Source organism: Myotis nattereri (assembly GCF_964212035.1).
Source record: "Myotis nattereri genome assembly, chromosome: 11".
NCBI lineage: Eukaryota > Metazoa > Chordata > Mammalia > Chiroptera > Vespertilionidae > Myotis > Myotis nattereri.
In genome coordinates this window covers 30,478,482-30,766,839 of record NC_138086.1, presented here as the reverse complement: position 1 = coordinate 30,766,839, position 288,358 = coordinate 30,478,482, and the positions used below count along the sequence as shown (strand labels likewise).

The following is a 288,358-nucleotide window of genomic DNA, read 5'->3' as shown; positions in this document are numbered from 1 at the left end:
GTTCTTCTTTCTCAGGATTGCTGCAGCTATTCGGGGTCTTTTTTTATTCCAGATGAATTTTTGGAGAGTTTGTTCTAGGTCTGTGAAATATTCCATTGGTATCTTAATGGGGATTACATTGAATCTGTAGATTGCTTTGGGTAGTATAAACATTTTAATGATGTTGATTTTACCAGTCCATGAACACAGTATATTCTTCCATTTGTTTATGTCTTCCTTATCTCTTTTTTCAACATCCTATAGTTTTCCAAGCACAGGTCTTTTACCTCCTTAGTTAAGTTTATTCCTAGATATCTTTTTTTTGTTGTTGTAATGGTAAATGGGATTGATTTTTTAAATTTCTCTTTCTGTGAGTTCACTATTGGTATATTAAAAAACCATAGATTTCTGGATGTTAATTTTATATCCTGCTATATTGCCAAATTCATTTGTTAAGTCTAGTAGTTTTTTGGTGGATTTGGGCTTTTCTATGTACAATATCATGTCATCTGTGAATAATGACAGTTTTACTTCTTTTCCAATTTTGATGCCTTTTATTTCTTCTTGTCTGATTGCTATAGCTAGCACTTCCAGTACTATGTCGAACAGGAGTGGTGAAAGTGGATATCTGTCTTGTTCCTGTTTTTAGGGGAAATGGTTTTAGTTTTTGCCCATTCAGTATGATGTTGGCTAATAACCTACCTCCCTCCTGCTTTCCAGCTCTATTTTTCTTTATAACTTTTTATCACCGTATGACATATTATGTACTGTTTTTAAAAAGTGGTTTTCTTTCCACAACTAGAATGTATGCTCCATGAGTTCAGGAACTGGTTTAATTGCACTATATCTTCATTGCCTAGAACCCTGGCACATAACGCCACTCATTAAATATTTGTTGACTGAAGGAATTTAATATACAGTGATCTACTTTTACTTAAGTTCTAACTACTGTCTCAACGTTCTCACCTGCCTTATGTTACAGAGTGTATAAAGCGTCTGGTTAGAATTCCTGATGATGAAATATTTCTTCCACTTCTCAGAGACACATAAACTATGCAGCATCTATGAGTAGTTCTACCACTTATTAGCTCTCTGACCTGGGCCAAGTTTGTTTTTTTGTTTAACTTCTGTTTCCTCATCTGTAAAATAAGGATAATAATAGTTCCCACCTCATTAGGTTGTTGGAAGGAGTTGAAAAAGTTTAATATATACAGTGTGTAAACAGTGCCTGGTATAAAATAAGCAGTATATATAAGATTGTTACAATAATTATGCTATAGTATCCCTATCACTTGTTATTAGAGTACCTGGGACAGGGAAAATAGAATTGGATGCCGGAGATATGTTATATTGATAGAGAAATTGGAAGACTTTGAAAATTGACAGTATGTTATTTTGGAAGGGAAAAATAAAGCAAATGAAATAGCCAGGTGATATGTGTATGGGTAACATTGTACTTTTAAAGCATTCATACACCATGAAATGCTTTTCATAAAATATTATTCGTTATTTCAGGGTTTATAAAAAAGAACCTAAAACTAGTGAACATACGGTTTAACTCTCTCTCTTGAGAGTCTTAGTAATATCATTCTAGGTACATTGGAGAGAAGGTAATTCATTACTTATACTGGATGCCTTAGAGCAGTGGTTCTCAACCTTCTAGCCCTTTAAATACAGTTCCTCATGTTGTGACCCAACCATAAAATTTTCGTTGCTACTTCATAACTGTAATGTTGCTACTGTTATGAATGGTAATGTAAATATCTGATAAGCAGGATGGTCTTAGGTGACCCCTGTGAAAGGGTCGTTTGACCCCCAAAGGGGTTGCAACCCAAAGGTTGAGAACCGCTGCCTTAGAGCAATTGGACTTCATTTTCTCATGGAACCCTAGTTGAGAAAGAATGAAAATATCTTGACTGAGGGTGGCTTCTGTTTCTCTGATCTCATCTGTACCCTGTTACTTCTCTAACCTCAGTTGTACTCTCTTGAATGTGATTCAATCATTCTGCTCTGAGCTTTCCCAAAATATAGAGTTTTTAATATGTTCACGCAGCCAGCACCCATAAACTACCTGATTTTAGTGTACCTAGGTGCTAGGAATAAAACTGTGATCAATGTGATCAACTTCAAGGAGCTTACAGTCCTAAGAGGCCATTATCCCCCAGTTAGTTACTTGTGAGAGTGTTTCTGCACAAATCTTTGATTTTAGTGTTGTGGGATGTGGTGCCCAGAGTTTTAGAAAACTGAGAATAACTTGGGATAGGAGTTTACAATGCAAGAAAATTCTAGGGGTTTTACCAAAAGTCAGGAAACATGATATATTGTTAAGACAAGTAAAGATATGTGCTATTGAAATCTGTAGGGCAAGCATGTCAAACTCAAAGGCTAACATGGGCAAAATAAACAAGGTTTAAGTTTATGTGGGCTGCAAAAAACAAAAGCTTCAATTTTCATAGAAATGTAGGTTTATTTCAATAAACACATACTGAATACAAAGGGCTGAAATAAATGAGTAGTCGTTAACATAAATTAATAGAACGTTTTAATAAAATTAATATTTTTTCTTAAACATTAATTTACCAGACATTGAATAACTGCACAAATTAATAAGTATAATGCAAATGAACCTATTTTTCTTGTTTTCCGAAAGCGAAATATTTCCTGTTGCACACACCAAACAAGTCAGTCCAAGACTAATGACATGGCAATCAGCTGCTAAAATATTCACTGCTAGTATTAGTGGAGAGAAATGGTGCACCTGCGCTTAAGGCACGTAAGGGAAATGAATGCAACACGATTATAGTAATCAGTCATTAGCGAACGTTGTAGTTCGTTATTAATAATCCTATCTAATAAAAGAGAAACATGGTAATTAGTGTACATCCGCTACCCTTCCCATTGGCTAATCAGGGCGATATGCAAATTAACTGCCAGCCAAGATGGCGGCCGGCAGCCAGGCACTTGAAACTAACATGAGGCTTGTTTGCTTCAGTGATGGAGGACTCCAACGTTCCCCGCCTGCCTTGCTGGCCTCTGAGCTTGCAGTTTGAAACATTGTAACAAATATAGAAGCTAAACAAAACCCCAGAAACCTGCTTTCAGCCCGCTGGGATCTCAGAGCTGGAGTAGATACAGTGTTTCGATTATAGAACCCAAACTAACCAGATACCTGCTTTCAGCAGCAGAGGCATCAGAGCTGGAGTCAGAGCTAAAGCTGGCCCAGAATAAAAAAAAAAAGAAAAAAAGGACAAGTTGGGAGCTTCAGTCACCCGCCAGCCTGAAAAGAGCCCTCAGCCCCTCACCCAGACTGGCCAGGCACCCCAGTGGGGACCCCCACCCTGAAGGGTGTGTGACGAGCTGCAAACAGCCATCATCCCCTCACCCAGGCTGGCCAGGGACCCCAGTGGGGACCCCGACCCTGATCCAGGACACCCTTCAGGGCAAACCATCCGGCCCCCACCCGTGCACCAGGCCTCTACCTATATAGTAAAAGGGTAATATGCCTCCCGGCACCGGGATCAGCGTGACAGGGGGCAGTGCCCAAACCCCCTGATCGCCCTGCGGCTCTGTGTGTGATGGTGTGGCGCCCCAACCCCCTGATCAGCCCTGCTCTGTGCCTGATAGGGGGGAGTTCCCCAACCCCCTGATCGGCCCTGCTCTGTGTGTGACAGGGTGCCGCGCCCCAACCTCCCCCCACACCGGCCCTGCTCTGTGTGTGACGGGGTAGAGCCATAACCTCCCCATCAGCCCTGCCCTGAGTGTGAGAGTGGCGGTGCCCCAACCCCCTGATCGGCCTTGCTCTGTGGGTGATAGAGGGCGGCGCCCCAACTCCTCCCCCCCACCCCCCACTGGCCCTGCTCTGTGTGTGATGGAGTAGAGCCATAACCTCCCCATCGGCCCTGCCCTGAGTGTGACAGTGGCGGTGCGCCAACTCCCTGATCGGCCCTGCTCTGTGGGTGATAGAGGGCGGCACTCCAACCCCCTGATCCACCATGCTCTGTGTTTGACAGGGGGCGGTGCCCCAACTCCCCTATCGGCCCTACTCTGTGAGTGACAGTGGGGAGCTCCTCAACCCCCTGATGGGCCCTGCTCTGTGCGTGACAGGGGGCAGCACCCCAACCCCCTGATCGGCCCTGCTCTGTGCATGACAGGGTACGGAGCCCCAACCCCCCTGATGGGCCCTGCTCTGTGCGTGACAGGGTATGGAGCCCCAACCCCCCTGATGGGCCCTGCTCTGTGCGTGACAGGGGGCAGCACCCCAACCCCCTGATCGTCCCTGCTCTGTGCGTGACAGGGTACGGAGCCCCAACCCCCCTGATGGGCCCTGCTCTGTGAGTGACAGGAGGCAGCGCTCCAACCCCCTGATCCACCATGCTCTGTGTTTGACAGGGGGCGGTGCCCCAACTCCCCTATCGGCCCTACTCTGTGAGTGACAGTGGGGAGCTCCTCAACCCCCTGATGGGCCCTGCTCTGTGTGTGACAGGGTATGGAGCCCCAACCCCCCTGATGGGCCCTGCTCTGTGCGTGACAGGGGGCAGCACCCCAACCCCCTGATCGTCCCTGCTCTGTGCGTGACAGGGTACGGAGCCCCAACCCCCCTGATGGGCCCTGCTCTGTGAGTGACAGGAGGCAGCGCCCCAACCCCCTGATTGGCCCTGCTCTGTGCGTGACAGGGGGTGGCACCGCAACCTCCCCATCGACCCTGCCTTGAGTGTAACGGGCGGTGCCCCAACCCCCCAATCGGCCCTACCCTGAGCGTGACTGAGGGTGGCATCACAACCTCCCGATCTCCCTGCTCTGTGCATGAAAGGTGGCGGTGCCCCAACTCCCCAATCGGCCCTGCTCTGAGCCCGACCATGGGTTGCACGTAGGGATTGGGCCTGCCCTCTGCCACCCGGGAGCAGGCCTAAGCCAGCAGGTCGTTATCTCCCGAGGGGTCCCAGACTGCGAGAGGGCACAGGTCGGGATGAGGGACACCCCCCCCCCCCTGTGCACAAATTTTTGTGCACCGGGCCTCTAGTTATATATAATAGGATATTGTAAAAATTAAGTTACGAAATTTTTATTAAAACGTTATATTGGCTGGGCTGCAAAAATATTTGTTGTGGGCCTCATGCAGCTCGCGGACCCACGAGTTTGATATGCTTGCTGTAGGGTTTCACATGATAGACATCTATATTTTAATTCAATTTTGTTCCAACTCCATAGACAGTCCTATTCCATTCAGTTATACGTATGTGACCAATATAGATCTGCTTAAAATTAAGTAAATGTAGTGGATGATTTTATGGACCATTTAAAATAGTTTATTTGTGGTGCTGGTTTTTGTTTGTTTATGGTTTTCTCCCCCATAATCCCAGTAACTTTAGGGTTTAATCTGCTCTTAATTAGCCAGAAAAAAAATCTTGGTCCTCTTATTCCATTTTAGATTAATTTCTAAGTTTAACTTGAAAGTCTGCTTATTGATTTCATTAATACCACTTTCCTGTTTGTTTTGTTGTTGTTAATCCTCACCCGAGAATATTTCTTTCCATTGATTTTTAGAGAGAAGAAGGGAGAAAGGGAGTAGGAAGAGAGAGAAACATCAATATGAAACACATCAATTTGCTTAGTGGTTAGAGCATAGGCCAGTGCACCAAAGGGTCATGGATTTGATTCTAAGTCAAGAGCATGTACCCCGGTTGCAGGTTCAATCCCTGGCCCCAGTCGGGGCACATGCAGGAGACAACAGATCAATGTTTGTCTCTCTCTCTCTCTCTTTCTCTCTCTCTCTCTCTCTCTCTCTCTCTCCCTCTCTTTCTCTCTCCCTCTCTCCCTCTCTCCCTCTCTCCCTCTCTCCCTCTCTCCCTCCCTCTTCCTCCCCCCCTCCCCCTCCCTTTCCCCCTCTCCCCCCCTTCACTGTCTCTAAAAATCAATAGTAAGCCCAATCGGCATGGCTCAGTGGTTGAGCATCGACCTCTGAACCAGGAGGTCACAGTTTGATTCCTGGTCAGGGCACATACCCAGGTTGTGGGCTCGATCCCCAATGTGGGGCATGCAGGAGGCAGCCGATCAGTGGTTATCTCTCATCATTGATGTTTCTACCTCTCTCTCCCTCTCCTTTTCTCTCTGATATCAATAAAAATATCTTAAAAAAACACTATAAACAATACTTACCTTTTTAGCAGGGGGCCAGGAATGTGGGAAAATTGAAAAGAGATTTTTGTTTATTCTTAATACTCACGTATTTGATTTTTTTATAGTTGAGAATATCTTGTACTAGTGACCTGGTGCATGAAATTCGTGCACATTAAAACGTGATTAATTAGAAGAAATATTTTAATATTGCTATTTGCCCTTTCTCTATGATAGAAGTGTCAGAGATGAAAGAAAATTAGTAAAATGTATATGAAAATCTTCCTCCTGTCAGAGTCTGGGGCGCACCATGGGACTCAGAGTCAAGTCCCCACCCACCCATGTGCGCCTCAAAGTCGTGCGAGACCCAGACCCGACCGCCCCCACCTCCCATTGGGCTAGATCCAAACCCGGCTGGTACCACCCTTGTCAAGCCCCGCCGGGCAGGGAGGCGCAGCCTCAGGTCCCCTGGCCCGGTGCCAGGGCGGGGGGTGTGGCCTGAGGTCCCCTAGCCCAGACCAGGGCGGGAGTGCACCTTGAGGTTCCCTGTCAAGCCCCATAGGGGCGGGGGCTTGGGGGCTGCAGCCTCAGGTCCCTGCTGATTGCTTGTTAAGGCTCGTGACGGGAACTTGGCCTCCGCTGTGGGCGCAGGCATCTTGTGTTACAGAAACCCCCGACTCTGCTGTGTGCGGCGCCATCTTTGTGGCGGAGTGATGGTCAATTTGCATATTCCCACTTTATTATATAGGATTACTAGTATAGAAAAAACTTGTCAAATCCTATATAATAAAACCCTAATATGCAAATCGACCAAACTGCAGAACAACCAGCGGAATGACCGGTCACTATGACGTGTACTGCCCCCCAAGAGGGAGGCAACCGGTGGTGGTGATCAGGGATGAGGCAGGCCAGCAGGTGGCGCCAGGCTGCCAGCCAAGGCAGGTGCCAGTGGGGGTCCCCCTGATTGCCCCGCATGCCGGTTGCCCCACAGAGAGAGGCAACTGGCGGTGGGGGGCGGTGCCAGGTCGCCAGCCAAGGTGGGTGTCAGAGGGGGCCCCCCAATCACCCTCCTCACCTGTCGCCCCACATATCGGCCTTGATCGCCAGCCAGGCCTAGGGATCCTACCCTATATATTGGGAACAGTCTCTTAGATTTAAAAATTAAAACCTGGCAAGGCTACTCTAACACTGAAAAAACAGGATGATGCAGCGATGACATGCATGGACTCTGGCTTGCACATTTTGTGGTCAGCCCTGATTCTGACACTTATAACTGTGTAACAAAGCGAATTACTTAACTTCTCTCTGCTTCAGTTTTTCCACTCATAAGATGAGGAAAATGGTACTACTGCCTCAGAAGCATCATGTTATATACTATTTTTTATAATCAGGGCAAAAACATGTAGCTACTCATACAACAGCAAGAAGCCTTTCACCTGTATGAAAAGTATAGTCACTGGTGTATGCAGCGTCCCAGACTGTAGGAGGGATGTCCCATCACTGCCAGTTTAGGCCCGATCCCCACAGCAATTGGACATCCCCTGAGGGTGCAGGTCAGGCTGAGGGACATCCCTCCACCCTCTGGTGCATGAATTTTGTGCACCAGGTCTCTAGTCTATATATATAAAAGCATAAGCAACTGTTACGACCAGAATGACCCATCAACCAGTTGCTATTACACACACTGTCCACCAGGGGGAAGATGATCAACTCAGGAGCTGCCTCCTGGTGGTCAGTGTGCTCCCACAGCCAACCTCCCCTGGTTCCTTCCCCTGGCCGGCAAACCTTCTGCGCTCCCTCTCCATTCTTCCCCACCCCCAATCTCTCCCCCAGGCCCCAGCCAGCAGCCAGCAGGCCCTGACTGGTCCGGCCCCAATTGGGACTGGGCGAGATAGCCCTGATAGGCTCTGATCGCCTGCCAGTCCTAGGGACCCCACTCGTGCACAAATGATGTGCACTGGGCCTCTAGTGTTTAATAAAAGGGAAAGACCACTATACTAAATAATCTTTAAGTTTTCTAAACTCTAAATTTCAAGGGTACAGGCAGTTACTGCAATATTTTGATAGAAATCTTGAAGTATTTCTAATTCCTTTCCTAAATTATTTTTATTTAAATTGTTTTAAAAATGTTTTATAGGTGTGGAATATCAAACAAATGATTAAGTTGACGCAGGAACATATAGAGGCGCTATTGGACAAATTTGGTGGGGAGCATAATCCACCATCAATATATCTGGAGGTAAGCTTTTGAGTATTATATTTGTAGTAATTTTGAAAAGAAAAATAGTGCATGTATAAAAAGCATTTGTACTGATAATATTGGTTATCTTAGGTGGTTGGATTAGAAATAATGGGAAAAGAGAATTAGTTTTGTCTTAGCTTCTTAATCTTGTTTCACTTGTTACAATAAATATGTAGTATTTTGTAATTTGGAGAATGTCAAAATTAATAAAAAGTTGTATATGAACTCCAAAATTTTATTCTGTTAAAAAAAAAAAGTTTAAAAAAAGAAAGAAGATGATTCTGGAGGTCAGCAAACTAGTTGCCATGTTTAAAAATGGGGAGAATTTTGTAAAATATCTTTTTTCCAGAACAGATCTCCCCCAAATTGGTTTTTGCTTTCTTATAGGTAAAATTTATAATGTTTAAATATTAAATAGCTCAAAATTACTTAGCTTTACTGTTTAATAGTGCCTTGAGGCTTTTGTATCAAGCCTTGAGTATCATTGTAAATTTATTGAGTTAGTCATTCTTCTTAATCCAGTGAGGTAGTAGTTACTATTCTAATCACAGATAAGCTTTCTTGGCATTAGTTTCCTTAGGTAAGTCACTCCGATTCCACAGCCAGCAAGCTGTTATGGAATCTAGGCAGTCAGGCTCCACAGCCTGTTCTGCTTACCACTACACTATTCTGCCTGTCCCTGTAAAAGCTGGCTCCACAGTAATTACTAGCCGTACAGGGATATAACCCTAAATGACAAATGATCAGGTTACCATTTGCCTGCAAGTGCCAGAGATTTTTAGGCATGGATCGACGGACTCCTAAACTAGATTTTTAATTTAGTAATCTAATCTAATTACTTTTTAAAGAGCAAGTTAAATCTCCAGTATTTAATGAGAAAGTTTGCATTTCTAAAATAAATTTGGGAGTTTGGAAATAACTGCTAATATACTGTTCTTTTCATATGTCTTATCCCAGAGCACACTGCCAGGTAATATTAGTGCTAGGAGTAGAATTCATACCTGTGAATGCTATCTCTTTTACTTGTATGTCTGAGGAGGACAAGAAAGGAGTCATAATAAGGCATATAGTCCTGGGGAAAATAGTAATTCATTGTTAATCAGAATTAGACAACTTTAACCAGCAGTTTTTTTCTGTCCACCCTTTCTCTGTCTTGGGAGACATACACAGTAGGTCCTTGGGTTACGTCGGAGATCCGTTCCTATGGGGCAACGTAACGTGATTTTTGCCATAAGTCGGAACCCACCTATATAAGCACCTACATCACTCACATGGAGCACATACACAGCAGTAATGAAGTGAAACAGTAAAAAAAAATTTAAGAGAAAGATAACAATTCCTGACCTTTACTTGTGGTAAATAAATAATAAAAAACATAAAGCACATATGTACATATGTCAAAATGATGGAACTTTTTTTTTTTATAAATACTGCAAATGGGAGATGGTGACATAACCACGAAACGACATACGTGTAACTCAATGACTGCTTGTATATATAAAAGGCTAATATGCTTAAATGTTCATCTAACCAGTAGCTATGACTTGCACTGCCCACCACGGGGCAGACGCTCAATGCAGGAGCTGCCAAGCTGCAGTGACTTGGCTGCGGTGGTTCTCGGGTGACACACCCCGAAACCAGAGAGGAGGGAGCCTGAGCCCTCGCGGGCCCATCCAATTCCACCTTTGGCTGTGGGTTATGTTATTTCTGGGGCACTGTCAACCCCAAATCTAGTTTACTGCACACTTGTGTTTGCATTCCAAACCCTGTACGACAGCAATTTTGCAGAGTGCCCTCTTACACTCCGGGACCCCTCGGAGGATGTCAGAGCTGGTTTCCGCCCGATCCCTGCAGGCCAGGCCAAGGGACCCCACCTGCCGGAGGGACCCTGCTCATTCCGCAGACACCCTTTGCGCCACGCACCACCCCATGTGCGTCCAGCCAGGGAGAGACCTTGGGAGGTTGGCTCCAGGGCGTGTCCAACCCATCTCACCCAGTCCCACCCCACCGGCCACCTTCTAATTAATTTCCTTTCCATGTGCATGAATCCGTGCACCGGGTCACTAGTAAACATATAAATTAGTTAAAACATTGAACTTACTACCATTTGATATATTATGAAGAGAGGAGCCTGGTTGGAGATGACAGTATTCTTCCAGAGGAAAATTGACTCAGGGAAAAGACCTATGGGTACTGATATTTGAAGGCCCTTTAGTGAAAAACCAGGTCTCCTGATTACCCACTGAGACCCACCATTATATCCTTTCTGTCTCTATGAATTTGACTACACTAGGAACCTCATATAAAGTGGAATTATAAAATATTTGTTCCTTTGTGACTAGCTTATGTCACTTACCATAATGTCTTCCAGGTTCATTCATGTTTATTATATGCAAAAAAAATTTTCTATTTAATATTGAATAATATTCTATTGTATGTATACAGGGTGAAGCTATATCTTGTGGTTTTGATTTGCATTTCCCTGATAACTAATGATGTTGAGCATCTCTTCCTGTGGTTATTGGCCATTTGTATTTTTTTCTGTGGAGAAACGACTATTCAAATCTTTGCGCATTTTTTTAATTGGGTTGTTTGTGTTGTTGAGTTGTAGGAGTTCTGTATATATTCTGAATATATGTCCTGAATATCAGTCCTAATCAGATAGATAATTTGCAAATATTTTATTCCATTCTGTGGGTTCCCACTTCACTCTGTTGATAGTGTCCTTTGATACTCAAAAGTTTTTTTGTTTTTGTTTTTAATGAATCTAACATCTGTTTTTCCTCTTGTTGCCTATGCCTTTGGTGTCATCCAAGAAAACATTTCCAAATTCAGTGTCATAAAGCTTTTCCCTATGTTTTCTTCTAGGAGTTTTATAGTTTTAGTTCTTATGTTTAGGTCTTTGATCCATTTTGAGTTAATTTGTATTTGTGATGTAAGGTAAGGTCCAGCTTTTGCATTTCGTATCCAGTTTTCCCAGTACCACTTGTTGAAAGTCCTTTCTCATTGAATGGAAATTTTGATAAATGTGCTTGTCAAGACATTTTACCATATATGTGAGAATTTATTTCTGGGCTCTCTACTCCATTGGTCTATATGTCTGACTTTATGCCAGTACCACACTGATTTGATTACTATAATAAAAGCTAAGTTTTGACATCAGGAAATATGAGACCTCTAACTTTGTTCTTTCTCAAGATTGTTTTGGCTGTTTGGGATCCCTTGAAATTCCATATGAATTTTAGGATGGATTTTCCTATTTCTGCAAACACACTGGGATTTTGATAGGGATTGCATGAATCTATAGATTGCTTTAGATAGTATTGACATCTTGAGTCTTTTTTTGTTTTAAGTATGTTTTTATTGATTTCAGAGAGAGGAAGGGAGATAGAAACATCGATGAGAGAGAAACATCGATCGGCTGCCTCCTGCACACTCCCCACCAGGGATTGAACCCACAACCTGAGCATGTGCCCTGACCAGGAATTGAACCAGCAACCCCTTGATTCATAGGTCAACACTCAACCACTGAGCAACACCGGCTGGCAAGAGTCTTTAACTCTTAAATATGAATGGATATCTAATAATAAACAGAAATGTGAAGAAAGCTTTTTAACAAATATAACAACAGAAATGGTGAAAATATGTGCAGACAGCAAAAGAAAATTATAATTAACATCAGAGATATGAGAAGACATACTAATCTGTTCTTGTTTCATGGCTGTACTAAAGAAGCAAAAGTAGCCCTGGCCAATGTGGCTTGGTTGGTTGGAGCACCATCCCATGCACCAAAAGTTCTCAGGTTTGATTGCCTGTCAGGGCATATAACCTAGGTTGCAGGTTCACTCCCAGGAACAGGGCACATACAATAGGCAACCGATATCTATCTACCTATCTCCCTCCCTCTCCCTCCCTCCCACTCCCTCCCTCCTTCCCTCCCTCCCTCCTTCCCTCCTTCCTTCCCTCCTTCCCCCTTTCCCTTCCTTCTCTCTAAAATAAAAATAGGAAAAAAAAACCACACACACACAAAAAAACATACCCTTGGGTAAGGATTTTTAAAAAGCAGCAAAAGTAATAGAAAATCAATTGACCATAAATGCAAGGCTTTATTTCTGGACTCTAATTCTGTTGTGTTGTTCTATATGTGTATCCTTACTCCAGTACTACGTTGGCGTTGATCTTCAGAGTAAATTTGAAGGTGTTGCTATTTTCTAAGTGAATTAAAAGTGGGGGGCAGGGATGAAGTTAGGAACCAGAGAAGCATGGGAAAGGTTGGAATAAGTATTGGGAAGAATTTAATAGGATGTTAAAAATAAGTAACATTTTTCAGGCAATAGTATGCAGGACTAAGTTCCGTGAATTGATAATGGAACTAATTGGCCTAGTTTCATTATTTTTTCAATCAATAAGTAGTAACCTGAGAGGAAGAATGGAATAATTGAGTGGTAGGATTTTCCCAAGATTAGTATTTAACAAGCAAGTTAGTAAAACAATGAGAATTAGCCATAGAATCTAAGATGTTACCAGTGGCATTGTTGGAATGAGTCACTATTACTTAAAAGAAGTAAGACAACAAACCAAATCTGAGAAACTTTAAGGGATTAATATTGACCATGAACACATTAATGTGGTAGTGAGAAGGAAGCTTAAAAAGGTGGGATAAGTGTGTGTGCATAGTGGTATGGGAGGTTATAAACAGATCTTGACATCATTTGGAACTCTTGTAAAGAACGATATAGTATAGTTCTGGATCTCGAAGGTAATGTGGAAATAAATGCCTTTACAGATTCAAGGTATAAAGAACTTTAAGGCAAGAGTATTAAAAGAGAACTAGGTGTACTGTGGTAAATAATGGCGGATTTTATAATCAAAGAAAACAAAATAATTTCAAGAGAAACATCAAAAGTGTTTTATTCAAAGTAATGTCCATCGCTAGCTACACATTTCACCCATCTTTCAGGTAATTTGTGGATATCGTCCCAATAGAACTTTTCTTGTTTTGAGGCAAACCATTCAGAAACCCAATTTTCCACTTCTTCGTATGTTTTGAAGTGCTCAGAAAGTGACTGTGTGCCATCGATCGGAACAGGTGGTAATCTGAAGGAGCAAGGTCTGGTGAATATAGCGGGTGGGTTAATACTTCCCAGGCAAGATCTTTTAACGTGTCTTTAACTGGTTTTGAATTGTGTGATGGTACGTCATCATGAAGCAAAATTACTTTGCCGTGTCTTCTGGCACATTCTGGTCATTTCACAATCAAAGCGTGGTTCAAATTGATTATTTGTTGTCGGTAGCAATCAGTATTAATGGTTTCACCTGGTTCTAGAAGCTCATAATACACCACAACTTCCTGATCCCACCAAATGCAGAGCATTGTCTTCTTTCCGAAGCGATTTGGCCTCGCAGTCGATGTTGATGGTTGACTTGGATCAACCCATTTGTGCATTTGGGATTCTCAAAATAAATCCACTTTTCATCACCAGTCACAATTCGATGCAAAAAAAGACTTTCTTTCGTGCTGTTGAAGCAACATTTTACTGATGACTTTTCGGTTTTCCATTTGTCTTTTGTTCAGTTGATGTGGCACCCATTTTCCTTCCTTTAAAATCTTTCCAATTGTTTGTAAATGATCATAAATTGTTTGTTGAACGTTTAGTCTTTCTGCAAGTTGTTTTTGAGTTTGACACGCATCTTTATCCAATAGTGCTTGTAATTGTTGGTCTTCAAACTTTTTCGTTTGACCTGGACGTTCTTTGTCTTTCACATAGAAATCATCACTTTTTTTAAAAATTAAATCTTTATTGTTCAGATTATTACATTTGTTCCTCTTTTTTCCCTCCATAACTCCCCTCCTCCCAGTTCCTGCCCACCCTCCGCCCTCACTCCCCACCCACTGTCCTCATCCATAGGTGCACGATTTTTGTCCAGTCTCTTCCCGCATATCCCACACCCCTGTCCCCCACAAGAATAGTCAGTCCATTCCCTTTCTATGTCCCTGATTCTATTATGATCACCAGATTATTTGTTCACTTGATTCTTCTTCCTCTTCTTAAAGGATACCTTTCAGCATTTCATATAATACTGGTTTGGTGGTGATGAACTCCTTTAGCTTTTCCTTATCTGTGAAGCTCTTTATCTGACCTTCACTTCGGAATGATAGCTTTGCTAGATAAAGTAATCTTGGTTGTAGGTTCTTGGTATTCATCCCTTTGAATATTTCTTGCCATTCCCTTCTGGCCTGTAAAGTTTCTGTTGAGAAATCAGCTGACAGTTGTATGGGTATTCCCTTGTAGGTAACTGAGTTTCTTTCTCTTGCTGCTTTTAAGATTTTCTCTTTGTCTTTTGCTCTTGGCATTTTAATGATGATGTGTCTTGGTGTGGTCCTCTTTGGATTCCTTTTGTTTGGGGTTGTCTGCGCTTCCTGGACCTGTAAGTCTATTTCTTTCACCAGGTGGGGGAAGTTTTCTGTCATTATTTCTTCAAATAGGTTTTCAATATCTTGGTCTCTCTCATCTTCTGGCACCCCTATAATTCTGATGTTGGTACGCTTGAAGCTGTCCCAGAGGCTTCTTACACTGTCTTCGTATTTTCGGATTCTTTTTTCATTTTGCTTTTCCAGTTGGGTGATTTTTGCTTCTTCGCATTTCGAATCTTTGACTTGATTCTTGTGCTCCTGTGGTCTGCTGTTGGGTGTCTGTACAATATTCTTTATTTCAGTCAGTGTATGCTTAATTTCTAGTTGGTTCTTTATCACAATATCGAGGGTCTCATTAGATTTCTTGAAGATCTCACTACATTTATCGGCAGTCTCACCAGTCTTTTCGAGGGCCTTACTAAGTTTATCGGCGGCTTCTAGACAGTTCTTGAGAGACCTTAAAAGTGTGGTTTTGAGCTCTATATCTTCCATTTCTGACATTTGCGTCCTGTTTCTTTGTCTCCGCATTTTTTATCTTTCTTGGTGCACCCCCTAGTGGTCTTTGTGCGCAGTCTTGTTGTAGTTAAGCCTTGATTGGGGGGTGATTTGACCTCCAGGCTAACTGGCTATGAGAGTCAGCTGTGTCTGCAGTGGGAGAGCTTCTGTGCTGGATCTCTAGGGCGGTGCTAATCTAGCCTTTGCCTGAGGCTATCCGGCAAATGACTCTGCGCAGGGCTTGGGCGGGGCAGGTCCCCAGGGATCTACAGGGCGGGCAGGAGCGAGCAGTTATGTCTGCTCTCAGTTCTGTCCCTAGGGGCTCTGCCTCACAGAGTCCCAGCAACCGCTGCAAATCTCGGAGAGAAAGCTGCCTTCGAGTTCCGACCGAAGCCAGACAGTCCCACTTCTCCCGTTTGAGTCTGGGTCCCTAGAGACTCGCCCGGATCTGGAGCTCAGAGTCTGAAACTCCCTCCCGATTGAAAACAACAACCGCGCCCTCCGCCGCCAGCCCGCTCCATGCGCACTCCGCACCTGAGTATTTCACTTCAGCACTGCGCCTCCTCTGAGTCTGGGTATGATATTCTCTTTCCTCCTAGTTGTAGAATTTCCACTCAGCCAGCCTTCCTGTGGTTCTGGATGATGTCCGTTCCATCTTTTAGGTGTACCCTTGAATTGGTTGTTCGAGGCAGCAATCTCCGGCGTTAACCTGGAGGTCAAATCACCCCCCAATCAAGGCTTAACTACAACAATGCCGCCATCTTGGTTTCCTCTGTCCTGATGTTTTCAGAAATCATCACTTTTAAAGCATTTAAACCAGTGTTCACAAGTGTCTTGAGATGGAGCATGTTCACCATAAGCTTCCCAAAGTATTCGATAACTTTTTCTTAAAAATAAAGTAATGAATTAAAACTTCCCGCAACTGCTCTTTTTTTGGCAAGAAATTTGACATTGTTAAGCGTAAAAATATCTATGATGTTAACACCTTCAGCACATTTGACATATGAAGTTTTAAAGCTTGTTGTCAATACAATAAAATAGCACACATATCAAATCACATATATCAACATATGTGTAACTCCATCTATTGAAAAAAATCCGCATTATTAACTGGTACACCTAGTAATCAATATCCACACTGAATGCAGCCAGGATAATAGGGTGAAATGAACCAAGCCAGGTACAAAACACGGTAGGCAAGTGCCGTGGTAGATTGCAGCTGTAACAATGGAGAGAGGTAGAATAAGTAAATGTTTTGTACTTAAGAAAAAGTGGAGGGCCTGACCGGTGTAGCTCAGTGGTTGAGTGTTGATTCTTGGTTAGGTCACATGCCTGGGTTGTGGGCTCGATCACCTGTGGAGGGGCAGGTGTGCAGGAGGCAGCTGATCAGTGGTTTTCTCTCATCATTGATGTTTCTGTCTCCCTCTCTCGTCCTCTCTCTGAAATCAATAAAAACAAAAGAAAGAAAGGAAGAGGTACTGATAAGTGCAGTGAAATAATAGTTTGTAATCCACAATTGAGGGAATAGTGTATTTTCAAAAATTAAGAAAAACATTTGATAAATAATATTTAGAAGTTTTATTGTTTACGTGTGTTTCTTTTCCTAAGGCTAACTTTGTGTAGTGAATGTGCTGCCCAATAAATAAGAATATTTGATCTATGCAAGGAGGAACTTTTGCCTCCCTGACTGCATGTTTACAATCTTCAAAGGTTAGGAAATGCATTGGTCTTTGTTTTTGTGATCTGAGCCCCAAACAGTGCCAAGCACATGTATGCTCAATATATATTTACTGAAGGCTCAATAAAGTGGAGCATATTGAAAGAGCTGCTCATAAATAATTAGCACTTGGAACTGAAATTTATATAGTACTACAGATAAGAAAATTTTTAATCAATTTGGTTCTTATGCCCTGGAATGCTATGAAATATTTCAAGGTCAGGGTAGGGCCCCTAGTAAGCTGTAATGAAGGCTATTTACCTCAGTAGATCATTTTAGTATTTTATTTTCTTTTTTCCCCAAAAAAATAGAAGGTAAGATCTAGCATACCAGCCGAAACCGGTTTGGCTCAGTGGATAGAGCGTCAGCCTGCGGACTGAAAGGTCCCAGGTTCGATTCCGGCCAAGGGCATGTACCTGGGTTGCGGGCACATCCCCAGTGGGAGATGTGCAGGAGGCAGCTGATCAATGTTTCTCTCTCATCGATGTTTCTAACTCTCTATCTCTCTCCCTTCCTCTCTGTAAAAAATCAATAAAATATATTTAAAAAAAAAAAAAGTTCTAGCATACCAGGTGCGGTGGCCTTTTCTGAAATGAAAATGTTGCTTCATTCTCTTGTAGCTTTGATAATTCTTCCTTCCTTGTAGAAGGAAGTTCAGGCTTCATAACATGGTATCTTCTATAATAATAAAAGCATAATATGCTAATTACACTGGACAGCCGAACAACCTTCCAGATGAAGCCTCAGCAGCGGGGGCCAAGGCAGAGGTGGTTAGGGGTGATCAGGCAGACAAGCAGTTAGGGGCAATCAGGCAGGTAGGCAGAGGGCTTAGGGGCAATCAGGCAGGCAGGTGAGTGGTTAAGGGGATAAAGCAGGCAGGCAGAGGTGATTGGGGGATAAGGCAGGCAGGCAGAGGCCGTTAGGGTCAATCAGGCAGGCAGGCAGAGTGGTAAGGGCAATTAAGCAGGCAGGCGAGCAGTTAGGGGCATCAGGCAAGCATGCAGAGTGGTTAGGGGTGATCAGGCAGGCAGAGGCGGTTAGGGGTGATCAGGCAGGCAGGAGAGGGGTTAGGGGCAATCAGGCAGGCTAGCGAGTAGTTAGGGGCGATCAGGCAGGCTAACGAGTAGTTAGGGGCGATCAGGCAGGCAGGCAAGTGGTTAGGGGTGATCAGGCAGGCAGGCAGAGGTGGTTAGGGGCGATCAGGCAGGCAGGCAGGCCAGCGGTTAGGAGCCAGCGGTCCCAGATTGCGAGAGGGATGTCCGACCCGTGCGGACCTAAACTGGCAGTTTAGTTTGGGCCTAAACTGGCAGTCAGACATCCCCTGAGGGGTCTCGGATTGCAAGAGGGTGCAGGCCGGACTGAGGGACACTCCCCTCCCCCACACAAATTTTGTGCACCAGGCCTCTAATATAATAAAAGGCCAATATGCAAATCGACTGAACGGCAGAACGACCAGTCGCTATGATGCGCACTGACCACGAGGGAGCAGACGCTCAACGCAGGAGCTGCCCCTGGTGGTCAGTGCATCACTCAGCCAGAAGCCAGGCTCACAGGTGGTGAGAGCAATGGCGGTGGCAGGAGCCTCTCCTGCTTCCACGGCAGCGCTAAGGATGTCCAACTGATGGCTTAGGCCCACTCCCCATGGGAAGCAGTCCTAAGCCATCAGTCAGACATCCCCGCAGGGCTCCCAGACTGTGAGAGGGCACAGGCCGGGCTGAGGGACACCTCCTCCCCCGAGTGCACGAATCTCGTGCACCAGGCCTCTAATACACACACACACACACACTCTCTCTCTCTCTAATCTGGTCCCTTACCCACATTTTCAGTCTTAAAGTTTGTTTTCCTAGTCTTCAGTTAAATGCCACAAATATATATTGATCCCTTACTGTGTCCCACCTATGACATTCAGCTATACTAGTTTATAGTTTTTTCTCTGTGTCTTAAAATTTTCTGCCTCCTTACTTTATTACACAATTTATCCTGTACTCAGTCCTCTCTTCTCCCCACTTACTTCATCCAAATAAATGCTAGCCTTTTAAGACCCCCCTCCTTCCTCATTCTTGTATCAAGAATGTTCTTTGTTTATTTCTCACATATAGTACTAATACAAATAAAAATGTATTCATCTGCTTCTCAGCAGCCCAATAATGAACTCCTTGAGAGCTGTGAATTGTCATTTCTAAACCTTTATTTTCCCTGTAGCCTTTGATAAATGGTTATAGTACTGCATCTTTAAGGGAGAAATGGTAAACCATAGTATGGGATGATTACAACTGCCTTAAAGAACTATGGACATGTATATGTCACAATTCATTCCATCTCTTTACTTTCAATATCATTCTGTTTTCAAGATTCTTCTTACTTTTAGAATATGATATATGTGGTAATTTGATCTGATAGCCTTAGTCAAAACAGACAGTGGTTCCAGAATTTCTTGACTGCAGTGTGTAAGCCACCTTTTCAAATAAAATTTTATTCTCTAAGCAGTATTTGATGAGGAAAGAGGTCATCAGAGATCCATAGTGAGAAGAATAAAGAATTTTAATTGGTAGCTATTTCAGAAGGAAGACAGCAGTTATACATCTTCTAAGATTTTGGTGGTAGTGGTGAGATCTGGCACTGTGTACCTGAGTCTTATTTTTTTGACAAATCTAATACCTCATCTCCTTTTCAGCTTGTTTGTCTGTTCTTAGAGCAGGGGGAGAGGAGTGTGAAACTTTGTGCCAACAGATTTTTTTTGAGGGGGGGGAAACAATTTTAATGAAGAGGTTACTTATCCTTGATGTACTATAGTATTTTATACTATCTTTTATTAATACTCATAGATATTATAGACATCTCTTTTATATGTGTTTGTCAGTTTCTCATTGTAATATAATGTAGTATTTTATAACAAAAGATATATCAATTTAAAGGTAAAAGTAGTCATTTACAGTACTTCCAGTGCTTATTTTGAAACTTATAACTTAAAACCCTGTAAGCTAAATTATAAAGAGATTATAATCGAGAACTTAAATTTTATGTTTTCTATTGTTACTGTCAGGAAGAGTTCCAGATTCACTATAAATCTACTTTATTTTATAGGCCTATGAAGAATACACCAGCAAGCTAGATGCCCTCCAACAAAGAGAACAACAGTTATTGGAATCCCTGGGGAATGGAACTGATTTTTCTGTTTCTAGCTCTGCATCAACGGACACCGTTACATCTTCTTCCTCTTCTAGCCTTTCAGTGCTACCTTCATCTCTTTCAGTTTTTCAAAATCCCACAGATGTGTCACGGAGCAACCCTAAGTCACCACAAAAACCTATTGTTAGAGTCTTCCTGCCCAACAAACAGAGGACAGTGGTGAGTCAACTTTTAATATCATCATTGCCTTTTCTTTGTATTTTTCAGAAAGACCACTTGTTGAAAAGGAAATATATCATCACTTTATACTCAGTGGTCTTACAAATTGAAGCATTTTAAACAAGGGAGGAAAAGACAATTATTTGGTGCCAAGTCTGTGTTCTTTAACTATAACAAATAGTATTGTTTTTAGTGTCAGATTTGACATTTAATCTTACCTCCCAAATTTGAACCATGCTCAAGTTTAAGTACTAGTTCAGAATCAATCAGAATTTTAAGACTAGTGCTTACTTGTTGTCTAACATCTATCAGGTAAGATTCATTCTTCACCCTTGAGAATTCTCTATTTGGATTTATTTTTCCTCTTGTTTATATAACTTTTGATTATTGATCATTGGTATCACCGTTAGAGTAGAGTACTCTGTAAGTAACATTTAGAACAGAGAAATCTGCAGAATTATTTTGGATGGTCTGTAATCCTCAAGTGCAACGAGTACTGTCAGTAGATTTAGTAAATAATGCACCCTTATACATCGTTACTTTTTATAATGCATATTGCTTTTTATATTAACAAAAACCATTTTCTTTCCAAAAACATCAAAGTAGTTTTTAATTATTTTTCTCAGGCAGCATCATTGGTAATGCTTATTCTTAATGGAAAAAGTTTGCTCACCTGTGCTATAGTGACCTCCAGTGGGGTCAGTTTTTCACCATGTCCAACAAAAGGATTTGAAGATTAATGTGTGGGAACATAAGACTAGGCCTTATGACACAGACATGGTTGGAATTTAGATCTTTACCTAAAGCTGAGCCTTGAAGAGCTTTACCTTCAACAAAAGGGTGAACTGGAAGGAAATTTATTCACCAGCATATATAAATAACAGTGAAACTTATCTGCCTTTGCCAGGGTTCCAGATAAGAGTACCCTGTATACTCTTAACTATAAACCTAGTCTCATCAAAGTGTGGATTTCCCTGCACCCAAGAAATTAATGTAACAACTGGTACTAGAGGGGTAATAGCATTCAGGGACAGGGCAAAAGTAAATGGAAACCCTCTCTGGCCCATTCAGGTCCCTGAATTCACAGAGAGAATGCCCTTGTGACAAGCTCAAAATCCTAATTTATAAAATATATAAGGAAACTGTCTACCGTTCATGAGTTAGAAGATTTAGAAACAGCTAAATTAGACTCCTAAGAAGGAACGAAACAGAACTTCCAGGTGGTCTTCAAATTTTAAAAAGAAGGAAATCCTACCTTTTACAACAGCATGGATGGACCTGGGGAATATTATGTTAAGAGAAATAATCCAGTCAGAGAAAGACAAATACCATGCGATTTCACTTATATGTGGAATCTAATGAATAAAATAAACTAACAAATAAAAAATAGAAACAGACCCATAAATACAGAGAACAGACTGACAGAGTTGGGGGGCTGGGTGAAAAAAAAATCCTCATAGACATAGACAGTACTATGGTGATTGCCAGAGAAGAAGGGGCGGGGGGGGGGCGGGGAGGGGTAGAAGAAGGTAAAGGGGGAATAAATTGGTGATAGAAGGAGATTTGACTTGGAGTGGTGAACACAGAATACAATATACAGATAATGTATTATAGAATTGTACACCTGAAACCTATATAATCTTATTAACCAACTAGAGGCCCAGTGCACGAATTTGTGCACCAGTTGGGTCCCTCAGCCTGGCCTGTGGGATCAGGCCAAAACCAGCTGACATCCCCTGAGGGGTCCCGGATTGCGAGAGGATGCAGGCCAAGCTGAGGGACCCCACTGGTGCATGATCGGGGCCTGGGAGGGATGTGGGAGGTTGGCCAGCTGGGGAGGACCCGCAGGAGGACTCCAGGGCATATCCAGCCTGTCTCGCTCAGTCCTGTTCAGCCGGATCCCAGCACCAAGCTAACCTACCCACCAACTGTTTGCCCCCTGGTTGTCAGTGCACATCATAGCAAGCATTTGAGCAGCCTTAGCATATCATTAGCATATTATGCTTTGATTGAACAGATGACCAGACAACCGGACACTTAGCATATTAGGCTTTTATTATATACGATATCAACCCAATAAACTCAACAAAGGAAGGAAGGAAGGAAGGAAGGAAGGAAGGAAGGAAGGAAGGAAGGAAGGAAAGTAGGTCAGTGGATGACAGTTATCATCTATGAAGTATTCTTGCTAAGAATGATTACAAGTTAAATGTCAAATTTCTGCACCTTCCATTTTACAAGAAACACGGAGATAAGCACCATGAGGAAACAAGAGAAATGTGGACATCCTCTAAGATAAACTGCCTCAATGTGTTGGAGATTAAAAGGTTGGGGATTTCCCTGGCTGCTGTGCCTCAGTTGTTGGGAGCATCGTCCCGTGCACCAGAAGGTTGCAGATTAGATTCCCTGTCATGCTGGGAGCCGGTCCATCCTTGCTGTTTCAAGGGACCTGGCATATATGGCATACTGTTCTTAATATGTTTGCTCACCTTCTTGGCATTATGTGTTTTAACCAAGGTCTCTGAGAAAGGTTGTTTCCCCAGGCAGGGATTTTCCCCTGAAGTTAGGGAGGGAATAAAACCTCTTAACTAAGTGCCAGGCGGGTAATTAGTCACTTTAACTACGAACAATCATGCTTAAGCTACATAATCTTTACTCCCTGGAATGGAGATAAGAAACGCCCTAACCTTTGTAATAGAGATTGATAGGATTAAATCAACTGGTATAAATACAGATGTAACAAGACAGAGAGAGACAGAAATTGGCACAGAACCTACACAGAACGTTCTCTAGAGACAGAAGAACTTCGCTGGAGAGAGCATGGCAAAAGATCCTGGACAGAAACTGGCCTCAGAACCTAGAGACAGAACCTAGCGAGAGAACATAGCAAAAGATCCTGGACTGAACCTGACTACAGAAATTGGCAAGAGCCGAAACCGGTTTGGCTCAGTGGATAGAGCGTCGGCCTGCGGACTGAAGGGTCCCAGGTTCGATTCCGGTCAAGGGCATGTACCTTGGTTGCAGGCACATCCCCAGTAGGGAGTGTGCAGGAGGCAGCTGATCGATGTTTCTCTCTCATCGATGTTTCTGACTATCTCTCTCCCTTCCTCTCTGTGAAAAATCAATAAAATATATTTAAAAAAAAAAAAAAAAGAAATTGGCAAGAGAACCGACTAGAACCTGGTGACTGAACCTGGCTGGAGAACCTGGACAGAACCTGGCTGGAGAACCTAGCCAGGGAACATGGCTACAGAACCTGGCTGGAGAACCTCGAGAACTTGGCTGGAGAACCTAGCAAGAGACCATGGACACAGAACCTGGCTGGAGATCCTAAGCAGAACCTCTCTGGAGATCGGGACCAGAACTTGGCTGGAGATCCTGGCTAGGCTGCTGATAACTGAACGTTGTCTCCGTGTCATTCCTTCTTCACCGACTCCATCTACGCCTTTGGGAACCCCAGGACCTGCTGGGGTTGGAGCCCAGCATCTGGCACCCGAACAGGGACCCCTACGTAAGCACCCCACACTCGGGACAGATAGGACTCCACCGTAGGAAGAGGGTGGATAGTCCTCGCCGACTCCGTCCACACCTTGGGGAACCCCTGGTACAGGATTCCCATAGGTAAGCCCCCCCCCCATTGAGAACCCCCACATTCAGGACGGATAGGACTCCACCAGGGTGCTGCAAACCCCCCTACAGAGGATAAGTAGGGTAAGAAGGTGGATAGTACAGAACTTAGATTGAGAAAATGTGCCATACTGAGTCCAAAGAAAGAAGACTCTGTATTGATCTTTACATTAAGAAGATGTGCCATACTGAGTCTAAAGAAAAAAGACTCCGTATTGATCTTTTAACACATATGCTTGCTAGCAGAGGAGTTAAGGTTACTCCCAGTCAGATGGAACATTTTTTTTTTTTAAATATATTTTATTGAGTTTTTACAGAGAGGAAAGGAGAGAGATAGAGAGTTAGAAACATCGATGAGAGAGAAACATCGACCAGCTGCCTCCTGCACATTCCCCACTGGGGATGTGCCCGCAACCCAGGTACATGCCCTTGACCGGAATCGAACCTGGGACCTTCCAGTCCGCAGGCCGACGCTCTATCCACTGAGCCAAACCGGTTTCGGCCAGATGGAACATTTTATACAAGAAATACATCCATGCTTTTCTGAGGAAGGAAAGGTTCCGGAAAGGTAAATGTAGAGGCATGGGAGAAGGTAGGCCCAAGGAGCCTTATCCTTAACCCCACTGCAGCCTTTCCACCCTGGGAAAGTGCAGGATTGGCAAGCTCTCCCTGGGGTGATAGATCAGGACTCAGGTAATAGCGGAAAGCGCCAATCCTACTCTTAAAATGGATAGAAGAGAGCATTTCGGGTTTTTCTTTTTAATGCCTGCTTTTAAAAAATAAAAAAGGGGGAATTTGCCGGGAGCCGGTCCATCCTTGCTGTTTCAAGGGACCTGGCATATATGGCATACTGTTCTTAATATGTTTGCTCACCTTCTTGGCACTATGTGTTTTAACCAAGGTCTCTGAGAAAGGTTGTTTCCCCAGGCAGGGATTTTCCCCTGAAGTTAGGGAGGGAATAAAACCTCTTAACTAAGTGCCAGGCGGGTAATTAGTCACTTTAACTACGAACAATCATGCTTAAGCTACATAATCTTTACTCCCTGGAATGGAGATAAGAAACGCCCTAACCTTTGTAATAGAGATTGATAGGATTAAATCAACTGGTATAAATACAGATGTAACAAGACAGAGAGAGACAGAAATTGGCACAGAACCTACACAGAACGTTCTCTAGAGACAGAAGAACTTCGCTGGAGAGAACATGGCAAAAGATCCTGGACAGAAACTGGCCTCAGAACCTAGAGACAGAACCTAGCGAGAGAACATAGCAAAAGATCCTGGACTGAACCTGACTACAGAAATTGGCAAAAGAACCTGACTAGAACCTGGTGACTGAACCTGGCTGGAGAACCTGGACAGAACCTGGCTGGAGAACCTAGCGAAGGAACATGGCTACAGAACCTGGCTGGAGAACCTAGCAGGAGACCATGGACACAGAACCTGGCTGGAGATCCTAAGCAGAACCTCTCTGGAGATCGGGACCAGAACTTGGCTGGAGATCCTGGCTAGGCTCCTGATCAACTGAACGCTGTCTCCGTGTCATTCCTTCTTTGCTGACTCCGTCTACGCCTTTGGTAACCCCTGGACCTGCTGGGGTTGGACCCCAGCACTGTCAGGGCACATACCTAGGTTGCTTGTTCAATCCCTAGTCAGGGCCATGTGTCGGAGGCAACTAATCAATGTATCTCTCACATAGATGTCTCTCTCTCTCCCTCTCCCTCTCCCTCTCCCTCCCTCCTTCTCTCCCACTCTCCCCTGTCTCCTCTCTTCTTCTCTCTCTCCACTCTCCTCTTCTCCTTCTCTCCACCTTCTTCCTTCTTTGGAATCAATAAAATAAAATAAAAAAGTTGTGGATTATTCTACATTAAAAAAGACTAAAGAGACATAACAACTAAATACAGTGTGTGATCCTAGTTATAGATTAGGATGGGGAGAGCTGTAAAAGACATTCTTGAGACATGGAAAGTTTTTAATGTTGACTGAACACTAGATGTTATAGAATTGCTAATTTTTTAAAAAATATATTTTATTGGTTTTTTACAGAGAGGAGGGGAGAGGGATAGAGAGTTAGAAACATTGATGAGAAAGATCCATCAGCTGCCTCCTGCACACCCCCCACTGGGGATGTGCCCGCAACCAAGGTACATGCCCTTGACCGGAATCGAACCTGGGAACCTTCAGTCCGCAGGCCAATGCTCTATCCCAGGGGTCCTCAAACTACGGCTCGCGGGCCACATGCAAATACAAATATTGTATTTGTTTCCGTTTTGTTTTTTTTACTTCAAAATAAGATATGTGCAGTATGCGTAGGAATTTGTTCATAGTTGTTTTTTTAAAACTATAGTCCAACCCTCCAACGGTCTGAGGGACAGTGAACTGGCCCCCTGTTTAAAAAGTTTGAGGACCCCTGCTCTATCCACTGAGCCAAACCAGTTCGGCTAGAATTATTAATTTTTAAAGTGTGATAATATACAGGAGAATGTTTTTATTCTTGAGAAATACATGTGTAAATATTTAAGGGTGCATTATAATCATGCCTACAACTTTCTCCCCCTCTTTTTTGAAATACAACTTAAGTGTAAAAATCTCAAGTGTGTACAATTCAATGACTTTCTACAAATGTAACTGCCATGCAAATTATGATATAGAACATGCCAGACCAGTGTAGCTCAGTGGTTGAGCATAGACCTATGAATGAGGAGGTCATGGTTCAATTCCCAATCTGGGAACATGCCCAGATTGCGGGCTCAATCCCCAATAGAGGATAGACAGGAGACCACTGATCAATGATTCGCTCTCATCATTGATGTTTCTATTTCTCCCTCTCCCTTCTTCTCTGAAATCAATAAAAATACCCTTTTTTTAAAAAGATACAGAACATTTCTAGTGTTTGAGAGTATTCTCCCGCCTCCTCCCTCCAACTTCAATTCAGGACCCACACTCAAGAGTAACCACTGTTCTGACTTCTCAATCAATTTGGAACTTATTGTCAAATGATATGATGGAAAACAAAATGTGGGGAGAGAGAGAAAAAAAATGAAAAAATTATTTTTAATCTAAGTAGAAGAATTTCTTCTAATAGAGTTAGAAGAATTCAAACAACATAGAATAAAGGAAAACTGGAAAGTTGAAAAGAAACAGTTGTCTTTAGGGAAAAAATACTATTGAATGTATTGATGCTGATTAGAGGAAATAGCAGTATAACATCTATATATATAAAAGGCTAAGTGACTGTCTGACCAGTAGCTATGACACACAATGACCACCAGAGGGGAAGACACTCTGACCGGTAGGTATGACGCACACTGACCACCAGGGGGCAGACACTCAATGCAGGAGCTGCCAAGCTGCGGTGACTTGGCAGCAGTGGTTCTTGGGTGATGCACCCGGATCCAGAGAGGAGGAAGCCTGATTCTGGGGTGCATCACCTGAGAACCGCCCTTTTACAATCCAGGACCCCTCAGGGGATGTTGGAGAGCCGGTTTTGGCTCGATCCCCACAGTCCAGGTCAAAGGACCCGACCTGCCGAGGGACTCCACTCACTCCACATACAACCTCCAAGCCGCAGCACCGCCCCAGGTGCGGCAGGCCAGAGAGGGACTGCTGGATGTTGGCTCCAGGGCATGTCCGGCCCGTCTCGCCCAATCCTACCCCGCAGGCCACCTTCTAATTAATTTTCTTTCAATGTGCACAAATCCATGCACTGGGGCACTAGTTTTAAATTAAATCTCAACATATTAAAAAAAGACAAATGGAATAAAAAACATCTCAACATGTCAAGATCATTACAGCTTACCACAGAGCTGTGTTAAAATGCTTTATGAAAATTATAATATTTATTTTCAAAATTTCAATGGATGAGGTAAAAAGTTGATAAAACCCAACTGAATGAAGGAAAATATAAAGAAAAGTTAAGTACATGAAGAAGGGAATGAACAATTTCATTATGTGTCTCAAAAAGAGTTTCAGAAAGTGAGAATAGAAATAAAGGATTAGAGCAAAATTTAAAGAAATGATGGCTAATATTTATGAAAGACATAGGTGTAAAGATTTTGGCAACATAAGCCCTAAGTTGGTAAGTAAATTTGAATCCATACTTATAAATGTAACAAAATGAAAGGATATTGCTTCCAGATCACTTGGGGGGAGGGGCGGAAATTACCTATAAAAAAATTTCAATTAGATTATTAAAACAGTTTCTTCATAGAAGCTGCAGAAAGCCAGAAAACAATAGAATAATATACACAAAGTGTGATAGATGCCTATAAGTCACTCAGGTAAACTATGAGTTTAGCTAGCTTGGTACACTGTGAGTGAGTGCACTATAATGACCTTTCCAGGTAAGGAGTTTACCTCTCCCAGGCTCTGCTTGAACACAGGAAGGAATGAAAAGTAAGAATTAAACCTAAAACTACAGAATTTGTAGAAGAAAACACAGGATAAAATCTTTGTGACTTGGAATTTGCAATAATTTTTTAAATATGCACAAAAAGCACAATCCATAATGAACATACAGTAGTCCCTCTTATCCAAGGGGGGTACATTCCAAGACTCCCAGTGGTTATTGATGAAGTTTAATTTATAAATTAGGCACAGTAAGTGATTAACAATTAATAAAATAGAGCAGTTTGTCTGGCCAGTGTTGCTCATTGACCCATGAACCAAGAGGTCCCCAGTTCGATTCCTGTTCAGAGCACATGCCTGGGTTGCAGTCTTGATCCCCCATAGAGGTGTGCAGGAGGCAGCTGATTGATGTTTCTCAATATATATCACTCTTCCTTTTTCTCTCTCCAGAATCAATAAAAACATTTAAAACAAATTTTTTTTAATAAAATGGTTTTTTTATATATATAAAAGCCAAGTGACCGGCACGACCAGCCTGATGGGGGTGGGGCCGCCTGCTGACCTCCCACGGCCCCTCCCACCGCCAGCTCATCACCTATTAGGCTCCCATGGGGGCGGGGCTGGCAGCCAACCTCCTGCAGTCCCTCCTCCTGACTAGCTGGCCCCAATCTGGGCAGGTCGGCCTATACCCCACCCATGCATGAATTCGTGCACCAGGCCTCTAGTATACTTTAAAAGTTATTTGAATGTGGTCTCTCTATTAACGTATCTTATTGTACTCTACTCACCCTTCTTGTGATGATGTGAAATTATACAGTGCCTGTATGAGGAGATCCTGTGAGCTGAACGATGGAGACATTGTGACATTATTAGGCTATGCACTGTAAGGGTTACTTGAACACATACTGGGACCGTACTAGAATACTATGACTGTCAATAATCTGATAACCAAGATGACTACCAAGGGCTAATAGGAAGGTAGTGTATATAGTGTGGTTACACTGGGCAGAGGGATGATGTATGCCCCAGTTCGATGGTGGGATGGGCTTGTACAAGATTTCATCATGCTACTCAGAACCACTATGCATTCAAATTTATGAATTTTTTATTTCTGGAATTTTCCATTTAATATCTTTGGACCACAGTTGACTGTGGGTATTTAAAACCTCAGAAAGTGAAACCAGGGAGAAGAGGGGACTACTATATTGATAAATTAGACTTCATCAAAACTAAAAACTTCTCTTCAAAAGACAGTATTAAGTGAATAAAAGATAAACCACAGAAAAACATGTATCTGATCAAGAACATGTATTCAGAATATATGAAGAGCTCTTAGAATTCAATAACAAGAAAATAACTCAAGCCCTTACTGGTTTGGCTCTGTGGATAGAGCATTGGCCTGCAGACTGAAGGGACCCAGGTTCGATTCCGGTCAAGGGCGTGTACCTTGGTTGCAGGCACATCTCCAGTGGGGGTTGTGCAGGAGGCAGCTGATTGATGTTTCTCACACTCTATCTTTCTCCCTTCCTCTCTGTAAAAAATTGATAAAATATATTTTTAAAAAGATAATTTAAAAATGGGCAAAAGATCAAGGATGGGGGGAAAAAAAGGAGACATGTAATACCCTTTGTAATACTTTAAGCAATAAAACTAAAAAAATAAAAATAAAAATGGGCAAAAGATTTGAACAGGTACTTCACCAAAGAAGATATATGGATGGTAAATAAACACATGAGAAGATGCTCAACATCATAAATCATTAGGGAAATGTAAAATAAAGGCACAAGATACCAGTACACATCTACTTCAATGGCTAAAATGGAAGAGTGGCCATACCAATTATTGGTGAGGATGTGGAATAACTGCTGTTGGGAATGTATAATGATATAACCATTTTGGGAAACAATTTGACAGTTTTAGTAATGCAGTTCCTTTCAAAATCTCAAAATAATCCTGAAATTCATGTGGAATTTCAAAGAATCCTGAATAGCCTAACATTCTTATAAAAGAACAAAGTTGGAGGTCTCACACTTCCTGACTTCAAACTTCTACAAAGATATAGTAATCATATCATTGTGATAGTGGCATAGACAGAGAGACATATAGCCAAATGAAATAGAATAGGGAGCCCTGATATAAATGATCACATATACGGTCAAAGGATCTTTTATGAGGGTACCAACACCACCTAGTGGGGAAAAGGACAGTCAGTTCCACAAATGGTGCTGGGAAAACTGGGTATACACATGCAAAAGAGTGAAGTTGGAACCTTAACTTATACAATATACAAAGCTATTTCAAATGGATCAAAAATGTAACAGCTAAAACTAGTACTTTTAAAAGAAAACATTGAGGGAAAAACATAATGACATTGAATTTGGCAGTTTCTTGATATGACAGCAAAGTCACAGACAACATAAAAATAGAGAAATTGGGCTACATCAAAATTTAAAACCTATGTCAATCAGAGAATACAGTCAACAGAATGAAAAGTCAATACAGAATAGGGGGAAATATCATATATCATATATCTTGACAAGAGGTTAATATTAAGAATATATTTTGAGAAACTCCTACAACTCAAAAACAAAAACAAAAACAAAAAACCCCAAACAACCCCATTTTAAAAATGGGCAAAGGACTTGAATAGACATTTTTTTTTCAAAAAGCTACACAAATAGCCAACAAACATGAAAATATGCTCAACATCACTAATCATTAGAAAATGCAAACCAAAGCCACAATGAGACACCACTTTATACTCATTAGAATTACTATCATCAAAAAATAAAAACGCGTGTTGGCAATAATGTAGAGAAATTGGAATCCTTGTGCATTGTTGATGGGAATGTAAAATGGTGACCACTATGAAAAACAGTATGGAGGTTCCTCAAAAAGCTAAAAATAGAATTACCATATGATCTAGCAATTCTATTTCTGGATATATACCCAAACAAATTCAGTTGTAGTTTCAAAGAGATTATTTGTACACCCATATTCACAGCAGCATTGTTCACAGTAACCAAAATGTGGAATCAATCCAATTGTCCATCAACAGATGAATGGATAAACAAAATGTGTATACATACAATGCAATATACTATTCAGCCTTAAAATGTATTAGGAAATTCTGATGTATTCTATAGCATTAATGAACTTTCAAGATAATATGCTAAGTAAAATGGACCAATCACAAAAAGACAAATACTATGTAATTCCACTTATATGAAGTACCTAGAGTAGTCAAATTCATAGAGACAGAAAATAGAATTATGGTTACCAGGGGCTGGGGAAAGGAGAGATGGGGAGTTGTTTAATGGGCATAGAATTTCAATTTTGCAGAATGAAGAGCATTCACGAGATTGGTTGCACAATAATGTGAATGTACTTAACACATCTAACTGTATGCTTAAATGCGGTTAAGATGGTTTTATGTTACATATATTTTTTCATAATTAAAAAAAACTGTTTTGCAATTTTGTAAAAAGTTAAACGTGCATGTAGCTTATGATCCAGCCATTTACTTCTATTTACCCAAGAGAAAAGAAAGCATATGCCAATACAAAGATTTGTACAAAAATGTCCTTAGTTGCTTTATTTGTAATAGTCTAAAATTGGGCATAATCCAAATGTCCATCAACAGTTGAATGGTGAAACAAATTGTGGTCTATTCATAGAAAGACATGCGCTACTGATACACACAACTATAGTTTACAAGTATAGTGGTGTACTATACTGTACCAAAAGTAGGTTTGCCTGGATCAAAGAGAGAAATTTACATTTGTAATTCTGAACTATACTTTCAAATTTTGCTTCATAGGTCTAGCTTAATTTTACACTGCTACCAGCAATGTATGAGATGCCTGTTTAAGATCACCTCATCAATGGAATATGTTATCGATCTTTTGGATTTTTACCAACATGATAAGTGAAAATTATCCTGACAAGTTTGAGTGCTTTTCTCAGTGAGGTTGAACACCATCTTTTCATATGTTTGAAGGCTGTTCATATTTCTGTTTCTATGAACTGTCTTTCATGTCCTTTGCCCATTTTTTTATTGGGTTGTTGGTCTTGATCTCAATTTTTCAGGAGCTCTCTCTATATACAACATATGCCTGTTACATGAGTTGCAGATATTTTTCCAAGACAAATCCAAATCTGATGAAAGACTCAGTTGCTCACTCTGACATAAAATTTCGGGGAGGAGGGTTCATGGAATCTGAAGCCCATGTATGGATTGCTGAGGAGCCACTTTTAAACATGCATGTAGCAGATGATTCAGCCATTCTACTCCTATTTACCCAAGAGAAAACATGCAAAACAGGGGTTTAATTGTGGAAAAACATACATAACATAAAGGCTCTTAGTTTTGTGTAGTTGAATTTACTATTTTTTCTAATATAGTTTTCAGGTTTTGCATCATAATTATAAAGGCCTTCGTCACTTGAGGTTGTAAAGGAGTTTGCTTTGCTTTCTTCCAGTTCTTTTATGATTGCCCCTTCCTGCTTTCGTCATTTAAATCTTTGTTCCATTTGTAGTTTACCCTAGTATACAGTATGAGGTATGGATGAACCTTTTTTTCCCCTAGATTCAATCCAGTTGTCCCAACATTAATTATTAAAAAGTTAATCTTTACCTTATTTCAGATGCTGCCTTTATTTTACTCTAATTTTTTTTATGTGTTGGAATCTGTTTTGGACTTTTCCACTGGTCTGTTGGTCTATTGAACAAGTGCTATCATGAAGGAGCAAGGAGTACAAAAAAATCAGCCTACAGAAATGGAATAAAGGAGTGATTGATAACTTTGTTTTGGTGGTAAAGTGGAAAACCAATTTTTTGCCTGCTGATGAAATATACATACACCTTGAAATCAACCTGTGCAAGAGAAACATAAGGGAGCATAACTGTATTTGAAAATGGCAATACAGAAGTGTATGAGGGAAATTACCAAAGGACCTGAGGGGTAGATAGTCCCAGTTCATTGAATGCTTTATATGCCGTACAGAATTTTAATTTTGATTTAAAAATAGTGGAACAATTGTCAGCAGACGAATGAAATGTAAGATTATATTTGGGGGCGGGGGGTGTCTAAATCTGAGTTCAGTGGGCTCCTCAGCAATCCCTACATGGGCTTCAGGTTCCATGAATCCCCCTCCCTGAAATTTTATGTCAGAGAGAGCATTGGAGTCTTTCCTCAGATTCTCAGAAGTCTGACACACACAAAAATTAAGAATACCTTCTTTTAAAACTAAATTAGGGTTGCCAATCAAGAAGTATTTGCATTAGAGTAGGCAGAATATGAGTAGTAGAGGGGAAAAGTGAGCTTTTCCCTTCAGTTCATTATTTCTAGAAGGTATGGCTAATTCACAATATTTATCTTCTGTAAAATTGCTGCAAGCACTGAATTAGTGAATACTGACCCATTTAGTCAGGGCAAATACAGGGTTGCTGTTACATAAATGAGGCAAAGATGGCCTCTGAATAGTGACCCTGAGGTGGTTTGTGGTTGTTTTTTCCCCCACAGTCTGCTGGCACCATTAGCATAAAAGCCCGCTGGCATAGGACACTTGTTTACGGTTTACTGTATGAGAGCTAGAACAAGAAGGCACAGTGTCACCTTTTCCAGTCTCAGCTGGGAAGGTACATGTTCAGCTCCCTGCTCTACACATGTTTGCAAAAGCATTACAAGTATTGATTTGGGGGTTACAAATTTTAGCAGGTAGACAAATCACAAGTGCAGAATGCATGAATAAAGAGGATCAACTGTACCAGTCCAATCTCATGCATACTTCCAGTGATGAGCCTACTCATTCATAAGAAACTATTCCCTTGCTGGGTAGTTTTAATGGTTATATTGTTCCAAATTTGGGATCCTACTTTTTTCTGATTGTAGGTCCTAATTTGGCTTTCTGGATTGTTCTCCCTTTGATATACTATTTAAATTCAGCTGCCTTATATCTACTCTTACTCCATTTTGCCCCTGTAGCATGAAGATTCTTTAGAAACTTTTGGTTTGCTGAGAATTACGTGATTTAAAAAAATGGAACCTTTAATTTTATTGTTATTAACTAACACATCCCCTGTACCTCCACTCTCCTCCACCTCACCACCCTCACCATTAAAACCGGAACTTCCACTGCACCACTGTAGTCCACATTGTGGTTGTCTGTTCTCTTTCAGTTGCAAATTATTCAGATTCACTGGGGAAGGGGGCTTGAAGAAGAAAAGCCAAAATAGGGATGACCTCAAGTATATAAACTCTTCTATCTCGTTCCAGGGGTCCCAGTGCCTTTTCTACTTCTCCCCAGGTTAGCTTCATTCTGTGTCCAGATTTCCTCAATGCAGTGGGAAAGATGGCCACTGGGGCTCCAGATTTCTATCTGCTTGGCACACTGTACCTATAGTAAAAAGAGGAACTTCTCTCAGCCAGTTCCATTTATCAGTTAGGGAGGAACTCTGATTGTATTGGGGTCATACATCTATTTTTGGATCAATTGCTATTTCCAGGGATACAGGACACTGATTAGCCAGCTATGTCATGTGTAGCTAGAAAAGTAGTGACCCTTGATTGAGAGCCTCTCCTGGAATTTTTAGGGAAGGGCAGGTTCCCTGGGGAAACAGGAGTGCTAGTCAACTAAACGACAAATATCAGTTATACACATAAGACAAGTATTTTTTTCTCTCCTGTGTTTAGGATCAGTAATATATCTCTTAAGGACCATCGGTGTGATGGAAGGATTGCAGTTTTTAGTTTTAAACAGTGTTGGATCAAAATTGATTTTGCTTTAAATGTTGACATTATAGTTACTCAGTAGTGGGTACACAGTGATCTGTTATATTTTCTATTCTCTCTTATATGTTTAAAATATTTTATAATTTTAATGAACTAAAATTTATTGTATGTTGGTGAATAATAATACATATCTGTCATAGTTTCCCTTTAATAGTAAGCTGTAGAAATTATGTTGTATCTGATATAGGTAAGTTATTTTTTTTTAAATGTGAAAAACAATTTATTTCCTTTACCTCATATCATGCAATTATGATACTGTAGGTACCTGCAAGGTGTGGAGTTACAGTCCGGGACAGTCTAAAGAAAGCATTGATGATGAGAGGTCTAATCCCAGAGTGCTGTGCTGTTTACAGAATTCAGGATGGGTATGGTTTGTATGTGATGTGAAATTTTGTTGTGATCTTTACCTAAACCAGGGGAATTGAAAATCAACTTTAGAAAACAATATTAATTTATTATTAAATTTAGCCTAAAGAAATCTTGTGGGCCTTTTGATGCATTAACATTAGATAATTTTGTGTGTGACAATAGTGTATTACTCTGATTAAATGGCTTTATTTGAAATATGTGATTCGTAAATTTTTTTAACCATTTAGAATGTGACTCATTTGAATAGTGGACTCGGCTCCACTCCCCTATTTTTAATACAAACTTGTAGTTTCACAAAAGGCTTATCAAATTAACATTTTATATTGAACTTTTTTTCAAAACATCTAAAGTTGTGACAAGATCCACACACCTTCCTAATTTTGAATCCTGTTTTTAAAATTATCCTTTTGGGGGCATGTTGTCCCTTAAGTACTCTTTTTCTTTGGATAGATATATCTATACCTGTGATTATTTTATTTTATTTTTTTAATGCCAGGAACAGTAATTTTCTGCTGTTGTGGAACTGACTTTAATAAAAGAGTACATCTCTTTACCTTGCTGTTTGTCCAAGAGTGATACATTTATTTGGTGTAAACTTAAAAATTAAATTTATTGCCATTTAAATTTCTAACAATAGAAGACCAGGGAGCCAAAACTCCCTCACCATTATTGGCCACTCACTAACCAATTTCTGTATCTTCAGCATGAGGTATATGAAGGTTTTTAGGTATGATTACCAAGGAAGGCTTGTGTCTACACTTTTCAGAGAGAAGAAACCAATTGGATGGGACACTGATATTTCCTGGCTTACTGGAGAGGAATTGCATGTCGAAGTATTGGAAAATGTTCCACTTACAACACACAACTTTGTATGTACCTTTACATTTTTTTTGAAATGTCAGAAATGTTTATGTTGCCCTAACTGGTTTGTCTCAGTGGATAGAGCGTTGGCCTGTGGACTGAAGGGTCCCAGGTTCGATTCAGGCCAAGGGCACATGCCCGTGTTGCGGGCTCAATCCCCAGTAGGGGACGTGCAGGAGGCAGCCAATCAGTGATTCTCTCTCATCATTGATGTTTCTACCTCTCCCTTCCTCTCTGAAATCAAATAAATATATATTTTAAAATGTTTATGTTCTGTGAATGAATTTTTATTTAGGAAATATGAAATATGAATGAATAATTTGGGGATTCATAGTTTACCTCAGTTAAAAATCAGTTCTTTAAAAAACTTGAATTTAAACTAAAGAGTTTTACTTGAGTCATTATACTTTCTTTTGAATTTAAAAACAATACATGCTCATTATGAAAAGAAAATTTAAAAGGCACAAAATGTATAGCAAGTAAAAAAGTGAAAATACCCGACTAGAGGTAAACTAGTATTAATCAACCTTTGTATAGTCTTCCAAATTCTTTCTACGTATATTTATAAACATATATGCTTATATCTATGACCCTATGGTTTTTCTTCTTTCATTTTCTCTTTTCCCCTCTTTTATCTTCATTATTTCCCATTTCTTTCCTTTTCTTAAACTAAAAATGGAGTCTTGTTCTTTGCTTCACAGACATCTTTTTATGTCAGTATACCTAGTTTTTTTTTAAGCAATCTTTTTTTTTTAATGTATTGATTTTTTACAGAGAGGAAGAGAGAGGGATAGAGAATTAGAAACATCGATCAGCTGCCTCCTGCACACCCTCTACTGGGGATGTGCCCGCAACCAAGGTACATGCCCTTGACTGGAATCGAACCTGGGACCTTTCAGTTCGCAAGCCGACGCTCTATCCACTGAGCCAAACCGGTTAGGGCAATATACCTAGTTTTATTTTTATAATGATTGCATAATCTGTAAGAATAGTATAAATTCTGTATAATTAGCCATCCCTCTAATAATAGACATTTAGATGTTGTTTTAAAAATCTATTATGTACAGGCCTAAACAGAATCTTTCTGCATACATCTTGACATACTTGCATAAAATTTTCTAAAGTATAAGTTAATGGAAGTGGCACAGCTCTCCTTGAGGACTGAAAGAAGACATTAAAACTCTCTTTGAAAAAAAAATGAAAGAATGAAACTCTCTTTGATGACTTCTCCCTTTGGTGTTTGCACTTGCTAGAACCTAGCCTAAGCTAAGTGTCACCAGCATAAAGCCTGAAAAGTGAAACCTCTCTACCTTATAGATGAGGACTCAGTTCCCAGAGCTTGAGAACCTGTCCTCTAAAAGGGTAGGCAAAAGCCAGGATTAGAGTGATCTGCAAGACAGGAGTAAATGTCTTATCTATATATCTGAAATTTTAACCATAGTTTATTTTTTTCTAGATGGATAGTTATTGCTACCATTTCGGCTTCAAGTGTTTTTCCATGTGCCTTGGTGATTAGTACAGCTGGGCTCTTAAAGCAGACAATTGATGAGATGATTTCCATGGGGGTTTGTGTATTCAGGGCTCTATTAGTGGTGAATAATGAAATCAAGTATTTCAATAATCAAGGCATCTTCTGAACAAGTGTAAAATACACTTAACATCAATCAGATTTACTATGCAAATAGTTTTATAATGATGAACTAGGAAGTTCATTACTATTGAATTTTAACTCAGTGTAGAATTTTGAGTGGTAAGATTTTAGGAATAAAAAAACAATTGAGCTTACATTTCATAGTGATTACTATTCTTTTTCTTAATTATTATGCTTAGCTAGGAATCAGATATGGGGAGATAAAAGAAGACCTAAGTTGCTAATCAGAAAATTGTACTAAAATAGTGCCTCAGGAAGGTCTTTGATATAGGAATGTAATGAAAGCAAACTGCAGGTTAGTTCCAGAGTATGGAAATCCTTTCAGCACTATTGGAGACCTTCCAGTAAATGTTTATTGAAAACCTCCCAGTTACCAACACTGTGTCTAATATGATAATATAACAATGAATAAGGAAAAAAGTATCCCGGCCTTTGAGTAGAGAGACAGTTGATTTAATAAGAAATTTTATAAACATTTGTAATAACTGTATGTGTAAAGTGCTATAGATATACAGAGTGGAGACTCCTAACCTGCCTTTGAGGGGTCAGAAGGTTTCCCAAATGAAGATTATCAAAACTAAGGTCTAATGGATGAGGGAATAGCAGAGAAGAGTGAAGGGAAAAGTAAGCAAGAAAACATGTTACCTTTTCAGTTTTAAAAAAATGTTTAGCCCTAACCAGTTTGACTCAGTGGCTAGAGCATTGGTCCATGGACTGAAGGCTCCAAGGTTCAATTCCAGTCAAGGACACATACCTTGGTTGCAGGCTCGATCCCCAGCCCTGGTCAGGGTGCATGCGGTAGGCAACCAATCCATGTGTCTCACTCACATCAATGTTTCTCTCTGTGTGTCTCTCCCTCTCCCTTCCATTTTCTCAAAAAATCAATGGAAAAATATCCTCAGGTGAGGATTAACAATAATAATAATAATAATAATAACAACAACAACAGCAATAATAATGTTCAGAATGGATGTTACAAAGTTAGAGGAGGGGGATGTTAAAAATAATAAGAGTTATGGCTAGAGTAAGCAGTCAAGTTCATGAGAGTCTTTGTAAGCCATGTTAAAGACTTGGACTTTTCTGTAAAGTAATTGGAAATTTAATGATTGTAAGCAGGGGAGAAATGTGACTAGATATGTGTTTTAGAATAATTAGATATGGGTTTTAGCAATTATTCTAAACTCATATATAATCATACTACTCCCCTGAGTGGAAGGGAAAGGGAGAGACACACAGAAACATTGATGTGAGAGAGACACATCGATTGGTTGCCTCCCGAGTTCCAAATAGAGGCAAAGTAAAAGCCTGTACTCTCTTTGCATCTCTGTTGGATTTTGCTGGCTATTCAAGGGATGCTGCTGCTGCCTTATGGTTTCATAGCGTCTTTTATAAAAGCAATTCCTTCAGTATTTGCCTATATCCCTAGAATCCTTAAGAACTGGTGGAGTGAAGGATGACAGGGAAAGTAGGGAAACAAGATTTGAAACAGATGTCATTTGTCTAGCCCTTCCCATTTTTCCTTCAGACAGCCCCACACCTTACAAATTAATGCATGCAGATTGCCTGGTCTATGCCTCCCATTAATTTACCATCCATGTTTTAATATGCTCAAATTCAGAATAAGCCTAAATTGTGACCCAAAAGAAAAGAAACACCTTTCTGTGTTCACCTTTATTGACAAACATATACTTAAAAATACAGGTACAGGGTGGGCAAAAGTAGGTTTATAATTTTTCATATGGAAAATAATACAACTTTTTGTGTACTCACAACTATAAGCCTACTTTTGCTCCATCCTGAATATATCACTTGCAATTTATACTAAAGTGCATACCCATGTTTTCTCCTCTCAGATATTTTTCTCTGCTCTCTGCTTCTCCCTTCTCCCCTCTTGTCTTTCTCTCTCTCTCTCTCTCTCTCTCTCTCTCTCTCTCTCTCTCTCTCTCTCTCTCTTCTCCTTTACATATACACACAACCAGTTACACATAATTTTCAAGTCAGTGATAGTAAGAAAGGTTACAATTGAGTAAATTAATGCAGGAAGAGAAATTAGGGTTTCATGATACAGATTATCAGGAGAGTGAAGGTCTGAATGGTTAGCAAAGAAGATGAGATGACTATAAAATGCTTATTCCTATGTGAAAGTTTTGTATTTTTCTGTGCTCTATCTCCTGAAATTATGCTAGCAGCATAAAAGATTCTCTTGACTTTGGCAAATAATGGTCACATAAATGTTAAAGATCTTCTAATTTCTTGTATATCCAGAAACAAATGGAAAAGGAACAAAGCTAAAAACAAGCAGTTGCCTTTTTAAATCCCCTAGAAAGTGATAATAGAAAAGAAGATGAAGAAAACAAAAGTCATTTATAAAACTACCTAAATGTTCTCACAAGCCAGAATGGATGATATGCCAAGATGCCTGCTATTGTTTGATGAAACATTTTAAAATAACTTTTAATTCTGTTAAATATGTTTATTGAGAAGAGTTTGGTAAACTGTGGGTATTATGTTCAATTTAATGATTTGTGGAAAGCATTTACATGTAATAGATTAGAAAATTCTAATGTATATGTATGTAGTTAGGGTAAGTATTGTTACATGAATACAGATGTGTCCTGGGTCATAGTGCAAAATATATTTTTTACTTTAGTTTTTGATTAAAACTGTCTGAAAAACTAAGATGAATTGAGAATATGCAGCAAAAAAAAAAAAACAGGACAAAATAGAAGTCACCCATGCTCTCACCACTTTGAAATAGACATTGTTAACATTTTGGTATTTGTTTCACCTTTTTATGTTTTCTGCTTATTATTTACACAAATTAATACTTTTCAAACAGTTTCTAGCTTTGGTAGTTATCAAGGTAGAGCATCCCTAAAACAACCAAAAAAGAGAGAGCCTCCCTAGCATAGTTCTGTTTATGTGACCCAGGTGTGGTAGATGATCTGTTTTCATTCAGAGGCGCCACAGGAGGTGTGCTGGTGTTGGTGTGCCACAAGAGGCACACCCGTGGGCTGCAAAAACTTTTGAAACATGCAATACCTGACTGTTTAGTCAGGCACTGACCTCTTTTCCCTTAGATTATCAAATAAAAAGAATGACAACAGCCAACACAGCAATAGCAATCCAGTATGAATTAATCAGAATTATACCCATTTTTTGTCAAAATGGCAAAAATGTGTATTTTGTGCCGCAAAATTTTCGTAATTAGTTTATGTGTGCCATGAGATGAAAAAGGTTGAAAATCGTTGTTGGAGAGCATTTGCCTCTGAGTGGAGTTTTTACATGTTGTCTTTTAAGTTTCACAGAGGAGTGTTCACAAATGCATTTAGGTGTTCTAATCCTCTAACAAAATGATGCTTGTTAAGTTGTTCTTACTGTCTTTTAGGTGATTTTCCTGTTTCTTAACCTAGTTAGTAAGTTTAGGCAGGGTTGTTTTGATTTTCATAAAATTACAGATAGCTTTGTCTTTTATAATTATAAATGTTTTTACATTTTCCCTCCTCCCATTGCGTTTTTTTTTTGGGGGGGGGGGGCGTTGTGGGTCCTCTGTTGGATACCTTTGTAAAGGTTTTAAATAGTAACACTGGTGAGCATCTTGTAACTTCTTTCTTTGTACAATTAAATTGTACCCTTACCTTTAAGTTCTATTCCCTCTTCTTATCTAATCTTTACTTTTATTTTTATGTAGTCAAGATTGAAATTAGTTTTGAATTTTTTATTCATTTCCCATCAAGACTTCTGATTTTTTTAAATTGGATATTGGGTGGGAGATAATACATATTAGTCTACTATGTTGAAGCCACTGGTTTTCATTTGAGTATATTAGTGTGTAAGGCAGTTCTCATACTATGAATATGTAAAAGGTTTACTATTTTAAACAAGAGAGTAAATAAGTTGATTGCTAAAAAGATTTTTGCAAGTTTTGAAATCCTCTATGATGTTTTACTTTGCAGGTACGGAAAACTTTTTTCACCTTAGCATTTTGTGACTTTTGTCGAAAGCTGCTTTTCCAGGGTTTCCGCTGTCAAACATGTGGTTATAAATTTCACCAGCGTTGTAGTACAGAGGTTCCACTGATGTGTGTTAATTATGACCAACTTGAGTAAGTAATCAAAAAAGATTCTATCTACCATATTGCATTTAACTTTTCTGAATGTGAAACTGGTATGTCTTAGAGTCTGTGGGAATTTTTTGTGCAGTAGAGTTGTTACAGGGAATTTTTTTTTAAGTGTATCTGGAGAGTAGTATGTAGTATAGCCTGTATTTTACTCCAAAATTGTATTTCTGGTTCAGCTACACATTTCATTTATGTTTTATATTCTCTTTCAATTAATAAAGATCCCTTACCCATAGAAATCACTTATAGGTAGTTTTGGGGAGGAGAGCAGTTGTTGTTTCAATTAAGCTAACTATTATATTTTTGGACCACAGATCAAAGAATCTGATTCTGTCAGCTATTTTGTAAATTCTGTTTCTCTCTCTCTCTCTTCCTATCTCTACATCTCTACCCCCTTTAACCCCACCTGCACCCCCAATTTATTTAAAAGTGAGATGTAAAATCTTTGTACCTAATGTATCTTTTTCTAAAATTTTTATTTGCTTTTTATGCTAGAGCTTCTCTAACAAATTAGACTAAGTCTCTTTTAAAAATCTTTTTGTGTGTTGTAGTTGCTGCTGCTGTTAAGGTATTACTACTTTTCATGATCACTTGAGCAAATAGAATTCAACTCTGTATTTTAAAGTATATTATAATGATGTAATCTGACTTTGCAATAGTTACATTTTCTTCTAATTCCTTAACATAAAGCATGATTTTTCCCTTCTGATATGTAGAAATTTGCCATATAGAACAATTAGTTTTAGATTCTGAGCTTGCCTTTGAAAATGCAATTTAATTTTTAAAAATAAGCCAAAAGCACAACTAATTTAATTTAACAACCATTTCTAAAAATGGAATTTGATCTCCGATATTTCTGTTAACTCTATAATGTATTCTGATGTATGAAGCTTCTGGGTTTTGCACAAGTTAGGTTTGTTTTGTTTTGTTTTTGTTTTTGCCTCACAGTTTGCTGTTTGTCTCCAAGTTTTTTGAACACCACCCAATACCACAGGAGGAGGCCTCCTTTGCAGAGACTACCCTTACATCTGGATCATCCCCTTCCACATACTCCTCCGATTCTTTTGGGTATGATTTGACTCCTGCTGTTCAGTGGCTTGCTATTTGAGCTGGTTTCTTTTGGATCTTTGGTTTACTATAAACTTTTTCAACATCTGGATTGTAATAAACTTATTTTATTACACCAGTTAGGTTTTTAATATGCATTTGGTATAGATACATGGGATTTAGAGTCCCTGCCTTGTGCTCATCACTTTATTGGGTAATATCAGATATAAAAGTACAAGACTTCCATTTAGAATCCTAGCATTAACATATGAGACAGTGGCAAACAATAAAAATAATATATAATTAAAATCTATAGTTTATGACACAGTATTTAAAACTATGTGATAAAGACAAATATTACCATGTTTACAGGAGAAAAGGATAGTGAGAGAGAGTAGTCAAGATAATTTAATGAAGAAAGTGGGATTTAAATTGGACCTTGAAGAATTCTAAAAGTCTGAATTAGCCTGGGGAATAAAAACCTGGTGATTGGGAGGCAGGAAGGGGGGAAGAGGGGAGGGGCAGTTAGAAATAGCATAAATAAAGGGAATAGCAATGGCATGTTTAGGAGATAGTGAAGAGAGCCTAATCTAAGTGGAGAAGAAGTATGTGTAAAACTAGATTAGAGAGTCTGGAATTTACACTACACATAAGAAGGAAAAAAAGAACTAAAGTGTTTTGAGCAGAGGACTAACCTGATGAAAATGGTTTTAAAGAAAGAATCACTTAACAGTGATATACAGATAGATTGATAGAGAGATGTCTGTTGTAAAGAAGGCCAACTAGGATGCTGGTTGTGAAAACAGTGAGAAGCAATGAAGACTTGAACTGAAGTAGTAGCAGCATACAGAAGGAATGGATATTCATAATATGTAAAAGAAAAAATTAATAGTATTAATTAGTTGTGGAGGATAAAGAGGTATACATAGTCATCCACATATTCAAGTTTCATACTAGGAAAAAAGATGATGATGAGTTTAGAAGATGCCGGTTTGCTTTGAAGCATTTCTTACACAGGTCTGTTTACTCTTTCCCTATGGGATTTGAGAAAGTATAAATTATACTATATCTGGAAGCATACAGTTAAAAATAAGTCTCCACACAGCATTCTGTTCTAGACTATTCTAGAGATAATTAATTAAGATCAGAAATATTTGTCAGTTTTAACCCTACTTCTTCTCATTTTTCACAATGTAATGCTATTCTACCCAGAGATATTTAAAAAATAATAATAAGTTGACAGTCAAAATAGGCCTATAATTTTTATGAAGCCAACCTTTCTGGAGATGTAATAGGCTAGAAATTTTAGCAAAAAAACTTGTATTAAGGAGTGGGTGTATTTACTTATTTTGGACAACATAGAAGATGCAACCACTATGTTCTTTTGACAGGTTGTAACAGTTACCCCCTTTGGTGGAGTCATCTTACACCTGCTGTTTTTATCATTTGTATGCAGCTGTATATTTTTAGGAGAGCAAATCAAAATATTATTGTTTTGATTTTTAATTAATCCCTTAACTGTGACATTTACTCCTGACAGATTCTATAGACTGTGATGCCTTTCTAATGTCAAGTCCCAGTTCTGTGAGCAGAGTTAGAGAATATCATAATGAAATTAGCATGGCCTCTCTGAAAGTTATTAATGGTAATGATGAGGACATTTGCTTACCAGTGATGGGAATGCTAGTTTTAAATTAAGAAACCATTTGCGCCCGGCCGGCGTGGCTCAGTGGATAGAGCGTAGGCCTGCAGACTGAAGGGTCCCAGGTTCGATTCCGGCCGGGGGCATGTACCTTGGTTGCAGGCACATCCCCAATAGGGGGTGTGCAGGAGGCAGCTGATCAATGTTTCTCTCTCATTGATGTTTCTAACTCTCTATCCCTCTCCCTTCCTCTCTGTAAAAAATCAATAAAATATATTAAAAAAAATAATAGTTTTGCGCCGAAACCGGTTTGGCTCAGTAGATGGAGCGTCGGCCTGCGGACTGAAGGGTCCTAGGTTCGATTCCGGTCAAGGGCATGAACCTGGGTTGCGGGCACATCCCCAGTAGGAGATGTGCAGGAGGCGGCTGATCGATGTTTCTCTCTCCTCGATGTTTCTAACTCTCTATCTCTCTCCCTTCCTCTCTGTAAAAAATCAATAAAATATATTTAAAAAAAAAAAAACCATTTGCCTATGCCATAGGTACTTCATTCATAGTAATCTGAAGTAGATTCTGGTCTTGAGAAAATTATGGGGAAGATGTTTAAACTTTTGTTTTCCTGATGCTTTTCTGTTACAAGTGTATAGGGATAGTCTGAAAAGGCAGATGCCAATTCTGTTCTATATCAGAATTTCTTTGCATTTTGTTAATAGTCTGGCAACAATCATGATGGTCGTGAAACACATACAAAAATAGATGTAACCAAGACATATTGGAGAAGTGATACATTGCCCAGTTTGGATAAGAAATTAGCGGCACCCACTTTTCTACTTTTAAAAAATTCTTTGGAATGTATACATTATTGAAAAGGCAGCATTTTAAAAGTTGCATATCGCTGAACAGAGGTAGTCACTTTGCCTCAGAATTTTTAATATTCAAGATTAAAAATGAGACCTAAACTAACTGATAATTTACTGAAGGGTGTTAAAGGTAAAAAAAAAAAAAAAAAAAAAAAAAAACTTATTTTTTATTTGGTACTACTTTAAAGAGGTTTGCAGCAAGATTAAGGTAGACATATCATGAGGTGAAAGCCAGTTTGCTGATTGCCAACATACTTTACATGGTATAAATTGCCTTGGTTTTAGTAAAGAATTGCTAGCATGGAAATTCAATTTTATCAATTCCCAGAAATGATGAGAGAGAGGGATATACTGGTTCACATTAACCAGAATCAGAAAACACTAATTTAGAATGCCAGGTAATTCATTTCAGCGAGAAATAGACCTGTTGTGTAGACCAAACTTCTTTTGTTGTATGGACCAACGCTCACCCTACTTTGAAAGATATTTATGTGAAACCAAATTATAATCAAAAGATTGTTTTTGTTAAGGTTGGAATTAGGACAAGGTTCAGATGTTCATGATATCAGGACATAATAACTTGAAGTGTTCTCCTAAATTATAATACACTTGCCTTCAAGGCTAGATAAATTGACTTTGTGGAACAGCGCATATCATTCCCTGGGTGGTGTTAGATACCAGCTGGAAAATTATATTCTTCCTGGCTTTATGTAATAAGTAGATATCCTTTTTGTCTAGTATATCCATTTTTTTCTTTAGATATCATAATAAAACTTACCAGATTAAATCCAGGGTTTGTTTTTCTTACTTCTGGACTAATATCCTTTGCATATATATTTCTAATTTGATATATGCTACATATTGCTGTTTTAATTCACTAAGTTTCAAGAATGAGTTGCTGTCACTTATGATGTCATCAAATCAGTTATATTAATTAGTCTATCTTGTAGTTAATTCGGACTTTTTCTGTCTTCAAGTCCTAACTTAATGTATGCTATTGCCTTGAGATTTCAAATCAGCCTATATATAATAGCTTTATAAAAATCTGCACTTTCCCAAACTTAAAAAAAAACCTAATATTGTCATTTTTACATTCTTTTACCTGCTCCCAAAATCTTTTAGCATAGGGTGTACATTTGGTTGCCTAAAGCAAAAGTAAAGACAGCTCTGTCACAAACGAAAAATTTCTTAACAGAATAAAGAGACCAGTGGAGCATGCTAATTTTCCTAAATGCCAATTTTATCAGTCTTTACCTATAATTTTCATTAGGCTAATACCAATATTTTTAAAGTACCTAGCATTTTATTATTACTTGGATTCGTTTAGTTAATATGAATAGACAAAGTGCATATTTCTTTCCCTATCCTTAATAGTGTGCTTCAGAGAAGTAAACTATAAACTGGGTTGATTTAGATTCTGTTAACATGCTCTGTCCTTAAGGTTTTTGTCACTGTTTGGCTTCTTTGCTTCTTCAAACCTTTATTTTTTTTCTACTGTATGTCTTTTCTTCCTGTTCTTCTTTAAACCCTCTCCCCTCACAAAATATCTTTTTTTAAAAAAATATATATATATTTTATTGATTTTTTACAGAGAGGAAGAGAGAGGGATAGAGAGTTAGAAACATCAATCAGCTGCCTCCCACACACTCCCTACTGGGGATGTGCCCGCAACCAAGGTACATGCCCTTGACCAGAATCGAACCTGGGACCCCTCAGTTCGCAGGCCGACGCTCTCTCCACTGAGCCAAACTGGTCATGGCACAAAATATCTTTTTATCTTCACAACATTGTCTTTCTGGCTATGTCTTAACCACTAAATAATACTGATTAATTAGAGTTTGCATAAGATGAGGTAGAATGATAACCAATCTGAAGAGAGGCTCTTAGCACTGAGTCATTCATTGGTCCTGATGGAGCTCATCTTATTTTTCAAGTGATTCTCACTTCCCAGCTCCCTTGGATATCTTTCTGAGGGGCATAGACTCCTCACAGCTATTTACAGTCTGTCAAATCTTTAGTGTGCTCTGTGATTTACTTTGGGGACAGTGATGAGAGAGACTTTTTTTATCTGCAGTAATAAAATATAGACCTCTCTGTAACCTATTTTCATGGCTTCATCAAAAAGCTATTTTTAAAAATACTTGCTTTAGTGCTTCATGTATATGATTCTTACATGTCTCTTGTGTCAGTTCTTGGGCATAGTACTAGTAAATATTCCAAAACATAGGAGACTGATACTATAAGGATCAGGATCAGCTTTTGAGTTTGGAAATGATCATTTACTGTTGTTCAGGATTTTAATTCACCTCTTGGATAGAGTAACAGGTATATCTTTCAGGTCCTGAAATACACATGCATATTCTCAAAATACTTATAATTGCCTAATACTTTCCTTAAAAATGTCATTTTAGTAACTTCAACTATCAAGGAATGGAAAAGGTAAAAAAAAAAAAAAAGGCAGGTTTTGTTCGCTCAGTCTCTACCTAGAGCAGGGGTGGGGAACCTTTTTTCTGCCAGGGGCCATTTGGATATTTATAACATCATTCCCGAGCCATACAAAATTATCAACTTAAAAATTAACCTGCTATATTTGGTCAAGCATTTAATTAACGTCTTGGCAGGGCCAGACCAAATAATTTTTTGTTCCTTATATGGCCCACCCCACGGGCCAGACGTTCCCCACCCCTGACCTAGAACATTCTTGTGTAACTTTAAAAGACAAGAGTTTCTTCAGCTGATTAACCATAGGCCATTTCTAGCCATTTGTAGGTTTCCCTGGAGTTTTCTGGCTAAGAATCAATGTTATCATTGATAGTCCCTGGAGGTTAATAGTTGAAGGCATATCAGTTTTTTAAACTAATACTTTTAAAACCCATTCCTGCTGGGTTATTAATGCTTTATTTTAACAATTTTATTTGAGAATATGAAAACAAGGAAATCTTTATATTATCCATTTTTTTAAATGTTATTATCTCTATAAAGTTGCTCTGAACCTTATCTTCAAATGACTTGATTTTTCCAGGCCCCAAATGCTCACCAGTCCATCTCCTTCAAAATCCATTCCAATTCCACAGCCTTTCCGACCAGCAGATGAAGATCATCGAAATCAGTTTGGACAACGAGATCGGTCCTCATCGGCTCCAAATGTGCATATAAACACAATAGAACCTGTCAATATTGACGTAAGTATCCAGCATTGTTAGAACTAAAAAATTCAAGTGTATTTACTTTTCTGCTACAGTTCTAATATAAATCAGAAATAAGTATCATCTTTCATTAATCACAGTAATAAGTGATAGACTTTTATGAAATACAGATCAGAAAAGCCTTGCCATCTTCTCTGATCGCATTAAATGCTTAACTGGTACCAAGTTACAGGCTTATTCTGATTTTTTCCCCCTTAAGACACCACCAGTCCTATTTTCATTTATTTAACAGATAATCCACTTGGCCATTTTATGATAAAGAAAAAATAAGAATACAGTTGTAGGTTTTTTCATTAAATCAATTTGAAATCTTAACCTAAATTTCTATAACTTTGTGTTAAATAACCCTAAGGACTAATCATTGCTTTATGTATTTTACATGTAAAACTACCTTATCTTTTTTACTTTATTGAGTATACCATTGTATTCTGTTTCTATACACATCTTGACTTGGGTATATTTTTTTAATGTAAAGTTTGTCATTAAGTTTTAATCATTCATTGTTTAAAATGCATCATCTCTGGTTTCATCATCATATATTGTAGCCTCACCTCTTCAGTTATTTTAACCACCTTCTGGCTGGTCACTCTTGACATTTTTACTTTCCTATATTATCTTGCACACTGTAATTTAATTATGTACATTAGTGTCAATTCTTCAATTAGACCTTAACTTCTGGACAGCAGAAACAATTCCTAATATAGCTCCTTTGGCACCTATCTTAGAACTAAATACATAATAAATCATCAAAAAATATTTGTTTCAGTAAAAGAATTAGAAAATAAGACAGAAAATTCCCTGTAATATAGATCAGGAGGTCAACAAACTTTTCCTTAAAGGGCCAGATAGTAAATATTTTAGGCTGTGGGCCATGTGATTTTTAATGACAGCTATTGAACTCTGCCATTGTAGTGTGAAAGCAGCCATAGACAATGCATTATAAACAAATGGATGTGGCTGTATTCCACTAAAATTTTATTTATAAGAATAGATGGCCAGTTCATTATATTTTGCCAGTCCCTGATACAGACAAAGAGAGGAAGAGAAGAGAAAAAAGATGAAGCACACAGGATCAATCCAACAGGACTGGTTCATTTAATTGGTCATCCCAATAACTGAGTTACACAGAAGAGGATAAAAGTGCCCTTGCCGTCTGAGCTGTGTTGGGCTGAGACCCTTGGAACAATCTTGGAATTAGATATTATGTTCTTCAGAACTTGTGCTTTAGAATAAAGAGGATAGATTATCCTTAATCTCTGTAATCAATAACGAAACAGAAAATCCACAAGGTGTTTTTGGGTTTTGTTTTGTTTTGTTTTTTTGCTTTGGAAAGTAATTATATATATTTAAAAAGGAAATTGAAACTGTGTAAGCAGGGTCTTGGAGTTAATGAGGTGGTTATATGTGTTAGAAGTCAGGTTGTTCTCATTATACAGGCATTCCTTATGTGAGTCCTCATAATTACAAGGTGGAATAGAGAAGCAAAAATTGTCTTAACAGGAAAACATACTAGTTTCCACTCAAGCATCCCTTGCCATTTAATATCAGCCTGCGTCCCAACCCCTTTACATTAATATCCAACATTTCAATGAAAACATAATGCAAACTTATTTCAAATCTGGCACACACACAAAAAAAGATTTTAAGGATTTTATGAACACTGTAAAAAGTGACTAGAGAACTACTCAAATCATATAAAGCCATTGACAAATACATAGAATTAAGTCAGTCTAGGTAATAAAAGAAAACACAAAATTCATAAGGATGACAATATAATGGGCTCTTTAAATGAAAATTATTTCAATATCAAAGGATTGCCCTATCTGGTTTGGCTCAGTGGCTAGAGCAGTGATGGCGAACCTATGACACGCGTGTCAGAGGTGACATGCGAACTCATTTTTTTGCTTGATTTTTCTTTGTTAAATGACATTTAAATATATAAAATAAATATCAAAAATACAAGTCTTTGGTTTACTATGGTTGCAAATATCAAAAAATTTCTATATGTGACACGGCACCAGAGTTAAAGTTAGGGTTTTTCAAAATGCTGACACGCCGAGCTCAAAAGGTTCGCCATCACTGGGCTAGAACGTCGGCCTGTGGATTTGAAGGGTTCCAGGTTCAATTCTAGTCAAGGGCACATGCCTGGGTTCAGGCTCAATCCCCAATAGGGGGCATGCTGGAGGCAGCTGATCAGTGATTCTCTCTCATCACTGATGTTTCTATCTTTCCCTCTTCTTTCTCTCTGAAGTCAATAAAAAATATACATATTAAATATCAAAGGATTGAAAGAGGCCCTTGTGGGGTGAGGGAATAGAAGATGATGGGAGGAGGGGGTAAAAGATCAACCAAAGGACTTGTATGCATGCATATGAGCATAACCAATGAACACAAGACAGTAGGGGGGTGAGGGCATGTGCTGGGGGCTGGTAGCAGCCTGGGAGAGGAAAAAGGAGACTTGTGTAATACTTCAAACAATAAAGAATTTAAATTTAAAAAAGAAAGAGGCCTTTGAAGGGTAGAGTCCCCTAAAATTATTTTTAAATATATTTTTATTGATTTCAGAGAGGAAAGGAGAGAGAGATAGAAACATCAGTGATGAAAGAATCATCTATGGGCTGCCTCCTGCACACCCCCTACTGGTGATTGAGGCCGAAATCCGGGCATGTTCCCTGATGGGGAATCTAACTGAGACCTCCTGGTTCATAGGTCAACACTCAACCACTGACCCACACTGACCAGGCTAAAAGTTTTATTAAAATGACTATTATTCTGGTGTAAAAGATGAACTTGAAATTAAGAATTTCAATTTGTGCTGTCATATAAGTTTGATATTATGACCAATAAAAACTTTATTCTTTCTGTATTTATTCTAAGAATTAGCATATTTTTGAAATTATAACTTAATGTAAAAGAAATAAACCTTATTATAAATTTTAATTTTATTTTTAAAGAAAAATTCCCAAATCAGACTTTCTTCTAACTTTTTACTGTGATTTTTTTTTCTGTATTTTTATTGGATTCATTTTAACTGACCTTTTCCTAATACTAATTTTCTCAGTAAGGTTTTCCTCAGCCTAGTTAGATTGGAATACAAAGGAAGAAAGATGTAGGAGAAGGGAATATGGGAATAAACAGATAATGAAATAAGAAAACAAATCTTATTTCTAGGTTATGTCTGTTCTCAGAAACTCAAAATTGTAACCTTCATCTTTACTTTCAAAACAAACATTCTTTAGACCAGCGATTTTCAATCTTTTCCACCTCATGACACTCATAAGCTAATTACTAAAAATCTATGGCACGCCAAAAAAATACATTTTTTTTGCTGATCTGACAAAAATGTAGGTACAATTTTGATTCATTCATACCAGATGGCTATTGTGCTGCTGTTGTCATTTTTTTCATTTGACAATCTAAGGCAATGGTTCTCAACCTGTGGGTCGCGACTCCTTTGGGGGTTGAACCACCCTTTGACAGGGGTCGCCTAAGACCATTGGAAAACACATATTATAATTACATATTGTTTTTGTGATTAATCACTATGCTTTAATTATATTCAATTTGTAACAATGAAAATACATCCTGCGGGGGGAGGGGGGAGAGGGTAACGTGGGGATAAGGACACATATGTAATATCTTAATCAAAAATATATTTAAAAAAAAACAAATACATCCTGCATATCAGATATTTACATTACGATTCATAACAGTAGCAAAATTACAGTTATGAAGTAGCAACGAAAATAATTTTATGGTTGGGAGTCACCACAACATGAGGAACTGTGTTAAAGGGTCACGGCATTAGGAAGGTTGAGAACCACTGATCTAAGGGTAAGAGGTCAGTATTTCTGATTACTCATTTGTAGTATGTTTTATTTTATTTATTTATTTTAATTGATTTGGGAGAGGGAGAGAGAGAGATAGAAACATCAATGATGAGAGAGAATCATTATTGGCTGCCTCCTGCATGCCCCCTACTGGGGATTGAACGCACAACCCAGGCATGTGCCCTTGATGAGAATCGAACACGAGACCCTTCAGTGCACAGGCTGATGCTCTATTCACTGAGCCAAAACCAGCTAGGGCAGGAATAGCATATTTTAAAAATTCTTGTGACACACTTGTTGAAAATCGCTGGTTTAGGCTATGTTGCTTTATCTCTTATTGTCACCACTATTCTGTTCTCTTAGGCTTGAGCATTTGGAGTGTCATCCTTATATCTTGCATTTTCATCCTCCCCTATAATTAGTCATAATCTATCACCTTTTCCTTTTGATATGCATCTAAGATTTGTTCTTATTGCCACCACCATTTGGACCCATATTTATATTTCATTTGAACCGCTTACTTTACTACATTACTCTCCTAAGTGGATTTCCTGCCATTGATTTCTCTCTCTCCATTCCATTCTTTATGCTACCACCATATTAATTTTTACACCTTTATCATTATCTCTTCCCTTGTTCCAAACTGTCATTGACTTCCCATTGATTGCAAGATGAAATGTAAACCCTTTAGCATTTTCGTTCAGCGTCAATCATTTCACTCAGTTTCAGTTGTTATTTACCATTTGTTTTTCCAGTAAACAAGACTTAATATTGACTCTGGGATAGACACTGTGTTAGAATTCGGAATTAAGGATGAATTAGCACACAATCTTTGCCCTCAACAAAGTCATAATCTAATGTATGAATCATGTAAAAATAAATAATCTAAAAAAATATATAATGATAGTTTATTGAAGAGGGTAATAAACTCTACCTGGTTGGATCTAGGAATATATGGCAGATATGAACAACATTTAAGCCAGGTTGTAAAAGATGAAAGGGTCGGAGTTCATTAAATATACGAGTTGGGGTTTTAGGAAGAAAGGGCATTTGTTAAGGAAATAGTATATGCAAAAGTATGAAAGTACCTTTACATAGAAAGTTAGTGAGACACACACACCCCCCCCCCAGGATTTTATATTTATTGGTAGCTACACAACACCGAGCACCTTGTTTGCAGATCTATGAGTATTTGTTGATAATTCTATAGAAAATGTTAAAGGCTTTATAGGATACATTGAACATGATAGAAATACTTTTGTAAAGAATTTACTCTTTGTTTTTGCCCATAAACAAAAAGCTGCCTGTTTGCAAAGAGCCTCTAAGCCTATTTAGAGACATTTAGGACCATTCAATTCCTCACGTTTAAGTTATATTGGGCAAACACATTAATCTAAGTTCTGCCTATTAATATCCAAATTGCATTGTGTTGGCAGAAGACTCTTCCCCTCACCCCCAACATTGTCTGTTGTAAAAAAGCTACATCTTAATGACAGATTTTAACAAAACTCTTGTTTGAGTCATTTTTGTTTTTGTCCGTCTAGTGTGTCTTTACACATCATATTTTTATTACTGTAATCAGGGTACATTTTTTATTCTGTTTTTTATTATATTGTAAACATTTCATGATTCAATCTTTATAATTATTTTAGTAGCATAATACTCATTAAATTTATACACCGTAATTTACTTAGCCAATATGTCAATAAGCCTAGAAGAGGGAAATAATTATTTCTGATTTTTTAGTATGGTGAATAATGCTGCACTAAACATCTTTGTGCATATCATTTTTTTCTTCTGAATTATTTCCTTAGGAAAAATTCCCAGAAGTGGAATTACAGGATCAAAGGGTATGAACATTTTATGGCTCTTAATATGTGCCAGTAGAATTTTTATAAGAATTGATGCAGCCATTGGTTTTGAATGGCCTGAAATGGATTTCAACATTTAATCAGGACTAATAATCCCTTCAGTATAGGATTAGGTTGCTTCAAATTTTGATTTTATCATTTTCACTAGCTAATTTCATATTTTTTCTGTTTTGTGAAGTAATTATCAGAGTTATTTTAAATTAACCTTTCTGTTTATGCTTAGTGGAAAATTCAGTGTTGTTATTACTTTCTTACCACATGCTTTGAATAAAATATACATTACTATTTATTTGTAGGACTTGATTAGAGACCAAGGGTTTCGTAGTGATGGAGGTAAGTGGTGATTTCAGTTTTTAAAAACTCAAGGAAAAATGCAACTGCTTTGCTGCTTGTCTCCTTTATATTTGCTTCTTTCATGAAACACAGACACAGAGAAAAATGTGTAGAGAAAACCCAAATTTTTTTTGTCTCTTTTAGTATTTATCATTTATCTCTATTAAAATTTTAACTAATTTATAACATGAATAGAGAAAAAGAAGACATTAAAAGGGTTCTTAAATGTACTACCTATGATTTTAAAAGGTTGTCAAGGAGAGATTCTTAGTTATTTTACCCACTTTATTGATTCCAAACCCTCTCCAAAGCTGGAGATGCAAAATTTCTTTTGGAAACCTCCACCAATATTTAAATATTAAGCTTAGAATCAATTAAAACTTGATTTTTTAAAATCATTCTTGGAGAATCCCTTGGATTGCCTGTTACAACTTCTCAATTTGATAGATATTGTCAACTCTTTCCCTCAGTCTTCTAAAAGGGTTTGAAATGTACATCTTACATAATGGATCCCTAATAAAGAAGCCCAGTTGCCCTTTTTTGTCCAGTAAATAAAATAAGCAAATAAGAAATTAAATTGAGATTTCTTATAGAATTTTTATCTGACTTTTCACTCTAGCACCCAGTAAAAATAGGGGGCATAAGAAAACATTGCATAAAAAAATTCTTAAAAATTGCATAATTTAAATAAGAATTTACCCCCACATAATGTTTTTCCAAGAGATGGTATTTGAAACTGTCTTAAAGTTTTCTTCTAGATGATTCTCCATATTTACTTTTTCAGCTGTCTTCTATCTAATAAGGAAGGACTGCAATACTACTTACCTTGGTTAGAGTTGGTCTCTTCACTGTGACCTCCTTTGTCTTCAAAATGTCTAAGCCCAGTTTCAAAGATATTTTATATTGAACATTGTATAAACCATCTTTTGTTGTGTTTCTGTGTACCTGTGAAGCTACCAAAGTAATAACTCTGCATTAAATACTCTAGACTTCATATTTACTATAGTATATAGTTATAAAAGTGTTTTTTCTGTTTGTTATTCCATGAACCCTCCAATTAATGTTGCTGCCAGTTTGACTTTCATATGTCTTAGTAGCTGTGGCTTTTGAAAATTTTGCCCAATACATCCAGCATTTAAATGTTGCCATCATTTTAGCATCACAAAGTTAACTTAGTTTTAAAAACTGCCTGCTTAGTATCTAAAATGAAGTGGCATCTCTTATCCTTTCTTCTGAGTCATTTTTTAAAAAATCATTGGGATTTTGAAAACAGTGTTTTAAACATCCAGAATTATTTTGTGAAGCAGGCTTCAACTCATCTTATTTATTCCCCATGACTTCTTTCATTTCTTCTGTGTGTCTGTCTTCCTGTGTCTGCCTGCCCCTCTCTTTCTCTTCTAACAGCCCCTTTGAACCAGCTGATGCGCTGTCTTCGGAAATACCAATCCCGGACTCCCAGTCCCCTCCTACATTCTGTCCCCAGTGAAATAGTGTTTGATTTTGAGCCTGGCCCAGTGTTCAGAGGTAGTTGGGCTCTTCTTTCTTGTTTTCACCCAAAGCAAACTAAATATAAACTACAGCTACTGTTTGTGCCTCACCTTCACAGCGTGTGTTTGTAAGTGTGAGAGTTTTCAGTACTAAATTTCTGCTTGGCCTGGCTGGAATGCTCTGAATGTGCTTGTCACACATACTCACTACCACAAGCTTTCTGTCATAAATTTTAAAAGCAAGAAAAGTCTTAGATTTCCATCATGTTTTTTGTTGCATTACTTTTTGGTCTTGGTAACTTCTTAAACTCAGTGGGTGGCAATAAATAACGTGGGAGGGGTGTCCTACTTGAATTCCTTTTATTTTAATCTATTTACGTGGTCACCTTGATGACTGTTAATACTTGTTATCAATTTTTTTGGTTTCTAAAAAAGTAAAAATGTAAATGGAAATCCCTATTATGAGATTTTACTAGACTTTTGCCTTTATTTTTTCTGTATTATCAGCAGTGTCCTTTTTTAAATGTAGGACATGTATATTTTATATTATATCAGAGGTAGGGAGCTTTGAAAATATTTTTAATGTATTTGGGATATTTTGGCATACTTCAGGAAATTTGAGGATTGATACTTTCAGTTATGCCTTAATCTGAGAAAAAAGCAGTATAATTTCAATCTCCCATTTTATTTTACCATAACTTTAATTAGTAGTTAAACTGATTTTTTAAAATAAAGTCAAAATTGAGGCAGGAGTTTGCTATAAATAGTTTTAAAGAATTTACTGGCTTTTGCTAGTGTCTGCCAGTTATTCTGAACATAGTGGTGGTGTTTCAGATTTTTGCTCTCAGTCCAGCTGTTTCTCAGAAAATCCATAGAATGGGCTGGAAGTCATACGGGACCAAGTGGTGTAATTTAATAATATCAGTACAGTACTAAGTAGATCAGGACTGGGAGGCCTGGGCTAACAGTTAAGACTTTATGATATTGAAAATTATTAATAGAAGGTAGAAAATGGATTGTGCTCTAGTTAATACACATTCCATTTTCTTTTAGAAATTTACAGATGAGATTATGGCAATTTCACATGGTAGGTAACCTATGATGTAATAATGATAAAATTTCTACACAGATTTAAATGTTGCCATTGGTATCCCTGTTTGAAAGATAGTGACTGCCCCTTTCCAAAGAATAGTAATATTTTTTTTTAAATTCTCTTGAAGTCTTTTTGTTCTGTATGTGCAAATATTTTTTGATATCTCAGTCCTACTTAACTGTACTCAGGCCCTACTAAAAGTCATTGTCCTGAACTACTCTGAACAAGGTACTGTACATGAACTTAGAATTATTGCCACTGAGCCAGCATTTGGAAAAGTACCCATCAGAAAGTGTGCAACCCTGCCAACTGAGTCCACTTTCAAAGAATACACCCCGTGGACTCAGTTGACTGATAGAATATTTCCATTTGTAGTAACTTGGCTGAGATGCCATATCACTTACTTTGCTCTCACTTATAAAGGCAGTCAGGGATTATTCAGAGAAGCTTGAGAAACCACTGGCTTTGTTGTATACAGGCAACAAATCATATTTGTTTCCTAGACTAAGCCTTCAGGAACTAATGAAACTGACCAGTGTCTCTCACTCTTAAGTAGTCTAGTATGTAGTGTAGGATTTTTTTTTTTTTCAATGTAGTGGCTAATATGAAGAAGCCAAATATTTTCAACATTGTGGCCATTAGAATATGTTTCCATTTGGGGATTTCCATCTTTTTTTATATTATATTTTTTATATTGATTTATATTTGTTTGCTGAAGCAACAAAATAAAGATTTTTTTATATAGGCTGTTAAATTGATTTTGATTTTTTGATTTTTTAAGTCAAAGAAAAAGAACCTTGGAAATATTGTTTAGTATTTATCTCTTATTTTAGAGAGATTCTTCTTAGAAAATGCACCAATAAGCAAAGTGTATATCAGTAATCAGATGTTTCAAGGGTCATTAAATTGGCCAGAAAACTAAAAGAAATTATAGTACTAATTACCAAATGAGGCCCCTTTTTGGCCTATCCTTTCTAAAAGTTCTGTACTTGAACATGCACTGTATTTTTTAAATAAGTCTAAATCTCCCCACACCCTCTGCCCCCAATAAATAAATTAACATGCTTGATCTTCCTTTAATGGATACATTTTTCCTTTCACTAACATAGGGTCAACTACAGGTTTATCTGCCACCCCCCCTGCCTCATTACCTGGCTCACTCACTAATGTGAAAGCATTACAGAAATCTCCAGGACCTCAGCGGGAAAGAAAATCATCTTCATCCTCAGAAGACAGGAATCGAATGGTAAAAGTATATGATATCTTTATTCTTCTGTGTTCTTTATAGAAGTCAGAGCCAAATCTAATGTCACGTTTAGATATAATGATATGTCCATATGTGACACAGAATTCCCATAATCAAATAAAATTAAGAGCTGATAATTGTTTGCTTAAAGCATATTTGCACAACACAGATTTATGCTCTCAACTCTAATGCAATTAAGTTAAAGGTAGTTTCAAAAGAGTAAGAATACAGTTGACCATTGAATAACAAGAATTTGAATTGCATGGATCTACTTACATGCTGGTGTGTGTTTTTTTCAGTAAATAGACAGTTGGCCCTCCATATTCCCAGGTTTTGCATCTGTGATTCACTGGACCAAGAATTGAAAGCAGTATTGGTCCTGGAACTAATCCCCAACAGATACCAAGAGACCATTATAGTGAAGTTTTGGGAGAAATCAAAAGTTATACACCAATTTTCTTTCTTTTTTTTTTTAATATGGAATGCTTCACGAATTTGCGTGTCATCCTTGTGCATCCTAATCTTCTCTGTATGGTTCCAATTTTTTAGTATATGTGCTGCCAAAGGGAGCACTATACACCAATTTTCCACTGCTCTGGGAGTCAGCACCCTTAAGCTTTCCATATTTGAGGGTCAACTGTAGTGTTCTCTTTTTAAAATAAGGAAAAAGGGGTAAGCCTAGTATTTTAGGAAGCATTATTAGGCATATATGTTCTAAAGCAGCAGTCGCCAACCTTTTGGACCTTATGGACCGCCAGTGGCAACTGCTGTTAAAGGGTATATCTGAAATTCAAATATTTACCAAATGATATTATTTCCTATTTGAAAAAATAACTTTCTGCTGCACAATAAATACATATTAAAAACTAACAATTTAATATTAGCATTAGTGTAGTAATAGTATATGTTGGATAGGTGGATTCTTTACCCTACCAAAGTGATTGTATATATTGACAGTTTTTTAAGAGACTGGATCAGATAAGATATCTGAGGAAATTTAGCACTGACTAGAAGAAAGTTAGGAGGTAAATTATGAACAGTAATCATAGTATGTTAATTTAAAATTTTGGCCTTTGGAGCCAAAACTAGTCACAGATACTTATATTGCCTGTTAGTAGCCTTGAAGAACTGACTTAGTTCTTCAATTTAAGTTCTGTATTATAAGAATTATGCTTCTATTATTCTTCCAGAGTATGTGTGTGTGTGTGTGTGTGTGTGTGTGTGTGTGTGTGTATGTTTAATGTCCCTTTCACACTCAGACACAGGGGAGGATGTAATTAGTGTGAAACAAGGTTTTCCCTTTTTTTTGTTTCCTTTGGATTGACTTTTGCACTATTTTTATCAAGAAAACACTTGGTAGACGGGATTCAAGTGACGATTGGGAGATTCCTGATGGGCAGATCACAGTAGGACAAAGAATTGGTTCCGGGTCATTTGGGACAGTCTACAAGGGGAAGTGGCATGGTATGTATATAGTATGGTGACCTTGTCACAAGTTATAATAATAGGAAATATCTAATAACTTTTATTTTTTAAAAATCAAAGGGAGTATTCGCTTTTTGTATCATTAAACTTTTTTTATCATATCCAAGAGTTATTAAAGATTTCTAACAAAAATTATGGAAAATAACAACTGGATTCATAGCCATCAGGTCTCCTATCATTATATTAGCTACAGTTTTTAAAATGTATTTTTATTGATTTCAGAGAAGGAAGGAAGAGGAAGAGAGAGAGAGAAACATCAATGATGAGAGAGAATCATGGATTAGCTGCCTCCTGCATGCCCCCCACCAGGAATCGAGCCCACAACCTGGGCATGTGCCCTGACCAGGAATCGAATCATGACCTCCTGAGCCATACCAGCTGGGCTTAGTTACAGTTTTTAAAGATGATGATTCTCACCTGGCTGGCATGGCTCAGTGGTTGAGGTCATGGTTTGATGCCCAGTCTGGGCCTATGCCCAGGTTGTGGGCTGGATCCCCAGTGTGGGGCATGCAGGAGACAGCTGATCCATGATTCACTCTCATTGATGTTTCTCTCCCTCTCCCTTCCTCAGTGAAATCAATAAAAATGTATTTAAAAAAAAAAAAAAAAGATGATTCTCCAGGGTAGCTAATCCCCAAGATGTTTTTTCTTTGATAATTTTTCTGCTTATACTTTTACTAGAGGCCCAGTGCACAAAAATTTGTGCACTCGTTGGGGGACAGGTACCTCAGCCTGTCAGCCTGGCCTGCGCCCATTTGCAGTCCAGGACCCCTTAGGGGATGTCCACCTGTCGACTTAGGCCCACTCCCCAGGGTATCAGGCCTAAGCTTGCAGTCAGACATCCTTCTGGCCGCCAGGGATCCCTCAGGGGATGTCCGACTAAAGGCTTAGGCCCCCAAGGGAGCTGTGATGAGGAAGCTGGGGTGACAGAGGAGCCACGCTGTCCCGCCCCACCGCCCTGGGTCGGGTCACACACGGGATGCCCGGGCAGGCCGGCGGATCTCTGTTGCCCCGCCAGGCTGCCCCGGGTCGGGTTGCACACGGGACGCCCGGGCAGGCCGGCCAATCGCTGCTGCCCTGCCAGGCCGCCCCAGGTCAGGTCACACACGGGATGCCCGAATGGCGGCCAGGCGGGCCGGCCGATCGCTGCTGCACCGCCCAGCCTCTCCGGGTCAGGTCGCACACGGGATGCCCGCCGCCCCGGGTCGCAGATAGCAGGCCTGGATGGCGGCAGGGCAGGCGGGATGGCGCTGGCCCGCCCTGCCTGCAGTATGCAAATTAGCTGCCATCTTTGTTGGTGGTTAATTTGCATGTCACGCTGATTAGCCCATGGGAGGCATAGCGAAGGTATGATCAATTACCATGTTAGATGGGATTTGTATTATAAACTACAAGTATATTAAAAGTATACTTACAAAAGGAAGAAATGGAGTGAAAACATAAAAAAAGTTCAGCCTCACTAGTTATCAGAATTGCAAAATCAGCCCTGGCGTGTTTGGCTCAATGGGTGGAGCATCGGCTTGCGGACTGAAGAGTCCCGGGTTTGTTTCCGGCCAAGGGCACATGCCTGGGTTGCGGGCTTGATCCCCAGTGGGGGGCGTGCAGGAGACAGCCAATCAGTGATTCTCTCTCATCATTGATGTTTCTATCTCTCTCTCCCTCTTCCTTCCTCTCTGAAATCAATAAAGAAATATATATATTTAAAAAAAAAAAAGAATTGCAAAATCAAAAAATAGGAATCATTATTTGCTTCTCAAGTGGACAAAGAATTTTTTTAAAATGGTCATAATTAGAGTTGTGATTATAATGCTGCTGGTGGAAAAAGAAATTGCTACAAATTTTCTGGAGAGAAATTTGGCAATATGTATATCAAGCCAATAATTCCATTTGTAGAACTTTATAATGAGGAAGTAATTGGACAGGAACAAACGTGTGTGCAAGTACATTAATTAGAGATTTAATATTAATGAAAAATGGAACTAAATGGAAGTGCCCATTAGTAGAGTATTATATAAATACATTGATAACCTCCATGTATGATTATATAGAAATTAAAATAGTATGGTAGATTTATATTTATGGCTATGGAAAGGTGTCTGTGTTATATTAAACTTTACAGAGCAGCATGTAAAATATCCCATATTATGGTGCTACATGGGATTATATATAACAATTTTTAAAATGATCATCAGTATTGAGTACATGTCTTTTTAGGTTATCTTTTCACATGAATTCATAAATATCTGTACTGATACATTTAAAAGCCTAGTAGGATATACATCAATACATTAATAGTGTTCATTTATGTGTGTGATATGATTATGGGAAATATTTTTACTTTATTTCTTCAAAATGTTTAATTTTTCTACTGTGAGCACTATATAACTTTGATAATCAGGAAAAATAAGTTAATTTAATTATACTGAAGTATAATATACATAAAAGTGCATGTAAGTGTTCAAGTAGCTAAAATATCACAAAGTAAACACATCTGTAGTCAGTAAACAGAACATTACCAGTATTGTAGAAATCCTCCTCATGTCCTCCTCCCCCAAGGGCAACCACTATCCTGGTTTTAGCAGAAATCTAACAGTATGTATTCTTTTGTGACTCACTCCTTTCACTCAACATTGTTTATAAGATTCATCTGCATTGTTGTGTGTAATTATAGATCATTCATGATCTATAAAACGATTCCTTTTTCTATCTACTATGTAATGAGAATTTTAATAGTTTCCAGTTTGGGCCTATTGCAAATGCTGCTGCTGTGAACATTTTTAGTTCAGTCATGTCAGTTGATGAGCATATTTGTCCATTTTTGCTGGCTATATATCTAGAAAAGAATTATGGGGCCACTGTATATGCATATATTCAGTTTTAGTAGATACTGCCAGCAGTGTTTCAAGTGGTTATACCAAGTTGCACACCCACTGGCAGTGTGTGTGAGTTCTACCTGTTTCACATAAAGTTTTTTTGTTTTTTGTTTTTTTTTAATATATTTTATTGATTTTTTTACAGGGAGGAAGGGAGAGAGATAGAGAGTTAGAAACATCGAAGAGAGAGAAACATCCATCAGCTGCCTCCTGCACACCCCCTACTGGGGATGTGCCCGCAACCAAGGTACATGCCCTTGACCGGAATCGAACCTGAGACCCTTCAGTCCACAGGCCGACGCTCTATCCACCAAGCCAAACTGGCTAGGGCAAAGTTTTTTTTAAAAATAACTTGCCTAAGCAAAGCAACAAGTGATCTGTAGATTTGAAAAAAATGTTAAGTACTTTAATAAAGAAGTTTTGTAGTTTTCTATTTCAGCCTAGCTCCATTTGACCTGTGATTTTTAGTTTAAACATTTAGTCAGTACACGTGTCTAATTTAATATTGTTAAGTAACCTGGAAAATACCATGGGTACTTAACTGGTTAAATTAAATTTCCAGATGAAAAACAAGGTTGGATATCTTTTTTGGATTGGTATTTTGAAATATCAGTATAAGAGTATTATTGTTGGTTTAGTGTTAGCCTTAGAAAATTAATGCAATTAAGGAAGGTATGATATAATTTATTTCATAAGTTACATCATAAAGCAGTTTAATAATGGTGTGGATTTAAGGCTGTGCTAATTCATGAAAATACACAAGAGTTTTTAATATTTTTAAATCTTAAAAAATAGAATGACATTTGGATTGACAATTACCTTATAGGTGATGTGGCAGTGAAAATGTTGAATGTGACAGCACCTACACCTCAGCAGTTACAGGCCTTCAAGAATGAAGTAGGAGTACTCAGGTGAGTTAGTATGAACTATTGTTTTCCAGAGACAGTATCTTCTTTCACTCCTATTTTCCAGTGGTTGCCACTGTTTGCTATACTTACTCAAAATGGATAAAAAGAGTTTGAGTAGATTTTAACTTTAACCATATTCTTTTAAGTGTTACGCAATATTATATTGTACAGCTGATCGGAGAATTAAGCTTAGAGTGGATTAATGTAGTATTCTGATTATGAGAAATAATACTTCCACTTATGTAAATAACACTCCCAAGATTCTAATCTTACCAGAACACATTTAGATATTACATCATGCCCTGGAACTTGAGGAACATTAACAAACTGCAGTATGTATAGGCAAGGACAACTAATTGGGGGCGATTCTAGAACTGCAGGGGGGGCCAGTAATCAACAGAACTGAGGATACTGGGTCCATAGAAAGCTCTTATGTTCCATAGAGTAAAGACTCTTAGTCCAGAGAGCAGAACAGGGAAGCCAGTGGGGAAGTCGTAGGAAAATGATTCTTTCTTAACCAAAAAATCTAAAACTAGAACCACTTAAAAAAAAGGGGGGGGGGTAGAAATAGTGATGAACTTTCCATAATTGAAGGTATTTAAGCAACGTCTAGTTGCCTGTTTAGTATATTTAAAAAGATATTTCTGAAAAGAGTAGAATGTTAAACTAGACAATTACTAAAGTCTCTTCTAAAATTTTCCTTCTTTTGCCTTTTTCAAATACCTTTTTCTGACAAAATCTTACTGATAAGTAGACTTCTTTGGCCTTTTTTAAAGATTTGCTGAAGTTTATCGACATTTAGTGTTTACTTTCACATTTCTTTTTATAGGAAAACTCGACATGTAAATATTCTACTCTTCATGGGCTATTCAACAAAGCCACAACTGGCTATTGTTACCCAGTGGTGTGAGGGCTCCAGCTTATATCACCATCTCCACATCATTGAGACCAAATTTGAGATGATCAAACTTATAGATATTGCACGGCAGACTGCACAGGGCATGGAGTAAGTTCCATTCTGTTAAATCTCTTGTAAATTACTTTTGAAGACCATTGAGGGTGTTTTAAAGATTTCAGCTGATAATCTTTTGGATTGTTTTTTAAATTACTGTCTAACAACATATAGACACTTTTAACTAATGGCTTGCAAAATGATACTAAGAAATAAAATAGTCTGTTTTACAGTCTTCAAAACATACAAAGTATTTAATAATAAATATGTGACTGCAAATTTATGTTCTGCATGCAGTGATTTAGCTAAGCAGTAATGGTTCAGAAAATAAAAAGGCGAGCAAAAGACCACTAAAAATCATTAGCAGTTACAGAAGAATATAAAATAATTCTTAGTTATTCTTTCAAATTATTTTCTCCAAGTTCCCATATTTTCATTTGCATACAATAAAGTAAAATGAAAATCTATATTCTGGTCCTTTGTGAGGATTTCAAGTTGAGTTGTTCATATCCAATGAATTATGCTCTGTAATTTAAAAGATAAAAGTAACTTTATAAAATTTACCATAGGCCAGAATTTGAATCTGTTCAAATCTGAAAGATTATATTAAAAATTTTTAAGAGTAAATCATAGCAAATATAGTGAACATTGTGAGAGAGACAAAGCTTACTCCCCATCCCCCACTTCCACCACCCTGCTCCAAGCACACGCCCTCCTCAGGGCCTTTGTACTTGTTATTTTCTCTTTGGTATACTCATGCCACAAATATCCATGGAGCTTTCTCTCCATGTCTCTCTTCAAATGTCGCCTTTTAATAAAAGCCTTCTCTGATCACCTTACATCAGCGATTTTCAACCAGTGAGCTGCAAGAGATTTAAAACATGCAATACCAAAACATGCACTGACCTCTTTTCCTTTAGATTGTCAAGTAAAAAAGTTCAGCCAACACAATAGCCATTCAGTGTGAATAAATCAAAGTTATACCTTTGTTTTTGTCAGATTGCAAAAAGTATATTTTTTGGTGTGCTGAAGAATTTTAGTAATTAGTTTATGTGTTCCATAAGATGAAAATGGTTGAAAATCACTGCCTTATATAACTAACTAATATTCCTACCCCACCCTGTCACTCTCTGTACCCCTATCTTTGTTTTTGTATTTTTAACTCCCAACTCCATATGACATATTTGTTTATTGTCTGACACTCCCACTAGAATAGAAGCTGTATGAGAGCAGGGGCTTTGTTTTGTTCATTGTTTTATCCCTAATGCCTAGAACAGGGCCTGGCCTATGATAGGTACTCAGTATATATCTGTGAAATAAAAAATTAAGAAGGATTAACTGAGTATTATTGTTAAGGTCACCTTTTAGAAAAAAGAACCGAAATCCTTCTCATGCCAAAATTGAGAAATGAAAAGAAAAATAGTCCACAAAGTAATAAAAGGATATCAGAGGGGAAAAGGCTTTTGCTATAAACAGAGGCAGCAAAGAATAGTTATGAAAATTATTTTTAGAAACAGTGATGGGGCAGTCAAATGCCAGTATTGATTAAGACAAGAAATGACAGTAGAGAAGAACACTATCAAATTGGAATAGTTCTGTAGTCTGGGGAATAGTCAGTGAATGGAGCAATATTTTTCCATTGCTTTCAGTTTGGGATCTGTAAGTGTAAACCCTTGAAGTCTATTTATCTACTCTGAAATACTTTGCTGGCATTTTAAGTAGCAATCAATATATAATGAGTATACCTGGCTATGAATGTAGAACATGGCTCTATGTGTGGCGTTTACCAGGGGGAATGGAGGTGGGAAGGAGGATGAGGACAGCAAAGGGGGTCAAATACAAGGTGATGGAAGGAGACTAGATATTGAATGGTGAGCACACAATAGAGTGTACAGATGTCATACTATAAAATCATACACCTGAAATTTATATAATGTGATTAGCCATTGTTACCTCAATAAATTTAATTTTTTAAAAATTAATTAATTAAAAAGAAAAAATCTCCATTTCCAGTGTATCCAAAAGAATAAAATACCTAGGAATAAGTTTTACCAAGGAGATAAAAGATTGTACTCTAAAAAAGTATAAAACATTGCTGAAAGAAATTAAACAGAAATGAAGGTTGGGATAATAAAAAATTTTTGCTAGATGGTGGTGGGTGCACAACATTGAGTGTACTTAATGTCACTGAATTGTACACATAAAAATTGTTAAAATGGGAAGTTTTATGACATATGTATAGATATATACACATATATCTATATCTAGGTATAGATATAGATATAGATATAGATATAGCATCCCCAAAAATGTATACACACACTTTGAATAATTATACAGGAGAGTTTATTAATACATATTTCATTTTCAAAATTGAGCTATGAGCAGTTAAAGTGTGTATACATTTGAGGGGGAGGTACCCGTAGTTTACCACAATGAAGTTAAAAACAGAATAAATAAAATAGCTATGTGGGTTTCATATAAGATGATAGATTTATGCTATCTTTTGAAACTCCACTGAAACTATAATAAAGGATTCTTTTTTAAGCATAAACATATAAGGTTGGAGATAACAGAAAAAGGAAATAATAGCAACAACATCTTATAAGCTAGAAAAAAATGGAGAAATAATCATGGACTTACTAAAAAAGCTACATCATTAGTTGGCCATGGAGAAATGAAAACTAACCTGATTTAACCACAGAATCCTCAAAAGTCTCAAGCATTGGCAGTGCCAGGTATTTCTAGAGGAGGGAGAGGACATAAATGAAAAGGCCTATCTGGAAAACTTCACAAAATCTCATCTGCTTTGTGCACTGGGTGATTGTCCCATCCCTACCTTGGCAGTAGACTGAAAGTTTATTCTCTAGAGAGAGAAAAACAATTATCTCTGGACTGGGGATATGGAATGGGCACTTTATTAGAAATAGGACTAACTCCTTACTGAACAATGAATGGGGAGTTCCTCAGCACTCTCTTTTCATTTGGTTCCCAGAATGCTAGCAGCTAAACTCTCCCCTTCACACAAAACATTGGAAGAGTTTTCTGTGAAGAATCTTACCAACTGAAAGGAAAGACCCAAAGGTGGTGACTTCAGGAAGTCCACCTAGATCCGTGGTCGGCGAACTGCGTCTCGCGAGCCACATGCGACTCTTTGGCCCCTTGAGTGTGGCTCTTCCTAAGCCTTAGGAGTACCCTAATTAAGTTAATAACAATGTACCTACCTATATAGTTTAAGTTTAAAAAATTTGGATCTCAAAAGAAATTTCAGTCGTCGTACTGTGATTTTTGGCTCTGTTGACTAATGAGTTTGCTGACCACTGACCTAGATCACTGTACAGGGAAGTTCAAAAACAGCCCAACTATATGCTAAAGCTTTCAGACAGCTTTTTAGCCCTTCACTCAGTCTGAAATCATCTCTGGCTCACCACAGACATCAGAGGGAAAGTCTCTGATGCCCATGACAAAGACCAAACCAATGGGGGGAAGGGGGAAGGCAACTAGGAATAAACAAACAATGCAAGGAAAGAAATACCCCTCCCCCAAAAAACTGTCAGTTTTCTCAGCTATAAAAGGAGGTTTTTCTATCCATGAAACAAGAACAGATGCTTTAAAAGAAACTTTTGATAACAAAAAAAATGTTTAAATGTTGATATTTATAATTATTTATTGTATGTCCCCTTTCAAAACATATTTTATATTGGATTTTTAAAGTCATACAATCATTTATATGTAAACTAGAGGCCCGGTGCACAAAAATTTGTGCACTCGGGGGGGAGGGGGGTCCCTCAGCCCGGCCTGTGCCCTCTCGCATTCTGGGACCCCTCGGGAGATAATGACCTGCTGGCTTAGGCCTGCTCCCGGGTGGCAGAGGGCAGGCCCAATCCCTAGGTGCAGCCCCTGGTCGGGCTCAGAGCAGGGCTGATTGGGGAGTTGGGGCGCCGCCCCCTGTCATACACAGAGCAGGGCCCATCAGGGGGTTGGGGCACCGCCCTCTATCACCCACAGAGTAGGGCCAATCAGGGGGTTGGGGCGCCGCCACTCACATTCAGGGCAGGGCCGATGGGGAGGTTATGGCTCTACCTCTTCACACACAGAGCAGGGCCCATGGGGGGGGAGGGTGGTTTGGGGTGCCGCACCCTGTCACACACAGAGCAGGGCCAATCAGGGGGTTGGGGCACCGCCCTCTATCACCCACAGAGCAGGGCCGATCAGGGGGTTGGGGCGCCGCACCCTGTCACACACAGAGCAGGGCTGATCAGGGGGTTGGGGCGCCTTCCCCTGTCACGAACAGAGCAGGGCGGATAGGGAGGTTGTGGCCCTGCCCCCTGTCACACACAGAGCCACAGGGCGATCAGGGGGTTTGGGCGCTGCCCCCTGTCACGCTGATCCTGGTGCCGGGAGGCCTCACAGCTCCACTGATCCCGGTGCTGGGAGGCATATTACCCTTTTACTATATAGAGTAGAGGCCTGGTGCATGGGTGGGTGCCAGCTGGTTTGCCCTGAAGGGTGTCCTGGATCAGGGTGGGGGTCCCCACTGGGGTGCCTGGCCAGCCTGGGTGAGGGGATGATGGCTGTTTGCAGTTGGTCACACATCCTTCAGGGTGGGACTCCCCACTGGGGTGCCTGGCCAGCCTGGGTTAGGGGATGATGGCTGTTTGCAGCTGGTCACACCCCCTTCAGGGTGGGACTCGCCACTGGGGTGCCTGGCCAGTCTGGGTGAGGGGCTGAGGGCTGTTTTCAGGCTGGGGGTGACTGAAGCTCCCAACCGCTCCTTTTTTTCTTGTTTTCTTTTTTATTCTGGGCCAGCTTTAGCTTTGATGCTTGGCTCCAGCTCTTAGGCCTCCGCTGCTGAAAGCAGGTTTCTGGCCTTTGTTGACCTTCTGTATTTGAAACAATGTTGCGATCCTGCTGGCTGAAGCCCGGCGACTAAAGCAGGTTTCTGGAGTTTTGTTTAGCTTCTGTATTTGTAACATACTTGCTTAGAGTTGCAGCTCAGAGGCCGGCAGCGGCAGGCGGGGAACGTTGGAGTCCTCCGTCACTGAAGCAAGCAAGCCTCATGTTCGCTTTAAGCTGCCTGGCTGCCGGCCGCCATCTTGGCTGGCAGTTAGTTTGCATATTGCCCTGATTAGCCAATGGGAAGGGTAGCGGTCGTACGCTAATTACCATGTTTCTCTTTTATTAGATAGGAAGTTTTTTTAAGTAAGGATTAGAAGGCACACACCAAGCTCAATAGTGGTTGTCTCCAGGAATGGCACAAGGGGTTAAGTTGGAGGCAGCTGTCAAGCAGAAGTGTTTTAGCTTTACCTGTAACATTATGATTGTCTTTTAATAAAAATGATTCTACAGTTATGTTTTACTTTCATAACCTTTTTACAAGTATAAACTTAAAAAAAAACAGGAGGCAAATGTGTAAAGAAATTAACAGGATTGATTATGGTGAGACTGAGTGAACTCTACATTGTTTTTTGTTGCAGTTTTTCTTAATTTCAAAATAAAAGTTATTTTGAAAATGTGAACATAAGTAACCACCAGTAATCTACCATCAAGAGAGACTTACCATTAATATTTTTTGTGTATTATTTCACAATTCATTATTTTAATATTAAACACAATGGTTTCTTGTTGTTGTTGTTTTTAAATATGGAATCTACTTGTGTTGCCCTTTTTCACTAACTCTTATTTTTAACATCTTTACTGGTCAATAAATACATGCTCTGACTCCAGCTCTACTACATACTGATAACTCTCTCCCTCTTTTTTAAATACCAACTATGTTCTATGGTTTTTTATATATATTGTAATGTATTTAGTGATTATAGTACTTACTACATGCCAGACATTGCTCTGTGTACTTTATATATACAACCTCTTTTAAACCTCAGCAACCCTGTGAAATAGATCCTATTATTAGCCTCATTTTACTGATGAAGAAACTAGGGTATGGAAAGGTCAAGTAACTTGCCCCAGGCACTTATGTGTCAGAGTGCATTCCCTTAACTTTTACGCCATGCTGTTTCTCCAATTTAGTCAGTCCTTTCAACAACCTTAAGTGGGCCCTTAATGTCTTACAGTGGAAAGTCATACTTTCCGTTCTATAGCTTCTTGTCTCCTAGACACTATCACTTCCTCTGACCTCCAACCTCTAACACCTGTTATCCAAGAACAGTCAGCTTGCCATTTCACTATGAGAATTAGAAGCATCCACCACAACATTAATCTACCTACTACCTACATTCAAGCTCAGTTTTCTGTCTTATCACTAAGAGTAAAAGCCAGTCCTTCCAGTTTGTGTACTAGATCCCATCCCTTTTTCCTACTCACTGAGGTCTTTTTAGCAGATCTTCCCTGTTCACCATCAGGTTTGCCTTTTCTACTGGATTTTCTTCCATTTTAAAACATTTTTCTTATAATACATATTTGGGAGAATATTGACAATTGTTGAATCTAGGTGGAAGGCATCTGGTTGCTTATTGTACCATTCTTTCAGCTTTTCTCTGTGCTTAAAAATTTCATAATACAAAAGTTGTGGAGGTCCCTCCCTTATTCCCACTTTCCTCTCAAGCTATCACCTCATTCCTCTTCTTTTCTTTACAGTAAAACTTTTCAAAAGAGTTGTTGCTACTCAGTCTCTTGATTTATCTTCACTTTTATCTTAGACCCCACTCCAATCAGTTTTAACCCGACCCTACAATAAAATATCTCCTAATAAGGTAGTTACCATGTGGCTACATCCATTGTTCAATTCTCAGTTCTCAATCTGTTTGATCTATCAAAAACATGAAGTTGATCTCATCCTTCTTCATGAAACACGTTCTTATTCATTGATGAGAGAGAGTGATTTGTTGTTTCACTTATTTATGCATTCAGTGGTTGATTCTTTGTATGTGCTCTGACCAGGGATCAAACCCACACCCTTGGTGTATCGGGATGATGCTCGAACCAACTGAGCTACCTGTCCAGGGCTATGAAACACATTCTTTTCTTTTTTTTTTAATCCTCATGCAAGGATATGTTTGCTTGTGTCTTCTTTTGAGAGAGAGAGAGAGAGAGAGAGAGAGAGAGAGAGAGAGAGAGAGAGGGAGGAGGGGGAGGAGGAGGACTGCTTTAAAATTTATTCTTCTGATTTTTTTTTCTTCTTAATATCTGTTCTTTCTCATCTGGTTCTTCTTCAATCTGTAACCTCTCTAAATGTTGGAATACTCCAGGGATCTCCTTTCCCTGGATTCCATCCACCTTCATGGCTTGACACACCATTTAATTACCATTGCTGTGCCAGTCTCCTGCCAGTTCATTTCCTCTGATTTCCAGATGTCATATCCAACTGCTCAACATTCCCACTCATCTCATGAGCATCTCAAATTTTATGTGTCTAAAACCGAGGTCCTGATCTTTTTTTCTCAAGCCTGGTCTTCGTACATTCTTTTCATCTCAATAGTAGGCAGCTCTATTCTTTCCGTCACTTAAGTCTAACATTTTGTAATTATCTTTGACTCCTCTCTTTCTCACATTACATAATCAATCTCTTATCAACTCCTGTTGGTTCTAGCTCTAAATATATCTAGAATCTTACAACTTCTCATCACTTATTTTTCTATCACTCTGATTCAAGCCACCATTAGCTCTTGTCTGGATAGTGCCTGCTTTCACCCTTACCCACCTTCATTTTATTCTCAACACAGCAGCCAGAGTGATTCTTTTAAGACTTAGGTCAGCCCAGCCAGCGTGGCTTAGTGGTTGAGCATTGACCTATGAACCAGGAGGTCACAGTTCGATTCCCACTCAGGGCACATGCCTGGGGTGCAGGCTTGATCCCATGTGGGGCGTGCAAGAGGCAGCTGGTCAATGATTCTCTCTAATCATTGATGTTTCTCTCTCCCTTCCTCTCTAAAATAAATAAAAGTATTTTTTAATAAAAAGACTTAGGTCATGTTGTGGTGGTGAACACACAATACAGTGTACAGATGGTGTGCGTGGAATTGTGTACCTGAAACCTGTATAATTTTATTAACCAGTGTCACCCCAATAAATTCAATAAGAATTAAAAAAGAAAAAAAAAACTACTTAGGTCAGATTATGTTGCTCCTCTGCTGCAGTGTCTCCACATTTCACTCTGAAAGGAAACCAAAGTCCTTACAATGGGCCTTTCTCAGTGTGACCACCACCACCATCCTTCCTCTTCCACTGCCTTTTCTGTTACTTCTCATCTCGTTTCTTGTCCCTCATATTCCATCTCTTCCAAACCACAGTTTGCCTTCTTATCATCCTTAGAACATGGTAAGCACATGCCTGTTGGGCTTTGCCTTGCTAGTCCCTCTGCCTGCTGTGTTTCTTATCCCACATCTGCATGACTCTCCTAAATCTTTACTCAAAATGTTATTTGAAAAGAGGCCCTTCCTGGCCTAAAATTACAATCACTTGCAACTTAGCATTTCCTGTTCTTCACCTATAGAATACTTTCATGTTCTACTGGTATATATTTTATTTTCTGTCTTTCATACTAAAATGTAAGCCCCTCGAGGGTAGAGATTTCTGCTTTGTCTTCAAAACTTACACCACTTGTGGCTCACTGGTGAGTGGCCTTTTAGTAAACATGTTAAAAGAAAGAAAGGACCCACAGAGGTAAACAATATTATCTCCATTTTACAGGTTAGAAATCCAGAGCTTAGTGAAATTGTGTGATGTATCCATAGTCATTTGGCTAGTAAGTGACATAGCTAGAATTCAAACCCAGATCTGTGTGCTCAGAATCCATGCCCTTTTCACTATGCCTCTGTGGCCAAGACACTTAAGTCCTTGGGCCCTGGTTTTCCCATCAGCATAAGTGGAATTGTTATCATTTTGCTTGCTTCACAAAGAATCATGATGGTTATGAAACCAAATGATATAAAAATATTCTGAAGACTTTAAAATGCCTTAGCCAGTTTGGCTCAGTGGATAGAGCGTTGGCCTACAGACTGAAGGGTCCCAGGTTTGATTCTGGTCAAGGGCACATACCTGGGTTGGGGGCTCGATCACCAGTCGGGGGTGTACAGGAGGCAGCCGCTCAATGATTCTCTCCCATCATTGATGTTTCTGTCTCTCTCTCTCTCTTTTCCTCTCTGAAATCAATAAAAATCTATTTTAAAATAAATAAAATGTTGTACATGTACAAGAGCTGGTTGTAATTCTGTTTTCTTATAAAAGTTTTATAGTGTTTGCTTTTAGTTTTTTTTCTAAGAGTTTTATGGTTTCAAGTCTTACATTCAAGTGGAAGATGAAGATGAGAATTTCACTCTAGTGTGTGTTGTTGATCAGATCAAATCTAGAGTATTGTATTTACTTTGGGGGTATTATATTATGCCCTAAAATGAATGTTGAAAGGCTGAATCTTAGATAAGAGTTTGAAAAAAGCAGCATAGAGAACAAATTTTCCTAGGTGATTTCCAAGCCTTAAGATTAAATGATTCTGTAGGTAGACATTATATTTCTTCAAGGAAGATGACTCCTAAGAGAAACATATCATGCCCTAACGGGTTTGGCTCAGTAGATAGAGCGTCGGCCTGCGGACTGAAAGGTCCCAGGTTCAATTCCGGTCAAGGGCATGTACCTTGGTTGCGGGCACATCCCCAGTAGGGAGTGTGCAGGAGGCATCTGATCAATGTTTCTCTCTCATCGATGTTTCTAACTCTCTATCCCTCTCCCTTCCTCTCTGTAAAAAATCAATAAAATATTTTTTTTTTAAAAAAGAGAAACCTATCAAGATTATGATACTCATATAATTTGTAGCATGTTTTTTTATTTCCTACTACTTTTGTAAAGCTGTAAGTTTCTCATTAACATCTTAGAAAGGTAAGAAGGAGGTAATTTAATTGTCCTAAATAACAGACTTGTGTATCAGCTGCAGCAAGTAAAGTTCATTTATTCTTGTTTCCCTTTCTACCCTCAACCAGTTATGTGTTATCTTTTTTATGACTGGTAGGTGCTTAGGAAGTTGTGTTCTAGTGTCAGTCTATGTAGCAATTACTCTGGAACATTATATTATGTGGGAATTGGGATATGCTATTCATCCCATTTTTTTGGCTGGGAAATTTGAGTCCCTTTCCAATCTTCCATTATTATATAGACCTGGATTTCTGTTCTTTTGCTGCTTTTGTTATAGAGATGTTACAGAAAGAGATTTATATATATAAATTTTTATATATATATATATATATATATATATATATTTCTTTATTGATTTCAGAGAGAAAGGGAGAAGGAGAGAGAGATAGAAACATCAATGATGAGAGAGAATCATTGATCGGCTGCCTCCTGCACACCCCCCCACTGGGGATCGAGCCTGCAACCCAGGCATGTGCCCTTGGCCAGAATCGAACCTGGGACCCTTCAGTCCACAGGCTGACGCTCTATCCACTGAGCCAAGCCGGCCAGGGCTACAGAAAGAGATTTATTAAATGAGATAAAAGTTACAAAAGCATATTTTAAACAATAAAAGAATACACATTATATTTCTTCAAGGAAGGTGACTCCTAAGAGAAACCTATCATGCTCTAACTGGTTTGGCTCAGTGGATAGAGTGTCGGCCTGCAGACTGAAAGGTCCCGGGTTCAATGAGGTAATGTTATTTCAAGTTGCAGCTATATGCAACTTTGACCTATAATAGGTTTATGCTAAACAATTTCTACTAGGCTAGCTCAGCAATCATATTTATATCTTAATTATCAAGTATTTTCTTGATCAGAAATTTTCTCTCAGCTCTCTAGTTATATTTCTATCTACTGTATTCTCACTATATTTCTTTGTATCAGATCTGTTGAAAAGATTGACACCATCCATGAAGAACACCTTTATCTTCCCTTGTACCTTCATCATGCCACCATGTTTTCCACCCATGAACCACACATTTTTTTGTTTGTTTGTTTTTAAATCTTTATTGTTCAGATTATTACAATTGTTCCTCTTTTTTCTCCCCATAGTTCCCCTCCACCCGGTTCCCACTCCACTCTCCGCCCTTACCCACCCCCCACTGTCCTCATCCATAGGTGTACGATTTTTGTCCAGTCTCTTCCCACACCCCCCACACCCCTTTCCCCCCGAGAATTGTCTGTCCACTCCCTTTCTATGCCCCTGATTCTATTATATTCACCAGTTTATTCTGTTCATCAGATTTTTTATTCACTTGATTTTTAGATTCACTTGTTGATAGATATGTATTTGTTGTTTATAATTTTTATCTTTACCTTTTTCTTCTTCCTCTTCTTAAAGAATACCTTTCAGCATTTCATATAATACTGGTTTGGTGGTGATGAACTCTTTTAGCTTGTTCTTATCTGTGAAGCTCTTTATCTGACCTTCAATTCTGAATGATAGCTTTGCTGGGTAAAGTAATCTTGGTTGTAGGTTCTTGCTATTCTATTCATCACTTCCAATATTTCTTACCACTCCCTCTGGCCTGCATAGTTTCTGTTGAGAAATCAGCTGACAGTCGTATGGGTACTCCCTTGTAGGTAACTAATTGTTTTTCTCTTGCTGCTTTTAAGATTCTCTCTTTGTCTTTTGCCCTTGGCATTTTAATTACGATGTGTCTTGGTGTGGTCCTCTTTGGATTCCTTTTGTTTGGGGTTCTCTGCGCTTCCTGGACTTGTAAGTCTATTTCTTTCACCAGGTAGGGGAAGTTTTCTGTCATTATTTCTTCAAATAGGTTTTCAATATCTTGCTCTCTCTCTTCTTCTGGCACCCCCATAATTCAGATGTTGGTACGCCTGAAGTTGTCCCAGAGGCTTCTTATACTATCTTCATATTTTTGGATTCTTTTTTCTGTTTGCTTTTCCGGTTGGGTGTTTTTTGCTTCCTCGCATTTCAAATCTTTGACTTGATTCTTGTGATCCTCTAGTCTGCTGTTGGATCTCTGTATAATATTCTTTATTTCAGTCAATGTATGCTTAATTTCTAGTTGGTCCTTTTTCATTTCCTTGAGGGTCTTACTAGACGTATTGAGGGTCTTACTAAATTTATTGGCGGTTTCTAGAAAATTCTTGAAAAACCTTATAAGCGTGGTTTTGAACTCTATATCCAGTAGTTTGCTTTCCTCCATTTCTGTCATTTGTGACCTGTTTCTTTGTCTCCGCATTTTGGCTGCTTTCCTGTGTTGATAGAGTGGCTTTGTGTGCTAGGTGTCCTATGGGGCCCAGTGGCTTAGCCTCCCCAATTTCCTGAAGTGGACAGTCTCGGTGCAACCCTTTGTGGGCTTTGTGCACAGTCTTGTTGTAGTTGAGCCTTGATTGTAGTTGGTATCACTGGGAGGAATTGACCTCCAGGCCAATTGGCTGTGAGAATCAGCTGTGTTTACAGTGGGAGAACTTCTGTGCTGGAGACACTCTTCTGGGGCAAGACTTGTTTCAGTGGGGCTTTGGTGCTCACTGAGTCTGCCCCCTGAATGTGTTCCTTATGGATCTGAGGAGTTGTAATCTGGATGGTCCCACTCTGACCACTGGGTACACTGGCTCTTGGATCTCTAAGGAGGTGCTAATTTAGCCTCTGTGTGAGGCTACCCAACAGGAGCTATGGAGAGATCTGCAGATTCCTCTTCTTTGTTTGGGGTTTGGAGGTGCCCAGATGAGGCCCAGCTGTGAAGCAGTGCAAGCTGCTGTGGGGCCTTGGGCTGTCTTTTGGATGTTCTGGGTCTCTCTGATCCAGCTACAGTTTGTTAGGTAATTTTAGGTTGTGAAGGGCCAGGTCATTCATATGCAAAAGCCTCTGTGCACAACTTGGGTGGGTCAGGGTCTCAGGGAATCAACAGGGCAAAGCAAATAGCTATGGCTGCTCCTCAGCCCTGCCCTAAAAGGCCCTGGGTCTCTGTCCCAGTAATCACTGCAAGCACCTCTGAGAGAAAGCCGCCCTTGAGTTCCACCCACTGCCAGACAGTCCAGTTTCTCCCTGTGAGTCTAGGTCCCCAGAGACTCGCCCAAAACTAGAGTCAGGGCTGTCGGGAGCTTGTGTCTCCCTCCCGATTGAAAAAGACAACCGCGTCCTCAGTTGCCAGCCCTTTCCTCGTGCACCTCCGTACCTCTGCACTTTACTTCCGCACCTCCTCTGAGTCTCAGTGTGCTTTTCTCTTTCCTTCTAGTTGTAGAATTTCCACTCAGCCAGCCTTCCTGTGGTTCTGGATGATGTCCATTTTGTCTTTTAGTGGTATTTTTGAAGTGGTTGTGAAAGGCAGCGATTTCAGGTGTTTACCTATGCCGCCATCTTGGTTTGTCCCACACATTTGTTTTTAATTTCAGAGGAGACAGAACTTCTTCAGACACTAACACCTTTCTGTGGCTAAACACCAGCCCTCTGAAGCATAGAGCTCCACCATGCACACTGTCTCATTTATCCCCCTTCTTCTAATGGAGACAAGGTCTCCCATCTAGAAAATGCATTTGGTTGAGACCTATTTTTCTCCATATTTTTAAATTTGTTTTTTGTTAATCCTCACCCAAGGATATTTTTTCCATTGATTTTTTTTTTTTTTTTAGAGAGAGAGTGGAGGAGAGAGGGAAAGACAGAGAGAAACATCAAAGTGAGAGAAACAAATCAATTTGTTGCCTCCTGCTATATCCCTGACCAGAGCCCAGGCCAGGGAGGAGCCTGCAACCAAGGTGCGTGCCCTTTACCGGAATCAAACCCAGGATCCTTTGGTCCGCAGGCCAACGCTCTATCCTCTGAGCCAAATGGGCTAGGGCTTTCTCCATTGATTTTTTAGAGAAAGTGGAATGGAGGGGGAGAGATAGAGAGAGAGAAACATTGACGTGAGAGGCACATTGATTGGTTGCCTCCTGCACTCGCCCCAACTCAGCCAAGGTACATGCCCTTGACCAGAATCAAACCCTCAACCCTTCAATCCACAGGTGGACACTCTATTCGCTGAGCCAAACTGGCTATAATGCCATATGTTTTTTTCTTTCTGTGTCACTGCAGAACTTTGGGTTCTAAGTAAACTTTTGTGTTGTGAAATGACTTTGGGCCTAAAAAGTCATGATGAAAAGATAATTTTACATTGTGGTAAAAGCTCTGAAGGAAATAGTGTGAAGTCAGAGTAATTGGAGGAGGAGGGGTTACTTTGTATAAACAGTAGTTTGAAATGAAAACTTTGTCTGAAAAGTATCAAAATCTTATTCTCTGAGAGGATGTGGAAGCTTAGATGAAAATAAAGTATAAATTATAAGCTTAATGATTTACAAACCTATTTTTAACAGTGACGTTATAATCTCATTTTAAAGCAAAACTTAATTCCTAATAGTCATTGTCAAATTTCAGCAGTCTCATATATTTGTTTTCTCCAGCTTTAAATGAAGAAAAATAACCTTGACTAGGACATTATATGCATCTCAATGTAGTTGATTCAGCTGATGTGTTTTAAATGCTTTATGCCAGGCACTGTACTCGGCACTGGGGATAAACAGAAATAAACTAGGCCCAGCCCTTTTCCCTCAATGAACTTAACTAAAGCTACTATAGAGGAAGTTTGCTACACACTAGTTTTAAGAAGGCATTTTAAGAATATATTAATACTACCTTTAAGAATGATTTCATCAATCAAACTTTCATATTCTAGTAGAGTTTTACATTCTAAATAGAAAATGAACATAGGTGGAAAAAAACTATTGAATAAAGCTGTTCCAATAATTTCTATATAACTGAACAGTGAAAGATCCCTTACAGTTGAGTTACTCATAGGAAAGCTTCACCCAGGAGTTAGATTGTATATGCAACCTTAAAGGAGTGGTATGAATAGATGGAGAATAGAATGAAACTAATTTGAGGGATGGGTGTAGGAGGGGATATTTAAGGTATATTTAAAGGACATGGATAACTAGGCTTGACTGGAGTGAAAGGTTTGTATTGGAAAATAGTAAAAGACAAAGCAAAGTCTTTTAGTGGAAAACAAAATTTTGGCTGTACCATATTAGTGATATGTTCCTCTAATCCTAAATTCAATTACAGACTATTTTAATATTTCTTATGTAAAGGGATTATCACATTGTACAGTTTGCAGTTGTATCATGATTCTAAACACATCTTTATTTATACCCCTAAATATGTTCTATAAAATTTGAGGCCAGAGTATTTAGCCCTACTCAGGTTAAAATGATGTTTTGTTTTTCAGTTACTTACACGCCAAGTCAATCATCCACAGAGACCTCAAGAGTAATAGTATCCTTCCTGAAATTTGTCTGCGAAGTTTGAAAACATCCTGACTTTTTCTTCTGCATTTTATCTTCACATTATGTAAAAACAGTTTCATGCTAAGTTCAATGTATTGTAAAGAGAATTAATAAATGGGTTTGCATGAGAGTGTAGTAGAACAAGGTACTACACAACCTGCTTTTGGTTTGTGAACAATTGAGCGTTACAACAAAAATCTCTGAAATCTTTATGATAGTAGGGCTTTTTGATTGCTTGCTTACATTCTTTCAGCACTGGAAAACAGATAGTTTGTAGTTATCTACTAGTTCCTTTTAACACTCTGGCCTTGCTCAGCAGTAGGTAAGATGTAACTGAAGGCTTTAAGTTACGGATAGCATGAGGTGAGAAAAACATATTTTTTCCTCTTCCATAAACGTAGATTAAGATCCTGCCTGCCAACCACCTTCATTCCAGTGAAGAGCCTTTACCACTCCCCAGCAGTGCCAAAAGGATATTTGGGCCTATGTTACTAAAATCTTGTGGGAAGTTTCAGGGTCTCCCATACACTTAGGAAAGCATCTCACCTCACTCTACCTCATTTCAAGCCCTCAAAACCTTAAAAGCAGGTCATATAGGCCAAATAGACCTAATTAATATATAAAGTACTACATCTTTTTTCAAAGAATTTCATATTACAGAATTATAGAAATTAGATCTCTTACCTAAATTTCATAATGCTTGCTCTGATTGGAAAATGAGATCTATTGTTTTCCTTTACTTACTACACCACAGATATTTTTCTTCATGAAGACCTCACTGTAAAAATAGGTGACTTTGGGCTAGCCACAGTGAAATCTCGATGGAGTGGGTCCCATCAGTTTGAACAGTTGTCTGGATCCATTCTGTGGATGGTAAGAATTGAGGCCTTTTTACATTAATTTTTGGGACCCTGAGATGCTACTGAGTACTAGAAAGTCATTGAAGGTTTCAACTATAATATTTTAATAGTTCCCGGTGTTCACAAAAGTCAGCATTCATATTTTTATGTAAATAAATCTTAACTTTTTTATCTTTAAAAAGAATATTATGAAACTAGTTTCAGTATCTTTCAAACAAAAATATGTTTTTTAAACACTGTTTATATTTTATTTAAAATTGTCTGTAAAATATTTTGTGTTCCAAATGTTCCTTGTTCCCAGTTTAAAAAAAAAGTATTCAATTTAAGCATGTGTGATCTGCAACTATTATTAAGGTTTGTGAAGAGAACTGCTCCTTTAAAGAGAGGCTGTTTGCCCTGGACCATGTTGCTCGGTTGGGCATCAGGTTGGGCGTCGTCCTGTGCACTGAAAGGTTAGCAGTATGATTCCCAGTCAGGGCACATGCCTGGGTTGCAGCTCAATTCCCCAGTAGGGGGCGTGCATGAGGGCTCTCACATCAGTGTTTCTCTCTCCCCCTCTCCCTTCCTCTCTCAAAAAATTGATTTTAAAATATTTTTTGTAAAAAGAGGAGGAGAGGCTATTTCACAGTCTTATTTAAGCCTAAATTGGAGTTACTTTATTTAGACTAGAAAGAACCATATAATTATGGAGCACCTGGGAGAGGAGAGACAAAAAAAAATGAGAGATTTCTTAACACTGTAAGCTTTGTGCTGCCCTACATAGGTCTTTCTCTCTTTTTTTCTTACATATTTTTATTGATTTTTAGAGAGAGAAAGGGAGAGATAGAAACATTGATGACAGAGGAACATTATCAATTGGCTGCCTCCTCCATGCTCCCTACTAGGGTTTGAGCCCCAACCCAGGCATGTGCCCTGACCAGGAACCAAACCAGTGACCTCTTGGTTCCTGGGTTGACACTCAACTGCTGAGCCATACCAGCTGGGCTCTTTCTCTTTATTTCTATTTCTACTTTGTACAAAAGAAGAAAGAGAACATATGAAAGAAAGGAACCAAAACATCTGTGTAGTTACTGTCAGCAGGCTATGGGGACAGTCTAGGAATCATTCTCTAAGTAGTAATTCTCAAAAGGCCCTCCAAGACCCTTTTAGAAATTCCCAAGGTCATCCTTGTGTGAGCCCAGATTGTTCTTCGTATTCCTCAACCAGAACAACATCACACCAAATTGAATGCAGAAGCAAAGTATATGACACGAGCTGGCTGCTGCTAAACCAGATAGTCAAAAAGAATTTAGGACTATTCTTCTCACTAAATTTTTTTGTTTTTGAAAATATACTTTTCATTAAAAATGTGTGATTTGTGTTAGCATCTACTGGTTGCTGTTTTATTATTCAAATGAATTAGTAAATATTTTAACAGCTTCTCAGTTTAGTTTTAATATGATTATTTATCCACAGAAATAATACATAAGCTCCTTGGGGGTTCTTAATAGTTTTCTTTTTTTAAACATATTTTTTATTGATTTCAGAGAGGAAGGGAGAAGGAGAGAGAGATAAAAACATCAATGATGAGAGAGTATAATTGATCGGCTGCCTTCTGCATGCCTCACACTGGGGATCAAGCCCACAACCCAGGTATGTGCCCTTGACCGGAATTGGACCCAGGACCCTTCAGTCTGCTGGCCGACGCTGTATCCACTGAGCCAAACTGGCTAGGGCCTCAGTAATTTTCAAGACTGAATGAGTACTGAAACCAAAAAGTTTGGGAACTGCTGCTCTAAGCTGAATGCAGGGTGTCCCAAAACTATTAGTGCAGTTTTTAATAACTTTGGGACACCCTACTGGAAACAGAAAAGAAGGGGCTTTCAAAGCCACATTTGCCTAAATTCTTTGAACTCTCTGTGTCAGTCTCCAAGAAAGGAATTACAAGGTAGGATTCTGAATTAGTCCAGATAAGCCTGGGGTTAAATTGAGCTATGATTTCTTGTAATAACTGAAATTAGGGCAAGCTGCAAGGTGGGAGGGGGATTGGACTTAGAGTTAGGAAGTGTGTACTGTAATGTGTGTGACTCTTACCTGCACCTTTCTTAACTGCCTCCAAGTCTCCATCTTTAATGTTGGGTTGGACTAGTGGATTTCTAAAGCCATTTCTATTTCTAAAATTCAGTATTTAGAGCTAAGAAGAATTTTTCTTTAATATGTGTTTAATTGTTTTAATACATAATTATAAACAAGAGGCTAATTAGTAATTATAATGCAAATCTCAGGCACCTTTAAGGTACACACCTTTTAAAAAAGACGGCAGTGTATCCTAAGGGGGGTGCAACAGATTTTTAAGTACTGAAATTGCAAAATCATTAAAATTAAAAAGAAATAATTGATACACGTTTTAGAGGTCTATTTATTTAAACTAGTGTGGGAGAGAGAGGCTCAGTCAAGTGTTTGGGATTGTCTTTATTCAAAGACCTTAATGGATTATTATACATGAAGTTTTATATTTTGTTATAGTTTCTTTTTTGTTAATACCTGGATAGAGGGGTTCATCTTTTATTTCCCCAAACTAAGTTTTTGGGTTTTTTTTCGTTTTTTTTAAAATATATTTTATTGATTTTTTCACAGAGAGGAAGGGAGAGAGATAGAGAGCTAGAAACATCGATGAGAGAAACATCGATCAGCTGCCTCCTGCACATCCCCCACTGGGGACGTGCCCGAAACCCAGGTACATGCCCTTGACCGGAATCGAACCCGGGACCCTTCAGTCCACAGGCCGACGCTCTATCCACTGAGCCAAACTGGTTTCGGCCCCAAACTAAGTTTTAAGATGAGAAATTAGCCAATAGTACATTTAATTGTTGAATAAATCTTTTTGGGTTGATATTGCCTTCAGAAACAAATTTAGAACATCCATAGGCTAGGAAAGAAGAGTTTGATCAGAACTAAGGTTATATAATTCTCTGAATTATTTACAATAGTCTTCTCAGCCTTGTTTTATTTATAGCTTAGAAGAGAAAGAAAACTTTGTAAAAAAAAATGTTTTGGAAATTAAAACACAAATTAACTGAGGATTAATAATGCACAACTTGTAAATAGATGACATTCAGCTTTTTATCAAGTCATCTACCAACAACAGTGAGGTAAAACTAAATTTTAAAGGCAACTTTTCAATTGATTTATTACTCTTTCCCTCACAGAAATTGTGTTCTGGCTTTGAAAATTATTTTTGTATCATAAACTAGCCTCTTAGTTTTCTGGCTTGTTCATTACATCACAGTTGTATGTGATTTATTTTGTACTGTAAAAGTAATATCAGTAAAGTGTAAGACAAAACAAGTAGGTACAACCTCCCCTTCACCCCCATCCTTTCACTCTTATCAGGATCTCCCTCCCACACATCTTCCGTCAGTGGTTCTCAACTTTGGTTGAGCGTTAAAAACATCTGGGTAGCTTTAAAAACTAACCAGTGTATCCCCAGATTCTAATGGTGTGTTATTGGGCAGGAATGCAGTCTGGACCATGAGAGGTTCAAGGCTGCCCAGGTGATTCTGATTTCCAGGTGAGGCGCAGTGCCATTATTCCCTGCCTTGTGAGATAGTCTCACTTGCCTTACTCTGACCAGTGACCAGGACTCTTGTCCCAGGTCTTTCAGCCTTTTTACAGTTAGTCTTGGTTTTTCACAGAGTTTTTATTAATACCCTTCAGTTTATTTGATTCCTTCCAAATGAAACAATACGGAAGATTCAAGGTGAAAGAACTGTTTAAAGCTAATATTTAACCAACCATTTGTTGTATTTCAAGTAAGTAGCCAATAAGAAATCTACCTATAGAATACAGTGACTGATATGTACAAAAATGTATGTAGCAAATATGATTTGGTCTATATCTTTGCCCAAGAAGCAAGCAGCGAAAAGATTCTTCATACCACCTTCTATTAAATCTACCCACTGCCTATTGCTTTTGTTAATAAGACATCTTTGGCATGTTTATACCATTTTTGGAGGCGGGAAAGGGATTTGAGTTTATCAGTCATGAAATTTTGCCATTATTGTCTAAGGTGTCCTGAGATGAGGAGAATCATTTGTACCAATGGGAAAACTTAAATTCTAGCAATTGCCAAAGTGGTTGTGCTACTCCCAAACATCTTACAACCACAGGTATAGTATTTATTTGCTGAATCATGATTGGGAAATAGGAACTGATTCTTGGTAGGTAAGTCAAGGGAAGAATTTAAATAGCAATGATGATATTTTTTGTACAAAGAGGGCAGCTGCTAAAATTATGAAAATATTAGTAATACAGATAGAATCTCAGCTAACACTGCCTCTTTTAGAATTTACAGGGTATATTTTTACTTTCTTAATCAGTTATATTTCTTTGACCATTAACAAGAGAATTAATTACATATTTGGTGGGTTATTTAATGATTAAAAGCATTTTTTCTGGGAATCATAATAGTTTGGTTTTCAGTCTTTATTCAGTTGAAGTAAAGAATAAACAAGAATATTTTTCTTTTTATGTTCTAACAGGCACCAGAAGTAATCAGAATGCAAGACAAAAACCCTTATAGCTTTCAGTCAGATGTATATGCATTTGGGATTGTTCTGTATGAATTGATGACTGGACAGTTACCTTATTCAAACATCAACAACAGGGACCAGGTAAATATTTACCATCTCTTAGGGTTTATTTTACTATTTACATCAAGTTCCAATTCTGCCGGGAGCCGGTCCATCCTTGCTGTTTCAAGGGACCTGGCATATATGGCATACTGTTCTTAATATTTTTACTCACCTTCTTGGCACTATGTGTTTTAACCAAGGTCACCTCTCTGAGAAAGGTTGTTTCCCCAGGTAGGGATTTTCCCCTGAAGTTAGGGAGGGAATAAAACCCCTTAACTAAGTGCCAGGCGGGTAATTAATCACTTTAATTACGAACAATCATGCTTAAGCTACATAATCTTTACTCCCTGGAATGGAGATAAGAAACGCCCTAACCTTTGTAATAGAGATTGATAGGATTAAATCAACTGGTATAAATACAGATGTAACAAGACAACAGGACACAGAACCTAGACACAGAACCTACACAGAACGTAGAGACAGAAGAACTTCGCTGAAGAGAACATGGCAAAAGATCCTGGACAGGACCTGGCTACAGAACTTGGTTGGAGAACCTAGCCAGAACCTGGCTGAAGAACCTGGCTACAGAATCTGGTGACCGAACCTGGCTGGGGAACCTGGAGAACCTGGCTGGAGAACCTAGCAAGAGAACATGGACACAGAACCTGGCTGGAGATCCTAACCAGAAGTTCGCTGGAGATCCTGGACAGAACCAGTCTGAAGAACCTAGAGACAGAACCTGGCTACAGAACCTGGATAGAACATGGCAAGAGAACCTGACTAGAACCTGGTGACTGAACCTGGCTAGAGAACCTGGGCAGAACCTGGCTGGAGAACCTAGCGAGGGAGCATGGCTACAGAACCTGGCTGGAGAACCTGGAGAACCTGGCTGGAGAACCTAGCGAGAGAACATGGACACAGAATCTGGCTGGAGATCCTAACCAGAACTTCGCTGGAGATCCTGACCAGAACTTGGCTAGAGATCCTGGCTAGGCTGCTGATCAACTGAACGCTGTCTCTGTGTCATTCCTTCTTCGCCGACTCCGTCCACACCTTTGGGGACCCCTGGACCTGCTGGGGTTGGACCCCGGCACAATTCATTGTAGAAAAGAAGTGTTAAGTCCTCGATACATATGAGGGATAGACCTCTGGGTCCTTGTCACCAGTTTAGATACCTTTTGATAGTAATAGCAGCATGTAAGGCCTTTCCTTGAAATATTCTTTTTTTTTTTAAGTCAATACATTACAGAAAGAGACTTTTTAAAAATACGTTTTTACTGATTTCAGAGAGAGAGAGAAAGGGAGAGAGAGAAAAATTAATGATGAGAGAGAATTATCAATTGGCTGCCTCCTGCACACCCCCTACTGGGGATCGAACCTGCAACTGGGGCATGTGTCCTGACCTGGAATCAAACCGTGACCTCCTGGCTCGTGGATCAGTGCTCAACCACTGAGCCACACCAGCTGGGCTTCATTCTTAATTAAGTGTAATGGAGTGAAATTCCTGATCTTCTGAAACTAGAGACACAACAATGACAGTACCTCATGTTTCTTGACTGTGGCACAGTTAGGAACATGAGCTCTGCTACTACGACATCTGGGCTGTATACCTTTATTTCACTCTGTCACAGAGTGTGCTACCTGAGCAGGTACTCAGCCATGAACTTCTTTATATCAAATTCTTAAAATTATTAAGGTTTCTCCATTTTGTTTAATTTTTAAAACTAGGTAAATGGAAGAACTGTGACATCATGCTTTCATTTTTCTATAATGAGAATTTTAGTAGGAGGGAATATTTTTACTTCCTCTCTTCCTAAGCACCTATTCTCTGTCCCTTACCTTCCCAAATGTACTAATGTAGCCATATGCAACTCTTTGCCTTTTCTATCCCAGTAATATTAAATTTACCTAGGCTTTTAACACTGGCCAAGAAAAGGAATTGTCTTTACTGAAATTACCTTGTATACCTCAACATTTTAAAAGTAAGTTCGTGTGTATTTGTGTGTGTGTGTGTGTGTGTGTGTGTGAGAGAGAGAGAGAGAGAGAGAGAGAGAGAGATTGAGATTGCAGCACACTGTTAATATATTACAAAACAATAGTTTTGACATATAAACTGTGATTAAATGATATTCATACCTGCCCTAGCCGGTTTGGCTCAGTTCCAGTTAAGGGGGCACGTAACTTGGTTGCAGGCTCCTCCCTGGCCTGCACCCTGGTCAGGGCTCATGCAGGAGGCATCCAGTCAATGTGTTTCTCTCACATCGATGTTTCTCTCTGTTTTCCCCTCTCTCTTCCACTCTTCCTAAAAATCAATGGAAAAATATTCTTGGGTAGGGATTAACAACAACAAAAGAGAATAATATTTATACTTTATACTGTGGTTTGTATCAGAATCACCTGAGTAATTTGTTTTAAAAAGTGGAGATGCTGGAGCAGATTCTGATTCAATGGGATGGGGTCCAAGCACCTGCATTTGTAATAAGTTTCCCAGGGAATTCTGATTTAGACCAAAGTCGAGAATCACCAATCTAAAGAGTTTTAAAAAAGTGCAGATATTTTATGCGTTTCATCATAACCTCCCAACCTAGTGAAATGATAGTTTTATACACAAACTAGAGGCCTAATGCACAAAATGCGAGCAAGAGTAGGCCTTCCTTCCCTTGGCTGCCGGCAGGCACCTGGGACCCAGGCTTCCCTCCCAGCCCCGGCTTCATCCGGAAGGTCATCTGGAAGGCTGTCAAGTCTAATTAGCATATTACGCTTTTATTATTATAGATGTATTACTTCATTAAATAGTGTGTGTTTTAGTCAAGAGCTTAACTACCAGTTTTTTTTGGTGATAGCTCTGAGTAGCTCTCTCACTAAGAACTTCCACTATCAAAGTGAAAGGACGGGGGTGAATCAATGTGAAGATAATTGCAAAGAATGTAATTGCCCAAGTAATCTAAGTTATCATGTACTTGGTATGTGCTCATTGAATTACCGTGTGGCCCTTACCCAATAGCAGTCTTAATTCTATATTTTGAAATTTTTTTTAATGACTATATTTCTACCCAAGTCAACACAAAACTAATTTTTTAGTTTCTGTTTGGTCTTTTTAACTATTTCATATCTTTAGAATGTTGAAACTTAGCTTTGAGTATTAAGAAAAATCTATGGCCTAGCTTCTGATGATCTGATATTTTAAGCCTGCATGAAACTTAAATTCAGGATGGACCAAAATACTAGCTGAAGGATATAACTGAAACATATTACTTACTGTACTCGTGACAGATTCTAGATCCCTGAGACATGATGATGGCAATCTGAGTAGCAAGATTGTAGTCTCTAATTAGCAAGCTTTGTGAGCTCTGCCTTTTACAGTCTCATTTCCTCAGCCACATAGCATAATCCCTGTGCCATGTTCACTTTTCCTATGCAAAGTATTTCTCTAAAGGAATCACGTGGGAATTATAGTTTAGTTTTTGTTGATTTACCATAGATAACTACAAATAATAAAAATTTGTGAACTTAGATGACATCCATTTGCCAGTGAATATACTTATTTTAATAAAACAATAAAATTATATTATGGAAACAAGTATATTATCTCCAAAATATGGATGAAAGCATCCCAGGGTTCTTGGCATTTTAGGCACTTTGTCCTCCATGGAAGTAGAATAAGTGATGTGGCAAGGGCTTCCTTTCCTGAGAGAAATAAGTGAGTGACCAACAGAAGGGTAAGGCCTTTACTAGTTAGCTTTTTCTGGTAGTACAGTTAGAGCAGTGGTTCTCAACCTTCTGGCCCTTTAAATACAGTTCCCCATGTTGTGACCCAACCATAAAATTATTTTCGTTGCTACTTCATAACTGTAATTTTGCTACTGTTATGAATCATAATGTAAATATCTGATATGCAGGATGGTCTTAGGCGACCCCTGTGAAAGGGTCGTTGGACTGCCAAAGGGGTCGTGACCCACAGGTTGAGAACCGCTGAGTTAGAGGCTTGTGGAATTTGCCAGTCTAAAACCAAGTTAAGTATTTGATAAAGAAAATGGAGGTAGGTAGAGAACCAAGATGGCGGCATAGGTTAACGCCGGAGTTTGCTACCTTGAACAACTACTTCAAAAGTAAAACTAAAAAACGGAACGGACATCACCCAGAACCATAGGAACGCTGGCTGAGTGGAAGTCCTACAACTAGGAGGAAAGAGAAACGCATACAGACACTCAGAGGAGGCACAGTGCTGAAGTCAAATTCTGAGGTGCGGAGTGCGCGGAGCAGGCTGGCGGCAGAGGGCGCAGTTGGCGTTTTCAATCGGGAGGGAGTCGCAGACTCTGAGCTCCAGATACAGGCGAGTCTTTAGGGACCCAGACTCAAACGGGAGAAGCGGGACTGTCTGGCTTCGGTCAGAGTGAGTGCAGCTTTCTCTCCGAGGATTGCAGCCATTGCTGGGACTCAGAGAGGCAGAGCCCCTGGGGACAGGACTGAGAGCCGCCATAACTGCTCTCTCTGGCCCACCCTATTGATCCTGTGCAACCAGCCCCGCCCAAGCCCTGCACACAGGCATTTGCCGGATAGCCTCAGGCAAACGCCAGATTAGCACCTCCCTAGAGGACAGAAGTTCTCTCACTGCAGAAACAGCTGATTCTCATAGCCACTTGGCCTGGAGGTCAAACCCTTCCTGGTATTAGCTACAACAATCAAGGTTTAACTATAAGACTGCGCACAAAGACCACTAGGGGGTGCACCAAGGAAGCATAACAAAATGCGGAGACAAAGAAACAGGACAAAATTGTCAATGGAAGATCTAGAGTTCAGAACCACACTTTTAAGGTCTCTCAAGAACTGTTTAGAAGCCGCCGATAAACTTAATGAGATCTACAAGAAAACTAATGAGACCCTCGATGTTATATTGGGGAACCAACTAGAAATTAAGCATACACGGACTGAAATAACGAATATTATACAGACTCCCGACAGCAGACCAGAGGAGCGCAAGAATCAAGTCAATGATTTGAAATGCGAGGAAGCAAAAAACACCCAACCGGAAAAGCAAAATGAAAAAAGAATCCAAAAATGCGAGGATAGTGTAAGGAGCCTCCGGGACAGCTTCAAGCGTACCAACATCAGAATTATCGGGGTGCCAGAAGATGAGAGAGAGCAAGATATTGAAAACCTATTTGAAGAAATAATGACAGAAAACTTCCCCCACCTGGTGAAAGAAATGGACTTACAGGTCCAAGAAGCGCGAAGAACCCCAAACAAAAGGAATCCAAAGAGAACCACACCAAGACACATCATAATTAAAATGCCAAGAGCAAAAGATAAAGAGAGAATCTTAAAAACAGCAAGAGAAAGAAACTCAGTCACCTACAAGGGAATACCCATACGACTGTCAGCTGATTTCTCAACAGAAACTTTGCAGGCCAGAAGGGAGTGGCAAGAAATATTCAAAGTGATGAATAGCAAGAACCTACAACCAAGATTACTTTATCCAGCAAAGCTATCATTCAGAATTGAAGGTCAGATAAAGAGCTTCACAGATAAAGGAGTTCATCACCACCAAACCAGGATTATATGAAATGCTGAAAGGTATCCTTTAAGAAGAGGAAGAGGAAGAAAAAGGTAAAGATACAAATTATGAACAACAAATATGCATCTATCAAGAAGTGAATCTAAGAATCAAGTGAATAAATAATCTGATGAACAGAATGAACTGGTGATTATAATAGAATCAGGGACATAGAAAGGGAATGGACTGACTATTCTTGGGGGGGAAAGGGGTGTGGGAGATGCGGGAAGAGACTGGACAAAAATCGTGCACCTATGGATGAAGACAGTGGGTGGGGAGTGAGAGCGGAGGGTGGGCGGGAACTGGGAGGAGGGGAGTTATGGGGGGGAAAGAAGAGGAACAAATGTAATAATCTGAACAATAAAGATTTAATTTAAAAAATAAATAAATAAAATAAAAATAAAAAAAAGAAAAGAAAATGGAGGTAAAAGAACCATATACTACCCTGGCTGGTGTGGCTCAGTTGATTGAAGCATTGTCCCATCTACTGAAGGGTTTCGGGTTCAATTCAGGGCAAATACCCAGGTTGTGGTTCAATCCCTGGTTGGGGTGCATAAGGGAGGCGACCAAACGATGTTTCTCTCTCCCTCTTCCCCTCTCCCTCTCTCTATAAAACCAATAAAATAAAATAAAAATGCAAAAACTGTTAAGAGAAAAAAAAGGAGCCGAAACTGGTTTGGCTCAGTGGATAGAGCGTCGGCCTGCGGACTGAGGGGTCCCAGGTCAAGGGCATGTACCTGGGTTGCGGGCACAACCCCAGTGGGAGATGTGCAGGAGGCGGCTGATCGATGTTTCTATCCCATCGATGTTTCTAACTCTCTATCTCTCTCCCTTCCTCTCTGTAAAAAATCAATAAAATATATTAAAAAAAGAAAAAAAAGGAGTGATATAGTCTTCCCATTACCATTCTTCATTATCATCTAGTCTGCTTTCTTCCAATGGCACTTTTCTGTGAAACTCCCTCTGAGTTGCTAACTCTCTAGTCATCCTCAGTGAAGTGTAACCACAGTCATTGCTCACACCATCCCTTTGATTGATTTTCTTTGATCTCCATGGCTCTCAGATTGACTTCTGCTTGATAATCTAGGAATATTGTTCTTTTTCATGGAAGATGAGAAAGTTGCTTCTTTACTATATAACAGAAACCATTCCTCCATGCTCTCACCCCTATAGTCAGAGGTGGCAGTTTTAATGGCAGTAAACTAAAGGCAGGACTCTGGTAAAGTAGCAGACCCTGGATTCACAACCTGCATAACCTGGTCACATTACCTCTCTGGGTGTATGTTTTGTGTGTGGATCTGTTTGTTTGTTTGTTTTCCAATTATGAAAATGAGAAATTTGACTAAAGAATTCCTTCCAGTAATAAAAATCAGGATCTTTCCTAAAACAGGTCTCTTAGCTCCTTAAGGGATGACCAGCCCTATGTTACTTTGCAAAGTAACATACCTTTTACTTTAGTTACCCTAGTGCTGAAATCTGAGAAATTACTTTGTCATTTTTTTCTCTGTATGATTCTAGTTTGCTCTCTTATTACTGTATCCTTCCCTCTTTCAGTACAGCTTCTCTACTAAGTTGAGATTTACTAGTATAATGTGCTCATTAGGTAGATACATTAACTGTCTACCTTCAGGGCTTTCTCGTCTTGGAGCAGAAGTGCCGTGTCATCTTAGAAGAAAATAACATTACATTTAGCCCTGACCGGTTTGGCTCAGTGGATAAAGCGTTTGCCTGCGGACTGAAGGGTCCTAGGTTCAATTCTAGTCAAGGGCATGTACTTTGGTTGCGGGCACATCCCCAGTAGGGGGTGTGCAGGAGGCAGCTGATCAATGTTTCTCTCTCATCAATGTTTCTAACTCTATATCCGTCTCCCTTCCTCTCTGTAAAAAATCAATAAAATATATTTAAAAAAATAACATTACATTTATCTGTTATTTCAGTGTATTCCAGTTATTGCTGTATGACAAAGCACCCAAAACATAGTGGCTTAAGCAACTTAATGCATCTGCAATTTGGGCTGCTCTCAGTGAGGAAGGTTTATCTGTTTCACATGGTATTATCTGGGGTAGATTCAATGAGAAAGAATCTGCTTCCAAAGTGGCTTATTCACAAACCTTACAAGGGGGCACTAGCTGTCAGGTGGAAGCCCAGCCAGAGTTCTCAGTTATTCTCCACCTGGGTCTTTATGTAAGGATTTTTTCATGGGAAACTTGGACATTCTCATAGCATGGTGGCTAGGTACTAAGCGCAAGATCTCAAGAGACAGGAAATGATAAGTACCATTGTCTTATCAACACACAAATTATTTCAATAAAAATTTTTTTGATACTATATGCAAAGCACTGTGGGATATAGAGGGATCAGAGATGAATAAAACACAGGCTGAGCACTCAGTGGAGTTTACAGTTCTGTTGAGGCAGTGCAGGTGGGTGATACTGACAATAAACAGATGTATACAGAGGAGTGAATGAAGAGGTGGAGATGCCAGGAGTGCTGAGTGTGGATTAAGAATGAAAATAACCAGTCCCAGGATTTCAAACCAAGCCACTGATTTAGTAGTGTATGTGCCACTTGAATCTTCTATCCATGAATTACATACAAGAAAGACTCTCTCTTAAGTTTAAATAATTGCAAAGAAGGTAATTGCCAGTGTATTATATTAACATTTCAAAAGAAAGCCATTATAGCCTTCTTTTAAAAGTGCCCAATAAAATCTAAAAGCCATGCTGATTTGATGCCTACCATCACTTGTTTAAAAAAATACAAAAACTCTGCATTAATTTTTGGAAGTTTTACATGGCTTTATTTTTTCCTCTTTGAACTACTTGTATTACTGTTTAAATTTAGAATTTAAAAAATATTCCTATGATTTTTATCAGCTCTGAATGATATTTTTTAATTGTGACTTATTCCATTATTAATAACAATGTATAAGTGATGAAAATACGTTTTTATTATTTAAGAAACATTGAAGGTAAAATTTTATTGGAAATGTGTATCTTAATGAACAACATGAGGCTTTTTAAAATTTATTTATGTATCTGTGGATAAATATGACTTTTGCTAGAATGAGCTGGACTTAGCATCAGTCCTTTTCCTTGTTTTATTTTTAAAGAAATAAGCACTGAGAAATATTGTTCAAATAAGTAAGAAGCTAAGAAAATCAGGAGTTTCATTATAATGTATGCAGAGTTCAGTGGTCCCCAAGACCACCTTCAGGTTCAGTAATTCATTAAGTCTCACAGAACTCACTGAAAGTTGTTAATTGTCACAGGTAGTTTATTGCAAGAAAAGGAAACAAATTAAAATCCATCCAGGGAAAGTGCATATAGGGCAGCATTAGGAGAATTCCACGTTTGGAGGTTCCAGTTGTCCTCTCCCAATGGGATTGTGGACAACACTACTCCTGGCAGCAATGTGTGACAACACACATGAAATACTGCCAACCAGAGAAACTCACTCGAGACTTGGAATTCAGAGTTGTTATTAGGGCTTAGGCACGTAGATATGCTTGGCCACTGCTGTGGCTGACCATAGCTTTCAGAGGGCAAGTTGATACCACATGAGTCTAAGCCCCCTCTATGAATCACATTCATAGCATAGACTGTCTGACATCTCCCAAGGCCCCAGGTAAACAAAGACACTCTTACCAGGCACAAGAGGCTGAGGATTACCGCCCAGGAGCCAAAGGCAAGATTATTCTTTACCATACACCATACCACTCAGTTATTTGAATTCATTTCTTGAACATACCAAAAATTACATAATAACTTGTCATTAATAGTTACTTTAATGATCAGCTGACAATTTAATTTTACTGAAAGCGAAGAATTGCAAACCAACTGCCTTGTAAAGGGAATGTTACCCATTCATTGGAGCACAGTTAGACACCAGTATTTGGAAGTGTCCCTTTGGTACCCCAGCAGTTTTACACCCTGGAGCGCTGTGCACACAGTGAAATTCTGTACTGGTAAAAGGTAACTTGTGAAGTGGGAGAAGAATAAGCTTTATAGTTTCATTTTAGTGGTGCTTAGCCAAATCAGCTTATAGTTAACAAGGGTTATTACATCACCAAACGGGAAATAACATAAAGTAGGATATCAAACTTGACTTTCTTAAAATTATCAGCTCTACCCTATAACAAAGCGCTCTCTACCTCAGCCTCTAGTCTGCCCCTATTGGACCAGTTCCTCTAAGAGTAAAATCCCTTCCTCCCTAAGTCACAAGACTCCTAACATCTGTCTCTGTCCACCTTCAAAAGAGCCGAAAATTAAGAAATTAGAAAAATTACAAATCTCTGCACCCAGAGAAGACAAATCTTTTTACTTTTTAAACAGAAATTTAGTTCTTTCTGGAGGAGTCTCTGATTCTCAGATTTATATAACTATAAATGCCCCATTAGAGTTTCCTCACCAAAAGAGTTTAAAATGCTGATGTAAAAACTAAAAAGTTAACTTCGTTGGTTCCTGCTACATATATATAAAGGGCTTAGTATGATGCCCAATAAATTATTTAAGTAGAAAAGAGGCACAATCTGGTCTGTGTTTTAGAATGATGATCCACCAGTGGAAAATAGATGGTATAAGGCAACTGGAGCGTGGGAGCAATTAGCGGATCTTAACAGTAGTCCAGGAGTCATGAAGATTTCAGTTTGCAGCCCATGAAGTATTGGCTCCCAGTTATATGTAGGCATCAGAGTATTAGCATTATGTTATTAAATTTTTTATTGAAGTGTAATGTGCATACAGAAAAGTACACGTCTTAAGTGCATAGCTTGTTGAATTTTCAATCTTTATGCCTTTTTCAACTAATTACAAGTTTTATGATTTGCCTATTTTTTCTTCCCAGATAATTTTTATGGTGGGACGAGGATATCTATCTCCGGATCTCAGTAAGGTACGAAGTAACTGTCCAAAAGCCATGAAGAGATTAATGGCAGAATGCCTAAAAAAGAAGAGAGATGAGAGACCACTCTTTCCCCAAGTAAGAAAAAACTTTGTTACCTAAAAGAACATGCTAATATTCAAATGCGGATTTTTTAAGCACTTTTTAGAGCACACAGTTTGTATTTCATGGGTTTGGATCCCATGTGATTATGTGCAGACTCCAAATAAGTAAACACAGAGATGATTTCATAAAGGTTGAACAGCGGCACACCTAAAAACTTGGGAACCTAGTTCACACTATTCAGAAAGACTTGATTTTTGTCTAACCATTCTCAAATGTTTTGGTCTCACAACCCTTTTGCACACTTTAAAATTATTAAAGACCCCCCCCCCCCCCCGCCCAAAGAGCTTTTCTATATAGTAATTACAATTTTAAAACTTAAAACTATGTTTTCAACTAAGTTTTTAAAATACTTATAAATTTATTTAAACATAATAAAAACTGTTACAGGTTAAATAATGTTTTTATGAAAAGTAATTATGTTTTCCCAAACCAAAAAAAAAAAAAAAATGAGTAACATTGTTTTACATTTTTTGCAAATCTGAAAAAAGAAAAAGACAGCTGGGTTTTTTGGTTTGCATTCATTATGATACAATATCTTATATCATGTAGACTCTGAAAACTCCACTTAACACGGCTAAAATAATGACAGTGCCTGGCTGATATCACTCAGGGTTCAGCGCACCAGCCTGCACAACGAAGGGTCATGGATTCAATTCCCAGTCAGGGGGCATGTACCTGGATTACAGGTTCAGTCTGGGAGCTGTACAGGAGGCACCAGTCGATGAGTCTCTCACATCGATGTTTCCTCCTCCCCCTCTCTCTCCCTCTCGTTCTCTTTCTCCTTTTCTTCTCCCCTTCCCCCCCCCCCCTTCCACTCTCTCTGAAAATCAATGAGAAAAATATCCTCAGGTGAGGATTAATTAAAAAAATAAAACAATGACAGTAACAGAGGCAAATAATATCTTAGTTTATGATGAAAATCGTTTTTCCACAAACCACACTTTGAGAATTGCTACTTTAATTTTGTTGATGGTAAAATAAACAGATTCCAAACTTCCCTTTAGTACTAGGCCTTTTTGAGGGGCATTTCCACCTGGGGCTAAAGGAAATAGCAGCTGTCAGCACTGGCTGCCTTTCTCTGATTTTTGGAAATTTTCCATTGCTTTTTACCTGTTTATGCTGTAAGGCTAAAACCCTTAAGTTAATGATCTTTCAGTAAGCCTCACAAACTGGAACTAATTACCTGAATAAGCTTAGAAAGTTAGTTATAGTAGATACTGTAACATAGCATCCCACCGGCAGTGTCTTATGATGCTTAGGAAGTTCCTGGCAACACTGTATAAATGTGTCTCAATCAATCAAAATACAGTTTTCAAATAGAAGTACTGATTCCCACAGTTACTCAGCTACCATAATTACCGAGTTGGTCCTTTTTAAACCTATGCTTTTGAATACCCAGCCCTGAGTTTCTTAGACAAAGGCCACTGTTACAGGAATGAGTGAATCTTTTATCCCCATCTCAAGAATTAAAGATGGAATTTATAGTTTTATCAAATCTCTCAGGGGCCATCTCAGAGCAGGGAGGGGATGCTAACTAGTTGGCTGGATAGATACATGTTTTACAAATTGGAATTCTAAATTACTCTTCTTTTGAGGAAGAGTTGTTTGTGTGTGTGTGTGTGTGTGTGTTTTTACCCAGAAAATCACTGCTTTAAGAATATCAAAGTAAAGTCCATATTGTTGGCCAGTGTCAGCAGGACCCCACACCATCTTCTTTTCACATCCCAGGTGCTAGAGTTTGCTATTTAACATGGTTGATATACGTTCACAATGCAAATTATATACTTAGGCCCACATTTTTAAAAAGTATTTAAAGTATTAAGATGTCTGTATTCCTAAATATAAATAACATTTCATTATTTTCATGGTATCAAAAAATGAAATGCATACATGAATTTTCCAGATTATTGAAGCCCCTTTTAAGTACTATTTTTTAGTTTTCATTAGAGGATCTCTTTTCACACTATACACAAACATAAATTTCAAGTAGCTAAAGATTTACATGTTAAAAACAAAACTATAAAAAAATGAAATCATTTTTATAACCTTGAGGTTATAAGGCTTTCCTAAGTAAGAGAAAAAATCCAGAAGTTATAAAGGAGAAGATTAGCAGGTATGACTCCATTAAAAGATTTTAAACTTTTATATAGTAAAAATAATATTGAAAGATAAACACAGAGAAAAATAATTATAACAGGTATAACAAAGGTTAAATATTTATAGTATACAAAAGGCTCCTTCAGTCTTACCTAATAATAGACAAACATGTAAATTGACCGTACCTTTGCTAACCAGCCAATCAGGAGAGTATGCAAATTAACCCAACAAAGATGGCAGTTAATTTGCATACGTAGGCTCCAAGCAGCTTAGTGAAGCCTGACGGCTCCGGGGCCAGCTCCAGCCGGAGCCTGGCCAGAGCGAAGGCCTGGGTCCTGGGTGCCAGAGGCAAACCATTGCCAGCAGCCAAGGGAAGGGAAGGCCTATTGCATGAATCTCTTCGTGCAACAGGCTTCTAGTCAATAAATAAAAGATAATCAATAGAAAATAAGCAGAGGATATGAACTGACAATTCACAAAAGAAATACAAATGGTAAGTGAACTTAGGACTATAAGAGTTCAGTGATAGTAGTTAAAATGCAGAGTAATACAATAGTAAAATCTGGTTTTTTTTATTTTTGCCCTTAATTGGCAATAGCCAGCATGGGGCACAGTGTTAGGAAAGGGGAAGAGCCTCCCTTTTAAGTTTAACAGTGTTAGTGCATGTAAATTGGTTAGGACTTTTGAAAGGACTTGGTAAAATCCATAAGCCTAAATTACATATACCCTTTGCTTTGATAATTCCACTCGTAAAAACCTATACTACAGAACCTGCTTCCACAAGTATTCAGATATGTACAAGAATGTTTATGCAGTGTTAAAGGGAAAAGTAAAGACATAAAGATCAAGGTAGGCTCTGCAGATGGCATGCATATCAATAAGGGAACAAGCAACACAGAAAAATGTGTGACACTACTTTAAATGCTGGTGAGTGTGAGGGTGGGCTCTGTTTACATATGTGCATGTTTATGCATAAGAAAGGTCCTGAAGAAAGTATAGACTCTTTAACAGTGGTTACCCCTGGAAGGTAAAATTTATATTTTTCCATATTATTTGAACTTTTATTTGTGTGATATGCTTATAATTTTTTTACATATTTTTATTGCTTTCAGAGAGGAATGGAGAGGGAGAAAGAAACATCAGTGATGAGAAAGAATCATTGATTGGCTGCCTCCTGCATGCCCTTTGCAGGCCGACGCTCTATCCACTGAGCCAAACAAGCCAGGGAGATATGCTTGTAATTTAAAAAAAAAAAAAAAATTATAACATTGCTATTTCTTTACCTTTATGCTAACTATTATACAGATTATAGTTTAATTTTAAATAGTTAGGCCCAGTCTGTGTGGCTCAGTGGTTGAGCGTCAACCTATGAACCAGGAGGTTAAAGGTTTGATTCCCTGTCAGGGCACATGCCCGGGTTGCAGGCTCAATCCTCAGTAGGGGGCGTGGAGGAGGCAGCTGATCAATGATTCTCTCTCATCATTGATGTTTCTCTCTCTCTTCTCCTCTGAAATCAATAAAAATATATTTTTTAAGATTTTTGGTAGCTCAGAAAATAACAGTAGTAATAATAATAGCTCCTAAAGTTTTATTGAGTACTTATTATATACCAGGCATTGTACTAAGCCTTTTATATATGTCTCATATTTATGTACATACATTACCACACTGTATGCCTTGAAAAGTCATAACTTGTTTCTTTATACCTTAAAATATGTTGAATGTCTATGTACGATTTTAGATGCTTTCCTGTAAAGAATGATGAGGGTCTTGAAGATTAATACCACCTAGATTTTCATTCTTCTTTCTTTCTTTCTTTTTCTTGTTTTTTTGTTTTTTGTTTTTTGTTTAGATTCTCGCCTCTATTGAGCTGTTGGCCCGCTCATTGCCAAAAATTCACCGCAGTGCATCAGAACCCTCCTTGAATCGGGCTGGCTTCCAAACAGAGGATTTTAGTCTATATGCTTGTGCTTCTCCAAAAACACCCATCCAGGCAGGGGGATATGGTGCGTTTCCTGTCCACTGAAACAAATTAATGTGTGAGAGGGTGTAGGTGGGTACGCACAAAGGAAAATGAACATAAGTGTGCTTATATATTTGTTAAATTGAATACAGTTTTTTTAAGGTAAGCCAAAGAACACTTACGTGTTTAAAAACTGGATGTAATTTTTTTCCCCATCTAAAATTCACACTTAGCATTGGGTTTTCAATTTGCAAGGGTTTAAAATGCAGACATTGCTAAAAATGTGCAAAGCCTTTTCCAGATGTTTTATTTCCTATTCCAAGTTTGTTTTGTTTACTTGGTTATTCTAATTATTAAACTTCAATTAAACTTTTCCCATGCACCTTTTGTCATTAGCTACTGCCCATCTGTTAGGGTTTCCCAAGAACAACAGCACTCCTGTGCACGTGTGTGCAGGTGGGAGGTTGACAGTAGGTTAGCCTGTGTCAAGTTAGGCAGACCAGACAGATCGCATTCAGGAAGTCACTAAAAATTCATGTTTGTTTTTATTCTTAATATTTTTTCTGTAACTATTTCTTTTTCTTACAATTTGGAAAGTGTGAATGTCCTTTATTCCCTTAAAGCAATATACTAAATCAAATTTCTTTTTGTAAATTATGGGTGCAGGTAACTATAGCTGTTGCTTAGGAGTGGCATGCTTAACATGAGTAACATGGTTTAACTTTGCATCTTTAGTGGGGAAATGTTATAAGTTGGAGTTCTCTATTGATATTTCTTTATATATTAAGGATATCTTACATAAAAGGCTAATTTCCTTACAAATGCACTGCCTCCTCCCCCCAAAAGCTTCACAGAATCCTGTGAAAACTCTTAGGTTTGTTTTTCTTTCAGATATCTTTGTTTGCCAAACACCTGGTAATGGATTTTTTTTTAATTGTTACTTTAAATTATCTTACCTCTTGTGGTGCCTGTTTTAGCAGTCACCATATCCATGGGTCTCATAAACTTCTTGCGTTCCTTATATTCTTTGCCCAGCAATTCTACTTATTATGAAGGAATGCCATTCTTTTTGTGTGTGTTCCATGGTACAGAGTATTTGTTAGCGCTTTCTCATGCTTACACTGTCTTGTGTAGACAATGACTGTAATGTGGCAGTCAGTATATTCTCACCGTGAACCATAATCTTACTGGGAAGCAGCATTGCTGTCCTCTTATCAAAGAAATTGACATCTCTGCTTCAGAGTCAGCCTAGGGACCAACGCCAGCCTCCTCAATACATCTTTATTCAAATTGAATTTGTACTGATTTTTTTTTAAATATTTTTTAAAATATATTTCTTTATTGATTTCACAGAGAGAGATAGAAACAACAGTGATGAGAGAGAATCATTGATTGGCTGCCTCCTGCACACCCCGCACTGGGGATCGAGCCCACAACCCAGGTATGTTTAGATAACATGGATCTGGAAAAATAGGAAGCATTAGAATGATATATGGTAGTTTACCTTTCTGTTGTTTGTTTTATACTAAGTTTTTAGATATAGTCTCCAAATAAAGAAAAACATTATTTTCCTGACCCTGTGTAAAGGTAATCACTTTAACTAGTGGGACCCTTCAGTCTGAAGGCTGACACTCTATCCACTGAGCCAAACCGGCTAGGGACTGATTTTTAAATATAGCTGACAGTTCAGTTATTCAGGCACACAGACAACAGCTGCCTAAATGCTATCCTTCTTTGAAGCCAGTAAAGAAAATTGGAAAGACATTAATAATAACGTAGTTTTTTTGTGTGTGTTTTTAAAAATATATTTTATTGATTTTTTACAGAGAGGAAGAGAGAGAGATAGAGAGTTAGAAACATCGAGGAGAGAGAAACATCAATCAGCTGCCTCCTGCACATCTCCTACTGGGCATGTGCCCGCAACCCAGGTACATGCCCTTGACCGGAATCGAACCTGGTACCTTTCAGTCCGCAGGCCGACGCTCTATCCACTGAGCCAAACCGGTTTCGGCAGTAACATAGTTTTTAAGTACCAGAACTTTTTCAAATACTTTTTGTATTTGCATAAGTTAGATTTCATCCAGGAAAACCACTCAGTGATAAGTATGGCATACCTTTTGCTCCTCACTTGGGTAGCTTCAATAAGTAATGTCATTCATGTTTTTAGAAATTGATTCATGGTTTTTAGTTTAGGCAAGAGTAGTGAAAAAGAAGTTCCTCATATTTTAAAGAATAAGAAAGACAGGATAATGTAACATGTTGGAAAACATCAAAGTGCATGATTTCTACGCCCTTATTAGTAACTATTAAGTGGAGTTTTATTCACAAATGGAATAGCAAGCAAGTAGCTAACAGTTTTAACAAAGTTGACTTGCTGTATGGAATGCTCAAAGACTTGGGCATTTTGAGGCACAAGAGTCAAAGGGTCTTTTTATTGATAGAGCTGTTTCTGTAATCCTCCAGTGCACTTGCTTCACTTTTATCTTTCTTTCCTTGTACACTCTCTTTTTTCCTCTTAACATTAACCACCTGAACAGTCCCCACCATCTGCTTTCTTTCCTTTCCTCCTTTGTCAGTCTCCTTTGCCAGAGGGCATTCAGTGCTAAACTCCTAGAACTGCTGTCCCATAAACATTGAAACATGCCTTCAAAGGGTCTCATAGTAACTCTTCTTTCCAAATGGGGCCCACTGGGAATGTTAGTGGAAGAACATTAAAAAAACAGGTGAGATGTTTAGATAACATGGATCTGGAAAAATAGGAAGCATTAGAATGATATATGGTAGTTTACCTTTCTGTTGTTTGTTTTATACTAAGTTTTTAGATATAGTCTCCAAATAAAGAAAAACATTATTTTCCTGACCCTGTGTAAAGGTAATCACTTTAACTAGTTAATCACAACAAAAGGACATTCATTCTCTTGTAACTGACTTCCTCCCTAAAATCCAAGACCTCAGATGTTTTCATTAACATTGGTTTCCTTCTTCAGGAGGCAGCCTTTTCATAAAATTTGTTTCACATTTTAGAAGTTTTACTAGTCAATGATGAGGAATGAGATTTGTCTTCTTGATTTTAAGTAGTTTAGGTATCATAGCATCTAATCAACTGTTTCAGGTTTATTTTCTGATATTACAATATGGTACTAGCCATTTAAATACCGAGTCTGTAGCTAAAATCATCCTTTCGAAATAGTAACTATTTAACACACCAGCTTACATGGCCTTTCTCTCAAGGTGGCCGCTCTCAATTTAAGGAAATGATCTGCTTTTCTTTTTTTTAAATACAGTATTATGAATATGGGTACTTCATGACTAAAGCATTTCACCAATCATAGGCTTATTTAATTGAGAATTATTGAGCATTTCTATGGCACTTCAGTGTGTCTGTGCCAGAATGTTCCTCTTTTTTTTTTTTTAATATATTTTATTGACTTTTTACAGAGAAAAAGGGAGAGAGATAGTTATAAACATCGATGAGAGAGAAACATCGATCAGCTGCCTCCTGCACACCCCCTACTGGGGATGTGCCCGCAACCAAGGTACATGCCCTTGGCCAGAATCAAACCTGGGACCCTTAAGTCCTCAGGCTGACGCTCTATCCACTGAGCCAAACCAGTCAGAGCAAGAATGTTCCTCATTTTTTTGAAACTGCCTTGAAAAGTCACCACAAAGAAAGAATGGGGCTTATTCTGGTGATAATGACTGCCCCCCTCTATCTGAAGCAGTGATTGATTTGTGTACAAAATAACATTATTAGGTTTTTCATAGCATATTTTCTTTTTTTTTAAATTTTAGATTCTTATTTTATTTTTATATACTTTATTGATTTTTTACAGAGAGGAAGGGAGAGGGGATAGAGAGTTAGAAACATCGATGAGAGAGAAGCATCGATCAGCTGCCTCTTGCACACCTACTGGGGATGTGCCCGCAACCAAGGTACATGCCCTTGGCCGGAATCGAGCCTGGAACCTTTCAGTCTGCAGACTTACGCTCTATCCACTGAGCCAAACCGGTTAGGGCTTCATAGCATATTTTCTCTTTAAGGGGAATTTTTATAAAATTATATGTATAACAGCCACTGAAAAATGCATTCAATTCTGGAATAAAATGTAGTGATTTAATAATATCTTAAAACTAGTTAATAAAATTCTTAGTTTACAAATAAACCATGATATTTGAAGTGTCTAAAATCACAGGGTCTTCCCAATTGTTCTCTGCCCTACCCCTAATAAAGTCAAATAGAAAATAGAGCTTAGCTGCTTCTCATCCAGAAAGGAGGTGTTTGTTTGTTTTAAGCTTTATTTTGGCCTCTGATTGATTTTTCAGTTAATAATATACTGAGATTTATTTTTTTTTAATCAGAGTATCTGGATATTTCACTTCAAATAACTTGAGACAAGCAGAGTTGATTATTACTTCAAATAAAATAAGTCAGGAGATGGGATAATAATAGAGATTGCCAGGTAATGCAGGAAAGACTAAGCAAGAAAAGATTTTTTTTCCCCCAAAACAGATCCATTACCTGTTACCCTCATCTTTTTCTTAAATTTCTCTGTGATTTCAGGGACATATATAGAAAGAGTTTATTGATCCCTAAACTCGAAGTTCTTTTTGTGCTTGTCTTTTTCTCGAGCTGAAGCCTGAGCATGAAAAGAATTACATTCCATTAAAAGCTGTGACTCGGGTAGAATGATCAGTAGTGGTCGCCTTACTGCTATTCTATTTCCACTGTGTTGGTAAGAGTTTGTACGTTTGGGGTGTTTTGGATATTTTTATTTTTAAGGCTAATGTTCAGGTTTATGGAGTAGAACACTCTTCAACAAAATGAAGTGTCTGATTGTAATAATGAATAAGAAACATTGAAGACTTTTTCCAGGTTATATTTTAATGTAGTATCTAAGATTTGGCATAAAGTTGTCATTTTCTGATATTCTCACTTAATAGATGAATTCTAGCATTTTTATGAAGATTTTCTGTTAAATAAATCTTGTTTTTACATTGGCTTCCTACAGTGCCTACTCATAAGAATGTTGAAAATTGCTTTTCAGAAATATGTTAAAATACTGGGGGGAAAAAGCAATCTTAAAACTATAAGGTACTCAAACCATAATGAGAATGTTTATATATTTCTTGAGTCTCTATTAACATAATATCCTCCTATGGTTATGCTCTAAATGTTTTACTCTCCAAGGTCTTAGTACTTTGGCTATTTTTTTAATCAGTGCCTAACTTCCTATTCCTTTTAAATTTAAGTATGAAGTAATAATTCTTTTACTCTTCCTTGATCTTTTGACTCACAGTACCTTGGCTGATTGTTTGTTAAAAGAAATCTTTAGATGGAAAGAGATAGTATCACTACCTGCAGCCCAGTTAGTAGCTGTGTTCAGAATGGGAAAACAAATTATTAATTATTGAAAATTGTTTAGGGGCTTGTTAATTGTTATGACCCTGGACTTTGGAGTCAGCACCTGGCTTTGCATTCCAACTCTGCCATTTTCTAGCTGTGAGATCTTGGGCAAGTTACTTAATCACTGTAAACCCCAGCTTGTTCCTTTGTAAAATGAAGAGAAGTAATAGCACCTGCCTCGTAGAGTTATTAGGAGGATCAGATGCAAACATATGTAAGGTATTCAGTGACCTCACTGATATATAACAGGCACTCAACTAGTTGCTAATATTAACAACATATAATCTCAGGGTTCAGTCAGCCATTGGCAATCTGTTGGTTGTTGGAATATGCCAGTATTCTCTAGTAAGCAGAATCTAATACCAATCAGAAAATGAGTAGGTTACTTTTGGATTAAACAGTTTATTCATATAAGTGAATACACTGTTCACTTATAGTATATAAGTGAATCCTCCTCAGAAGCTGCTATTACTGAAAAATGATGTTAAGGCTGACTAAATTCTGATAGTTCTCAGTTATTAACCAACCCCCAGAAATTAACTATCCTATATAATAAAAGCCTAATATGCTGTCTGGTCACCCAGTTGGCCATTCAACCAATCAAAGTGTAATATGCTAATGATATGCTAAGGCAGCTCATCTACTCGCTATGATGTGCACTGACCATCAGGGGGCAGACACTCAACGCAGGAGCTGCCCCCTTGTTGTCAGTGCGCTCCCGCAGGGGGAGTGCTGCTCAGCCAGAAGCCTGGCTCATGGCTGATGAGCACAGAGGCAGTGGCGGGAGTCTCTCCTGCCTCCTGGGAAGCACTAAGGATGTCTGACTGCCAGCTTAGGCCCACTTCCCATGGGAACTGTCAGTCAAACATCCCCTGAAGGCTACCGGATTGTGCAAGAATGCAGGCCAGGCTGAGGGACCCTCCCCACACACACACACGAATTTCGTGCACCAGGCCTCTAATAGTGTATATAATAGAGGAACCAACCTCTACTTATAAGTAGAAGCTGTGGACAAAGAGGTAGGTGAATAATGGCCCTTCTATGAAGCCCCCAAATTTAGTAAGCTAAAGGAGTGTCGAACCTCAAACAGACATCATGGTTTCAAGAATTCTTATGCTGAGAATGATGTCCAGTGACATGTGCCTATGTGTTATTTATTGGTAGTTTAAAAGGTGAAATGAACTAGAAGATGAGGGTCGGGCTTTCTTTCCTGCTGTCAGATGTGTAATGTGTACAAATCATTTGACCTCTTAATTTTATCTTTTGCAAATGAGGATAATTTTTGCTTCTTCCTTTCTAATAGTGGCATTATAATGGAAATGAGTTGATAATTCAGGGGCAAACCAGCCCTACTATTTTACAATCCATTTCTGAGATATATTGTTCATTGGAACTGTTTTCAGCTTGATTAGAACCATAGCGTGTAAAATCCAACTAGGAAATTATCTGCAGACATGATATTTAACCCATTGTACGCCATAAGCGTCGATAGAAGCAAGCGGCGGGCCTTCCCCATAGGCCACGTGCGTCTATAAAAAGAAATGTTTTCCTTAAGTAGCAACCCTGACCAACTTTAAAAGTTATTTTTCGTGAGAATTTTCAGCTGAAAATATTCAAGAACACCCGAATTGTAATATATTTATTTTTATAATATTCATTGCAAATTGATTTTTTTAATTCAAAATATTGTGGTGTGTGGAATGGTTTCCGTTTTGAACGCATGGCAGTTAACTGATTAATTGATGTAATTGAGCCATAGTCTGTCTACTATGCAAGTTGTCTTCTTTCATGGGTTTCAACCATTTTCGCTTTTTAAATTAATGATGATGTTGCTAGATTTGTAATAGACAGCTAGTCACCTTTCAGTGAGGTTTCAGTGAGGCTTATCTCTGTGTCTAGGTTAATTAAGAAACCTAGGTTAATTAAGGTAACTTTTTAAAATTAGCTCTTGTCCTCCCTCTACAGGAGAATTTGCAGCCTTCAAGTAGCCACACCATCATGGCAGCATCTACTCTTATTTCTTAAGTCTTGTGTTCGTACAGTTTGTTAACATCAAACACAGTTCTGTTCCTCAGATCCTTTTTTAAAGAAATGAAATTTTCAATTCATAAGCTGATGTGGAACAGAATGGAAATTCCCATCCAAGAAAAGAGGGAAGAATGTTTTAGGAACCAGAATTCTCTGCTGCCAGTGTTTCTTCTTCAACACAAACACCACGTGCATACAAGTCTGCCCAGTCCCAGGAAGACGAGAGACCCTGAGTTCTGGCCTTTTGATGGTCAGGCATGATGGAAAGACACTGCTGCTACAGCTTGGGAGATTGGCTCTGGAGTCTGCCGGTCGACTGTGCCCTTCTAACCACCAGATCAATGTGTGGCTGATCATCTGATGGGGCAGTTGCAATCACCAAGCATCGTTCTCTTTCCTGTTCTGGGAGTCTGTTGTGGAGCTCTTTCCCCTAGCCACCACTGGTTCACTTCTGAGGGACGGAACAAAAATGCAGCATGCCCTGCCTGTGTGGTGCACGTTCAGTCCTTGACTCATTTTTATCAAAATGAAGCTATTTTATTTAAGTGGAGGATGCGAGGGAGACAGAGCTACGTTTTGGTGCAGAGGAAAAGGGAATGCTGCATCTTTTTCCTGACCTCCTGGGTTTCTGGCCTTCTGTTTCCTTGCTCACTGAGGGTGTCTGCCTACCCAGCAGGCTGGAAAGTGCTGGCACACATTGCCTTCTTTGTTCATTGGGTCCAGCAATGAAGAGAAGTGTCTGGGGGTTTTTTCCCTCCACAATATAGCAAGTTCTCAGGAAAATCTTCCTCCTAAGCTCTTCCAGTCACCAAGTACTTATGTGGCTACTTTGCCCAAGGCACAAAAATGCCATGGTGGTATTTAGTTAAAAGCCTACAGAACTGCTTGATAACAGTTTTGAATGTGAGACATTTATGTAATTTAAATGTAAGGTACAAGTTTTAATTTCTGAGTTTCTTCTATTATATTTTTATTAAAAAAATAATTTTCAGATTTAATTGAATTGGAATAAAACATTTCCCATTAGAATTATATATCCTGAAAAATTGTATTTTTGTTATATAAACAACTTTTAAAGAAAAATCATCATCCTTCCTCTACCTAAACATGGGGAGTCTTAGCATATGACAGATATTTATAATTTTTAAATTAATGGTACTTGCTGGATCCACACTAACATCTTTGCTAATATCTCATTGTTTCTTCCAGTTTACTCTTACACTACATCCTCATTTTCTTTTACCTAGAATATGCAACCTAAAATAAAAATGGTGGTGTCTCCATTCATTCTTCTTTTTCCTTTTTTCCCAAGCCTGGTCTTCAAAAGGTTGGGTAATTTGGCAGCTGAGTTCCCCAAGCAGATAAGAGAGCAATTTTAGGTGTATTGGGACTGAGAGAGTATGTGTGAAGCTAACGTCAGTTGTTTTTACAGAAAGAGCTGCTGTGATATTAAGAACCTCATTCCTTATCTTTATATAAACAGAAAATATAACCTAGCCATAGCTTCCTTTGGCATTTACTGAAGAGTGGTGTAAGTCACGGTAGTAGCAAAGAAAGTGACTCTGGACATATTAATGGCAAATACCTCCCTTATCATGGATCTAGAATCTCTTACAGGATTTGGGAATGTAAATCAAATCAGATGTACTTAGCCCAACTAGGTAGCCAAGGATCTGAGAGAAATTGGATAGGACTATAAAATAAAGCAGGGAATTAGAAATTGTTTTTTTAAAATTTCAAATTGTAACTCACCCTACTATCTTTCAGCCTATTAACACTCACTGCCATTAGATTTTTGCTAAAATACCTGTACTCACAGGAAAATTCCATGGACGTGTAAAAGGTTGTCCCAGTAGAATGGAAAGTATACTGAAGCTATTAGTGAATTTGAAAAGCAGTGTGTTCTTAAGTCTTACATGAGCAGAGCAGTATCTTAACAAAATTCAGAAATTACTAAGATGTAAAATGGTTCATGCTCATTTGAAGAGCATCTTGTATGTATAATGCTGGCTCTTTTAAAAGCATTGTCTATTTTTCTTTCTAAATATGCTGCCATGGATGCTTTTAAACATGCTTGTGTTCCCTGTACCAAGATTGCAGAGAGCTGGTCTTAAACTATAGGCATGTCTGCTGAGCAGGTAGAGCTGCTAGGCTCAGGTGTGGGACTGCCTGGATGGCTGGAGCAGCACCGGACCTAGTTCTGGAGGAAGCTTGGCATTGGGGTTTTCCAAACACTGTTCAAGGTGATACACTTTTTTCTTCTCTTTCTTTTTAGAAAAGGTTGCTATCTCATTTGAAAAGGAGAAACAGACTATCTCAAATTAATCTGTGCCCAGAAGCCAGGCTCGTGGTATTATTGAGAAATTTTTGTAGAGCCCTTAAAAAATAAAATTTGAAAATTTCCCTTCTCCTTTTTTCCATCAAGTTGTTTTTTCTCTAGTTTACAGTTGACATGAAAAAGGGGTTTCCCTCTGAGTTTCACTTTCTTTACTGTCCGATGGTTAACTACAGATAGACTTGCTGAGCTCCTAAGAAATACAAGGAAGAACTCCTTGACGTGCAAAGCACTTTATGAGTAATTGAATGGATAACATGTGGCTGCTTCACTGATTATTTCCCAAGGCGGTAACTGTCTGTCTTTTCCGTAAAGTGGCTGCAGTGCCTTCCGTGGGACCTATTATTTTGGGTAAGGAGAGGTGAAGCCTGAAAAATTTGAGAGTAACCATAAAAGATTGTTTTAATCCTGATGGAATTGTATTGTTTTGTTTTTTCCTAGCTGATGGACTTTATCATTAAACTACAGTCTAGGGCAGTGATGGCAAACCTATGACACGCGTGTCAGAGGTGACATGCGAACTCATTTTTTTGGTTGATTTTTCTTTGTTAAATGGCATTTAAATATATAACATAAATATCAAAAATATAAGTCTTTGTTTTACTATGGTTGCAAATATCAAAAAATTTCTATATGTGACATGGCACCAGAGTTAAGTTAGGGTTTTTCAAAATGCTGACACGCCGAGCTCAAAAGGTTCGCCATCACTGGTCTGGGGTGTAGATTTTTGCCACTGAAATAATATTGACCAAAAAGTAGTTTATAAGAGGGATTTGTGAATAGAAAAATCCAGTGTGATTCTTTGTACTTGTGTGCGCCTTAAAAGAAGGCTCTGTCTAGCTGTCAAAATCTGGTTCCTGGACGTGCAGTCCCTGATTGTATGTGTGATCTATAGGATGTACTGGGACATCCTAGAAGATAAAATCACATATATGAAGTATATGTGTTATATTCATGTTGGTGTTGGAGAAGAAAGAGATTAGTTATAAAGAGATAATTCAGGACTTCACCACTGTCCACCTGAAACTAAATATTTCCTAGATTCTCATGGGATATGGTCACAGCTCTTAATCACATAATGTTATCATTTGTTCATCAGGCAACGTTGGCACTGCTGCACACCCCTCCTCAGCCTCACCGCCCCCCCTGTACATTCACCCTCTGCCTCAGGCAAACCTCATCTAGCTTTAGTTTGAAACATACTACAGAGTTCAGGTGACCTCTTCAAAAACTACCTCCTCAGAATGAGGTAATGAATATTTATTTAAAATATGAAGTCAGGAGCTCTAGAACATGAAGATGATTTAGGATTTTAACTTTTATGTGTGCTTGTATTTGAACGCTCTCATTTTGTCCTGAAGGGCATTATACATTTAGGCAGTAATACTGAAAAATGTAGCAGTGTCTGAATGTTGTTGCAAATGGTGCCAGAACCTGTTTAGGGGTACGTTTCAGAATATCAACCTTAAGTCAGTCGCATGAAATTAAATAGTTATGGTATCACTTCACTAACAATGATATAATTTTAATTGTCAGTGGGCTTGGCAGGACAGTGCACCTTCATAATGAGTTAGCCACAGCCTTGTCACATGTGCAGATACTCCGACCAACTGCCCAGCTAAGGGGGGAGAAAGTGATTACCCATTTTGCAAGATTCTCTTCTTTGTCCAAGTTGGCATTGTTAGTGCTAGAATAGCAGCACCTGGAGACCAGCAGATTCCAACCATTAGGCTATTTGAAAACACACACATAGCCAGACATGGAAGGTTTACTGAGTGTGAATACAAAATAGCTTATAGATCAGACATTGAAATGGTGTAGGTGAGGCTGTAGAGAAATACCTTGACAATTTGCCAAATGATCTTACTGTGCCTTCATGATGCAATAAAAAAAAAGCTAAAATTTTAGCAGAAATCAGTGATTTATGAAGAGAGCAGCCACTCTGGTCTAACTCAGCTGTGTTAATATTTTTTAGAGTGCAATTTAGACTGCAAAGATAAATGCACTAAAGAGTTTATAGCCAAATCACATTTAAAAAATGAAAACACAGGTAAATTTTCAGTGAACAAAATTATTTTTTTAAAGCACATAACCCCTAGTATAGTCAGATATATTTATCATATAGAGCAAATAGGTTGAAATTGTAGTTCAGTGACATTTCTAGAGAAACTTTTTCTACTCCCATAGGTTCTCAAAGCATGGAATTTTTATATAACAGAAATATTTGACAGACATTTTAAGAAATTGTGTAGTTCAAGGTTGAAGTACTGTAGGCTGGGCAGCAGTTGCGTGTGTTAACTTAGTGAGAAGGGGGAAAGAAATTAAAATATGGGGCAGAATTAGATTTTATCAGTCTCCAGAGTACTGCTGCCAACCTAGACACAGATTTTTCAGAGTTGGAAACATTACAATTGCCTTCCAGGACTGGTTGGCAAATTAAGCAGGACTGTGCTGCTAATCCTGTTGGGGGTGCTGTGAGGTGTCGGGCCTCCTTCATGAGGAAGCACTGGAATAGTTCCTGGCCTGGCCATTGCTGCCCACTGGACACGCTCCGTGGTATGCTTCTCGTATCTTCATTCCTCACCGCCCCAGGAAAGGCAGTGCACTGTCACAGCGAGTTCTCAAGGTGCTCACTGAGGGGTATTCCTACACCCACAGGTCACTGAGCACCCGAAGAGTACGGTAGCATCGCTGCCTGATTTGTATATTGGCCACCGGAGAATGACGTGGCCAGTGTGTTCATGGTCCATGTTGCTAGCTCTGGTAAAATCGAAAACGCTGGTAAGGTTTTGTGATATCAGTACACTAGGCAGTAAGCTAAGCTTTGTTTTGTTTTCAGATAACTTATTTTTACTTCTGTTTGGCAAAGATATTTACATTGAAATTCAGTCCTAAGTTTTCTCAGTTGTAGAAAGGGTAGTTAACAGTTTCTGGTGGGTATTTTTAAGATAGAAAAGGACAAAAACTTAATTCCTAAATTCTTAAGGTCACAGGGCTTTATTTTAAAATGCATAGGGACAGTTAGTCCCCACCTCAAAAAATATTTAAGTAGATCTTTTAGCATCACAACTTGAACTGTTTATTTAGTCTTATTAATTATTAAATCAGTTTTATTAAAATGTTTAATTTTATTTAGCTGTTTTGACTAATTACAATGGTATTGCCAGTTGTGCATGAGTACACAGCCAGTGTATGTTTTTTTGTGATGCATTTTTTGAAAGAATTCTATAGATTGAAATACTCTTTAAGAACAAAGAACTGAAATCTATTTATTCCTGTTAAGTATAAAAAAGTGAAAAAGGATTTGTGCAAACCATCCGCATCTCCTGGTTGGCTGGCTGGGTTGTCCAGCACCCACGCGTGGCTGGTTCTCAGCACGGTATCTGTGTGGGGACTGGGAATGGGTTTCACTGAGGAGATGTGGCAGAGGAAGGGTTCTGGTTACAGGGGTGCAGATGGGGATTATGAGTAAGTTGCTTAGTACTGGTTTTCTTTTGAAAATTACTGTGTTGCATTTGTGTATTAAGCTTTTTTAACCCGGGTGTGCTTTGGTGGAGTAGGAGATACATCGGAGGAAATGTCAAACTAGCAAAAGCAACAAAGCTCACAGACTAGGCACAAATATAGAGAAAATGGACCAAATAGGACAGGGGAGGGTGTGGGAGTAAGTCTGAGGGTAGGGAAAAATTGATGTGAGGGTGGGAAATAAACCATAATTATCTGAAATAAAATGTAAGAGTGCAATAAGTGTGCTTTTCTAAGCTGTGAACGGTTTTGTTTTAAATCATTCCTTCCTTATACATTTGTGTATGTTCCGGACATAGCTGATTAAAACCAGCTATGAAAACATAATGCCTTTTTATTCACATTAATTACCAACATAAGTGGCTAACCTTTATGTTTGTGTATCTTCATGTTACATTAGTTTACATACGTGGGGGGGGGGGGGTATGTGTTATGCTGTGCCCTTTTCCCTCCATTTGAAAATGCATTTGTTGGGTCCCGTTTCCTTCGGCCATGCTACACACTAGTCTGTTTGGCCTTCGTGATGTCACCCGATTGGAAGGACTATGACAGTGATCTATTTGTGTGGTAATCTTTTGTTGGTTGTACACTCTGAACCTCTCCTCACTCAGCAATTTCTGCTTCTAAAAAAGGAGCATACAACTGGTCAGGGGGTTGAATTTGACCATTTACCAACATGTTCCTTTGGTTCTATACAGTACTTATGATTGCTCTTTAGTTTAGACCAAGAAAAAGGACATCACCCCCCATTTCATTTACCTTCTTGGTTTGAGGACAATTCTTCTATACAGGAGAAGAAAGGCAAATCCTTCATGTTTTAACTGAGGAAATGGCTCCAGGTTTACTACTCCAAACCATGTGGCAGTTCTCATACACATTCCTCTCTCGCTGCCAAAGGTTCAGGTTTAGTTCACTTCAGTTCCAAACACTCTAAAGGTTCTCATGGAGTCTGGAAAGATGGGGACTTTTTAATTGTCCACAGACCTCTCTATACCTGCTTTGCAAAAATTATGGAGTAACTATTTTTAAAACTTATTTTTCAATTCATAAAAAAAGACATTTATTTTCAGTCAAATGGATGTCGTCTCCCTCTTGACCCTTAGTCCTCAGTGCTTGAATCTTTTTTTTTTCTTCAATTCTCCCCCAACCCTACTTCTTGATACTTTGGTTCCCTTTCCTGCTCAGGTCCCTTCATTTGTACTTTGGAATTTTTCTCATGTAAATTTGTACAATGGAAAATATTGTTCAGTTTGGATAGAAAGCATGAAGAATTAAATAAAGATAGCTGAAACTCAGATTGAAGAAATTTATTTCTGTGTAAAGTTATTTAAAAACTCTGTATTATATAAAAGGCAAAAAAAGTTCTATGTACTTGATGTGAATATGCGAATACTGCTATAATAAAGATTGACTGCATGGAGAATTCTTTATCAACATTATTTTTCTAGCATTATCACATTCAATAACAGAAGTAGTCAGGATTTTGACAGTTCTTCACAGGCAATGGAGGACCTCAGAAGTGTACATTTTGTTTCACACATACAAGGTTGATTACTGCTTGGTGGGTAGAAGTTATACTTAGGATAGTTATAAATTGTCAAGATGGATGCCTGCTACATCGTGCTGGCTACACTGTTATAGTGATGACCAACAAGTACTTCAATTCTGCAACCTGATTTCTCCTCCAAGGGCTCAGTTGAAATACATGCTATAATTCAGTCGTTGAAGGAGTCTGAAGTTTTCAAACTTTTTAAAAAATGTATCTTTATTGTTTACAGGTGTCCTCTTTTTCCCCCCATTGCCCCCTCTCTGCTCCCTCGGGCCTTCACCACACTATTGTCTGTGTTCATGAGTTTCAAACTTTTTTGACACACAGAATGTACACATGTGCAAACATCTAAATTTGAAAGTATGCCCACAATGGTTTTTATACTTCTTTTTATGCTGGCTACCTGAGTTGATTTTGTGCATTTGATTTCAATGCCTGGAGTTTGAAAGATACTTCGAGTATCTTCAAACTGTCAAAGTACTGAGCTGTTTCCAGAAGTGAACAATTTTGAAACATCATCAACTTCATCTGGAAACAGAATGAGAACAATATGAAGGAACAGAAAAGTCTTCCAGATGGCACATACTAGTAGTTGAGGTTTCTGGTCCTCATGCCCCTCTAATCATAGAATGCTGCCCAGACTTGAAGTATTTTCTCTGAATTGCAGTTTTATCATCTGAAAAATGTAACTCTGTGAATATAAACATCTTAGAAACACATTTTCTAAATAACCTTCATACATGATTATAGCAATCCTGGCCTTATTTCTAAAGAATGTATTATTCCATAAGAGGTTTTCCTTAAAATTTAGCCCAGAATCATGAATACTTTAATTATTGTGATAGAGAACCCTATCACACTAGTCTGAAATTTTATGAGAAGCTGTGATAATTGGACCTACTATCTGGGTTAGATACTTCTCCTAGATGCATAAACTCCTAGATGCATAAAATACCAGAGCAGAAAGTTCTTAAAGATGATCTAGTCCAGGTCTCATCTCAGTTACTGAATATGGAGCCCTGAATAAGAATGACTTGCCTAGGCTCACACAGCCAGGACTCATCAGTACTCTTTAATATTACTGTGTTGTGGTCATGATGCCTATAATGAAATATGGACAGAAACGGTGTGTATGGCTAGAAATGGATGTTGTACAGGCACACTGCTGCATTAATCAGGCAAGCCACTGCTTGTATAGGTGACAAAAGGCAAAGGCCCAGCTGCTGAGGCAAGTCAAGCAGCCCTCTTCCTTTCTCTCACTGTTCCGATGACCCTCCTGATGAAAGGGTGGCAGCAGGGAACCAGATGGACCTTTACAGAAGAGTTCTAGTGGCAAGTGGAACCACGATGACTCTACCTCCCTGTATCACGCATACAGCAGGTGTTCCTCACACAATACCTCCTGTCTCTAACTTGACTAGATATCCCATTGTATTTACACTCAAGGTTCCACAGGAACAAATCTGTGTAAAATGTGACACCTGATCTTCTGTTGTCATCAATAATTCCTTCACCACCTACCTTTCCATTTATGAAGGTCCATCTCTCCACCTACCAGGCACGCCCTAAAACTTACTTAGAATGTCCCTTTAACTCCTAATCAGGGAGAGTCCTAAATGCCTGTCTTCCTAGGCGGAAGGGAGGGATGACACCACATCTGTTGGGATGTCTGGTTACAGCTGAATCTATCTTCATATGGAGGCTTTCCTATAGACGGCAAACTGGTACGCAGGGGTCACTATAAAATTACCTTAGACTCAGTGGTCTAGAAGTAACAGTTACTCCCATTAAGAGAGTATTTCCTTCATGCCAGACACAATTCTAAGGGCTTTACATGCTAACCCGTTTAATCTAGTTAACTCATGTGCAAATGAGAAAACTGTAGCATAGATCAAAGAAGTACTCTGCCCAAACTCACAGCTAGTAATGGTAGAGTTGTGTCAGCCCACAAGCTTGACTGCAAAGCCTGAGTTCTTAAGCTCTGTGCCAGTTTTTCAAGCTGCAGGTTGAAACCCATTGGTGAGTAGTAAAATCAGTCTCTGAACCATCATTTTTTAATGTACAATAAGAGAAAACATCAGAGTGCATCACAGGTAAGTACTGTTTCATAAAACTTTGGAATTGCATACATATATATGTAATTTATATCTCAGGTCACAATGTAAAATTATTTCTTAGAGTAGGTCATGAAAAGGTTTACACCATGCTATGCTAACTCTGAGATAAGCTGACTTAACCTAGAGTCAGGCAGGATTTGAACCTCAGCTCTCTAACTGGCTGTGTAGCTTGGGAAAGTTACCTAATCCATCTATAGCTCAACTTCCTCATTTATACAATGGAAAGAATGTCAGGATTTAATAAATTAACAGATGTAAAGTGTGACTCCAGTGCCTGGCCTCATAGTCAGTTTTCCCTATTTTTTTTTAAATATATTTCTTTATTGATTTCAGAGAGAAAGGAGAAGGAGAGAGAGATAGAAACATCAATGATGAGAGAGAATCATTGATCGGCTGCCTCCTGCACAACCCCCACTGGGGACTGAGCCTGCAACTCAGGCATGTGCCCTTGGCCGGAATCGAACCTGGGACCCTTTGGTCCACAGGCTGAGCTTTATCCACTGAGCCAAGCCGGCTAGGGCAGTTTTCCCTATTATTTAATTACTAGAGGTCCAGTGCACAAAAATTTGTGCACTCAGGGTGGGAAGAGGAGGTCCCTCAGCCCGGCCTGTGCCCTCTCACAGTCTGGGACCCCTCAGGAGATAACGACCTGTTGGTTTAGGCCCGCTCCCGGGTGGCAGAGGGCAGGCCTAATCCCTAGGTGCAGCCCCTGGTCAGGCTCAGAGCAGGGCCGATTGGGGAGTTGGGGCACCGCCCCGTCATGCACAGAGCAGGGGGGATCAGGAGGTTGCGATGCCATCCTCAGTCACACTCAAGGCAGGGTCGATGGGGAGGTTGCGGTGCCACCCCGTCACGCACAGAGCAGGGCCAATCAGGAGGTTGGGGCACTGCCCCGTCACGCACAGAGCAGGGTCCATCAGGGGGGTTGGGGCTCCGTACCCTGTCACACACAGAGCAGGGCCCTTAAGGGGGTTGGGGAGCTCCCCCTGTCACACACAGAGCAGGGCCAATCAGAGGGTTGGGGCTCCGCACCCTGTCACACCCAGAGCCCAAAAGGCAATCAGGGGTTTGGTCGCTGCCCCCGGTCACACTGATCCCGGTGCTGGGGGGCCTCTCGGCTCTGCTGGTTGTGGGTCCGGGAGGCCTCTCGGCTCCATTGATAACTGGGGCAGGGAGGCCTCTCGGCTCCGCTGATCCCAGGGTCCTGAGGCCTCTCAGCTCCGCAGATCCCAGGGTCCTGAGGCTTCTCGGCTCCGCTGATGCCAGGGCCGGGAGGCCTCTGGGCTCCGCTGATCCGGGGCAGGAGGCCTGTTGGCTCCGCTGATCCCGGGTCCCTGAGGCCTCTCTGCCCTGCCGCTTCAGGGCTGTTTGGCTTCGCTCTGCTTGGAGCCTGAGTATGCAAATTAACCGCCATCTTTTAGCTTCTATAATTGAAACATTATATCTTTTGGAGTTGTTGCTTCAGGAGCTCAGAGCCCCGCAGCTGCAGACGGGAACCTTGGCTTCCTCCATCGCTGGGGCAACCAAGCCTCCTGTTCTCAGCTGCCTGGCTGCCGGCTGCCATCTTGGCTGACAGTTAATTTGCATATCTTGCTGATTAGCCAATGGGAAGGGTAGCGGTCGTACGCCAATTACCATGTTTCTCTTTTATTAGTGTAGATAAATAGCCATACATCAAATATATTAAGTATATTGTCCTAACCGGTTTGGCTCAGTGGATAGAGCGTCGGTCTGCGGACTCAAGGGTCCCGGGTTCGATTCTGGTCAAGGGCATGTACCTTGGTTGCAGGCACATCCCCAGTAGGGGGCGTGCAGGAGGCAGCTGATCAATGTTTCTCTCTCATCGATGTTTCTAACTCTCTATCCCTCTTCCTTCCTCTCTGTAAAAGATCAATAAAATTATATATATATATGGTATCTCTTTGGGACCCTCATCACTTAAATATTTTCCCATAAAATGTAATAGCAGGGTGGAGACCAGTTCCTTTGAGAAAAGGCTGGAGACAATGTCTGCATCAGCTCAAACTGTTTTCCCAGCCCAAGTGGAGGCCACACTAGCTAAGTTAAAAGACTACAGTTTTTAAGTTAGCTTTTATTCAAGTCAAGCAATTTTGTTTGCTTTCTAAGGATAAGAGCTAATGGCATTATCCTACTTGAGTTAACTGTTATAAATTGTATTTTCCCCAAAACTATTGATATGGAGGGGCAACAAAAATGAGAACCAGAAAGTACAGAAATCTCATGGCCTTTTAGACTATCAGCTCAGACAGCTCACTCTTAAACAGGTGAGTAAACACAAAACCAAGGGGAATGCGCCAGCACCCCCTACAACAGGCTCAGGACTGCTGGAGCTGGAGTAGGGGAGGGTGAAGCTGCCATTTGCTTTGACTTTGACTGTCATGCCCACTGACAACTGACAACTAAAGAGGGAGTGCAAACCTAAGGACGAGGAATGCTCATCAAATCACAACCCCACACACCCCGCTCGGGGCCTGCCAGAAGCTTTTCAGTGCATCACACCTAAATCTAAACCTGCAACCATGACCTATTAACCTTACCTATCCCAACCTCGCCTCACCTGCCGGAACCCTCACTGGATCTTTTGTTCCTTAAACACAGACTTTGGTCCCAACCTAGACTTTGGTTCTTGCTGTTCCTTGTCCCTACAGCTCTCCCCACTCAGACCCTCACACAACTGGTTCCTCATACTAGTTCAGGTTTAAGCGAAAATGCTTTCCCCATTCACCCAAAATACCACCCATCTCTAACACATCACCTAGTGTTATTTCCTTCACAGCACTTAGTAAACCTTATCATCTTCCCTCCCTAAAATCTAAGCTCCCTATGAACAGTCTCTTGTCTGTCTTGTTTAGCATTGCATTCCCATTGCGTAGGTGGTCAAAAACCTAAGTTGGAAATGCATGAATAGTAATGCCTATAGGAAGTCATGAAGCCACTCTATACTGGAGATTTTTATCTGTGGAGAGAGGAAGATGTTGTCCTACCTACTCTCAGAACTGTGATGCTATAGTTGGAAAGTACTTTGAAACAAATTTTAGAAAAAGTAAAATATCCATTTCAACCTTGTTTCCCATTCCTCCAGCCCTACGAGTTCCTAGTTAGAAGTTTGTCTTATGAGTTCCACAAATGGCCACTGAACAGTGCCCAACCCACAGGAGATATGTAAGCACAATAAATGGACTGCCCTGATGGCTACCCTCTGCACACTCGGGAATACACCAGCAGCAGAGAAATGGCAGGTTTTCACATTAACTGTCAACATATGTATGACAGACATTCGCTAAGGAGGCAGGCAGTATGACACTGTAAAGTATGGGGTCTGAGTAATAATCGCCACCCATCATGAGTGACACTACGTGAGTTACTTCATCCCGAGCCTCGATTTCCTCTCTGATACACGGACCCAAGCCTACCTGCCATGAAATAACCAAGAGGATCCACTGAAAGGGCCTGTAAGCAGTTGGCACAGGAAATAATCCACAGAGAATGGTTGTCAGAAACATTCATAACTCAGTTCCTCATTCATGACCAAACCACTTTAATTTACAACTTCAATAGACAATATGAAGTTCACAATCTCTTGAAATTCTGACCTTGCTCCTGCAGAAAAACAAAAGGGAAAAGCTTTAAGTACTTTTATTCTCACTAACTCAAATCCATAATTCTGTTTATTTATTTAAGCATCCACTGAACAACAGTCATGTGAGTCGCCTTGTAGCGGAGGGAAGCAAAATCACCTTGCTCTCGCAAAGGGCTTACAGTCTAGTTATTAAAACAAAACGTTAATGCCAGTGTGGGAATATTGGGAAATCTGTAAGAGGATAGGAAGGGGTTAGTGCTGTCAGACACTTGAACACAGGAAGCAGAGGGCCTGGGACCTCTCACTGTCCATAACAAACCCAGAGATATACAAACTATAAAACAGCTTAATTACCTGCCTTTTGGAGACATTTTTGCCATCCCCCTCGGCCCTGCATATCCAAAAACTGCTGTAATTTTCATGTCAATAAGCTACTTCTAATTAAAAAGGCAATACTAATAATACAATTTAATGGAAACACGCAACTATCTTTTAATGCTTCCTATCCTTTAAAACAATTTCCAGCCCTAACTGGTTTGGCTCAGTGGATAGAGCGTTGGCCTGTGGACTCAAAGGTCCCAGGTTCGATTCCAGTCAAGGGCATGTACCTTGGTTACGGGCACATCCCCAGTTACGAGGTGTGCAGGAGGCAGCTAATCGATGTTTCTCTCTCATCGATGTTTCTAACTCTCTATCCCTCTCCCTTCCTCTCTATAAAAGATCAATAAAATATATATATTTTTTTAAATTTCCAAGGCGTTCTGAATGATGGCAATTAAACTGTACAATGATTAATTTAAACCGTTAAATAAGAATGTCTTAACCCCCAAGGGGTTGTAGGGAAAGGAACTTCTCCTGCTACCTTCATTATGAAAGAAGGGAAACTGACTGATGTCCTGATCTGGAAAATGAAAGGGTCATAACCCTTTACTATTTAAAGAGTTCATTTCCATGCGCATCTATATCATAACATTCCCCTATGCTGGAACTTTCCATGTAAGTGCTAAACATAGAAGACGGTAGTAGTTTTGCAACTATAAACATGCACTGTAAGTTCCTATCTGTCTTGTCCACCCTGTAATCCCTGTGTAGACTTGGTACTTAAAAGCCTTTGATGGCTAAGTGGGACCCTAATTTGTAACGTAACTTAGGAAAAAATAAATTTTTAAAATATACAATGAAAATGAAGATGAAACCAAATTAGGGTGAGAGATGGCGGGAGCACAGGGGACAGCAAATGTGAAAATGCTAAATTCAGAAATCAGACACATGAGCCCTGGCTGATGTGGCTCAGCTGGTTGAGCATCATCCCATGCACTGCGTGGTTGCCAGTTCAATTCCCAGTCAGGACACATTCCTGGGTTGTGAGCTTGATCCCCAGTTGGGGGTGTGCAGGAGGCAGCCAATCAATGGTTCTCCCTCAATTATGTTTCTCTCTCTCCATTTCCCTTCCTCTCTCTCTCTAAAATCAATAAAAACATACTACATATTTTTTAAAGAAATTAGACACATGATATTGTTAATTCTTTATACAGTTAGAAAATGCGTATTTCTTCAAGACTTCATAAGTACAAAGTTAAAACATGATTACTAACAAGCAAATAGGCCGGCCAGCATGGCTCAGTGGTTGAGTGTTGACCTATGGACCAGGAGGTCACGGTTCAATTCCTGGTCAGGCCATATGCCTGGGTTGCAGGTTCGATCCCCAATGTGGGGCATGCAGGAGGCAGCCGATCAGTGATTCTCTCTCATCACTGATGATGCTATCTCTCTCCATCTCCCTCTCTCTCTGAAATCACTAAAAAATATTTTTTTTAAAAAAGAATGAGCTCTTCTTTCTTTATATAAAAAAAAAAGTAAATATAACTTTCAAAAAATAGAAATTTTACCTACTTGTAAAGAGTTTAGTTTACACTTTCAGTCTTCATCATCTGGAAGGATACCCAATTCTTCATCCGTCCATTGGGAAGGATCTGGATATGGAAAGTGACCCTGGTGACATCATTAAAAAAAAAAAAAAAAGTCAAGAATCTATACTCCACACAATTACATTTAAAAAAATATTTAAAGGAAAAATATATAAGGAAGATATAAGGCTATAACATACACACCCTTGACATGCCACAGGAGGGAATTCTACTTTACTCGATGGTCCAACTGTTCTTCATATTGTTCCATGTAAGCTGAATTGTAAAAGCCTGCCCATTTTGAAGCTACCAGCCTGAGCCAGAGTTTGAGTATGTGTTTGTGATGAAGAGCAGTAAGAATGGAGGCAACAGATTTCAAGGATACCCCACATCTCAACAATGACTTGAAGCCCTGGCAAAACATAATGGATGTCTCAAACTGTCCTGTCATTCCTGCTGGGAGATCTGGGAGCCTCGGGTGGACTTGTTCGTCTTCGATCCCGATCTAGGGGGCATCTGGCTGCACCATCGTCTCACACCAAACAGCCACATACCCTCCTGGCAGCTGACCCACAATGAGACAGGTGTCATGTGCTGCTGGTGTGTGGACACTAGGCAGCTCCCTTACTGGGCGACAAGGGCACAGAGAAGTTCTCGGAGAAATGGGATACTAATCCACCTGATGCCTCTAAAACTTGTGCATAATTTAACATTTTTTTCTGACCCTAAAAACAAAACCAAATTGACTACAATTCAAAGTATTCTGGATCAACAAGCACAGATTTCAGTGGCTCAAAGGCTTCATTCATTTCCTAGAGAACAGGGTCGGTGCAAATGCGATAAAAGTTCAGTTGAGGCTAATAAGGTGCCGAGTAAAAACTTCCCTCCTCAAAACAAATTAGCCCACATTTATCCCACCCCAATTTGGTTGCCGTGGGCCTCCAGACAGACTCGATAACATTCATCATTTAAAGATTTTAAGTGTGAAACTTAACCTGATGAACCCTTAGTTCACAAGGTAAAAGAACTAGTTTCTAGTGTCCCTCCAAATATGGCAAACTAACACAAAACATAAAACATGGACTATCTACATGTACACCCTTTAGTACAAAAGGGGAGAGACACGTTTCATTAACAAAATTACTGCATACACACAGGACAATATGGGGAAGGATGTACAGTAGCCCCCCTTATCCACAGGGGATACGTTCTAGGACCCCCAGTGGATGCCTGAAGCCATGGATGGTACCGAACCCAAGGCACAGACTGTATTTTCCTTAACATACATGCCTTTGCCCTTAAAGGAAGCACTTTACATGTGGCATGTCCACATGTGCTTTGGGGCCATTATCAAGTAAAATAAGGTGAGACTTGTACACAAGCACTGCGTTACCACAATCGACTCAATCTGATAACTGAGACAGCTACTAATTGACTAGCAGGCAGGTGGTGTATGCAGCGTGGAAATGCCAGACAAAGGGCCGGTTCACATCCCAGGCAGGACAGAGCAGGACAGCACAAGATTTTATCATGCTACTCAGAATGGCACACGATTTAAAATTTATAAATTGTTTATTTCTGGAATTTTTCATTAAATATTTTCAGATCACAGGTGTCCCAGGTAACTAAAACCAAGGAAGCAAAATCATGGCTAGAAAAATAGTCTACACACGGGGGAAGTGGGGGAGAGGAAACAAGCTAAGTTACTATTTCTTCCCTCCTCCCACCCACAGAAAGGAGAATATTCTGCACTTACCAGGACAGCATCCGAGTCATGCCAAAAGCGCCAGAGAATCCAGAACCACATGGTAGCACTGAAGAACTCACCCTTGATCACCTGGGACCTGGTGAGCTGGGGAAACTCTCTGTACCTGGGCTCAATGTGCACACCGCCACCAGCACTACGAGCCAAAAAGAAAATGTTAGGCAGCTTGCTACATCTTCAAAGTATTCAGTCATCCAAAACCCTGAGTTCCATCCAGAAACTGAAGCTAACATTTCTCCTCTCTTCCATGAAATACAGAATGATAGAGCTCCACAAGCCCTCAAAATACTCATTTTTCATAAGCTCACTTTAAATTTGTTAAGCAACAAACAGCGGCCTGAACTGACAAGAGACTAAAGATGATTTTCCTTTAGTGACTATTCCTGTATCTTGCACCAGAAATATGAATGTGTTGATAATGAGTTACTGACCCCAAGAATTTTGGTTAAAGGACTGTGAACCTATAGTAGTAAGCAGTCACTAGCTTTATCCAAAGAAAACAAATAAGCAAATCAATTTAGCCATCTATTTCAAAAGTAAATTATGTCCTCGGCTTCACTGCAATATTTATGGGAAAGAGGACATTGTAACAATAGGCTTCCTCTTTGATAGGTTTAGATACTATCCTATATAATAAAAGCCTAATATGCAAATCGACCGAACTGCAGAACGAGTAACGACCAGTCGCTATGACGTGTGCTGACCACCTGGGGGCAGACACTCAATGTAGGAGCTGCCCCCAGCCTGCAGGCCCCAGGCCAGCCAAGGCGGGTGCCAGCGGGGACCCCCCACAGAGGGAGGCGACAGGCAGCAACAGCAGGGGGTGGGGCCGGTTAGCAGGCAGCGCCAGGCCAGCCAAGGCAGGTGCCAGCAGGGGCCCCCCGATTGCCCCACCGGTCACCCCACAGATCAGCCCTGATCACCAGCCAGGCCTAGGGACCCTACCCATGAAAGAATTTTGTGCATTAAACCTCTAGTCTAGTTATAAGGCCCAGCAGTTAAACTCATTAAATAAGATTTGAGAATTATAGTTCAAACCCACTCTTCACATTTCACTGTTGCTAGAGTCTCACAGTGTTTTAACTATAATTTGAAATAAATGGGTGTCCCAAACCAGGATTAAGTATCAACTTTAAACACAAAAATGCACCATAATTCTCTGTGAAAGTTACATTTTAAAACATAAACCAACCTGAACTGGTGTGGCCTGGTGGTTGAGTGTCAATGGTTAAGCGTCAGCCTATGAACCAAGAGGTGGCAGGTTCAATTCCCAGTCAGGGCCCATGCCCAGGTTGCGGGCTCGATCCCCAGTGTGGGTTGTGCAGGAGGCAGCCTATCAATGATTCTCTCTCATCATTGATTTTTCTGTCTCTCTCTCCCTCTCCCTTTCTCTCTAAAGTCAATAGAAATATATTTTTTAAAGAACAAACAAAAACCAGATCATATAACTCTGAGGTTTAAAAGCCTAGATGGCCTCCCATCAAATTTGCCTTTGTCACCTATAAAGCCCTCCCTAATCTCTCTGATCCCACCTCTACCACCCTTCCCTCTGCTCCCCCCACTCCAGCCTGCCGGGCCTGCAGGCCATCAGCAGCACACAGAGCCTTTGTGGAGAGGCCCTTTCTGGCATGTTAGCATGGCTGACTTCTCACTCAGGACCTACTTCAAGTCAAACTCTCAGGCATGCATTCCCCACATCCTCCTGCATACAGCAACCCATCCAGTAACCCATCCTGGACACTGTAGATTAATCCCCCTCTATTTTCTTCATACCACTTAGTAGTACCTAAGTGTGTTCTTTCTTTTCTACTTGTTTGTGTCCTCTCTTCATAATGGGAGCTCCATTCTCTTTCCTGAATTATGCTCTATCCCCAGCACCTAGAAAGGATCCTGGAATCCAGAAGATGCTCCATAAATATTTATTCACTTAATGATCACTCACACTGTGAAATCAGTGTGCGTTGTGGAAGAACCAAGACCTCAGTGAAGAGGAGCACCCCCTAGCCCAGCTGTCAGGGCTCAGTGGTTGAGTGTTGACCTATGAACCAGAAGGTCACAGTTTGATTCCCCATCAGGACACATGCCTGGGTTGTGGGCTCGATCCACAGCGTAGGGCATGCAAGAGGCAGCCAATCAATGATTCTCTCTTATCACTGATGTTTCTATCTCTCTCTCCCTCTCCCTTCCTCATGAAATCAATAGAAGTATTTTTTTTAAGAGGAGCACCCGCCAGTCTCCCTCAGGGCTACCGCTTGGTAGTTATTCATTGTTGTCTGTGCTCAGGTCACACCTAGGCCTTTTCTTTCTTCCCACCTCACACCTGTCCCAGCTCCATATCTATATCTATCCATATAAAAGCCTAATATGTAAAGTGTCCTCTCAGGAGTTCAACAGACCAGGCGTTCGATCGCTCGTTATAACATGCTCTGAACACCAGGGCGCGGCATGGAGCGAAGGAAGGCCCTGGCCAGCAGCCAGCAGCTGCTAAGGACCATACCCGTGCACGAATTTCGTGCAATGGGCCTCTAGTCCTTAACAATCATGTAACTTTAGGCAAGTCACTCCTTTAATTTCTGAGTCTCAGGTCCCTCACAACAACAGCTGAATAATACTTGCATGGTGCTTACTATGCACAAGTAACTGTCCTAAAACACTTCAGGAATTCTAATTCATTTGATTCCTTAGAAGTTAACATTATTATCCCCACTATACAGGTGAGAAAGCTGAGGCATGAAGAGATCAAGAAACTTCCAAGGTCATGCAGCTAATGTGGCAGGCACTATCCTGCATTGCCTCTTGGTAAAGTGTAAGCGATGGTCTAAGGCAGTGATTCTCAACCTTCCTAATGTCATGACCCTTTAATACAGTTCCTCATGTTGTGGTGACCCCCAACCATAAAATTATTTTTGTTGCTACTTCATAACTAATTTTGCTACTGTTATGAATCATAATGTAAATATCTGATATGCAGGATGTATTTTCATTGTTACAAATTGAACATAATTAAAGCAGTGATTAATCACAAAAACAATATGTAATTATATATGTGTTTTCTAATGGTCTTAGGCAACCCCTGTGAAAGGATCGTTCGACCCCCAAAGGGGTTGCGACCCACAGGGTGAGAACCGCTGGCCTAAGGGGTCTCCAAACACTACCTGGAAAAATCCAAGGTACTATTTTCAGTCCTGCTCTTACTGAATCTCTCCTCTCTGCATTACCAGCTTGTTTTCGGTAGATGTGTCCTCCCTTGGTAGGTATGTCCTGCCAGCGCCATGCTCTCCAGTCAGTTTCTTCGGCTACCTACCTCACCAGATGACTCTTTTGCTCACTCTCTTAAATTCTAGTGTTGCAAGAGTAAACCCTAATGTAAAATATGGACTTTGGGTAGCAATGCTGTGTCAACGTAGGTTTATCAAATTGTAACCAATGTACCACTCTGATGAGTGATGCTGACAAAGGAGGAGGTAATGCATGCGTGGGGGTAGGAGGGTATATGGCAAATTTCTGTACCTCCCGCTCAAATTTGCCATGAATTGAAAACTGCTCTGAAAAATAGATGTGTTTTTTTTAAAAAATAAGAAAATTCTGAATTGCCCAAGCATCTACTTTTGGGCCTCCCTTCTCCCACCTTCCCACACTCCGAGTGACCGCCTACACTCCCGTGCCTTAGAGAAGTCATTCCTCAACCTGCAGCCTGAGTGATTTTTCAGAATTATAATCTGGCCACAAGACATCGGACTGAAGCCGCTCAACGACGGCTGTCGCCTGTTTTAAATTATTCAGCCGGCCATCAGGGTCCTCTACTGTTCCCTCCCTATGCCCCAAGTCTCCAGCCTCACTCCTGCCCTTGACCCCTCAAATGCACACACCGTAGAGGTTGTTTCCGCGGCCTGGACCGACCTCCCTTCCCCAACTCCTGCTCTAGCTTCCAGGTGAGCTTCAACTTGTGTCCACATCCAACTGTGAACATCCCGAGCGCAGGATCCCCCTGGTGCAGAGTAGTGTCCCTGCGTCCCCCTCACCCGCCACCCCGCTGTCACAACTCCCCCTGGCCTTGGCGCAGCCGACTACAAGTCCCAGCATGCCTCGCGGTGGGTCCGTCCCAGGCGCCCAGTGTCAAGGTGAGAACGTCCCGGAAACCGGCACTTTCTGTTAGAAGCAGGCCAAGATCCCAACCCCGACCGACACTCACTGACGGACTCCGCTTCCAGCCGCCCGCGCGCGGAGGCCTCTGAAGAGGCTGCCTCCGCCGCGAGCGAAAGGCGCCAGCCGCGTCAGAGCCGACATGCCAGCCCGAGTCCGGACAGCCGCCGTGAGGCCGCACCACCGCCAGGAGGCCGCACCGCTGCGTCACGTCACTTCCTCCCGGCGCCCCGCCCCTGAACGTCAGCGGCGTCGCCCCGCCCATCTCCTTCCGGATGATGTCAGCGGGAGGGAAGCCAAGGTTTCGGTCTCAAGTTAGCATCTCGGTCTCTTCGCTGTGGCGTGCTGCGCGCCTGGAGGGACTCGGCGTGCTGTGGTCCAGAGGGTGAGGAGGCGAGTGAGGGCGACCCTAGGCGCTGCTAAGTGACGGCTGGGACGTGGCTGGGCGGAGCCGCGCGCTTCCTCGGGGACTGGCGTGCGAGGCCGCGCGGAGGGAGGTGAGGGCGCCCCGGAGCCCGGCCTGGGCACCCGGCTTTGGGAGCACGTTGTTTCGCGCGCGCTGGCAAACTAACACCGAGTCGGAACTCGCGCCTCCCCACCGGTGCTGATCTACATGGCATTTTCCCAACCTGGACCTGCTCCTCGGCCTGCTCCTCCTGAATCAGCTGCCTTCCTTTCAGTTGGCAAATCCTTTGTGAACCAGTGGTCCTTCCCAAAGCTAGTGTTTTTTACTCTCTCCTGCAAGAGGCTCACAGCAACATGTTTAAGTCTTCCTTGTTTTATTGTTGTTCTGCAAACTTGAACTTCACCACCCGGCAGACAGTGGTTCCCAAATATCAGGACATGGACGGACTGGTGGCATCAGTCACCCGAGGAGCCCACGTGCTCTGATTAAGTCTGGAGTAGGGCCAAGGAGTCCGCACCTTAGCAGCCTCCAGTTCATGCTCCTACTTCCGTGACCCTGAGGCAGTCCTGGATTCTTGGCTTTTGTCTCTGCATATTGCCTTTTACAAAATCCTAGTGTCCCTCAACGCCACTCCCCAAATTCTTAGGGTCTCCATTTATAGACTTTAGTTTTCCTAAGCACCTCCAGGTTTGATTAAATTAAAAAACTTAGTCTGCCAGCCTAACCTTGGCAATTTCAATTTTGAAATGGGACCCTTGCTGAACACCAAAGATCTCACATTTATAGTCACAAGCATGAAAAATGGGATACTTATGGAGAGAAATGTAGAACTGAATTTAGAAAAGTGAGGGTAATTGAATATAACTGATGTCTCTCCTGTGCCAAGATAGGGGCCATGTGTCCTCTAACAAGAAACCTGTCCCTGGAGTGTGGCCCACATAAAGCTTAAGATTGCTGAGCTGCCCCAGGCCCTTGAGAACAGTCTTACTGATTTACCCTCTGGCCCTGTTCTCCTGCCCTCTTAGTATGTAAATTAGAGGAAAGAATCCACTATTCTCTGGATAAGGACTTTCCACTTGATATTCAACAGTCTGCCTTTGTCTGAACTACCTACCATTGGCCACTTACCCTTTCTGGTGATAGCTACAAAACACTAACATAGAAATTTTGCTATCTTCCTAGAGAACTGGCTGCCCAAGCCATACAGTTCCCAGCAAAGAACAATGCTATGATTCCAAAGCCACAAAAACAAAGCACAGCTTAAACAAACAAGAGCAGAGAACTTGGGAGTGAAGATCTGGAGTTCAGACCTCAGCTCTGCCAATTACTAGCTCTAGAAATTCGGACAATTCGCTTTATTTTTCTGAACGTCAGTGCCCCTCATCTTAATTTGAGTCATTTAAGAATCCACAGATAGTGACTGGCCCACAGTATGTACTCAGGGAATTTTTATTCCTTTATTATACCTTCTTTTCCTGGTAGCAAAAGCTTGATTCAGGTTCAGGGTAACAAAAATTCATTCACCTTCTCCATCGTTTTGTTTGTTTGTTTGTTTGTTTTTGGTAAGAGTGTTTATTTTTTTTTAATTTATTTTTAAAATATATTTTTATTTATATCAGAGAGGAAGGGAGAGTAAGAGATGGAAACATCAATGATGAGAGAGAATCATTTATCGGCTACCTCCTGCATGCCCCCCACTGGGGAATCGAGCCTGCAACCCAGGCATGTGCCCTCGACCAGGGCACCCTTCAGTTCATAAGCCAATACTCTATCCACTGAGCCAAACCGGTCAGGGCTCCCCATCTTTCTTGCTGAATTTTGAAACAAAAAGTTTTAACTTCAATGCTTGCTTGTATTTAAAGCAGTATTGATCTGTATCCATTTGGAGCTTTAATATTTTACATCACAAATTATGATTTTTTTACTATAAAAACCATTTTATGGTTCCAATCAATAAACTGCTGACTGTAGCAATGACACACTTGTCTTGCAAACATGCTCTGAGAGCTACAAGGGCAAATATCTCTCTTTTTTTTTTTTAATATATTTTATTGATTTTTTACAGAGAGGAAGGGAGAGAGACAGAGAGTCAGAAACATCGATGAGAGAGAAACATTGATCAGCCGCCTCCTGCACATCCCCCACTGGGGATGTGCCTGCAACCCAGGCACACGCCCTTGACCGGAATCAAACCCGGGACCCTTCAGTCCGCAGGCCGACGCTCTATCCACTGAGCCAAACCAGTTTCGGCAAGAGCAAATATCTCTTACTGCCTTTTGCAGATTACACAATGGCCCTCTTTTGGGTTCTAAGATGAGCACCCCATTTGAATGGATGCATTTTAGGTGAGAGAGCCCAGCTGGCATGGCTCAGTAGATGAGTATCAACCTATGAACCAGGAGGAGGTTCAATTCCCGGTCAGGACTTATACCTGGATTGTGGGCTCGATCATCTCTCTCCTTTCTCTCTGAAATCAGTGAAAAGATATTTTTAAAAATAAAAAATTGAGGGCGAGGGAAGGAATGCCAACCCCTGGCCCTGAGCTCTCACCTTCTAAATGCAAATCAAATTCCCAGTCAAATTTTGACAGACTGTAAGAACAGACTCTAAATGTCCCACATCTCTGAGGTCCTAGGGCCTGCAGGAGGGGGTCTATGGGGGAAAGAAGAAGATATATGTAATACTTTCAATAATAAAGAATTATCTTTTTTTTATGGCCCACATTGAGCATCTAATCCCAAATCAAGAACCTATTCTATATCTGGAAAACAAAGCAAAGGGATGAGGAAAAATATCTGTTCACAAAACTTCATGTTTATTTAATTTCCTACTCTTAAAGCCTTGCTTGATCTCACTTTCCTTGTGTGTCTTGGGAAGAAACATCTCTCCAGTGGTTTTGGTCACACTGAAACAAACCTGAAATACTTAAGAGGAGATGGAGCTATGATTTCTCTTCAGGGAAACAGCATGCTGCCACTTTACCAACTTATACCCAGTAAAGTAGCCTTTCTCCTTAAAAAGATGACTTTAGTGCATTAAAAATTCTTGTTTTAAAAATCAGCTAATTACGTATATTAAAGCACACCCATTAACCATTTAACCTCTTTAACACAGCCTGTGTTCATTTTGTAATGGCTCCTGAGTATAGAGAGCCTGGGAAGGCACATGAGCATTTCTTTAATTATTGTCAGCTCAATCCAGTGGCGTTGGCAGAGCCACATCCTGGAAACACACCTTGCCAGAGGCAGGGGTGTTGTCAGCTTGACCTTAGCCCAGGGGCCAGGAGGTGGGTTTTGTTATCTAAATCCAGCCAAGCACTAGGAATGAGTACTACTCAGGCCTACCCAAGAATGCACATAATCTCCTTTGTCTTGACCTTTAGTAAAACTTCCTGGTTTTTGCTGTATAAAGTAAACACGCTGTATTGGCTCTGGGTCCCTGTCTCTCCATCAGAGGACATGGTCCCACCCGGCCCCAGCTTTTTCCTTCCATCTCTGTATCTGTCTCTTTCTTTCATTTTCTCAATCCCTCAATCCCCAGCAGCCCCTACTCAGGAACCAGACCATTCTCTAGCCTCGCTGGATGCAGAAAAGAGAAATATTTACACCTAAGAAACTGAGGCCATAATCCAACAGCCCACAAGGAAATGAGTCATGCCAACAATCACACAATTGAGCATGGTATCAGACCCACCATAGTAGAGCCTCAAAATGTCTGTACAGCCCTGGCCAGTCGCTCAGTGGTTAGAGCATCGGCCTGCAGACCAAAGGGTAGCAGGTGAGATTCCTGGTCAAGGTTTCCCAGCCCTGGTAGGGGTGGGTGCATGGGGGAGGCAGCCAATCCATGTGCTTCTCTCACGTCAGTGTTTTTCTCTCTCTTCCCCCCTCTTTCCTCCCACTCTCTCTAGAAATCATATCCACAGGTGAGGATTAAAAAACGTGTTTGGGCAAGACCCTGAGCAGAAGATGCAGCTAAGCTGTACCCAGATTTTGGACACTGTGAGGTAATAAATGTTCTGCCTGGCCAGTGTGGCTCACTGGTTGAGCACTGACCCATGAACCAGGAGGTCACAGTTCAATTCCCAGTCAAGGCACATGCCTGTGTTGTGGGCTTGATCCCCAGTAGGGGGCATGCAGAAGCAGCAAATCGATGATGTTTCTCTCTCATCAATGGATCTTTCTCTCTCTCCCTCTCACTTCCTCCCTAAAAATTAATAAAAAATATCTATACTAATAAAAGGGTAATATGCTAATTAGACCAGATAGACTAGACGTCTTCTGGGCGTCCTTCTGGACAAAGCCACAGTGACGGGGGCCAAGGCAGAGGCAGTTAGGGGCAATCAGGCTGGTAGGGGAGAGCAGTTAGGGGCAATCAGGCCGACAGGCAGAGGTGGTTAGGGGCAATCAGGCTGGTAGGGGAGAGCAGTTAGGGACGATCAGGCCGGCAGGCAGAGGGGTTTAGGGGCAATCAGGCTGGCAGGGGAGAGCAGTTAGAGGCATCAAGCTGGCAGAGGTAGTTAGGGTGATCAAGCAGGCAAAAAGGTTAGGGGTGATCAGGCAAGCAGAGTGGTTAGGGGCGATCAGGCAGGCAGGCAGGTGAGGGCTTAGGAGCCAGCGGTCCTGGATTGTGAGAGGGATGTCTCCGATTGGAGAGGGTGCAGGCCAGGCTGAGGGACCCCCACAACCCCCTGTGCACTAATTTTGTGCATCAGGCCTCTAGCATATATATATCCTATATAATAAAAGCCTAATATGCTAAGTGTCTTTAACTGTTCAACCAGTTGCTATGATGCGCACTGACCACCAGGGGGCAGACACTCCGACCAGTAGGTTAGCTTGCTGCTGGGGTCCGGCGGATCAGGAGTGGGCAAGACAGGCCAGACATGCCCTGGAGCCCTCCCAAGTTCCCTCCCTGGCCCTGATCGTGCACCCTTGGCCTGGCCTGTGGGGATCGGGCTGAAACCAGCTCTCTGATATCCCCCGAGGGGTCCTGGATTGCGAGAAGGTTCAGGCCAGGCCAAGGGGCCCCACGGGTGCACGAATCCATGCACCAGGCCTCTAGTATGTGTGTGTGTACACACACACACACACACACCAACACTCGAGGCCCCCACCCGCAGATGCCATGGCTGCAGCCGGGGGCCTCTGCCGCCTCTGCTTCTGCCACGGCTTTGTCTGGAAGGAAGGATGTCCAGTCTAATTAGCATATTATGCTTTTATTATTATAGATGCTTTAAAAAATGTTGTTCCAGCCAGTAAGTTTTGGGGTAGTTTGTATGCAGTGAGAGATAAATAATATATACCACAGATGGCTTGATTAAATCCATTGGCTATAAGGAAAGGCTCGGTTGTGCTGGTGTAGGCTCAGGGTAGCACATGCTCTGTGTGTGCCCCCTCTCTTGTCCCACAGTGTACGTCTATGTGTATGTGGCACAGGGGCTGTGTGTCTGACTGGTGTGCCTATGAGGAGGAAGCTGAACAGTGCCACTTCCCTTTCCCAGCTCCTGGAGCCACCACAGTACCTCTCTTCCTGGTTAGATACCCTCCCCTCAAGATTGGGAAGTAAAAATAACATCTCCACCCTTCTGGGAAAACTTCACCAAAGGAATCTGCCCAACTAAACGTTACTTGCTCCCTCAAAGACAGAAACGAAGAACTTTATCCTTGAGAAGGAGAGTGGAAGAATCTAGTCCTGTGGCCAGAGCAGGACTTCAGAGAACAGGGAGGCTTGACTGTTTACTCACTGTCTAAAGCAGTGGTCTCCAAAATGAGCAAGAGAATCCACTGGGATGAGAGAGAAAATACTATTTTATTTAGAAAATTAAGAAATTTAAGCTTTACCAATATCCACTCTACAATCTGACCCTAGGATCTTCTTAGTCCATGTGGACCAGCCACATGTCAGGTCAACTTTGAAGGAGCAGTCTGTGGGTGGGCCCGGCACAGAGGGGCAGGCAGTACCCACCACCCCTTAATCCACTACTAGAGTGTCACGGGTGCTCTTGCAGGTTCAAGCCCTGGTTAAGAGGCTGTGCTGATTATATTATCTGCATACTAATATTAACCTAAATTAGCCCTAGACAAATGCACAAGGGCCTGAACATTGCTCAGAGGAAGCACAGTCAGAATACTAATATGCAAGCACAGGAGAAGAGGGCAGAGCTGATCTGCTCCTGTCCCTACGGTATCAGCCACATTAATTGTTGCTTTTCCTTTTTCCCCTTGTAATAAAATTTAGCAAGGAGTTAGCAAAAATATTTAAAAGTATAAAGAAGGTCATTTGAAATACAGTGAAATTTGCCCTAAGTGTACATTGCACCTCCAGATTTGCTAGTGGTGGTATCACCTGCATAAAATATATAAATAAATTATGTATGTGTACAAAAATATATTCAACTTTTTACCAATAAGGGTACATTAAAATACTAGAAGCCATGGGTCTACAAGATACTGTGACATTTTCTAACTTAATTATCAGAGGCCAGGAGGACCCACCTGATGAGGGATTACAGAGGGTTAAGAAGAGAGAAAAAGAAGAAAACAAAATAATTCGAGTTTATTTGTCCTCCTCCACAGAACCTTTTCCCTGAAATAGTCTCCCACCAGGCCCAGCTCCTACAACTGAATAGATAGGAACCTTCCCTCCTTTTACTTCCCCAAGTAACACAAAGCTATTTAAACAGATGCCTAAAGCCAAATCAGAGAGAAAAGCAATGCATGCCCTTCACACATCACAATTTGTACGTGTTCTCGCTGCCCCAGGAGAGGCTGTTGGGAGGAGTCTTCAGTTCCGAGAGGAAGGCCCACTGCACGCCTGCAGCATGCCCACTGCCGGTCAGGGGGAAGACACTGGCCCTTTCAGCAGGAAGGGCTTGGCTGCCTCCAGGATGTCCAGTTTGGGGTCCAGTGAGCGACCAAGCCCCTCGAGCACCATGATGGCAAACACAATGGAGGCGAAGTTGCTCTCAAGCTTTACCTGAAAGAGAAAATAAGTGGTTCTTCCCAAAGCCCATTAATATATAGAGTCTGGATAACCATGTAGCTGTGTGCTCTCAGCCTCCGGTACCTGCCCATGTGATTTTACTGTCTACCTGACCCTCTTTTCCCTACGCCATCTTTTTACCCACCATCTCATCTACTCACCCAACCTCCCGTCCACTAGTATTACTAAGGAAAAATCTGGGGGATGTGGTATGTACTTTTCTAGGGGTGTGTGTGTATGTGTGTGTGTGTGTGTGTGTGTGTGTGCGCACGCGCGTGTGCATATGACTTAAAAATAATAAAATTATTATCCCAGCGATATACCAGAAACTGTAAATCTAAATAAGGATCATTCTTCTGACCAGCCACCTTTCTGACTCTTAATTCTATGTTATGATCCTTGCCAAATGCAGTATTTCACTATCGGATTGCAGAACCTCAAGAGAAGCAATGGGAAAGGCCATCTTCAGACAAGAATCTTCCCTGCCCTCAACTCCTTAGACCCTTAGCTGACAGTTTTACTTTGAAGATTAACCCAAGACCACACTCCATTTCAAGGAGACAAAGGCCAAGGTGGAGAACTGTGAGGACGTGTCCCTCCAAGGAACAGGGGCAGGAGGCAGAGGCCACAACAGCCGTGCTGGCAATCTCTGAACACACCAGGACAAGAGGCACCTCCTCTTGGGCCGGTCCAGCCTCAGGGTGTTACACTGCTCAGGAAAGCTGTATAAGTATGACTTAGATGAGTACCACACATCATTCATGTGCACTGAGGAGGGGAAGGGCATGACAGCTTTCATTAGATGGTGTTTACATCTGTGAATCCATTTTTCTGCAGCTCAGTATCACAGATACTTGGACAGCTAAGCCTTACTGAGACAGACCAACATTGTGACAAAGGGGGAACCTGCTGTACCTAGTTAGTACACAGAAGCAGCACTCTTCATGCTAATGAAGTGGTACCAAAAATGTTTTTAAAAAACGAGATCTCATATAAGAGGATTACTTCTCACGACCCTGGGGCCACCCATCAGCTTCCCCAGAGACCTCCCCTCCAGCCTGGCTGGAGCAGAGGCTCAGCTCTGCCAGGGGCCTCACCTTGTGAGTCATCAGTAACTTAAAGACATTCGAGAGAAGGCTGGAAACTTGGAGCTGGAAAAGATAATAAAAATTGACTGCAGAGAGTGCCGACCCACCCTCCCACACCTCCCCAACTACTTCTCTCCCAGGCCCCTGTCCCGTCCTCCCCCAACACCTCGTCCCTCCCATCACACACACACACATACCAGTGAGTGCAAAGAGACTCTAATTCCAGAAGGACTGCACATGCACGAGCCCAGCTCCCATCTCGAGTATGAGGAGCCTGAGTTCAAAGGCTCCTTCCAGGAAGAGGCCTGGAGGCCCGGCTCACCCAGTGTGTGTCCACCAGCACACACACACCACATCTGAATAAGGAGATCAGCAGTGCCTGGGTGCCAGCTGCTGCTTGTTCTGAGCTCTGACAATCCTGCTAGTGTAGCCATGAACTTGAGGAAATGCTCAGTTTTGCTAGAACTGAGTGTAAAATACAAATTGAACTCAAGTCTAAATAAAGGTGGTGAACATTCGGTATGTCTTCTGGCCACTCAGAGAGCGTCATCCCTCCCTCAAGCTCAGCTGAGCTTGAGATACAGAAGAAGCGGCAGAACAGCTACACCCCAGACAAGCCGGGGTGCGCCACTATGTATGTCACGCCCCAGAAGGCACCCTAGGAACCTGGTCAAGGAGCCACTCTTGAGAGTCAGAGATTCCAGTGGGCCTCCTCACATCAGGGAGATGTGGGCAGGTGTTCTTTATCTGTCTTAGAACTCAAACCCCCTCCAGACTTCTCCCCATTGAAAGATCTCCCTTCACTTTGGGGTTTGTTCTCGCCAAGGGCAAGGGCAGTACTCAGGCCCCTGCCCCTCTGTGGCCTGCTCACCTTTTCCAGGGTGATAGTGTTCTTCCTGGCCTGCGTTACTAGCGCGGCCATCTCAGCCTTGAATCGCTCCACGTCCTTGCACTCACTGGCCCGAGCGTGATGCAGGATGAGCTCAGCCACTCTTTGGCCCTGGAAGATACAATAAAAAGAAACTTGGTAGAGCTGGGAGGGCACAAAATTAGATGATCTGCCCACACTCCTTCATATCCTAGTTGTTTCCACCTAGTTCTTCTATCTTGCCCTTGGCCACTGCGGACCAACCAGCCTAGCCTCGGAGCCAGGGCCACCAGGACCTGTCACCAGGCTGGACCAGCCACACTGTCGGCATGGGCTCCCTTCCGGCCCCAGCAGAATACCCTCCTCACCGCCTCTGTGCTGCAGCCTTCTCACTCCTCCTCTGCCCAGGACACCTTCTGACCAAAGCCTCCATGGTCTCCCCAAATACCCACTGCTAATGCCTTTCACCTCCCTCCTCAGGCTGTGACCTTCTTCGTCCACCCAAGCCTGGCAGGGGAACATGCCCCACCCTACCTGCCACCGTGGCCCAGGCTCAAGCCTCTGCCCCCTCAGAAGCCTCCTAAGCAGGAGCTGGCCTTCCTAGTGCCCACTGCACACTTGCTGAAGAAGGAAGAGAAACTACCACACAAACTACACGACGGCACTTGGGAAGGAGGCATTTCTTCCCATCCCAAGTCATGAGCTGCTTGGAACTGGCCTCAGTCACGGGCACCAGCACCTTCTGACTAAAGACCAGAGATGCTTCTGTTAGGAGCACCCGTGGCAAACGGCATTTACAAGAACAAAGGCTGAAGAGCCCTAAAGTTCTCAAGAGCTTCAAGGATTTGGGCCCAACTCTCAAGAGCCCAGTGGGTCTCACCTGCCCCATTGCGACGGCCATGAAGACTGCGTGGAAGTTCCTCAGATCAGCAGCCCGCAGCTCAGCCACAATACCAGCATCCAGGAGCACCAGGCGCAGTGGGCACCGGGCAGGCGTCATGGACACCACCAGTGTGTCACAAACATCCGCCTGCTGCAGTCGTGCCTCTTGGCTCTTGGAAAGACCATCGGCACCCTGGACCAGGATGTTCCCAGGGTGAAGGTCCGCATGGACAAAGTTGTCCACAAATATCTGGAAAGAGAGCAGCACTATTCAAGGCTAAATCAACCCTCACCACCCCATCACCACCAGGAAAAAGCTTCCAGGGTGATGGTGTGTTCCCAGTGATCCATGGCAGAGAAGTGTGCGTTTGATAAACTAATTCATTGTCTGATGACATCAGTTCAGAATTTGTATAGGGACAGGACAGGTTGATGTTTTCAAGAGAAAAGTTATTTTCAAAGTAAAAAATATTATAGGAAACATGAAAGTTTGCAGGTCAATCCCTGGTGGGAGTGGGTACAGGAGACAGCCAATCAATGTTTCTCTCATACATCAATGTTTCTCTCTCTCCCCCTCCCCGCTCCTTTCTCTCCATTCCCCATCTCTAAAATCAGTAAAAAAGCCCTAGCTGGTTTGGCTCAGTGGATAGAGCGATGGCCTGTGGCTTGAATGGTCCTGGGTTCCATTCCAGTCAAGGGCACATGCCCGGGTTGCAGGCTTGATCCCCACTAGGGTGCATGCAGGAGGCAGCCAATCAATGATTCTCTCTCATCATTGATGTTTCTATCTCTCTCTCCCTCTCCCTTCCTCTCTGAAATCAATAAAAAAATATTTTACCAAAATAATAAATAAAATCAGTAAAAAAATAAATTTATTTTTTAAAAAATAATAAAAATAATCTACTTATTGTTTAAAGATTTTCCCCAAACCTCTCTGCTCTTAAAATTCATGGAACTTCCGCCTAGCCGGTTTGGCTCAGTTGATAGAGCATTGGCCTACGGGCCAAAGGGTCGATGGTTTGATTCTAGTCAAGGTCAAAGGCAGGTACTAGTAACTTGGTTGCAGCTCCTCCCCGGCCGAGCCCTGGGTCGGCTCCTGCAGGAAACAACCAATTAATGTGTTTCTCTCACATCGATGTTTCTCTGTCTTTCCCTCTCTCGTCCACTCTCCCTAAAAATCAATGGAAAAATATCCTCGGGTGAGGATTAACAAACAAACAAAAATTTTTCATGGAACTTCCCTTCTTTCAAATATTTCATAACTCAGGCTTCCCCTCCATTACCTCCATTTGTCCATACAGTGACATGTAATAGCAATCCTAACCACCACCTACTGGCAGAGAATCAAGTGGACAAGGAGAAATGGCTTTGAAACTACTAAGCAGGAAAGAAAGCCCCAGGAACTATGATAGACAGAAAGTCAGGTGTGACTTTGGGGAACAAAAATCTGCCTCCCATGAAAAAGAGAAACCACTCAGTGGTCAGAGAAAGCACTAGCAATCCTAGAGAGGAAAAAGGAGAGCCCAGTGCAGAGGCACAGAGCAGTTGCTTCAGAGGGGCTCTCAGCGGACTCCTCCTGGCCCAACAGAGCACCTCCTCCTGGATGCAGGCCATAGTGACCCTCCTTAGTCCAGACCCTGGCTTTACTTGACATAGGGAGGCTGCTACCTGGTGAAAATCCTGGGACCCTGACCCAAGCCTGGCACCTTGCTGCCAGCTCATCCCCTCAGGGCCTATGCCCCTATCCTTGACCCCAGGAGCTGGAAGCCCCCATAATCTCCCACTCCAAGGCACTGCTTACTGCTGCTTCTACCCTGGCTACTCCCCACTGCACCCTCCCCTCAACCCACAATGCCTCTTGGAACTTCTGTCAACTGAGCTTCCACTGCACTAAGTGGAAACCTGGCTCTCCCACAACAACCTCTCTTCTCCAGGAGCCCCTTGGGTGGGGGCTGCTGACCTGGAGCTGAAGGTGAAGTCAGGGCTCCCAGCCCTGAGCCCTCTCTGCAGGAGCGCTTAAGCTTCCACCATGCTGTCAGCTTACACCCACTACCATCCTGCTCGCCTCGGCCCCTCCATCTCAGTCATATCAGTTCTTTCCTCCCACTCTCGGACCACATACCTGGTTCCTTCTTATCCCAACTCTGCACCCTCTAGACCTGGGCACTCGTCCTGCCTATCTAGCCTAGACCCTGCCATCCATCCCTCAAACACTCTGTGCCAACCACCAGGAAGACCTCAGACCCTCAACAAGTATCTGTATCTTCTTTCTTTGCTCCTGCATGTGAGCTGCCAGCAATGCTGGGTTGCCACAATTACTAATGATGCTGATAACTAACATTGCTTAGGGTTCACTATGTCCCTTTCTGAGTGCCGACTCATTTAATCGTTGTCAGGCCGTCCCCTCATAGGTGACACCTAGGCTTCCCTCACATGCCAGCTGATCTGAAGCCACTTCCTGAATAAATCCCTGGGCTAGGTCAGGCCCCTCCTAAATGCCCCCTTGGTGCCTGTACCTACCCTGTATATAATTTACTTATTCATGGACAGTCTTTCCACTAAACGGTAGTTCTGTGAACATTGTAATCCTGTCTCTTGCTCACTACTATAAAGCCAGCACTGTCTAACACATAGCAAATGCTCAATACATACTTGCTGAATGAATGAAGGAAGTAGATGTAATATACGATGTTGTCTTAGGCTGTTTGTAGGCAACTGGGTCTTGGGCCTGGGTCTTGTTCCCCACCCTTCCCATAGCACCTTGCTCGGCGACAGAGCGCAAGCCACTGAGAAAGTGCTTAACAAAGCTATAGAATGAATGGCTATCTTGGTAGGCTCAGCTGTTTTTAAAGCAGACTCTACACTGGGCTTGCCCTCCACCCAGTGTAGCTGAGCAGTGTCCCCACCATTTCCCACATGCAATTGGGCCACATGCTGGGCCTGAGCACCCTCTCCAAGCCCATGAGCTCACCATCTTCAGGAGCATGTCAATCCCCAGCCGAGCAATCTTCCTCTTCAAGTCCACGGGAATCCCTGCCTGCTGGTAACTGGACACGGGCACGCTCTCCTTTAAGAAGATCAGGGAGGGAACAACTTTACCCTGGACAGCTCTGCTCCTCATCCCCATGGCACACATGCTGTTGCCTTCCCGTCGATTAGGAAGTGACCCAAAGAGTTTTTCCTTTCTTAGACCCGCTATGAGTGTGTCCCCCACAAGCTGATTTTAACCTATTTACATTTCCCTTCCATAATACTTCTCAAAGGAAAACAAGTCCCATAGATTTATTAGAGAGGAAACCCATTGACTTTGCCACCCACAGGTAAGGATGTTGCAATGTGGTGGGAAGAGATAGGAACAGGCCCCAGAGAGCTAGTTTCTGGTCAAGAACCAGCTAATAGAGACATGAATGAATTCTGTGACCTTGAGCAAGAAAACAGGGGCAAAGGGGGAAAAGAGAAGAAAGGAGAGCTAATAAATAATCATTTCATATAGCTTAGTTATTTGTCAGAGCAGCCCACTAAGATAGATTTTGTTATCCCTAATTAATAAATAAAAGAACTAAAGCCCAGAGAGGTTAAGTAACTTGCTCAAGGCTACACAGATAGTAACTTTGGGAGGTAGCATTACTTTCCTGCATCTCATATTACCATCTTTACAAAGGAGGCTGGAGCAGGAGACAGCAAAGGCCAGTGACATGACACAAACACTTGTTAAGCACTTTCTCTGTGCAAACTCTAGCTGAGGGCATTTTGCACTGTGTGTCACTGACTCCTGGGAGAACCCCATGAGGCAAGAAGAGTGGCCTGCTGTCATAACATGAAGAAACTGAAGTTCAATAAGTAAAGTGGCAGAGCAGATTTTCAAATCCAGAAGGTCTGAGGCCACACCCAGGTTCTCAGCCAGCTCACTATCCTACTGCCCACCTCGGATCACATCTGAAGTCCTCGCACATGTAATCACATGCTCTCTCACGGCTTTTGTCTTTGCAGACTAAAACCACCAAGTGGAGCAGAGACAGCCCAGCTGTGAGTGAAAGGCCCAGCCAGGTAAGTTCTGATTCTTACTTCATATGTTTCCACCAAAACATCCCTGGTGACAAAGGGATGCAGAGGGGTGGGGAATCTGACAGACTTCACGTTCAGGAAATTGCACTGGAAGTGCTCGAGATTCCGAGCTTCGTAGCGCAGGTCGATCTACAGGGAAGTGAAGAGAAAAGATGAAGGGGTAGTCGGGGCACCGGGATAGCAACATCTGAACTGCCAAAGAGCTAGCAAGTCACAGAGTCACCTGCTTCTCCTGCACAGACAGCTCCCCAGGAGACATGAGAGGAGGCATCCTGTGACTAAAGGCCTCCCCGCAAACCCCTAACCTCCTCCTGAACTCCTCTAAGCTACAGACAGCAGACACCATTGCATTACCTGGGCTTCCCTGCTTCTCCGCTCTTCCTGCTCTGCCCACCCACTTCACACCAGCCATAGACCCCTTCCCCACCTCCCGGGGGTTCAGCTTTGTGGCCTCTCCACACCACTGCCGCCCAGGCCAACACTAGCCCCCGCCGCCAACCCCCGGCCAACACTCTAACCACTGAGCACACTGGTCAGGACCCCAGCTCTTTCCCTTGATTAAGACTCACTTCCACCCACTGCACTGACTGCTCTCCCCAACTCACCAAGCGTTTTACTTGCCAGTGTCAAAGGCCCAGTCCCACTTTTACCCTAATTAACTCTAAGACCTCATTCTTCCTGAACCAGTTTTCACTATCCCAGCTTCCACCCCTGCCTCTCAACTGCCCTATCTGGGTCTGGGCTTCTGGCCATTCCTCCTCAGGGGCCCCAGAGATGCTGGTATCTCTCAGCTCCTGACCTTCACCAGCTTTTGCTCTTCCTCTCCATCCCCTCACATCCTCAGCTAGTACCTCTTGATGACAGAACCTTGACCTCCATCCAGTCCCCCTCTACTAGTCTCTGGACTTATATTCAAGTCCATCTGGACATTGCCCTGTGGAAGGCCACAGGGACCCTTGAACTCAGTGTCTACACAGAATTTACTTGCATACACACCCACATGTACCCAGTCACCTGAGAGTCACTGCAGATTACTCCTTCTCTTACCCTCCACACCCATCAGTGCTCAGTGCCATCAACTCTACAGCCCTAACCACTCTCAGATCTATTCTCCCTTTCTACCCCACTGCCACCCCCTTGGTGACTCACAAGAAGTCACCTGAACCCCAACAGAGGCATCTGAGTTGGGCTTCCTGACCCCTCATCTTCCCTCCCCTCATCTTTCCTCTCCATCTGCTGGTGTCCCCTACTACGTGCAGAATGAAGTCTAAATTCTTTAGGATGACATCCAAGGGGGGGTCATGGGTTGGCCCCTACTTCTCTCTTCAGGTCCATCTCTTGTGCCTCCTCCTTCCTCTACTTCCCAAAACTCTAGCTTCACCCAATCTGTTTGGTGCTGAACACCCCAGCCTGCTGATTTACCCCCATCTTTAGCCTTCCTTATTCCCTCTGATCGGAATGTTTTCCCTCCCATTTGGTCCAACTGTAAATACCACTCACCTTTCAAAACCAAACTTGAGCCAAGGGAGCCTTGACCCTCAAGATAGAATGACCACTTCCTCTCTTGAGCCCCAACTGAACCCAACTGAACCTGTGGAGACTCCTACTGTAACTCTGATCAAACTCTATTTGCAAGTATTTATAGGTCAGCCCCCTCTGCCTACAATATATTCCTATGGATAGGAAAAGCTCACTTATTTTCCTAGTTCATCAGCTTCTTGTTATATCCAAGGACCTAAATGAAGGCTTGGCACATTGCTTCTGAAATTCTGCCAATTTCTGCACTACCAATAGGGAGCCAGGGCAGATGCCTACTTGGAACCTTGATGGCCCCCAACGTGTATTTACCAAGTCTGGCTACTTAAACAGGTATCCCAAAGTCCTGAACAGGGAGGAGGTTCTTGTCTACTCAAAAGCCCTGGAAACAAAGCAAAACAAGGCACTGTGACTTAACCTGATTCTTCTTATCACCCTAGAGTTCAGCCATTGATTGTGGCACTTAGAGATAATGTATAGTCCACCAGGGTGATTTCACTTTCCTCCCAGGCACTAAGGAAGACTGTGTTTCCTAAGCAACCTTGCAGGGCCTGTGTGATTAAAGCTGACCTTTAGACTAGGAAGAAATGATGTTCATCACTTCCAGGCCTGGCCACAAAATCTCTCACGTGGTCCTCCACGGTTTTTTCCCAATTCCACACTGACCCTACATGACACATGTTGTAGATGGCAGTGCCAAACTTGGCAGGAAACTGGGTCCCTGAATAACTGTGGTGTAGAGCTTCCTCCCTCTCTCCTTCAGTTCACCTGAATGGAACTTTGATATAAGCAATAACCTTGTTGCATTAAGCTACTGAGACTTGGGTGTTCTTTGTCATATCAACTAGTGTTACCTACCCTGACTAACATACCATACTAGATGTGACCTATTGGGAAATTACTCATTCATCCAGCATTTACTAAAGGGCTGCTAATGGCAAGAACTCTCTTAGATGCTATTTATAACCAAGGGAAGGGAAATTCACCTGTTGGACCATGAGCTTCTCAAATTCCTCCACTATCTCAGGCAAGCTAAGCCACTTGATTCCTGGCAAAAGTGCAAGGACTTGGCTGCCCATCTTCATCAGCAGCAGGTCCATTCTCACCTGAGAGAGCAGGCCAGGGTGCAGTACCTGCCAGAAAGAGGAACAGTGAGACAGAGGAGGGATCAGGAAGGCATGTTCATTTAGCCAGGGCTGGGTCGTACCATCAAAGGAGAACCAGCTGGCTTCTCATCAGAGCAAAGAGGAAGTAGTCCCAACACCCAAGATGCTCTTGCCTCCCTCACTCCCGTGTGCCTTCCCTGAGGGGATGCTGAAGGCAGCTCCTCTGCACTGCACTTAGCTTTCCTGGGAAGAATAGGCGGGCGTTTTCTTCCTAAATATATTAAGTTTAGATCAGTGGCTCCCAAAGAGTGCAAAAAAGTCACCACAGGGTGCTTGGTGAAAATGTGGGAGAGTTTTTCCCAAGGAGGTAAAAAAGATCATCAGGTATACCTGCTACTCATGTCTGCCAGATACCCTGGGTAGTGCTGAATGGGAGTGGAAAAGTGTGGAGACAAAAAATAATGGAGCCCAGGCAGGGAAGGCAGAAAATGAAGCGAGAAGAAAGGCGCTTCTGTAAAAATGAACACTGCCATCTTGGGCTCATGTTCAAACTAGTCCAGTGATGGCGAACCTTTTGAGCTCGGCGTGTCAGCATTTTGAAAAACCCTAACTTAACTCTGGTGCCGTGTCACATATAGAAACTTTTTGATATTTGCAACCATAGTAAAACAAAGATTTATATTTTGATATTTATTTTATATATTTAAATGCCATTTAACAAAGAAAAATCAACCAAAAAAAATGAGTTCGCATGTCACCTCTGACACGCGTGTCATAGGTTCGCCATTACTGAGTCCTAGTCTGTCTTCAATTTATCCTGACCCCAGAGTAGTTCAGCTAGATCAGCGGTTCTCAACCTGTGGGTCGCGACCCTTTTGGTGGCCGAACGACCCTTTCATAGGGGTCGCCTAAGACCATCCTGCATATCAGATATTTACATTATGATTCTTAACAGTAGCAACATTACAGTTATGAAGTAGCAATGAAAATAATTTTATGGTTGGGTCACAACATGAGGAACTGTATTTAAAGGGCCAGAAGGTTGAGAACCACTGAGCTAGATGGTGGTTTCTCCACCTGCAGAGGCAGCGAACTCCAAACCCACTTCATTTTCCTTTTATGAGACTATCACACCACCACCTCTCCCTCAAGCCAAGAAACAAAACAGTTTGCATATCATACACACTCAGAGAATAGTCAAGCTAATAGAAGTCCATGCAAGGCAATGTGGGGTGATTGGCAAAAGGAGGGTTCCTTACCTAGGACAGCTCCCTGGGGTTAGTGAGATTTCAGAGATGGGAAGGGCCCTCTGAAGACATCAGAGCACTTACTTTCACTGCCACCGGGATGAGGTGATGTGGTTCAGGTAGATGGGCAGGTGCCGAAGGCTGAGACACAACTGCGTCTGATCCAACCAGGTCAGCTTGAGGGAGAAGCAGCCTTTCTAGAAACGACTGGTCAGCAAGACTTCCTTGAGATCCCCACTCCTTCTCCAGGTGTCCACAGAGCTCTCCCAGCCCCCAACGGGCCCCGGCTTCTGAACAAGGTCGCAGCCTGGAGGCCTTGGCAAGTCTCTGGATGCTGTCATTCTTCAGGAAGACAGGATTGGCACATGCTTTGTACACTTGGGCCACGCAGCCTGAACCCACAGGTTCCTGCTTCTCAAAGCACAGGACCTTCCCCCAGTCCTCCCCAAAGGCCTGCTGCAGGATGTGCTCAGTGTGGATCCAAGGGTGTGGGGTCACCCGGACGTGCAGCTTGGAGAACTGGGCACAGAAAGCCTCTGAGAAAAGGTCTCGCCGGGTGCTGGCCCACTGGCCCAGTTTGATATACATTGGGCCTGAGGTCTCGGTGGCTTTCAGAAGCAGGTGGAGCCAGAGGCTGGAGATGCTGGGAGCCAGGTAGGTGAGAGGGTAGAGTAGAAGGAGGGGGAAGAATTTCACCAAGAGAGCCCCAGCCCGGAGCCCAATCCGGAGGTACAGAAGGAGGCAGCCGAGCCCCCCCTCGTGGGGGACTCTTTCCAGGGGCCCATTTTCAGCCAGTTCACCCCAGCTGGCCCTTCGCTGACACAAGGGCTCAGGGGCCCCGTCACCAGTGTCCCCACAGACTGAGACGAGTTTGGGCAAAGTGCCAAGCAGAAGCCAACATAGTCTGGAATTTCGTCCAGAGGGTCTTAAAAGACTGAGTTCCTTTCTGAGCTCAAAACCCCTGAGGTGTGACAGGCAGACCCGGACAGAGAAGCGCCAGGGAGTCACCATCCTCTCCGGGAGTTCCACCGCAGAGGCTGCCTGCCCTCCACGTAAAGGGCACCTACCTACGTGCACCAGGCTGACAGGAGTCAGGACCACAGCTGAGCACTCCACTGAAATGTGGGGCAGCCGCCAGATCCCGCGAAGCTCATGTGCAGTCTAAACCCAGGCCTGCTCCTAATCCGGCCGGGGCTGGCCCGCACCACCCGAGGCCGCAGAGCGCTCCGGGCCTTAGCCGCAGGGGGGCACGGCGCATCTGTCCCACCCGGCTCCACGCCCTGCTCCCTCCCTCCGAGCACCTGCCCTGGGCCCGAGGCCAGAGGCTGCTGGGGGCCTACGCTCGAGCTGGGCGGCGCCTACGGGGCTTTCAGAACTCGACCCACTGTGAGAACCGGAGGGGCCAAGCCAGACACAAAGCCAGGCCCAGGGCGGGGCGCGACCCGCGCAAGGTGGCCGCGAAGGGGAAGACAGCCGGCGGCCGCAGAGTCACCCTGCGAGCCAGGGCCCGCACGAGATCGCCGGCGAGGCCGGGCACCCGCCCAGAGCCGGAATGCGGAGGGGCTGGGTGGGGGTGGAGCCGGGTCGGGGTTGAAGGTGCAGCCGAGAGTCGGAGCTCAGAGGCCCGTAGGGGGTCGGGGCGCCAAAGTCGGGATCCGAGCGCCGAGAGCGGAGCGGGGGTGCGTAAGACCGAGGATCCTGCGCCGAGAGCCGGGAGGTGGTGCGGAGGGCCGGGGATCGGGCGCCGAGAGCGGGGAGAAGGTGTGGAAGGCCGGGGATCGGGCGCCGAGAGCCGGGAGGGAGTGTTGGAGGCCGGGGATCGGGTGCGGAGGGCCGGGGATCGGGCGCCGAGAGCCGGGAGGGAGTGTTGGAGGCCGGGGATCGGGTGCGGAGGGCCGGCGACCGGGCGCAGAGGCCGCGCGGCCCGCGTTTTCCGGGAGCGCCCCGCCCGCCGGCGCTGGCACGGCCCCTTAAAGCGGACGCGGTACGGACACCGCTGAGGCACACCTTGCCGTCGGGTCCTGGGTCCCAGGTATAGCACCAAACGCAAACGCGCGCTCCACGCTCCCCCTTTCCACTGACATCTTTGTAGCTCTCCCTACAAGGCGTGGGAACCCTGAAGTAGTCCATGAATTGCAAGCCGGTTGTCAACACAGGTAGGGTTTTCAGAGGGGGGGAGGGGGGCCAGGCTGCATCAATTTGGGCAATGTATTTGGACCTTGGGGAATGGCTTCCGAAAGGCCATGTTCAGTCATTCAACTAATACTATTGAGCCCCATAAGTATTTCTTAAGCTGAATCTAAGATTTACCAAGGCTCAGTAATATGTATTGAGGTAGATACCCTGCTGGGCTGGGGAGTGGAGACACATCCTGTCCTTACACACTGACGACTTATGAGGGTTACCACACAGGGGAACAAAGTGTGGCAAGAGCCCTGAAAGAATGGGGAGAGCCAATAGGATGTGGCTACTTTGGAGAGGAAGGGAGTTGGGAGGGTGTTCAGACACAAAGGAAGATGCCCTAAAGCCCCAAAATACGAAGGAGTTAGGGTGCGAGGGTTTGTGTGTGTTGGCAAGGGAGGGGGAGTTGTTTGTTTTAACCTTAAAGAACCAAAGGAAGGTCAGATGGTTCTAGAGAGCAAGGGGGAGAGAAACAGAGTTTAGAAATAAGCCAACACAGCCAGGCAGGCCAGAGGCCCTCCGCCCTGCGGGGGGGGGGGGGGGGGGGGGTATGAGGCCGCCTGCCCTGGATACCACAGCCACATACAATCCTTTATCTGCAAGCCTGCCCAGGTTCATCTGTGGGCTTCACACGTGGAAGGAGCCCAGGGGAGAGAAGAGACACAGCCCATGCCCAAGTGTGGTTTCCCCTGCTGGAAGTGTGACTGCCACTCTGCAGCCCCAAGGGGTGCCCAAAAATGTAGGGACCTGGGCTGCTGATACAGACAGGAATGAGAAGTGGCTTTTGGCTACTCCTGTGTTGTTAATAATCCATCTGCCATTTCCACAAGAAGCTGCAGACCTCACCTCTTTGCAGTTCACAAGACAGAAGTCATCCCTACCACCTCTGGTTTCAAGTATGACCAGCCTGTCATTATCCTCTTCCCAACCGCCAACTGATTTATTTACCCACTCCATTCCAAAGGTGTGTGGGATATGCTTGTATACCTCTGATTCACCAAAGGGCTTATTGACGACTGGATTTGAAACCAGAGGCCCTGGGTTCCAGCCTGCTAATTAGGAAGTAACGATGTGACCCCGGGCAAGTCTCTGGGCCTCTGTTTCTCCTTAAGCTAATGGGGGAAGTGAGTCTGACTAAAGCTTTACAAATCCTCTAGATTTACATTTATGATTCTGGTAATTAACATATTCAACAATAGTTAAGAGCAAAATTTTGGAACTAAATAAACCTGGTTTTAGTCTCCCTCTGTGTGATCTGTACCTTACCTTACCTCTGGGGGACAAGTTACCTTACCTCTCGGAGCCTCTAACCACAAACTATGCTATGTTTCGCACCCTGCGTCAATAAATGTTAGCCTATGTTATTTGTGTTATCTAGATGAATAAAAGTAGTTTTGTTTCTCTTCCTACTTCAGATGACAGACATATTTTCACAAATTTGGAGGATACATTGTGGAAGGTCAGACTTAAAATAAGGGCATCCTGGGGGTGAGAGTGGGATGGAGGGGATCACTAGGGGGGAAAAGGGGGACATCTGTAATATTTTCAACAATGAAGGTACATTTAAAAAAATAAAATCAGGGCATCCTAGAAATTCACCTGAAGCAGTGGCTCTCCACTTTGGCACCCACAAGAATAACCTGAGAGCTGTCACATACCCAGTATCTGATTCTCTAAGTCTGGAGTGGGGCCCGGAATTTGCATTTCTAACAATTTCCTACATGCTTCTGCTGCTCCTGGTCCTAAGAACAAAGTTTGAGAACCATTGACCTGGTGGTGGTGGAGGTAGTGTTGGTGATGGTGGTGATGGTGGTGATGATAACTGTGGTGGTGAAGGTGCAGCACCTCAAAAAGTTGTAGTGACCCAAGTAGGTGAAATTGAAGGATTCCTGGGGCCCATGTGAATGTCCATTAGGAGAATGATGGCATGCACATTAACAGTCATATCAAATATGAACTCTAAATCAAGATTTGTAAGGGTAGTCTTTAAAAATCTGTTGATTTGCAGTCAAGCAGCTTCTCACCTAGTAACTTTATGCAATCTGTTTCCAGATCACCAACCACAAGAATGCATTTAGAATGATTAATACATTAAGAGACTGAATATCCAGTCACTCGCCAGACCATATATGACAATAGAACTCCGACCCACAGTCTCAGCAGCAATGGCCCAGAACAGTCAGGACTTGGCTGATGGCTGCCAGCTTCTCTAATGTTCACCCCCACTTCCAACTCAGGACCCAGCCATAGAAAGCCAGATGTCCTCGCCAAATCAATCACACGCTACCACGGGCCTCCAGCTTCCTTCCCTGCAATTAGGCACCCCGGAAGCCCCCCCACCCCACCCCCCAATAAACCTTTCCCCCTAGCATTTGAGTCTTTACTTGTACTTGAGTCTGCCAAACACAAGTGACATGCTATAGAAAGATCTGAATAAATAGCCTCTGTTTGTTCTCATTTGGGTGATCTTCGTTTTTCCTCCATAAAAATCTCCACAGTAAAAGCCAGCTAATTATTGTTAATAGTTTCCTTTCTTGGAACTGTTCCAGCTGGTGTTGTTAACTCTAGTACCACTGGGTGGCGCCATTCACTTGTGACTTGCAAACAAAGCTTCCTTTGGGTCCCCAGACCTGGCTGAGAAGATATGGATGGGCAGGGAAAGATGCAAAGGCCCACCTGGCTGTGCTTATCTTGTCAGTGACCCAAATGATGGTGATTTTAGCAACAACGTTACACAGTAGGTGCCATGCAGGGCAAGTATTTGTTCAAGACCTGCGGGAAGGAGGTGGGGGTAGGAAATTGGCTGCCTCTGGGATTCTGTCTGTCTGCACTTTTGACATTTAAGGCAGGATAATTTTTTGTTGTGTTTGAGGGGTGTGGACAAGGGGGAAGGGAAACTGTCCTGTACATTGTAGGATGTTTAGCAGCATCTCTGCTTCTACCCACTGGATGCCAGAACCGCACACCCCGCCCCCTTCCCAATTGTGACTTTAAATGTCTTCAAATATTGTCAAATGTCTCCCAGGGAGCAAAGTTGTCCCTAGTGAGAACCGCTGGGCTCCTTGTTGAGGACAGCTCTTTGCTGAGACCCTTTCAGCACCCCACTCCCACACTCACTTTCTTCGTAACAGAATGTCAACCCTTGCATACGCTTGCCTCAGCCTCCCCCGTTTTGGCCCCCTTGAACAAGCTCTACATTAGTGTGTGTCCAGTGGGGACTTGAGCCACCTCCACCCAAAACACCTGGGGTGCTTGTGAAACTGCAGACTCCTGGGCTGCCCTGCATTCGGATCCTATGGGGAAGATTTGATTCCCCAACCCCGAATAAGCCAAGGGGATTATCAGGCAAATACAATGTTTGAGAAGCATGGACCCCACTGCAGGTCCTGCTTAGTTCACCTGGTCTGCAATTAGCTCCTAATTTTATGCCTGGACCTGGACATAAAAATTCTGGCCCTGGGGCATGCACATACACAGAAAATACCAGAACCAATACCTGGAAAGGCACTAAGGGAAGAGGCTGTCGCAGGCATGCCTGCCTCTTTCCGGTGTGCTGCCATGATTTTCACATCCCTTCCTCATGCAGACCTACGGCTACCTTCTTCCTTTCTCCTTTTGTCTCTGTAGTTGAATTGTCTCCATTACTTCTCATGAGAATTGCTCATCCTCTGGTTCCCACCTTCTGGTTTTCTAGATGGGTTGTTCTAGCACTACCCAGGTTCAGGTGCTGCTCCTGCATTAATGCATGTGGCACAGCAGGTCCCCTGCCTCCTACCTGAGGGGCGTGCCCTGCCAGGAGGTGAAGTCCCATCTTGCTCTGCTCTGCCCCACCATGCGGTGGCAGCTCCGCTCGTCTTGGTCCTTTAATACCTCTGTTCTAAAGCTAGACAGTGATCACAGCCAAAGACAGGCCCTTGAAAGCTGGAGGAGAACGAAGGAGCCCCGGACCCGCTCCTTTCCCCCTGGGTGGCTTGAGCTTCTCCCTCCCCTTCTGTCCCACAGCTCCTGGATGACATTCGATTGGGGCCAAGAACAAACCAAGGCTGGGTTTGAGGTTTGTGTGGGATGCTTGGCTTGGTTTTGTTTCCTCAGAGGGAGCCAGCCAGGGTTGTGTGGGATGGGAAGGAACTCACGTCCAGCCTCTCTCGGAGGCAAGAACGGGCCAAGGATGGGACTAGCAATATGACAATAGAGCAGCCGTGGGCAAACTACGGCCCGCGGGCCGGATCCGGCCCGTTTGAAATGAATAAAACTATTGAAAAAAAAAGACCGTACCCTTTTATGTAATGATGTTTACTTTGAATTTATATTAGTTCACACAAACACTCCATCCATGCTTTTGTTCCGGCCGTCCGGTCCAGTTTAAGAACCCATTGTGGCCCTCGAATCAAAAAGTTTGCCCACCCCTGCAATAGAGGGAAGGAGTAGGATGCCCATGAAAGACAAGGGGAGCTCTGCTGTTTGTCCTGATGGCTCCACAGGCTCAGATCCACCGTCAGTCAGAGGGATGAGGAGGGTCTTCTCCAAGGGCATGTCAAGGTGACTTTTCTCTGCTGAAATAAGTTCCCTCCTTGCTCTATCTCATCCAAATGTCAAGGACCTAAGCACAGATAAATGATTTCGCTCCCCATGCCAGCTTTCTAGATAAAATCATCATCATAAAATAACCCAACCTGTCATCCATCATCTACTGTGTGTATGCCTTTCAACTACATACTGGCAGGCAAGTGGCAATGAGATAGAAGCAGGTTGCTAGCAAGGGGCCAAGAAGGAATGGAAAACAGTGATCTAAGCGGGGGTACCTGGTCTCTAGGGAAGAGGGTCAGATATGCCCGAAGAACTGCACTGTCTGCACCTTCCAGAGGGGGCAGCAAAACCAGGACCAGGATTGAATGCTGATCCAGAAATCTCTCCAGAGCCAGGGGGTGTGGGTGGCACTGGGTAGAGCCATTGTGCTTAGGCAACCTGGTGTAACAAAAGAACCTGGCTTCAGCCAGACTGGCCTGGGTCCGTGTGACCTCAAATAAGGTACATAACCTCTTGGAACTTGGGTTTTCCACCCATAAAATGGTAGGGATAATATTTCATTGCTCAGATGTGTGTGGGGAATTATACGACATGACATGTAAAGTCCTGGAACCAAGAGGCCCTGGACCTAAAAGGGGTGGCAGAGCAGGGAAGCTCAACTCTAATAGAGGAGAAGAAAAACTGTCTGCTCCCGCCTCGAACCCTGAGCACTCTGTGCTTCTGGAAAGAAATGAGATTAAGCAGAAGCTAACAGAGAGCGCCCCTAGGGGCCAGGCCTGGGACAACACCCTCTACTTGATCTACTTTATTATTATTTTTAAAATATATTTTATTGATTTCAGAGAGGAAGGGAGAGGGAGAGAGAGAATCATTGATCAGCTGCCTCCTACAGGGCCCCTGGTGGGGATCGAGCCCGCAACTTGGGCATGTGCCCTTGACCAGAATTGAACCTGGGACCCTTCAGTTCCCAGACGAACGCACTATCCACTGAGCGTTGGGTTACTTGATCTACTTTAATCCCCACAACAGGAGGAGGTCCTAACCATTACATATTTACACCTTATAGGAAGAATCTGAGGTGTAGAGGTGAAGCAACCTGCTCTAGAACTGGATTTGGCCTCTGACCCTGAGCCCATGCTCCTCAGCAGGACACTGAAGGAAGAAGAAGGCGGGGGGTGGGGAGGTGGGAGTGGTGAGAGATGTTCTGCAGAGCTCCATGGCTGTGCTGGGTGGAAAAGGCAGGGTTTAAGATCAAGAACAATTGCCCTAGCCCGGCTGGTGTGGCTCAGTGGTTGAGCATCAACCTATGAACCAGGAGGTCATGATTCAATTCCTGGTCAGGGCACATGCCCGGGTTGCGGACTCAATCCCTAGTATGGGGCATGCAGGAGGCAACCAATCAGTGATTCTCTCTCATCATTGATGTTTCTCTTTCTCCCTCTCCCTTCCTCTCTGAAATCAGTAAAAATATATTTAAAAAATAAAAAAGAACAATTGCCTTCATTGGTTTGGTTCAGTGGATAGAGCATCAGCCCATAGACTGAAGGGTCTTGGGTTCAATTCCAGTCAAGGGCATGTACCTGGGCTGCAGGCTCGATCCCTGACCCTGGTTGGGGCACCTCCATGCAGGAGGCAACCAATCAATGTGTCTCTCTCACATCCATGTTTCTCTCTCTGTCTTCCCTTCTATTCTCTAAAAATTAATGGAGGAAAATATCCTCACGTGAGGATTAACCAAAAAAAAAGAACAATAAACTCTTTCCCCCTCCTCCCACTCACGGGCTTTCCTGACTTGAGGCCAGGCACTGCCTCCTACCCTGGTTTGAGAGGGTCTTCCAGGCCCCAGTGCACAGCCCACAGCCCCTACCCTAGAGGGCTACCCTTCCCTTGGGAGCTAGAGAGCCAGCCTTGGGGGAGACCAGGGGTAGCATCAGCTGGGAAGGCTCCAGGGAGCCAGCAGGGCAGGACCACACAGGAAAGAAGGGAAGGGAGTCATTGTGGGTGCCTGCCACGGTGACATACTCATCGGATGACCCAGGGAGCCCGGAGGAACGGTGGGGTTGGGGCCTGGAACAAGCAGGCAAGGGTGGAAACTTGCAAAGCACAGGCGTCAGCATCACTCATCAGAGTCTGAACTGAGGCAGGAATATTTTTTTAAAACAAGCTAGTATTCAGAACTCACAAATGAGGAACAGCCGCCTGCCACCTGGAAGTTGCCACCGAGGGCCTCCCTAGCCGCCTCTCTGGCCTGTCCACCTGAGATGTGGCTGGCAATTGGAAGCCACAGTTGAAGGTGATTGGCCTGTTTTGTGCACTGGGTTTGGGGAGGTAGCCATTTGGGCCCTCAGCTCAGTTGTTCTCCATCTGCCATTTTCTCCATTTTGCCTCCTGACACCCAGGACCATGGGAGTAATTAACCCTCAAGAAGCCAAGTGTCTGGCCCTTTAAAAAAAAAAAAGTATTTTTATTGATTTCAGGGAGGAAGGGAGAGAGAGATAGAAGCATCAATGATGAGAGAGAATCATTGATTGGCCACCTCCTGCACACCCCACACTGGAGATTAAGCCCAAACATGGGCATGTGCCCTTCACCAGAACCGAACCCGAGACCCTTCAGCCCGCAGGCCGATGCTCTATTCACTGAGCCAAACCAGTTAGGGCTCCGGTCTTTTTTAAGAAAGTGAAAACTTACTGAATGATACGTCAGCAAACAAAACAATAATTTAAATGCGTACACTTTTTTAAAAACCACTTGAACCTGGCAAATTGGTATTCTAAAACTTACTGTGCTTAGTTGAAAATGGGTATGCAATGAAGAAGCTTAGGGAGCTCTAACACGCCCTAGAAAAGCTTCAAAGATCTCATGGAATGAGCAAAACCCTCCGCTAGGGAGACACAGCTTTTTCCCTGTGACTTTGATATCTGAATGTGTCCCTTAAATCTCAGGCCCCAGTGTGTAGAACTGCCTAGGCCCTAGGCAGTATCTAACGTTCCCCGTGTTTTGCAATCCTTTATTTTCTCCTTTCCCCTCTTTCTCCTACACACCCCTTTTGTGGGTTAGTAGCTAAACCTCTTTCTCCCTTTTCCACTTCTAGGCTTTCGGCCCCTCCTTCTAGGGGCCCCTGAGCTAAGACCTGAATGACTTTCCTCTGGTATAGAGCTGGGCCTGGAGCCTTCATCTCCACACCCACAAATCACCACTGCCGCCCGGCTCCCTTTCATCCGTACACCCCCAAACCAGTCAGGGCTCTGGTCTTTTTTAAGAAAGTGAAAACTTACTGAAGGATACTTCAGCAAACAAAAACAATAATTTAAATACTTACACTTTAAAAAACAACAACACTTGCACCCGTTGTCCTCAGCATAAAATGCCCAGAGCACGTGTACCTCGGAGTTGGCAGTCCTCAGTCTTACGTCCTGTGCTCCTTGATTGTCCTACAGCCAAGTGGCGGCAGCGAGGACAATAAAGTCCCTTCTCTGGGAAGTTTTTCCTGACTTCCCTCCTCGCCGGGCTTGTGACCTTGTTGGTGCCCGGCGCTCGGGGACCTGTGCTACGGTGGTCGGTGCCCCAGCCAGACGGCCAGTTGCAGGGGACAAGGTGGTGTCTGGCTCCCTAGGGTGCCCCCGCCTCCAGAAACGCATTGAACGACTGGAGTGAGCTGGAGGCGGGAAGTGTCGCCGCCGTCTCCGAGCATCTGTTTCTAGGTCTCAGCCCCGGGCGGTGGAGACGCAGAATGCCGTTCGGCGGCCTCCAGCAGAGAAAGGGTTAAGCCACCCTCTCCCCACCCCCCAAAAAAGGCGAGGGGAAGAGTCCGGCAGAAGGTCCTGTTTACGGCAGCTGCCGGAGTCCCCGCGGCCCTGGGAGAGGCGTTGCCGTGGCTACGGGCCGGGCGCCCGCCAGCTGCGGATGAGCTCACTGGAGCGGCGGGGGCGCGGGGCGGGACGGCGGGCGCGCGGCCGGCGCGGAGCCGCGGGGCGGGCGCGAAGGGGACGCGGCTGCGGGCCGAGCCCGCCTTCACTCGCCCACGGCCGCAGCGGGGCGGCGGCGACGCGAGCACAGAGAGCTCAGCTTTCCCGGAGAGGCCCGGCGGACCCCAGGGCGGAGGGCTGCGGGCCATGGCGCCCTGGGCCCCCGCCGCCTGCAGCCCCCGCCCACCCGGGCGCCGGGAGCTGCGCCTCGGAGCCAGCGGAGCCGCGGCCCGCCTGGAGGTAGGACCGGGCCGGGGGACAGCGCTGGGGGACCGGGGACCGAGGAGGGGACGCGCCCTGGGAAAGGGAGGAGACGGCTGGAGCTGCCTCAACCCGGAGCTGGAAAGCGGCTGTTTGCAGACCACGGACTGGGTTTCCCTTGTGCGGACGTGGGGACCGAGGCGCTGCAGCCCGACCTGCAGGACGTGAGCAAAGTGCTGCCCAGACGTCCTACCGAGGCTCGGGGTGACTCCCAGGGCCCAGCCGGGGAGTCGCCGTCCTGCGCGCCTCGAAAACTGCACGAACTGGGCAGAGCCCCCTCCCTTCGCAGTGTTGGGTCCAGGGGACTTGAGGGGGGCGGGGGTGGGGGGTGAGAATCGAGAGTGGTTGAGCAGCCAAACCTCCCTCGCCGTGGTCAGAATTTGCAGTCTTGGGAAAGCAGTAAGGAAAAGACGATGGAATGATCATCTTTCTCCCACTTTTCCCCTAAGGAGCCCATGGAGGGGCGGGGGAGGGGAGTCTCAACACAGGACAGACCGATATTTAGGAGTGTCACAGAGGACTGGATTCACTCCGCCGAGGGCAGCCAGATCTCAGCTGGGGAATCCTGGAATGAGGGGAGGGTGGGGAAGTTGGGCAGTGCCCTCCATGGGGGCACAGATTGGGGCAAGGGAAGTGCGGTGACTGCTTTAACCGGCTGGTGCTGGGAAAGGAGCGCTCTGGCTAGTGATGAGATGTGCTTCAGGGGTGTGACTTCTCAAATGCTGTAAAGTACACAGTAATACTAGTAAAGGCCCCGGGAAATAGTGTTCTAATAGGCTCTCTCCAGTAATTTTGTTATTAAACCCTTACACCCTCGGTGGTTACTCCATAAAAGAAAAGAACAAAATCCTTTCTGCTTTCCTTGTCAGATATCAGACACACCAAAGGAGTGGAGTAGAACACCTTTAGGGTGTCTGCCTGGGATGGAGCAGAATTCTACCGGAAGTCAAGGGCAAACAGGGCTGTTTGTGAGGAAGGGTAGCCAGAGAGGCTGGCCTGCAGTCCTTTTGTTCCAGAAGATTTGAATCCTGCCTGTGTCGTACATTCACTGACTTAACATTTCTGTGTGCTGGGCCTTAAGGACACAGTGATGAGTATCTCCCTTCCTTCCAGGAACTCACCATCCTAGCTGGATAGTCAAATAAAACATGAAAACAGTTCTGGTCTCTGGCCTGGCTGTGAGTGCTGCATGCCAGGACAACCCAGGGCAGGGCCACCCAGCTCAGGAGGCCCACAGAGTAGGTCCTGCTGGGGCTGAGCCCTGAAAACCTCTTCACCAAGCAAACAAAGCTGGGGAGGTGGTTTCAGGCTGAGGAACCTGGCATGGGCACAGCCGCCGGGAGGGAGGGAGGGGGACAGGCAAGTGTGGGAAGAATTCATGTAGAGTAGTGTAGTGTAGTGATGGACCAATCGAGAGACAAAGAGGTAGAATGTGGTGACAGGCTTGGACACAGGGCGAGATCGCTTAGACTAAAACTCAGTGTGGAAAAGTCCAGGAGAAAACACAGCAAAGCAGAAGGAATGGATATTTTGAATGGCCTGACTTTAGCAGATCACAACACTTGGACAATGAATTTGGCTCTAAATTTTCTGGCAGCGTAGAGACAAACAAAAATACACTGGATTGCATAGTTTTGGATTTGGGACAACAGAAAGCATACGAATTAATTTTCAGAACAAAATTTTTTCTGTAATTGAACTCAACTGAGAATTTGTCATGTAGTAAAGATTAAAGAGTGGCATGGAAAATGTATTCCTGCCCAGCCGGCGTGGCGTGGCTCAGTGGTTAAGCGTTGACCTGTGAACCAGGAGGTCATGATTCTGTTTCCGGTCAGGGCACATGCCCAGGTTGTGGGATTGATCCCCAGTGTGGGGAGTGCAGGAGGCAGCCGATCAATGATTCTCTCTCATCACTGATGTTTCTATCTGTCTCCCTCTTCCTTCCTTTCCGAATCAAGTCACCGAGAAGGAGGGAGGGGGGAAGATAAAATTCCACAGGACTATCTTTCTATACCATCTCCCTGTTATGGCTGGGAACATACTGCGTTTCTGTGGGGGGCTGAGTGTCAGTTCAGGCTTGAGGGCAGCGAGGGCCCTGGGAATCCTATACGGAGGAGCCATGGTCCCTCAAATGTAGGAAGAAGTGGCATCTACTTCGAGGAATGTGGAGGGCTAAGCACCCAGGGTGCCCAACCTGCAGGGTGAAGCAGGCACATCACAGTGTGGCTCGTGGATGGGTGGGCTGAGACTCTGGTCTAGAGAAGGGGCACACAGGGCAGAGTGTGTTGGGAAGGACAGCAGCTGGCAATCCTGACCAAAGGGAAACGGGGAGAGAGGGAACAGCATTTGAGGATTCCATCCAGATGGACCAGTCCACTTCCCCAAGTGGCCCAGGTCTTCCCGCCCTCAGACCTGAGGTTAAGCTTGCTTCTCGGGGGTGGGGAAAGGGTGCGACTCAGGAGACCAGAGATCCACTCGGAGAGAGGCCAGCTCGGAGGGTGGAATCTTGTTTGCTGCAACACAAGGAATGTTATAGAAGAACAAGGAATTCCCGCTAAGAGCTGACAAGTTCTGCAGACCCAGCCACAAATCTCCCAGCCAGGTCCTTCTCTATGGTTTCTGCAGAAGAGACAGACCAGCAGAATCTAGGTTAGTGTGTTCCTAATGTGCCTTTTAGTCTAAAGTTTAAACCATTTCTTGCCATTGATAGATGCCTTAAATTAACGTTGAGGTATGAGAGTCTACTATTCTCCCCTCCCTCTCCCATCCCCCCACCCCCCGCCAATCACATTTCTTTAAATTTTAATTAATAAGAGGTGCCCTGTAACAATGATGCCGGGGCTCCACCCTAGACCAAGTAAATCAAAATATCTGAGAATGGGCCCTGCTCATCAGGACTTTTGAAAGGTCTCAGGTGATTTTAGGCTACAGCCGAGTTTGAGAGTGGCTGTTTTATTTTTATTTTTTAAATATATTTTATTGAGTTTTTACAGAGAGGAAAGGAGAGAGATAGAGAGTTAGAAACATCGATGAGAGAGAAACATCGACCAGCTGCCTCCTGCACACTCCCCACTGGGGATGTGCCCGCAACCCAGGTACATGCCCTTGACCGGAATCGAACCTGGGACCTTTCAGTCCGCAGGCCGACGCTCTATCCACTGAGCCAAACCGGTTTCGGCGAGAGTGGCTGTTTTAACAATCACCTAGGGCTCATAGAGCAGGGGACAAAAACCTTAGAGTCCAAACCAAGGATCCCATAGAACAGGGGTCCTCAAACTACGGCCTGCGGGCCACATGCAAATACAAATATTGTATTTGTTCCCGTTTTGTTTTTTTTTTACTTCAAAATAAGATATGTGCAGTGTGCATAGGAATTTGTTCATAGTTTTTTTTAAACTATAGTCCGTCCCTCCAACGGTCTGAGGGACAGTGAACTGGCCCCCTGTTTAAAAAGTTTGAGGACCCCTGCCATACTCATATTGAAATCAACTGCCTAATCAGCCTTCAGCATCAAGATCTAAAGCCGCCTAAACAGGTACAGATAAGGAGGCTGGTAACAGACACATTTATGTGAAGCTGTGTGTGTGTGTGTGTGTGTGTGTGTGTGAAACACTTTTAGAACAGAAACTCTAAAAAGGATAATGACAAGGCTTCTGCTGTTCCATCTGTGTGGCCTAACACTATTGTATGCAGTGCTGCCCTGCAAGTCTTTCTCTTTTCCTCTGGAACCTTTCTTAAGTGCTGAGCCTCTGACCCGTGGATTCTTTCCACTTCCCTCCTGATATTCAAGTGTATTTGTTCTCTGACCCATGCCTTCTAAATTGGAAAGAAGTTAGAAGAATTCGTTTGCAATTTAACATGCGTAAAGTCTCAGTCGGAAAGAATGAATCTTGCCTGGCCAGTGTGACTCAGTGGTTGAACGTCAACCTATGAACCAGGAACGAGGTCACAGTTCAATTCTCAGTCAGTAGGAGTCGTGCAGGAGACAGCTGATCAATGATTCTCATCATCGATGTTTCTCTCCCTTCCTTTCTGAAATCACTAAAAAGTATATTTTTAAAAAAGAAGGAATGAGTCTATAAGGGTTGAATTTTAGCAACTCTGACAAGATAATCAGAAAGATATCTTGAAGGTCAGAGCCTTTCCCAACAACCTTCAAATATACCTTGCAGGTAGCTGCTTCTTTGGCTATGGACAGAGTTGATTCAGCCTCCCTTACTGTTTCAGGAACCTCAACCCCTTCTTTTTTTTGCCTCCCAAAGGCCAGTGGAATGATTCACATGTGACCAAGGCTGAGCCCTGCTTGTGCCGTGTGTCACACACAGGTCTGTGTCCAGGCAGGGATCCTTCTTTCTCCACCAGAACCTGGCAGCCTCCACAGGTATCCAGGCTCTCTTTGAGTCCCCCACACTGGCTACCTAACAGAAAGATTGACAGCCACAGCTTTCCCTTTAATTACAGGAGGCAGGTCAGTGTTTGGAACTGAGTCACGTGATTAACTCAGTTCTCTACACTTGATGGCCAAAAGACGGCAATATATCAGGAAGCAATATACCAGACCATCTTTTCCCCTTGTGTTAAAATCATGGTCTGATTTGGGCAAAAAGTTCGCCCGAATATCTTTTTGTCTAGAAGTTAAGTTCTTTGCCAGCTGGAGCCCAGAGTTGCTTTGCCTTTGGTCTCCCTTTTAACATTTTGTCCTGGGCGTACAGTCGGCTAAAAGAGAGGTAAGTCCGATATCCCCTTTCCTGACTGGCTGAACTACCAAAAACCAAGTTATCAGTTTTTTCCTGGCCTTAGGGCAGGAAGGGGTGAGTCACCCTCACAGCAAGCTTAGGAGAGAGGTTAGCTTCCCTCAGCAGTGAGAAATCTGGAGTGTCCATGCTCCCTTCCGAAGTGAGAGTGAGATGGAGCTGGAGAGTGGGGTCAGGACAGGAGGCCTTGACCATAACCATGACCGTTCTTCCATGGTACCCAGGCCTTCCATGGGCTGTGTGTCCTATCAGGAGTGTTTGTCAGACCAGTTCAAACAGAGAATCAAATGTATTTTGTTGTTTTATTTTCCTTAAAAGTATACTTAAGATTTTAAAGATTACTTCTCTACAAAATCAATATTTTTATTGATTTCAGAGAGGAAGGGGAGGGGGGAGAGAGAGAGAGAGAGAGAGAGATAGAAACATCAATGATGAGAGAGAATCATTGATCGGCTGCTTCCGGCGCGCCCCTAATGAGGATCGAGCCCGAAACCCAGGCATGTGCCCTTGACCAGAATTGAACCTGGGACCCTTCAGTCCCCAGGCCGACGCTCTATCCACTGAGCCAAACCAGCTAGGGCTCTACATATATTTTTATATATACATATAGTTACATGTAAACTATGAAAGTTATGTTTGTTGAATACATAAAAAAAATAAAATGAGAGTTTACTCCATACTATCTCCCTCTTCAGAGGCAATCACTGTTTGGTGTATATTGACCAAATCCTTCTGGACATTTTTTTTGCATGTAACTATTATGTTGGTTTGTGGGTTTTTTTTTGTGTGTGTGTTTTTTTTATTATTTTTTTTAATTAAATCTTTATTGTTCAGATTATTACATTTGTTCCTCTTTTTTCCCCCCATAACTCCCCTCCTCCCAGTTCCCACCCCACCCTCCGCCCTCACTCCCCACCCACTGTCCTCTTCCATAGGTCCACGATTTTTGTCCAGTCTCTTTCCGCATCTCCCACACCCCTTTCCGCCCCAAGAATAGTCAGTCCATTCCCTTTCTATGTCCCTGATTCTATTATGATCACCAGATTATTTATTCACTTGATTCTTAGATTCACTTGTTGATAGATGCATATTTGTTGTTCATAATTTGTATCTTTACCTTTTTCTTCTTCTTCCTCTTCTTAAAGGATACCTTTCAGCATTTCATATAATACTGGTTTGGTGGTGATGAGCTCCTTTAGCTTTTCCTTATCTGTGAAGCTCTTTATCTGACCTTCACTTCGGAATGATAGCTTTGCTGGATAAAGTAATCTTGGTTGTAGGTTCTTGCTATTCATCACTTTGAATATTTCTTGCCATTCCCTTCTGGCCTGCAAAGTTTCTGTTGAGAAATCAGCTGACAGTCGTATGGGTATTCCCTTGTAGGTAACTGGGTTTCTTTCTCTTGCTGCTTTTAAGATTCTCTCTTTGTCTTTTGCTCTTGGCATTTTAATTATGATGTGTCTTGGTGTGGTCCTCTTTGGATTCCTTTTGTTTGGGGTTCTCTGCGCTTCCTGGACCTGTAAGTCTATTTCTTTCACCAGGTGGGGGAAGTTTTCTGTCATTATTTCTTCAAATAGGTTTTCAATGTCTTGCTCTCTCTCATCTTCTGGCACCCCTATAATTCTGATGTTGGTACACTTGAAGCTGTCCCAGAGGCTCCTTACACTATCTTCGTATTTTCGGATTCTTTTTTCATTTTGCTTTTCCAGTTGGGTGTTTTTTGCTTCTTCGCGTTTCGAATCTTTGACTTGATTCTTGCGCTCCTCTGGTCTGCTGTTGGGTGTCTGTATAATATTCTTTATTTCAGTCAGTGTATGCTTAATTTCTAGTTGGTTCTTTATCACAACATCGAGGGTCTCATTAGATTTCTTGAGGATCTCACTACACTTATCGGCAATCTCACCAGTCTTTTCAAGGGCCTTACTAAGTTTATCGGCAGCTTCTAGACAGTTCTTGAGAGACCTTAAAAGTGTGGTTTTGAGCTCTATATCTTCCATTTCTGACATTTGCATCCTGTTTCTTTGTCTCCGCATTTTTATATCTTTTCTTGGTGCACCCCCTAGTGGTCTTTGTGTGCAGTCTTGTAGTTAAGCCTTGATTGTTGTCGGTAATACCAGGGGTGATTTGACCTCCAGGCTAACTGGCTTTGAGAGTCAGCTGTGTCTGCAGTGGGAGAGCTTCTGTGCTGGATCTCTAGGGCGGTGCTAATCTAGCCTTTCCCTGAGGCTATCCGGCAAATGGCTCTGCGCAGGGCTTGTTCGGGGCGGGTCCCTGGGGATCTACAGGGCGGGCTGGAGCGAGCAGTTATGGCTGCTCTCAGTTCCGTCCCCAGGGGCTCTGCCTCTCAGAGTCCCAGCAACCGCTGCAAACCTGGAGAGAAAGCTGCCTTCAAGTTCCGACCGAAGCCAGACAGTCCCGCTTCTCCCGTTTGAGTCTGGGTCCCCAGAGACTCGCCCGGATCTGGAGCTCAGAGTCTGGAACTCCCTCCCGATTGAAAATAACAACCGCGCCCTCCGCCGCCAGCCTGCTCCGCGCATGCACTCCACACCTGAGTATTTTACTTCAGCACTGCACCTCCTCTGAGTCTGGGTATGATATTCTCTTTCCTCCTAGTTGTAGAATTTCCACTCAGCCAGCCTTCCTGTGGTTCTGGATGATGTCCGTTCTTTCCTTTAGTTATATCTCTGAAGTGGTTGCTCGAGGCAGCAATCTCCGGCGTTAACCTATGCCGCCATCTTGGTTTCTCTCTGGTTTGTGGGGTTTTTTGTTTTTGTTTTTTTTTGGTTTTTTACAAAAATGGAAGCATGCCATTATATTGAACAGTATTTTGTGAGAGTAATTCCATGTGGTACATACATAGTTCTCTCCTTCTTAACAACTGCCTAGTGTTTCTTTGCATGGATTGACTTCATTTGTTGAACAAACTATCTACAGGGTGTTCCCCAAAAATGTATACACACTTTGAATGATTCTAAAGTCAGTGTTTATTAACATACAGTTCATCTTCAAAATTTAAAAGAATCTACAAAACTGAATAAATTTTTTTGTCAAACTTGTTTTCAGACAGATAACCATTCTGGTTCAGGCACTGCTGATAGTGCAAAGCAATAGAATTGTAAACATTAAGACATCAAGAATCTTTTTGTTCGGTATTTGTGTGCCCTCAATTAGTTGACTGTTGTCAGTTTTGTGCTGTAAACTTTATCTTATATGTGTCCCCATAAAAGAAAAGCCTAGCCTGGCTGGCGTGGCTCAGGGGTTGAGCGTTGACCTATAAACCAGGAAGACACGGTTCGATTCCTAGCCAGGGCACATGCCCAGATTGCGGGCTTGATCCCCAGTGTGCAGGAGGCAACCAGTCAATGATTCTCCTTCATCATTGATGTTTCTATCTCTCCCCCTCTCCCTTTCTCTGTGAAATCAATAAAAATATATTTTTAAAAATGTCTAGTGACATTTTAGGATAAATTTTCTTTGTTCAAAGTTTAGTCTGGCTTCACCCATTATTTCAAATCAATTAAACCTGAAAAGGAGTGAGATATTTATGAGCATTGGTTGTTTCTGATTTTAGCCACCAGAAATACTCTCTGGCACTTATTTCATTATTTCTGTAAGTTAAATTCCCAGAAGTGGAATTGCTAGATTAAAATAGATTTCAAAGCCAAATGCATGTTGAATATATTTGTGCCCAGTGATGGATATTTTTAAAATGAGATTCTGATACCCAGTTTTTATTTTATTTTATTTTATTTATTTATTTATTTAAATATATTTTTATTGATTTCAGAGATAAAGGGTGGGAGAGAGAGATAGAAACATCAGTTATGAGAGAATCATTGATTGGCTGTCTCCTGCATTCCCTCTATTGGGGATCAAGCCAGCAACCTGGGCATGTGCCCTTGACTGGAATTGAACCTGGGACCCTTCAGTCCACAGGCCAACACTCTATCCACTGAACCTAACCAGCTAGGGCCTGATACCCAGTTTTTTAAAAATTGTAAAATATGTTACCTCTCTCTTCCCCAATCCACGTTCCCACTCTAGTCACCACTGAATTTACTATGAATTTCTATTTAAGTTGATATGAAAATTAAAATTCATAGTGTGGCACATTCAAAGAGGCAATCTCTTATTTTGAGTTTTGTTATGGTAAAAAAAGGCAACATGTTAAAATTAGAGTTCCTAAGTTTTTGTTTTATGGATTCTCACCCCCAAAATTGCCCAGTTTTATCTCTTGCTGTTGGTTTCATGTTCCCATAACCTTGATCCCACATCACCACGATTCCAAATATGGTTAAAACTGGGGTTGGTGGGTAACTTGCCCACAAGAACCAACCCAGTGGAATAATCTAAAGTGCCTCCTTCTTTTTCCTTTATACTTTCTCCTTTCTCAGTAGGGAAGATGTAAGCAAGACTGAATTTGACTTAGCACTAAGTTCTGTGCAAATCCACTGTGGGTGATAGCTAGGGCAGCTATGTACTAGTATACACACTGGGACACTGAGTGGTAAGTGGTCCAGATGCACTGGTACAGGCAGACATGGTTTTGAACCATCCTCTGTTAATCCTCACCAGAGGATATTTTCTCCATTGCTTTTCAGAGACTGGGAGGGTGGGAAGGGGGGAAGAGAGAGAGAGAGAGAGAGAGAGAGAGAGAGAGAGAGAGAGAGGTATTGAGATTGAAAAGAAACATCGATGTGAGAGAGACATGTGGACTGGTTGCTTCCTGTCCTTGACCAGGAATTGAACATGCAACCCAAGTATGTGCCCTTGGCCGGGAATTGAACCCGAGACCCTTTGGTGTGCAGGCCAGCACTCCACCTATGGAGCCACACAGACTAGACCAGGGGTGGGCAAACTTTTTGACCCGAGGGCCACAATGGGTTCTTAAACTGGACCGGAGGGCCGGAACAAAAGCATGGATGGAGTGTTTGTGTGAACTAATATAAATTCAAAGTAAACATCATTACATAAAAGGGTACGGTCTTTTTTTTCAATAATTTTATTCATTTCAAATGGGCTGGATCCGGCCCGCGGGCCGTAGTTTGCCCACGGCTGGGCTAGACACACACACACACCAGCCTTTTTTCTTTTCTTTTTTTAAAATATATTTCTTTATTGATTTCAGAGAGGAAGGGGGAGAGAGAGAGAGAGAGAAACATCAATGAGAGAATCATTGATCAGCTGCCTCCTGCACAGCCCCCCACTGGGGATCAAGCCCACAACCCGGGCATGTGCCCTTGGCCAGAATCAAACCCAGGGCCCTCCAGTCCACAGGCCGATGCTCTATCCACTGAGCCAAACCAGCAAGCTCCCCCCCGCCCCCCCAGCCTTTCTTAGCCTCCCTAGAGTAGAGGCCTGAACCCAGGGAAGGAAGCGGGTCAGGTGGATGCCCGGTGGTGCTGCGTGTGAACTTCTCGTCCCCACTGAGTGAGTCAGAGGAGAAGGGTACTGCTGTCCCTGCCACCATGGAAAAATAACAACTGACTGCCTCTTCCCAGCAAATTGGAACCATTGGAACAGGATGCTTCTGTGATTTGTGCTTCTCACGTCCCTGGGCAGTACAGGCTCGACCTCCTCAGATGACCAAGCAGAGGCATTTGTATGGGATCTTGCAGCAAATTAGGATTAAAATGGACCATATGTGATCAAGGGAGGACTTAGTTGGGGGAGAGGCTGTAGAGCTCTGATTTGGTCACTAGACAGGAGTGCTGGGCTGCCTGAGACACAGAACTTGCGTCCCCTGCAGCTGGAGTGGGACCAGTTTCTCAGCCACAGGCTTGGTCAGGGTGGTGGTGGGAAGGCGCAGGACCTTCCCACAGCAGCTGGCCAGTGCTCCGGCTTCTTCCAGGCAGGGTTCCCGCTCTCTGGTGCTCAGAGTGATTCTCCACATAATACTCTGAGCTGTGGGTGAGACTGGTTCCCATTTGGAATGAAGTGTATGGTCATCCAACCCCAAGTATGACTGACGCCCTGGCATCTTGAGGCGACTGTCATCCTTTACATCTGGTCCATTTCATCATCTGTTGGTGACAGTCAACAGACACACATAAGCTCCCAGGACATCAAAAGGGGCCAGTGCTCTCTGTTTACCCTCCAGCTGTGCTGGTGCATCTAATGGGGTGGGAAAATATCAGAGAGGAGAGAGCTAGATGCTTCCCAAAACCATGAGACTTGGTGAGTCCGGCACTGTAGAGACAGTGCCTGAGAACTTTTACTCCAGGTTCTCCTTTCACCCTGAACACAGGGCCACCAAGGTCCTGGGACATGGAGGCGAGAGATGGGGACAAGGGTCAGAGAGGCTGCTGCTAGGTACACACACAACCCCGGGCTCAGACTGCCAGTTGACTGAAAGAAACTAGGAGAATGCTGCTTTCAGGATGGGGAGATAGAGCAACCGGAAGACCCAGCCCCCTGAGGCAGGTCTTCAGGCTCTTCTCACATCCCTGGAATCTGGCTTTCATCCCTGCCATCTGCTGAGACCTTACCCCAGGTTACTACTGCTGCGTCTAGTGGCTAGTTGGCTGTTCTGGTTGTTCTTGAGCTCCACAATGTAAGCAGGTCAAGGGAGATGTAAAACTGGCTGACTCATCTGTGCCACTCCCCAAAATGCTGAAATGCTTCCCTTCCTGTCCCACCTTCCTGGGACCTGCTAGACCTCTCACCGGGATTCAGCCATTAGAGGATTAACAATAAGGCCATTCTGATTGGCTGATGTCCGAGCCACATCTTTGTTAAGTATTTTGAATATTGCCCCCTCATCTGAGACACCATACTATTTTGGTTTTCCTAATTGTCTTAAAAAAAAAATGATCTTCACTGATTCTTTTTTTTTCTTTATTTCGCTCGAAGTGTGTTAACTTTTATCTATTTATTTTTTTATAAATTTTTATTGTTGAAAATATTACATATGCCCTAGCTGGTTTGGCTCAGTGGATAGAGCGTCAGCCTGTGGACTGAGGGGTGCCGGGTCTGATTCCAGTCAAGGGCACATGCCCTGGTTGTGGGCTCATCCCCAGTGCAGGAGGCAGCCAATCAACGATTCTCTCTCATCATTGATGTTTCTATCTCTCCCTTCCTCTCTGAAATCAATAAAAATATTTTTTTTTAAAAAAAAAAAAGATCACATCTGTCCCCCATTTTCTCCCATTGACCCCTTTTAGGGCCCCTCTTCCTCCAGCCTTCACCACCCTATTGTCTGTGTCCATGGGTTATGCATATTTACATACAAATTCTTTGGTTGATCACCTCCCACCCACCCACTCTTCCCCGCCTTCCCTCAGAGATCTGCACTCTGTTCCATGCTTCCATATCTCTGGATCCATTCCATTCATCAATTTATTTTGTTACTTGGATTCCACATAATGAGTGAGATCATGTGATACTTGTCTTTCTCTGACTGACTTATTTCACTAAGCATGACACTCTCCAGGTCCCTCCATGCTGTCTCAAAGGGTAAGAGATTCTTCTTTTTTACTGCTGCATAGGATTCCACAGTATAGATGTACCACACAGCTTTTTTATCCACTCGTCTACTGATGTGCACTTGGGCTGTATATTAACCTTTTATCAGATGTATCAGTGCCAAATGTGTTCCCCCATGCAGTGGGCTCCGTTTTCGTTTTGTTGATGCTTTCTTTTGCTGTGCAGAAGCTTTTTCTTTTGATGTAGTCTCATTGGTTTATTTTCTCCTTAGTTTCCTTTGCCCAGGAGATGTATCCATAAACATCTTCAGTTGATTTTTCAGGATGGTTCTTCTGTATTTTAGTTGTATTTCCAGTTTGGTCCTGGGGGAGTGCAGTGTAGCTTTCACTTACTCCACCGCCATTTTGGTGATTCTTTTTCTTCTCATTTAACAAGTTTTCGCACTGCAGTCACAGCAGATCAATATCTGGGCTAGACGATGTAAAGGGATGAAAATGAGTGCAATGTGTGTGTTCAGCCATCAGACCTCACTGTCTAGTTGGCAGGCCCAGATAAAGAAAATGAATCAAGAGCTGAGTCACAAGGGCAGTGTAGGAGCAACCCCCATGGCTTAGTTCTCCACTCGCTTCTTTTCCGTCACCTCTTTCAGAGAGCTCATTCATGCTCTCTGGTTCTCTGGCGCTCCAACTTGTTTTCACCGCACCCTTAGATCTTTGCCTTTGATTGTCTGCTGTACTTGTTTCCTCTTAAATGTACCATTTTAAACCTTATCATGTCCCAAAGATCTAAGATGTAATCATCCCTTCACTATGTATCCTCTTTATTTTCTGAGGGTAGCAAATCTTAACTCCTCTTTCTTACTTTCAGAATATCCCAAAGCCTAGTCCTCTAACCCTTTCCATCTTCTTCTCTATGGCCCCCCTTTTCCATTTCTACCCCCACCACACATCCCCTAGATCCAGTCCCACCAGTCAGTCTTTGTCATGAGCTGGAGCACCCCTATTTTCTTCGTGTTCTTGCCTCACCTTGAACACGTCCTCCTTCCCCAGCTATTGGAACCCAGTTGACCTTTAAGGGCCCCCGTACGCTACTTCTTTGAAGGAGTCCATGACGCTTCTGACTTTCAGTGCTCACCTCTAAATTCCTCCAGTTTACACTGGTTTCATAACATTTACCACTGCAGTTCAATTTAGTCCTTAAACCAATCGGACATTGTGACCTTTGGTAAACATGTGTCAGGCACTTCCTGGGCTCATCTTGTCTTTTTGTCTTGAACAATTGCAATCTTTTATTGCCATTTGGTTGTTTGGGGTTTTTTTATGTAAGGACCATCCTACCTGTAGAGAATATGTATGAGTTTACTTGAGCCAGAACTGAGGATAGTTGCCAGGAAGCAAGATCTCAAATGCTTCTGCAAAATGAGTTTGCTGTTTCTTTCGTGTATTTGAAATTAAGGAAGGAAGGTTAGGAAGATTATGAGAAGAAGATGGGAGAGAGCAAGGCGCGGATTGGATTACAGGAGGGTTAATAAAATTATGTGCTCTCTTGAGGGTGGTCACCCTTCCAGGGGGTCTGAAAGAGGCATTTCAAAGGTATGTTAACCTAGACACACAGAAACAATGGACAGGGCTTGCTTAAGGCGAAGATAAACCTTTTATTAAAAAATATTTTTTATTGATTTCAAAGTAGAAGGGAGAGGAAAAGAGAGATAGAAACATCAATGATGAGAGAGAATCACTGATGGGCCGCCCCGTGCAGGCCTACTACTGGGGATGGAGCCCGAAACCTGGGCATGTGTCCTGACTGGGAATCAAACCCGGGACCTCTTGGTCCATGGGAGACGCTCAATTCACTGAGCCACCACAGCTGGACCAAAGATAAACCTTTCACTAAAGAAGTTATATGCCACTCTACTGGTGTGGCTCAGTGGTTGAGCGTTGACCTATGAACCAGGAGGTCATGGTTTGATTCCTGGTCAGAGCACATGCCCAGGTGGTGGACTCCATCCCCAGTGGGGGGTTTGCAGGCAGCAGCTGATCAGTGATTCTCATCATTGATGTCTCTCTCTGTTCCTCTCCCTTCCTCTCTGAAATCAATTTTTAAAAAGTTTACGTGTGTGTGTGTGTGTGTGTGTGTGTGTGTGACGTTTTATATATCTGGGGCATGACTCCCCACCATGACTCAATTAGGAATTTGTGACCAGATCATTCTGTGAGGTTACTTTCTATAGAAAACTCTTTTCCTGCCCTGCCAGCGTGATTCAGTGGTTGAGCATCGACCTATGAATCAGGAGGTTACGGTTCGATTCCCGGTCAGGACACATGCCCGGGTTGTGGGCTCATTCCCCAGTGGGGGGGTGTGCAGGAGGCAGTTGATCAATGATTCTCTCTCATTGTTAATGTTTCTCTCTCTCTCTCTCTCTCTCTCTCTCTCTCTCTCTCTCTCTCTTTCTCTCTTCTCTCTCTCCTCTCTCTCCCTCTCTGAAATTAATAAAAATATACTTAAAAAAAGAAAAGCCTTTTCATCCACAGTTTATATCCCTAGCTCTAGGGCAGGAGCCAAATATTTGTATGTTTCCCAACAACACCTCACATGGAGGATTGCATTCAACTGGTTGATTATCTTATTAATTTAAAACCCACCCATGCTAGCTCAGATTAGCTGACTAAAATAGGGGAAAGACCATTTCCCATATCTCAAAATTTAGCCAAATAAAAAGAACACATTCCCAGGCATTGCACAACTTCTGAGTACAAAACACCAGGCATGTATAGTAAACAAATAAAAATGCCTCAGCCTGTCAGGAGCCTAAAAACACGGTGGGAGGGGAGGGAAGACAGGGTGAGCAGGCTGCGCTGATCAGGGTGGCTCTTCCTTACATTCACGTCTGCCCTTCAGGCTGAGCACGAGTGTGCCCTGGCTTCTATGGAAAGGAAAGAAGGTCAGCTCCCCCTCAATTTCAAAATCAATTTTTATAGATTATATTGTAACAACAATTACCTGGTTTTTAAAAAATATTTTTTATTGATTTCAGAGAGGAAGGGAGGAAGAGAGAGATGGAAACATCAGTAATGAGAGGGAATCATTTATTGGCTGCCTCCTGCACGCCCCCTACTGGGGATCAAGCCTGAAACCCGGGCATGAGCCCTGACTGGGAATTGAACCGTGACCCCCTGATTCATAGGTCGATGCTCAACCACGGAGCCACACTGGCCAGGCAGCAATTATATGTTTGAGAGCATTTTACAGCTTTATCACACTTGCAAACCATTCAAGCTGGGTAAGTAGTCTTACAGATCAGTTGAGGAGGTGGTATTAAGGTCTTATATCATTACTTGGCAGAGTTAAGTTCACTTTGAAGGACAGAAGCCGTGTGTCGAGTGTTTTTCATTGGACAGGCACTGGGCCGAATGCTTTACAGGTGGAATCTCATTTAGTCCCACCACTGGCTTTCAAAGTAGGTGCTACGATTATCGCTGTTTTTCAGAGGAGAGAACTGAAGCTGAGAGAGTAACTTGCCACTGGTTCCTTAGCTCTCAAGTGGCAGGGCTGGAATTCGAACCTGGGTCTCTCTGCTCCCTAACCCTTTGCTTTTAACCCCCACGATATGCCATCTTTCAAGCCCTTTTACACAGCTGGGATCAGGGCCGGAGTGGCCTCAGCCCCCTTCTCTCTGGGCTCAGGGAGCCATGGTGCCGGCCCAGGAAAAGGGGATGGGAGATGACGTCTCTCTCTAAGATTGCTGCCTTTTGTCCAAATGCGCTGGCCAGGAGCCAGGCTGGAAACTCTCTGCTCATGGAAAGAAAGAGAACAGAAGCCAAAAGAGGGTGGGAAAGGGTCTGAGGGGGAGGAAAGGAAGAGGAAGACAGGAAGGAGAGAGGGAGAGAGGAGGTGGGGAAGTGAGGAAGTGAGGGGTTTGGGGCATCGCAGCTGGAGCCAGAGCCGTCCTGCCAGGAAGCAAACAAACCTGGGCCTTCAGGTGCACTCCCTGCAGGTGCTGCTCCTGGGGTGCTGGGAGCATGCAGCCCTGGTGGGCCCAGACCGGGCTCTCCAGCGCTCAGTGGCCCAGACAGATCACTCTGGGGGCCCTGCTTCACCCGCTCCCCTCCTCAGTATTACTGTTGGGCGAGGTCAGGTTAAAATGGACATCAGAAAAGCCTTCTGAGTTGGGAAAAATAAGTTACAACATGGCAGCCAGAAGTAGAGGGGGATGGTCAGGCGGTGCTTGGTGCCTGGGCGTGCAAGGTGGGCATGGAGGGGCTGGGGAGCAGGGAGGAAAGGTAATGGGAGCCAGGTACTTTGAATAAAAGTCCATCATAACAATTTACTGAGTGCTACTCTATGTCCAGGAGGGGAGGCCTGTCCCCTGTCCTCAAGGCTCTTGTTTGGGCATCAGGCACAACAAAAATCCGACAACCTGGATTCATCCAGCATCTACGTGGCCTTGGGAAAGTTAACCCCTCCAGGCCTTGGCTTAGCATTTATAAAGGGGAGGCCACAGTAGGGTTGGTGTGAGCATTCAATGAAACAATCTGTGTAGAATTTTGCCTAGAGAAGAGTAATTGCTCAGTAAATGTTAGCCATTCATTCATTATTGCAGTTTGACGTGCCAAACATAAATATGTGAAACCATGAATAAAACATATAAATAACAAAGCTGCTACTCACAGAAGAGATAATACAAGGTCATGCATGTTCAGTTAGGTAATCAAGTGTAGATAAATTAATAACTGCTATGGAAATTCAGGGGAGGGGCAAGAACTTCAGTTTGGGATGGCCAGGGTAGGTTTTATGGAAAAGTTGGGTCCTAAGCCAGATTTTGAGTTGGGAAAATAACAAGGAAGGGGTAGAATGACAATTGGGGAAAAGAGTATGAGCCAAAGATGGGGCTGGGAAAGTTCTCATTCACGGAAACCCAGGAGTGTTGGGACATTCTAGCTATTCTCTTGCCCACAATATGCACTTGGACACAGTATGTCATTCTTTATAATAAAAGGCTAATATGCTAATTGTCCCCTCAACCGGGAGGTTGACCGGAAGTTCAACCGGGAGTTCGACCAGGGGCGGGCCAGTGGGCAACTGCCCATGGCCCTTCCCCTTGGCCAGACCTGTCCCTGATCCCCGACCCCCCACTCTGATCAGGGGGCAGGGGCGGGGCTGGCCCACCAACTGCCTGCAGCCCCTCCCCCCGGCCGGCCTGGCCCAATCGGCCCAATTGGGGTGGGCCTGTCGGACCCCACCTGTGCACAAATTCATGCACCAGGCATCTAGTTTGCTATATACATTCCAGCTGCAAAAAAAGTTGATCACCAGGATGCTGCACCAAACGAGGCATCTGGCTGTGACCCAGCATGAGCCCCTTGCTCAGTCTGTTTCGCCTTCTCTGTGGCTCTGGCTGTTTAAGTAGCATTCTCTCAGTTTCTTTTCAGTCTCTGTGTCTCCTTTGGAGTCTCTATTTTACCCTCAGCCTCCAGTTTGTTTCCTTGAACCTGCTAACACTAAGACTGTTTTTCTCTCTGGTAATGGGCAGAGAAGCTCTTGAACGCTGTATTTATTTTTTTCATAAAAGAAGAAAAAGCATTTAGTAGGAGCCAGTGGCTAATATTACCTAGAAGCTTTGGGGCAGATGTTTTTGTTTTTTGTTGTTTCATAAAAATCTACATCCTAATAACAAAGAATATTTATCTTAAAAAAAAAGAAAAACCATCCCTGGCCGAGTAGCTCAGGTAGTTAGAGCATCGTCCAGATACACCAAGGTTCCGGGTTTGATCTCCGGTCAGGGCACATACAAGAAGCAACCAATGAATGCATAAATAAGTAAAACAATAGACTGATGTTTCTCTTTCCCTCCCCCCTTCTAAAATTAATAATTAAAAAAAAATTTTTTAAGAAAAAGAGAAACCAACAATAAAAAGAACACTAACCCCAGAAATCTCTGGGTTTCTGAAGAGGTGGGCTCCTCAGTTAATCAAAAAGAAAAGAACCACCTTCATCCAAATAGTAACTAGTAGACCCAGGTTCTCCAGAGAAACACGAGTCACCTGGGGAAGGGAAAGGAGTGTGGAGGAGGTGAATGAGCTCTAGATGCGGCAACAGGAACCTTGGGTCCTGCTGCTGCCTTGGCCACACCCCAGCCAGGTGACAGAGGCTAGGTGAGCCACACAACTCCTGGGCCACGCTGTCATTTCTAGCCCTGGCTGCTTCCCTGTCACCTTCTCTGCTCCTATCTTGGAGCTTCTCCATGCCAGGGGCTTTTCTAGCTTTATTATGTATCTCTTCCTCCCTCCTCCCCCCCCCCCCCCCCCGAATTTCCTCACTAGACTGGGGCCTCTAAGAAGCGCTGTCATTTGCAGGCTGGGTTCCCAGGGACCGGCTGGGTCACGAGGGGCGAGCAGTGAGGCCAGGAGGAGGATGTGGAAGGCTGGGTCGGCCAGTGCAGGCGTTGTTGCCAACAGGGTCCTGGGAGAAGGGGCTCAGCATTTCCTGAAGGGAAATGACTCCCATAAATAGTCAGAGGGATGGGAAAAGGATTTCTCCATCCCTTTCATCCTGTCAACTCAGCTCTTCCTTCTGGTGTCCAGACTCTGCAGCCTCTTGTAAATGCTTTTCATTCAAATGTGTCCGTGTGGGGGGGGGAGATGTGAGCTCTGCTTTCTTGTCTATCCCAGATTCCAAATAAGAACTGAAAAAGACATGCATGCCTTTTGTTCGTTCTTTTACCCGTACTAACCTCTCATTGGTCCATTCCAGTAAAAGGCCAGAGAGTTGTGGGGTTTTTGGTGTGTTTTTTTAAAGCCAAAATATACCCAATGGACATTTTATTATATTTCTTAGCTGTGGTCCCAGTTTATTATAAAATTAGTTTTTCATTTATACATTGTAATTTAATTGTTCATAAAGCCCAAAACTATAGGTTACAAACGCATGAGTTTTGAAAATAAAATGACACATTTTAACAATTTTTTGGTATAGTACAAACTGTTGTCCTTATTTTGCCATTAAAAGTTGTCTTGTTTAAGAAATTTTGTACACATTAAGTAAAAAACACTTTCGACTAGTATATTAGTACTTCCAATTTTGAGTTACTATCTAGCATTGAATTTTTGCAACTACTCATCTTATAAATTAAAAATTGCCACTCAAGCCTATGTTCTACAATAAGCAGTTTGTAAATGCTAGTTATTTATGACAGCATGAAATGATGAAAAAAAATGTTATCATAGTTTGAAAATACAGTACCCAGCTACAGAAATACTAAAAAATAGCCCCTTTTCTTAACTTCAAATGTAGATTTCTAACTTTCTCAAATTTTTATCAAAAATTAAAGAGAATATCTAGGTAACATACAGAAAGACTGAAAAAAAAATTACTTGGAACTAGGACTTATCACTGACCATAAAGATAAAGCAATTTAGTCAAAACATCCATTAACTGGAAACATTTACTTTATTCATTCTCTCTCTCTCTTTCCCCCTCTCCTTTCTATGTTTTAACAGCAGACCTTGTGATCTTTTATTCCTAAGTTTCAGTACATCAAAAGAAAAAAGTGTTCACAGCTCATTTAAAGATAATAATAAATACATGAAAACAAAACAAATCAGCGTGTGTTAGCAAACTGCAGTTATCCTGAAGTTTTAGTCTTCTTGACAGGTGATGGCCAAAATCCAAACTATGGAACAAATACTCTGAAACTTTAAGTTCAATTTAGATATCGTCAATGTCTTCATCATCATCTCCAATGTCATCAAACTGGATTTCATCATCATCTCCAGGACCAAATGTATCAGTTTCATTGATTTTAGCGTGTTCTGGAAGCTCGCCGTATGCCTTCAGACTTCTAGCTTCGTCTGCATTGTACTTTAAAATTACGTCAGCTTTGCTATCCTGATAGTCTCGCAGGCCAACCAATATAATGTCTGAGGTATTTATCCAAACCTTTTTTCTCAGCTTTCCTCTGATATGACATAACCTCTTTACACCATCAAAACACATTGCTTCTAATCGTCCATTCCCCAGCATTTTGATTACCTGAGCATACTCTTGGCCGTCTTCTTTAAAGACCAGTTCTCTCTTTTCAGATTCATTCTCATTCTTACCTCTTCGCCTGTTTTTACCTCCTTTCCCTTTATTCTTGGGCATGATGGCGCCAGCTTCCTGGCAGTTGGGATCTGATGGTGCCGGGGCAACGGCGACTCCTCCAAGGGGCCCACGAGACGAAACAATGGCAGATGTCGAGGAACGCTGATGCAGCTGAGTTCCACGGCGATGCGGAGACAACCACCTTTTACATATATTTTTTTTATTATTTTCACAGAGGAAGGGAGAGGGATAAAAAAATTAATGATGAGAGAGAAGCACTGACTGGCTGCCTCCTGCAAAGCTCCTCCCCGCCCCCCCTCCCCGCCCCCCCATCAAGCCTGCAAGCCGGGCACGCCCCCTGACCGGGAAGCGAATCATTCATAAGGCGAGGCTCAACCACTGAGCCACACAGGCCGGGTAAGGCCAGAGATTTTTAGTGGGATTTTATGGGGGAAAGAAGGGAAGTGCACACCTCCCGATGCCATGTCCTATTTACCTTCATCCAAGGGTGCAGCAGATGCTTGTCAGCTGCTGTTTAGGGTCCTTAGGAAGGCGAAGTCTCATGGCATCGGCCTCACTAAGGCTTGAGATGTTCCCAGCAGCTCCAGTGCCATGAAGAGTCACCTTGGAGAGGGAAGGGACCGATGGCCGCTGCTCTGCTGACCCTCAATACAGTGATGGGCGTGACCGGCTCAGGCCCAACCGCCCACGGCAAACCTAAGGGGGGCGCGGGGGCGTCCCTTAGTAGCTGAAGTTTGCTCAGCCTCAGCCCTATGGCTGCAGACTCGTGTTTAAAACTCCGTGAAGAAACAGCTTTCCTTTTTCGCTGGAGGAAGGTAATTTAACAGAAATTGGACGTGACCGTCTGTGTTAGTGTGAATTCTTTTGGTCGCTTGAGCAAACAAGGGCATGGATGTATCCCGTGGAACCGCGGGCGGGAATGCAGTCTGGCCTCAAGAGTGGACGGGATCCGGGGGTGCACAGCCATCTCTCCACCCCATCGTCCTACCCCGCAGCCCCGCTCCGGGGGACTCAGTCCGCAGGGTGGGAAATGGCTGCCGCCCAGCACCGTCTCCTGGTTCCCTCCGGGCCACACCCATGAACAAACCTCCCTGGGACGGAAGCTGATTGGTCCGACTTGAGGGAGGCCGCCTCTAGGGCCAATCAGCTGTGGCTGGGGGGCGGGGTCATAGTCCAAACATGGCGGCCCAGTTCCGCGTGGGGGGCGGGGCAGTGTGCAGAAAGCGGCCCCCCTGTGAGGTAGGCGAGCTCCGCTGCTGCCTGCGGTAGCTTCTGCTGGTCTGTTTTTTAAATGATTTTTTAACCATCTTGTGCTCCATTGCCCTCACCACTGTGTTCATAAGAACCCCGTTTCCTCGAATCGCTTGCTAAGTCCGTTGACAAAGGTGTAGTGACAGACGTGGTGGAATACTAAAGCCCGGGCTTTGGGGCGGACACATTGCTGTTTGGACGTCGGTGATACTGTTATCAAGTAGTCTCCTCGAGTGTGAAATGAAATTGACTTCCCATTATGTGTCCAGCACACGGTGCTAGGTGCCTTGATGGACCCTCCCTCCCTCCCTTCTTTCCTTCCTTCTTTCCTTCCTCTCTCCTCCCCTCTCCTTTTCTCCCTTTCTTCCTTCTTTACCGGCTTTATTGAGGAGATATAACTCGCATACCATGAAAATTCATCCACTTAAAGTGTACAGTGTAATGGTTCTTAGTATATTCATAGAGCTGTGCAACCTTCGCCAGTCCATTTGACAACATTTACATCCCACCAGAGAAGAAACCCGGACTTTTGTTGTTGTTCATCCTCACCTGAGGGTATTTTCCCATTGATTTTAGAGAGAGAGGAGTGGGGGAGAGAGAGAGAAACATGGATGTGAGAGAGGCACATTGGTTGGCTGCCTCCCAGTGCTCCCTGACCAGGCGAGGGATTGAACCTGCGGCAGAGGGACGGGCCCTTGACTGAGATGGAACCAACCGTGACCCTTCGGTGTGCAGGCGGCGCTCTATCCACTGAGCCACGCCCGCCAGGGTGAAACACGCACTTCTCAGCCAGTAGCACCCCTATCCCTTTCCGTCCTAAGCAACCACGAATCCGCCTTCTGTTTCTACAGAGTTCCCTACTCTAGACATCCTATATTATAAAAAGGTAATATGCAAACTGACCCTAATAGCAGAACGACCAGAGCGACTGCTCGACCAGTTACTATGAGATACACTGACCACCTCTTGGTCCCTTTCCCCAGGCGACAGGCTCCAGTCGCCTGATGGCGAACCAGGAACTGGGGTGGGTGGCGGCAGGGGTGGGGCTGACTGCGGGCAGCCGGGTAAGATGGCCCTGATTGCAGGCCAGGCCTAGGGACAGGATCCTCGCATTAATTTCATGCGCCGGGCCTCTAGTTTTATATAAATGGACTCATACAAGTGTGGACTTTTGGACTCGCTTCTGTCCACTTAGCATAGTGTTTTCGAGGTTCATACGTGTGGTAGTATCAGTCCTTCATTCTTTCTATGGCTGAGTTATACTCCATTGTGTGGGTATATCACATTTGGTTTATCCATTGGTCAGTTGATGACATTTGGATTACTTCTCAATGGCCATTATGAATAATGCTGCTGTGAATGTTACTGTAGAAGAATATATGTGGACATGTTTTCATTTCTCTTGGGAGATAGATTATTTCTATGATTATGTTTGTGAAGTGCTTAATGCAATGCCTGACAGATCACAGAACACAACAGTGCTAATTTCTTTACTCTGACCTTCCCAAAGGTCATGAATGAAAGCTATTTCCTGCTTGCTGCCCCTCGAAGAAAGGCAGCCTCTCCCAAAGAGCCTGACCCTGTGGGTCAGACTCCGAGGTTACTGTCCCTGGGGTCCTGGCATCATTGAGTAGCAGATTCTTCCATCAGGCCTATGAGTGGGTCGATCCAGGGTGGTTCTGGTTGAAGGTACTGAGAGAGCAGAAAACAAGGTTTGAGGGTCAAAATATAAAATCTGGAGTAGAAAGATAAGAATTGGATTCCGTGTTCTACTAAAACACTGTAATTCTGGGCAAGTCTCTGAACCTTGATCTTCTCATCTGGCAAAGGAGGATAATAATAATTACATTTTGAAATTGGTGAGAGGAAGGGGGCTTTTGTGAGTTAACATATGTGTATAATATGGAAATCAGGGGCTTTACAAGTATATTCTAAGCTCTAGAAAAATAATCAGACTTAAAAGAAAAATTTTAAAACATTTTAAAAAATGTTTATTTTAGAAAGGAGGGAGAGAGAAGAAGGGAGAGAGAGAAACACCGATTTGTTGTTCCACGTATTCATGCATTCACTGGTTGATTCTTGCATGTGCCCTGATTGGGGATCAAACTGCAACCTTGGTGCATTAGGACAACACTCCAACCAATGAGCTACCCGGCCAGGGCAAGAATCAGACTTTTGAAACTCTTCAAGTCATAGCATGTTCAGGGGATGGGTGGAGCTCTTTAGGAGCACTGGTCAGATTCTTCTGGGCTGCTCTTAACTCCTCAGGGCTACAAACTAGTTCTTGCCTGCAGCTGGTTTCCTGGCTCTGAGAAAGACCCAGATCATCCTCAGTTCACCAGGGCTGCAGATACAGCGGCCTTTCATCATGCTCTTACTGGAACACCTTTGGGCTATTCAGGTATCCCAGCACCACTTATTAGAAAGTCCATCTTTGCCCTAGTGATTTAAGAAGTCACCTTTATCATATATAAACTTCTGTGTGTCCTTGAGTCTGTCTAGACTTTCTGTTCTGTTCCACTGGTCTATTTATCTCTTTATTTTATTTTAATTTTTAAAAAATTCTCTACATTTATTGATCTTCCAGTTCTTATCTCTTTTTATTTATTTATTCTTGTGGCAGTTTTGTTTGTTTTTTGCTTATCACAATTTATTCTGTTTCAACTTATCCAGTGGAGTTTTTCTGAGGTGTGTTGAAAATATTTTTATTGGATGCATGCTCTTAAAGATTCATTTAATTGTGTTACAATCCAATCTTTTTTTTTCTTTTTTTATTATTAATTAAATCCTTATTGTTCAGATTATTATATTTGTTCCTCTTTTTTCCCCCCATAACTCCCCTCCACCCAGTTCCCACCCCACCCTCCTCCCTCACTCCCCATCCACTGTCCTCATCCATAGGTGCACGATTTTTGTCCAGTCGCTTCCCGCATCCCCCTCACCCCTTCCCCCCCCCCCCCAAGAATAGCCAGTCCATTCCCTTTCTATGCCCCTGATTCTATTATAATCACCAGTTCATTCTGTTCATCAGATTATTCACTTGATTTTCAGATTCACTTGTTGATAGATGTGTGTTTGTTGTTCATAATTTGTATCTTTACATTTTTCTTCTTCTTCCTCTTCTTAAAGAATACCTTTCAGCATTTCATATAATACTGGTTTGGTGGTGATGAACTCCTTTAGCTTTTCCTTATCTGTGAAGCTCTTTATCTGACCTTTCGTTCTGAATGATAGCTTTGCTGGATAAAGTAATCTTGGTTGTAGGTTCTTGGCATTCATCACTTTGAATATTTCTTGCCACTCCCTTCTGGCCTGCAAAGTTTCTGTTGAGAAATCAGCTGACAGTCGTATGGGTACTCCCTTGTAGGTAACTGAGTTTCTTTCTCTTGCTGCTTTTAAGATTCTCTCTTTATCTTTTGCTCTTGGCATTTTAATTATGATGTGTCTTGGTGTGGTCCTCTTTGGATTCCTTTTGTTTGGGGTTCTCTGCGCTTCCTGGACTTGTAAGTCTATTTCTTTCACCAGGTAAGGGAAGTTTTCTGTCATTATTTCTTCAAATAGGTTTTCAATATCTTGCCCTCTCTCTTCTTCTGGCACCCCTATAATTCGGATGTTGGTACACTTGAAGTTGTCCCAGAAGCTCCTTACACTATCTTCATATTTTTGGATTCTTTTTTCTTTTTCGGTTGGGTATTTTTTGTTTCTTCGTATTTCAAATCTTTGACTTGATTCTTGGGATCCTCTTGTCTACTGTTGGATCTTTGTATAGTATTCTTTATTTCAGTCAGTGTATGCTTAATTTCTAGTTGGTCTTTTTTCATATCCCCCACGGTCTCACTAAATTTATTGGCAGTTTCCATAAAATTCTTGAAAAACCTTATAAACGTGGTTTTGAACTCTATATCCATTCGTTTGCTTTCCTCCATTTCTGTCATTTGTGTCCTTTTTCTTTGTCTCCACATTTTTTATGCTTCCCTGTGTTGATAAAGTGGTTTTCTGTGCTGAGTGTCCTCTAGGGCCCAGTGGTTCAGCCTCCCCAATTACCTGAGGAGGACACTCTTGGTGCACCCCCTTGTGGGCTTTGTGCACAGTCTTGTTGTAGTTAAGCCTTGATTGTTGTAGTTATAACTGGGAGGAATTGACCTCCAGGCCAATTGGCTGTGAGAATCAGATGTGTCTGCAGTGGGAGAACTTCTGTGCTGGAGACACCCCTCTGGGGCAAGACTTTCTTCAGTGGGGCTTTGGTGCTCACTGAGTCTGCCCCCTGAGTGTGTCTTTATGGTTCCCCGGAGCTGCAAACTGGATGGTCCCACTCTGACCTCTGGGTTTCCTGGCTCCTGGATCTCTAGGGAGGTGCTCATCTAGCCTTTGCCTGAGGCTATCCAGCAAAAGCCTCCCTGCAGGGCTTGGGCGGGGCGGGTCCCAAGGGATCAACAGGGCAGGGCTAGCAGTTATGGCTGCTCTCAGAGGCTCTGCTTCTCAGTGTCCCAGCAATGGCTGCAAGCCCCTCCAAGAGAAAGCTGCCCTTGAGTTCGACCGATGCCAGACAGTCCCGCTTCTCCCGTATGAGTCTGGGTCCCCAGAGACTCTCCTGGAACTGGAGCTCAGAGCCTGAGACTCCCTCTCGATTGAAAACAACAGCCACGCCCTCAGCCACCAGTCCGCTCCGCATGCACCTCCGCACCTTTGTATTTTACTTCTGTACTGCGCCTCCTCTGAGTCTCGGTATGCTTTTCTCTTTCCTTCTAGCTGTAGAATTTCCACTCAGCGAGCCTTCCTGTGGTTCTGGATGATGTCTGTTCTGTCTTTTAGTTGTATTTTTTTTTAATGTATTTTATTGATTTTTTACACAGAGGAAGGGAGAGGGATAGAGAGTTAGAAACATCGATGGGAGAGAAATATTGATCAGCTGCCTCCTGCACACTCCCCACTGGGGATGTGCCCGCAACCAAGATACATGCCCCTGACCGGAATCAAACCCAGGACCCTTCAGTCCACAGGCCGATCTCCATCCACTGAGCCAAACCAGCCAGGGCTAGTTGTATTTTTGAAGTGGTTGTTCGAGGCAGCAAACTCCGGTGTTTTTCTATGCCGCCATCATGGTTTCTCCCTCTTGTGGCAGTTTTAACGTTAGAGGCTTTATAGTATTTTTCGCACCCGGTAGGGCTAGTTGCCACATGCTTCGCCCCCATTTTTTAATTTTTCAGTGTTTTCCTAGGTATTTTCACATGGTTGGCAGTCTGGTTTTAAAGTATTCATTGACCTCCTGGGAGGTCCTGGGGGTGGGTCTGGATGGGATTGGGTTACGGTTGAGTTGTCTTAGATCTGGGGGTGCTTACCTATTTCAGTAAACTGTTTTTGTAAGATTCTGTTTTCTTTTAGATTCATGAACATGAAGGCTTCTAGTGGCTGGATAGCACCCATTTTCCCCTAAATCTTTAAAAGAACTTTTAAAAACAGTCTTTGAGAGAGAGTGCTAAAATTTGGTAAATTTTGAATAAAAAATGTATGAGTTTTCTGTACTATTCTTTTAATTGTTCTGCAAGCTTATAATTATTTCTAAATAAAACATATTTAAGGTCTTTATGCTTCTGGTAGCATCTTGGTAGAAGTTTTCAGAAGTCTGCCCAAGTTGTGTTCACAGATTCTGCCTTTTCACATTTTGCTTGACTCTCCAAAGAAATTCAGCAGATCAGTGAAGTGTAACCTTACAGAATCAGCGTTGCTTTTCATTCAGTGGTTTGTGCTTCATTGTCTGACTGTGGGGCAAAGACACAATGGCCACCATGAGGAGAAGGTATATTCAGGCCAAAAGTCAATGCAAGCAACACTATCCTATATAATAAAAGCCCAGTGTGCTAAGTGTCTGGTTGACCAGTCAGCCGTTCAACCAATCAAAGCATAATCCTATATAGTAAAACCCTAATATGCAATCAACTGAATGGCGGAACAACTGGTCGCTATGATACACACTGACCACCATGGGGCAGACGCTCAATGCAGGAGCTGCCCGCTGGTGGTCAGTGCACTCCCACAGCAGGAGTGCCACTCAGCCAGAAGCCAGGTTCACAGCTGGTAAGTACAGTGGCAGTGGCGGGAGCCTCTCCCGCCTCCATGGCAGCGCTAAGGAGCAGTGAGCCTAGCGGTAAGGAGCAGCAAGCAGGCGAGTGGTAAGGAGCGAGGGGTCCTGGACTGCAAGAGGTATTTCTGACTGCCGACTATCCCCCGAGGGGGTCCCAGACTGTGAGGGTGCAGGCCGGGCTGAGGGACCCCCTACCCCAACAGTGCACGAATTTTGTGCACTGGGCCTCTAGTATGCTAATGATATGCTAAGGCCACTCAACCGCTCCCTATGACATGCACTGACCACCAGGGGGCAGACACTCTGACTGATAGGTTAACTTGCTGCTGGGGTCCAGCCAATTGGGGCTGAGTGAGATGGGCAGACATGCCTTTGTGCCCTCCCACGATCCCTCCCCGGCTGGCCAACCTCCCGCATCCCTCCCTGGCCCTGATCATGTACCCGGGGGGTCCCTTGGTCTGGCCTGTGCCCTCTCACAATCCAGGACCCCTCAGAGGATGTCAGATAGCTGGTTTTGGCCTGATCCCACAGGATAGGCTGAAGTGCCCCACCTGTGCACGAATTCGCGCACCAGACCTCTAGCCTGTATAATAAAAGCCTAAGCGACCATTATGGTGGAACGACCGGAACAACCAGTCGCTATGATGTGCACTGACCACCAGGGAGGCAGACGCTCAAAGCAAGAGCTGCCCCCTAGTGGTCAGTGCACTCCCACAGGGGGAGCGCTGCTCAGCCAGAAGCCGGACTCATGGCTGGCAAGTGCAGCTGCCACGGTGGGAGCCTCTCCCAACTCTGCAGCAGCAGGTGCATTGGGCCAGGATGAGCACGAGCAGCGCCCAGCACCAATTCAGTCTCCCCCCTGGCCTCCTGCTGCTTGGCAAACTGCCACATCCCCCAAGGGGTCCCAGACTGCGAGAGGGCACAGGCCGGGCTGAGGGACCCTCCTCCCCCAGTGCATGAATTTTGTGCACTGGACCTCTAGTAGAATATAACAGTATTCTGTGGAAGGTAATTTACATAAGGGATTTAGGGCTTGAGTGGGCAGACTGCAGAGATTATTTTCTACTAACAGACCTTTGTTACAGTAAATTTTTATATATAAATCAGATTTGGCTGGTGGTCAGGGACTTGGAAGAATCGTGATTGGAAAATTGATGACAAGGAGGTGTGTGGATAGATTTCTCTGAATGGGAATGAAAGGGTGATCTCTGCAGAGGAGGATTTTAATTTTTTAAACTATTTTTGTATTGCCCATCCGGTGTGGCTAGGTGGTTTTTATTTATTTAAGGGAGAGGGAGAGATAGAAACATCAATGATGAAAGAGAATCACTGTTCAACTGCCTCCTGCACGCCCCCTACTGGGGATTGAGCCTGACTAGGAATCAAACAGAAGGATTTTAATAATCAGGTGGCTAGATTAATCCATTCTGTGGATGTCATTCAGCCTCTTTCCCCAGCCACTCCAGCCATTGCCCAATGTCAGGGGTAAAGGTTATTTATGGGCTCAGCAATATGGATTTTAACTCTGTCCAACAATGGGACAAAGGCATAAAGGCCACGGTAATGCGAAGATATCTTCAGATCCAAACACACTGTAGGCAACTCTGTAGAATGCAAGGGAATTTATTATGGGGTAATTTGGTTACTACAGAAATGTAGGGTCAGTGCGGACAGATGACTGGACAGATGACCTAGCAGTTCTGTGCAAATTGTTTTCCACTATAGACCCCTGTTACTGTACCTTTTTAATAGTATAACTCAGGTACTGATGATTGACAAGACAAAGGGACAAAGGATGCAATGGCTCCAGGGGACATCCCTCCTGGTGGTCTTGTGATGGATGATTGTTTATAATTGATACTACCTCCATGCATATATAGTTTCCCATGCAATTCCAGCCATTACTAACAAAAATGTTTATGGTTACATTTTATGGAACACAGATAATCATCAACTAGAAGGCTTTGATACGCTTGCTATGATCAGTGAGGTTGGTCAGAAGTCATAGCATGAAGGAAATCCAGGACACAAAGATGGAGCTAGTTTTGTTCAAATCTACACAGCTAATGTAAGCATTCAGTCATTTGAGATTATGCAAATATCTATTGCCTTTCACCTATCTACCCCAAAGGAAATTCTGTCCGTCCTTCAAGCCCAGATCCACAAAAGGATCTTCCTTTCACCTGTTTTGCTTATCATATTGTATTTTGCATTGGAGACATTCATGTGCATCTTTTCCCCCACGGCTTTATTGAGATACAATTGACATATGACATTGTGTAAGTTTAAGGTAAATAACGTTATATGATATACGTATATATTGCGGAATGATTACCACAATAAGTTAACACTTCCATCACCTCACACAGTTAACTCTTTTTGTTTGTGATGAGAACATTTAAGATCTACTCTCTAAGCAGCTTTCACGTCTATTATACAGTACTGTCATATGCATCTTATTTGCTCTTGGAGGGCAAATCTATTTATTTTACATTTTTCCCCAGGCTTCACTCAGTTCCATTGTGAAGTAGACACAACCATTAATTAGAAGAATAACTTGCACGTCAATTTTCCTGTTAGTCGTGGTTCTCAGTATAATCTCCCTTTGGACCCATTTAAATTTCTGTACTGGGAAGTGGTTACTACAGACCAAGTCTTGGTGATCACTAAGGGAAAGGAGGTAATGAGAACAAAGTATCACTTACCCTTCCTTTCAGGAGATACTGTGACAAAGCAAAGTAAGTTGCAGAGTGAGGGGCTCAGTCCAGCCGGAAGCCCTGCAACTGCGAGACAACTTTGGAGCCCTTTGGAGGCGCCATGGACAGACCTAGACACCCACAGACAACAGCAGGGTTTACATTTCCGTTATTTGTAATAGTAATAATAATGCATGCTTGTTATAGAAAACTAGAGGCCTGATGCACAAAATTCATGCAAGAGTAGGCCTTCCTTCCCCCAGCTGCCAGCACCAGCTTCCCTCTGGCACCCGGGACCCGGGCTTCCCTTGCAGCCCTGGCTTCTTCCAGAAGGACATTCGGTCTAATTAGCATATTATGCTTTTATTATTATAGATTTGGAAATCAAGTTTTTTGTTGTTAAAAATATAGATGAGTAGATAATAATTTTTTATTTTATGTTTTTTTTCTTTTTCATTAATTTATTGATTGATGAGAGAGAGAGAGAGAGAGAGAGAGAGAGAGAGAGAGAGAGAGATTGATTTGTTGTTCCACTTCTTTATGCATCCTTTGGTTAATTTTTGAATGTGTCCTGACCAGGAATTGAACCTTGGCGTATTGGGACAATGCTCTAACCAACTGAGCTACATGGCCAGGGCTAATAGTCATTTTTTTAGGTTGACTTTTAAATTTACACTTTAAAAACAGCTTTATTGAGATATATAATATAGAGTACAATTTACTCATTTTAAGTGTAGTTTAATGGTTTATAGTATATTCACAGAGTTGTGCAACCACCATTGATTTTATTTTTAAAATTTTATCTTTATTGTTGACAGTATTACAGATACCCCCTTTCTCCCCCCATTGACACCCTCTATTCAACCACCATTGATTTTAGAACATTTCTTCACCCCAGAAAGAAACCCCACCCCATTAGCAATCACTTCTCATCCCTACTGCCCACCCACTCGCAACCTAGGCAACGACTAATCTTTCTGTCACTGTAGAATTGTAGTCTTTTTGAATATACTTTAATTTGTTGTATAATATTTCATCAAATAGCTATATTATAGTTTACCATTATTTTGCTTGCTATTAGTTATTTTTAATTTTTCAATATTATAAATAATATAAGTATATACATTTGTATGTACACTTTTCCATATTTAGGATTATTTCTTAGGGGTAGATGCCCGAAGTACAGAAATGTATAATCATAGAGCCATAAGAAAAGAGACTCACAAATGTCTTCACTCTCCCTCCGAGCTCACTCAGCTAGTAAGTGTCTGTGAAATTCAGCATGGTGTAACAAAAGGATAAAACAATTGCTTACCTTGAAGAACTGTACAAGATGGACACTCAAAATAATGAGCTACAGTCTAGTTCTAGTGTGGATTAGATCATGTAACATGAGTGATAGTGTACAAGGAGGACCAGAATTGGATTCAAAACAGACTCATTCCTGGCTCTCATTCATGAGTTGTGGTATGATTTTTTTTTTTTTTTGAGAGAGAGAGAGAGGGAGAGAGAGAGAGAGAGAGAGAGAGAGAGAGAGAGAGAGAGAGAGAAACATCAAGGATGAGAGAGAATCATTGATCAGCTGCCTCCTGAACCCCCCACCCCGCCCCACCTGGGGATCGAGCCCACACCCCAGGCATGTGCCCTGACTGGGAATGGAGCTGTGACCTCCTGGTTCATAGGTTGATGCTCAACCACTGAGCAACACTGGCCAGACATGAGTTGTGGTATGAAATTAAACTCCCCCGAGCCTTAATTTCCTCATCAGTACAATGGTAGGAGCATTGACATCGACTTCTGTAGTGATTAGAAACAAGAAGTGGTTTCTGGCCTGTCCAAGAACAGAGAGAAGGAAGAGCAAGTTAAAATATTTGGGAGGGCTCTGGCCGGTTTGGCTCAGTGGAAAGAGTGTCAGCCTGTGGACTAAAGGGTCCTGGGGTTCCATTCTGGTGAAGGGCACATGCCTGGATTGTGGGCTCAATCCCCAGTAGGGGGCGTGCAGGAGGCAGCCAATCAATGACTCTCTTCATCATTGATGTTTCTCTCTCTCTCCCTCTCCCTTCCTCTCTGAAATCAATAAAAATATTTTTGAAAAAAATAAAATATTTGGGAGGGGGAAGAAGTTAGAACCTGACTTCACATAGTTTGGTGACCTGCTATACCCAAAAGAAACAAAAGGAAGTATACTTTTTATGTAAAAGGAAATACATTTACAAGAATTCAGATTTTAAGCCATCTTTTGTCAGTATTAGCATATTTCACAACTTTAATAATTTCATGATTTATGGCAAATTCACACTAAGTTTTACCAGAGAGGTGACACTGATAGCTACCCAGCAGTAGGTTGGGAGCGCTGACCCCACTGAAACCATCTACACCCTGTGGTTTGGCGTTCATGTGCAAGATGGCCCCTAATTACACTTTTCCTCTCCACCCTCCACACAGTGGTGAAACCAAAGGAGTCATAGGAAGTATTACCACACTGCACATGAGTGAGGGAAAAAGCGTGATTTGCAAATATTGTCAATTAAAAAATGTGTTTCCGGAGAACCAAGATGGCGGCATAGGTTAACGCCGGAGTTTGCTGCTTTGAACAACTACTTCAAAAGTGAAACCAAAAAACGGAAGGGACATCACCCAGAACCACAGGAATGCTGGCTGAGTGGAAGTCCTACAACTAGGAGGAAAGAGAAACGCATACGGACACTCAGAGGAGGCGCAGTGCTGAAGTCAAATTCTGAGGTGCGGAGTGCGCGGAGCGGGCTGGCGGCGGAGGGCGCGGTTGGCGTTTTCAATCGGGAGGGAGTCGCAGACTCTGAGCTCGAGATCCGGGCGAGTCTTTAGGGACCCAGACTCAAACGGGAGAAGCGGGACTGTCCGGCTTCGGTCAGAGCGAGTGCAGCTTTCTCTCCGAGGTTTGCAGCCATTGCTGGGACTCAGAGAGGCAGAGCCCCTGGGGACCGGACTGAGAGCCGCCATCACTGCTCTCTCCGGCCCACCCTATTGATACTGTGCGACCCGCCCCGCCCAAGCCCTGCACAGAGGCATTTGCCGGATAGCCTCAGGCAAAGGCTAGATTAGCACCTCCCTAGAGGACAGAAGTTCTCTCACTGCAGAAACAGCTGATTCTCATAGCCACTTGGCCTGGAGGTCAAACCCTCCCTGGTATTAGCTACAACAATCAAGGTTTATAAGACTGCGCACAAAGACCACTAGGGGGTGCACCAAGGAAGCATAACAAAATGCGGAGACAAAGAAACAGGACAAAATTGTCAATGGAAGATATAGAGTTCAGAACCACACTTTTAAGGTCTCTCAAGAACTGTTTAGAAGCTGCCGATAAACTTAATGAGATCTACAAGAAAACTAATGAGACCCTCGATCGTATATTGGGGAACCACCTAGAAATTAAGCATACACGGACTGAAATAACGAATATTATACAGACTCCCGACAGCAGACCAGAGGAGCGCAAGAATCAAGTCAATGATTTGAAATGCGAGGAAGCAAAAAACACCCAACCAGAAAAGCAAAATGAAAAAAGAATCCAAAAATGCGAGGATAGTGTAAGGAGCCTCTGGGACAGCTTCAAGCATACCAACATCAGAATTATAGGGGTGCCAGAAGATGAGAGAGAGCAAGATATTGAAAACCTATTTGAAGAAATAATGACAGAAAACTTCCCCCACCTGGTGAAAGAAATGGACTTACAGGTCCAAGAAGCGCGGAGAACCCCAAACAAAAGGAATGCAAAGAGGACCACACCAAGACACATCATAATTAAAATGCCAAGAGAAAAAGACAAAGAGAGAATCTTAAAAACAGCAAGAGAAAGAAACTCAGTTACCTACAAGGGAATGCCTATACGACTGTCAGCTGATTTCTCAACAGAAACTTTGCAGGCCAGAAGGGAGTGGCAAGAAATATTCAAAGTGATGAATACCAAGAACCTACAACCAAGATTACTTTATCCAGCAAAGCTATCATTCCGAAGTGAAGGTCAGATAAAGTGCTTCACAGATAAGGAAAAGCTAAAGGAGTTCATCACCACCAAACCAGGATTATATGAAATGCTGAAAGGTATCCTTTAAGAAGAGTAAGAGGAAGAAAAAGGTAAAGATACAAATTATGAACAACAAATATGCATCTATCAACAAGTGAATCTAAGAATCAAGTGAATAAATAATCTGATGAACAGAATGAACTGTTGATTATAATAGAATCAGGGACATAGAAAGGGAATGGACTGACTATTCTTGGGGGGGAAAGGGGTGTGGGAGATGCAGGAAGGGACTGGACAAAAATCGTGCACCTATGGATGAGGACAGTGGGTGGGGAGTGAGGGCGGAGGGTGGGGTGGGAACTGGGAGGAGGAGAGTTATGGGGGGGAAAAAAGAGGAACAAATGTAATAATCTGAACAATAAAGATTTAATTAAAAGAAAAAAAAATGCAAAAAAAAAAAAATGTGTTTCCATCTTACTCAGCTGGCCAAATGCAGTCTGTATGTAAGAATATTCTGTAGAGGTGGGGGGAAAAATCCTTCCTGGGTTAGGAAGGTGAGAACAATAAAAAAATCTTAGCTGCCTCTGGCCTATGAGGTCCAGTCTGCAGTCTCAAGGTCCTCTAGCCGCTCATTCCCAGTGGCTTCATTTGTCAGACAAACTGACAGGTGTAGTTCAGGAAAATACTGACCAAGTTGTTAAAAGGAAATATTGTCAGGAACTGGGTATTCATACCGACAGAAAGTCTTAAAATTACTCAGATTATATAAACTCTGGGTCTTGAGGCACCTTTTAGAAGCCCTGATTCTGAAGCCTGTGTAGAACAGGTCTGTGAAACAGCACCCCGGAGCATTCACACCTAGGTCCCAGGGGCACAGCAACTCACTGTGTGCTCAGCTTGCAGGGGTGCTCTGAAACGGGCAAACAGATACACTGGAGTAGAAGAGCAAAGACCGCCTTTCAAAGGAGAGCATTTCTGTGGCTGACTGACAGTGCTGGTGGCAGGAAAATAAACACGGTCTAGGTTGGGGCCAGAACTCCTCACTTTTAGCAATTTCCCCTCCTTATTCTTTTTTAAAAAAAATAAAAACAGCTTTATTGAGATGCTAGAGGCCCAGTGCACAGTTTCACACACTGGTGGGGTTCCTCAGCCTGGCCTGCGGGGATCGGGCCGAAACCAGCTCTCCAACATCCCCTGAGGGGTCCCAGATTGTGAGAGGGTGCAGACCAGGCCAAGGGACCCCACCGGTGCATGACCGGGGCTGGGGAGGAACCGTGGGGGGGCTCTAGGGCATGTCCAGCCTCTCTTACCCAGTCCTGATTGGGGCCAGCCGGCCTGGGAGGGACTGTTGGAGGGCTCCAGGGCGTGTCCAATCGGCCGCACCCCAGCAGCAGGCTAACCTACCATTCGGAGCATCTGTCCCCTGGTGGTCAGTGCGCGTCATAGCAACTGGTCGAACTAACAGTCGGACACTTAGCATATTAGGCTTTTATTATATAGGCCAATTCATATACTATAAAATTCACCCTTTTAAGGTGTACAGTTAAGTGGGTTTTCTTTCTAGCATATTCACTATTTAGTGCAGCCATCACCTCTATTTAATTTTGGAACATTTTCATCACTGTCTCTCCCCGCAAAAAAACCCTTACCTATCAGCAGCTACTCCTTGTTCCCACTCCTAAGCCCCTAGTCTACTTTCTGGATTTGCCTATTCTGGACATTTCATATAAATGGAATACAATGTGTGATCTTTTGTCACTGGTTTTTTTCATGTAGCATGATGTTTTCAAGGTTCATCCATGCTGTAGCATGTGTCAGTCCTACATTCCTTTGAATGGTTGAGTAATATTCCATTGTGTGCTAGACCACAGATTGTTTACCCAGTTATCTGTGGACAGATACGTGAGGTGTAAGAACATGGGATGTGCTCATGCACTCAACAGCATTTCTTGAGCACTCTTATTTGATGGGGCAGGGGGGCGGGGGGGCGGGGCAGGTATCTGGGCTCCAAAGCAGAACTCCTAGGAATAAGAAGACTGGTGGTGGTTAGTAGAAAAGTCATTACCGCCCTGACCGGTTTGGCTCAGTGGATAGAGCGTTGGCCTGCGGACTCAAGGGTCCCAGATTCGATTCTGGTCAAGGGCATGTACCTTGGTTGCAGGCACATACCCAGTGGGGAGTGTGCAGGAGGCAGCTGATCGATGTTTCTCTCTCATCAATGTTTCTAGCTCTCTATCCTTCTCCCTTCCTCTCTGTAAAAAATCAATTAAAAAAATATATTAAAGGGGGGGGGATGAGGACACATTTGTAATACCTTAACTAATAATAAAATTATATATATATATATATATATATATATATATATATATATATTAAAGGAAAAAGAAAGTCATTACCTTCACCCTTCTGCTGTCTACCTGGTGTGGTGCCCTGAGGACCTGATGTGCAGTCGTGGTGTGCCGTGTTTTTATGCAGGCGCGGTTTAAGGATTTGGTCCAGGAGTGCAGGCTGCTGTTTCTCCAGCCGAGGTCCCCTGGGTTTGGCTTTGAAGCAGCACATAGCCTTTGGCTTCTCATTCCTCACTCACCTGCTCAGAGTCCTCCATCTTCTTCCAAATGTGAAAAGGTTGGGTTGTTTTTTAAAATATTCCAAAACTTAAAAATTAAAGCTATTATGTAAAAAAAACAAACAAACAGCAGTTCACCTTAATTTTTAAAATTTATTTGTTTGGAAATGATAAAGTAACAACAGCTTTATTGAGATGTAATTCACATACTGTAAAATTTACCCTTTTAAATCTATTTGAAGAAGATGATAAAAATGAGACATCAAAGGGCTCAGGAGTGGGCTTCACTGAGTGAACAGTTAGACATAGCAAGAGCTGTATTATGTGATTGCATGCTTTTTTTTCGTTCTCAATATATTTTCTGAAAATACGCACCTTCTAGATATCCTTGCTAATAAGGATGCTCAGTTGAGAAAATTAATTTTTGTTCTGTAATTTTTATGGTTTATTCTTAATTTTGTTGCCATGTCTTTATAAGCTGATAAGCTAAGAGTTATTAGAATCATTAAAGCTGAACAGCTTGTAGCTTTACTTGCCACACAAATAAAAACCACTTAAAATTTAATTTTATTAGTATATAATCATCCAAACTGCATTTGTCATTCAGTATATCCAGTATGACCTTTTTATGAATCACACTATATGTATTTCAGAAATAACATTCATTAACTTTAGAGCACTAAAGGGCAGAGGACTGTTATAACTGTGTATGTTTTATTCCTTACTCCACCTTCTCCCATGCCTAAAAATTTTTTTTGTTAATCCTCACCTGAGGATATTTTTTCCATTGACTTTTTTCATTGCTCTTTCAGAGAGACCAGAAGGGAGGAATGGGGTGGGGAGAGAGAGAGAGTGAGAGAGAAATATCGATGTCAGAGAGACACATGATTGGTTGCCTCCCGCACCCGCCCTGACCAGAGCTGGAGATCAAACCTGCGATCCAGGTACATGCCCGTGACCAGGAATCGAACCATCAACTCTTTGGTCTATAGGCCAACACTCTAACTGCTAAGCCACACCAGCCAGAGCTAAATTTCTTATTTTTTATTGAATATATTTATAATGTATTTTTAATTGAGATATAATTCACATAAAATTTAGCATTTGGAAGTGTACAACTTAGTAACTTGTAATATATTCTCAAAATTGTACAATGATCACCACTGTCTAATTCAGAACATCTCTATGATCCCCAAACCCTTATCTATTAGCAATCAATCCCAATTCCCCTCTCCCTCTATGGGTTTGTCTATTCTGGATATTTCATATACTGTAAATGGGATTACATGATATATGTCCTTTTTGTCCTGCTTTTTCACTTACTATATTTTCAAGGTCATCCATGTTGTAGTATGAAATGGTACTTCATTCCTTTTTATGGTTGAGTAATATTCCAATTTATGGATATACCACATTTTAAAGTCCACCCATCAGTTGGTCAACATTTCCAGATTTCACTTTTTATTTAAATCACTGTTTTTGTTCTAAGGTTTGGGGTAAATCAGTCTCCTCCCCCATGGCTTAAACATGTCCAGATTGTTTTTTATAGCAGTTTCTAAAGCAGTAATATCTGAACTACTTCTTGTCGGTGACTTTGATAGCAGTGTTTCAAAGTTAACAGGAAGAAGGTTACTATTATTGGCAAACAATCCATCCTGCAACCCCACACCCATAAAGTGATATTGAAGTTTATCATAGTTTAAGTCACAGAGTACTCCTAACTAAGCAAATTTAGCTAGGCTTGTCACCTAATTAAGGCCTTTTAACATCAGAGATAAAAAGGGAAGGGTCATAGTTTTGTGGGAGGAGTATTCTCCATTCCTCTGTGAATTCGGAAATGCTGGTGTCTGATATCTGAGTGCATGGGCTTCCATGTTCCCTGAGTTTCAGCTCCTGAATCCCACTTGAACTTGCTTCTCAGAATATGGTATCAGCTGTTCCTCTAGAGACCGTGGTTTTAGTACCGGAAGTTATTACTGCCAATGGGAAGCGAGTTGACTTAAGTACCATGTTGTTTAAGTGTTTCTATTTTTTGTTATTTCATTGTTTGATTACAGTTTGCAGTCAGCACTATTTTGTACTAGTTCCAGCTGTACGGCACAGTGGATGGACGTTCATATAGGTTACATTGTGTTCCCTGAAGTGTTTCTTGATCTTTAACCTCAAAGTGCATATGTGGTTCTCTGTGCATTAGACTTAGTGGGCTTTGTCCCTTTTGGAAAAGCTATGGCTTTTTGGGAATTATAGGGAGGCTGTTTCCTTGGGGAGAGAGCTGGATTGCAGGACTGACCGTGACCCAGGCACAGTCCTGGCACCTATTCATCGTGCCAGTGAAAGGGAGGCCAGCTTGAAAGAAGAGCATGGGCGGGTGAGTGGTGCCCATGTGAAACAAGGCCGCATCACCGTGGTTTGGTCTGCGCGGAGACACAGTGCACACGCGAGGCGGGCGGGTGGTGGGGAGTGGCCGCCAGCCTTGTCCTCTGATGGGCCCTCTGCCCGATGCAGGACAGAAGAGCAGTGTCTGTCAGCCCAGCCAAACGGAGAGGCTCCAGAAGCTTTGCGGAGCATTGTGAGAGGGCAGTGAGTTCCTTCCTGTCCCTGAAAGGCCTTTCGGGGCTCTCCTCCATAATGGGAAGGGAGAGCCCTGGGGCCTAGCTTCTTTAAAGAACCGGGCTTGCCCTGGCCAGTTTGGCTCAGGGGTTGGAGCATTGGCCCTCGGACTGAAGGTTTCGATTTCAGTCAAGGGCAGGTACCTCGGTTGCAGGCTCAATCCCTGGCCTTGATTGGGGCACTGTGCAGAAGGCAACCAATGGATGTGTCACTCTCTCTAAAAAAAAAAAAAAAAAAAGTCAAGGGACACAATATCCTTGTGTGAGGGTTAACAACAACAACAAAGAGCCAGGCTTGCTTTTAGCATTGACACACCCCAGGATGCAGAGTGCTGCATAGCTGGGTAAGGGGGCAGCTGAGCTCCATGGGCAGGCCTGAGTGCCGTTTCCTTCCCAAACACACACTGGTCCCTAACCTCCTCCTTTTAGTATATGTGCTGCCAAAGTGAGCACACTCTCTTTTTAATTTGCTGCCCATGTTCATTCTCTCTTTTTTTTTTTTCTCTTTCTCCCTCTGACCTTCCTCTCTTTTTCCCAAGAGTTATATGCATGTCTTGAAACCTAGCGCTTTGAGTTCTTGGGGGTAAAGGATGCCGATGCCAGGACCATGGACAGCCACCCTGTCACCTGGCAGGTAAACCATTTTGGGAGAAGGGATAGGAATCTTGGAAATATAACGAGTTGGGAGAGAGTTTCCCTGGAGGTTCAGTGCTCCTTGAACTTCTGGTCAAGCATTACCTCCTCTCCCTCAAGAGGGTTGGCCATGTGGCACTCATGCTTTACATGCTTGGCATTCCCCAGTGGGTCTCATCTTCCTCACCACATCCACCCGTGCAGTATCCTTTCATCCTCACGATGAGAGACACGGATTGCCGTAGGGAGTTGCTATAGAAATCATGCATCTTAATCAGCTACTTCAGTTCATTTGGATGTCAGGCACCAGAGCATTATAAAACTGCTACTTCTGCCCAGCTGGGCGTGGCTCAGTGGTTTGAGTGTCAACGTATGAACCAGGAGGTCATGGTTTGATTCCCGGTCAGGGCACATGCCCAGGTTGGGGGCTCAATCCCCAGTGGGGGGCATGCAGGAGGCAGCCAATCACTAATTCTCTCTCATCATTGATGTTTCTATCTCCCTCTTCCTTTCTCTCTGAAATCTACACATATACATATGTGTATACACACACACACACACACACACATATACATATATATATTAGTATCCTATATAATAAAGAGCTAATATGCAAATGGTCATCATGCCCACACGTCGTCATGCCGTAATGGCTCAGACACTCAACACTGGGGAGAGAGAAATGGGGACCAGCCAGGAGCAAATGAGCTTGTGAGAGAGGAATGGGGACCAGTCAGGCTGCGGCCCAGGAGAGGGACAAGCCACCTGCTCTGCGGTTCTGGGCGCCAGCAGCTGCACCTGCGGTCTGGGAGAGCTGCCCACCCACTGTCCTCTATGGCTGTGGCCAGGCCGGGTGAAGCCGGCCCAGGTCCTGGGTTCCTGCGGCTGGCCAGAGGGAGGAAAGCTCGGGTCCCAGGTGCCTGCAACCGGCCGGAGGAGAGAATCCTGGGTCCGGGTCCTGGGTGCGGGGTGAGGCAGAGGCGGTTAGGGGTGATCAGGCAGGCAGGCAAGCAGTTAGAAGCCAGTGGTCCCGGATTGTGAGAGGCAGTTGGACATCTCCTGAGGGTGCAGGCCAAGCTGAGGGACCCCTCTCCATGTACAAATTTCATGCACTGGGCCTCTAGTATATAATAAAAGCCTAATATGCAAGTTTACTGAAAGGCCAAACGACTGGCGGAATGACCGGCTGTGATGCACACTGACCACCAGGAGGCAGATGCTCAATGCAGGAGCTGCCCCTAGCCCACAGGCCCTAGGCCAGCCAAGGCGGATGCCAGCAGGCCCCCCACCCCCGATTGCCCCGCCGGTCATCCCACAGAGGGAGGCTACCGGTGGCAGTGGGGCTGGGGCTGGCAAGTGGGTGGCACCAGGCCGGCCAAGGCAGGTGCCAGCAGGGCTTTCCCCCACCCACCCCCTGATTGCCCCACCGGTTGCCCCGCAGATTGGCCCTGATCACCGGCCAGGCCTAGGGATCCTCCCCATACACGAATTTCTTGCATCGGGCCTCTAGTGTATATATATTTAAGTATATATATTTTAAAAACTGCTACTTCACTAAGGCTGCTGCCTTGGTATCCAGTGATCCTTGTCATCTTTCAGGTTTGATAGGCTCAGTGGGATTCCTAGGTTTGCCAGGCCCATTTCCTAGTTTTCCTTAGACCTGACAAATGACCTAGTGGGTAGGCAGTTCCTCCTCTTGGGTTTGGAGCCACTGGACAGTGTGGGTTTATGCCTACCATCAGGGCCAGCAGAGAGCAGAGTTCCTCTGTGTGGATATTAACACTTCGGTGGGTGGTTTATTTCTTGTTTCAAATAAAGTAACAACTCTTTCCTTTTGGGGGGCTGTTAGCTCATCCCAAATTCTTAGCCTGAAAAAGTGTCAGGTTGTACTGGTATTTATGTTTTGCTTTCTAAGGCTGAGTGTTTTCTTATATATGTATACACACGTGAGAAGAGGTTTGGTATGGCATCTGAATCTGGGGGGACCTCAAGATTCTCTGCCCTTGCCCCCACTTCCTTGGTGAGGGATTCTGAATGGCTCATTCCTGTCATCCTCCACTCCTGGGAAGAATCCATCAGGGGTAAACAGTTTGGGGTGTGGGCCCTAGATTTGCTGACATGGCTCACTGAGTATGCATCCCTGTTCCCCCAGGAGACTTGGAGCTCCTCTCCGTGCTGACATGATGACCGTGTGCAGGCCGACCAAAGGCAGCCACAGCCAGACTGAAAACCTGAGCTTCAAACTGGCTGACAAGTAAGAACTTTTCTCCCCCAAGAGTGAAGAAGTTGGCCCGGACTCTCAGTCTCCTTCCTTTCACTACTGCCTTTCCCTGTTCTCTAACCCCACTTCCTTGAACTAAGGAGGTGTTCTTTTCTGAGTCATTGTGATGAGCAGGACTCCTGTCAGTCATCTCCGTGCGCTGCACTCAGTTAAGAACCCGAAACCAAAGTGGTCAAGGGAAGGTCTGACTAGCACCCAGTGTTTGGAGAGGATGATCCCAGGGCCATTCCAGGCAATGTCCCCAGTCACACATTCCAGTCCAGGGTTTATTTTTTTTCACTACTGGAATGCACAGGTATTGTAAATATCAGTAAGCCCTAAATCTTGGCAGCTGCCTCTGTCTACATAGCATCTTTACCCATCTTATATCAGCAGGACTGTTTTCTCCCCAGGTGTTTTCCTCTGATACTCACTCACACATTCTGCAAAGGAGTTGGCAATCCCTGAGCTTTTCACAGCTGTAGAACCCCTCCTGGGGTCATAGACTCCTCTCTCCCTTTCTTCCTCCTTCCCTCCCTCCCTCTTCCTTCCCCCCTCTCTCAAATCAATAAATCAAAATTTTTTCAGTGTTGTTTAACAATATATGTGATATTAGTGATTATATATTTGTCACTAAACATGCACTAACCTGAACTGTGTTTTTATGTGTCTGTCCTATTTCTTCATCTCACTTCTAGCTCCATGAGAGCAAGGACTTTAACTTTTGCCTTTTGAATTCTCAGTAAAATATCAACAAAATGATTCTGATTCCAATTCTGACTAAAATCTGAATTCATGCCAATGTCCTCAGTGGTAACAGAACAATTAAAAAATGTGTTTCTTTTCTGTAAGCATTCTGTTATTTATGCTAATTGTTTATTTAAATAAGGAATTCTGCTTTGGTAGCCATATGTAACATGAAAATGTGTTTGCAATTTCACACGTTTCTAATTTATATTGAGCAACCAAGAATAGCAACACAACTTACGAGCTATTGTTCCATAGGAAGAAGTCTTTACATAAACAACTGTTAGTCTTTGGAATAGAAAGCTAAATAGAAATACAGTGTGTGAAGTTGGTAATAATTCATCCCTCATGTAAACCTAACTGGGGTTTCAGAATTCCTACACAGCTTCATCTATGTTTCACAGAAAGTGCACCATGAAGTAGGCCTATGCATGTTTGCTAATCTTCACACATCTAAAGTCACTGTGTTCAGGCATGATCTGTGTTGGTGGAAGCACAGATACTCCCATTCTCATTAGACTAGCTTAAAAATGTTTTTCTGGTTTTCTTTCAACATAATTTTCAACATCTTTATGACACTAATCTCCTAAGATTACATTTGGAGGCATGTATCCCCATATGTACATTCTAGGCCAGCACTTTCTGGAGTGGTGGGAATGACCTACTCCATCCGATTAGAGTAACCATTAGCCACATGTGGTTACTGAGTCCTCAACATGTGGCTGGTGCAACTGGGGAACTGAATTGAATTTGATTTCATTTTAAATAGCCACATATGACTAGGGGCCACTATATTGGACAGTGCAGTTGTAGGCCACCCATGAGATCCAGATCTGCTTGTTGATTCACTCATTTATGCAGCAAAGATTTATTGGCTTTTCTACTCTGCTAGGTGTTGTTCTAGGTGCTAGGGATGTATCAGTAGCCAAAACACACCAAATTCAAAACGAAACAAAACAATCCCTGTCCTCATGGAGAGATCATTCTAGTAGGGCTCACATTCTAAAGGAGGTTTAATTCAAATGCAGCCAATCATTGTCTTCACCGATTCAAATCAGGACAACTTACCAAGCCCAGGATTAGCAAAAACTTTGTAACTCATGGCGATGTTCTAATTGTGAATAATCATTACAAAGCCCCATCCATCGAAAACAGAAGCAGAGGAAACTTAGATTATATACTCTCTTCTCCTATTTTCATCAGGGAGAAAAAAGCTCATAATAATGGTAACCACCACGTCTTGTACATTCATGACATGCTAGATATTTTATGTGGGCTAGCTCATTCAGTGTTTACAGTCACCCTGTTAGATATGTATTATTATCACTATTATTCCTATTTCACAGACGAGGAAATTGAGATTTAGAGAAGTTAAGCATCTTGCCCAAGGTCACACAGCTGGTCAGTGGTTGAATTAGGATTTAAACCCAAGTCTACTGGACTCCAAATCCAATAGCTCCATGATATCTTCCCCAAGAAAAATATTATGTGATTTTTTTAGATGGTGGTTTCAGTGTTTGTGATTTGCAGCCAGCATATAATATATCTGAGTTCTAGGAAATCTCTGTGACTAGCCAAGAACAATAACGCAGCTACTGAGTCCTCACCCAGTTTTCATCTTTCTTGTTCAGGGTCCCGGTGGAAGGCCCAAAGGCTGGGGAAGATCTCCAAAGGCAGCCCTGTCGGTCCTCCAGTCCTTTCCTAAAGACGGATCAGGACTCACCCCTCCAAAGAAGCCCGTTGGAAAACCTCAATAACCTGAAGCTAAAGTTAAGAGTAGACTGTTTTCAGCAGAACATGTTCAACTCAAATATGATCATCAGTGACCCAGCTTCAGGTCTCAATGCTAAAGAAGCCAGCAAGGCTGGCAGGAGGCAGCTCAGTGGAGTTCAGAACCTCTGCCCTCCTGCCCGAGGCAGGGCCGGGCACAAGTCCCTCAGCATAAAGGACAAGATATCGGAATGGGAAGGGAAAAGGGAGTTGCCCACTCCTGCACCCAGCAGGAAAGCAGATGGGCAAGAGGATTACCTGACATCCTGCGTGACGGACAGGAGATGTGATGATGGTGTGATGACTCAGTTCACAGCAGCTGAGAACGGAACGAGGCCGGAAAGAGAGAGCAAAGAGAACGAGAGGAACAAGGAGGTAGTGGAAGTGGTGGGACAGAATGCGGAGCGGAGGCTAGACCTAAGCCAGCCAGCCAGGGAGCTGTCTCCGAGCATGGGCAAAGGCCTAGAGCTGAGGCTTAGCAAACAGCGCTTTCAGAACGATAGCCTCTCTGTGCTGGTGCAGGTCAAGAAACTTGAGCAGGCTCTGAAGGATGGCGTGGCAGGATTGGATCTCCAGTTACCAGGGACTTGTTATTCCCCACACTGTGTGCCGGACAAGGCGGGGCCCAGCCTCACAGCTAACCATGGATGTGGGAGTGGCTCAGAATTCAGGTCCCACCACTTGGACCTGGAAGCCAGGCAGCCCACCCCCGAGGTGGCAGAGGAATGGAGAGGCTCCTACGGGAAAGCCTGTGACCAGAGCCTGGAGAGTGTATACAGAGGCTCCTCCTCCAAACACTTCATCAACCCCCTGCCCAAACCCCGGAGAACGTTCATGCATGATGGAGAAGGGGACAAGGATGGGAGCCCGGGCATCAGCTTCAGGAAAGATCGCAGGAACCTGCCTCCTCTGCCCACTCTTCCTCCCCCACCCCTGCCCTCCTCTCCACCGCCTCCCTCTGTGAACAGAAGACTGTGGAGTGGGAGACCGAAGCCCAGTGCTGACCACAGGTAGGTGCCGGCGACTGTCCGCCTCAGTCGTCTGTGCCGCATCACAGCTGCTGCTCAGTCTACTTATTTGCTTTCGTAAACTGGTGGGTCTTGTACTTAGTCGAGACTGTTTATAACTTAAGGTAGTTTATTGACTAAACGTGGACACGTGATGACTGATGCATGTGTTTTGTCTTTGTTTTACCCTTCGGATGTGATGAGTACTTGTGATTCAGACGGTAACCAAGCATTCAGTGAAAATTTGTTTTATCCCTGGCGTCTACTAATTGCTGCTAACGGGTGCTCTGTTTTCGACTGCATCCCTGCTAGTGCTTGGTACTTTCAGTCTTTCCTGGCTCTTCCTTTCATGTTTTGTCTTGGTATGGGCTACAGACACACACTGCCTGGGTCTACCCTGGCCCCATCATGGTCATTCTCTATGACCTTGAACAAGTGACTTAACCTCTCTCGAAGCCTCAGGTTCCTCCTTTATACATAGATGCACACATTGTGAATATTTTATAATATTAAAATAACACATTAGGTGATAAAGCATGTGAATGCTTGAAAATAAAATCTGTGCTTTGGATTCAGTTTCCTCTCTGCTTTGAAACTTACATTTCTAGTCCATTTCTGTAATGTGCTCATTGGTTGATACCCACTAACGTGGAAACCGGCTTTAGAGCAGAACTCCTCGGACAGTTGTCCGTACTTACAGTCACCACTTCTTCACCTCCTGTTTTTTTCCTTGACCCACTGCAGTTGGGCTTTTGCCACTTATCCTGAGACTGCTCTTGACAAAGGCTCCAAACAGCCTCCATCCTGCTGCATCCAATCACTAGTTATCTGTTCTTGTCATTGACCAACTCTCTTGGCAATTGAGGAACAGCTGAGCTGCTACATCTTGAACCACTGTATTCACTTGGCTTCTGGGTCACCCACTTTCCTGGTAGTCCTACTTCACTGGCTGTTCCTTTTCGTAAGTGTCAGAATATTCCCCACCACCACCACCACCAATGCATCCATACCTCATCCTGGGTCAGAACAGGAACTTCTCTCCATCTACATGCACTCCCTAACTGATCTCATCCAGTCGCATGGCTTTAAATGTCAATTACATGCTCATGACTCCCAACTATGTATCTCCAGCCCCAACTCCCTCACCCAGCTTCAGATTAGATTAGTCATCTCCTGTTTAGGTCTCCATTTGGTTAGCTAATAGTTTGGACTTAATATGTCCAAACCTAAATTCTCAATCCAGGCCATGGCAAAGCACCTCCTCTCAAAGTAATTCCCATTTTATTAAATGGTACTATCCTTCATTTTGCTTAGGCCAGAAACCTAGGGGCCATCTCTGAGTCCTCTCTTTTTCACGTACCCCCATCTAATTCATCAGCAAGTCCTTTGGTTCTAGTTTTAAATATTATCTTGAATTTGATTACACTGCCTCCACTACTACTGCCTTAATCATCTTGGATCCACCACTACCCCCAGTATATTCCTTTCTCAGCAGCTAGGTGAAATTATCTAGAAATATATATTAGAGCATGTCACTCCCCCACTCAACAAGGTCTGTCAGGTAGGATTCTTTTGGCTGCCAAAACATAATTTCTTTTTTTTTTAATTTAAATTTTTTATTGTTGCAAGTATTACGTATGTCTCCTTTTTCTCCTATAGACTTCTCCCCAGTTGCTCCCACCCCCCTAAAACAATTTTTTATATTCTCTTCTAGGGAAAAAGGTATGTATATTCTAGAATTTTATATAAATTTACAGTATATAAAAAATTATGTCTTTTAAAAGTGAAAGCATGCTATATATCTCTTCCTTTTTATACTCTTTTTTACTTACAATATCATTGAGATTTTTCCATCTTACTACCTTCCTTTTTTTTCTTCCACCTTTCTACAACTACCACATTCTTTACATCATGTGGATAGATAATTTTTTATTTAGCTGTTCCCCTACTGATGGGCACTTGGGTTGTTTCCAGTTTATAAATAATGCTGTGATGAGCAGTATATAGCATTAGAGAAGATTCTAGAGCCAGAGTACTTCTAGCTCTGCTACTTGTTAGCTGTGTGACATTGTACAAGCTACTAAATTTGTCTTGGCCTCATTTTACTTAAAATCGTGATAATTAGCCCTAGCCAGTTTGGCTCAGCAGATAGAGCATTGGCCTGCGGACCGAAGGGTCCCCGATTCAGTTCTGGTCAAGGGCACCTACCTTGGTTGCAGGCTCCTCCCCGGCCTGGGACCTGGTCAGGGCTCATGCAGGAGGCAATCAATGTGTTTCTCTCACATCGATGTTTCTCTCTGTCTTTGCCTTTCTCTTACACTCTCCCTATAAATCAGTGGAAAAATATCCTCCAGTGAGGATTAACAAAAAAATAATAATAAATTAATAAATAAATAAAATGGTGATAATTGTAATAACCACTTCATAAGTTGTGAAGAAGATAAGTAAATATGTGTAAATCATAAAACAAAGCCTGGGATATAGTAAAGGCTTAATAAATGTTAGCTGTTACTGTTTTCTGGCTCTCTTTTGTTTAATTAATCAGGGTATCTGTTTCTTTTTCAATACCAAATATTTTAATTATTTAATATATTAATATATTTTAATATCTAGTAGAGTTTACAGAAATTTCCTATTGTTGCTGATAATGAGTCAGCTGGTTCTCCTGGACATTCTCCTTATTCTATCATGTCATATGAAAAAAAATGATCATTTGGTCTCCCTTCTAATAATTATAAACCTCTTATTTATTTTCTTATTCTCTTTTTTAAAAAATGTCTTAACTATTCTTGCATGTATTTTTCTAAATGTTCTTTATAGCACTATCAAATTTCACTCACACAAATGTTAGTTTTAATTTTTTTATTTTAAAAATTAAAAAAATTTTTAAATTATAGTTTGTCAGTTAATTCTCTTGGACTTTCTATGTATATAATCATATTGTCTGCAAAGAATTATTTTACCCTTTTTAAAAATATTTATACCTCCAAATTCTTTCTCTTACCGCATTACCCTGGCTAATACTTTCAGAGCAGAATTAAATAATAAGCAACAGGCAGACTTATCTCACCCCTAACTTTAATGGTAATGGTTCTAGTATTCCACTCTCAAACACTCTTGTTTGAGGTATGCTTTTATGTTATCAAGGTAATGTTCATTTATATTTCTTATTTTACTGAGTTTTAAAACATTAGGATTAAATGGTAGATTTTTGTCAAATTATACTTCAGCAACTTTATACAATCATATAGTTCTTCTCCCTTGACTATTAATAGTGAATTTATATCTAATACTAACCCATCCTTAGATTTTTGGGATGAACTCTTATTTGGTCTTGGTTTATTATTATTTTTAATGTACTGCTAAATTCTATTTGCTAATATTTTAAGATCTTTGTCTCAGTATTCTATAAATGGGACTGGCCTGTACTTGGTACTTATTGCACTATCTTTATTAGGCTTTAGTATCAGTGAAATCTTAGAAGAATTTAGAGAATTTCTTCTTTATGTTTTGAGAAAGTTTGAATCCATCTCCAACCCTGCATTCTTTCCCAAACAAATGCCAAGCCTAGGGCCCTAAATACTTTGGTGACTTTCTACTCCCGTCCCCATGCTTCCCAACAGCAGCTCTCCCACACCCTTTTCTGGGCTGCTCCTGCAAAGAGGCCCGCTCTCCGGGGCAGGTTGATTCTGGGAAATTGGAGTCTTTCATCTGTGTCATCATTGGGAAGACAGATCAACCTGGTGAACACTTATTTCCATTATCATTTTTCTTTTAGCTACCATCTGCTATTTTCAGTCTTCCAGCATTTTCTTTCAAACCAGCTAAAGTTACTTAGTTTCAGTCCAACGATGAAATTTTTCTTGGCCAGTTTGAATATGGTTGCATCAGCTGTGTTTTAAGAATTTTGGCTTTGGATTTTTCATTTTGTTTAAAATAGTACAATGGGAGTTATTAGGGCAAGATGTTCACTTTCTGTTCTTAAAAAATAAAGTGTGCTCTTTATTGTGGTCCTATCTCTAAAAGAAAAAAGAAATAGGAAGAAAAAAAAAAAAGCTCAACTCTGCATTTGGCAGACTTACTGCCCTGAGGCAGGAAAGCCAAGCCAAGGTTAAAGAAAGAAATGATTAAGGATTTTGAGGTTATGAAGGTTTAGAATTACATGGCCAGGCTGTGTGCATTAGAGAATGTATTCAGCTTATTTTCATAGACCAATTAGTCCACCTCAGCAAGAGCCAAACCAATGAATTCAGATACTCAGTTTAAGAAAATGTTTTTTTTTTCTCTCTCTTTTTATTTTTCCCTTCCCTTTTTTCTCTTTCCTCTTTTATCTCTTCTTCGTCGTCGTCTCCTTCCTTTCTTTCTTCCCTTTCTTCTCTCTTCATTTCTCTAAAGCCCCAGGAAATTAAATGCAAGGCCTTATGTCTTCAGTCCTAAAATGGAAAATGAGAAACCCTCAAATATCAGGAAATTCCAAAGATAAGGTTCCTGCAGCAGCATTAACTTGGTTATGTATGTTTTATGGCATACATTTAATAACTTTGACAGGAATGCCTTAAGGCTGACATTAAACAAGAAAAGTTATTATTTTTTAAGTATAAGGAGCATCCTGAATTCACATGTATCTATTTACCCCAAAGGTTTTAACTTGAATTCAGATTTTTTTGTTTTAGTTTAATTTGATCATATGACAGATTTTTTTTAGATCATTATCCAACCAAATAACTAACTACATTGACCAAAATTTCAACTTGTCGACTGATTGTTTTGGCATTATATAGATTCAGCCTTTCCTTGGGACCTTAGCATGAGACTTTCAGAATTTTTTGAGGACATGAAACCTCAGTCATTTTATGGCTGTTATTGATTCCTTAATTTTTATCTTCTTTAGGACTGATAGGGATCTCCATAGTGCTCTGGCTGGGCAGCAACCCTCAGCTACCATCAGTTTAGTGGTTAAAGTTCACTTACCAGCAACGCTGAGGTCTGTCCCTGTCGTTATGAGTCTGCCTTAGTCAACATGACATCCACGAGGTAACTCTCACTGCTGTGTCTAAAAACTGAATGTTTAAAAGCTTCAAAGAGGCCCAGCTGGTGTGGCTAAGTAGTTGAACATTGACCTATAAACCAGGAGGTCAGGAGGTCAGGAGGTCACGGTTTAATTCCTTGGTCAGGGCACATGCCTGGGTTGCAGGCTCGATCCCCATTGTGGGGCGTGCAGGAGGCAGGCGATCAATGATTCTCTCTCATTGATGTTTCTATGTCTTCCTCTCCCTTCTTTTCTGAAATCAATACAAATATATTTAAAATAATAAAAAAAAAGCAGCTTCAAAGGGACAAATTGTTTGATTAATTTGAGATTTAGACAAAAATTAATCAAAAAGTATCTGAGAAGCTTGATTTTGTAAATTTGTTTATTTCTATATTAGCACATTGGAAAACAGTGATGAGAGTAGAGAGGGTGGTAGTTAATCTATCTTAGAAGGGTGGTTGTCATGTCTTAGTTCTCATCAGAAGGTGGAAATGGTTGGATTTTAGACATGATGGTGGATAGAGATAGTTTTTTTTCAGACACTTCTATTTTGGATTCAGCATAGAGAAAAGCAGAAACCAAATGTGGATAGTCATAATCCTTGATGGGGAAATACCTGATAACAGAGTAAGCCAAGAGCTGACATAAGCAATCTCCCACTTAGCTCCCTACTCTGGACAGCCGTTGGTACGCACGCCCTTCCCCAGAGGTGTGGTGGGCTGTGGGGAAAGATGCCTGGGCAGCAAGAAGGGGGTCTGTGGCAGCTGGAGGCAGATGAGGGAATCAGAACATGGCATCCCTGGTTCTAGCTGATTATATTATGGGTTTTAAGTGGTGGCTGGGTCCCAGGCTATCTAAGCTTTTTAGCCCATGACTGAAAATAATTCTGGAGGAAATGTGTTCAAAACAATCAACTAACAATTAGCTCTAGGAATACAGTTGCTTTATCTGTGTTTGCCAAAATAGGGATAGATTATAAGCAGTAAATGTAACTGTTAAAACCAGCTTTTAAAATACTCATTCAGTTATTCAACCAGCAAATATTTAAGGTGAACCAGTATGGTGTTAGACACGGGAATATAGCAAAGAACAAGGTAGATTGAGGCTCTGCCCACATGGACCTTACAGAGTAGTAATAGTTGGAAGTGCACAACTAGTTACGTAACCACAGTGCTATGGGAATGTGTGTGTGTGTGTTGCGGGGGGAGTGGGGGGTTGTGGTGGTATTTAGCCTATCATGAAATGGCCAGATCGGAAGGGAGATAGCACTCAGACTGAAGCCTGAGGTTCCCAGGGAAGGGTGACAGTAGGAGATGGGAGTTCAGTTTGAGTGAACAAATAGGTGAAGGTCCTGGGGCAAGAAAGACTTCATTCAGGCCTCTGGAGGACCTGAACTGCACGGTGTGGCCAGAGGGTCAGGAGGGGTGTGGCCCTAGAGTCCTCTGGAGCCAACCTCCCGAAGAGCCCTGTAGGCCAGGCAGGAATTTGGGCCTATTGCCTAAGACGAATAGGAAGCATTTGAAAAGTTTAGGAAGGGGAGAGACACAATCTAATTTGCGTTTTTAGGATCTTGCCCCACAGCAGCACGGAGACAGGAAAGGGCACCGGTGACAGGGTGGCCAGTTGAGAGGGTGGGAGGAAGAGCCAGGTGGTATTGGAGTTACCCTGTGGTGTATTGCAGTGGGGACTGAGAAGTGGGTGGACTCCAGGAGTACTTTGCAGGTAGAACTCTTGTGCATAGGTTAGAAGTGGGCAGTAGGAGAGAGGGTGACAGCCTTTGCTGAAATGACCTGTGCTGGAGGAGGCTCTGGTCCTCGTGGTTAGCGGGAAATAAGAGTATGAGTTCAGTTCTGGATCTGTTAATTTTCAGATCCCTGTGCGTCATCCAAATGGAGGTGTTGGATGAACTCTTATATTAGTACTAGAGGCCCGATGCACGAAATTCATGCAAGTGTAGGCCTTCCTGCCCTAACAGGTTTGGCTCAGTGGATAGAGCATCGGCCTGTGGACTGAAAGGTCCCAGGTTCGATTCCAATCAAAGGCATGTACCTTGGTTGTGGGCACATCCCCAGTAGGGGGTGTGCAGGAGGCAGCTTATCGATGTTTCTCTCTCATTGATGTTTCTGGCTCTCTATCCCTCTCCCTTCCTCTCTGTAAAAAATCAATTAAAAAAAATATTATATATATATATATATATATATATTTTTTTTTATAGCAAAAAGTAGAAATTTATTGAGAAACAAGCACAGACTCCCACATGAGGAGGGGGAAAGAGTCCCCAATAAAATATATTTTTTATAAAAGAGTAGGCCTTCCTTCCCCCGGCTGCCGGCACCAGCTTCCCTCTGGCACCTGGAACCCGGGCTTTCCTCTGGCCGCCAGCAGGCACCCGGGACACAGGCTTCACTTGCAACCCCGGCTTCATCCGGAAGGTCGTCTGGAAGGTCCACCGGAAGGACATCAGATCTAATTAGCATATTATGCTTTTATTATTATAGATTTCATTTACAAAAATATGAGAAAGTCACAAATAACATTTAAAATACTACTTGAAATCACAGTATTTGGCACTGGTTGTTGAAATTTGGATAATACATAAATTATAACCTACTTTAGCAAACTTCAGTAGGCCAATAAGATCATTTCAGCATTTCTAAAACTAAGGAGTATACAAATCATGTGATAATTTGAGGGCCCAGGAAGCAAACTCAGGCTGAGAGAAGGTTGCACCCCTTCAACAGGCTGTGGGCTCCACAAAGGCAGGGACTTCTTGCCTTTATATCACCAGCTATGAGCTCATCCCAACCCTCTTAAGGTGCTTATTAAACATGTGGTCTGGATGTGGAACGAATGTGGAAATATTTAAACAAGAGTGAAGCCAATTTAGATATGGCTATCATTAGCCTTTCGAAAATTCCTTTCTCTCAACATATAAATAAAGGCATTAAAATCTTTTTTCAAATTAAAAAATATTTTTATAGGAAAGACTTAGCTAAATGGTGGGATGGCTTGTTTAATCATATTTTTCCTCTTCGGGGGCCTAATCATGCACCTGAGCTTCAGAGCCAGAGGACCCCCTGTCCTTGGAGGCATCTATGCAAATTACAGAAACAGTGCTTAGGAGGAGCTGTGTGAAGTCATTGCTAGCAGATGTTGTTACCAACACACGAGGATGATAACTCAGACTTTGTAACTGGAACTCTTCCCCACAGGCCCTAGAAACTGCGCATGTAAAGATTTTTGTTTCTTCTTGAGTTTTTTATGCCCTGTGGCTTCATGTTGATTCAAATTTGTCTTTCAGGCTTCCTGCATAGAACTTAGTTACCTGAAAACCAACATTTTAATACAGAAATAGAGAAATCTTGTGATGAATTCTTTCGCAAATTAAATGAGAGTTTTGCAGTGTGAATAAGCATCTTCCAATCAGTTTTTTTAGGAAGTTTATAATTTTTAGAAATTCCTCTTTTCTAATGCTATTTAGACTGGTGGTACCTTTTTTTAGCATTTTTGTTGGCTTTTAAAAAATGTATATTTTATTGATTATTTTACAGAGAGGAAGAAAGAGGGATAGAGAGTTAGAAACATCGATGAGAGAGAAACATCGATAAGCTGCCTCCTGCACACCCCCTACTGGGGATGTGCCTGCAGCCAAGGTACATGCCCTTGATTGGAATCAAACCTGGGACCTTTCAGTCCGCAGGTTGACGCTCTATCCATTGAGCCAAAACGGCCAGAGCTGGTGGTACCTTTTATGTGTTGGAAATTACAGGCAAAGTATAGCTAACCTCTTATATTAGCATACTGTTCTTGGAACTATGGAAGCATCATTAAAAAATTCATGCTATGGCTTGAAATCCCAGGGTGTCTGACAGCAGTCATTTGGATACAGGCTGATCCCATCCCAACAAACCCCAACAGATAATCCAGGTTGTGTTACGTATACTCTAAGTAAGCGAGCCATCTGCTGGGACTTGGAGAGCCTAGAGCATGCAAACATCTGTTTTGTTAGGGCATGTATTGTTAATAAAACATTTTAATTATTCAGATATTATTTCATAGGTACTTTATAATTTTTCATTTTAAAATTTGATCTATACAAATATTGCTTCATAGGTAACTCAAATGAGGTTTTAAAAAAGTAAAAACAGTTATAGAGCTCTCTCAACAGCACAGCTGCAGCCCCTTCTGAAATCAGATCAAAGACCAAGCTTATTCAGGGTTATGCTCAACTTCCAGACAGTCAGGGCTTTCCCTTAAGGGCTGTCACTCTGTCCCTCAGCTGTCAGGAGTGGGGCTTCCTGACATTAGGGTAGAAGCTGCCCAGCTCCCAGGGAAGCGATCCCTGACTGTCCCCTCTTGTTTCTATGAGAGTTCTAGCTTCTTTTCATAGTATAATTTAGTTACATTATGAGGGAAATAGAGAGCTTGCTGGGTAATTCATAATAACATGTTATGCAATTTCGTATGGGAAATTAGTTCAAGTTCATAACTTCATACTCTGGAAACTGAACCTGTTTTCATCTGTGGACTGCAACTGCAGCTTTTCTCATGCATTGCCTTGTATTTGCACGCTCTGCTCAGTACCCATGTTGTTCAGAGCATGAGCCTCCTACCAGGCTCCCCGGTGCACCACTTTCTCCCTGTGTGACACTGAGAAATTTATCTTACCCTTCTATGCCCCGGTGTTCTCATATATGAAATGTGTACAATAATGGTAATTCTTTACACGGTTGTGGCGAAGTCTGAATGTGCTAATCCAAGTAAAGTGCTTAGTTGGTACTTGATAGGTGTTGTTGAATGGATGAGTCTGTGGTCTCATTGAACAGTTTGCCTCTTTTCTAGCAGATTTAGGTAGTGGGCATACTGAGGACTCTGGCTAATATAACCTGATGAGTTCACCAGGAGAACCCAGGAGTTGTGGCTTCGCCCTACTCTGGCCACAGACCACCACCACTCCATCTCTAATCAGATCCCTGTGAATGCCAGTCTGGGCTTCTGGCATCCCAGTCTAGGGATTGTTCAGGGTGGGTGCACAGCACTGCCCATTCCCATCCTAGAGAAAACAGTGCAGCCCTCTTCCCCCTTCACCACCACCACCACCACCACCAGACCCCATCTGCTAGAGCCCTGGAGCTCAGTCCTCCTCTCCAGGCTAGACACCTCAAGGGGAGGGAGATGGGGCTCATGAACTTCCGTTAACAAGTCAGGACCCCAGTGCATGGATAGCAATTTTAGCTTCCTGGCCTCACTTAAGACCATAGACACCCAGCATGGACGTTTATGGCTTGGCCCTTCTTGGTTATCCTGCCCTAAGTGACAAGTTCAAGTTCATGAAGGAGTGGGGATGAGGTGCAGATAAGGGGTGATGAATTTAGATGCGGGGATATGAAAGTTTAGAGCCTAAAGAGGAAAAGCCTGGGGAAGCACCCATTGCCCAGAAAGAGGAAGAGAGGCCCAGGAAGGGTTGTGTGAGAGGGGAAGTAGCCTGGGGCAGCATTGCATCAGCCTTCTCAAACCACCCTGACCCTGTGCTTGTGTTTGCAATCCTTTGCCAAACAATACTGGTGTAAAATATAATAAAATACCAGAGAAATGAAATGAAAAAAAAAAGATAATACTATGTACAAGATTCACTTTTAAAAAAATGCATTCTTGCCAAAACCGGTTTGGCTCAGTGGATAGAGCGTTGGCCTGCGGATTGAAAGGTCCCAGGTTCGATTCCGGTCAAGGGCATGTATCTGGGTTGCGGGCATATCCCCAGTGGGAGATGTGCAGGAGGCAGCTGATCGATGTTTCTCTCTCATCGATGTTTCTAACTCTCTATCTCTCTCCCTTCCTCTCTGTAAAAAATCAATAAAATATAAAAATAAAATAAAAAAATAGCCAAAACCGGTTTAGCTCAGTGGATAGAGCGTCGGCCTGCGGACTGAAGGGCCCCAGGTTCGATTCCGGTCAAGGGCATGTACGTTGGTTGCGGGCACATCCCCAGTAGGGAGTGTGCAGTAGGCAGCTGGTCGATGTTTCTCTCTCATCGATGTTTCTAACTCTCTATCTCTCTCCCTTCCTCTCTGTAAAAAATCAATAAAAATATATTTAAAAAAAAATAATAAATAAATAAATAAATAAAATTAAAAAAAATGCATTCTGTCAAATTGCTTAAAAAGTTTCTAAATGCTTACTTTCAATTTCTGTACCTATCTCATCAAGGACCGGTCACAACAGTTGACACACCAGCCCCTGGCCGTGGATGGCACATTAACTACTGCTGCTTACACTGTAGAATCTGAGAGATGTCTTGTGAAGAAAAGTGGTGTCATGTAAAAAAAAAGACCAAGGGCCCTGGCCCATGTGGCTCAGTTGGTTGGGCGTCATCCTGTGCACTGAAAGTTTGCCTGTTCAGTTCCCTGTCAGGGCACATAGCTGGGTTGCAGGCTCCATCCCTGGTGGGGAGGGTGCAAGAGGCAGCCAATCAATGGATGTTTCACTCTCACATCGGTCCCTCTCTCTCTCTCTCTCTCTCTCTCTGTCTGTCTCTCCCTTCCTCTCTCTCTAAAAATCAATGAAAAGTTTTCTTTTTAAAGGACCAAGAAACTTGTTAGATTTTACCAGAAAATCACTAGTGACTTTTAGGGGACAGTTTCAGAAAAGGGATACGTAGAGATGCCAGGTTGAGACGGTAAAGGAAAGAAAAACCGGTGAACTATGGTAAGCTAACACGTGGACAGAAGTCTGCTCCTCCTCCTTCCCTCTCCCCAGTTAGAAATGTTGGCAAGGAAGGTGAGAAATAGCAGCACTACCAGGGTCATTGCCTCAAGTGAAAGATTTTTCAAGATAGAGGAAACCTGAGCATGTTTTTAAAAGGAGAGGAAGAAAGGAGTAAAGAGGAAAGATTGAAAATGCAAGAAATCCTCAAAGTTTGGGAAGCAGGCAAATGGCCTCTGCCTGGTTCTGCCATCTCATTGCCCGACACTCTCCACTCTTCTTCCCTGCAGGCCTGCCTTGCTGAATGGCTGTCTTTCCACAAATGCACACATTCTCTGTAGCTGCTGGACCTTCACACATGCCCTTCCCTCTTCTTGGATCCCTTTTCCCCAGCTAAGCTCTTCTTATCCTCTCTGTTTCAGCTTTAAGGAGTGACTTTCTCATCGAGGCCTTCCCCGACGCATCCCCAACCTAAATTGATAGTCTCATTTGTAGCAACCTGTTCTTTTCCATCATTGAACTTAGCACATTTTATATTTTGTGTGTGCATGAGCTGGCTGAATGTCTGTCTTCCTCCCTAGAATGTAAGCTCTTTGAGGCAGGGACTTTGTCCCTCCGTATATATTTTTTAATCTATTTGTATTGATTTCAGAGAAGAAGGGAGAGGGAGAGCAACAGAAACATCAGTGATGAAAGAGAATCATTAATTGGCTGCCTCCTGTGAACCCCCCTACTGGGGATTGTGCCTGCAACCCAGGCATGTGCCCTTCACCAGAATCGAACCCGGGACCCTTGAGTCCACAGGTTGACACTCTATCCACTGAGCCAAACCAGCTAGGGCAGTCCCTCCTTGTTTATCAAACCCTAAGTGCATTGCCTTCCACACTATAAACGTTCAATAGAAAACGTTCACTGCATAAATAGTGAGTATCACCACAACAGCAGTAGTAATAGCTACCATTTGTTGAGTGCTCATTAGGTGCTAAGGACTTTGCCACCATTCTCCTTCCTATGCTCTGGACAATCCTATGAGGTAATGACTATTTTACAAACCAGGACACTGAGTTTCAGCCTTAGGTGGTTTGTCCAATGTTAAAAGGCTTATGAATGAAAGATCCCAGCTCTGCATCCAGTGGGGCACCTTCCCCAAAGGGCCGGAGAGAAATGGGAGGTGTGGGTGAAGAAACAAAAGCACTATATCTAAGTAGTCAGCTACAGCTTACCATGCAGCGTGTTTAGAAGACTGTGCTAGACCCATGTGAACAAAATAAGAGAGATGAGCTGTGCTTTCAGAGCCATAGGAGTGTTGTGACCCTCTGGACCCCATCCAGGGAGGAGTGAAGGGCCAGGACAAAGGTCAGCTGGAGGGACCTAAGTCCCATTCTAGGAAGGCCCGAGTGTGTTCAGCAGAAATTCCTGACAAATCTGCTTGGAAGTAGAAGGGGAGCCTCCAGAGCCTGAGTGGGCAGGGTGTTCTGCTCCAACCAGAGGCAGGGTGAGATGTGGCTTACTGTGGATAAGGATAGGGAGGGAGAGAAGAAGAGGAGGGAGGTGGAGTGAACCTGTGAGGTGGCTGATGTTTTGTATGTGTCCCAATATGACCCACCTCATGACCTCCCAATTGTTCAGTAAAGTTAGAAAAATCATAGTAACTCAAGGTGAGTGGTTGTGTGTGTGTGTGTGTGTGTGTGTGTGTGTGTGTGTGTGTGTGTGAATAAGATTCTGATCAACACCATCAGAACAAGGACCGCCATGTGGATGTAGGGTGGGGGTAGGGGTGGTAGAAAGCCATAGAGTGAGCCAGGCCGCAGAGACCCAGTCAGGTTTCCACAGATCTCTGAGGGGCAGGGTGGAGTGTCCATGGCCTCGGGAGTTTCAGTCTGATACTACCCACCAGGGTGAGAGGGGGGAGTTGCCCGGGCCCCTGGTCCACTCTGAACTGGCCATCACTGCTCCTTTCTAATTATTAATAACGTGTGCTCTGTAAACATTGTGGACCATTTAAAAAGTCCAGAGGAAAGTAACAGTGAAGAGAAGCCAGGAGCCGTCCCTCAGTCCTGAGATAGCAGCTGTGTATTTTACTTTCTTCTTTTTATTTTCTTTGTGTATGTTTGCTTACAAAGTTGGGACTGTATTTATGATATATACTTTGCTATCTTTACCTGGCACAATAGTATAAACATTCTTTCAAGTCAAAGTCACATCAGCCCTGGATGGTTTGGCTCAGTGGATATGCGTCAGCGCTCAGACTGAAGGTCCCGGGTTCTGGTCAAAGGCACATACCTCAGTTGTGAGCTCCATCCACCAGGGCCTGGGGCATGTGTGGGAGGCAACCAATCAATGTGTTTCTCTCTCGTAGATGTCTTTCTCTCTCTGACTCTCCCCCTCCCTTCAATTCTCTTAAAAAAAAAAAATCAATGGAAAAATATCCTCAGGTGAGGATTAACAAAAAACCACCTCATATTTGAAGATTTTCACACCCATTTTACAAACACCAGAGTTGATTTCAGTAATAGAAATTTGTGCAAGAAAAACATTTTTTTCTGTATATATTCTCTGGACCAGCCTAATTTAATTCAAGATCTTGGGGTTCCTTTTTTTCCCCTCCCATCTGCTACAACCTAGAAAGTCCTATGAGTTTGAAGATTTACTGCAGTCTTCCTCTGAGAACAGCAGGGTCGACTGGTATGCACAGACTAAGCTGGGGCTCACATGCACTTTATCAGAGGAGAACGTCTATGAAGACATTCTAGGTAAGAGGCCAAAATGTCTGTATATGGGTATGAGTGTGTCTCTGCGAAAGGGAGAAATGGGGCTGGGTGCTTGAATCTCTCTCTCTCTCTCTCTCTCTCTCTCTCTCTCTCTCTCTCTCTCTCTCTCATACATGTACTCAAATGAATGAGAGAACAGGTCGGTGGGTGGGAGAGGGACCACAGTGGAATATGTGAGAGAACATGGGGTTGGGGGGAGAAGAAGGGCTCTGTTGACCAGCCAAGGAGGCAGTGCGGTGCAGCGTGGTTTGCACTGGAGACTTGGAGCTTCAGTATCCATGATCCAATCTTGGCTCTGCTATTTATTAGCTGTATGACATTGAGCTGGTGACTTAACATCTCTGAGCTTCAGTTCTCTCACCTGTATCCTAAGGATAATGATAGCTACCTTCCAGGGTTGTTTGAGGACTGGAGAAAGTGGTATGCAAAATACCTGGCTTATAACACATGCTCAGTAATGTAGGGATTACTGAATGAAAGAAAACTAAAGACCACCGTACTCTCTCCGAAACCGTAGGAATATGGCAGTAATGAGGCATCAAAAATTCAGGCTAAATTGAATGTATACTATTATAAAGAAACTTTAGCCTCGCTCTGAATAATTCTCTCAGATTCCAAAATCAGGTTCAGATTCACAAGAGTTTGTATGTATTTAAGTTTGGTGAGTTAGCCCAGCCATAAGAAAATATGAAATACCATCATTTGCAACAATATGGATGGATCTTGAGAATATAATGCTAAGGAAAATAAGTCAGACAGAAAAAGTCAAGAACTATATGACTTCACTCATGTGGGGTTTAAAAATGAAAGCAACAAATGAGCTAACATGACAAACAAAAATTCATAGACACAGACAACAGTATGGTGGTTCCCAGAGGGAAGGCAGGTGGGGATGTAGTAAAGAGAAAAGGGGGTCAAATATATGGTGACAAAAGATGATTTGACTTTGGGTGGTGGGCACACAATGCAATATACAGATGATGTATCATAGAATTATACACTTGAAACCTATATAATCTTGTTAACCAAGGTCACCCCAGTTAATTTAATTTCAAAATTTTAAATAAATACATTCAGTGAGTTAAATTATCTTCAGGAAAAGATCACAGTTTCAGTGAGGTGTGAGCTCAGACCAGCATCTGCATTTTGGGGATAGGAGTGGGGGTGGGGAAAGAAACCCACATGTGACCGCATACAAGGGGCAGGGAAGGCATGTACACACATACATGCATGTAATGAACTCCAGAATTGCTGTGTCCAAGCTGCTGGAGATGGGTTCCTGCCATTAGGCTTCCCAAATCCAAAGCAGGAATGAGATCTGGATTTTCCTCAGCAGTGAGTATACCTGACAGGGAAGCTCTCCTTACAAGGAACAGAAACCCACGGGAACAACAAAGAGAGTTGGTTGGCTCATGTGACCAGAACTGGCTTCTTCCTCATTTCTTATTTCTCAGGTTAGCTCCATTCTCAGCAGGTTTCCCAAGTTCCCGTGATGGCTGCCATTGGCTCCCTGGAGGGAGAGTCTGTATCCTGAAAGTCCCAGCAAAAATCCCGAAGCTGGCCCCAGCTAGACCAGTGTAGGTCTCTTGTTCACCTTCAGAGCCCATGAATGCCATGCAGGGATTGGCTTAGACTTGGGGTATGAGCCCTTCCTGGCACAGGTCGCTGAGACAGGGACTCTGGAGACTCCGATTGGCTAAAGCCCTAAAATGGGAGTGGAGTTAATCTCACACATCTAAGAACGGGAGATAGGGAGTTACCAAGAGAAGAACAAATCAGGGTCTGTTACCAAGAGAAGAACAAATAGATAGCAAGACATCAGACATCTCCACATGGAGAGGCCTGGATGCTAGGTAGATCCGGTCAGGAAAACTTCCGCGACGTTCCCAGTGCCTGACCCATTGCCTTTGACCACAGACCTGCCAACGAAAGAAAACCCTTATGAGGACATTGACTTACATGGTCGCTGCCTGGGAAAGAAATGTGTCCTGAATTTTCCTGGTTCTTCCGCCTCTTCAATCTCTGACACATCCAACAAGGTATGAGCCCTCAAGGGAGTGTTGGGGGGCAAGGGGTCCCCAGCACCATGTCTTGAGCAGCCTGTAGCTCTGGGTTCCACTGGAATGCCAGGCCACCCTCAGCTCCAGGCTCCGAGATGTACATTAGCTGCCTTCCTGCTCTTTCTGCCTCTAATTTTGGAGCCTTCTGTTCAACAAAGTTTCCTAAAGTATCATTTTAGCTTCTTCTAGTTTCAGAAACCTCCCCAACTAGGCAAATAAGATAGTGGATAGTGATAGAGCCGGTAAGAACAATGTCATAAAACAAACTCTAAACTATAGAAAGACACCATTTGTGGGGGTTTTAAATGAAAGAATATATATCTACACTAATAAAAGAGAAAAATGGTAATTGGCGTACGGCGATACCTTTTTCATTGGCTAATCAGGGCTATATGCAAATTAACTGCCAACTAAGATTGGCAGTTAACTGCCAACAAGATGGCGGCTAATTTGCATATGTAGGCACAATGCAGGGAGGTGAAAGGGAAAGCAGGAAGAAGCCCCCTGCCACTGACAGTGATCTGAAACCCAGGGGGGAGCTAAGAGCTGGGGGGCAGGGCAAAGGCGGCCCTGGGGCCGCCTTTGCCCTGCCCCCCAGCCGTGATCGGAGAATCAGGCGCCTTTGCCGCCCTGGCCAGTGATAGCAGGAAGTAGGGGTGGAGCCAGCGATGGGAGCTGGGCACAGTCGAAGCTGGCAGTCCCAGGAGCTAGGGGCCCCTTGCCTGGGCCTAAAGCGAAGCCCACGATCGCGGCGCCCCCCGCTGCCACTGCAGGTCCCTGCTGCCTGGGCCGGACGCCTAGGCCAGAGGCGTTAGGCCTGGGCAGGGGCGGAGCCTGCAACCGCGGGGAGCTGGGGGTCCCCTGCCCAGGCCTGACACCTCTGCCGGAGGCCTCAGGCCTGGTCAAGGGGCCGATCCGGTGATTGGTGATCGGAGGGTGATGAAGGTCAACTCCTCTGGCTGAGGCATCAAGCCTGGGTGGGGGGCGGAGCCGGGGATTGGGGGGATATGATGGTCCCCTTGCCCAGGCCTGAAGCCTGGGTCAGAGGCGTCAGGCTTGGGCAGGGGGTGGAGCAAGCGATCAGAGGGAGATGGGGGTCCCCTGCCCAGGCATGATTCCTGGGCCAGAGGCCTCAGGCCTGGGCGGGGGCCAGAGCCAGTGATCAGGGGGATATAGGGGTCCCCTGTCCAAGCCTGACACCTCTGGCGGAGGCGTCAGGCCTGGGCAAGGGGCCAATCAGGCGATCGGAGGGTGATGGGGGTCAACGCCTGAGGGCTCCCAGTATGTGAGAGGGGGCAGGCTGGGCTGAGGGACACTCTCCCCCCACACACACACACCCAGTGCACGAATTTCGTGCACCGGGCCCCTAGTCCTATATAATAAAAGACTAATATGCAAATTGACCAAATGGCAGAACAACCGGTTGCTGTGATGTGCACTGACCACCATGGGGCAGACACTCAACGCAGGGGGAGCACCACTCAGCCAGAAGCTGGGCTCATGGCTGGTGAGTGCAGAGGTGGTGGCGGGAGCCTCTCCTGCCTTCATGGCAGTGCTAAGGATGTCCGAGGGCTCCCGGGCTGTGATAGAGCACAGGCCAGGCTGAGGGACCACCCCTCCCCTCCCCAAAGTGCACAAATTTCATGCACTGGGCCTCTAGTATACGTATATATATAATCTCATATATGTTTTTTCATATAGAAGACCTCTGTAAGGATACTTAAGAATGAGTAAATGGGTACCTCTGTGGAGATGTATGAGTGTCTGAGTACCTGGTAGTCAGGGTAGAAGACTGACATTTTTTACAAAATATCCTTTTGAACCTTTGGAATTATGTATATATAGATAATATAACTATATTGACATACATGATTATTTCAACATATTGCCTATAGGACTGAATTCATACTCCTTACCATGGCATTAAATTTCCTTCGTAGAAAATAATAATTAATAAATAAATTTCCTTCATAATTGATCCCTGGATATCGTTACTAGCTAATTTCACAATGCTCCTACATACAAAAGCTCCCCTCCCAGGAGAGCCTACTGACTACCTCCTGATATAATTGGCCCAGGATTAGCAAACTTTTTCTCTAAAGGGCTAGAAAGTAAATATACAATCTCTGTTGTGACTACTCCCTAAAGCCAAAAAAGAAAGGCTTAGCTCTTTTCTTCCCCTTCCTGCTGGACTAAAAACACCTGGGTCCTCTGTCCCCAAAATAGCTCAGCAAGTAGGCATCGTGTCAATGGGAACTTGGAAGTTCAGAGGCAGCTCTCCTGCAGAAAGTAATCTAGTTCCTAATGCACGAGTCCGATAGCCACCGATCCCTGTAGGCTGTTTGGGGCCATTGCAAGTCATCAGCAGGACTCTGTCCACGTTCCCTTCTCTGCTGTCCTACACTGGGTGTCTGGTTTGTGCCCCCATTCTGGGGACAGCTGCAGACTTCTCCACTCCCTCCATTTAGCTCCTCAAATATTCATGGCACATCTGGGCGACATGTGGACCCTTAGAACTTGCTGAAGCAGTTCCTTCTTCTTTGACGACCTCCTCTACCAGTCACTGAAAGGTCCTGAATGATATTTCATCATTTTAATGTAATGTCATTACGCTACACTAGGATTTTCACCTATTTAGACTGTCCCAGTAGAAAAGGAAGGGTCATGTGGACAAACGCCCTAGAAAGGAGCAGACATGCAGCCAGAGGCAACGTTAATGCCTGCACACACAGTGCTAGGTCCTGAGAAGGGCCGTGCTCTTTTCCTGCTCTGTGAGACCCACCATCCCACACCTCCAACAGCACAGTGAACAAGGAAGAACTGATGTTTATAATGAGGGAAACATAGGCTCCTATGAGAAATTATTTTTTATGTATTGACACTTAAGGGGAAAATGTATCACTAACTAGCATTCTCTGGTTGCCTGCATAGGCCCCCCCACACCAACACTCAGTCGTAGCTACCAAGAGGCAGCATCTGATCAAAGGCAGCATCTGATCAAAGGCGTTAGAGCCTGACTTGACTGCCTCCATTCAGAATTGCCTAGGCCTCTTGTTAGCCGTGAGACTTTGGGCAAATGATCTCATCTTCATGTGTTAGTTTTTCATTGGTAAAATAGGAATAATAATAGCATACTCCTCTTTGGGGATTTATGAAGATTAATCAGATTAATCATTGTAAGCCATTTAGACTTGTGCCTGTAACATAAGTACTATTTATATTTGCTAAATGCATAGAATAATGCCTTTAATATATATTCTTTTAAAAATAAGCTTATATTCAGGGGGGTGAAAAGAAAAAACATGCTGACCCTTGCAAAGTCCAAGCTTTATACCCTCACTTTCCAAGGCCTTCCAGACAATTGAATGTCTTCACTATTGTGCTGGTCTGTTTGCTCCTCCTCACCTCTATGTCTATTCTCAGACTGTACTGCATACTTGATAATGCTTGGATAGCCCATCAAGTCCTCTTTTATCAGCTAAGCAGCTACTGAAATTCCACTCCCTCATGAAAGCTCCCTGGACATCTGGGACTTTGGGGGAGTGCGTGGGGCACTCCAAGGCCCCTCCCTCCAGCAGTGTGACCACACGCAGCCTCCACCAGGTCTTTTACACCCTTTAGAAAATTGTGTGACGAGTTTTGATTTCTCTCTCTTTGCTTTCCTCTCAGACCTTTTCATAGGTCAGATGTTTTCTGAACAAACACTACACAATCTAAATCTCTAATGAAAACAGATACCTGATTTTTGCCAACAATTTGATACAAGATTCCAATGCAGTGAAAGAATTGGGGCCATTTCCTTGGATTTCATTGCTGATGCAATTTGGTCTTTTAAGAAGGCTCACTATTGCACTGGCCAATCAATGTAGCTCAGTTGATTTGACATCATCCTGTACACTGAAAGGTCACAGGTTCGATACCCAGGCAGGGCACATACCTAGGTTGCGTGTTCAATCCTCATTTAGGGTGCATACATGAGGCAACCAATTAATGTTTCTCTCTCACATTGATGTTTCTGTCTCTCCCTCTTCCTTCTTCTCTCTAAAACCAATGAAAACATATCCTCAAGTGAGGATTTTTTTTAAAAAAGGCTCATTATTATTTCTTGTTCTTGTGCTGCATCATTATTAAGATGCCCATAGTGAGCACACCCGGTGGCCTTTGCTGTACTCAGAACTTGCAGTGATCAGCAATTGATGCTCCCTGTAGGCCCATGATAAAACATTGCAGCAGGCCACTTAGAAAGGCTAGGAGCCTTTATTCCTGGCGGCCTTTAAAAAGAAAAGGTCCTGAAGTTATTGTTACACACTATTTGAAACGAAACAAGAGTGGAGAAATGAATGAAATAAAATAAGCCTATTCTGTGTAGTTCAAGATACGATAAATGTGGGCTTATAAAATGATTTAAGAGAAAGGCTCATTCATTAATGAAATAGGGATAAGAGATGAGGAAGAATCAATTTAAACTAACATGCAATAAAATTCATTATTGACAGATTACTGAATAAATTATGTTCAAAATAAATTAAGAACATATAGAAAAAAATGGAATTATTTATTAAATGTATAAAAAGATCATAGACTTTCTAGGTCAAGCATGTCAAACTCAAGGCCCGCGGGCAGCATGCGGCCCAGCCAATGTAACAGTATGTAAGAAATGTTTTAATAAAAATTTCATAACTTAATTTTTACAATATTCTATTATATATAATTATTAATAACGACTACAACATTCGCTAATGACTGATTACTATAATCGTGTTGCATTCATTTCCCTTACGTGCCTCATGCACATGCGCACCATTTCTCTCTACTAATACTAGCAGCGAATTTTAGCAGCCGATTGCCACATCATTAGTCTTGTACTGACTTGTTTGGTGTGTGTAACAGGAAATATTTCGCTTTTGGAGAACAAGAAAAATAGGTTTGTTTGTCTGTTTTGTGTTTTTTAAAATATATTTTTATTGATTTCAGAAAGGAAGGGAGAGGGAGAGATAGAAGCGTCAATGATGAGAGGGAATCATTGATTGGCTACCTCCTGCACACCCCCTACTGGGGATCAAGCCAGCAACCCGGGCATGTGCCCTTGGCCAGAATTGATCCCGGGACCCTTCAACCGCAGGTTGATGTTCTGTCCACTGAGCCAAACCAGCTAGGGCAAGAGAAATAGGTTTATTTGTGTTATGCTTATTTGTGCAGTTATTCAGTGTCTGGTAAATTAATGTTCAAGAAAAAAATATTAATTTTTATTGAAATGTTCTATTATTTTATGTTAATAATTACTCATTATTTCAGCATGTCTCTATTGAAATAAACCTATGTTTCTATGAAAATTGAAGCTTTTGTTTTTTTGCGGCCCACATAAACTTAAACCTTGTTTACTTGGCCTTGTTAGCCTTTGAGTTTGACATGCTTGTTCTAGGTAAAGATTAAATCTCTCACAAAGGAAAGGATAAACAGATTTTCATATATAAAAATGTTATGCAAGAGATTCCACATATCCAACATATAAATAAAAGTGCACTTGTAGCAAAATTGACAAATAGTTAATATCTGATCTATATAGAGAACTCATTCAAATTAATAAGAAAAACACTGGGATTCCAAAAGAATATAAACTATATACTAAATAAAAATGCAGTTTGCATATTAAAGTATGAAAAAAGTCAGTGTCATAAGAGAAAGAAAAAGAAATAACTTATACTGAGTGCCTGTTGTTTATTAGGCCCTTTGCTAGGTGTCTTATCTAATTTATTATTTTAAAAAAGAGACTTTGCAACTGTATTTATAGTCTCATAAAATGTGAGTCTTGGAAGTACCTTTAGAGAACATGTAGTCAAAGTAGTTATTTTATTAGTATTTCTTACTTTAGTGAATAGTTAATACATTCATGTGGTTCAGAATTTAAGGAGTATGAAAGTCCTCCTCTTCCTGGACCCTCTTTCTCTCCCCAAGAGAAACCACTGAGTTGCTGTGATTCTTTGTAGAACTGCATATACCAGCAGAATAGCTCTGTAAAACACACATACAAACCCCAGCACACTATACTGACTAGTCTACACTTTGCACTGCGCTTTTTATGCTTAACAATTTATACCAGAGATAACCTTCCATATCAGTACATTACGATTTTTTACACCTGCATTGTATTACACTGTATAGATCTACAATAATTTATTTGACCAGCCTCCATTGATAGACATTTAGGTTGTTTCCAGTATTTTATGTTCACACATCATAGCACATTATACAATAGACTTTGCACAGTATAACTTTCCTTCTACAATATAACTTTGTACAAATATGAGCATATCAGTAGAGCAAATTTGCTGAAGCAGTCTATAGGACTGAATTCACACTTGTATCGGAATTGCTGGGTGAAGGGTATGTCAATTTGTGATTTTGTTGATACTGCTACATTGCCCTCCATAGAGTTGTAACAATTTCCAGTCACCCCAAGAGAGTTAACAAAGTTTTTATCTTTGCTAATCTTTGAGTGAAAAATAATTCCACAATGGCATTTTAATTTTCTTTTCTCTTATGAGTGACACTAAGAACCTTTTCATATAGCTAAGAATCATTGTGTTTTCTTTTCTATAAACTTCCCATTCTTTTGCCTATTTTTCTTTTGAATTGTTAATCTTCTCATTTATTTGTAGTGTGCATTAGAAAAATGAGCTCTGTGAGTTACCTAATTTTTTTGGTTGGCTTTTAACCTTAAAGCAAACTCGTTTTTAGAAATAAGACAATGAGGCCCAGAGACGTGAAATTCCTTATCTAGGAGGCAATCAGCTTGTCAGCGGCAAGGTCAAAGCTAGGCTTAAGTGTTGTACTGTGTGTATACTGTGTATACCCTGTATACCGTGTATACTGTGTGCCTTGGGCTGTCAGAAAGCCTCATCTATTAAGTAGTGATTAAACCAAGTTAGTTCTCACCTGTCTAAAGAAGAGAATTAGTCCTGCGTTATTTATTATACCAATTTTCCATAATTGGATGATAAGTGTTAATAGACAAGTCCAACGGACCTGGGAACCAGGCCAGTTCCCCTTCTCAATCTCATGGTCTCTGGCATCACCAGTAATTGCCCAGTTCATCCCTTTAGTATTTATTTATCCTTCTTTCCCCTCACAGCAGTTATTGTCCAAACCTGCTTTTTTCCGGCAAAATTCAGACAGGAGGAACTTCAAACTGCTGGACACTAGGAAGCTGAGTCGGGATGGAATGGGGTCCCCTTCCAGAATCAGCCCCCCCTCCACTCCCAGCAGCCCCGACGACACTTTCTTTAACCTTGGAGACCTGCCAAATGGCAGGAAGAAGAGAAAGATACCCAAGGTAAGGCTTGCAGCAAACTTCATCTTCAGATACGCACCCCACCTCCTGCAAAGGAAGGCTGCAGAGGAGTCTGAGCAGAGGACAATCCTGGGCCCTCTCCTGCCTGCTTTGTCACAGGCCAGGGGGACACCGTGAAGCCAGCAGGATGGGATGTCTGGGCCTTTGTCATAATAATTCTTGTGGCCGTGTAGCCTTTCCCATCACCACCCTCCTCCCAACTGTAACTACTCTTCTGATTCAGACAGTGTTCCACTGCCGAGCCTCAAAAGGCCACATCTTCCTCTTTCATGGCCTCAAGCAGTAGAGCGCCTTCCTCCATGCCCTGTGCCAGTGTCACACCCACTGCAGAGACAGCACCGGTGGTCTGGTGCTCTGGCCTGTGGTTATGCCCTGAGGGATCCAAGAAAGGAGGCTTTACTGTTTCATTCCAAGGGTATGTTATCTTAGATGCAAAAAGACTATAGACAGGCTTACTTAAGGTAAAGGCTGACCTTTCTCAAGGCCTGTAAGCCTAGGACATGACTGTTGCCATGACTTGCTTTTAGTTAGGAATTTTTATGTTCAGACTGTCCGATGTGGTTACTTTCAGTCTCTGAGTTTGTAAGGCCTCCATGCAGGCCTCCCCTGAGCTTTTCCAGTTTAGTATGCGACCCCTTTTTCATCCACATGTTTAATTTGCACCAGTTTATTTCCTCTTGCTTTACTGCCTGAAATTAAAGTGAATTGACACCGTTTAAACAGCACACAGGCACTGGGTCAAATAGCCTTTTGACAGGCCTAATCAAACCAGAGAAAAATCAGCATGTTTTACCATCACGTTACACAAAATCTTATAAAAACTTGAGCCATAGCATGGCACCACTCAGTGCTGAGGTGAGGACTCAGCACCTGTAATCCCTGCGCCCTCCCCATTCAGACATTCTTTGGCATGGTTCCCACGAAAGGGGCCCTTCTGGGAGCTTTTTTATGCTTTCTCTTCCTTTTCTTGTTTTGTTTTGGGGGCAAAAGCTTTCTCCCAAACCACAGTGATATTGGAATATTGAAAGGGGAGCAGCCATCATACCATTAACCGATGAAATCATCCTCCCTGGTGTCTCAGCTGGAGGTGTTAGCATATTTAGACAACACCGCTCATACATCAGGGAGGATGGCGGCCTCCTCTAGTGTTCCTGACAGCCACGTTCCTGTCTGGCAGAAAAGACGCCAGTGGGCCAGTGGGACATGTCTCCTCCCTGCCCCTTTCCCTGGCCCTCCATCATTCTGGAAGAGAATGGGCAGTGAAGGGATCCCACATGGGGAGGAGGCTGCCAACACTGGCGTTTCTTCTCTTGGTGCCTGGCAGCTGGTGTTGCGAATCAATGCCATTTATGAGGCCCGAAGAGGAAAGAAACGAGTGAAGAGGCTGTCCCAGTCAACAGAGAGCAACTCAGGAAAAGGTAGGAGCATTCCCCCAGAGGATCTGAAAACAGATTCTTCCTAGAAGTGGATTCCTATTGCTTGGGCTGGCCGCCAAGAGAACAAGCTGGTGCTTTGTGGATGTCTTCCTAGTCCCCAGAACGATCCAACAGCCAGGAGCTCAGCTTGGTGGCATGTCCTCTGGTCCTCTCTCCCTGTCCTTCCATCCAGTGAGCCCAGGGCAGCATGCTCCAACCTCACTGTGGGAGCAGCCCTACTTGCTTAGCATGTGTAAAAGGGGCCGGTATCTTTTGCTGTATAATTTGATATAGATACCATCTAATCTAGGGCCGAATTAATTTGGAAATACATTTTGTTGGACAAAGACATAATTTGCCCATTACATTTAAATAGACAAAAGGAAAACAGTCCTTCTAAACTAGAAATCTTGGCTTTGTGCTATCACATATAAAAAGTTTCCTACAGCCCTAGCTGGTTTGGCTCAGTGGGTAGAGTTTCAGCCTGCAGGCTGAAGGATCCTGGGTTCAGTTCCGGTCAAGGGCACATGCCTCGGTTACAGGCTCAACCCCCAGTAGGGGGTGTGCAGGAGGCAGCCGATCAGTGATTCTCTCTCATCATTGGTGTTTCTATCTCTCTCTTCCTCTCCCTTCCTTTCTGAAATCAATAAAAATATTTTTTTTTAAGTTTCCTTCATCAGAAAAACTTACATTTGCAACTTTCTTCCTTTTTTTCAATCTAGTGACAGATGAGAACAGTGAATCTGACAGTGACACCGAGGAGAAGCTGAAAGGTGAGAAGAGCAGTAACCATTCCGGTACGGGGGGTGTGGGGGGGCACAGGATGCTTGGGGTGGGGGGGGGTCAGTCCTCAGCATGACTAGATGGGCCTGTTCCACTCCAGAGATGCAGGGTGGCTACACCTGCAGGGCCCCACTGTTCCCATGCCTTATGTCATAGTTGTGTTTCACACCGGAGTGAAGTACACCACCTCTGGCCTAAGTCTCAGGACACCTGGGGCTTTGGCCCTATTGTTCAAATGTCTGTATGATCTGGAGGAACTCACATAAGATCTCAGGGCCTCTAGCTCCTCATCTGTCATATGAAATCATTGAAATAATTAGCCCCTGTGGATCAAAATGTGGTGATTTAGGTCAGGCTTTGGTAAGTTTTCTGCAATTTCTCAGACCCCAGGTAGAAGGCAAAGAAAGCTGTAGCCCAGGGCTGTGTCGTAAGGTGATGGAGATCCGTCCACCCAGTGGCCCTGCCTCATTCACCTCTAACATTCTGCTGCTACACAGCCCACCTAGAATAAAGCGGGCTCGTTTCCATTGCACAGAATGGTGAAGACAGATGGGAGTTCTTGGGTTAGTCAGGTCTCTCTTGGTTGAGTCACACGGGATGTTTACAAAGCTCCCAGCTCCAAAAGCTCTATGGTTTGGGTTTTGTCACATCCCACAATTGGAAAGATGAGGGAAATGAGGGAGGGGAGGAGTCAGTGTCTCCACCCCATCTGACAGAGGAATGCAAGGATTGCTCCCGGCCTGGCCCCAAGTCCAGACAGCAAATCCATGGTGGAGCAGAAGCCCAACATTCCAAGTTCCTGCACCCCAATTACCAATTAGCCTGGCGGCCTAGAGAGTGTCCTCCTCCCAGAATTTTGGCAAAGATCCCAAAGAAAGTATTTGTACTAATTTTTTAAATGTGGGAACACTTTTTTAGGATTAGAAAAGTACTTTGAGCTGGGAATTACATAACCTGTTGCAGCTCTGTGCAATTGCACATTGGAAAATGGGTCATTTTCAGACTCTCTCTCTCTCTCTCTCTCTCCCTCCCCCCTCCCCTCCCCCAGCTCATAGCCGACGCCTGGTCAATGTGAAGTCCCGCCTGAAGCAGGCTCCAAGATACTCATCACTTGACCGAGAGCTTATCGAGTACCAGGAGAGGCAGCTCTTCGAGTACTTTGTAGTCGTGTCATTGCACAAGAAGCAGGCAGGGGCCTCCTACGTGCCAGAACTCACCCAGCAGTTCCCTCTGAAGGTACTGGGTGGGCCCGGCCTCTGTGGCCTACCAGGCGACTGCAGAACTCATGGATTCAGGGAGGTGTGGGAGTCTGAGGATCACGTAGTGTCCAGAATCTCAACACTGGGTCCTAATTAGGGATGTCATGAAGAAACTTCTGCTGGAGAATTTGGGAGGTCACAGGAGGTGAGATCCAAGGACTCAGCGTGTGATCAAAAATACATCCTGAATTCCTGTGGTCTCTGTGCCAACCGTACCATCCTCCGCCCCCTCCCCCGTCTCCTTATCCAACCACATTTCCCAACATATTCTAGAAGCCTCTTTCCCATCCAGCCACACAGCTCTCCCTAAGGAGTGTCACATTTGTTGCCATGCTAATAAACATCTGTATATGTACCGTGCACCTCTGTATGTGCATACATACAGGAATCCTATTCTGTTCTAACAGGGTTCATGGCTATGAGTATTGGGCTCTACCCATGTATTAAATCATGGCACCTAAAATGAAATGGCCCTGAATAAAGCCTCAAATGGTGTGGCCAATACTATGGAAATTATTCGTAGGCTTTGACAGCAGTATTAAAGAGTTTCCATCCCATTCTAGTTCAATCCAACCAGAATTTACTGAAACCCTATTGCATTCAGCCCCAGAGGTTTCAAAGATGAGCAAAATATGTTTTCTGTTCACACTGACAGGAGAGCACAAGATAAGCATACAGCCCAGCCAGCATGGCTCAGTGGTTGAGCGTCGATCTATGAATCAGGATACATGCCTGGGTTGTGGGCTCGATCCCCAGTGTGGGGTGTGCCAAAGGCAGCCAATCAGTGATTCTCTCTCATCATTGATGTTTCTATCTCTTTCTCTCCCTCCCTTCCTTTCTGGAATCAATAAAAATATATATATTTTTAAAAAGGTAAGCATACAAAAGATTCAGGAGGTAGCATGTGACGCTCTCCCTATAGGGTTCATGCAGACCCAAGGCTGAGGGTGTTCAGGTGGAGAGGAGCCTGTGTCCTGGCCCCCTGAGGGCCTTCCTTTGCCATCACCACCCAAGTAAGGCCTAGGTTCCAGCTGCCCATCCCTTCCTTTCCTGGGTCAGCCTTCCTTCTGACCCACTGCAGTGGTTCAGCACTGCAGTAAAGCCCTGTTCTTAGAGTTTAGGATGGAAACTCTACATGAATGAAGTGAGCCAAATTGGCACAGAGTCACCTTCATCCAGCTGACTTCTAGGGACAATCTCATGAAAAACCCCATGCTATGGACACGCCTAGGTTGGGGACGATGTCCCCTGGCTAAGAGAGGCTTCTGGTTATCACTGACTCACAATACCATTGAGAACCACACATACCGAGTGCGAAGGGCGGAAGGACTGTCCTGTCATCCTGTTTACTCTTGGGGCCAAACACAATGTTATATATGGCAGTACTTAATCAGCGTTCCAGGAATAAAGGCATTAGTTCATGAATTAGTTAATGAATTAATCACCGTCACTATTGAATGCTAGTTTCCAACCTGGAATCTCCAGACTACGAGACATCCACAGTGAAACTTTTTTGCATGGAAAATTGCATAGTCACTGTTAAGAGATTAATCAGCAAATGTGTAAAGAAACAAATGGCCCTGGCCAGTGTGGCTCAGTTGGTTGGGTGTCAACCCATGCACCAAAATGTCACCGGTTCAATTCCTGGTTGGGGCACATGCCCAGGTTTCGGGCTCGATCCCCAGTAGGGGTTATGCAGGAGGCTGCCGAGGATGTTTCCCTCTCACATCCATATTTATTTCTCTCTCTTCCCTTTCCCTTCCTCTCTCTCTAAAGTCAATAAAAACATATTTTATACGGAAAAGAAAAAGTCACCTATAATCTCATTCCATAGAGGTCAACACAGCATTTGTTGTGTTTTCTTCTAGTCTTTTTTCATATTATGATTTTCTGGCAAAGCAGCATGGGGCAAAAGTAGGTTTATAGTTGTTCATATAGAAAATAATGCAATCCTATACTAATAAAAGAGAAAAATGGTAATTGGCGTACGAACGATACCTTTATCATTGGCTAATCAGTGAGATATGCAAATTAACTGCCAACTAAGATTGGCAGTTAACCGCCAAAAAAGATGGCGGCTAATTTGCATATTGCAGGCAGGATGGTACAGCGTCATCAGAGAGCAGGTAGGGGGCGTGAGTGCCAGCGGTTGCCCGGACCCCATCCGGCCAGCAGACCCGGATGCGAGCCGGCGGGGCGGCTGTGGCGTCCGCCAGCACTCACGCCGCCAACCCGCATTTGGGGCGTGAGTGCTGGCGGTCCCCAGGGACCAGATCCCGCTGGCTGACCAGGACACAGGCCGGCGGGGCGACTGCGGTGTCCGCCCTACTCACGCCCCCAACCAGAGCGGGTTGGGGGCGTGAGTGCCAGCGGTTGCCCGGACCCCGATCTGGCCGGCAGACCTGGACGCGAGCCAGCGGGGCGGCTGCGGTGTCCGCCCCACTCACGCCGCCAACCCTGGGCAAGGAGCTGATCAGGCGATCGGAGGGTGATGGGGGTCTACGCCTCTGGCCAAGGCATCAGGCCTGGGAAAGGGGCAGAGCCAGCAATCAGAGGGGTTTGGGGGTCCCCTGCCCAGGCCTGACGCCTGGGCCAGAGGCATCAGGCCTGGGCTGGGGGCAGAACCAGTGATGGGGGGAAATGAGGGTCCCCTGCCTGGGCCTGACGCCTCTGTCAGAGGCATCAGGCCTGGGCAAGGGGCCGATCCTGCGATTGGAGGGTGATGGGGGTCAACGCCTGAGGGCTCCCAGTATGTGAGAGGGGGCAGGCTGGGCTGAGGGACACTACACACACACACACACACACACACACACACACACACACACAGTGCACGAATTTCGTGCACCGGGCCCCTAGTAATTAATAAAGAGTAATATAAGAATAAACTCTGTGTTTCATGTACACACAACTGAATAGTCTTTGTCCCATCCTGTACATGTATCATTTTTTAATCATGTTTTGTAAACCACTGATTATTTTTAAACATATTCAATACAAATTGAATATGTATTGGCTCAGTGGATAGAGCCATGGCCTGTGGACTGAAGGATCCAGGTTCGATTCCGGTCAAGGGCACATGCCTGGATTGCAAATTCTAAATCATCATTTTTAAAATTAGATAATGCTCCATTATGTGGGCACCCTAATCTAGTTAATAACCTCCTCCTGCTGGAAATATGTCTTGTGGCCAGTGTTTCTTTAAATGTATTTTTTATGTTATCGTGACCATTCCATACATGTATTTTGCATGCCAGGCTACTTTATATCTACTTCCTTCACTCCGCTCACTCTATCAGAAGAACCGCTTCCTCTTTCTTTCTCCTTCTCTTTTCTAACTCATTTTCCTGAGTTTTATGTCCCACTCCTATAGTCACCGTACTCAAGGTTTATACTTCATATTTGCATGCTAGGAATCATTGTCATGTTCCATAAGATGTTTGCTGTCATGCAGTTCTCTATGACAATTTACAGAGGCTGGGATATTTTCCAGCCATCTGTGATACTGGCTGTATTTGTGAGAGGGATCTGTTTGTGCTACTCCCTGTAAATGTGCTTATGTGGTCCTAGCTGGGGTGGCTCAGTGATTAGGGCATTGGCCTGAGCAACAGAGGGTTGAGGGTTCAATTCCCAGTAAAGGGCATGTACCTGGTTTACAGGTTCAAACCCTGGCCCTAGTCCAGGCACATTTGGGGGGCAACCAATCCATGTGTCTCACATTGATGTTTCCTACCCTTCCTCCCTCCTTCCCCCACTTCCATTTTCTCTGGAAATCAATGGAAAAAAATATCCTTGAGTGAGGATTAACCAAAAAAATAAATAAATAATTAAAAATTTAAAAAATTAGAAGCGCAGATTCCTGTTCATATACAAAATAAGCAAACTCATGGCTTTAAATATAATCTCTAAGTCAGACTTTATTCATTCGTTCTGTTTTTAAATAAGATGATGCTCACCTAGTCTATGATGTCAGATAAATTGGAGAAAGACAAACTAGAGACTAAGATCATTTTTTAAAAATGTTTTTATTGATTTTAGAGAGGAAAGGAGAGGGAGAGAGAGAAACATCAATTGGCTGCCTCCTGCATGCCCCCTGCTGGGAACAGAGTCTGCAACCTGGGCGTGTGTCCTGACCCAGAATCGAACAGTGACCTTTTGGTGCACTGGACTCTGCTCAACCACCTAAGCTGTACCAGCCAGGGCAAGATCAGGTTTATTCCTACCTCAGTTGTGTGATCATGAACAGATGACTTAGCATCTCAGGGCTTAATTCCTTATCTCTAAAAGAAGACTGTGAGGCTGGATGATGTCTATTTTCCTTCTGGCTCTGACATTCAAGGACTCTGACATGAATTGAATTCACTGTATGATATAATGTGACTGGATGTATTCGCTGAGAAGTGTTGTACACTTCTTTGCAGGACAGGCAGCTTTGTCTGGGCCCAGAGGTTTGAAGGCTTGATTTGAGGCTCCGCCTTGCATACTCATGAGTCTCCTATTTGGAAGGGATTGCTATGACAGTTTTTCCTTATTGATTAAAATAGTTATATTCCAGAATGGTAGGCATAGAAGACATTTCTCTAAAGCACACTGCTTTTCCTCCTGACTTCCCCCATAAGACCATAGTTAAAACTGGCCTGGGGGAAAATGGCCTCAGCAGAATGAGCTGGAAACCCTTCCAAGGAAGGGGGGGTCGAAGGTGGCGGTCATGACTGTGGAAAGGTTGGAGATGTGGTCTGCCTCACTCTCCCATGGTATGGTTTATTCTCCAACCTTCTTGCCCTTTCCCTGCAGCTGGAAAGGTCTTTCAAGTTCATGAGAGAGGCTGAGGACCAGCTGAAGGCCATCCCCCAGTTCTGTTTCCCCGATGCCAAGGATTGGACTCCCGTCCAGCAGTTTACTAGGTAGGTGCTGGCATCTCCCCTCCCCACCCTCAAAGACTAAGACATGCCCTAGCCAGTTTGGCTCAGTGGATGGAGTGTTGGCCTGTGGACCAAAGGGTCCTGGGTTCAATTCCGGCCAAGGGCACGTGCCCCGGTTGCCAACTCAATCCCCAGTAGGGGGCCTGCAGGAGGCAGCCAATCAGTGATTCTCTCTCATCATTGATGTTTCTATCTCTCTCACCCTCTTCCTTCCTCTCTGAAACCAATAAAAATATATACATTTTTTTTAAAAGACTAATGCGAGAACTAGAGATGGGGCCATAGATGGCAGACCCCCTAAGTCAGGCCTACCATTAAGCAATCTTTACGGCCTGGGCTGAGGTTTCCCTCACCAGTGTTTTTAAAACTTTCCCCATGATAAGAATAACCTTGCTAAGTATGCAGGTTCCCAGGCTGCTCACTTGGTCTGCGCATTTGTTTACTTCATGAGCCTTTGTGAAGGGCAATAAGGTCATTCCTAGTCCAGGGAAACATTGCCCGTCACCCATCCTGCCCAGGTCCACTGAGGCATTTCTTCAGTAGCCCTCCAGCTGTTACTCAGACTGTGATTAGTTCACATTTCTGCTCTAGCCCATGTGGCTAGGTATAAAAATTTTATTATCAGATGTTCAGCAACTGACCAAACTCAGTAGGCTGTGTATCCTAAATGTTTGAGGGCTGCTGTGTTCCTCAAAGTTGACCCAGCAGCCTCTAAGGACAGCCCAAGCCTGGAGGTGGCTCTGAACAGACGGTCCCCTGGAAACGCCACACCCAGGGCAGTTCTGAGGGGGCCCAGGACTGTCCCTCCCGTCAGCTTCTCCCTCACTGAGTCGCATCCCTAGACCAGTGCATGCGACCTCACCCTCATGCTCATGGAAGGCAGTAGCCACAATCAGTGCTCAATAAATGACTGTTTTGTGTCCTGGGATAGCTCAGGTGAAAGAATTATATGAGGTCTCAGAGTGAAAAAAAAAATCCTCTGAGGCCACAGAGACACTTTAGAGCTCCCTGTCCCTGACAGACTCCAAAGCGAGAGGTGACCCGAGTCCCAGCCAGAGATGGACAGCCAGGACAGCCTCCTTCAGAATGTTTACAGCACTCACCATGGTGTGTCTTTGTTTTGTTTTGCTTCATAATGTACTCTTGTTTTCCCCACCACAGTGAAACGTTCTCATTTGTCTTAACTGGAGAAGACGGAGGCAGAAGGTTTGGTTACTGCCGAAGACTGCTGGTTAGTACATTTGCTTCTCAGTCAGCAAGAGTGCCACACAGAGCCAGTGCTGGCTTCCCACGGTTTCACCATGTGCCACGAGAGAAGGGACAGGTGGGGTGCCAGGTTAACCAGGATGGTTAAGAATATGGAGGAAGAGCCCTAACCGGTTTGGCTCAGTGGATAAAGTGTTGACCCGAGGACTGAAGGGTCCCGGGTTCATTTCTGGTCAAGGGCACATACCTTGGTTGCAGGCTCAATCCCCAGTATGGGGTGTGCAGGAAGTAGCTGATTGATGTTTCTCTCTCATCAATGTTTCTAACTCTCTATTCTTCTTCCTTTCTGTAAAACCAATAAAATACATTTTTTTAAAAAAGAATATGGAGGAAGATTGGGGGCCTCAGCTGAATCTTACTGACAGACAGGAACAGTTGTTACATTGGACGATGTCTCCTTTGGAAAGAAAATACTTTCTCCAATGTTTTCCCCACCAAGTAGAAGACTTTCTCTTCTTAAACCAAATTTTCTTTCTAATAAAACATGCTAAACAGACCTGGGTACCTTAGTGAGAACATTCATAATGGGGCTAAGTACAGAAAAGGGTTGGTTTTATCGTTCATGATGCAAATAATTGATCAAGTGTCTCCTTTAGAGCCTTTAAAAGTCATAAACTATCCCAATATACTGACTGTGCTAAAACATTTGAAAACTTGTCCTCTGAGGCCCATTCCTTTGAAAATCTTTAGTAGTGACACATCATTTTCTACTGAGAATGATTTTAGTCTTACAAATAGGCTAATATAATTTAGAGTCAAGAATAATGTATGGCCGTGGCCTGTGTGGCTCAGTTGGTTGAGCACCATCCCATGCACCAAAAGGTTATGGGTTCAATTCCCGATCAAGGCATATGCCCAAGTTATGGGTTCAATCCCCAATTAGGTGTAGGAGACAACCAATCGATGTTTCTCTCACATCAATGTTTCTCTCATTCCCTTTCACTTCTCTCTCTAAAATCAATAAAAATCTATTCAAATAAAAAAAGAATAATGTAGCCCTAACCGGTTTGGCTCAGTGGATAGAGCGTCAGCCTGCGGACTCAAGGGTCCTGGGTTCGATTCCGGTCAAGGGCATGTACCTTGGTTGTGGCACATCTTCAGTGGGGAGTGTGGAGGAGGCAGCTGATCGATGTTTCTCTCTCATCGATGTTTCTAACTCTCTCTCCCTCTCCGTTCCTCTCTGTAAAAAATCAATAAAAAATATATTTAAAAAAAAAAAAAAAGAATAATGTACCCTAGCCAGTTTTGCTCAGTGGATAGAGCGTTGGCCTATAGATTGAAGGGTCCTGGGTTCGATTCCGGTCAAGGGCACATGCCTGGATTTCGGGCTGAATCCCCAGTAGGGGGCGTGCAGAAGGCAGCTGATCAGTGATTCTCTCTCATCATTGATGTTTCTATCTCTCCCTCTCTGAAATCAATGAAAATATATTTTAAAAAAGAATAATGCATGGCCCTGGCCACTGTGGCTCAGTTGGTTGGGCATCGTCCCATGCAACAAAAGTCACCAGTTCAATTCCTGGTCATGAACATGGCCAGGTTAGTGGAAGGCATGCAGGAGGCAGCCGATTGACATATTTCTCTCTCTCTCTCGCTCTCGCTCTCTCTCTCTCTTCCTTCCTCACCCTCTAAAATCAATAAAAGCATTCTTAAAATAAAAAAGAGTAATGCAAATGCATGGCACATAGGAGCTCTTCAGTAAATATCTGTTGAATTAATTACTGATTAAAAAGTATGGATAATCCTTGAAAAAGTTAAGTAGGATCATAATTTTTCTTGGTAAAATTAAAGTATTGAGATTGATTTTGTTTTTTGTTGAAAATTAGCTTAAAAGTCAGTTTCCAAAAAGGATTTTCAGAAATTATTTCTCCTTTGGAATTATCAATATAATAAACATATAGTTTATTTAAAAGTTTATTATAATAAACATATAGTTCCTTACAAGGAATTATAGTGATTTGGGTAAACAAATTATGCCTCTTATTTATGATTACATGTTGAGCACCTCCTGTGTGCACAACAGTTGTCCGAAGGTATGGTGCATGAAAACATCAGACAAACGATAGCACTCAGAAATCTTTGGGTTCTTTCCTTCCCTGAAGTTGGTAGCACTCATGATTTCCTGTATTTCTCTCCAAAAAGCCTGGTGGCAAAGGGAAGCGTCTCCCTGAAGTTTACTGCATCGTGAGCCGCCTGGGATGCTTCAGCCTCTTTTCAAAGGTGAGGAATTGGGCCTCAGAGAAAGGAGGCAGGGCCCAGAAGGACACAGGAAACCCCCAACTTCCGGTACTTTTATAATCTAACTCTCCACTCTTCCTTCCCGCTTCCTCCTCCTCCCCTCGCAGTGGCCTCTATTCTCTTATCATTGCATCAGGAAATAACAGTTGATGAAGGTCAGGGCTCAGAAACTGGGGAACGGGAGAGAATCAAAGTAATTGTAGCAAGGATGGGAGGGGCAGAGGATCTTCCCAAAATTTCCCATGTTTTATTTTTTTTCTTTTAAGCATTATCTTTGGTCATATTTGCTTTTGCTGGACAAAAACCCACTATGATGCATGTATGTATGTATATGTATCAATGTACATATGTGTATATGTGCTATGTGTGTATGACTTGTTATTGTAATAATGCCCTAAGTCTATTGAAATCTTAATATAATTTGTTCTTCTGCTAATATACCAAGATACAGGAATTGCCATATTGAGTTGGCCCATCTGCCGCAGTATTTTAAATTGGTGTATAAGAGATTATTATGCTATATCATGCTAATGTAAAATTCAGATATAGCTAAGTTTCCTCTATTAACTGGCGATACTCATAAGTTTATATAAAATCCTTCAGCATTTATTTCTTTTGGAGAATTGAAGTCGTACATCTGCTGTCCATGGGTGTGAGGCAGCATTTCCTAAAAAGCATTTCAAAACAAAAGTCTACCTCCTGCCCCCCCTCCACCAACCGCAGAGGAAGCCTGAATTATGCTGATAGAGTGTGACCTCTTGCCAGACAGAACTTACACTCTATGCAAGTGTGTCTGAAATAGTTAGTAGTATCCGTGTAATCTGAGACATGCTCTTTCCTCCACTCCACTGGTGGTAATCATTCTACATTAAAGTTGGTCATTTATAAATTGCTGCTCCTGCAAGTCTTTGGCATGGGTTTAAAGGCAGAGATAAGGCTGTAGGTCACAGCGTTTGTTATTGTGAGAATACTTATGTGAAAGCTGGAAGTAGCCCTGGTCGGGTAGCTCAGTTGGTTGGCCCGTTATCCCAATGCACCACGGTTGCAAGTTCAATACCCAGTCAGGATACATGCAGGAATCAACTAATGAATGCATCAGTAAGTGGAACGACAGGTAGATGTTTCTCTCTCTCCCTTGCTGCTCCTCCCAAAGAAAAGAAAGCTGGGTGGGGGGTTGCGGGGAGAACGGGGTGTGGCAATGAGTGGATAAGGACACATATGTAATACCTTAATCAATAAAGAAAAAAATTTTTTTAATTAAAAAAAAGAAAGAAAGCTGGAAGTAAAACAGCTCATGTGAGTTAGCTTCCAAAGACAGCTTTGGAATTCACATGAGCTTCGTTGCTATGTCCTGTGCAGGGGATGTGGAGCAAGTAAACATGCCATCATGCTTGCGTGAGGCACAATCCTGGGATTTCACGTCAGCTTTGTGACCAGGGATATTTTAAGAATGTAGTGTCATGACTTGCCAAAGACGGTACAGCAAATACTCAGGGTAGAATTAGAAACAGAGCTTTGGCAAACTGATCCCTAGAACTCAAGCTATTTTCAGGTGAGGGACAAGGATGACAAAAATGGCAAATTGTTCTTTAGTCCAGATAGGAATCATGGATAAGAATTGCTCTTAGAATCTCTGAAGAAGGTTTATCATTAAATATTGCCACAATAATGCTGTATAGCAAACCACAGTGGCTGAAAGCAACAATCGTTTATTCTCACAGACCTGCAGGTCAGGGCTTGGCTCTGCTGATCTCCACTGGACTCCCTCATGTGCTAGGAGTAGGCGGGGGTTGGCTGATCTGGGCTGGCAGATCTGCTTTAGGCTGCAAGTCCGGTTGGGTCTGGGCCACATGTCTGTCATCCTCTTTAGACAGAGAGCTGGCCCACGTCTGCTCTTCCTACGGCTATAGCAGAGACACAAGCAGGCAAGCAAAAACTCAAAGGCAGGCCTCCAAAGGCCTCCGAAGGCCTGGGCTGAGCACTGGCACCCTCATTCCACTGGCCCTGTGCTCCTCAACCATTTTTCGTTATTGTCCCCCGAGCAGCCTTTTAATATATTTTTCCCCTGACTTGTCTCCCCCTCCCTATGAAATTCTTTAAAAATTTTTGCCATATTATTTTCTTTTTATTGTGCTAAATATATATAATATAAAACTTACCATCCAAACCATTTTGAAGTGTACAGTTAATTGACATTATGTTCATTCACACTGTTGTGCAATCGCCACCACCATCCATCTCCAGGACCTTTTCACCTTCCCAAACTAAAACTGTACGCATTAACCACTAACTCCCCATTCCCTCCCACCCCATCCACCAGCCCCTGGCAACCACCATTCTACTTTCTGTCCCTGTGAATTTGACTACTCCAACATCGCATGTCAGTGGAATCATACACTATTTTTCCTTTTGTCACTGGCTTATTTCGCTTAGCGCATGCCCTCAAGGTTCATCCATGTTAGAACCTGGGTGAAAATTTCTTAACTCTTTAAGTCGGAACAATATGTAAATGCCATATTTTGTTTATCCATTTATCAGTTGATGGGCATTTGGGTTGTTTCCACCTGTTAGCTCTTTATTATGGATTATGCTGCTATGAACATGACCTTACAAATATCTGTTTGAGTCTCTGCCTTCAATTCTTTCAGGTTTGTGCCCAGAAGTGGAATTTTTGAATCATAGGATAATTCTATGTTTAATTTTTTAAGGAACTACCATATTATCTTTTTAACTTTAATAATAAATTGTATTTAATATATCAAAAATATCATTTCAACATGTAATCAACATGAAGTCATTGATATTTTACATTATTTATTTTATATCTTGAGATCCACTGATTATTTTACACTTACAACACATCTCAATTCAGACTAGCCATACATCAAGGGTTGAATAGGTACATGTGATATTCTTATAAATGGCTTATTTTCCCAATTTTTTTTCAGTTTTATTAAGGTATAATTGAAGTGTGAGATTTGGGGTTTTTTTTAAAGTTATTATTGAATTTATTGGAGTGACATTGGTTAATAAAATTATATAGGTTTTAGGAGTACAGTTGTATAATATGTCATCTGTATATTGTATAGATATACAGTCAAGTCTCTTTCCACCACTATTTACCCCCCTTTTACTCTCTCCTACCTCTCCCCACCCCCATAAATGGCATTTAAATTGAAATAGATTGTGAAGCGTCTTGCATTTGAAGTTTTATAGTAACAATTTTATTGCGATACAACTCATCATATAATTCACCCATTTAAAAATATACACTTCAAAAAAATAAAAATAAATAAAATAAAATATACACTTCAGTGGCTTTTAGCATATCTGTATATTATTCCCACTGAGAATGCCCAAAAGCTCACATGGCCTAACCCAAAATCAAGGGGGGCTGGAACTATACTTCGCCCCGTTAGTGGGAGGAACTACAAAGTCACATGGAAGCCAGACCAGTGTGGCTCAGTGGTTGAGCGCTCAACCCATGAATCAGGAGGTCACTGGTTCAGTTACTGGGTTGTGGGTTCAATCCCTAGTATGGGGCATGCAGGAGGCAGCTGATCAATGATGTTTCTCTCTGATCAGTGTTCCTATCTCTCTATCCTTTCCCTACCTCTCTCTCTAAAATATCGATAAAAACATCTTTAAAAAAAAAAAAAAAAAAACCTGTTTAAAAAAAAGTCACATGGCAAAGAGAGTAATGACAGAGGGGGGAGAATTGGGGTAATAACACAGGGTAGAAGAGACTGTAAGCTTGGTTTGATGAGGACAGCAGGGCTGCCCATGATTCTTCAGTCTCCATGGCAGGCCCACTGCATCCAGAACAGGCAGTACCTTGGTGCCCTGGCTCAGGATGGCTGAGCTGCTCTTCTGACCCTTGCAGATCTTGGATGAGGTGGAAAAACGCCGAGGCATCTCTCCTGCCCTGGTACAGCCCCTCATGAGGAGTGTCATGGAAGCCCCTTTCCCAGCCTTGGGCAAAACCATCATTGTCAAGAACTTCCTGCCAGGAACGGGAACTGAGGTGAGTGGTCAGAGTGCTTTCCTCTCCTGGGGGAGAGAGTGGCCCAGACAGCCAAGTCCAAGTGCTCTGAGGGGCTGGCCTTTGGTGGGCTGTCCCGTTCGGTGGTGTCCTCTTGCCCCTCGGGTGTCATCATCCAGTGCATCCAGCCCAGGATCCCGGCCCAGAGAGCAACCCCCAGGACTGCGCCATGGCAGCACATATGTTTCTGTGCATGATGTTGGCCTTCCAGGTTAGGGACCTGCACTGAACATTCTTGGTTTCTCAGTATAGCTCATTGCATTCTTTACTTTTTTTTTTTTTTTTTTTTTTAGTATTTTTGATTTCAGAAAGGAAGGAAGAGGGAGAGAGGGAGAGAAACATCAATGATGAGAGTGAATCATTGGCTGCCTCCTGCATGCCCCCTACTGGGGATTGAGCCTGCAACCTGGACATGTGCCCTGACCGGGAATCGAACCCTGATCTCCTGATTCATAGGTCGACGCTCAACCACTGAGCCACGCCAGCCAGGCCCATTGCATTCTTGAATTGTATATGAACCTGTTCATGTTTTTAGTCTGCATCACCTCTGTAACTTGATTATGTAAAACATTACTTTTAGGGAAGACAAGCTCAGGGACTACTCCTTATTCACCCTAGACTCTGAGAGCGCTCCTGTCCTTGCTGGGCCGGCATTTGATGCAGGAGCTGGTTTGCATTCTTCCCATTCCCCTTATGTGGCTCTGGTACCTCAGGAGGCACATCTGTCTGAGACTTGGGTCTCTAGTTCCAAAGTCCCTGGCAGAACAAGTCACCTGTGGAGCCAGGGCGGAGGCGGGGAGGGGGAGGATGGGTCTGGGACATTCCGGAACAACCCAATTTCCCAGCATAGAGAAGAGCAGTCCCCTGTGGCTAGAGAAACATCCCACACCAGATGCAGGCGGCTTGGCCTTGAGGATGTTAGCACTAGTGAGCCCACTGCATGGACAGCCCTGAGCAGGCACTTGCTAAAAGTGAAAACCAGTCTCTGTTCTGTGAAGGAGCCAGCTCCTTACAGAGAAAAATCATGCACATGAGTGGTGACCACAATGAATTCAGGAACATAACAGCAAATACGGAATGAGAAGACACACATTCAACGTAAGCGCTGAAAGGCTCCACATCAGGGGGTTGGGATGGGGTTGGTCCTTTAAGAAAGTCCTTCTAGAGGAGGTGAGTCTGGAAAGTGCTCCTCGGACCTGCTGGTCCTTCTGAGTGAGCCTGTGACTCCATACCTCCAGGCGATACTTCCTCCTGAGACCCACGCTCACCCGCGGGGCTCTAAGGGACAGCACACAGTCCACAGTCAGAGAACTCTGGGGGGAGTCCAGGAGAGCCTCCGACCACTTTGGGCCAAGGGCACTGCTTCCACCATCCTCTCCCCACCTCCGTCCGAACTGTCCTCAGTCTCATGGTTGAGTGTGAGGCACGTGCTTCCCTGCCACACGTACCTGCCACCAGTGCCCTGGGCTCTTTCTTTTCCCCGATCCCTTTCGTTTTCCTTTCCCTTTACCCTGCCAGTGGGCCACCCTTGCAGAGGACGACTTGTTGTGTGAGCGGCCTGGCTGAGTAGGCGGGCCCTTCACGGCTGCTCCTGTTCCCTGGCAGGTGATTGAACTGTGCCGCCCGCTGGACTCCCGGCTCGAACATGTGGACTTTGAGTCCCTCTTCTCTTCTCTCAGCATCCGCCACCTGCTCTGTGTTTTTGCCTCCCTGCTTCTGGAAAGGAGGGTCATCTTCATCGCAGACAAGCTCAGGTACAACCTTGGCTACTTCTGATAAAGTGTTTGCATGGCAGGCAGTCTTGGACTGTGTGATGCCGGGGTGGGGGTCGGTGATGGCGTAGGATTTCAGAGGAAGCTCCTCTGGGGTGACAGTGGAGTCAGTGGGCATCTAAGATGCAGGTTCGGAAGCACACGCGTGGTGTGAAACGAGGTCGGCCTGCACTGCTCTGCAACACTTACCTGGTATTGGGCCTACTTTTTACTCATTCTACTTTGTGTTGGGTACTCTACCATGTATGTGCTGGGGACAAGGGGAAAGACCCAGAGCTGCCCTCAAGGAGCTCTCAGTACAGTGGGGCGACAGGGAAGAGAACCAACCACCCAGTAGTGCTGTGAGGGCTCGCTAGAGGGGTGCGTCCTGGAGATGGAGAGGGCACTTACTCCCTGAGCCTCAGACATAGTCCAGGCAAAAGCAGCTGCCTGTACAAGGGCGAGGAGACAGGAGGCTGAGCACAAAGCAGTTCACTGTGGCTGAGCAGAGCCGCCTTCGCTCTGAACTGAGGGCACAGGAGCCTCAGTGGCAGCTGCAGCTCCAGACAGCCTGCGATGTGGGCCGGCTAAGAGGGCCCGCCGGCCAGAAGCAGACGAGGCCAGCTGAGGAGTCCATCTGGAGAGAAGGCCATTTGCCAAAACACAAAAATCGAAGCACTGTGGTTCAGAGAGGAAATACGCCTCTCAACTCTGGGAAGCAAAGGGAGGAAGAAGAAAAGAGAAGGAGTGGAAAGGACAAGGCACACGAATGTGGAGCTCATCAGGGGCGCGGTGGGAGATGGAATCCGGCCCCCCCGCCCCCACGCCATCTGGTCACCTTGATGATGTTGCTTTTGGACGGCAGCCACTTGGCTCTCCCGGCCTGCTCCACCCTGCGTTCCAGTTCTTCACTCTCCATGTCACCGTTACTGTACTCCCTGGGCACTCTGTCAGCTCAGCTTGGGAAGCAGGCCTGTCTCTGAGCCTGCAGCTGGTGCTGGGCGCTGGGCAGCTCTCCAAGCTCCCTGGGCCCTGGGGAATTCAGACCAGAGAGTTCTCAATTTTGAGGCCCTGGAAGCCAAGGATGAGTAATAACCCTTCAGTGACCGGGATCAGGTTTCATCACACTCTAGTAACTGTCTGTGTTCTCTGGCAGCTGTGCTCAGTGCCCCACTGTCTCTAGTTGTACATTCTCAGGCTTGACTTTGGGGGTGGGGAAAGGATGATCTTAGAAAGGCCTAGACCTGTGCTCAGAAGTCGGGGCATGTTCTCCACCTCTCTTGTCGCTTTAACTGCATACTTCTGGGGGCTTTGGCTCAGCCTTCCTTTTGGGGACTCTCCAACCTCAGTTGTGCCCCCTCTACTAACAAGCCAAGTCTGGCTCACCTGGAAGACATTGACATAGCTACTAATCAGAGCACAGAGACCCCACCAAAGAGCATCGTGTATGTGAGGTTACCGAGCAGGAAAGCCAGAACCCACCTTCTCTCTCCGGGCTGCTCCACCCGAGGGGGTTCCTCCAGGAGGAATCAACAAACACCCAGCTCTTTCTGGTTTGTGGGAAAAGACCTATAGGAAATCAGGGGTTCTTGGGTTAAGTCCTGACAATTAGGGCTTGGGAGGCAGTGGCTGGCTGCCAGTAGTTTGACCTGAAAAAAATCTACAAAGAAAGCCTTCCACATAAGTTTGAGCTGGTGCTTTCATCCTTATCAGCTTGGCACAATTCTCCATCCATTGCACGTGCACCCCTTCCTGGCCCTGTTCAGCTAGCAGTGGAAGCAAGCGCCTCATTCTTCTGGTTTCCGTCCACAGCCCCAATCTTTTCAACTCCTCTTTCCATAGAGGAGTGCATGAGAACAGGGCATGCCACACACTCAGTGCATGGCCCTGTGACATCCGATGGTGGACCTCAGCCTGATTTACGCCTGTAGTCACTGTTGCCAGCATCCTCCCCCTACCACACAATTTATTTACTCATCATTGTTAGTGAGTCTGCCCGCTGCAAGAGGAAATAGCAGAGTTGTGGCAAATATTGTATGAGTTATAAAAGGGTTTTAAGTGGAGCCAAAAATCTATCAAATCTAGAATAACATTTTTGTTCCGTTTCATCTTTAGGATGGACATGGAGTGTTTCTTAAGCTGTGTCAAGCCAAAGTCTGACAGATGGAAAAGAATGTTGTTGTGATGGCTTGTTCTGTTGTCATAACAACCCAAATAAATATGTCCCTATACCCCTTTCTTCATTTCCCTAATGATAAACATTTTGTTTTTTTTAGTTTATTAATTTCAGTTCCCAAAGTTTTGTCTAACTCTATAGATGAGGCTGAATAATAAAGTCATAAGCTGCACATTAACAAATTTGTACAAAAGTTTTATATGGAACAGAGGTTTTTTCATTGTTTGTTTTTTATTCAAATACAAGTGAAAGTTTATTTAGAAAGTTACAGAAGTAGAAAAAGTGAACCAGCTGGGCTGCATGGGCTCAGGAAACAAGTTACAGAGGCAAAAGGAGGACCCCTGGAGCTGAGGGGGGAAGAGAGCGAGCAAAGGTAGGCACCTTGAGGGAAGAAGAGGGGGAAAGGTGTGAGCTGCTCCAGAGAAAGAGAGAGAAGGGGGCAGGGTTTTCAATATTCAAGAAATTTACTTTTTATCTTTTTATAGTGCAGTAACACTAGAAGCTGAATGACAGACTGCTAGCTAATGATATATCAAATCTTGACAAATACTGGAGTTTGAACCTTGGCTTTAACATATGGGTAACTACAAAAATAAGTTCATATGTAGCTGTACACCTTTGTCCTTTTGTGTGCCTCTTTTGGTTCATTTTTAAAAATATATTTTTATTGATTTCAGAGAGGAAGAGAGAGAGAGAAACATCAATGATGAGAGAGAATTCTTGATCGGCTGCCTCCGTGGGGGCTCAAGCCTGCAACCTGGGCATATGCCCCAACCGGGAATGGAACCTGATTCATAGGTCAACACTCAACCGCTGAGCCATGCTGGCCAGGCCTTTTGGTTCCTTTTTAATCAGTATCTGTAAGCCTAAATGGGGTCCCATGTCCTGTCTAGAATCAGTTGTGTCCGGCAATGTTTGCCATCTCAGAGAAAGGTTGGGTTTGTAAGCACACCCTCTCCAAGCACGTGAGTTTGCCCAAGCAGGGTTTGAAAGTGAGTAGCTGCTGTCTTGGTGGTCTGGCATCCAAAAGTGAGCCAGCTGGACTGCATGGGCTCAGGAAACAAGTTACAGAGGTGAAAGGAGGACCCCTGGAGTGGCTGACAGTCTTAGGGATACATACAGGATAGGCAAAAGTAGGTTTACAGTTGTGAGTATGTGAAACAGAGTTAATAAAACTATTGTAACAATCATAACCGGGATTCCATACGAACAACTATAAACCTACTTTTGCCCACTCCTGCACATTTGCAGGCTTGATCCCCATTCGGGGACATTCGGGAGGTAGCCAATCAGTGATTCTCTCTCATCATTGACGTGTCTCTCCCTCTCCCTTCCTCTCTGAAATCAATAAAAATATTTTTTTAAATGCAATTTTAGTGACACAGTAGCATCAGTCTGATTAAATATTAAGTATTAACTACCTATTTTTGCCTGTGAATGCCAAGAAGACACCATTTGAAGCAATATTTAGAGAATAGCATAGTCACAGATTATTGTCCTCTGCCCCAAACCCATCCTAACAGAACCTTGGGCTAGACCAGCCGTGGGCAAACTACGGCCCGCGGGCCGGATCCGGCCTGTTTGAAATGAATAAAACTAAAAAAAAAAAAAAAAGACCGTACCCTTTTATGTAATGATGTTTACTTTGAATTTATATTAGTTCACACAAACACTCCATCCATGCTTTTGTTCCGGCCCTCAGGTCCAGTTTAAGAACCCATTGTGGCCTGCGAGTCAAAAAGTTTGCCCACCCCTGGGCTAGACACTTAATCCAGTTCTCTCCGAGTCAGGTCCCTCCCAGGGTGTGCTGGCTTTGTGTTGTCTTTTGGGGGTTTACTGTGGCAGCTCAAATCCTCTCCAACACTTTCATCTATTAGTTCCTCAGAGTGAGATGTCACCGTTGCTCTTTGATCCTGTCTGTGCTTATGAGCCCGAGAAGTCTTGGTTCTTTCCAGTCACAGCTATTGCCTGCTCCTGGTTCTCTATCGCTTTGTAGTTTCTAGACATTAAATCTGGAAGGACATCAGAAATCATCTAGTCCCCTTTCCTTATTTAACAGAAGAGGAGTCGGAGGCCTGGAGAAGTGAAGGGCTTTACCTGAGACCGCACAGTTTTCTTGAGGTCCAGCCTGTGTTCTTTTTAAACTCAGTGACACATCACTTCAGGGTTTGAAAGTACAGTCATGGAAATGTGGCAGCCACTGCATGGTGACGCCCACCGCTAGGTCTCACCAGGCACCAGGCCTGACCACAGTCTACCTGTCATTCCTGTTCCTGGCAATGGTGCACTGGTAGGAGAGATGCTCTGCTTGGGATACTAAAGAATACTGACGGGCTCGTCCTTCAAACTCCTGGGGTGTCTGTCTAGCTCAGGAAACTCATCATTTACTCTTCTGATGGCATCCTAGGTGAGTGGGAAGGCAGTGAGCATAGTAACCCATGTATGGCACGGGGACTGGGCGGCACCAGAACTGAAGCGCCCTCTGCAGGAGGATGTTAGCACTCACAAGTGCATCCCGATGCCTGTGAACTCATGCTTCAGCATTTTGGGACCTGATCCTCCCTCACCTGTGCCCAGCTTTGCCCTAGGCCAGGGGTGGGCAAACTACGGCCCGCGGGCCGTATCCGGCCCGTTTGAAATGAATAAAACAAACAAAAAAAAAGACCGTACCCTTTTATGTAATGATGTTTACTTTGAATTTATATTAGTTCACACAAACACTCCATCCATGCTTTTGTTCCGGCCCTCCAGTCCAGTTTAAGAACCCATTGTGGCCCTCGAGTCAAAAAGTTTGCCCACCCCTGCCCTAGGCCGTGGTCGGCAAACTGCAACTCGCGAGCCATATGCGGCTCTTTGGCCCCTTGAGTGTGGCTCTTCCTAAGCCTTAGGAGTACCGTAATTAAGTTAATAACAATGTACCTACCTATATAGTTTAAGTTTAAAAAATTTGGCTCTCAAAAGAAATTTCAGTTGTAGTACTGTTGATATTTGGCTCTGTTGAGAGTTTGCCGACCATGGCCCTAGTGGGTTTGGCTCAGTGAATAGAGCATCAGCCCATGGACTGAAGGGTCCCGGGTTCGATGCTGGTCAAAGGCATGGACCTCGGTTGCAGGCTCAATTGGGGCTCGATCATGCCAGAGGCAACCAATCCATGTGTCTCTCTCACATCGATGTTTCTCTCTCTCTGTCTCAGCCCCTCCCTTCCACTCTCTCTAAAAATCAATGGGAAAATATCATCAGGTGAGGATTAACAAAAAGAACAAAAACAAAAAAACTTTTGCCCAGCTTTTAACCCTGGGTCCCAGCCAAACTCCCACTGGGCATCTCCTCCCTCCCTCACTTCTATACAAATTGTTCACAGCTTTGTCACTGGTGTTCCTTTCCGCCACCCCCACTATAATATGAGTCAGCTGCCGGGCTCTCTTCCTGGGCCTTCCCTCCTCAGCACTGCCTCTCCTCCACCCAGCAGATGCTCAGTGAGGCTGTGTGGCAAGCGTGCTTGGAGTCACCTGAGCATCCCCAGAACCAGAGACTATTCTTCGCACATTCACCCCCCCCCCCCACCCTCCTCACCACCACCACCACCCCACCCCCACCCCCCGCCCACAGAAGGCTCCTATGGCCTTCACAAGTCAGGGAATAATTTCGTTAGCATTTGCAGCAGAGATGGAGAAAAACACTTCAGCTACACTTAAAATAGTCCCTCTTTTCTCCTCTACCACTTATTTTTGCGGAAAGGCTACCACTAACTGGTTATTTGCAGAATTTGACCTTTCCTTCTAGTGTTTCAAGAGGCATTTTTTAAGAGAAGAATGATGTGGGCTTGAGAGCAAGAGGAACAAACCGCTCCTCAGTCTGTCATGTTCCTGCTGCCCTGTCTCCTGCACCAGCCAGCAGGGTGCTCATGCTAACCAGCTGTGGAAACGCTTGGGTTTAGCTGCAACAGAGACCATTTAAAAAACAAACAAAAACCACTCGCTAGGAAAAATAGTCAGTAGTGGCAACACCTACCTCCCTGTCCAGCAGGTTACCCAGTTGAGTTGTCATCATTTGTCCCATCGCAGTTGAATACCATTATCCTTTAGCTCACTGCTTTCCAGTTACCTGAATGAATTTTCTCTTTCCGTACATTTATTCCCCCGCCCTATGTCACTGGTGTTGCTTATCGTTGTTTTAAAAAATGGTTCCAACCGCCTTTGTCATCCAGTTGGCTCGTACTGCCGCCGAACCAGGGTCTCCTCACCCTCTGGGGGCCTGCCCGGCTCTGCAGGGCGTGAGCTTCTACCAGGAGACAGCACAGCGCATGCTGTGGCAGCAAAGAGAAGAGAGCAACCGATTGTACTTCCTCCTTCTAGGGATGAGGCACAAGAAAGCGAAAGGGAGCTGCAGTGGGGGATGGGGGTGGGGGAGGGGGGTTGAACAGATGTGTTTTTTACTGAAGTGACTGAGAAAATGTCAAAGGCTTCTGGCTCCATTCTTCTTGCTGTATCTCTTTCGTCGGCTCCAGTCTGCAGGACTCTTCTATCCCCCTGCCCCACCCCCACCCCCACTGAACTCAGAGGTGACTTGCACCCATTTTGGCCTCAGGGACTTAGTTATAAAGTTCAAAAGAGGATGAACTCTGTCTCTAAGATTTCTCCCAGGTCAAAAGTTCTGTGATTCTGTACCTTCCCCGGAATCAAAAGTGCTTGAACCACAACTCTGAAATGTAAAAGGACTCTTAAACGTGAGTTCTGTGTCTTTATTCTTTTAGTGAATTGACGAAAGTGAGAGTTTCAAAGACTGGAGATGTAGACCACAGATGACAGCGTCTACTACCTAGACTGTCACATGATCCACTTCTTTCTCCAAGTAATATTTAGGAACTTACAACAAATGTGCTATAAAAAGAGATGGGCTTCATACAAAATGCTTCTTCATTCAGGGAATTCTTGTTCACTAGTAAAGTCTTTTAAGGGACTCCCTCTAGTCACTTGGAAATGAAAGCTAACATCCCAGTAAGACATGTAACATATCAAAGTTCCAACTCAACCATTGCTCTTTACCTGTCTCCAACCCCCGGTTCGCTAGTCCAAATCATTGGTTCCTTTAACTGCAGACTACCATGAGAAATTCATTCTACATTCAGACCCAGAACATGCAACACACACATGTACACAGATCATGTACTAGTACAACTGAAAACATGCAGCAAACTCTTTTTTTTCCAAACTCTTATTCTATTCTTTTTGTTGTTGTTTTTAATGCTAATTACAACCTATTAAAAGTATTTTAAGCCAAAACCGGTTTGGCTCAGTGGATAGAGCGTCGGCCTGCGGACTGAAGGGTCCCGGGTTCGATTCCGGTCAGGGGCATGTACCTGGGTTGCGGGCACATCCCCAGTGGGGGGTGTGCAGGAGGCAGCTGATCGATGTTTCTCTCTCATCGATGTTTCTGACTCTCTATCTCTCTCCCTTCCTCTCTGTAAAAAATCAATAAAATATAAAAAAAAAAAAAGTATTTTAGGACTCTAAAATGGGCTACAAAATATAGTCTGAAAAGGCAGCTCTAGACACAACTATGTTGTAGATTTTAACTTCCTAGGTTTTTGTTGTTGTTTTTAATCCTGACCCAAGGATATGGAGAGAAAGAGAGAGATAAATCAGTTGCCTTCTGTATGGGCCTGGACCAGGGATCCAAGCCACAACCCAGCTCTGTGCCCTGACAGGAATCGAACCAGCAACCTTTCAGGGCACAGGATGACGCTCCAACCACCCGAGCCACTCCGGCTGGGCTAGCCTCCTAGTTTTCTAAGTCAGGACCTCACAACTACAGTGTATGAGCAGACAAACTTTGTGGACTGATCACACAGCAACACAGATCAGTCCTAAAATCAAAAAACCTTAGAACAAAGTAAATGCTACACATTCAGTGCCTATAGAGCAAGGAAATTAAACAGAAATGCTAAGCAATTCACTGTAAGTATTTAACATTCTTGACCCTCTGGGAGAAAGCTGTGCCTTTGGGGGAAAAGTTTTTCTGCTTAAGAGCAAATTCTCAAAAGACAGAAATCACTTCATCCCAAGCTGGTGGCTGAATTATTAATAGTCTCTCCTTGGCATGAGTCCTAACTAAATTGTTCTGTCTCGCGCTTACTCAGCTAATAAAGAAGGTATTATACCATATAGTGATTTGAAGGAAACTGGCGTAGCATCTTTCTTATTTTGGGGGTGATCATTCGAAAAAAAGACAAGGACTAAATACCGTTGAAACATGTGGATGCTATGCTACTAAGCGGTATGTCCTGACTCCAGTGACTATTATGAGAATGACTGTTTGCCAAGACGGGACAGGAACGTTAGGAGACTCACACTGGCACATGCACAGATTCAGCATTGCCCTTAGTAACTTCAGGCCCCAGGGTGGGTGGGTGAAAAGAGGACTAATGTGTACTTTAGGATGTTTCAGGGGGTGCTGGATTCAGAGGAACTCGCTTGGAAGTTTATGAATACTTTTTATTGTGGTAAAATATACATAGCATACAGTATATCATTTTAATCATTTTTCACACACAATTCAGTGGCATTAAGTACATTCACAATGTTTGCAACTGTCACTACTGCCCATTTCTAGAGCCTCTTCTTCATCTCAAGCTGAAACTTTGGACCCGTTAACCCCTCATTCCCCACTCCCGTGCCCCTGGTAACTTCTCTTCCACTCCCTATCTCTATGTATCTGCCCATCCAAAGCCCTCCGGTGTAATGGAATCGTACAATATTTGTCTTTTCCTCTCTGGCTCGTTTCACTTGCTAACCAGTATCTTTTAATCACCTCTTCTCCTGAAGCCAGCACTAAGTGACTTTTTTCATGAGCTCAGGAAAGTTTATGACAATGAGCTTATAGCTGCCTGGCATCAGGGGGACTAGTAAAGGAGCCGCCATGTGTCCAGAACTCAGCCTCCTCGCAACTTCCCCTACACGGAGCGCAGCCAAGAACCAGGGCAACGGCTGGGAGGTGCCCGCGCCCTGAAGAGGACACAGTGCACTCAAGGGGAACCCACTGGACCCTCACTTTTATTTTATTCTTGCATTACACCAACTTCTCACGAGCTCCTGGAGACAGCATACTAGGGGAAGAGGAGAGGGGAGCTGCTGCAGCAGGCTCACCGCAATAAGGAGTGATTGCAAGGAAAAGAGAAAGCCAGCTCTCACTCACCTCAGACTGCCACAGTCATCACTGTCTTCACACAGTAGAACTGACATTCCAAAGGATCGTCCCAAATAATCCACCCATTCACCGGATAAACTGAGAGTGGACCCAGGCACTGTGCAAAGTGTGTGGAGAGTAGTTAGGAAGGCTCGGCACTTGCCAACAAAAGGCTACAACATGGTCATTATTCTTTAAGAGAGACTCCCCTGTAATTGGGGGAGGGGGAGTCCTCAAAAAATATATATATATATATATCCTATATAATAAAGAGCTAATATGCTAATTAGACCAGATGGCAGAACGACCTTCCGGAATGACCAGTGGGTGGGGGTCAGGGCCAGGGGGCCATGAAGCAGCCGGGGCTGTGAGGGCTACGCTTGCACGAATTTTGTGCATCAGGCCTCTAGTATGTATATATTAGAGAGAGAGAGAGAGAGACTCCCAGTATTTCCCTTATGTTGGTATATCTTGAAGTTTGGAATTCTAGGCAAGGGTGACTAGACCTGAGCTTCACTTTTACAAAACAGTCATTTGGAGCTGGCTGCTGCCACGCGAATACCCACGGAGTTACTCATCCCCCAGACTGGCTGAGAGGATGTGTGGGAGAGAACAAAAAAGGCCCCTGTTAGAATATTAAGCGTTTTCAGGAGAAGCGTGAGCGTCCTGAGAAGAGAGGCTTTAGTCCTCTGGGTTTGGTCTTGAACGGGGAGGGGGGGGGGGGGGGGCGGTGTGAGGAAAAGGCGTAGCAGTGAATGGGACTCACGTGTGAAGGCACACTTACAAAAATTGGCCAGGGCATTAATTTCATCGCTCTGGCCATGTCTCAGAGCCTCAAGGAAGCTCCACCTGCCTGGAATAGCCTGTGTCAGGCTCTATTACATGACACACCTAATATGTGCAGGATGCCTTTTCAACGTGCCTTGGGAGGTGTGCAAGTGTTTCTCTCTGGGCCCTCCCTGAACCCACCCCTCCCGCCCTTCTCTCCCGCTGCAGCACGCTGTCCAAGTGCTGCCACGCCATGGTGGCCATCACCTACCCCTTCACCTGGCAGCACACCTACATCCCCGTGCTGCCGCCGGCCATGGTCGACATCGTGTGCTCGCCAACGCCCTTCCTCATCGGGCTGCTCACCAGCTCACTGCCGCTGCTCAGGGAGCTGCCCCTGGAAGAGGTGAGCTCCTGGGATGTCCCTGTGCCCTCCCGTGGGGGGCAGAGGGCAGAGGGAGGTGCTCCCTAGGGGATGTCTCTGTTCCCTTCCCATGGGGGACAGAGGGAGGTGCTGCCTAAGACTGTGTGACAAGCAGTGTCAGGGGAGCAGGGGACCCCACAGCTATATTTATGAGATAGCCACTCCCCCCAAGTCTGCAAATAGGTCCTTTATCATATCAGTAAAAAGGCAATGATCAAGTTCCGGTTTTCAGGTGTGCATCCAGGTGTGGAGTCTTACTTGGCGGGTCTGTGGTCATTGAATCCCAGCCCCTTCCTCTAAATCAGTGGTTCTCAACCTTGGCTGCACATTAGAATCACCTGGGAATCTTTTTAAAATCCTGATTTCTGGGCCTCATCCTCCGGAAATTCTGTTTCTTTGTTACTAATGTTGTGGCCCCACCCCATAACAAAGAAACAGAATTTCCGGAGGATGAGGCCCAGAAATCAGGATTTTAAAAAGATTCCCAGGTGATTCTCATGTGCAGCCACGGTTGAGAACCACTGCTCTAAATAGTGTCTGTCCCCGAACACTGAGAACTCCCAGCCACCAGAGAGGGAACAGCGGGCACTAAATGATGCGCTCTCTCCTGAACCCCTGGGGAACACCTGCCCTGGAAGTTAAACGGGGTCCCCAGGTGTGGCTCCTCTAATTGCCCAGGTGGTCCTAAAATCGCATTAATATTAACCAGGTGTGGGTTCGTGAGCTGCAAGAAGTTTGGATGCCCTATGATCCCTAACATGGCTCAGTTCAGTCCTATAGGGTGTTTGAGAAGGAAGGAAAAAGCCCCTTCAGCCCTGGGCGGGGTCCTGGGATGTTAGAGCCCATATTCTAGCTCTTTGTGGAAACCCGGTGGCCATCAGGCCCCACTCTTCCTCCCTCGTGTGCTGAGGCCTGAGTGAAGGTCTTGCTCGCTCTCAGGGCCCTGCAAGCAAAGGCCCGGCACCTGCGTCACCCTGGTTCTGGCCCTGGGTCTCAGCCCGCTCTGGGGACAGAAGGGAAGGTGCTTTATCCGAAAGCCTGACTAAGGAAAGCCCAGAAGCTGGATTTGCTCTCCACCCCCGTAACCCATGCACTGAAAGCAGCCTGAGAGGCTCTGCCTTAGCCAGTCGGGAGCAGGGCAGGGAGTCCAGCCATGGCACACACATGTTCCAGCCTGCGGTTGCAGTGTTGAAAGCATGGGATTCAGAAAAGCCCTTGCTCCCCACCTCCCTTCTTCCTCACTTGTGGCCACAGTGGCAATGTCAGGAAACCACAAATGGCCCACTCCACCCCACCCCCACTGCCTCTTTGGTGCCAAGACAGAAAAAGGCTAAGAGCCCGTCGCTATATCCCAGAAGCGCTGGTGACAATAATAGTTCCTTTTCCTCATCTTGCAGGTCCTTGTAGTCGACCTCGTCAACAATCGGTTCCTCAGACAGGTGAGTGAGAATGCCAGCTTCAGCCCGCTACTCGCTCTCTTTTTACCTCTCTGGTGTTTGGGGCTCAGCTTTCCAGCTCTGCGAAGGCTCCTGGGTAGGCCTGGGCATTCCCAATACCCAGCCAGAACTGGACTGAGGAGAAGCCAGAAAGCAGGGGCCAAAGAGGGGGGGTTTAGCAAAGGATTGATCCCCACGTCTTCTGTCACAAAATGGTTTTCTAACAATTAGAATCTTTGCATAGGTTTGCCTATAGACTCTTGTCTTTTTCAACATGCTTTTAAAAAATATTTGAGAACAAAGTTTATGATATGATATTGAGTGGGAAAAGTTAGGATGCAAAATCATATACATTTTTTGCGTGTTTTTTAAAAAAGGAGAAAGAGGCCGGAACCGGTTTGGCTCAGTGGATAGAGCGTCAGCCTGCGGACTGAAGGGTCCCAGGTTCGATTCTGGTCAAGGGCACGTACCTGGGTTGCAGGCACATCCCCAGTAGGAGATGTGCAGGAGGCAGCTGATCGATGTTCCTCTCTCATTGATGTTTCTAACTCTCTATCTCTCTCCCTTCCTCTCTGTAAAAAATCAATAAAATATATTTAAAAAAAAAAAAAAGGAGAAAGAGAATATATATATATATATGCCTCTAAACAAGTTGGAAAGGAAAACTCACCAAAACATTAATGCTGATTGTGAGAGAATGAAAGGGAGACAGATTATGAGTGACTTTAAATTGTTTTCAAACTTTCATGTATTTTCTGTAATGATTATAAACTACTTTCATTATTATAAAAAGTAATGCACAATTATTTTCTCACTTATCATTTGCCAGAGAGGTCTAACTCCTACCAGCTCTCCTACAGAGAACATTACAGGAAGGCTTTAGGGGTATTAATTGCATTGCTTTTAAACTTGGAGCTGCCACCCTAGAAAGTTCTGTCTGTTGTGGTAATGCCATTTTCTATCCTTAGTTCCACTCACTTTTATTCCCGAAGGCCCTCAGGGAGGCCCTTCCCCGGGGCTCTCCTACGCTGAGACCCAGATAATAAAGCCAGCTTTTTGTTTATATATTTGTTTTTATTTGAGAGAGACATTGATTTGTTGTTCCACTTATTTATGTATTCACTGGTTAATTCTTGTATGTGCCCTGACCGGGGATAAAAACCGCAACCTTGGGGCATCAGGACGATGGTCTAACCAACTGAGCTCCCAGCCAGGGCTGTAAATCCAGCTTTGATCCGCTGGTCATCTGCCCTGGCCACATGTCCTGATCAGCACCAGCCACCCTACAGGGTAGGGCAGTGGGAAACAGTTCTTGTGTAGCCACTAGGTTCCAAGCTTTTTCACAAGGTAATTGTATTGTATTTAATATTGTTCCCAAGCTTTATAAAATATTATTGACATATACATAAGCGTAAGGTATACAGCATGATGGTTTGATATGTATATATATTGTACAGTGATTACCAGAATAAGTTTAGTTAACACGGCCATCACCTCACATAACTACCTTTGTGTGTGTGTGTGTAGTGATTAACATTTAAGATCTACTCTCAATAACTTTCAAGTATGTAATACAACATTGTTAACTTAGTCACCATGCTCTACCTTAGTGCCCCAGAACTTACTCATCTTAGAGCTTGGACCAACATTTCCCCCAACCCCAGCATCTAGCAGTCACCATTCTACTCTCTTTCTAATAAGTTTTGGGGTTTTTTAGATTCCAAATATCAGTGAGAACATACAGTATTTGTCTTTCTCTATCTGATTTATTTCTCTTAGCATAATACCCTCCAGTTTCATCCATGTTGTTGCAAAAGGTAGGATTTTCTTCTTTTTATGGCTAAATAATATTCCTCTTTGTGTGTGTACACGTGTATCTCTGTCTGTATGTGTGACGTTTTCTTTACCTGTTCATCCATTGGTGAATGCTTAGGTTGTTTCCACGTCTTGGCTGTTGTGAATAACGCTGCAGTGAACATGGATGCAGTTACCTCTTCAGCATAGTGATTTCACTTCCTGATGTTTCCATCTCTCCCTCTCTCTCAAATCAATTTTTTTAAAAATATATTAAAAGGAGATTATGCTTTCTCCAGTGAGTATTCTTGGCTCCCTTGTGAACTATCAATTGACCATATATGTGTGGACTTATTTCTGGACTATTGATTCTGTTTCACTGGTTTATGTGTCTGTTTTTTATGCCAGTACCATATTGTGTTTTTTTTTTATTTATTTCTATTTTTTAACTTATCTTTATTGTTGAAAATATTACAGATGTCCCCTTACTCCCCTCCCCACCCCCCCACCCATTGACCCTCTTCACACACACCCATACCTACCACACTACTGTTTGTGTCCATGGGTTATGCATATATGCATATAAGTTATTTGGTTAATTTCTTCCCATGCCACCACCCACCCCCTTTCCTGCTGAGATTTGACCGTCTGTTCCATGCTTCTATGTCTCTGGACCTGTTTTGTTCATCAGGTTATTTTGTTCATTAGATTCCACATATAAGCGAGATCATGTGATATTTGTCCTTCTCTGACTGGCTTACCAGTACTGTACAGTTTTTTGGGTTTTTTTTAAATATATTTTATTGATTTTCTACAGAGAGGAAGGGAGAGAGAGAGAGAGAGTTAGAAACATCGATGAGAGAGAAACATCGATCAGCCGCCTCCTGCACATCCCCCACCGGGGATGTGCCCGCAACCCAGGCACATGCCCCTGACCGGAATCGAACCCGGGACCTTCCAGTCCGCAGGCCGACGCTCTATCCACTGAGCCAAACCGGTTTCGGCAGTACTGTACAGTTTTGATTACTTTGTTAAAGTTGGAAATCAGGAATTGTGATGCCTCTAACTTTGTTATTCTTTCTCAAAATTGCTTAGTCTATTTGGACTCTTGTATTTCCCTATAAATTTTAGAATTGTTTTTTCTATTTCTGTGAAAAATGCCATTGGCACTTTGATAGGGATTACATCGACTCTGTAGCCCACTTTGGGTAGTATGGGCATTTTAACATTAATTCTTCCAATCCATGAACACAGGATATCTTTTCATTTACTTGTATCTTCAGTTTCCTTCATCAATGTCTTGCCCATTGCACTTAATCTTCACAATGAGGTAGATATTGACAAATGGGGAAACTGAGGCTCACACAGCTTGTAAGAAGTGGAATCAAGATTCAAACCTCAGACCCCTGTTGTTCCTTCCACTAGACCAGTGGCTCTCAACCTACTGGCCCTTTAAATACAGTTCCTCATACTGTGACCCAACCATAAAATTATTTTCGTTGCTACTTCATAACTGTAATGTTGCTACTGTTATGAATCGTAATGTAAATATCTGATATGCAGGATGGTCTTAGGCGACCCCTGTGAAAGGGTCGTTCGACCGCCAAAGGGGTCGCGACCCACAGGTTGAGAACCGCTGCACTAGAATGAGCTGTGCAGGCCTGCCGGGCAGTGCACCCATGTGTCCTGCTGGCCGGGCACGGCACCACCTCCAGAAGCAGGGCGATGGCCCACCTGTCCTTTCTGCCTTACAGATGGACGACGAGGATTCCATCCTGCCACGGAAGCTTCAGGTGGCCTTGGAACACATTCTGGAGCAGAGAAATGACCTGGCCAGTGACCAGGATGAAGGGCCCCCCGACTGCAAGCACGGTAAGTGCTCACCCCTCCAGACTGCATCTCCCTCCATCGTTAGTCAGGGAGCAAATGGACAATGGCCAAGCACTCCACTTGACATTGAGTTAAGTAAGAAAATAGGCAAGAGAGGGATGCAAGGAGAAAAACTGGGTGCTCAACCTTCTCATCTGGATCTCATTTTAACAATGAACTGGGAAAAGTTCTCTCACTTCCCCCATTTGGCCCTAAAATATCTGTTTAAAGGAGCAAAAGAGCCCTGACCAAGAGTATGTACCTGGGTTGCAGGTTTAATCCCTGGCCCCTGTCAAGGTGCGTGTGGGAGGCAATCAATCACATCGATGTTTCTCTCTCTCTCTCTCTCTCTCTCTCTCTCTCTCATATATATGTGTGTGTGTGTGTGTGTGTGTGTGTGTGTGTGTGTGTTCACTCTACCTAAAAAAAAAAATCTGCGGAAAATATATGCTCTGGTGAGGATTAACAACAACAAAAAATAAGGAAAATAAGAATAATAAAAGGGAGCGAAAGAAATACTTTAATACCTTTGGGTCGCCTTTTTATGGATCAGTAGGCTTTTTCCTCGAGAGCGCTAGCAGTTGCTTGCATTGCCAGTTGGCTTGTCTCCGAGGCTCTGACCCTCACCCGCTGGCCCTTCCTCTTGCTCAGGCCCTGAGTCCAGCCCCTTGAACCAGGTGGTGTCTGAAGCCTTTGTCCGCTTCTTCGTGGAGATCGTGGGCCATTACTCCTTGTTCCTGACGGTGGGCGACCGTGAGGAGAGGACCCTGCAGCGAGAGGCCTTCCGCAAAGCCGTCTCCTCCAAGAGCCTGCGCCGCTTCCTGGAGGTTTTCATGGAGACCCAGATGTTCCGGGGCTTCATCCAGGAGCGAGAGCTGCGTCGGCAGGATGCCAAAGGTCAGAGGGCATCTTCCCAGAGACAGATGGAGGTGCCCGGGCACAGACGGGAGCAGCTCTCGGCCACCTCTGGAGAATGTTCACTTTTGCACGTCTGAGCTTCTGAAGCTCCCCTGACGCCTGTCTCCTCGGACAGCTCTTCCCCCCACCAGCCTGTCCCAGAGCACTTTCCGGGTTCTGGTGGCAGTTCTCCATTTGTTCCATTCTTTCCAACTCGAGGAAACTCTCATGGACACCCTTCCTTCCTCTCTCTCTGTGGTTCCTTTGTCCTTTCCCACAGCCTCCTCTCGTCCCTTCTGCCCCCCCTTTCCTGCCCCTCTCCACCGTGGAGCAGGCAGGAGCCACCTGGGATGGGATAGAGGAGAGAATGGCCCACACCCTCCGCTGAGCCTGCCTGGCTGGGAGCTGGTGGGTCATCCATTTTTCTCCCTCTCTCTCTCTCTTCCTGGAGTTCATCTCTCCTACCTTCTCCTTGTCCCTGTCAGCTGGGTTCCGTCACACTTCCTGGGCTGGCGGAGGGGGATGGGGAAGGGGAGGGGGAGGTGTGAGAAAAGAGGATAACCAGTGACTGGGATTCCTGTCTCTTTCTCATGTCATCGTAAGCCCTTTTGGGGATGTGACAACTGGAAATGTTGGGAAAGGCTGTCACAGATGGGAGTCAGACCTGAGTAGGGGCGAGGTGCTCACCACCGAGGAGTGGCCGAGCAGCGGCCAGGGAGGGCCCCGGGGGAGCTGCTGGCCCAGGCGTCGGTGTCCTCTGGTGCTGTGGTGGCACAGACTGAGTGAAGGAACGAAACCATTCCCAGAGCTCCTTGCAAAGTAAAGACAGAGGCTGCCACGCTTCCGGCAGTTCTGATGAGTGGTATCTGAAGAGACAAAAAGTTGATCTGATGAAGGGACCTGTTAAAGAGAAGGCCTGCTGGGTACACATCCTGGTAGGTACCTGTTTACAGACCACTATTTGATAGAGAGGTCCAGACATCAAAGCTTAAAAGCAGTACGGAAGGAGCCCACGGTCCACGAGGGCCAGAGAGAAATGAAGACAGTACCTGAGGCTCAGACCCGGGCTGAGCACTGCGGGCCCTGAGAGGCGGCCTGCCCCGCCTTCCTGAGGTCACAGGTGGCAAACAGGTTCATTCCCAGGAGCCACACCACGTGGCCAGGGACCCTCTTTATGGGAGAACTCGAGGAAAAGGGAAACTCCAGGAGTTCCTGGGAGCCAAGACCATCTGGTTCATCTTGAAACCGCGTGCCTGGCACAGTGGAGACACTTGGAAGGTGTTTGTTGAGTAAAAATAGGATTTCGTGTGGGAGCTGGCTTTACAGCTTTCCAAAGACAGTTATTGCACAAAGTTGGGCAATTATAGGGGTCATAAAAACTCATAAACCTATGATTCAGAGCATGTTTATAGGAGCAGCTCATCTCAGAAGCAAGTTCCTCTTTTCTGTGGCAGTCAGGAAACAGGTATGGTTAGAAGTGCCCAGAGAGGGAACTATACGGACTGGGATATCTCTTGTCAACAGGTCTGTTTGAGGTCCGAGCCCAAGAGTACCTGGAGACACTCCCCAGTGGAGAGCACAGTGGTGTCAACAAGTTCCTGAAGGGACTAGGTAAGGCCAAGGGTCTCGGTCCCCACCACCAGCCTCTGGTCCGTGGCTCCTGGCCAGCTCCTCCACTGGAGCCGGCTCCGAAATAGCACAGAGCTCTCTGGCCTGTGCTGGGCAGGCTAAGTCGGCATTGTAGCCCCCTGTTCCAGTCTGACCCCAAAGTATAAGCAGAGGACACAGGGGCCCCTCCCCGCTCTCCCAGCTCCTGGGCTGTCTCACTACCTTCGGTCACTGTCATCTCCCTCACTCCTGAGCCTTCTGGGCACTGAGCTTAGGAAGCAGGGTGAGCAGAAGCAGGCAGGGTATCAGGCAGCACAGAGCTGGCCCAGCCTCCCAGCGCCCTGCGAAGTGGAAATGTGAAAGTGAGAGGACTCCGGCTCCCTCAGGAACAAGGCCCTGCTGGGAACAGGATGAAGAGGAAATCACCAAAGAGGAAGGGGGCCCTGGCTGGGTGGCTCAGTTGGTTAGCGCGTCGTCCCGATAGCCACAAAAGAGGAACAGGGCGCAGGCCCAGTGAGGAGGAGCTGTGCGGTGGGGACCACACGGGCACCTGTGGCGGGGCCTGCTTGTCCCTCACAGGGCGGACAGATGGCCACTCGGGGTGGGACGTCCCACTCACCGCACCGCTGGGAGTTTTCTCTCTTGGCTCCTCGGGGACCTGTTACGTTCAGAGATTCCAGCTTACCGTTTCAGATGCAGTGTCTGCAGCTCTTCCTTGAGTCCGAGGAAGATCCCTTTTCCTTGGGGAGGTGCAGAGGCTGCGAGGCACAGAGTGAGGCTCCCTCCTGGCTGGCGTGGGAGGCACGGTTGGCCACACTGCAGCTGCGAAGAAAGGGGAAGATTTAACTCAACCTCCTTTCTCTCCTGGTGAAATGCTCCCATTTTCTTTTTTTAGGCAATAAAATGAAGTTTCTCCACAAGAAATAACCCTCAGCCTGGACTCGAAGGAAAAGTTCCTCCCAGAGCAACCACGTGTTTAAAGACAGTCCTGGTGGCCTTTCTGAAACGTCGTCCCCGGTCATCCCAGCTCTGCTGGGTCAAGGCCAGGGTGGATTCCGGCCACTACTGGGTTGTCCCCCGGCCCCGGGGTCCCAGAGCTGCCCAGCAGGTGCTGCTGCTTCAGAACACCCCGGAAAGGGAACCTGAGACCAGGCTTGTTGCCGACATTCAGATGGATTGTTTTGGTTGCTGGTTTTGGGATTTTTAATTTTTTTAAATCTTAGATATTAAAAAAAAGAAAAATGTTTGGGCTTTCTTTTTATTATGCCAGGGCTAAGAAAACTATCCTGCCCTGTGTCATCTTTCCCTGGCTCACCCTGCCTGGCATTCCTCCTCTAGGCCAAAATGGGGACAAATGCGGGTGTTAGGGAGATGCTGTGGTGACCCCTACAGACGCTGGACCCAAAGGTTCAGGGCAGAGCCCTCGGGGAAAGGATTGGCCCTTCTGTGGAGGAGTCAGATCTGGGCTCCAAGGATTTTGACTTCCCGGGAGAAGCTGCACCCAGAGTGGCCAGTGATGCCACCTGGTGGCCGAGGCCATTGCTGTTGGGCCTCCAGCTCCTCTCCCAAAGGGGTCTGACTTCTGGGCCGCCCGCCTCTTCTCTTTTCTCTTAAAAGCCTTAGCACCGTCCACTGCCCAAGCCGAGCCGTCCATGACTTTTGAGGTACACACAAAAAGAGGAAATCATAAGATCTATTAATAAAACGTTCTTAGGGTCCCAAAGTTTATGATCATAAAGTATCATGGAGCACACCCTATAACACATAAAGCCACGGCTTTGACCCTACTCCCATTTATACTGTATGAAATAGTCCCATCTCGTTGTAAGGACCCAGATCAGCAGAGACGAAATGGTGGGTGGATAAATGAAGGGACCTTTGTAAAGGAGAGCGAGCATCAAAGTTTGGAGATAGCTTCGTGAGACTTGTGAGGCCATCAAAGCAGCTTGCCCTCCTGCAGAGGACCCAGTGGGGTGGGCAGCACAGGCAAGTTCTCAAAGCAGGCCTTGGCACCACTGCGGCCACCCGCCGCCCGCCCACCACTGCACACCCTCCAGGGCATCCCCTCTGGATGGCACCAGCAACCGCGACAGAACACACAAAAGATATGCTCTGATCATGGCAATGGCCCTGGCCTATGCTGCCTGGCAGAGGCGCTTAGCCTTTAGGGTGCTGGGAGCAAGAGGCCTTCTGAGGAAAGAAAAGAACAAGGAAAAAAAGGAGGAGGTTGACTTCTCATTCCACATTAGGGATTCTTACCTGGAGTCATGGACCATCTCTCCAAATTATATCCAAGATTTGGTGTGCCCATTCATTTTCCAGGGGAGAGGATGCATGGCTTATATCAGATTCATAAAAGGTTCCCAGGAGCCCCACACTGATAGGAGCCAGGCTGTGCATAACAATTAGCCTGGGTAGGTGTGTGCTCTGGGGCTTGGGGGGAAGACTGAATGAGAATCTCTGAGTGTGGGGGCTCAGGAATTGTACCTAACAAGCGCCTCAGATTCGTTAACTTTATTAATACCAATATTCTGCCCAGAGATGATCATTTTTAATATTTTGGAATATACTTTCTTTTCTAACTTATTTTATATTATATTGTTTACTTAACACCACCAAGTGAATAAACATACCTTTTATCAATACTTCTAATGGCTGTATAGTCTGTTTTATAGATCCACTGAAAGTTATTTTACCAATCCTCTACTCGTACGCGTGCAGGCTATTTCCAGTTTTTAATATAAAGGCGTTGAAAAAAGCATCTTCGTACAAGTACCTCGGCACATTTGCTCTATTTTCGTTTTAATGTTTGCCTGGAGTAGATTATCCATCCAGAAAATGCCCAGGTCATGAGCATGCAGGCTGACCTTCACAAATGACCACGGCTGTGTGACCAACGCCCAGGCCAGGAAGCCGACCATCACGGACCCCAGGAGCCCCTCCTGCCACCTTCCCCACGTCCCTCCCATCTACACTGCGGATGTTTAAACTAAACCAACTAACAAATGGTCTACAACTTGCAAAGTGGGAAGGTAGGCTGAGGAGGGTCAGAAGCAAGAGAAAAGGGTGGAGTTGTGATTCCTGCGCACAGTCTAGGGCAGGTTCTCGATGGGTGTTCTGTGTGGGTTGAAGAGCAGAGCATGGGTGCCCTAAATCAGATCACCATCTGTCCAAGAACCAAGACCTCCAATTCCATCAAAGCACACATTTTCCCTGAAGAATGTGTTGTGTTTAGAAGCATTCGTTACTGTGTTTCAATTCACGGTGAAGCACAAGGTCATGAAAAACAGTTGGAGCGGGATTGCCGGGTGGGTCTCACTGCTATGGAATATCGGAGACATGGGTGGACGAGGGAAGCAGTGGTGGGAGCAAGTACAGCTGGCAGACCTTGGTAGGAGGCCACAGGTAGCGAGAGTGACGGGGAAGAGGAAGAATGAACTGTCAGAAATTATCACAAAAACTTCTTCCTACGCAGAGGAAGAATGGTATCAGCTGCCGTTTATGGGCACTTTTTGCCCATCACTGTGTTGAGTTCCTCGCGTGTGTTATTTGAACACTGGAGTGTAAGCCTGGGGGACACTGTCCACCAAGGTCCCTGCTGAGTTTCCAGAGCCTAAAGCCAGTGCTTGGCGCTTACCAAATGTTTGCTAACCAAAGAAACAGGTCCACCAGCAGGACTAAGAGTTACTCTCTCTGTCGCAGGCAGCAGGCTCATTAAACACGGATGCAGAGCCCACAGAGCCAAAGGAGTCAACCCTGCCGACTGAGAGCCGTTGCCAGCACCTCTGACACTTTGTCTCAGCGCTAGGCATCTACCTAGGAGACCACAGTAACAGTCAGAAGGTTGCTGGTGAGTGTGAAGTCAGAGCAAAGGGCACTGGAGAGTCTGGAGGGGCATCCCAGAGGGGCAGGGAGCAGGACAGACTTCACTGTCCCCAGAGGGCCTGTGTCCCAGGTAGTGGTGGATAACCCTGCTGACTCCTTGGTCCTTGGCAGCCCTGCCACCCCATTTCTTTATCTTTTTATTTTCTATGCGTGAAATTCACATATTTTTTTAATTTATTGATTAGAGAGAGAGAAGTATCTATTTGTTGTTGCATTTATTTATTCATTCGTTGGTTGATTCCTGCATGTGCCCCTGATGGAGGATTGAACCTGCAATGCTGGCATATCAGGACAACACTGAAACCAGCAGAGCTACCTGGCCACAGCTCACATAATTCTAAAGTGGACAATTCAGTGGCATTTAGTGTATTCACACTGTTGTGCAACCACTAAAAACACTGTCATCGCCCTAAAAAGAAAACTCATAGCCATCAACAGTTACACTCATCCCTCCTCCCTCCAGGCCCTGGCAACCACCAATCTGCTTCTATCTCTATAGATACACCTATTTTGGGTATTTCATAATATGTCTGGCTTCTTTCACTCAGCGTAGTGTTTCAAGGTTCATCCACACTGTAGATTGTATCAGTACTGCATTCCTTTTTATGGCTGAATGATATTCCATGGTATGGATATATCATTTGTTTGTTTGTTTTAAATATATTTTATTGATTTTTTTACAGAGAGAAAGGGAGAGGGATAGAGAATTAGAAACATTGATGAGAGAGAAACATTGATCAGCTGCCTCCTGCACACTCCCTACTGGGGATGTGCCCGCAACCAAGGTACATGCCCTTGACCGGAATCGAACCTGGGATCTTTGAGTCCACAGGCCAACGCTCTATCCACTGAGCCAAACCGGTTAGGGCATAGGGCCATATTTTGTTTATCTCTTTATCCAGCAATGGGCATTCAGGTTGTTTCCACCTTTTGGCTATTGTGAATAGTGCTCCTACAAAATGTCTATGTGCACATTTCTTTGAGTATCTGTTTTCAGTTTCTTTGGGTATATACCTAGGATTGAAATTGCTGGGTCATGTGGTAATTTCTACATTTAAATTTTGGAGGAACTACAGTACAATATACAGATGATGTATTCTAGAATTGTATGCCTGAAACCTATATAATTTTATTAACCAATGTCACCCCAATAAATTCAATAAAAAATAAATTTTAAAAAATAAAATAAAAATCACAAGTAGTAAACCTAGAGTTTTAGCTATGGAATAAAGGTACTGATTAATTATTTAAAAAATACAAATTTGAAGAACCATTGAGCTGTTTTCTATGGGACCAATTTATATTCCTACCCACAACGTTGGAGGGACACCCCCTTTCTTCCTCAGCTATATCCATCACCTTCCAGCCACACCTCTCAGAGAGGCCCTCATGCTTCTCAGGGGTGATTGGCACCTCCTATATCGGATTTTCCTGGGATGCTAGTTTGAAAAGCAGATTCCAGGGATCTACCTTGACTTCTCTGGGGCTAAGACGCTAGAGCCCTTATTTGGCTGGAAGTTCCCTCAATGTCTCCAAACATGTGTAGGACCCTGTCTTTGGTGACTCCTTCCTCCCTTAGATGCAAATTCTCCCTTCAGGTGAATTGATAGAGAGTGATGTTAGGGCCAAATTTTATAAGTAAGACTTTTGCACACATGTCCTGAATTCAGCACTACCTAAATAAAAACAGTGAAATGGATATAAGCGTGCAAGGAGACACAGAGAGGCCACACTCAGTTGTTCGTTTTGTTTTGTTTGTTTAAGATCCCATTACTCTAGTTAGTTGCCTTACATAGTACCAAAGTAGTTGGTTAGGCCCAAAAAAATCCTGAGGAGAGGTCCCTGTGGGGGTGAACTCAAAGGGCAAGGCTGGCTGGCGGCTCAGCTCCGACTCCCAGGCGGCTCACAGGCCGGCGAGTTGATGTGAGCGGAGTTCAGAGCAGCCTTGGGCGAAAAGGAGGGGCTGAAACAGGCAGAGGAGGAGGGGGAGCCTCTGGGCGGAGCCAGGGTTGGTAAGAAAAGCAAAAGGCAGGTGAGATGGGCCATTTAACTGCTGGCACCTGTCAAGGCCAATTAACTCCACTCCCTGGCTTGTCCAGAGACCACACCTCATCCTCACCCAGCTCTTGGTGGGGTTCAGCTGCCAACCTCTAACTTCTTTTTGGCTACAATCCCAGAGGCCTGGCGCCAGCTTCCCCGGCACCAGGCCAGAGAGCTAACAGGTTCACCTTTGATCAGCCCTGGACTCCTTCCCTGCCCCTTTCACCCTCCTCTGCTGAGAGCCACACCCCTCCCCAGCCCAACCATAATTCTAAGAGCACGCAGTTAAATCCTGCCACCAAACCTCACAGCACGTGTCCTTTCCACAACAGAGCTAATTGCCTTACCCACATGGGCGGAATGTGGACTGGGTGGTTTTTCTGGCAGACAGCTCCAGATTCACACAGACCCACCCTTCACTGTCTCACCAGGCCCCTGGGCAGGTGTGAAAGGGCTCCTCCAGTGAGGCTCCCGTGGTGGCAGGACAGGACAAGCCCCGAGGCAGGAGGCCAGGGGACCAGCTGGCAGGGCCTGGCCCGCAGATGGAGCCGGGAGCCCTGGTGCCCAGAGTTTAGCTTGGTTCTCTGGCAGAAGCTGCTTTTCTCCAGCCCTGTGCCCAAGCCAGGGTCAGCCACTAGGGTGGCTCACAGAGTGAGGGGGGTCAGTGTCCCTCCCAGCAGCGTGGGGTCCAATGGCCCCATGCCCTTGGCTCTGACACCAGGTGGCCCCTGAGGCTAGTAGAGCCCTGCTCTGTGAGGAGACCTGGCTGAGGAAGCAGAGTGAAGCCAAGAGCTGCCCCCTATCTCAAGATGGGAACGTTCACCCCTGGGGACAGGTGGGGGAAGGCCCCTGCTGCACCTTGCCAGACTGTCACCATCCTGCACTTTTTAGCCATGTCAAACTATTGCTCTCTTCTCCACCAAAAAGAAAGATGAAAGATAAAAAACAAAAAACAGTGCTGGTTGCACAAGAGTGTGAATGTTCTTAATGCCACTGAACTGAACCGCATCCTTAAGAAATGGCTTAAGTGATACACCTTTTGTTATGTACCTGTTACCACATACACACCCCTCAGCAATAATGTTGCAATGCTTTTATATTCTAGTGCAATGATTTTAACATTGCAGGTGTATCATTCACACATGTTTTAAGTTTTAACGGTTTAATATGACTTTATATTAAGTATTAAAAACTAAAGTGGTCTTTTAAGTACTGTTGACATGTGGCTTTTTTTCAGAGTTTTTTCCCCCCAATTATAGTTGATATTTAATATTATTTTATATTAGTTTCAGGTGTACAGCATAGTGTGAGACATTTATATAATTTACGACATGATTCACACATGTATCTCTATAGGATAAACGCCAACTTCTTCCATGCCACATGTATGGCTCCTACAAGTACTTCCTACTAAGTCAACAAGCTGCAGTTACAGAGCATTAACTGGTCCAGAAATTTGTGAAGGAATTCTTTAATGCCCTTCCTCCGAGATTCAGAAACGACAAATGGAGGCTTAGGCCAGACAGGATTTTGCTAAAACCTGGTCTTCCCTCTCTCTCCTCTCCTTTCTCTCGGTCCAGGCAGGCCAGCCATCCCCCTCTTGTCCTCCCGCTGCCCCAGATCTCCATCCTCCCTTCCCTCTGGGCTCCTGAGCTCACTTCCTCAGAGAATGTGGCTACCGTGGTACAGGCTAGCTTCACCACTGCAAGGCATTTCTGTGTCAACTCCTGACTCTTCAGCTTCGACCCCCAAAGTAAGTCTTTGTCAAGGTAGAGAATTTTTGTAAGATTTAGTTGAGCCAAATTGATGGTGTAGGGCAGGGAGCAAGATATAAAACTCCGGAGAATAGGTTTTGAAGCTTCTTTAAGCATTTGAGGTTAAGGAGAGAACCTAAGGAAGATAATAAGAGGGTGGGAGAAAGGAAGGCAGGGATTGAATTAGAAGATTCTGTGCTCTTAAGGGTCTGGTCTGGTTGTGTTTTTAATGCCGAAGGAACAATGACTTGTCCCGAACCACAGTCCCTGGCACTGGGGAATGGGACGTTGCATATGGAGAAGAAGAGAATGGGCCCCTGCTGCAGACCTTGCATACAGATTAATCCCATGTATCTCACAGAGCGTGTCAGCTGTTAGCCTGGAGCCTGGCTGGGTCTGAACCCTCACCAGCTTGGGGCTCTCATTAGTTCCTGACCGTCTCTGCCTCCGGTTCCTCACCTGTAAAATTGAAATAATGAGTAGAGTTTTTATGAGGTTTAAATTAGTTAATATTTTTAAGTGGTTAGAACTTGGCAAGTACTCATTTAACTGCTTATTAAACAAGTCAAAATGTAAAAAGCTTGCCCTAGCCAGTTTGGCTGAGTGGATAGAGCATTGGCCTGTGCACTGAAGGGTCCCGGGCTCGATTCCGGCCAACGGCACATGCCTGGGTTGCGGGCTCAATTCCCAGTAGGGAGCGTGCAGGAGACAGCTGATCAATGATTCTCATCATTGATGTTTCTATCTATCCCTCTCCCTTCCTCTCTAAAATCAATTAAAAAATATTTTTAAAAATGTAAAAAGCTAAATTCAACACTTTAGGGAGCATTTGAAATCTTGCTCCCCGCATCTGTCATCAATTTGGCTCAGATAAACTCATAAAAATTCAAACCAACCAACAAACATACAGAAAAAAAAAATAGATCAAGGGGGAAATGAAAAAAAAAAAGAAAATTTTAATTTAAAATAAAAATAAATAGCCCAGCCGGCATGGCTCAGTGGTTGAGTGTCACCACCTCAGTTCCCAGTCAGGGCACAAGCCTGGTGGCAGGCTCCATCCCCAATAGGGGTCCTGCAGGAGGCAGCCGATCAATGTCTCTCCCTCATCGATGTTTCTATCTCTCTCTCTCCCTTCCTCTCTCTGAAATCAATTTTTTAAAAAAATATTTTTTAAAAAGGAAGGAAATCTTACCTTAAAAAAAGGTGGGGGGGGGGGCGCAAACTATAAAGCAAAAGCTTGATACATTGGAATATAGTAAAAATAAGAACATGACTCACACATGTGAGGATCAGGGAGAAGAACAGGTAAACAGGCTGGCACATTCACACAGCAGAATACTTACCAAGTGAAAGGAATGGACCACTGACACAGGCCACGACTGGGAAGAACCTCACTCACAACACTGAGTGAAAGAAGCCAGACAGAGAACAATACAGACACAAAACAATACACACCGCACCATTCCTTTCATGCAAAAATCCAAAAAGGGGGGGGGGGGGGGGAGTTGCGCGGGGAGACAAAATTAATGTATGGTAACAGTTTTCATAGTGTGGACAAAAGGGGCCACATGCTGACCTGACAAGCTAAGGGAAGGCCTGCATGGCAGTCTTGCAAACTCAGAGGCCTAAAGTAACCGCAAAGGATGGTCTGAAATTAAACTTTAACTAAAAGCAGTTATGGTGGGCAGTTACGTCCTAGGCCGGTATCTTCACTGACAAGGTCAACCTTTACCTTAACTGAGCCTGTCTTTTTGCCTCTATGATAACACTAGTGGCCCGGTGCACGAAATTCATGCACATTAAAGGGGAATTAATTAGCCGAAACCGGTTTGGCTCAGTGGATAGAGCGTCGGCCTGCGGACTGAAAGGTCCCGGGTTCGATTCCGGTCGAGGGCATGTACCTGGGTTGCAGGCACGTCCCCAGTGGGAGATGTGCAGGAGGCAGCTGATCGATGTTTCTAACTCTCTATCTCTCTCCCTTCCTCTCTGTGAAAAATCAATAAAATATAAAAAAAAAGGGGGGGAATTAGAGGAAATATTTTAATATTGCTATTTGCGCGAGACCCAGACCTGACTGGCCCCACCCCCATTGGGCGAGATCCAGACCCAGCCGGCCCCAACCCCGTCACGCCCTGCTGGGCGGGAGGCTCAGCTGCAGGTCCCCCATCAAGCCTGGCTTGGGCGGGGGGGTGGGGGGGGGCACAGCCTCAGGTCCCCTGTCAAGCCCCATTGGGTGGGGTGCGCAGTCTCAGGTCCCCCAGCCTGGCCCAGTGCCACACAGCCTCAGGTACCTGCTAATTGCTTGTTACAGCTCATTACGGGAACCCCACCTCCACTGTGGGCACAGCCATCTTGTGATGGAGTGATGGAGTGATGGAGTGAGGGTCAATTTGCATATTACCTCTTTATTATATAGGATATCCTTGAAATGTCTGGGTAACTTGTAGTTTCCCTTTTTCCAAACCCCTTAGGGCACAACCTAATGTGCCTGGCACTAGGACAGATACCACAAATTCCTTCATTGTTATTATGTTAATTGTTGACTGTTGGCCATTTTATACCCACCTAAGTATGTGTCTATTATTTTACTTTTTTAAAAATATATTTTATTGATTTTTTCCAGAGAGGAAGGGAGATGGATAGAGAGCTAGAAACATCAATGAGATAGAAACATCGATCAGCTGCCTCCTGCACATCTCCCACTAGGGATGTGCCCGCAACCAAGGTACATGCCCCTGACTGGAATCAAACCTGGGACCCTCCAGTCCGCAGGCCGATGCTCTATCCACTGAGCCAAACTGGTCAGGGCTATTATTTTACTTTTTATCAAATGCCAGAGGTTTCTCCCACCTCTCTAATCTATCACCAATGGATTTCATGTAACCCACCTACGTCCCCTCCTTTGATTGCAATGTATAAAACCAGATGAAAAAACCACCATTCTCTGGAGTATTATCCTAATCCATTAGGATACAGCTTCCTGGCAACTGTCGGCAGTTTGGCTCAAATAATCTGACAAAAATTCTTTACAGGTTTGAATGTTTTTACATTAACAATAGTGACTATGGTACTAGAATGAGAGAACTGACCAGAGGGAGCAGGAAGGGACACATGGGGGTAATGGGAGTCTTCTAGATCTTGGTTTGGGTGGTGGTCGCATGGTTGTTTATGATTGTCAAAATCCATTGAACACTGCTTAAGCTCTGTGCATATTATTGTGTGTAAACAATATCTCACATTTTAAAATGTCATTTAAAGTACAAGGACTTATATATGATTTTAACAAAGAAAAGCGGGAATGATAGAAGTGTGGGGAAATGACTAGGAAATATATGAGGGGAGCTACTGAAAGATAGGGCCATGTCAGTGGGAATCGGTTGTGCAGACTCATCTTGGTGTGGACACTCCCTCCTCAGGGACAAGTTGCTCTTCTCCTCCTCCTCATGTGGGAGGAAGGGGCACCGTCATAAGGGAAAGGGGTGCCCTGCTTTCATTTAACAAAGAAAAGGAGGAGGGAGGAGAAGGGACAGAGAGCGTTTGCTGCCCTGGCTGATTCTCAGGTGCCTTCAGCTCAAAATCTTTATGTTTTTTTTTGTTTTGTTTTGTTTTGTTCTTTTCAAAATATATTTTATTGATTTTTCACAGAGAGGAAGGGAGAGAGATAGAGAGTTAGAAACATCGATGAGAGAGAAACATCAATCAGCTGCCTCCTGCACATCTCCCACTGGGGATGTGCCCGCAACCCAGGTACATGTCCTTGACTGGAATCGAACCTGGGACCTTTCAGTCCGCAGGCCGACGCTCTATCCACTGAGCCAAACCGGTTTTGGCGAAAATCTTTATGTTTAAGTGGCATATTTTGGAGTGGCATATCCTGACCCCCTTCCATTTAGACCAGTGGTTCTCAACCTTCCTAATGCCGCGACCCTTTAATACAGTTCCTCATGTTGTGGTGACCCCCAACCATAAAATTATTTTCGTTGCTACTTCATAACTGTAATTTTGCTACTGTTATGAATCGTAATGTAATTATATATGTGTTTTCCGATGGTCTTACGCGACCCCTGTGAAAGGGTCCTTCGACCCCCAAAGGGGTCGCGACCCACAGGTTGAGAACTGCTGATTTAGACTGTGCACATTGGTTCTGCACTCGCTTCTGGTTTGTATGTTTGTTTGTTTTCATCCTCACCTGAGGACATGCTTATTGATTTTAGAGAGAGAGGAAGGGAGACAGAGAGGGGTGAACATCTATGTGAGAGAGAAACATCAATTGGTTGCCTCCAGTATGCACCCCAGCTGGGGATCGAACCCACAACCTGAGTATGTGCCTTGATTGAGAATCCAACCCGGGACCTTTTGGTGTAAGGGATGACACCCAACCAACTCAGCCACCCAGCCAGGGCACACAGTCGTGTTTATGTTTATAAACACACACCAAAAAAAAGAAAGAAGTCAGCATCCCCTCTGCATAGTATGTGCCACGCCCAGCAGGTTGTCATCGCAATGGCACATTGACAATGTCCCAGCCTCAGCTGGGGGAAGAGATTTATTTCAGTCACCACTCCAGACTCTTACCCGTCCCCACGGAGGCCCTGGCACCCAGGAGGCAGTGGGTATGGGAGAGAGAGAGGCACAGAGCACCCTCACACAGCTCTGCCTGCAGGTCACTGTGGGACCTGGGGCACATCTCCTCACCTCCTGCCCTTCTGTCATCCCATCTGTAGAATAGGGGAGGTCCCTTCTGACCCCAGACTGACTCCTGGAGCACCAAGAAGTGTGGCCTGGAAGTCTGGCTGGGTCAGGTCCCAGGGCTTTCAGCTGCAGGTGCCATGGGGCAGATGTGAGCGGGAGGGGGGCTGGAGCCTGGGCACGACAGGTGGCTCATGAGGAGGGAGCAGACAGTGAGCAATTGCCCCCACGCCTAGTCTCCCAGGCAGCTAACAGCTGAGCTGCTCTTAAAGTCCGGGCGAGCCTGGGCTAGTCTTAGCAGCTATTTATAACGCACCCGCCTCCTTATTTGGCAGCTGAATGCACTGCTGGGTGTTGGGTCTTCTCTTCGGGCGTCCTCTGCCTTCCTGAGGTGCTGTCCGGCTCTGGGTGCAGCGTTGGCTGCCCAGGACTGCCCACAGCCGGCACTCAGCCCTGGGTGTCCTACCTCTTCCAAATGCTGCTGAATCCATTGTGTTTGGTTGTGTTATAATACACAGAGCATAAAACTTTCCATCTTGCCCTGGCCGGCTTGGCTCAGTGAATAGAGCAGCGGTTCTCAACTTGTGGGTTGCGACTGCTTTGGCGGTCGAACGACCCTTTCACAGGGGTCGCCTAAGACCATCCTGCATATCAGATATTTACATTACGATTCATAACAGTAGCAACATTACAGTTATGAAGTAGCAACAAAAATAATTTTATGGTTGGGTCACAGCATGAGGAACTGTATTCAAAGGGCCAGAAGGTTGAGAACCACTGGAATAGAGAGTCAGCCTGCAGACTGAAGGGTCGCAGGTTCGATTCCAGTCAAGGGCATGTGCCTGGTTTGCAGGCTCAATCCCTAGTGGAGGGCATGCAGGAGGCAGCCAATCAATGATTCTCTCTCATCATTGATGTTTCTATCACTCTCTCCCTCCCCTTCCTCTCCAAAATAAAAACATTTTTTAAAAAATATTTTAAAAAAGATGCCGAAACTGGTTTGGCTCAGTGGATAGAGCGTCGTCCTGCGGATTGAAAGGTCCCAGGTTCGATTCCAGTCAAGGGCATGTACCTGGGTTGTGGGCACATCCCCGGTTGGGGATGTGCAGGAGGCAGCTGATCAATGTTTCTCTCTCATCGATGTTTCTGACTATCTCTCTGCCTTCCACTCTGTAAAAAATCAATAAAATATATATATATATATATATAAAAAAAAAGAACTACTGCCAGCTTCCCTCCCACACCATCCTGGCTATCTGTGTCGCACCTGCATTCTGCAATCTGTGGCAAGGGAAGCCGCTAGCTCAGCTTCCCTGAAACAGCTGCCCTTATTGCCAACCAGTCTGGCTTAAAGGCTGCTTCCCTGAGCTCCCTTCACACCTTGCAGGTGCCTTGACCAATGTACATGCCCCAATAAAAGGCTCTGGGATCTGCCTCTTCTCTCAGGTTCGAAGCTGCACGCTCAAAGGGGCTGCTTTTTTTCATCTTGTATTGCCCGCCATCCACACATTCACTCATTAGGCCTCTATTTGTTGAACTGCAATGATGTGCCAGACTCTATTCTGTCCTAATCTGAATGGACACATGCCTCAGAAATGGGCCTATTTGACATTCATTCATTCATTCAGTTATTCATTCTACTCATACTGACAGTGATAGATTCTGAAGGTACAACACTAAGCAAGTAGAAATACGGTCCCTGCTCTCAAGACCTTATGGTGGGGAAAAGACAGTCACATAATCTCACATGAAGAAATGTAATGTTGCCATCATGGCAGGTGTTACTAAGGAAGGGGAACTGGAGAGTGAGAGTGGGTCAAGGGGGGTTGGACTTGGTCAGGAGCCTGAAGAGCACTTCCCCAAGAAAGTGGCACTTGAGGTGCTGGCTGGGTAGCTCAGCTGTTAGCGCACTGTCTCAATTCACCAACGGTGTGGGTTCCATCCCTGGTCGGGGCACATGCAAGAATCAACCAGTGAGGGCATAAATAAATGCAACAACAAATCGATGTTTCCCTCTCTCTCTCATTCTTCATCTCTCTCTCTCAAAATCAATCAATTCTTTTTTAAGTGGCACTGAGCTGAGATCTGAAGGTTAGTAAGAGGGGGGAATAGCATTTTAGAAAGAGGGGACAGCATGTGCAAAGCCTTGAGTCATTTATGGGTCAAAAGGCTTTTGGCTCCAAGAAACAGGCCATCTGACTGCTGATGGCTTAAACCAATTGTGTTTATTTTTTCACAAAAGAAGAAGTATGGAGGTGGCCTGGCCAGGTGGCTCAGATGGTTGGAACATCACCCAGTTCACCAGAAGGCTGTGGGTTTGACTTCTGGTCAGGTCACATATCTAGGTTGCAGGTTTGAGTTTCTTTCTCACATCTATGTTTCTCTCCCCTCCCCCCGGCCACCCCCAGTCCATTTCTCCCTAAAATCGATTAAAAAAATTTGCCCTGCCCAGCAGCCGGTGTAACTCAGTTGATTGAGCATCACCCCATGCACCAAGTGGTCACAGGCTCAATTCCTAGTCAGGGCACATGATCGGGTTGTGGACTCAATCCCTGGTAGGGGGCGTGCAGGAGGCAGCTGATTGATGTTTCTATATATATCTCTCTCCCTCTCCTTCCCCTTTCTAAATTAATAAAAACATGAAAAAAATTTTTTTTGCCTTGTCAGTTGTGGCTCAGTTGGTTAGAGTGTCATCTTGTGCATCGAAGGGTCATGGGTTCAGTTCCCAGTCAGCACACATACCCAGGCTGTGGGGTCTATCCATGGTCGGAGTGTGTGTATGGGAGGCAACTGATCCATGTTTCTCTCTCACATCAATGTTTCTCTCTCTCTCTCTCTCTCTCTCTCTCTCTCTCTCTCTCTCAAATCAATAAAAACATATCCTGGGAAGAGGATTAAAATAAAAAATAATGCCAAAATTAGACACTTCATAATTAATCAACAATCCCCTAAATTGGGGCATTTGTACATTTCCAGTTGTCATATAGAACATACCCCTAAACTCAAACCCTCCATTTAAGAAAATTCTTTACAGGTTGAATGTTTTTATGTTAACACTAGAGGCCCAGTGCATGAAATTCGTGCACTGGCAGGGTCCCTAGCAGCTGCCGCCATACTCCCTCCCTTCCCCCAGCCGGCCCCACCCCCTGGTCGAACTCCAGGTTGAACTCCTGGTCGAGGGGGACAATGTGCTATGCTTTTATTATATAGGATTACTTACTTGACAGCTTATTCTTCTGAATCCTTGAGGTCTCAGTTCAAATATCTTAGGAAGGCCTCCCCTGAAAGTCCTATCTAAATAAATGAATAAATAAATGCATTCACTAATGCCATCATCCCCTGAGACTGTGCCTGGAAGAGGCTTTTTCCTAAAAAGACAAACAATAGGGCTAGCTGGTTTGGCTCAGTGGATAGAACGTTGGCCCGTGGACTGAAGGATCCCAGGTTCAGTTTCAGTCAAGGCATGTACCTGGTTGCAGATTCGATCCCAGCCCTGGTCAGGGTGCATGCGGGAGGCAATCAATTGATGTGTCTTTCTCACGTCGATGTTTCTCTCACTCTGTCTCTCTTCCTCTCTTCCACTCTCTCTAAAAATCTATGGAAAAATATCCTAGGGTGAGGGTTAACAAAACAAACAAAACTACACAATCATGTTGAAAGAAATAAAGAAGCTCTAAATAAATGGAGAGGGAAATTATGTTCATGGATCGGAAAGTTCAACATAATAAAGATATCAATAAAAAAAAAAAAGACAACAAAACTCTGTATTTTAACCAAAGAAGGCTGGGGGATTCTTGATCTGTTCTCTCCATTCATTTCTTAGCGCTCAAGAGCTCTCTAGAAATGGACCATTGCTATGGAGATTAGGCTGCTCTCTCCAGTCTCCCTCCCCCCCTTTCCTGGAAAGCAGGATTTCACTATAACATTATTTGCTCTAATGACCAACACACACACACACACCCCTCACCACACACTGCAGTCAAGCTTTCTATCAAATCACAGTGCAGGCACACAGGTAGCCACACACAGACAAAAACCAAGTAAAGGTTAAAACAGATACTTTTTTTCTCTGGATTCTTGGTATTTTATTTATTTTTTTTTATTTTTATTTTTTTCCGTTTTCTTTTTTTTTTTTTAATTGCTCAAAGTATTACAAAGGGTATTACATATGTGTCTTTTTTTTTTCCCCGCCCTTGACTATCCCCTGGCCTCCCCCACCCCGATTCTTGGTATTTTAAATGATTACGAGCAGCCCTTTGCCCCAGGCTCGTTCTGTACTTCTGGAGATTATCTGTTGCTTTCAGCTCACAGCCAGAGCAGGGGCCACTGCATTAGCATTCTTGACCCCTCCCTCAAAGAATGCCTTCAAGCAGCAGCTGGTCTTTGGTCAGCACGAGGCTTCTGGGGGTGGAAAGGCTGAGATTGCCGTTTGGGCGGGAGGCACTGAGTTTGCTACAAGTTTCCCTAATACTTGGAGTGGGTGGGGGAGCTGGGACTAGGGCGAGGCCCCATTGGGTTATTTGTCTGTCATTCCTGCGTCTGTCCATTGGTTTATCTACTCATTTGTTTGCTTGATACATTACTTTAATCCTCTACTCTGAGCCGGGACTGAGCTAAATACAGAAGAGGAAGAGCTCCAAACTTTGCATTAGACTGGTGTGGGGGAGGGTGGGGCTCCTTCAAAATGTCTCTCGTCAAAAATAGACAATCCAGCCCCAGTTGGTTTGGCTCAGTGGATAGACTGAAGGATCCCAGGTTCAATTCTGGTCAAGGGCACATGCCCGGGTTGCGGGCTCTCCCTCTCCCTTCCTCTCTGAAATCAATAAAAAAATACATATTTAAAAATAGACAATCAAGACTGCCAGATGTCAGAAGGGAGGGCTGTGGGGACGACCGGAAGAGATTAACCAAAGAATTTATATACGTATATGCTAGCCCATGGATACAGACAATTGGATGGTGAAGGCCTGGGGTGGGGCAGGGACTTGGGTGGAGGGGGGCAAAGGGGGGAAAAATGGAGGACATCTGTAATACTGTCTACAACAAAAACAAAATTTAAAAAATAGATCATTAGATTCTAAAGTTCATATGTAAAAATAAATAAATGAGAACACTCCTGAAAAAGAAAATAATATAGCCCTAACATATTAGATACCTTTGTTAACGTAAAAAAAAAAACACGTTGTAACCTGTAAAGAATTTTTGTGAGTTTATTTGAGCCAAACTGTCGACATATGCCTGGAAGCAGGACCTCAACAAATTGAGATAATGGCGGGTTACATTTGTATTTATACATTGCAATCAAAGGAGGGACGTAGGTGGGTTACATTAAATTCATTGGTGATAGATTAAGGAGGAGGGATAAAGCAAAGCAGGGGAAACCCCTGGGATTGGATAAAAAGAAAAATGATGGACACATCCTTAGGTGGGTGCAGGACAATTAGCATGTTAATGAAGGAATTTGTGGATCTGTCCTGGCGCCGAGCACATTTGGTTTTGCCCCAGAGGCTCCAGAAAAAGGGAAGTTACAAGTTACCCAGACATTTCAAGGGTATGTTATCTTAGATGCAAAAAGACAGACAGGCTCAATGAAGGTAAAGGTTGACCTTGTCAGTGAAGATAAGGGCCTAGGACGTAACTGCCCACCACAACTGCTTTTAAAGTTTAATTTCAGACCATCCTTTGTGGTTACTTTAGGTCTCTGAGTTTGCAAGACTGCCATGCAGGCCTCTCCTGAGCTTGTCAGGTCAGCATGTGGCCCCTTTCGTCCACACCTTCAACAATAGTGTGGTTATCTAGGATTTAAGTAAAGAGAACAAAATAGGATGTTTGCAAACAGACTAACTAAAGTCTAAGAGTGTAACCTGCCATAAAGTGGCACCTCAAGAAAGATAAGGCTCTTCAACAAATGGTGCTGGGACAACTGGGTAACCATCTGGGAAAATCAAGATAGTCCTACCTACAAAATTCAACCGAGTACATTTGAAGATGTAATTGGCATTCAGTCATTCATGAATGCATCCCATCTAGCGATTTAGGACACTCAGGTTGTACCCAACGGAAGTTTTTCATAGGCAGGAAGAGCATGGCACTAAGGAGTTAAGAGTGGATTATTTCAGGGCAGGACACCTTTCCAAGGCTTAGCAGAAGGCAGGGGTCTATCAGGCAGATCACCTCGCTAGTGTGGATCAGGAAGTTCCAGACTGATTAAGTTCCTGGGAGAAGTTGGAACCGCAATTAGAGCAGGTATTTGTGGACCCCAAAAAAGGGCTACATGCTAACCTGCCACGCTCAGGGAAGGCCTGCATGGCGGTCTTGCAAACTTAAAGACCTAAAGTAACCACAAAGGAAGGTCTGATATCGAAACTTTAAGTAAAAGCAGTTATGCTGGGTAGTCATGTCCTAGGCTGGTATTTTCCCTGAGGAGGTCAATTTTTACCTTAACTGAGCCTATTGTCTTTTTGCATCTATGATAACCTACCCTTGAAATGTCTGGGTAACTTGTAACTTCCCTTTTTCCGGACGCCTTGGGGCACAACCTAATGTGCCTGGGCGCCAGGACAGATACCACAAATTCCTTCACTGTTATCATGTTAATTGTTGACTCTTGGCTATCCTGCACCCACCTAAGTATGTGTCTATCATTTTACTTTTTATCCAATCCCAGAGGTCCCCCCCCCACACACACACACACACCCCGCCCGCCTTCTCCCGCCTCTCTAGTCTATCACCAAGGGATTTCATGTAACCCACCTTCATCCCCTCCTTTGATTGTAACGTATAAAAACAGATGAAAAGCTGCCATTCTCTGGAGTATTATCCTAATCCATTGAGATACCGCTTCCCGGCAATTGGCTCAAATAAACTCACAAATAAACTCACAAAAATTCTTTACAGGTTTGAATCTTTTTACGTTAACATATTAAATCTAGGTTTGGTATCGTGACCTTTCAGCATAAATGAAGGCTTTTTGGGCTCATGGTTTTCTGTTTAACATGTGTGGACTTTTTTGTCCACAGCTCAGGGAGGCCTGCATGGTGGCCTTACAAACTCAGAGACAGAAGGTAACCACAAAGGATGGTCTGAAATTGAAACTTCCTAACAAAAGGTGAGTCATGGCAGGCAGTCATGTCCTAGGCCTGTATCTTCCTTGGCAAAGGCCAATCTTTACCTTCCCGGCGTCTGTCCATTGTCTTTTTGCATCTAAGATAACATACCTTTGGAAGGTCAGAGTAATCCCCCTTTTTTCTAGACTCCTCAGGGCACAACCGTCGAGCCCCTCATTGTTATCTTGTTCTCCACATACCACCTCTAAGTGCTAACTGCCCTGTACCCACCAATGGAAAAGTGAGTGAGTCTGTTTTACTTTTTAATCCAATCCCAGAGATTTCCCCACTTTGTTTCCTCCTGCCTCCCCAATCGCTCACCCAGGGATTTCATGTAACCCCCCTTAAGTCTTCCCTTTTGATCCTGATTTGTAAAATAAGTGGTAAAACTGCCATTTTCTGCCGCATTCTCTTAATCTGTTGAGATTTTGCTTCCTGGCAACTGTCATCAGTTTGGCTCAAATAAACTCAGAAAAAGTATCTACAGGTTTAGACACTTCTTATGTCGACACATGTTATATCTGGACAAGTTACAAAAGGATCACAAATTTAAATTTAATAACTCAAACCATAAAATTACTAGGAAAAAGCCCTTGCTGATAGCTCAATTTGTTGGAGCATCCTGATACAAACCCTGAGTTTGATCTCTGGTTAGAGCACGTACAAGAATCAACCAATGGAGAATTTGAGATCTTGCTTCCCAGACTATGTCATCAGTTTGGCTCAAATAAACTCATGGGGGGTGGGGGGGAGAAGAATCAACCAATGAGCACATAAGTAAGTGGAACGACAAAGTGGAGAAGACACTTACAACTAAGATACTGAGGGGGTTAACTTTAAATGCAGGCGGATAGGGCAGGAGTCCAGTGGGAAGACATAGGCAGGTGGAACATAGGCAAGGGCAGACATGGCAGTCGGAGCAAGCCTCATACGAGAAACCAACCATGCTGAGAAAAAGACAATGTTTTTGGATACAGAGCGGGAGGCATGGGAAACCACGAGAGGGCCTGCAGTAACAAGGTGTGCGTACACATAGAAACAGAGAAAGTTCAGGTCCATTGCTGGGCAAGGACAATGATGGAATCAATCAGGTGATGACACAGGTAGACATAGAGCAGGCTTGTAGCAAACATGTACCCCTGGACTACAAGGCTTAACGGGCAGCCCATTATTGGGTCTGCTTCCCCGTGCAGGGAGTCTGAATCTGCTTGTAATACATTTTCCACACTTTTGCTTAAATCTTCTAGCCTGGGGAACCCAGTCTTCGGCGTCTCGAGGTATGACCCTGGGAAAACAACTTGGCTCACCGTTCTGGTTATCAATACAAAATCCAGAAACCACGGAATTGGACTGCCTTAAAATACCACATACAGGGACGTAGGGTCCAGCGAGGTGGAGAAAGGTATACAGGGGGTTAAATGGTGATGGAAGGAGACTTGACTCGGGGTGGTAAACACAAAATATAGTGCACATTGTGGAATTGTGCACCTGGAACCTGTATAATTTTGTTAACCAGTGTCTCTCCAATAAATTCCATAAAATGAAAAAACAAAACACAGACACACACAAAATCAAAACAGCAACAACAAAGTGAGAAACATATTTGCACTTTATGAGAAACAAAATAGTAATTTCCCTAAGCCCATCTAAACATTTTTTTTTTGTAATATATTTTTATTGATTTCAGAGAGATAGAAAATTTAATGATGAGAGAGAATCATTGATTGGCTGCCTCCTGCATGCCCTCTACTGGGGATCGAACCTGCAATCTGGGCACGTGCCCTTGACTAGAATCGAATCTGGGACCCTTCAGTCCGCAGGCGGATGCTCTATTCACTGAGCCAAACCAGCTAGGGCCCCAAACCATTTTTGACCTGCTGCTACAGAGGGCGTTAGAGATCTTGCTCCCTTGCATATGCCATCAGTTTAGTTCAAATAAATCCTTATAAAAACAAACAAAGTGCTCCTACAAACTGATAAGAAAAAGACCAACAACATAATAGGAAAACGGATAAAGGCTATGATATGAATAAGTAGAAAAGAAAATGAGGTATCTCGTAACCTGGTGAGGAATTAGAAAAATGGTAACACATTGCTGGTGGGACTGCATTGGAATGACCTGTATGGAGGACATTTTTATAAAATCTGTTCACATGACTAATGCCCATGCTCCCTGGCCCAACAATTCCAGTTCTAGGAGTTTATCCCACAGATATAATCTCTCATGTGCAAAATATCATTATAAAATGTTATTAAATGAAACACTTAGAATAAAAGACTGAAAACAAACCAATTGTCATATACTGTACATCATAATATATCCACACCCACACGATGAAGAACTATGCAACCCTAAAAAAGGAACGAAGATTTCCTTTAGGTTCTGACATGGGAAAAGCTCCAAGATATGTTGGTTGTTTGGTGGGGACCGGGACAAGGTGTACAGTATGCCACTTGTTTAATTGAAAGGAGGAGAAAAGATGCAAACATCTGTCTGAATATGCAGTCAATATCTCTAGATGCTAGGCCTCTTACACTTCCTTGAATTTTGCAGCCCTCAGCACACCAGCTGAGCATGACTGTGTCCTGTCTTGTAGTATTTCCTTTTAAATTAAAAACTCCCTGCCTGGCTGGTGTGGCCCAAGAACCAGGAGGTCGGGGTTTGATTCCCAGTCTGGACACATGCCCAGGGTACTGAGCTCAGTCCCCAGTAGGGGGTGTACAGGAGGCAGCTGATCGATGATTCTCATCAATGATGTTTCTATCTCTCTTCCTCTCCCTTCCTCTCTCTGGAATCAATAAAAAAATATATATTTAATAAATAAATAAATAAATAAATGCTGCCTTAGGGCAGAGCCTGACTTCCAACATCCTCCAGGCAAGGAGCACTAGACAAGAAGCTGAGTTTCCCCCCTGTCAAGTATGGCTCTAATGGAGGGTTGTCAGATAAAGTATAGGATGCCTCGCTGTATTAGCAGTTCAGACCCACAATGAAAAGTTTGCAAGTATAAGTATATACTGAAAACCAATGTTATTTATCTGAAGTTTCAATATAACTGGGCATTCTATATTTTTATTTGCTAAATCTGGCAACCCTATTTTAATACCATATAGTAACATCAGTGGAAACAATAGCAAATACTAACCCAGCGGTTACCAAGTCCAGCGACGGTCCTTTGAGTGTCACTGGTATGAACTCATTAAATATTTATAAGGAAGGTGTGCTCAGTGGCTTCTCCCACCAATGGGGAAACCGAGGCAGTGACATGTCACACAGCTCCTATGCTCAGGATTCCCAGTTTACCTAGATTTTCTGCTCAGGCCTGACTTTCAGCTTCCTGTTCTCCTGACTGGTTCACTGCATCTTCCTTGTCAAGTGACACATTTTTGTTTTAACAAATAGGATCACTATTTGAAGCTAGTTCTCTTCAAAACTTTGAAGGCGATACCCACCATCCCCTTTCTTGTTAAGCCTCCTTTCTCTCTTTCCCTTGTCTCTGCTAAGTGTTTCAAAGCTAGTCTGACCCTAAGTCAGCAGAGGTGGAGAAAGGAAATGCTCCCCTGGGAGTTCCCCCCCCCCCCTCCCGGGCAAATGAGCGACTCCTCTGCACGTGGGCATCCGAGAAGGCATTAGTAATCGGAGACGGTTCTCAGCACCCTCACATCACACCATGCAGGTGGCCGCTACTCCAAGCACAATTAAGAATCTAGCTGTGTGGGTACAACTGGTTCACCAGAATCACTAATAAATATTTCATGAATGAAAAACATGCATGGGTTGCTCTGATGCTGAACTTTTCTCCCAGAAACCTAAAGCAGAGATGAGTCTTTGTTTAGTTTGTTTCCCTATAATACAAAACATCATTATTTCTGTTGGCATGGATGGTGAGCCAAGGCAAAGTAAATTTCAAAACATCATAGAATTCTTTCATTCGTCGCCCAATTATTATTGAGCACGTACTACATGCCAGACACTGTTCTAGGGGCTTGGGATACATCTTGTGGATGTAAAAAACATTCAAACCTGTAGAGAATTTGTGTAAGATTTTATTGGGGGTAATCTGACAACAATCGCCAGGAAGCAAGATCTCAAATGCTCTAGAGAATAAAGGTTTTGCAGTTTATGAATTTGAAATTCAGGAGGGAACATAAGGAAGGTGGGAGAAAGTGAGTGGGGATTGGATTACAGATTTAACAAGATTGTGTGCTCTCTTGAGGGTGGTTACACCTTCCAGGGTATTATTTCTGGCATTTCAAAGGTGTGATAAACCAGATGCACAAGAACAATGGACAGGGCCGGCTGAACACCTTTCACTAACGTAGTTAGAAGCCTAGGGCATGACTACCCACCATGCTCTGCCCAGTTAGATCACCCTTTGAGGTTACTTTCCATAGAATTGACTTTTTAGTCCACAATCTGAACAAAACAGGCACAGATAACTGCCCTCAGAAAGCTTCTATTCTGGTTAGGAGAGCCAGACAAGAAATAAACATAATGAGCTAATTCTATCGTGATATAGAAAGCAAATACTATAAAATAAAGGAAAAAGTAGAGCAGACTTAGGAGGTTGAGAGTGAGGAAACAGGTTGCAATATTTTCAAAGGCAGGCAGAGGAGAAATTAAGATTTGAGAATTTCTGGCCTGGCCGGTTTGACTCAGTGGTGAGAGTGTTGGCCCACGGACTAAAGGGGCCTTCAGCTCTGGCCTGGTAGCTCAGGTGGTTCGAGCATCGTCCCTAGACATCAAAGTTGTGGGTTTGATGCCCGGTCAGGGCACATACAAGAATCAACCAATGAATGCATCAATGAGTGGAACAACAAATTAACGTTTCTCTCTCCCTCCCTCTTGTTAAAATAAATCAATACATAAAAATATTAAAAAAAAAAAAGATTTGAGATTTGGCAAAAGCTTGGAAGAGCTAGCCAAGGAACTACCTGGGTGTTGAGGCTCCCAGCAGAGGGAATGACTGAGGTAAAGACCCCATAACTGAACTGTGGGGTCAGCATGAGGCCAGAGCTGTTGGAGAGAAGCCCAAAAGGGGCAGAATAGCGATGGGGTCTGAGAAGGGGAGAAGCCGCACCACGCGGGACCTAATGGGGACTAACCATGATGGAAACTCCCCCTGCAGGACCTGGAGCAGAGGACAGGCTGCTGGGTTGAACTAGAAGATCTAAAATTCAGAGCTCAGCTCAGCTGGGCCTGTGTGGGCTTGTTCAGTGGTGTGGCTGCTGCTGGACCCTCCAGCTAGATTCAGGGCAGAACAGAGTCTGCTTCCCCAAATCTCCACAGAGACTGCCCCACCCTCTCCTATGCCCCAGGCACGCTGGGCCCAGGAACAGCCCATTCCCGCCCCAGGCAAGCATGTAAATGAGGCTTTGTCCCCTTATAAGGGGCAGGTCACCACCCACTACCCCAGCCTTCCCGCTCCGGCCTAGAATCCTTCAGCTCCTTCCACGTGGCGCGGAGGATACCCGTTTCGCCTGGCCTCCTTCCAAGACCAGCCTTGCAGGTAAGCTCCCTTAACAAGCTGGTATCCTTGGCGTTGCCAGCCTCT

At 43.3% G+C, this 288,358-nt stretch overlaps 5 protein-coding genes across 7 annotated transcripts in view; 2 read left to right on the top strand and 3 right to left on the bottom strand.

Moving 5' to 3' along the window:
* BRAF (B-Raf proto-oncogene, serine/threonine kinase) overlaps positions 1–108,907 on the top strand; it is a 147,280-nt gene extending 38,373 nt beyond the window's left edge. The window contains exons 2-21 of one of the 2 annotated variants that reach the window (XM_081102483.1): positions 8,231–8,332; positions 20,047–20,310; positions 35,336–35,439; positions 36,210–36,312; positions 41,912–42,060; positions 43,024–43,143; positions 48,647–48,806; positions 54,475–54,510; positions 54,828–54,864; positions 56,269–56,388; positions 58,554–58,690; positions 60,037–60,154; positions 63,875–63,959; positions 64,786–64,962; positions 80,042–80,088; positions 80,854–80,972; positions 85,480–85,611; positions 95,972–96,106; positions 100,083–100,236; positions 107,563–108,907. In XM_081102483.1, coding sequence (XP_080958609.1) covers positions 8,231–8,332; positions 20,047–20,310; positions 35,336–35,439; positions 36,210–36,312; positions 41,912–42,060; positions 43,024–43,143; positions 48,647–48,806; positions 54,475–54,510; positions 54,828–54,864; positions 56,269–56,388; positions 58,554–58,690; positions 60,037–60,154; positions 63,875–63,959; positions 64,786–64,962; positions 80,042–80,088; positions 80,854–80,972; positions 85,480–85,611; positions 95,972–96,106; positions 100,083–100,236; positions 107,563–107,585 — 2,322 coding nt within the window. In that variant the 3' untranslated portion in view covers positions 107,586–108,907. Of the gene's footprint in view, positions 1–8,230; positions 8,333–20,046; positions 20,311–35,335; positions 35,440–36,209; positions 36,313–41,911; positions 42,061–43,023; positions 43,144–48,646; positions 48,807–54,474; positions 54,511–54,827; positions 54,865–56,268; positions 56,389–58,553; positions 58,691–60,036; positions 60,155–63,874; positions 63,960–64,785; positions 64,963–80,041; positions 80,089–80,853; positions 80,973–85,479; positions 85,612–95,971; positions 96,107–100,082; positions 100,568–107,562 lie in introns of those variants that run through there. The other variant, XM_081102482.1, reaches the window with a different exon arrangement.
* Positions 108,908–120,693: 11,786 nt separating this feature from the next.
* On the bottom strand, positions 120,694–128,797 carry NDUFB2 (NADH:ubiquinone oxidoreductase subunit B2). Its single transcript, XM_081102481.1, has 4 exons — positions 128,617–128,797; positions 124,416–124,560; positions 122,646–122,744; positions 120,694–120,772 (listed from the first exon to the last, which is right to left on the bottom strand). The coding sequence occupies exons 1-3, from the start codon at positions 128,709–128,711 to the stop codon at positions 122,670–122,672; spliced, it is 315 nt and encodes a 104-aa protein (XP_080958607.1). The 5' UTR covers positions 128,712–128,797; the 3' UTR covers positions 120,694–120,772; positions 122,646–122,669.
* A 6,713-nt stretch (positions 128,798–135,510) lies between these two features.
* On the bottom strand, positions 135,511–148,674 carry ADCK2 (aarF domain containing kinase 2). The gene is made up of 8 exons (XM_081102371.1): positions 146,831–148,674; positions 145,380–145,526; positions 142,858–142,986; positions 141,764–141,859; positions 138,791–139,042; positions 137,914–138,042; positions 137,052–137,105; positions 135,511–135,948 (listed from the first exon to the last, which is right to left on the bottom strand). Exons 1-8 carry the CDS (start codon positions 147,755–147,757, stop codon positions 135,808–135,810), a joined length of 1,875 nt encoding a protein of 624 aa, XP_080958497.1. The 5' UTR covers positions 147,758–148,674; the 3' UTR covers positions 135,511–135,807.
* An 8,686-nt stretch (positions 148,675–157,360) lies between these two features.
* On the top strand, positions 157,361–265,978 carry DENND2A (DENN domain containing 2A; the record flags this gene model as incomplete). 2 transcript variants are annotated; one of them, XM_081102480.1, is made up of 20 exons in its annotated part: positions 157,361–157,662; positions 199,955–200,056; positions 202,441–203,589; positions 217,946–218,073; positions 220,009–220,130; positions 227,284–227,484; positions 228,827–228,920; positions 229,640–229,690; positions 230,749–230,936; positions 235,751–235,860; positions 237,040–237,109; positions 239,284–239,361; positions 243,263–243,403; positions 245,027–245,175; positions 255,530–255,707; positions 257,123–257,164; positions 260,710–260,827; positions 261,476–261,721; positions 263,246–263,332; positions 264,225–265,978. In XM_081102480.1, the coding sequence occupies 20 exons, from the start codon at positions 157,361–157,363 to the stop codon at positions 264,254–264,256; spliced, it is 3,588 nt and encodes a 1,195-aa protein (XP_080958606.1). In that variant the 3' UTR covers positions 264,257–265,978. The 2 variants fall into 2 exon arrangements, with proteins under 2 accessions (XP_080958606.1, XP_080958605.1); XM_081102479.1 differs by having other exon boundaries at positions 239,284–239,427.
* Positions 177,567–178,001, bottom strand: LOC308527443 (eukaryotic translation initiation factor 1A, X-chromosomal-like; the record flags this gene model as incomplete). The annotated part of the gene is made up of 1 exon (XM_081102772.1): positions 177,567–178,001. One exon carries the CDS (start codon positions 177,999–178,001, stop codon positions 177,567–177,569), a length of 435 nt encoding a protein of 144 aa, XP_080958898.1.
* Positions 265,979–288,358: the final 22,380 nt, after the last annotated feature.

Coding starts and splice junctions, on each gene's coding strand:
- NDUFB2 (XM_081102481.1), bottom strand. CDS start 128,711: ATGTCGGCTCTGACGCGGCTGGCGCCTTTCGCTCGCGGCGGAGGCAGC. Junction 124,561..128,616: donor GCTGGAAGCGGAGTCCGTCA/GTGAGTGTCGGT, acceptor TTTGGCTCGTAG/TGCTGGTGGCGGTGTGCACA. Junction 122,745..124,415: donor ATGACTCGGATGCTGTCCTG/GTAAGTGCAGAA, acceptor TGATGTCACCAG/GGTCACTTTCCATATCCAGA.
- ADCK2 (XM_081102371.1), bottom strand. CDS start 147,757: ATGGTGACTCCCTGGCGCTTCTCTGTCCGGGTCTGCCTGTCACACCTC. Junction 145,527..146,830: donor TCATCCCGGTGGCAGTGAAA/GTAAGTGCTCTG, acceptor TCTTTCTGGCAG/GTACTGCACCCTGGCCTGCT. Junction 141,860..142,857: donor TTTTGGTGGAAACATATGAA/GTAAGAATCAGA, acceptor ATCTTCTTAAAG/GAGAGCGTGCCCGTGTCCAG.